Source organism: Aulonocara sp. 'chitande type north' Nkhata Bay, linkage group LG20, assembly GCF_057382095.1.
Source record: "Aulonocara sp. 'chitande type north' Nkhata Bay isolate Kocher_YH1m ecotype deep benthic linkage group LG20, A_spYH_male_GT1.1, whole genome shotgun sequence".
NCBI classification, from domain to species: Eukaryota; Metazoa; Chordata; class Actinopteri; order Cichliformes; family Cichlidae; genus Aulonocara; species Aulonocara sp. 'chitande type north' Nkhata Bay.
Genome location: NC_141363.1, coordinates 30,996,110 through 31,266,541, shown reverse-complemented (window position 1 = coordinate 31,266,541; position 270,432 = coordinate 30,996,110). Strand labels below are relative to the sequence as shown.

Genomic DNA, 270,432 nt, shown 5'->3' with positions numbered 1-270,432 from the left:
TCAGGATCCCTTCATTTCAGCATTTCCTTGTGTCTCCCCCTATAGCTTCTGTTATGCTTCCTTCGTCTTAAACAAATGTATGCAAGGCGTAACTCTGTGGGCAAACTGTGAAAGCTCCACAGCTCATGTAAATGGTGGAATCTCCTAGCAAATGTTGGATAACCCTCTGTTTTGTTTTGCTTTTCTTGGAGACACTAAACAACTCTCTCTAAGTCTCTCCCTGTGTGAATTTCTCTTCTAATACCATACACTTCTGCTTCCCCACCCTCTTCTTTTTGCCCCTCTGTCTGTGTGTATACAGGCTAGTGGCCAAGCCCTGTGCCCACATACTTCAGATTCAGGCGGGAGTGCCTCGGCAAGCTCAGCCCAATGCTATCCTGGAGAGGCTGTATCAGTCCAAAGCGGTACATAAAGCCCGTGTTTGTTCTGTAGTCTATTACACGTCCCTGTACACACTGCAGCAGCAACATGATGTTATTGCACTGGAACACACCGCCACAGTCATAATGATATATTCAGTCAATACCTATTGTCATGTGACAGGCATACCTATTGGTTTTGTGGTTTTACAAGGAGTGGAGAGTTATTTTATGTTTGTCCTCTTTAGAGTCCAGATGAAAGGCAACTGGAAGGACTCTCCAAGCAGCTGGACTGGGATGTACGGAAAATACAGAGATGGTTTCGCGTCCGTCGGAACCAGGACAGGCCCAGCACACAGAAAAAGTTCTGTGAGAGCATGTACGTAGGTTTCTACAGGGGTTTCTGCTTTGTAATGTACAAACAATTGAGGGGATTTAACAGCGCTAGCCCATGCACGTGCATATAAGCTCCTGTCATATAAATTGTTTTGAAATGCTGCGCAGGCATCCACGGTCCCCAGAGAATTAATCCAATGTGCCTGTCAGCATCTGCTTGAGGACTTAGCTTAATACTTTGCAGACAGTAGTTGTTCACAAGAATTTTCTAGATGGGTTGCCATAATATTTAGTGAAAATATCTCTTAAAAATGTATTTTAACCATCTTGGTGATCACTTTTGATACACTCATCAAGTAAAAATGTAAATAGGCCAAGTATTTTGGTTTTGAAACCTTACAGATGCCAGTCTAAGTGCTACTTAGTAAATGTTAAAATGATCACTGGGAGTGTGCTTATGTATGTAAGTGCCTCCGGTGTATGCTAAATTCGTCTTTCTATTCTTCTCTTTCCTTTCAGGTGGCGTTTCACTTTTTACCTGGCGATTTTTATTTATGGCATCAACCATCTGTGGTCGGTAAGTTTAAAATGTACTTTTTTCCCTCTGCAATACTATTACGGTTCACGGAAGCGGTTCTTATCGTTGGCTCGTAATAGGTGAACCTGCAACAGTATAATGCATGTTTTTGTAATCTGTTTCCTTCAGACATCGTGGATGTGGGATACCAGAGAGTGTTGGCAGAACTACCCTTTTCAGGTTAATATTTTTTTCTGCTTACGCATTATATTTGATTACTTTTATTATAAGGAGACTCTGTTTACCACCATAATGTTAACAGGTCAGTTGGTATTGCTACATATTTATCAAAGGTGTGTTTCTTTCACTCTCTCCCAAAGCCACTGAGTCCTGAACAGCACAGCTACTATCTTGTAGAGCTGGCTTTTTATTGGTCTCTGATGTTTTCCCAGTTCATAGACATTAAAAGAAAGGTGAGTCCAACAACAACCGGCCTAACTAACTATTAATTGCCTCAATAAATGCACATTGCCTTTTGTATCAAAGCCAAATCCTTTTTTTTTTTTTTCTTAAAGGAAGCGTGTAGGATTGTATCTTGATTATGTGCTCTGGCTAAAAGGGCAATAAAGTATACATTCAAAAATAAGTAGATCACATGGAAATTGGCTTGTTTTTCATGTGTTTGGGCAGGCCACCATTTGATCTTGTTTTAAACTGTGTCTACAGATGTAAACGCTTGAACACAACCACAAAGAAAATTACAGCCTATTTCAAATCTGCCTGCAACATTTCAGGGAGCTTCATTTTTCTTCCTGACTGTGGGCCGTTCCATAACCCTCTATTTCTTCTTTGTAAACTACCCATTTGATGCATTTGTGTGCTGAGGATCCTTTTGCCCTTTAAAAGGGCACCTTCCAGGTTCACCTCAGCTCGTGGGCATTTCCATTTTCTTTAAGCACAATATGATGCAGAATTTAAAGAGCAATTAATAACTGCAAAGCTGTAGTACTATAATACTTCCAGTGCCACGCTTTAGATTTGGGATGAGCTTCATATGCTAAAAGCTGTTTTTATTCTGTGCCACTTGTAAAGGATTTTCCTTACAGGTGATTGCTTTATGCCAAATGATTTGGAGCTCTTCCTTTGTCAGACTTGAAGGAATCCAGCCTTTGTAGTGAAAACTTTTTAAGAACGCTTTTTAGATCATGGCATGGTAAGACCGCACACTAAAAGTGAATAATTAAAGAACACAAGATTCTAGATGTCAAAGGTTTAAATAAGAGGTTTAAATAAGAGATTCCTCCTGTTACCACCTAAGCAGGTTCTAATCAACAAATCTGGAACATGTGTTCCCACTTTATGGATTTAAAGTGGTAAATGTAGTTGTGTGGCATTGCTAAATTTTGAAATTGGTTGCAGTTGCAGGTTAGGGATAACAGTTATATTAGACAAAGGATATTAAAAATGGAGCTGCCAGGGAATAGAAATAGGGAGCGATCACAGAGAAGGCTTATGAATGTAGAGAAGGAGAGGGTTGGTGTGACAGGCGGTACAAAGGAAAGGGCAAGATGGGAAAGGATGAGAGATGATCCACTGTAGTGACTGACAGAAGAAGAAGAAATAATTGGATTAGGCATGGTGCCTCAAAGCAATATGGTTCTGGGCTTGGACCTTGCTAGCCAGTTAGGGCCTTTATGTGTGGAGTTTGCAGGCACAGAGAACACATGCATGGATTTACAATACTGTACGTACACGATTTCCTTCCACTGTCCAAAGACATGCTTGGTTGTATGAATAGCTGGAGTGTGTTAAATAGATGAATGGTTTATTTAATTTGTTTTTGTTCAAAATAAAGTACAAAAATGAGCTACATCAGTGAGGTTGGTATCAGACAAACACAAATTTGTGACAGTCTAAACAAATGTTTTAAGCCTGATAGGGAGTAGGTGGAAGTTTAACATCTATCGTTATGTAAAAACAAACTAAAAATGACAAACTGAACTTTATAGACTCTGCATATATTCTCATTAGCTACAGATGTGTGCACATAACACTAAAAATGGACAATAGTAATGCCTACATGAGCAGAGTGAGAACTCAACAGAAAAGCTAAACAACTTGAATTACAAGCTAATTCATCCTCAGATTCACATAGTGATTTGCTTTTACACCATCGTGTGAACTCATGTTTCACTTCTGATTCTCTGCACTGTTTAAAAGTGGGCCAAATGTTGGCTTTTTGAACCATCAGTTTCATCAAAACTTCAGGTTCAAATACACATGACTGTTCAAATACATGTAACTCTACGCCCTACGCTGCCATTCCAGTATTTTCACTTTGTATGATAAACTGCATTCTTGCGTCCATAATATCAAGTTAATATGCTATTATTTAATGTGCCAGTAACATGAACGTCTTCTCTACCTCATTACCTTTCTTTTGTTACCTACATTTGTTTTTCTGATGGCAGGATTTCGTGATTATGCTTGTCCACCATCTGGCTACCATACTTCTCATCACTTTCTCCTATGGTAACAACATGATAAGAGCTGGCAGTATGGTCATGTGTGTGCATGATGCATCTGACATCTTCCTCGAGGTAAAGTAAATCTTTTAGATTTTTAGATGTTAGACATGATCCTGGTAAAGAGGGCTCTTGGCTTAACTCAGCAAGGCTGCCCGTGTAGGTATCCAACATGTATGTAAACACAGCTAGGAACACAGAAGCTGTGATGTGAGATACTTGTACTACCAGTTTTACAGAGAAACAACGCATTGACATTACAGTAACAGTGTGACACTGGTGTATATTACAACAGTGGGTTTTATTCTTATCATTCTTATTGTTGTTATTATTATTATTGTTATTGTTATTATTATTAATCCCTAATGTATTATTTATTCCTAAGGCAGCCAAGATGGCAAACTATGCCAAGTACCAGAGGCTATGTGATGGCCTCTTTGTCTTCTTCAGCATAAGCTTTTTCATCTGTCGACTTGTCATCTTTCCCTTCTGGTGAGGAAAAACAAGAGCTTTCTTCCTTATATTTATTGTAAAACTCTTGTTATCTTCTCACCTGTTTATTACTATTTTCTTAACTGTTATATACAGATACATCTGCTAAAAATCTGCATGTTTTTGTTGTAGGATTATTCACAGTGTTCTGGTTGAGAGCTGGGAGATTGCCGGGCCTTATCGGGCCTGGTGGCTGTTGAATGGGTTGCTGCTGGTCCTGCAGTGCCTTCACATTATCTGGTTCTACCTCATCATGGGCATTGCCATCAAAGCCATTTTCAGGGGAAAGGTTAGTTTTGGGATCGGTTGTGGAAATTGATTTTCACATTTAACCAAGGCAGCTGGGTTTCCCTCCCCTCTTGTATCCTGTCACATTTTGTCAATTTCAGTATATGATACTAAGGCTAAACTGTGCTATTGTTTGTAATACAGCCACATTTAATCTAGCACCAAGATCCCTCAGTATCTCAGTTTTTCTATCATGCTAATCAGATAACATTAGCAATGATGTGACCATGGTAAACATTACTCGCTTAACATCAGCTCAAATTCATTAGGGTACTTATAGTCTCACATTGGAGCTAGCATAAGGTTCAGTTTTTAAGCCATGATTCATAACTAGTAGTTAAACTAATACTTCTTTTACAGGTGGCGAAAGACGATCGCAGTGACGTAGAGAGCAGCTCAGAAGAGGAGATTTGTAGCAGTACAGACCCAAGCCGGAACCAAACCCTCAAGGGAAACAGTCGCACCAGTAACCTTAATGGAGAAGCTCATGACCACTGAGTACCAAAGAGAGGATATTTTATTTCAAGTGTGGCCTTCATTCACCAGCGTGCCTGTGAAACCCACCGTGTCACTGTGACCTTCTGAGAAGAACTGTTGCCCACTCAGAAAAATGTGTTTTTCAAACAGAGGGAGGACCTGAACAGAGGAACTCCAGTTTTGGCATACAGACTTTTATAGTGTGAAGTTTACATCTGCTGTTGCTTACAGGAGTGGACAGCAACGTGTGTTTGTGTGTGTGTGTGTGTGTTCTTAAAGTTACACTAAACAGCACCAAATGGATGACTGCTCACACGGCTACTGCTGCATATGTACATGTCAATAATTTCTATTTTGAAACTTGGTAAAATGTTTGACTAATGAAAGAAGAAATCACGTCATTTGCCTTACTGAGTTAGGCTTTAGAATACAATTCCAAATGCCAAAGATGTCCTGATTCAAAAAAACCAAAGATTTCGTAATAAAACATTTGCATCAAATCCAGTGGTGATTTTCTTTCATTCTTTATACTGTAATGAGTGTAGAACGAAAACTACTGTCTTGACTGTGAAAACTGTCTTCACACATTGCCTTATTTCATATGATGAAAGCATAACCATAATAATTTAAATATATTTTATTGGAAGAGTAAATGGTAGGAACATTTTGGAACTGTTGGGATTCATCGTATAAACATGCGTACGCGTTACAACCTTCCTGTCCTCACTGCTGTAGCAAGCAAAAATCTCCATGAGTAACATTTATAATAATCAACAATAATACTTAGAAAACAAAACTTAAAGTAATTTTTAAGCAATCTGAGTCAAGCTTCTTCAGTATATTATTTTCGTGCACTTCTCCAACATCTCAAAAAGGTCTTCGCTGAAATCATTGTACTTCAGGCTGAAAGAGTTAGAAACAACAGCAGTGGTTAGACACTTAATTTTCTTTCGTGTGCACACTCTGGCTTAAGCGTTATTAACTAAAGTGAATCGCGCTTACTTCATCTCCTGCATCCCGTGGCTGTCCTGCATGACTTGGACAAGTGCTGGGATGGAAGCATCGGTCAGTGAGTTGTTTCTCATTTCCAGCTTCTTCAGTGTCTTACTGGCTCTTATTGCAGTGCACAAGTCTTCAACGCAGGCATTGGTCAGCTGGGTCATTTCAACACTACAAAACAAACAGACCAACATTTAAATGTAGTGGACTATAATGTGGTGATTATGATCACATCATTTTTTTCAACTCACTCCAGCTCTTCCAACAGGCAGCTTGGGTGTGCAACAGCATCCCAGAGATGTTTAACCCCTTGGTCTCCTACTTTATTTAAACCCACGCTCAGGGACTTCAGTTGAGAAGTCCCACTTTTCAGCACTGAGCCCAGTTCCTCAAAGACTGGTCGAGTTAACTCACATCGTGTCAAACTGTAGGGTGGGGCAAAGCACACAATAATGCTGTTATCTGAAATTCACTAAATATTTGAGAAAGGTGTTGCTCTGTCACTAAAAAGTTAATACAAATGAGTCTACCCAAGTTTTTCTAAAGGGCAACCAGGCCGTCTCAGGGCTTGGCAGAGCAACAGCGCCCCCTCCTGGCCTAACTCATTCACTGACAGCTCCAGCTCTGATAGAGTACAGTACTCCGACATTAAGGCCTCCTTCAGATGAGAGCAGCATGCGCCTGTCAGCTGGCACGTATAGAGACTAAAAGAAAAGTTAAAAGGCAGAAAAATATGTAGTGGTGTGATTTTTGTGTTCTTATATTTTACTTTTTTTTTTTTTTTAAAATCTACAGATGCAGTTTTATTTAAACAGTCTTACTTGAGGCTCTGTAGTTTACAGAGTGGATGTTGCAGGGATACGCACAAAGCCTCCACTCCGCTGTCATCCATCGTGTTTCGTGCCAGTATCACTTTTTTCAGCTCTGATTGTCCAGAACGCAAAGCTGCAGAAAAAACCTTCATGGACGCTTCAGTCAGATCACATCTGTCAAGCCTTTCAATAAACAATAATTATGTGTGTATGTCAGTGATTTAAATAAAAGCAGACAGGATACAAAAGTTTTAATGAAAACTACACTATTGAAGTACATACTTGAGTTCTTGAAGTTTGCAGTGAGGGCTATGCAGTGCGTCGCACAGTTTTGCAAATCCCTGGTCCTCAATCTTATTGAATGACATTACTAACAAGCATAGCTGAGAGGTGCCTGAGGTCAGCACAGAAACCAGGTCTTCACAGCTTTCCTCTGTCAGATTGCAACTTTGAAGACTAAAACCCAAAGCAGGTAAATCATTCTTCCAATTTTAAAAACAAAGATTGCTTAAAAAAAAAGGGCAATTCTTACCATAATTCTTGTATCTTGCAGTCTCTGAGTCCAGTGCAGAGGATTTTGAACTTTTCGTCACCAAGGCGGGAGTAAGAGAGATCCAGCTCCGTGGTAATTCCTCTGTTGAGAGCTGAAGCGAGATGAGGAACAGCCCCAGTACTCAAAAAGCTTCTTTGCAAGCTGGCGGGTGGACAGCACAGTTTAAAGCAACAATCAATGCACTTTGAACATATGAATCAAATGATGTCAATTTTATCTAAACCTGTCTTACACTATCTTGAGTGATAGACTCATAGCTGGAGCCAGGACTTCTGCCATCTCTTCTGTTAGATTCTTTGTATTGTACAGATTCAACGACTTCGTCCCACCAAGGCATGTAACCACATAACTCCAAGGTACACAGTCTTGAAGGGTCAGGCTGCCATAGCTGAGGCCTATTCGTGCTGAGGAGTTGATGATCTCCTTAACCAAGCTCTCATTTTGAGCTTGATGAAGCAGGCGGAAGCATCTATAGTGCTCGTCTGCATTATATCCCTGCAGTGATTCCTCTGAGCTGCTTTTAAACCACTGCTTGAAATCTTTGACCCGATCAGGGTTGAACTCTCCCAGGAAGTTCTCCAGTGGTCTGCGCTGAGTTGGTTCAGAAAGCCCTGAAAGGAAAACATCTAGAAACTTTGTACCATCTTCGTGCTTCTTCAGCATCTTCTCAGCACTCGTATACGTCATCTTGCCCAAAAAGAAAGACAATGCCAGGATGAACTCCTGGATCAGCTGCGAGTGGAACGAGAGCACACATGTATCAGACTCCATTTCACCATCTATTCGCAGGAAAGTATCAACTGAGGTGAGAAACTGTTGAAAGCCAAAGGAATACATTTGCGCTTTGGTGCAGCTCAAATGCTGCTCAACAGAGCAATGAGAAGCCATCCTGCCGAGGGCCAACACCAGCTCTGTGCCCTCTGCTTGACTCAGCGAGAGCGTCTGGATCAAGCCAACCAGGATATCTACAAACAGCTGAGATAAAGTCTCGGGAAGTTTTCCTCCAGAATCAATAAGAGGCTTGTAAACAGAGCAAACTGTCCAACAAAATCTTGGAGATGTACAGAAATCATAAAAGCCCAGAGACCTCTCCATGTGCATAAGTGCTTTGTTGGCAGCAGCAGCATCTGTAAAGAAGCAGTTTCCGAAAGCTTTTCTTTGGGGCTTCAGAAACCCTAACACTTTCACCTGAGAACCGCTAAGAAACTTCAGATTCGCCGTTGGCCTGGTGGCCAACACAACTGCAGCTCCTTTCAGCAGAGATCTGTGAAGCAGACTGGCCACTAAACAGTCCACTGAAACTGCCTGGGTCGGGTGAGAGCAGAGGGTGAGCACAGAGGGGTCCAGGCTGTACTTACACTCATTCAGACCATCAAAAACAACCAGCACATCCTCGGGCTTCTGCAGAACCAGATGCATGGACTGAGGAGGGAAATAGTGGTGACAGCGTTGGATTAAGGTTTCTAAAGAGAGTGCATCTTCACAAGCATTTAAGTCCTTGAAACGGAAATGGAAGACATATTCAAAGTTCTGTAGATGTACACCCTTTGCCCAGTCCACAACGAGCTTCTCCACAGTAGTGGTTTTACCTGATCCTTCTGAGCCTATCAGGATAACAGTTTTATTCTCACCACTCAGGGCTGTGTGGATGGCTTGATCCACGGTGGGCAAGTTTTCCTCTCTCACTTCGCCTTCTGCAGAGAGTGGGGATATGTACTTATTGTCGTTTATGACTCTGAAAGGCAGGTCTCCACCAAGGAGCGTAGGAGTGCCCTTTGACTTCAGGATATGAATTAGCACGGAGTCTTTGTCCATTGCGTTAATCTCTGTATGTATAAACCAGAAGACAGAATTAAACAATTTGGTTAAAGCGTGCAAGAACAGGCAACATATCATCCGTGTCCACTAATAATTTCCAGTGTGTTAAACTACTTACCAGCTGTGACAACTCAGCTCACGTGTTTACAGAAAAGTACAATAAACACAACTAGAAATAGTTGCCTTGGATACGGTGCTTTTGGAAAACAAACCAAAACACACGAGCGCAGTGGCTCTTCTGTGGTATACTGGTAGAAAAAAAAAAGGAAAGAAGAAGTCACACCCTAACTAATCCCTCAAGCCAGTCCTCTTACGTTGTTTTGGGTTGTATATACGAGACATTACGGTAAGAGAAACTGAGACGCGATTTCAAAATAAATACATTTTAACAATAATTTTAAATAAATACATTTTTAAATATAACAAATTTACTACTATATTAATTCTTAATTATACAAACATTTAAAAATGAAGATTTCTAAAGACTTGTAAAGCCGTAACAAGTAAACTCGATGTTTCCAAATACTAATTTCTCTTTATGAACCGTACACCCTCACGGTGTAAATCAGTGTCAAGTTAAGAACTTTTATTACTTTCTTTGGAATCACATTCACCGGAAGATTGCTTTTATTTTGAAATCATATCTCGGGTTCTCTTACCGTAATACCCAGTATAAAAAATAACGCAAAATAACAGGAGGGCTGCCATGATCGCAGTTAAATAGCGGTTAGCTGAAAGTAGGAAAAGCGCTGTGGGATTTCAAAATGCATCTGTGTCTTACAGATGGCAGAGCTTGACCAACTCTTCAAAACATTTACCTACTTGTGTTTTTTAGTTTACCGTATGTATTTTGTGCTGCTTAATAGCTAATGTATGTTTACTTTTAAAAAACAAAGGTTTTCCCCTCTTTATTTTTGTTAGCATGCTTTTCAAATTCACATATCAAAACAAAACCTACATATGTTTGGAAAAAAATATATAAATATACAATATAGTATTATGGGTGTTAGAATTACACTGGTGTGTATGGGTGTGTGTGCTTGAGCTTCAGTGCATTAACTGATGGGTGGACAGTCAACTCCAGGATTTTCTGATAGAGAGCAGAATTCAAATTTCCAATTAGCCATCAAGGTCCTGAAGTTCAAGTTTGCTTCATTTTTAGAGGCAGGTAGGTTTGGATAGCTTTCTCTCTTAATACATGATGTGAAGCATAAAAGTGCAACAAAAAACAAAAAACCCCAAACAAAACTAAAGGGCCCAAATTCTTTTTTCCCTGCACTGTATTTTTAGCTGGCTACTCAAACACAGTCCATCCAGCTTGTGGCACTCGAGTCCACTCAAAGCGGTCTGAGACTTATGTGAAATGCACCAGCTGCACTGAGCTGTAGTTAAAAAAAAAACTGTGTTGAAATTAGACTTCCCCTTTGCAATAAGCTCTTTCAGTTGATTGCGTAATAGGTACAAACTTTAACAAACCGACCTGTTGCAACAGTGTCATCCTGTTACAGTAACACAGCTGAAGTGAGCTCCTTAAAACGACTTGGACTATACCTGTGGCAATGACACTGAAAACACCTCAGTTTAGAGATTTAAAGTTGTGACCCAATATCTTTGGGTCCGTCTAGTGCATATTAAAAAAAATGTAAAAGCTTTGAAGCTATTTTCTCCTTATGCTTTATAAGAGACACATCAGAACAACAGCTGTGCAGCAAGATCTAACAATAAAAAGAATAGTTTTTAATAGTTATTAGGAACATCTATAGAGCAAACTAACAAACGTCTTACAGTTGCTGAGTACAATTTGTAATTTAATGTGACAGAATCACAAGGAAACGAAAAACAGAGACACAGATACACATGGCCTTTTGATACAGTGAGGTTACAACAGTTTGAAAACAGATTAATTTAAGGGTAGTTTTAAGTAGCAATCGGTCAGTTCAGAGCACTGCTGCGTTTTATTTGCCTTCGGTGTATGTCGTGTCCATGGTCTCCACTGTCTTGATGAGAACAGGACCTGACCTTTGTCTCTGCATGGTAACGGGCACAGCTGTGGAGAAGTCGGAAAAGGGCGTCGCTTAGATCTCTGAGATGAAGGCTATTGTTATGATCTCATCTTTATTTGTAAAATACAGTGCTGTACTTACTTCGGTTGGGCACTGTTTGGACACTGAACACTCTTTCAGTGCCATCAACACAGTCGTTACTGGCAACAGCTGCTGAAAAGAAGACAGAAAAAAGAGAGAAGAGGGTGTCACTCTGATCCCCGAGATGAAGGCCATTAAGATGATCTCATCTTTATTTGTAAAATACAGTACTGTACTTACTTTTGTTGGGCACTGTTTGGATGCTGATAACAGAGTCTTTACCAAGTCTGTCAGGGTGAAAGCAGGAAATACATTATAGGGCATGTACTGGTAAAGTTATTCACACGGTTGTTCAAGTGAAGGTTGCAAAGCCCTTTGTGGCTCTAGAGGGAGCTGTGCAATAAACCTGTCTCATGTTTAAGATCCAGCAAAGAAAGACAAGTGATAAACCAAATTACCCAAAGTAATTGTTTTACCATTTTGTTTTTTTCCTGCCATAAAACTGGAAGACAGACTTCCAATAAACCATAAATCTCATCTATGTGTTACTTGTCAAAGTCTGGTTCTGGTTCTGGATGTGGATTGGGCTTTGCAGATTGGATGTAGATTTGTCTTTCAAACTTGCACCTGAAAGGCCGCTCTGCTCTACGACTGCAGTTACCACCAGTTGTCAAATACCTGTGGGTGTTTGCATTCCACCCCTGGGCTCAGTTCTTTATTGTTTAATGCAACACACCGAGGTGAACTATTTGAATAGTGAGACAAATATGTGGTTGTGAAACTATTAAAAACAACCAAACCAAACAAATAACTTCTTGTTTCTGACTGAGGCTTTTGCTCAAGGTGGTGTTTTTTTGTTTTTCTATACCACACCCAATTTCCATCTAAACTGTCGGATGACAGATGGTATGCACGTACAGTAGCTCATACAACCAAAAATATCAGTAATGATTAATATGTTTTAATCATTTTCTGAATCACTGTAGACAGTTTCCAAGCTGAAACCTTACATCAATGGTCATCCATCCATCCATCCATCCATCCATCCATCCATCCATTTTCTTCCTTAACACATTGTTGCCAGCAACCTCCTAAGTTCTGCTGGCTTACCTTTCTTCCTCTCCCTCCAGGAGTTTCCTGTAGGTGGAGATCTCGATATCCAGGGTCAGCTTGACATTCATGAGGTCTTGGTAGTCTCTGAGCTGCTTGGCCATGTTATGCTTGTCCTGCCTCAGAGCCGCCTCAAGGTCCTTAATGCGGCTTTTTGCATCTATTACAGCCTCTTCCCCTCGCTCTTCCATATCAGATATGCTTACCTCATTGTGGGAATACTGACAAAGAGAAAAGCTTTATTTAAATCTGAGCTTCACAGTGATTCCTGATGATTTTAATAATAATAATGGATTGGCTTTATATAGCGCTTTTCAAGGCACCCAAAGCACTTTACAATGCCACTATTCAATCACTCTCACATTCACACACTGGTGGAGGCAGCTACAGTTGTAGCTACAGCTGCCCTGGGGCAGACTGACAGAAGCGAGGCTGCCATATCGCGCCATCGGCCCCTCTGGCCAACACCAGTAGGTGGGAGGGTAAAGTGTCTTGCCCAAGGACACAACGACCAGGACAGAGAGCCCGGGGATCGAACCGGTAACCTTCTGGTTACAGATGCGCTTCCCAACCCCCTGAGCCACGGTCGCCCCGATTTTGTATGGGTTATGGTAACAGGAAAACCAAACTGCTTTTTCAGAGCAGCTAACAATAACTAAATGTATGCAATTAGCTGTCAGTTCAAGATGAAAAAATGTTTCCTTTGATTTGTTTTCAGTTTCCTTTCTTTTTATGAGAACAGGAGCTAAACCTGTTGTTCCTCTTGATACTTGTTAAAATCCAGTTTAAGATCAAACAGACTATGAGGTAGTCTTAAAGCCCTTCACTCACCTGTTCCTTCATAACATCAATCTCAGTCTGCCGACGAAGAATCATTCGCTTAAGCTCAGCTATTTCGGCCTTAGTGTTTTGCAGCTCGCTGTTATGTTGCTGGACCTGCACTTTCATCTGATCAAACTGGTGTGGAAAAATATCAAACAGCGAGACAAGGATATAAACACAGTAATTATTGGGTTAACAAATGCCGTTTTGACGTTGTAGTAGATTTATGAGCGGTAACTTCTGAGCCCTTTTCATGTCTCTATGCCCATTTTCCTAGTTGGTTTATTACATCAACAGTAATGAGCAAGAATTCATCTTAGACCTTCACCTTGCTCTTGTACCACTTTTCAACTTCTTCACGGCTGTAAGCAGCAATTTCTTCATACTGAGCCTTAACATCAGCTATAATGTGGTCCATGTTCAGGTTGCGGGAGTTGTCCATCTGCACCACCACAGAGGTGTCCTTCACACGCTGCTGCATGTCATACAGCTCCTTATTTAAAACAACACATACAGCGAAAGTTAAGAGGAAAAAATCCAGAATATGACACCTAATTTAATTCACTGATTTAAATTCTGAAAAGGTTTTTAATGTAAGCTTGTTTACCATCTGATACACTTCTTTGAGGAACAAGATTTCATCCTGAATAGCTGTCAACTGGCTTTCCAAATCCACCTTTCTCATAATTTTTTCATCCACATCCTGGAAGCAACAGAATAAATAAACAACTTTTCTTTTCACTGCTATTTTTTTTTTATTACTCACAAATAAAAGTATTAGTGTCATTGCATACTGCACCTTTTTGAGCAGTACAAAATCATTCTCTGAAGTGGCCCTGCAGTTGATCTCTTCCTCATACCTGAAACACCCACAAAATATCAAATTACACACAGACAGACACCCCCCCCCCCCCCCCCACACACACACACACACACACACAGAGTTCTTATCACTGTCCACTTTATTATCATATATCAAAGCTGAGCTCCTGTTAAGCAGTGGTTTGATTTCTTCCACCAGGATACCTTACTTAGTCTTGTAGTCTTCCACAGTCTCGACCATGGCTGTGCACTCATTTTCAAGCCTCACTTTATCGTGTCTGCAAAGCTCCAGCTGTTTTTCCAGGTTGGAAATGAACGTCTTAATAATGGACTCCGCATCATCAGAGGAGGGGGCACTTTGCTGATTCAGGAGCTTCCACTTGGTTTCCAGCACTTTGTTCTGCTGCTCCAGCTGTCTGACCTGACACACGAGAAGGGATACGAACAAATTCCAACACAGTCCCACTTTAGGTTTTAAAAGAAGCTTCAAATGCCACCGAGTTAACTTGGAATAATAATAATAATAATAATAATACATTTTATTTATGAGTGCCTTTCAAGTCACCCAAGGACACTTTAATGGTTTATAATAAAAAGATTTTAAATGTGACAGTAAAATTTCCTCTTACCTTTTCGATGTAGGATGCAAACTTGTTGTTAAGAGTCTTCAGCTGATTTTTCTCCATGGTGCGTATAGTTTGGACGGTGGGATCAACTTCTAAGTTTAGTGGGGCAAGCAGGCTCCTGTCGATTGTTACTGGTTTGATATCGGTAGCGGTGCTGATTTGGCGGATGGAGTTGGATCCCATGGAACTACTGCTGAATCGCCCTGAAGGTGAGTTCAGCAGGCTCTTCCGCTTGCTCCTCAGACTCATGGTGCTGTTGAGTTTGCACTGCTGGAAAGGATGGGGAGCTCAGCTGGTAGAAGTGGTGGTATAGCTCTGTTGTGCACGTTTTATCTTTTTGGCTGCTTTATAAGGCAGAACTGGGCGTGTTGTGATAGTGAAGTGATTGAATGTGGGTAAACCAGTTTGACACATACCTCGTGCTCTCCCACCTACCCCTCACTTTAAAGATGCAACAGGAAACTATTCCTGCTCCACAGCTTCAGGTGAGTTCCGTAACAAACTAAAAGTCTGCACTCACACAGTCTGAAAACTCAGTAAATCAAGAAGTCATCAAGAAAAATAAAACATTCCCTGTTATGAATAAAGAAAGATTTTATTTAACATAATGAACTGCAGAGCCACAAGTTTTTAATGTAAATTTAAGTCAGTATATGCAGAAAATTCTTTCAGTAGGCAATGTTACTTTTGGAAATGTTCCCAAATATTATAATATGCATTACACACTGGAAACTACATGCACATCAGTGGACCTCGTAAAACCTCCCTTAACTGAAAGAGAAACTCTGAAGTCCTGAAACTCTAGTAGTACGTTTAATAAAAAAAAGTCACAAATTTTCTGGAAAACTGTTATTTTTCTTCTTGAGGTACTAAACTAGTAAATATGATTGTAAGAGAGTAAAGTCAAAAAAGTACAAGGAAAACCTTACCAACTAACTACGCCCTCATAACCTCACACACTCCACTCATTAACAGGAAGCTCCTTACTTGGTTATTATGGACTAAAGTATTTCTTTATTTCTATCTTTGATTGATCTCCACTGCTGCTGCCTCTGTGCTGTGATAAATTTGACACAGTTATGACAGTTATGATTACAAATTATCAACCATGGGGCAGGGTCGGGGGTTCGAATTCACCGAATGGCTACCCTGAGGTACCCCTGAGCAAGGTACCGTCCCTACACACTGCTCCCCGGTGTGGCTGCCCGCTGCTTCACTGAGTGAATGGGTCAAATGTAATTTCCCCACTGGGATCAATAAAGTACACATTATTATCCTATGGAACAAAAGAGGAAAATAGTTTGATTTAAAAATTTACCACACTTAAATTAAATGTGTTTTCACTAATGTTAATAGAAACCAGTTGTACTAAAAAAAAGGAAACCTGTCTGTTCTCTTGTTTGTTTTTCAAATCCTCCCTCTCTCCCTGCGCGTCCAATTATCCAATCATCGCTTTCCTTTAAGCAAACAACTACTGTACAAAGGAAAAATGTTCTCACATAACCAGATTTATAAGGGTTTGTTTGTATGACACTGAATCTGTGCCACCCGCTCAACATTTCATCAGAGCTGAATAAAGTCAAGAGAACAGAGTGAGCGTCATGCGTATACTTAAAATGCTTTTTGCATGACACTGAATATTTCCTTCGGGTCTTCCTTTGACAGAAATGAAGATTGCTTCATTCAATTCATTCATTAGTCTCAGATCAATGCTGGATCTGAGACTAAGGTCTCAGATCCAGCGGTCCTGACAAGCCTGGTTAAGGTAAAACATTTCTCCTTGGCGTTAGCGAGGCAAACCAAAGAATGAAATGGCTGATATGAACTCTTTAAATGAGGACGCCGTGTACAGAGTCAACACATCACAAAACATGTGTAATGCATTTCTTCTTTGGAAATTTGTTGTCAATGTCACTCACTCATGAGTGTTGGGAAACAGTCATTATCAAGTGTGAAAATGAAAACTGGGAAGTAGCCAGGTGCATTATCAGGGTTAGTAAAAAAGAAAATCGCTTCTCATTTCTTCTGCTTTCATTATCATTGATTCAAAACAACCCCAAAACAACAACAAACAAACAAAAACAAAACAATAACACTGTTTGCACTTCTTTTATTAACAAAGCTTATTTGTTGTAGATTGTGTCTTGATATGACATCATAGTTATTCTGGAGGTGGTGAATGTGACTGGAGATTCTGTTAGAGTGTTAGTGGAAGAGCTGAACGGGTGAATTTACTTAAAAAAAAAAAAAAGATTTTCTGACTAAAGTAAAACTGTCTCTTCCTATAAGTATGCTTACTTTTACTGTTGTCCACATCTCAGGGTCAGCATCACCCATCACTATGCTCAGCAGCTCAGTACCCGTCTGGGAAGGAGCAGATACAAGGAACAGTTCCTGTTTCTGTACAGGCAAGCTCAAATAATCCCACATACTGTAAAGCTGAACAGCTCTATAGAATAATTTTTTTGTCCTGCTGGAAGGGACGATGTGGTCGACCTTATCGATTGCTATCAGTATAAGGATGACCAGGTCGATGATGTGGATGCATTTAAAAGAGAGCCCTATATTCTCTACTTTAAAACTCATAACACAGGTCAATCTTTGCCCCTACTGAAGCTTATGGTACCTGGTTCAGTCAGAACAAGGAGTTAGGTCTGTGTGTGTACATGTTAGTCAGTTGCTGGGACATCAGCAGTATGTACGAGTCATTTTTAACCGTGGATCTGTTTGTTGAATGAGTCTGATGCAGCGTGACATGCTAATTACAGCAGACTGCAGCAGGTTTATCAAGTTTAGTGTCTTGTGTGAGCAGGGAAATATGTTTAACTTACAGTATGTAACTACAGAGGATGTTATTGGAGTCAAGTCAACTGTTTCTGTTGCAGTGCTGAGGGATATAGTTCCGATCCCGATGCATTTTTTGAGTTGTGATACACATAGATAAAGATATATAGAGACAGAGATATCAGGTCAGAGGAATCTCATCTATTGCACAACCTGTAAATTATCACTCAGTGTCCTCATATTTTCTTTAGGGATATTTAAAGTTGTATTAGCCTGAAAAGCTGCGTTTTTGTTTTTTGTTTTCTTAATTTCCTTTAGAATGTAATGATCCTGGGAGACTTCAGGGCAGATGGCTGGTATCTCTCATCCAAGGAAAGGGAGGAGATCCACATTCGCAGTGACAAGAACTCTTACTGGCTGATTGGTGATAACGTGGACACCAGGGCAAAAACAAGTGATCATCACGCTTATGACAGGTTTGTTAGAAAGATTTGTGGCAAGATATACAACTGTGGTCAGAAGTTTATTTGCCCTCGTTGAGGGCATGAATGTCAATGTAATGTTTGGCTTTTATTGATTTATTTGAAGTGTTTTTTTCCAGGATAGAATAATTATACAGCATACATCTTTAATGATTAAAAAAAAAGAAAGAAGAATTGGATGCATACGTTTGAATTTATTTCTTTAGTGGTCACAATCAACTACAACTGGTAGTTTCTCCAAGATTTAAGCTGCACAATCATTGCACCCTGGAAAATGAACAGTTCAAAGAAATTATTGAAAGCCCAGAATTATCATAACATTTATACCCATGATGACTGTATGTAAATGTCTAACCACAACTGCATATGTTGTTATGTGAATTCATGAATTGAATGAATGCACATCTTCCACAGGATAGTTGTGTATGGAGAAGATATGCTGGCAGCCATTGTGCCAAACTCAGCTAAACCATTTAACTTTCACAAAGAGTTTCAAATGACAGAAGAAATGGTGAGCTATCTGATCTATCCCTCTTCTTGATATGCACTTGAATGGCTATTTTTCTTTTCTATTTTTCATTTTATACACAAATCCTTGTGCCCTTAGGGTGAGCGATCACTACCCCGTTGAGGTGGAATTGCTATTCCCTTTTGGGTGAAAAAGAGCAACAACAGATGTGCAGTTGTTGACACCCAGCAAGGATTCAGGAGAGCTGTGACAGGTAAAGAGCAAAACACTAATATACTTTATCTTGTTCCTGATAGATGTGGAAAAAGCTGGGATACAACCCAGCTCAGAAAACTAGATGGAAAATTCACATAAAGGAAGAAAGCAGTGATTTCCAAATGCATTTTAACTTGTATTTCAAGAGTCAAGTCGAGTCAAGAAAGCCTTTATTTGTCACATGCAAGTTCCCCTGCAGCAAAATGGGACCCTCCCTGACCTTACATACACAACACAGACATCACATGGGGAGACAGGTCAGAGACCGGTAGTATTATGGAAAAACACTGAAATGTACACTACAATGGGCAAGACGAGGAGGGGGAAAAAAGAGACCTCTACTCATGCTGGGCTCCTATGGGGGGACAGCATGAGAACAGAAAACAAAAAAAACCTCCTCTGCACAAAGAGCACAGAAATGTCCACATCACAACATCATGAAGCACGTGACAAGCAAGCTGACAAGCTGATACACCAAACTGCTGAGGTCAGCACGCTGATAAAACATGAGGAAAACTGTGAAGTCTCTTAAAACAGTGCTCCTTAATGAAAGAACAGGAAGTGTTTTGGACTGTTCGCTACTTAGGGTGTGTAAAATAATTCAAAGTTTTACCAGTACACTGAAAAGCAATCCGGGATTTTGGAGCAAACTACCAACGTACTCCCTTCATGCAAACTGCGTTTTGCATGAATCACAAAGGCATGGCTGCGTAAAAGGCATGGCGTGTGCACCTGCCTGCCTCCCGTCAACACTTCTATTCAATAGAGAAGGTATGTTTGCAGGAAGAATGAAAACAACTGAATCACTGGCTCTCTTGGTGTTTTTGACCCTTAAATGTCATTTAGCATTGTGAAAAAGAGTGGATATAATAAAGAATAGTGACATATACTCGCCTGACCCAATATTTGCATTGTTGCATGTATCAGAATCAGTCATATCTGTGTGACGAAACATTCTCAGTGCAATACAGGCCAAAGGTAATTTGCAAATTGCAGTTGGAATTTAAAATTACGCCTCTCATTTGTTGTGATTAGATGTTATTCTTCTTTTGATGTTTTAGTGCAGTGTAGCCTCTATGAAGGAATTTGGGAGTGTCATTTTTGAATTCAGTTTTCATTTTTGAACCGAGTGTGTCATGAATTCAGTGGTTTCTCACATACATCTGCTTTAAAGATTTTGTAACTACTCTATACATTTGGGGTGATAAAAGGTCATGAAATCTTACATCCAAGTTTAAAAGGATGGGGCTTTGGGACATTTTCACTTTTCTTATTGTATATAAATAACAGCAATAATGAACTGATTTTGCTAACACTTAGAATCTTTTGGTCCAAAGCCCGAGTTCAGCTATGAGTCATAGAGCTTTTGTTTTTTGTTTATTTTACCTAATAAAGCTTAACTTGTATTTACAGACTGGTCTATAGCTGGACCAACTGTGATGTTTGAAATTAATTTGAACTGTCTGAGCAACAATCTTTACCAAAACTGGTGCACATGATCTATAAACTGGGTCTTAGTGTTTCTAAGTTTTGTCACAGCAAATTAAAATTGGAGTTGAGTTAATATCTCAACAACCTTTTGATCTGTGATCAAAAACAAACTGGTTACACGGACCACACACTGTATTACAGAACTGGATTTAGTCTTTTCCAGGTAACCTCAGGGTTAACCCTGGGTTTGTGTGGGTTAGTGTGAAGGCGGTTCACTTGTTATCTCTGTAAATTGCCATAGTAACATAACCTGCTCCAGAGCAGATTATGTTCCAGATTAGAGATCAGCGAGTAGGAAATCAGCGATTTCTGATCCGAAATTGATTCTCTGAAAAAGCATTGCCATTCCTGGAAAATCCCTCAGAAATCTGTGTGTGAACAGTAGGAGCGTTAAAGTTTTGCAGTAGCGTGTAATGTCTTCGTGTTTCCCTGATGATTAGAAAGAAAAGAGGCAACTTTATTCTTAGATATTTTTTTTCTGACTATGAACAATTTTACAGTTTTATTGTTTGATAAGCCTCAGCACACAATCTTAAAACAGATAACCTGATTGTATTTGCTGACTTTCCATTCAATTTGCATAGAGAGTAATTTTGAATGCAGTTTTCATATTTATCTTCAGGATATTTGATTATAATCCTTCAGATTCTCCTGTCTTAAAGATAGGGTTGAGTCTGTTCACTTGCACAGTTAGCCAGCTTTCTTATCAGGCTTTGCAAAGCGCATTTGTCCAATGTTGTTAAAAGTAAACAACTTTACAGTAATTTGCATCTTACTTTTATTAAGAGTGAAAACAGGAAGTGAGAAAGTAACTCAGAACCATCAATCTACCACACACACACACACTTTTCTGTTAAAGTGTGTTTATTGTGTTTTTTCTCCTCCCAAATAACCAAGCTTAACCAAGTTAAGCTTTTTTTTTCTTTTTAGGATTCTGAATAAATATTGTGACATACAGTACAATACAAAATAAGTAAATATGGGTGTAATGCACGTATTGCCTCTGTCTGTTACTGAACTGCATGACACAGCACTGTGGCCTTGTATGCCTTGGCTTGGCCTAGTTAAGAGCAAGAAAATAGGGCAAGGTTTGTCTCGTAGTTCTTTGGTCAAATAGCGGAATGAAACATCTTCTGACAGCTGCTTAATCCGATGAAAAGAATGTACTTTAACAAGAGCGAAAGGCGCTATTTAATTGCATTTTTACCACTTGTTCAAATCACACATAAACGAACGACGTGACGGCATGACGTGTACCGTTCAAGTTAACGGCGTAAGCTCGGAAATTCAGCTTTTATATATTGAGCACGGGTTGCTACTTGTTCAAGTTATGCCTCTGCGGTTAGAATTATCAGCTCATTGTAAAACTTTTAAAAGATTTCTATTCATGTGGCTCACAAGTAAAAAAAAAAAGGATTTAGTAGTGCGGATAAAGAATAGCATATAGCTGCCGTTTTTGCAGTTATTCCCTTACGTTTGTGAAGTGTACGCTGATGTCACGTGACTGCTGGACCTCTTCGACCAAAACACCGAGGACCCCGCACAGCTTGTCAACAAAAAACAACGGTGACAACTTTCTCAGCGTTCACCGAGCAAAACTCTGAAGCTACAGCAAACCATCACTCACCTGTCCGGTAGACAGGCCGTCTCAATGCATTACAGAGGACCGAAAACACCGCGGCGATTATGGATGTGTACGATTTGTTTAGTAGTTGCAGAAAGGGCGACATTTGTAGAGTCAGGTAACCATCAGCTCTGCTGAGCTTATTATGGCTTGTGTGCTCGATGATAACTTATTTTACTTTACTGTGTTTGCCGGTGAGAGTTCTAGCATAGATTGGGCTAGCTTTTTCTACAATGCAGTCTTGCAGTTTAACTTCGGTTTTATGCAAATAAACGCGAGTTAACCACAGAAGGCAGTGTTGCTAACAGGAGCCACGATGAGCCAGTTTGTAACTGTAGCTAATTGTGTAGGTCAGCTCCTCGGTGTCCAGACGTAATGATCGCACTAGGTATCAGTGTCGGATGCTCAACCGGATATCTAGTCTCCTGCTATAGGACAGAGTTACCCCGAGAATTACGAGGAAAGAGCTTGACAGGACAGCAAAACTATGCTTAGCTGATCGAAGGAATCATCAGTGGTTACAATGTATACATAAACCAATTGTTGCAGAGTCCAATAAAGGGGGCGTGTCTGTACAGTCATGTGTACTAGAAAGTTTTCATGGGATTCATTGCAGTCCTGTGTTTCCATAGGAATTAAGAGGCCAAATAGCAACCAGGCTGGCACTAGTAATTGAGTGCACTTGATAATTTGATCACCAGCAAGTGTGAGGAGCTCTATGAAGATTTTAGAGGTTTTAGCAGTTTGCTGGTCTGGAGCATTCACGTGTGTTAACAGAATGTCCAGCAAATTTATCATAGGTTCAGACTGTGTAGTGCTTACAGAAACAAACATTGCACAATCAATAAGACTTCTAGAGCCATGTACTTTAGACAGATGACCATATTTAGACCATAATGTACAGCAGAAAATCAAAAACAACAAACACCTCATACTAGTTGTCAAGCACTGGGATAAAGGGGTGATGATTTGGATTTGTTTTGCAGCCACAGGACCTGGGCTTCTTGCAACAATGCAATCATCAAGTCGAACATAAAATACTCTGTATACCAAAGTATGCCAGAGTCAAATATGAGCCAGCCTAATTATCCAAGCCATCAGAACTGCATGCCTCCAAGTTTTACTTATTAGTACTGTAATAAATGAATGCAAATGATTTTGTAAAAGAATGATGTCATAGTCATGAAAGCGGTTCAATCTCATGCTGAGAAGCTGCTTTTTCAAATTGATTAGAATGAATAAGGGGATTAATTAATCAAACAGAATTCAATAATTCTATAAAATAAAATCATTTGTATATACCCTCCTCATCCTGTGTGATGTATGTATCTGTTTATTTTTATTTAAATCCTGGCGTTTTGTATGGTGAGTCGTGTCTGTGTTTATCGAAGCGCATCACTGTAACCTCTCTGCTCTTTGCCTAGATACCTTGTTGAACAAAGAGATGTTGACCTCAATGTAAAAGATAAATGGGACAGCACTCCATTGTAAGTACAGTATAGGCAGCTGATGTAATTCTCCCATCAACGCCGCATCATAATCATAACTGCTTTTAATATAAACACTTGTGTGCTTCAGGTATTATGCTTGTCTCTGTGGTCACGAGGAGCTGGTCCAGTACCTGTTGGCTAGTGGTAAGTTACAATCAGTTATAATCAAATAACACAGTATTAAACTGATGTGCTGTGCTTTAGAACTGCTCTGACATATTCTGTTGTATCATTCTAGGCTTTGAAATTTTTGATTTCATTTATTCATTTGTTTTTTTTTAGGTGCCAAGTGTGAAGCCAACACGTTTGATGGCGAGAGATGCATGTATGGCTCCCTGAGCGACTCTGTTCGACGCCTGCTCAAAGACTACAAGTGTGTAAGCATCCGCGCCATGCAGCGGGATGATTTCAACTACTTTCTGCACATGTAAGGGTCATGATTTTTATGTTGAAAAGAAACAAGAAAATAAGAGCAATAACAGGATGTTATAGTACGTTTGTCTAATCCAGACATTTCTGGGTTTTTTCTTTAGGTTGCTAGAGCAGGGTCAGTATAGTGACGTCAAATTCCTGGTTCACGGACAAACGTTTCTAGCACACCGATGTGTTCTCAGTGCTCGCTCAGAGTACTTCACGGAAATGTTTGAGACCAAATGGAAAGGGAAGAACTTGATCAACCTCAAGCACCCTTTGGTAAGTCTATATGTTTTCATTAGTGTCCTGTTATATCACCATGTGTAATTCACAATTTTTAGTTATACTGTATGGATAAAGGCTGTTTTGATTTCAGATCAATCCTGCTGCCTTTGGAGCAATTCTACAATATTTCTACACAGGTGGGTGAAAAATATACCAGCTGATCTTCCATGTATCGTACAGGAGAAACCGGTGTTGTTGGGCAGGAAGGAAAGAAGGAAAATGCAAAAGATACAAATAAAATACAAACGAATATAAAATAAGTACGATAATACACTATATACAACGGTAGCATACACAGTATGTGATTATGGCTATGGTTGTGGAAATATGCAGGACATAAATTTAACTATTCTACCACTACTATTCCTATGTAAGTAACAGATATCTATAATTATAGACATGTACACGCACACACACATGTACATACATCTGTATACATATACCTGCACACGTCCATACACATAGAAGGTGCATTATGCATGAAGTGGTGAGTTATCGAATCTGCTTTTGGGATATAAATAAATAATGGTAAAATAATTTGATCTTTAAGAAGAAATTGCACACGCTACTCTTTAATGAAATGTTGTAGAAAGCATGCTTGGATGATAGTTGGATTGTATTTAATGTAATATTTTTATAACATGCAAAAATCTTAGTAAGAAAATGTTGTTTCTTTATCTCTGTTTCAGGACGGATGGATATTGATATAAGTCTTGTGGAGGACAGTAGACGACTGGCTAAACAGTGCAAAATGGCAGATCTCATAGAAGAGCTGGAGAATAAATGCAAACAAGTGTATGAATTTGGTAAGGCAGAACTCTTGATTTATATTTACTTGAGTAATGCACGTACAACTTTAAGCCAGTCTTAAGATACCTCTCATTTCTCTTTTATTGTAATTTTTAAAGAGGTTTTAAGCAATAGTTCTTCAGGCTTTCTTAAAGTCTTTCTCAGTTTTTTTGGGATCATGACAATGAGCCCAAAAAACTCTGCCAGCGTAGTAAAAGCATACCTGGATGATAAAACACAGTGGAGCTCTCCCAGAGCCCGGACCAGAACATTATTAAAGCAGTGTGGGATCATCTTGACAGAGAACTGAACAAAAGGCAGAAGCATCCAAAGAACAGCTTTGTCTTTCAAGAAGCCTGGAGAACTATTCCTGAAGACAAAGAGATTACAAGAAAGCTGCCTAAGAGACTTCATGCTGTTGAAGGTAGTCATACTAAATGTTGACTTTTAAGCTCGTTCCAGCTCTGTTCGCCTTAAATACTGTATTTCCATTGCATGTTTGCACATGCTTCAATAAATCTCTGGACCTATTTCTGCTTTCGTTAGAAAAATATATAAAAAAGGAGTGGCTCAAGATTGCATATTCCTGATGTAATGCAGTTTTTCCACTTAGCCTCAAAATACCAGACCACCTTTTAATCCCATATGTTTTTATCTAGGACCATGTCCACACTAATACGTTTTCATTTGAAAACGCATCTTTTTCTCTCCATTCGGGCCTTTTGTCCACATTGAGACGGCGTTTTCGGTCAAGGAAAACGCAGCATTTTGAAAACGCTCTCCAAAGCGGATACATTTGAAAACGCCGTTTTTGCATCGCACTGTGGACAGCGAACCCGAAGCCTTTTCGAAAACGATGACACATTTTAGTCATGTGATGCAATCATGTGACCTATTAAACTAAGATAGCAGATTGTATTATACAGCAGTTGTTTTGTTTGCTCTCGATTTTGACAGCCCTATTAAAGATTATGGGCGATCGTGGCTCAAGAGTTGGCAGTTCGTCTTGTAATCGGAAGGTTGCCGGTTCGAGCCCCGGCTCGGACAGTCTCGGTCGTTGTGTCCTTGGGCAAGACACTTCACCCGTTGCCTACTGGTGGTGGTCAGAGGGCCCGGTGGCGCCAGTGTCCGGCAGCCTCGCCTCTGTCAGTGCGCCCCAGGGCGGCTGTGGCTACAATGTAGCTTGCCATCACCAGTGTGTGAATGTGTGTGTGAATGGGTGGATGACTGAATGTGATGACTGAAAGTGCTATACAAATACAGGCCATTTACCATTAACATCAGTTTGTACATGCTCCAGATAGCTTTTCTTCAGATTCTTTACTTCACTCGCTTTTGCAAATTTGTACCTTTGTGTTATTCGCAGCAACAACTCCACCTCATCGTTAGTCCATTTAAAAAACTCTGTGCTTTTCCTCAACATTTAGCTGGGACGTTTCAAAGAGCTGGAAAGTAAATAAACGGCAGACAGAAATGAGGCAGGGTCGAATCTTCTTGCGTTTCACGCATGCGCAGGACTGGAACGCAAGCGTTTCCAGCCGTTTCAATGTGGACGCGCAACTCTGTGAAAACGACTGATAATGATAGTGTGGATGCGGAGCGTTTTCAGACGAAAGCGCCATTTTCAAATCTATCCGGGCTAGTGTGGACGTAGCCTAGAGCTGTTGTTTTTTTCGCCCACTAATGATGAGTTTTCCATCTTGTCTTGTTTTCTTTCTGTCCTCATATCAAAGTGTCCAATAAACCGGGAATCTGTGTCAAAGTTCTCACCCTCGAGCCTCACAGCTGTCAACTTCAGGATGAGATGGCTCAGTTAGCAGACTGTGCCCTGCCCACTGAATTAAGGGTGAGGACATCATGGCAGTAAAATAAGTATTTTAGCTGAACACCGCATTCATTCCTGTTGATTCTCTTTAGGTTGGATTTGGTGAGCTTCCCTTTAACAGAGTCGACCGCTTCCCTACTTATCCCGACATCTGCTTCAGAGTCGATGGTTACGATTTCTTGTGCCATAAGGTACGGATGAGAAAATCCTCACAGTGTCTTCTCAGTTACAGTGCAGACTCCCACACCACCGCAGCATAAACATGAATGTGAATGACTGAAGTGCAGTTGTGCGTCTCTCTCCAGGCATTTTTCTGTGGACGTAGTGATTATTTTAAAGCCCTCCTGGAGGACCACTTCAGTGAGGGAGAGCAGCTCCAGTCTCAGCCCAGCACCCCAGTGATTACTTTACACAACATCTCACATGAAATCTTTATCCACATCATGTATTACATCTACACAGATGACACTGAGGTTTGTGCACATTTTTTCTTTCTGTGATGTTTGCATCCCTAATAAATCATTCCGCACTTTTTTATTTAGGAAAAAAAGGATCTTTGAAAACAAAACATCGATTATAAACACAGACAAACCTGTGTAGCAAAGCTTAATTGTTAAATACCTGAACAATTGTGATCCTGGTGAGGATTTCTCATCATATTGTAAGAGAAGCTTTCCTGTATTGATATGGCAACATCAGAGCCATAGTGGATACAGAGGCTTACGGCGAAAGTGCTTATGAAATAAATATTGTCAAACTAGACAGATTTTTGGGTCGGTGAAACTGAATGTGATGCGTAAAACTGTTGGTTGGCTCTAGTTTTTGACTCCAAAACTAAAAAAAATCTTTATTGAAACCAGAAATGAGTACAATTTTGGTTAAAATAGGGGTAGGTCCTAATTTTTACTTTCATCTTCTTAAATTAAATTTTTGATTAATTTGGCCTGATGTGAACTACAATTCATAAAATCATAATTGCCTCGTGGGCAAAAAAGGATGTTGACAACAGAGCTGCCAATCAGGAGACAAAGATGAAGACCGTGGAGGAGGTAGATGAAGGTTGGTGTGAAATAGAGGCAGATCATCTGCTGTGGTGACCCCTAGAGGGAGCAGCTAAAAGAAGATCTCTAATGTAAAAAAGTCCTATTAGTAGCATTTTTCACATTTTCTTCCAGTATGCTGTTGAAAGACACGTAATTCACAGAACTTGTATCAGTGAAATGCATACAGCATTTGCATTTCCTCTGCTGGTGCCCTCCGTTGTTAAATAATTCACTGTGGTTTTTTTGTGGAGGCATCCATAAACAGACATGCAGCTAAGTAATAAAGCAGATATATTTACATGTTGTAATATCCTAGGCAAAAGAGATCTGGGTTGATTAGTTAGACTTTCTCTGTGTCACAACAGCTCATTTCCACACATCTGGGCCAGTTTTTTTATTATTACATAAAGCTGCTATAAGCTTAGAATTTATGATTAAAATAGGAGACACGGAACTGGGCACTAATTAGCTATTTTAATTGTCATATTTGGAATTAGAGCATTAAAATCCACAAGTGACGGCACATTTTGTCTCAGAAGCAAACAAATTCTGAAAAAATGCTCACCAGTGATCTCACACTGTCATCTTGAAATTTCTTAACTCGTTTGACAACCTCCCCTGTACCTTAATCGTAAGTTTTGACACTTAAATAAGTGTCACTAAAGATATTGATTTATATGTACAAGGCATCCAGAGGGAGGATTGCTGTTTTGAATTCTCGTGATAATAATATTCTCCCTGCTGGTTTCTCTGCATGTCCAGCTAATGACGGAAAACGTGTTTGATGTGCTGTGTGTGGCTGACATGTATCTGCTGCCGGGGCTTAAGCGCCTGTGTGGAAAGACGCTGGCTAAGACGATATGCGAGGAAAACGTTCTGCACATGTGGAAGACGGCCAAGCTCTTCCGTCTCTCTCGGCTAGAAGATCAGTGCACAGAGTTCATGGCCAAGATCATCGAGCGGGTGCGTGGCAGTGATGGTGTCCCATTGTCAGTGGGTCGTAGTTCTTCATTGTATCTGTGCTATTGTTCATGCTCATATTATATTCTAGTCAAACTCACAAATTCAGCTGGGGATCAAATAATTATTTCCCAGATTATAGGTACCTAAATGCATTGAGTTGTTGGAGTTTGATTGGCTAATTAGATGTTTGTGTTAACAACCAGTCGAAAATGCCCAAATGCCAATCATTAATGATGTTTTGATCTCTGAGACCATTTTATAATATTTTTGTTGCTGTTTCAGAACTACAGAGCTTATTTTTCCTTAAAAGTGTGTCAGCATCCCCCGAGTTCTCCATTAGGAAGAATTCACAACTGTCTACCTCTTGCATTCGTCCCATCACAGCTGGTGGAGCAAGCAGAGTTTGCCGAGATGGTCAAGGAGGACGCCGCGTCTTTAGAGAAGCGCCAAGAGACGGACTCGGTCCCCTTGGTGGACGACATCCGCTACCACATCGCCAGCAACGTGCAGACGTACAGTGCAATCGAGGAGGCTAACCAGAAACTGGAAGCCTTGGAGGAGCTGCTGGCGAGGATTAATATTGACTGCTGAGAGGTCTGCAGGTTTGTGATGCAGCTTCAGTGAAAGTTGAGGGCTTTTTTTTTTTAATGGTGGATACTTTGCAAGGAGGTAACAAGCACGTCTTGTAAAACAAAAGTGAAAAAAAAAACACATGCATTTGTATGTTTGCAGTTTTTATTTTATTTTCAGCATATTGCATAGAATATATATTTGAAAAGAGCTGGTTATGTTTGGTGCAGATGTACAGAGAGCTGTTCGTTGTGGCTGTTTAACGTTTCTTTGAGAGACATACCAACTGTGACAAAACATATTTTGCAAAATGGGTTCTGAAGAGATCATGTGTAATATATTTACAACAGACTACAAAATGTCTTTGCACTGCGAACATGTGTGTTTAATTTAGATGGAAGTCGTGTGCAAGAATTTGAATGTTTAAAAAAATGATAAACAAGTTTACTGAACTTCATTAAATATAATTTTTACGTTTTAAAAAAGGCAGCTGGTTAAATTGATACTTTCACACTCGAGAAATATTGGCAAAAAAAAGTTTATGTTCGCTTTATCCAGAAGATAATTGAATCTTCTTCTGATCCCTTTGTTTGGTGTTACGTAGAATATTGCTTTATGCCATATTTAATGTGCAGACGCACCTAAATATTAACATATTTAGTTGTATTACGCTGCTGTAGTTTGCCTCGCTGTTTGAACAGTGACATTTCTCCAGCATGAATACTTACCCCTTCTAACACAGTAATGCACTTTATTTTAACCTAAAATGAGAAATCTGTCGCCTAGTGTGTGTACCAGAAAATAACTGCTCTGAATTTTACCAATAAAACAATATTGCACGCAAGAGTAGTGTTTTCTTCAGTTTCTTCAACACATTGTGATTTTTTTCCCTTTTTTGTGGTCTGGAGATTATCAATAACCAACAGGATGGATTTCAAATTAAATTTGTTGTTTAGTAGGTGAGCAGCAACCACTAAATTTGAGTTCTCTGACCTTTCATCGGCTTCTAAATTTTATCCAGTGCCATTCCTGCCAGCTCCACTCAGCACCGAATAAATCACACAGTTTTAAGCTAATACAGAGAACATTCAAGTGTCATCAATAATATTCCCACCCATCCGTTTTCTTCCATTTATCCAGTACGGGGTCGTGGTGGAGAGCTGGAGCCTATCCCAGCTGTGAAAGGATGGAAGGCGGGGCACAGCTATAGCAGGCCACCAGCTTACAGCAGGGCTAACCATTCACATTCACATTCAGTTTAGAATGACCAGTTAACCTATCACCATGGATGCCTTTGGACTCTGGGAGGATGCTGCAGCTCACTGAGAGAACCAATGCGGACAGGGCGAGGACATGCAAACTACAGACAGAAATCTGAACCTAGGATCTTCTTGCTATGAGGCAACCACAACACCACTGTGCTGCTGTCATGATTTAGATTTGCTTAGTTAAATCTGGGTGGTGACTTATTTGGCCAAGCAAGTTACATTCGAGTCTATTTCAGCATTGCTTTGCAGGACAGCCTCACAGAGCTGTTGGGGTGAATGTGACCTGATGTATTCTTCTTTTCCTTAGAAAAAAAATAAGACAAAACATTTTTTTTACTCTATAATAACATGGGATAGATAGTATTACTGCTAAGAAGAGGTTTGCTGGGTTTTAGATCCAGCCTTAAATAAAAGAGGGAAACACACTCTTTCCTTTCCACTTGTTTCATTCGTTCATTAACAAAAAATGTCATTGTACATTTGTTTGATTAGAGGAGCAATTTAAGACACCTAAGGCACCTGGTGATGGCGCCATTTCTCAAGATTACCACTAAACTGGGTCCGTTGCTGTGAGTTTCACCACAGAATTGATGTTTCACCGACCCTTTTATTTGTGGGAAACAAATAATTCCTTCATCGGGGTCTTCAAACTCATGGGAACCTTTTCTTAATGGCACTGTTTTACTGTTTTTCCAAATGGCTTCATTATCACGAGTTCTCAACAGTGCCAAGAAGGGCTGTAAACAACTTAGACATGACTGTGCTAGCTGTGATTTAGATATGTGTGTATGTCAGTTACTGTACTTGTTCTACAGTTTACAATTCACATCCCGGTGGGGGCATTAAGCTTCTTTTCCAAGAACTGAAGACAAAACTCTGCGTCAACTTACTGAAGACGTGTTAGGACACATTAAAGTGCCGTTCACACCAAAGGCTAAGGGGCATCCTTTAGAAAACAAAGCCCTTGGCTTCCAGCCAGTATCTTAAAGGCTTAGTTTGCTGAAAAAGACTAGAATACACAATACAAGCAGATATTAAGCCAGCAGCGCCCTTTGTAAAGGTTTACGTGTTGTTCCTAAGCAACTTGTTCTTAGTCTTGAATGGAAAAATACATTCAGTACAATCCTACAATGTCAAACAATGGATGTGTACTCAGGGCCCAACAAGAATATATATATGTTCAAAGAACTATCCTCACTTTCCCTGAAGACTGTTCAGCACTGGAACTTCACACGTTCACATGTTCATTTATCTCCACAGTCAGCAAACCTCAACAAGCCAGTGCCTGAAAACCGTGAACTCTGATTGAGACTTCCTGGTACTAGCTAAATCTGACTTTTGACTGGAGGGATAAGTGGGTTAAGGTGCTGGGTATCTGCTGACCCAGGTGTAAATAAAAATCTTCAACATTTTGGTTTTTATCAAAATAATTAAACGGCTATTCAGTGAATTGTTCTTTGATGCGGTGAGATTGAAGAACTTTTCTTTCAGAGAAACCAGTAGTGGAAAGTTTTCACTTACTTTTCACTCATTTCATTAAAAAATTAGCCAGCGGACAAGCCCGCAGAGCCCTATGTATGGAGAATGAATCCTAATGACTTTGGCAATCCCCTGATTGTTACTGTAGTTTAACCATGGAGGTTACCTTTGAAGTTTTGAAATCGGGCATTACTTTGGTTGAGGAAGTCACCTTTACGGCCAGTAACAGATGGATAACTCACAGCTATCTGACTTGGTGCTGATTAGGGTTTCTCAGGGATTACACAACCCTTAGCTTTTTTCAGCTAACTTGAGCCGCACCCAAATGTTGTGGTAAGCGCAGCAGCAAAAACATTCTTTGTAGCCTGTTGAGCAATTTATCAGATTCTCCCTTTGCCCTTTGTCACAGTATCATTTGGAGTAGTTTGCAAATGGACTTTACTATCAGTGGATCTCATTCACACCTAGCATGAATCGGGTTTTCTGATTCAGGAGTCTAATGGTGGTGCACAATATGCACCTCTATGCAGCTCATTAGCAGCACCAGAGGTAAAAAAAATAAATAAAAAATCAAATGTCAATGTGACATTAGGAAGTTTCTCTGTAACATGTTTTGATATGGCATGCATCAAACACTTCTAACTGCAATTTTAATAATAATTTCCATTTCAAATCCACTTCACCGCACTGGAATGCTAGCACATCAAATGGCTACTCCTCCTTTACGGAGCACACTGACCTGTACCAAAACAGTTATTGTTTTTATTGTTTTTTTTTCCATATCCAAGTTATGACTCGTATATCTGTCATGTGTCCAGTACAAACCTTTAAAAAAAACCTTGAAGGGAGGATGAGGGGATGAAATCTCTCAGCTCTGTAGTCATGCCACCTTGTGACTCATCGAGACTTCAGTGTGACAACTGGAGCCATCTGGAAAGGCAGAAATCAACGAGGCAAAGGGAGAAATGGCTGCACTTTCTGGCCTTTGCACAACATCAGTACAAGGTATTGGCTAGAGGCGGGTGTTAATCAATCAATAACAAGTTGGTGAGAACCAGGCAGAGTATAGTTATGGTTTAAAGCACATCAGCTTAACCATGCACCAAAAATCTCAAGAGACCGCCACATTTTATTTTGGCATTATCTCCCAACTTGGTTTCGCTGTTTCATTATAAAATGCCACTTCAGGTGCTACATGGATGACGTGTACAGAACATGCAGAGTTGTGTCATTCACACCATCTGTCTGCCCGCCTTTCCAACAAGCTCCTCTCGGTGTTCTCCTGCTGCACATGTAGCTAACATGTTTGGATTAATTTATATAGTGGAGCAGATGGAAGAGGTTGCAGGTGGCCGATAAGATGAGCAAATAAGATGTGTGTGTGTAAAGTAGGCCACTCCTTCTTTACTTTATTACTTTATTATTCTCTATTTTATTACTTTTCAGTGGTAAATATAATATGTATTACTCTGTCATATGTATTTGATATGTAGTTACTTTGCAGAAATATATTTCACTTAAGTTTAACAAAAAAACAGCTATAATAAGTCCTTTATTCAAAGTTTGCAAAAGCATAATTGATCTGAACAAATATATACAATATAGTGGGGATTTATACCCACCAGCTACTTTATTAGATATGGCTTTCTAGTTTTGATGTTGGACTGCCTTTTGTTTTCAGAATTGTCTTTTAAGGCTTAGATTCTGCAAGGTGCTGGAAACGTTCCTCAGAGATTCTCGTCCATATTTACATGACAGCACCACACAGTTGGTGCAGATTTGTTGGTCGCACATCCATGATATATACTTTATCACCTGTTCCTCACTGTGATGTTCAAGAAACCAGATTGGGATGATTTGAGCTTTCTGACATCATGCACTATCCTGTTGAAAGTAGCCACCGGAAAATGTGTACATGATTGTCATGAAGGGATGGACAACAAATAAAATCACAAGCTGCTGAATATCGACAGCAGCTGTCACATCGTTCAGCTGTGGTGGAGAACAATCATAAAGTATTAAATTAAATTAAATATATTTGCCTCAAAATAGATGTAGCGTTTGCAGAGATCATTTTGTATGGTTTTGTCAGTCATTTAAACAAGAAAAAAGAAAGGCACAATGAAATAATAAAAGAATAACAGTAAGGGAGAATACAAGAGAAAAGCTGTTTGTTTGTTTTTTGTTCCAGTAAAGGATCTTTTATACCTCTATCTTTACCACGTCTTGTATTTCTGTGATATTTTACATGATTCCATCATTATAACATCAAGTTTAACCATGATGTTAAAGGTATCATCTGTAACCATGTTCTGTGACTGACAGACCTGCACATTTGTGACCTTGTCTCTGAGTATTGACATGTCCTTGCAGGTGTCAGACATAACTCACAGCTGCTGTCACTGCCAATATCCTAATTTGCTATTAGTTGGAGATTACCACCTTAGTGAGAGACAGAGAGGGGGAGAGTGGTAAGCCCATACTTATCCAGTGACTGACCTGAAAGGCTTTGTCTCTTTCATGTCTTTGCTGTAGCTTACATCCCACTTTTATAATTTTCTGGAGAAATAAGCATTTAAAAAGATGCAGGTGCTTCTGACGCACACAATATAAAATTTGCACAATTTTCTTCCTTGCACTGTAGTTACAGTCCTTGTTTGGCAACAGAAAAAGCCTGTGCTTACATATTGTTAGAAAGACTTGGGACTTTCGCCGGCGTAGTGTAGTCCCAGCCAGCCATTGTGTAAGAAATGGCATCATCAGGCCTAAACACACTTAACTGAACGACAGGTTCCCGCCTGGAAGATCTCTTTATTGGATTGCCTTGATATGAGAGGGTTTCAGCAGACACTCATTTCCCCCACATTTCCACTGTTGTGTCAAATTCAAACACCAGGCAATAAGAACTCTTATAAACTTTCATAAAGACCGATTGCAGCTTGAGCTTATCAAATAGGAATTCTGTTTATCTCCGTGCCCTGCGTGGAGGCTCTGCTTAGAAGTGTTACAGTCAGATGCTTACACTTAACATAGCCACGGTAATATGGGATTAAGCCTTACATGCTCCCTTTAAGCATTAGCAGTTTGGGGACAGACAGCGAGCAGTGGTCGTATTAGTCAGCTTTGTCGAAGACAGGGAGCTCTCTGAGAATGCTGAGTAAATATATCCGGCAATCTGCTAATCACAGAAACAAATCTAAACTGCAGTAAAGGTCGTTCTTCGCGGTCGGGTCTGTCCGATGTGCTATTGGTCAGATATGTGTTCACTTTATGCTCCATTATTTCTACATTTACTTGTTTGTGTACAGTACAACATCATGTTCATCCTGAGGTGAGTCACAAGGTTGCCAGCAGCTAACACAGCCATCTCTGCAGAGTGATACAGTCTCTGCATGTGAGACGGGATTACACTGTCACCATGTGACTGTTTTGCCCTTAGACAGACCTCTAACGAAAGACGGGCTAAATCCGTTGAGGACAACAACCTTTGGCCCTGAACTCTTCAAATGTAAACACACAGGTGGAATATCTGCGAATATACGCTTCGAACCTGACAAACGCGTCGAGTTATGAAGTGTAACCTGCGAAGAGGAGAGGTTCATGCTAGTTCTGCTTTGTTTGGTTAAAACAAAGAGTTTCCACAGATGTATATGAAGCGCTGATGCAACTCAAAAACCTTTTTTTTCATGCAGATGAAAACAGTAAAACAGAGAATGTGCAACATCCTTTTTTCTCTTATAGTTTGCATTTCCTCTTTTTTTGCTTCTAATATTAAAAAAAGAACAACCATCAAACCCCAATCTCTTAAATTTAGGTTTCAGGTTTGTGTGCCTTTGTTACTTATTCAGCATCAGATTATTATTGATAAACCAGAATTTTCACATCTATTAATTTATTCAGAGTTAAAGTCACTCATCTGTCTGTGCTGCATACACTGGTGTGAGCCTGGATCCCAACATTTATTTTTAGTTTTCAAGCATTTTCCTCGTGACTGCTAAGAGTGACAACAAGCCCAGGGACATCATTCCACATTATGACTGCTATCAAGAGGAGGAACTGCCTGCAACCAGTCTTTATAGTTTAATTGTTTTTAGGTCTGTTCAGCTCTTGGCTCTGAGACACAAGTATAAAAAGCACATAATGGCTAAATGATTTCTAAGGACCTCCAAGTTTAAGGCAATGCACACTGACAAGTAAAAGCAAATGAGCTATAAACACTAAGTTTTTAAACTAGCATGGTAGCTAAAAGTTGAAAGACATTCAAATCAAATATATAATCATTTATAATAATCCGTATAAATGATCAGCTTTTAGGTTTCAAAACGGAAGACTAAGCAGAAATTTAGCTCCTTTCAGCTCAAAGAGAAACACTGACATTGAAATACAAACATTAAAAGAATAAATCTCACTGATTCACTAGGGTTGCAAGTTTTTTTTCTTATAACTTATTTCAACTTTAAAATATATTTTTTTGTTATTCCATGTCTGGGATGTTTACTCTGTAGGCATGCCTCCCATTCTTAAGTTAGATAAAGCTCCCCCCTCCTCTGTGTGTGTTTGGCTAATTTAGATTCAGGGTTGGTTTTTGTTACAAACAGTGAGCAGCCAAACTTGTGTGTTTTTCACCCCGGTCCCTTTCCGGTTTCCTTGCTATTCTATCCTCAGGCATCAGAAGTCAGTCTGTCCCACTGACAGAGCTTTTGTTCTCTGCAGAGTGAAACCTTCACTGAAACCCAGAGGCACAGGAAGGCTTTAAAGGACGCTTTGCTTTAGGCCACAAGAGAGTCACGAGATGTTGCTTCCAAGGCAAATAATGAAACATGCAAGGAAATGCATGCACAGGGTAAAAATAGGGAACCGAATAATCTGTTTTTCATCTGATTTGATTTGAGAGCATTTTTATTATTATTATTAAATTGCACAATGAATTTCTTGGGTTCATTCCAGGTTAAAAACTAATCATATTTTGGTAAATGAAACCATGAGTCAACTTTCACTTCCTGTTTTTCAAACCCTGTATATAAACTTCATCTAATCCATGTGCTCCGTTAAAAATGTGTTTTGACACTGATGCCATAGATTCACAGATAACCTTCCAGCATACACACTGTGGTTCTGTTCAGTGGGCACCGTCTCAGAGAGACAGTGCATGTGTCCCTACCGTCAATGCATGACATACAAACACGTGGCCGTGCCATCTGTTTGATGCTCCAGATTAAGACAAAACTACAGTGCAGTGAGCTACATGCCAAAGAATTGACCTAACCTTAGCTGCTTCACTTCAGGGATCAGGCCTGAAATATTTCATCAATCATGTTTCAAAGCCCAGAGAAGTGGAGGTATGCACTGGATAGTGGCTAAATTAGACAAAGGATGTTGAAGATTGAGGCATCAGACAAGAAGAAAAGAGGAAATCTCAGTGAAGATTCATGGATGTAGTGAAGGAGGATGTGCAGAGAGTTAGCGTGACAGATAGGGATGCACCTGTTACGGCCGGGATGGCTGGTGTGTTAGTGGAGCGAACCCAAATGCAGACACGGGAGAGAAAAACTGAAGTTTAACAAAAAGTGAGCCGCTTATTTGGCTGAATAGCAAAAACAGAAAAACAAGGGCAAAACTAAACTAAAACCTAAACTAGGATAGAACTAAACTAACTATGCAAACAATTATGCAAGACAACATGAAAACTGAACATGAACCTGAGCAGTAGTGAGGAAAAACACTATGACCAGCTATAACTTGATGCTGAACAGAGGAAGACGGTGGACTTAAATACACAGAAGGGTAATGAGGGAAGTGGAAAAACCTGGGGAAACACAGCTGACACAAATGAACGGGATGCCACAGGGGAAGCCAAACTAAACACACCTAACATGGAAACAAGACTTTCAAAATAAAACAGGAAACATAATGGAACGCAGACATTACAACATAAGCTTGACAATAGAACATGCAGACATGCACACACAGCAGACTGGGGAGACAGAACACAAGCAGAGACGCATGGGAACAGATAAGGGAGCGAAAGCACAGGCATAACTAAATGCTAAACATAGAGGAGAAGACAGACTTACACAGAAGACAGGAAAAGACTCATAAACATGGAGACATGGATGAAACATATACTAGAATAAATCACTCAGCTAAACCCTAACTAAATAACACAACTTAAGATGAATGCAATCTAACATAAGAAAAACAAAAATACAATATTAACTTAAAATGCTGGGTCACAGACCAGGCCCCTGACCGCAGTAAGGAGATGATTATGGCGACCTCTAAAGGGAGCTGCTGAAAGAAGAAGTTGTTATCGGTCAATAGATGGAGGAAAATGGCTGGCTCAATGGATTGGTCTGTAGTTTGTGGCCGTGACATCTGGGACAACTTCAGACAGCCATCCTAGCAGCGATCTTTGAGACTTTGATGCTAGCTGAAAATACTGATAAAGTGTCAGGTGTAGGGATGGGTATCGTTTAGGTTTTATCCAATACCGGTGCCAAATCGGTACTTTTGAAACGGTGCCGGTGCTCAAACGGTGCTCAAAGAATGGAGAACACAAAATTGGTCCAAAAACCTCTCATGTTCAGCTGGTTTTTTTGTAAAAAGACAACAATGTTAGCCTTTTCTGCAGCTATGGGGCATATATGGTATCACTCTTGGCTGGAAGCAGTGCTTAAACAATGGAAAGAACACAAACTTTGTCCAAAAACCTCTCATGTTTAGCTGCTTCCCTCTTTTTCTTTGGTCATTTTAGCCTTTTTGTCCAGGGTGAAGGGAGTATCTGCCATCAAACAAGAAGACAGCTGCATGTAGCTATGATGATGTTTCCTAGTTCACCTTACATGCATTAATGTAATTGTCATGGATCGCTGTGTGGCAGGCAGGAGGAGGACCCAAAATGCAAAACTCACAGACACGGGGATGAACTCAAAAATTACAGCTTTAATGCTGGAGAGGCAGAACGTAGGAAATGGGAAACTAAATACAAAGCTCGCCTAGAAACACAGGGAGGAACACACACAACATGAGGGATGATCAGGGGAAGTGGATGCACACGGGGAACACAGGTGACACTGATAATCATAACAAGACACGGCAGGAGTGAACGTAACACTGATGGGAGATGGGCAAAGTAAAACAGGAAGTACACAGAGGTTCAAACAGGAGGGGAGAGAGCACGGGGAGAACGCAGACATAACGGGCTGGGGAAAACATAGAGTAAAACACAAAGAGAGACGAGGGCTCATAAATACACAGAGGGGCACACAGGGGGTGAGAGTCACGAAGGGAAAACACATAAGGAACAACGTAACAGATCAACCCAGGAAGCATGGCCTAAATAAAGAACAAAATACAAAAATACATGAAAACTAAGAATACTGGGCCCACATGGCCCAGGACCATGACAGTAATAACTGGTTAGCCTACTCAACGTAAATTACACACGAACGACATTAAGCTACTCACGCAGAGAAGAACGGCTGCTGCTGCCATCATCATCCGTCATCATTTCTGCTACACTGGCAGGGGTAGGGGCCAGGACTCTCCTCTTCGGGTTTTTGGGGGATGTTGCTAAATCCGGGTCCGATAACAGCCACCACACCCACAGTGGATGAGCTCGGTGTGAGGTCTCGCAGCAAGCTATCAAATACAGCGCGTTTCTCGGCTTTTAAAAAAAGACCGCTATGCGTCGCTAGGTGTTTCATCGGATTCGAGGTGTTACCTCCTTTGACAGTATCACAGTATCAGCTTAAAGCACTTGTTGCAGGCTGCTGAGTTTGCATATTTTGCTGTGAAGTACAGCCAGACTTTTGACTGCTTCGCCTTGGGCATTTTTGATCTGTAGCTCTGCTCTAAAAGAACGTACGTACCTGGACCCGCCTACTATCCTTGGAAACGTAAAATGATTGGCTAGAAGTGTATCACAGGTCAGGAAAAAAAAAGCACCGAAATGTGCGCTGCTTTTCGGTCTGTTTACTACCGTTTATGTCAGAACCGGTGCCATCATGGCACCGGACACCGGTACCCATCCCTAGTCAGGTGTACTTACAGTGTTACTCATATTAGCTTAGCTTGTTAGCATACTTTGGCGAGCTCAGACAAGGAGGAGACAGAGGTATCGTTTGGTCTTGCTTCCCGTGAGCTAGCCAGGGAGCACAGTCGTTTATTAACATTTGCAGAAGAACACACTGCCGCTAGCTAACTGCTCAGCGCGGCAACAACAACAACAACAACAACACACAGGGCGCCCTCTGACCCAGGAAGGACACACTGTTGCAGCGAGAGAGCGTCACTCGTCACCATGGCAACATACACAAAACATAACTGTACAAACAGAACCCCGAACAGCCCTGACCCGCTACAATATTAACATTTAACTAGAAAGTGCATTTTCTGAAGAAACTGCAGTGTGAATGCTTGAATCTGAATGTATGCATTGAAATGAAATAATTACTGAATTTAAGTTAAAAATCTTGAATGAGATAAAAAAAAAAACCCGAATTTAACCTGAAAACAAAAGTGCTGAACTGCTAAAAGCTGAAGGTTACACAGAAGAAGAAGTTGGAAAAAAGCTGAAAATGTTTTAATTGTAAATTAGAAAAACCTAAGAAATGAGAAAAGAACATTTAGAGTCAGAAAACATCTGAAAGAATATTAAAAGGTCATATTCTTTGAATCACTGAATGACTCAAATGTGATCCCTCCACTTTGATCCACACAGTTTAAAAAGTTTAAATGCCTGAGCTTTGAAAGACAAGATGTTGGAAAGAGAACAATAATGGCGACAATTTGAGGGTAAAATGATGGCTGTAACACTGTGGACACAGCAGCAGTTGAAAGAGAAGTGCTTAAGATGAATCTTGGGACAGTGGCAGGCAGAGCTCGTTAAGCAGGCAGGTGTGAGCCTGGTTGCTATAGTGACCGCACCCAATGGCTCCATACACACGTACACAGACATGCGCCTCACTTTTGCTGCTTAAAATGAACAGAAAAGTCAGGCCGAAACAAATCGCTCCCAAATGAAAAGTATAGGTCGTATTGACGAAATTCTTTCACCGTGAGCGGCAGCAATGTCCACTCTACCTAATTCTCAGTTTTCATGCCTGTGGAGTTTATTATATGGACGTGGTGACAGTGTAAAAACACCATGCTCTTCTGATTTTCAAACCAACCTTCTGAGCCGTTTTAACATTAGAGTCTATGGAAGAGTTGGAGGGAGGAGGCTGTGCATTGGTGACATTTATGAAAGAACCGTAACACCTAGGACAATAGTAAACACATTGGATGAAAGAGGACAGCCATGGCTACGTTTTGAGGGTAAAATCATACCTGTAGAGCAAACGCTGTGGACACAGCAGCAGTTTTAAAAAAGATTTTAAGATTAATTTTTTTGCTCCTCTCACTCTAGCAGTTGAGCTGCCTCACTCTAGCCCCAACATTCCGTCCCATACACACCCATTATAAACTCTGAAACGGGTGAAAAAACATCATGAAACTTAAACTGGAACTGAAGAAAAAGTATAATAGATATTGAAAAGATAAATACAAGTTGAATAGTTGAATGTCTTGTCTTCGTTTTAAAGTTTGAATGGTGGCTCTATGTCAATGTATGTGGAAGTAGATACAGTTTAAAGAGGAGGAAGTTGAATGAGAATTTGAAGGGTCTCCCCATTGAAATACATTATAAATTTTTGTTGAAAAAAGTTGAATAAAATTAAAAATATAAATGTTAAAAATGAGAAAAAATAGAAGCAATGTTGTCCAAAAGAATAGGAATCTAATGGTGTTTGAATGGTTTTTCTAAGTTGAACGGTTTTGAAGGAGTAGGCTTTCAAAAAACGTACGGAATAGATAATAATAATAATAAAATATAACTAGAAAGTGCATTTTCTGAAGAAACTGCAGTGTGAATGCTTGAATCTGAATGTATGCACTGAAATGAATTAGTTACTGAATTTAAGTTAAAAATCTTGAATGAGATAAAAAAAAAACCCGAATTTAACCTAAAAACAAAAGTGCTGAACTGCTAAAAGCTGAAGGTTACACAGAAGAAGTTGGAAAAAAGCTGAAAATGTTTTAATTGTAAATTAGAAAAACCTAAGAAATGAGAAAAGAACATTTAGAGTCAGAAAACATCTGAAAGAATATTAAAAGGTCATATTCTTTGAATCACTGAATGACTAAAATGTGATCCCTCCACTTGGACCCACACAGTTTAAAAAGTTTACATCTCTGAGCTTTGAAAGACAAGATGTTGGAAAAAGAACAACGATGGCGACGTTTTGAGGGTAAAATGATGGCTTTAACACTGTGGACACAGCAGCAGTTGAAAGAGAAGTGTTTAAGATGAATTTTGGCAGAGTGGCAGAGAGAGCTCGTTAAGCAGGCAGGTGTGAGCCTGGTTGCTATAGTGACCGCACCCAATGGCTCCATACACACGTACACAGACATGCACCTCACTTTTGCTGCTTAAAATGAACAGAAAAGTCAGGCCGAAACAAATCGCTCCCAAATGAAAAGTAAAAGTCGTATTGACAAAATTCTTTCACTGTGAGCGACAGCAATGTCTAGTCTACCTAATTCTCAGTTTTCATGCCTGTGGAGCTTATTATATGGACGTGGTGACAGTGGAAAGACACCATGCTCTTCTGATTTTCAAACGAACCTTCTGAGCCATTTTAACATTAGAGTCTATGGAAGAGTTGGAGGGAGGAGGCTGTGCATTGGTGACATTTATGAAAGAACCATAACACCTAGTACAATAGTAAACACATTGGATGAAAGAGGACAGCCATGGCTACGTTTTGAGGGTAAAATCATACCTGTAGAGCAAACGCTGCGGACACAGCAGCAGTTTTAAAAAAGATTTTAAGATTAATTTTTTTGCTCCTCTCACTCTAGCAGTTGAGCTGCCTCACTCTAGCCCCAACATTCCGTCCCATACACACCCATTATAAACTCTGAAACGGGTGAAAAAACATCATGAAACTTAAACTGGAACTGAAGAAAAAGTATAATAGATATTGAAAAGATAAATACAAGTTGAATAGTTGAATGTCTTGTCTTCGTTTTAAAGTTTGAATGGTGGCTCTATGTGAACGTATGTTGAAGTAGTAAGAGTTTAAAAATGAGTAAGTTGAATGAGAATTTGAAGGGTCTCCCCATTGAAATACATGGGAAATTTTTGTTGAATAAAGTTGAATAAAATTAAAAATATAAATGTTAAAAATGAGAAAAATAGAAGCAGTCATGTCCAAAATAATAGGAATCTAACGATGTTTGAATGGTTTTTCTAAGTTGAACGGTTTTGAAGGAGTAGGCTTTCAAAAAACGTACGGAATAAGAAAATATAATAATAATAAAGATTAGAAGAACAATACTGTGAATGCTTTTCAAGCATTCACACTAATAATAAAGATTACAACAACAATACTGTGAATGCTTTTCAAGCATTCACACTAATTAGTTGCTGGTAATATTGTAATTCAGACAAATTAACTAAAGTAGGACACTGAACATTTTCTAATCTTTAATGTAGTTCTACAAGATAAAAACGTGACAGAAACATCAAATTACTTAATGTAAACATGTTTTTACAGTATATCAAAGTATAGTATAGTAAAAGTATATCAGTAAATAATTAACAGCTCACCCAATTTTAATGACTGAATAACCCACTGAATGGATTTTAGCAGTTGCAATCACACCCATATACATAGGCCAGACATTCAAAATGGGTAAAAATGGCTTCTTTCCAACAGGTGTGGTTGGTTAAGGGTCCTTCGATTGGTCTCATGGCACAATGCCACGGTTTACTTATATACCTACAAGGAGCACAGTCATTGTTAATGACATTAGGCTACTCCTGTGCTTTTGCTTATATCACCTGTTCAAAATGTCTTCATCCTGTGAAAAATCAAATCTAATTTTACACCATTTGACTAGAAAATATGAGCCTTATGGTGGTGCTAGACAACGAGATAGTAGGATATTCATCCCCTGGGAACCACTCTAGGTTTTAATGAGAGGTGAACCACCTTATCAGAAAGCAACAGTTTATTAATTGATTGCCATAACATCAACATTACTAGAAATGATAGATAGCTTCCCGCTGTAATTTTCCACTTGTATGTCAGTATTGGGTAATAATTGATCGATACTGCACATAGTCAATCATTTATAAACCACCAATAAAGCCATTAAGTCATACCGAATTCACTTGCGTAATTCTGGTTTATTTCCTATGGTGCTTTTCACTGTCACGTTAAATTAAATTTAGCCCTATAAATGTTCATCGTCTGCACTTTTGCAAATCCCTGATCAATGCCGCATGATGGTTTATAACGTTTGCCGGTCGTTATCGGTCTGTCAGTCAGAAGCTGTCAAGAGAATCAGGTAAAAGGGCGGATGCAGGGAGACTGCCACTTTAAGAGTTGCATGGAGAAGCTAGTGATTTTCCACTCAAACTGATATTAAACGCACACACGCTCATTGAATCAGCGATCTTGGGGGGAGAAAAAAAGTAGATTACATTGTATGACTCGTCGTTAAACACAGGCTACCAAACAAGGAACAACAGGCTGCTTAGTAAAAGTAAGAGGACGGGTAATCCTATATATTCTTAATATATCATTGAGTGCATGAGGTTAATAGACTATGTTTTAATAGGAGAAAATGTGTGATAGGAGAAACCCTAATTAATCCAAATGTAAGTTGTTGTTTGTTTAATATTTAGTGTTCTGATGCGGAAAGTAAGCTTGCTGATCCTTTTTATTCGCTCATAAAAAGCTGAAAACATTTCCTCTTTTTCTTTCACATGATGCTGTGCGCTTATCCGTTACAGAGAAGCAACACTGTTTCAGCCCTGCCATACAAACGACGTGACTAAATTAGGGCATGTTTTGGTCATATACTGAAAAAAAGGGAGGGAAAGGAGCGAAGTTCTGGTCTTTGAACCCTCTTTTGCCTGTTCATCGTGTCTGATAAGACAGCGTTTCCAGTTTCAGTTTGGTCGTATTTGCTGAGCTGCTGTGGTGCGTTCAGGGGCGGTGCGTTCACAGTGATATGTGATGAGGATGAGGAAAATGTGAAGGTGCACCTTCGCTTTCCTCAGCCACAAATCATTAGCTGAGTGAATGCTGAAGTAGGTGTGATGAACTAAGACGTTTACTAGCTTATATATTAGTGACACATACTTAACCTACTTCTTCTGTCTCCGCCTCAGCCAGTGTATGATTGATTGGCGTGTGTCCTTTAGTAACACCAGTCCGCCCTCTCAGCAGATGAAACCTCAGGGGTCGCTGTACCTCTTTTGGCATTGGTGCTGAAAATAAAGTCCCCGAATTGGCCCTTCGGAGGGTGTGAGGTGCTCACAAGGTTTCTTGAAGGCTGACTTAAAAAAGTGTTTTTGTTTGTGAACTTGTGACATGTGTAGTAGTTTCATATATTACTGTGAAACTCCTTGTAAACCTGAAAATAAATTGGGATTCTTCGCTAAATTAGGAGGCGATGCTGTTTGATTTTCTTTGATGGTTAGTGTTTTCCTGGATTACTGCAATTCTTCATTTCAAATACAACAACACAAAACACAAACATTTTAATATATTAGCTGGCTGCTGATACAACACAGAATCCCCTTCAAAATGAAAGGTCTTTAAACTGTACCCCATCCAACTTTGGCAAGGGGACCTTCAGTTACTGTGATCCTCCTTTCTAAACTGCCTTCTGATTAGATACCCATCACAACAGCTTCTGTTTCTTTACTTTTTTTTTTTTTTTTAATAAAAGGCTGCTGTGTGGTCAATCTAATGAACATCAAGTCCACTTGTGTCATATATGTGATATGTTTTACATTTTTATTCCTTTATTGCTGATGGTGCAGTGGTGTGGTTGTTAGAACTCCCGTTTCAAAAAGGTCTGGCTTTGAAGCTTCTCACCAGTTGGATCCTTTATGTGTAGCATTTGCATTTTGTCCCTGCACCTGCATAGCTTCCCTCCAGTTCCTCCATATTCCTTCCCACAGTCCAACAGCATGCATATTCGGTTGTTTATTTATGCAAAGAACATTGAATTAAAGCTTAATAACATGTACTATATAAGTGAATTTACATGTGTTGTTCAGACTGCACACAGACCTGATCATCTCAAAGTGAGCATCAGTTTTAAACCCGACACTTTAGCCAAATTGCAGAAGACAAGATGTGAAAGCCTGTAAGAAAAACAAAAACGCAATTCTTAAAGGGAAAAAAGAAGTAGTAGGTGAAAGAACAAAGTATATTCACGATTTGCATTACCCATCCAGTTTGACATTGTTATAGTTAAGTTCATAATTTGTTAGACAGAGACACCATTTTTAGAGTATGGCCTCAGAGGATTTTAAGACGAGCAGTCAATATGTGATTGAAATACAGGCTTGGATGTTTAATTTAGGAGTTAAAATGCATTAACATTTTAGGAATTACACCCATTTTTCATTGCTTAGTCCCATTTTCAGAGGCTAAAGCTAATTGGACAGTTGACTGACAAGCAGTTAAATTTCCAGGTGAGGCGTGTTTCCTTTTTATTTCAGATGAAGCAGACATATCTGAAGCTGATTCAGAGTGTTGAATTTACAAGTATTAACTTGAAGTATTAACCAGAATGATGGGAAGAGAAAAGTATGGAGATGGAGAGAAAGAGCTCATGATAAGAAGTATGCCACATCATCTGTCAAACATGGTGGAGGTAGTGTTATGACATGGGCGTGTATGGTTGTCATTAAAATCAGGTCAAAGTGATTATTGATGATGTAACTGCTGGTGGGAATGGCAGGATGCGTTATGAAGAATCCATGGCTAATTATTAGCCAAATTGTGTGACCTAACTTGGCATAACCCAAATAGTATATAGAGCATGACACTGAGGAACATACTGTATGGATAATGAATCCAAGAGGTGCCAAAGATGTATTTAACCAGCAGCTTGTCACCAGCCGGTTCATGTCCCTCATTTAACTGTGTAAATCCTCCAGTGGAGTTTAAACAGACTTTTCCATGCCAGCCATTGTGAGCCACTGAAGCAATGAACTGCATCCCAATAGACCATTAACAAGCAGAGGAGACACATTACCTTATTTGGCATTGTTATTAGTTGATACTGTACTTGTTTACATTTCCCAGATAAAACGCCACGTGTCATGAAAGGACAGAGGACATCTCGACATGGTCTTAAATTAAATTAGTTTTCACATGAAGATCTCTCTTAAAAGGAAGTGCGGTTGTGGAAGTGAAATTCATTTTTCAGTTCTGTTTAAGTGTCTAAAACAAACAAACAAACAAATAAACAAACAACCTCTCAATGCTTCATTCAGTTGGTCACTTTGTAGCAGATCATAAACCAGTCAAGGACTCTCAGTCGCTTCCTCTGAAATGTCCTCTGTGTCTACAACATGAATAAATAGTATGTGTATGCATTGCTTGTGTGACACACACTCACCCCCCACCACTTGGCAGTTTGTATGTTTGTGGGCAGAGACTTGTAAGTGGAAATTTACAGTCTCCCACGTTGGTACCTGAGTTGTCTGTCAGAGGAAAGCTGTGTCCAATCTCTACTTTGGGTTTAATTGTCTTTAGCCAAGGGGCGGGCTCTGCTGTCAGCTTCACTTCTTCTGACCCTGGCAGCATAAAGACATTCAGTACAGAGGAATGGTGACAGCTGAGAGAGAGGAACACTATACATAGTCGCAGCCATGAAGGAAATGTAAGTTTTTTGTATTGTTTTTCTGAGGGGAGATTTGATTTTACCGGGTACAGCTTGTGTGTGTGAAGTCACAGCTTTGTCAGATTAAATACAGTGTGAAAGAACTGCGAATAGGCTTTGTTGTTGTTGTTGTTGTTGTTGTTGTTTTTGTGATGCAAATTGACATGAAGAAGAAAGGCAGTAATTTTACATTCATCACTGAGGATTCTCAACAAGTCCACTATTTTCGTTCTTAAAGGCTTAGGGATTTTTTTGTGAGCTATATCTGGGGCCAGCCCATAGGACTGTTCGCTTAAATCTATAGCTTCCTAACACGAGGCAGGCAAGTGAAAGCTTACGCTGAGTGGACGAGAGTAAAAGGAGGGGAGTAAAAGGGATAAAGAGAGAGCGAGAGAGAAACAGGATGAGAAACAGAACTGATCCAGTTATGTAAGCAAGCCTGAGAATGGCAAGCAATTCAAGTGAACTTGTCATGCATAACAGGAAGAGAGAAAACTCAGAATAAGATGGCTCACAGTGTGCACCAATTTAGTGAGGAGACATGTGAGAGCTCTCAGAGAATCTTTTCCCCAATGTTGTTGTTGGTTAAAGTCCATTTCCTGAGAGATGAAAGTGTGATTGTAAATTCAATTGCCTCTTTTTTTTTAACTGTCTCTATAAAAAAGTTCTCTTGACTAGGTGTCAAGAGGAACTGAACTTAGATTAGTTAGTTTCTGCACATGCTTTTCATCACCTGATCTTTGTTAAAAGGAAGTATCTGATTTTTCTGTGCCAACTCATTCTCAGTAGCATCAGATTCAATCTCATATCTTATTAATTAATTATGGCTTTGTCATTATGGCTCCTTTGTTCTTTCTAAAACACCCGCTGGCCGGGAACTTAAATTATATTCAGCTTTGCCATGCGTTACACAGTTATTCCTACCCTATTAGGGTTGCTTTTTTCTTTTTGGCTCATGCAGCGCAATAGGATACCTCGACCCGTATTAACAAATCCTTTCTTTCGTGGAAAGATGGTTTACACTGTAAACACTCGAGTTAACTTAGGCTGTTGTAGCTTCTTGAGAGTAGCCAGCACTACGGGAAATGTACAAGGATATCGTCCTCTCTAAATTTGGATCCTGTTGAACTGAGTCGCTACTGATGTGGTAAAAAAAAAAAAACAGAGATCCTTCAGGTTAACTCGGGTTCATAAAGTCTTTCATTGCATTGTAAAAAAACACTCATCTGAATTACAACAGTGTAATTTAACTGTGGTTTACAGCATGTGTTTAAAACCAAATGATTTTCTTCATCTGTGGGTTATTGCGACAGAGTAAGAAGGACAGTGGGTTTCTTCACTGTGTGATTGCACCAGTGTATTCTGTTGCAATCTGTAGCGCTGATGTTTTGATGTCTCTTGGTAAAATTGTAGAATTTGCATTTTGACTCTTCTTGCCTAAAACGTATTCCATACTGGATCTGCTCTCTTGTCAAAGGCAAATCTGCTCACCAACCATTTCTATAGTCTGAATGACCTCCAGGCATGAGTTGCTCAGATTAGCAAGATTAGCAGCATTGTCGTGTATATTATGCGCTCGCAAAGCAACCTGAAACACAGTCAGGAGATAGCATTATCTCCCTAATGCGTCTCCCGCTCACCTCTCTCCTTTTGTTTGTATCACTGTGTCTTTTTTTTCTTTGCCTGCAGCATGGCACAAAAAGAGAAGCTTCAATGTCTGAAGGACTTTCACAAGGACACTCTGAAACCTTCACCAGGGAAGAGCCCAGGTACGAGACCTGAGGATGAGGCAGAAGGCAAAGCTCCTCAGAGGGAGAAGTGGGCCAGTAAGCTCGACTTTGTCCTGTCCGTGGCCGGAGGCTTTGTCGGATTAGGAAACGTCTGGCGCTTCCCTTACCTTTGTTATAAAAATGGTGGCGGTACGTAATAGATGCACAACAGATAGAATAAAAAAAAAGATCAAGATTAAGGTCACAAAATATCTGAACTCAATCGTGCTTGAATTCCCTCAGGTGCATTTCTTATCCCTTACTTCATCTTCCTTTTCGGGGGTGGTCTGCCGGTGTTTTTCCTGGAAGTCGCACTGGGCCAGTACACCTCTGAGGGAGGGATCACCTGCTGGGCTAAGCTCTGCCCCATCTTCACTGGTCAGTTCAAACACACAAACACAAACTTCTCACCCACAGAAAGAAGGATAAAACCTCTGCACAAATGTTCCCCACCTTGTTCGTTTAATATTTAACACTGAGTAAAAGCCTCATTTGTCTGAGCGAGGTTTCTGCCCTCATTTTCCTCCTGTGTCAGTCCAGTATTCATCTTTTGGACAGCGTGTTCTGCCGAGTTGTCCTCTTCTCTCTGCCAGTACAATTAGACCAGTCTTACCCCATTAGTCTGCTTTGTGTTGTGAAGGTTACATCACAAAGAATGCAGAAATGCAGAAGCTAAGAATTAAAATTCCTGAATATCGAGGTTTGGAGCTTCGGCTGGAGGATACCCATGTTTATATTTTAGGTTTATTTCCCCCTCTTTTTAAAAAAGAAAACATTAAAAACCCAGTTATAGCGCTACTACACATGCACAATGCTCAGTCCTCATGCAGACAAGATCACATGTCCCCAGCTTATTCTAACTCTTGAACATAATGCAAGCTTATATTATTCATACAGAAAGCAAAGAAAAAAAGAACAACACACACACTTACCTAAATTTTTCCTACAAGCAGGAGCACATGTGCCAGCCACCAAACAGCTGGAACTGCTGTGAACTTCCGCTTTGTGCGTGCTTCAGCACAACAACACGAATAGCTTATTTGTTTAGTATCTAGCACATAAATGGTTCTTTGCTGGGTGGGAGAGGACAGCAAGTTTTCTCTCATAGATGTCTGTTCTTAATAAGTGTCGCGTCTCTCCCCCAAAATGCGCCTGCTGAAATCGACTGATGAGTTCTTGGTTGCCATAGAAACAGACTGTGAGGGGGGAAAAGTTGCCTAGCAATGATCAGAGTCTCGTGCAAACCTGCTGCATGAGACTCTGATCATTTTGTTGCCATGGAGCTGCAGCGTGCCTGCTTGTTTTGTTTTGGATTATGAGATATAATCAAAACTGTGAGTACTGCGGGACAGCACTGCCTCAGTTGCTCTTTTGTCACCTGATTTCTTTACTTGAGCTCTTGCCGGACCGCTTATATGCATCCCTTTACATTTGAATGACAGCTGTAGACAAGCACTGACGCACCACACCCGTGGCAGCTGCTTTGACACTCTTACTCATGTTCACACGTGGGACATCACGCAAGAGGAAACTGCATGGCTCCCGGATCTCCAGCAGCTGTCAACGGTCCCTGTTATCCAAAGAATGCCGAAGCTGATGTCTGCCCACCTGCTGTTATAGAGAAAGTCCCCAGTTTGCTGTGGAATTGACCAATCACAGCTCTCTGTGCTGTTCAGCATACCTTAATGTGTTTTTATCGCACAGGGAATATGCGACTTTACTCATGTGGACCGCGTGCGTCGTCTATCAGTTTGCATTTGGAATGTAGGAAGGGGGAGGTGGGAGTGAAAGAGATGATAAGTTTAAAAATACTCCAAAGCAATGGAAGAGTACCGGGGTGTTTGTGTCCAGGTTCCCAGCAAAGTCATCTAAAAATAACTTAAAAACACTAAGGACATTATAACAGTAGATAGTCAAGTGAAGCCTGGGCTGTGTTCCTCTGTGTTCGAGTTCGAATAAAGTCTTCTTGTTCACCTTTGACCACACTCCGTGTCGCTGCTGTAACTTCACAATATTTTCATGTTCTTTTAAAGTGGCAATTATCGATATTTTGAAATAAACAGAGGCTCACATGACTAATTTCCCATCAGCTTGTTTTGATGAACACGCATGGAATTTTAACCCATCTCTGCAGTAAATTATGTGTGCCGTTTTGTATACTTTGCATTGTTTTAATTTCCTGTTTTGGTTCACTCTGACTGAGCTCTCACAATAGGCAGTAATAAAAACAAAAAACCGATAGGGTAGGTGAGCAGCTGAACAAAAAAGGAGAACTGAATCACGTGTTTTGTCAATGTTGTGTTCACAGCAATTTTTCTGCCCACAAGTGGTCACAAATCTGTTACTGCAGCTTTAAACGAAGCCGACACAAAGCCTGATTCGAATGTTAAAAGAAAGTTTTACCTTAAAATTCAAATCTGCCCGCCCTCTTATTGTGTCTCCAGGTATTGGCTATGCCTCTATCGTGATCGTGTCTCTACTAAACATCTACTACATTGTGATCTTGGCCTGGGGACTCTACTACCTGTTTCAGTGCTTTCAGCCCGAGCTCCCCTGGGCAAAATGCAAGCAGCCTTGGAACACAGAGCACTGTGTAGAGGACACAGTGCGCAAGAACAAGACCCTTTGGCTGGCAGCCAATGCTACCAACTTTACCTCCCCCGTCACCGAGTTCTGGGAGTGAGTGGCACACACACACACACACACACACACACACACACACACACACACACCCACATATCCACTCTTCAGCAGAGGTGGGACCAAGTCATTGTTTTGCAAGTCTCAAGTAAGTCTCAAGTCTTTATCCTCAAGTCTCAAGTCAAGTCTCAAGTAATGTCAGGCAAGTCAGAGTCGAGTCTCAAGTCACTGGTGTAAAAGTCCGAGTCAAGTCACAAGTCTGAAACTTTGAATTTCAAGTCCTTTCGAGTCTTTAAAAAAAAAAAACGAAAAAATAATGTTGCAGTTATGCTAAATGTAAATATTAGACCATGTAATTTTTTAATCTGTGTTTTTCTCAACACATGACAAAATAGTGAACTTAGAAAATATACACAAATTGTGAAATTGCACCTCTTTAAAATGCAGCTCAATTAAACCTAGCTCCAAGAATAATTTTCACCGACAGTTCTGAGATAAGCTGCATGTTATTCTTGGATGCGGTTGTAGGACCAGCTTTAAAATCGCATGACAAAAATATCATACATATTAAAAAAAACTGAATCACCAACGTAGCCTGGAAAACATTTGCTAGTTAGATGAAGTCAGCTATCTCATCTTAGCATATTTATATGCATATTTATAATCATACGGTTCTTGGAGTGAGTGCACACACTCATGAAGTTTAGTAACTTCCGGTCACTGCAACAAGCCCAGGTACAGTTTACCGACGGATGGGTACAGGACCTTGAAATGCACCGTGTAGAACGAAAGACCATCGTACGTATCATAAGTTTACCAGTCTCACAAATCGTCGTCATAAATACACATTCGTTAACCGTTTATTAATAGGACCTTTGAGCTCAAGGGTAATTAATTAGCAGTGGAAATCATTTCTGGTACCCATCACAGAAATGTAGCAGTGACAATAATACTGTATGCTGTAATCGTACTGGGCAATTAGTGATACAAAAAACCTGTTTTATCCTGTGAATAAAAGTATATGTTTTTGTCAGTGTACCATAATAACAGAAGCGAAACGCAATATTGTGTCAGGACAATTCACTATTTATGCACAATAAACAAAGGAGCATAGCGCGACAATTTCTGTTCAGCGCCAGACTTGCTTGTAACCTATATCACCAATTATGTTATGAAAATGACGTATTAACTACTAAAAAATACTGACCTTCGTGTAAATGCTTGGAGCAGACTAACCTGTGAGCTGGAGTGTTCTGGGACGTTATATTTGATCTTTGAATGGCTGCAATCCAGACCATCCGTCGCGTCTTTGTTACTTTGGAAACATGGCTCGAACAATTTCTCTTCAACGACGTAATCCGATAACAACCGATCTCTTTACCCGTCGGCTTCCCGTGGCTGTCATGCGACCGGCTATTGCAGTTAATAATACAACAGCTTCTTGACATTTTTGTGTTTCTTTTTATCGCTGTGTGACTGATTTCAATTGAAAGCCTGCGTGCGCTAGTACCGCTTGCCACGAGTTCCCAGAATCCTTTGCGGTTCTACCCGTGAATGACGTCACATTTTCAATCTCTATATAATATGCATGTTAAATTTTATATTTGGGGTAAAATATCAAGTCTTTTCAAGTAAACCGGTTCAAGTCCAATTCAAGTCCCAAGTCATTGGTGTAAAAGTCCAAGTCAAGTCACAAGTCTTAGAACATTTTTTCAAGTCAAGTCTAAAGTCATAAAATTAATGACTCGAGTCTGACTCGAGTCCAAGTCATGTGACTCGAGTCCACACCTCTGCTCTTCAGTATACCAAAGTAACAGTGCTTCTTTATCTTGCTTGTGTAAATGTGTTTGAACAGCAACATTCTTGCAAGGGGAGTGTTTACTTTTAGAAAGCACTAGTTCTCCACTAGTTTAATATAAACTTGGTTTGCACTGCATTATGCTAGTTCATCCTCAAAGTTAGACCGTAACTGTGAAATTAAATTGAAGAAAAGTTTGGTTTTTTTTTCATGCACATTTGCTTTGTAATGTGTTTGGATCTAATCGCAATTTGTGAATTGTTAGTTAGGCACTTACATATGTTTTCTCTGCAGACGCAACGTCCTAAGCATCTCCACTGGAATTGAAGACATAGGGCCCCTGAAGTGGGACTTAGCACTGTGTCTCCTGGCAGTGTGGGTCATCTGCTTTTTCTGCATCTGGAAGGGAGTCAAGTCCACAGGGAAAGTGAGTGTGACTCATCAACACACCCTGTACTTTTTGGGTTGCTTGGATGCAGTTTTTTAGTTTTTCCCTAACAAGTCAGTGACAAAACACTGCTGCTCAGAGAAAGCCCACATGCTTGGAAACAAGGTTAATAAAGATGATTAAGAGACACAGACCTCCACGTTGTCCTGGAAGTCAGTCCTTGGCTAGACACACTGTCTGCTGTAAACACTTGACTGGCGCTCCTTAGTCCTGTCTTTGTTTCTGTTAGCAGACCCGAAAATGGGTTAGAGGCAAAAGGCTTTGAAAGTCTTTGAAAATGGATAACTCTATTAGGAACTGGAGGTGTGCGTATTTCCCTATTTTTGTGACAAATTTGTCTTAAAATGATTTAACCTTTAATCAGCTAACAATTCAGGATTTATTGTATGCAGATTGCACGAATGCCACGTTATACTGTGTCATGCATGACTTTTCTTATAGAAGAAGTGTATCTAGGCCCTCCACTCAGCTATTCGTTGGGGGAAATTGTTATCACCCAATAAGAACAATGTTTCCTTTGAGCTGGAGCTGGACAAATATGAGTGGAAATGAAACTTAAAAAATGAAGAAGCGTTTATCGCACTATATCTCAACAGTGATGAGTCATAACCATGTAAATGTTGTTCATTGTTTTTAGCTAATAAATCCTTTGTCCGGTCTAGGTGGTGTATATAACAGCAACTTTCCCATTTGTCATGCTGATTGTACTGCTGGTGCGTGGGGTGACGCTTCCTGGAGCCAGAGAAGGGATCAAATTTTACCTTTACCCTAACGTAACCCGCCTACAAGATCCAGAGGTAAGAATGAAAACCTTTTTTATTTGATCTGTTAAAGCTTCCTACAATAGTCTCTGGGCCATATAAAATTATATAAAGGAAGCCGTTCACACATAAAGATCCCAAACAGCACCTGCATAGCTCACAAATCAAGAGAATATAACTTTAGTCCATTAAACCAAAAGATTAAACAAGGCAGCAATGAAGCAGTTTAATAGGATACAGTTGCAATAGCAAGTGAATATGCTTACATTACAGGCATGACTCTGACCATATATTTTTAAAAAGACGAAGTGATCTCTGGATTTTGCTGGTGGATTTTATTACCTTTGGAAAGAGTCAGAGGCCGTCTGTTTCCTTTTGTTCCCAGACTTTTTGCTAAACTAAGATATTCCACTGCTGCTGTTTATGGCTTTACTGCACCTTCACATCATGCACATGCTCCTTCTCCAAGTCAAACAACATGGTCACGATTTTTAGCTTTCGAGCAATTTTCAGTTCATTGTTTGAATTTTACTGGTCACAGCTTTCTGTGTTTTGGATATAATAGAACAAGATGATAGGATGATGATGATGGAGTACTTAACCTTATTTTTACTACCCCTAAGCATGTATCAGTGATTGTAGAGTTAAGGCAATCTTTTGAAATCTTGAAAAATCAGCAATCACATCCTACTTCTCAGGTGTGGATTGATGCAGGAACCCAGATTTTCTTCTCCTATGCCATTTGCCTGGGCGCCATGACGTCACTGGGGAGCTACAACAAGTACAAATACAACTGCTACAGGTGAGCTGTGTTTCCACTAGGGCGAGTGGGAGTCTAGTAGTGACAGCAACTCGGTTGCGTGAAAAGAAAATGGGAACTTCGGTTCCACCTGTGTTCATTAACAACCTCCATGACATATGTGTGACATAGGGACTGTTTGCTGCTGGGAGGCCTCAACAGCGGTACCAGTTTTGTGTCTGGCTTCGCAATATTTTCCGTCCTGGGCTTCATGGCACAAGAACAAGGGGTGGACATTGCCGATGTGGCAGAGTCAGGTACGAGGGTCCAAGGTGATGGCAGCAGTGATGGTGGGTGCTGCTGCCCGGAAAAAAAAGAAAAGAAAAGAAAAAAAAAAGACAATTGGAAAAATTGAAAATTGAATTCAATTTAAAAGAAGTAGCTTATGTAAGTCTCGAAATCTAGCAACGTAGAGGTATCGGCAACTGCGCACTCCTTGAACAAAAGCCTCAAAGAAACAGGTTTATTTCTACAAAGTGTGATCCACGTTTTCTAAGGACAGATTTCATGGCATTGGTGAGATGCTGTGTGTTTTAGCTACACAATGAACTGCGGCGTTAAAGAGCTCCTGCACTGTGCCGTCATCATTACTACAGCTGTTCAGTGGCACCAGTCTGTCCCACAGTCATCCTCCTCATGCCATTCAGTAACTTTATCTTTTGGACCATTGCTAAGAAGACTGGCCCTTTACTGTATGTATGTAACTGTATGTTGTAAGCCCAGTTCTGCTAACAAGCTGTGGATCTCCTGAGATGGACGCCACTGGTTCTGGATCTGTCTTCCTCTATTTCTTATGTTGACTTTGAAGGGGAGGTGTCTTCTTTAAGCATGCTTTCTCTGCTCAGTTTAAGTTAGAAGTTTTGCTATCTGGAATATAATAAAGTAATCAAATGAACACTAATTCTATGCTGCTTCCATCATATATGGAAACCAAAATATATCTATATATCTATATGTATATGTTTTTTCAAATATTTTGACCTACATTTTTCTCAGCTGTTCAATTGATGGAGTCTCTTTCTGATGCTCTTATAATATCTCACTGAACTGGTTCATTGCTTTGCTAAAATCCATGTCTGCTTTGTTTAAATTAAGTTTATTATCACTGCACACCTTGATGCAGTGATAATAAACCAGCATGTCACAGATACTGAGTGCTTATCGAAATGCATCCTGATAAACTCATGTTCAGAATGAATGAGCTGTAAATATTCTGTCAGGCAGCTGTGATTTGTACAGTAAGAAAGGCAATATACACTGAGTAACAGTCGGCAGTTATGTAATATGTTACGTGTGAAGTATGTATACTTACATTGTATACATAAGTATGTATTTTTGTTGATTTTTGTTGCTTGTGCTACAGAGGATAAATTAGATTAAAAACCAATCTAAAGATGGTTTTAATATATGGCCAGCAAAAAAAAAGGAACCATTTCACACAGTTAGAGCTATTCCATGTCTTGTTGGCCATAACGCAGTATTTCCTTTGCTCTTTGCTACTTTATTTTACCATTCCCTCACACTGTATCGGCCAAGCCAAAATTAGATAGAAATGTTAATTCTGTCCTCTCTCCCTTCTCCCCATCCCCTCTCTGTTCTCCTTCCAGGTCCCGGCTTGGCCTTCATTGCCTACCCTAAAGCTGTATCCATGATGCCACTGCCAACCCTGTGGGCCATTCTCTTCTTCATCATGCTGCTGCTTCTGGGCCTTGACAGCCAGGTCAGTGTTTTTGCTGTAGTGTAAAGCTATCCTCAGAACAGTTGTTTGGTCTTGTGCCCGTTAATTTGAGACGGACACCTCCAAGAGTCTGTGAGATCATTGACCGAATACGTAAAACACATTTAGTGTCTCTCCTTTCTGTTTCTAACCTCTCTAAGTTATCAGATGACTGACAGACAAGAAACCGGTTTAAACAAAGGCATTTTACTACCACATTTGATTCCTTAAGGATCACAGTTCCTTTGTGGAAGTTGGTGGATGTCCAAACATTTAGTTAATAAAAGTAAGGATAATAGTTTGTACGCAAGCAGCCTAGCTTTCATACGAGGCAGAGCTCTGATTAAGACAAGATAATCTAAGTAGACAAAACACAAGTGTACTCCCAAGGGATTCTCCAGCTATATCACATTTCCTGCCTTCAAGTGTAATTCTACTCTTGTGCTAACTGAGTCCTGCACATGGCAAGCTCCTCATCTCAGTCAGCTGCAAGATCAGGCCAGCACTCTAAATTTGAGTACATGTAAAAGCTCATGCAAGTGCTGCTATTTCCATGAGAGAACTAATGCCAGTGTGTGTGGGTGCATTTATTTGGCCGTAAATTATATGCACATTTGTACTCCTGAATGCTATATATTGTTAACCTCGCTCACACATACATGCCACAGTTGTGTAAGGGTTTTTTTCTTTGTTATTGTGCAACAAAGGAGCGTGTTCTCTGTGAGGAAATTTATAGTTTTCTTGAAACATATTGTTGCTTATGAGGCAATGAGGAGACACAGGGGAGTGAGAGTGTTACACAGACAAGCAGACAGAGACAGTGATTCACTGTTTTGTTGCTCTTGTGTCTTGGTAGCAACAAGCCAGTGTTGCAGAGAGGAGCCTTGTTTAAATTCTCATTACTGCCCAACAAAGACGGCCCTCATTCTCTAATCACTCGTTTGTGGAGGCAAAACAAGAGCTTCGCACACGCAGAAAGATATGCACATTTTTAAATGTTTTTTTCTTTTTTAAATTCTCTGAGAACTTTTTTTGCTTTTGTCCCCACAGTTTGTTGAAGTGGAAGGTCAGATCACCTCTATTGTGGATCTGTATCCAGCCGTCCTAAGGAAAGGTTATCGGCGAGAGATCTTCATAGCTGTGATGTGTTTCATGAGCTATCTCCTGGGACTCGCCATGGTGACAAAAGTAAGTCCATCAGCAGTCACTAGCGCACATACTTCTGATGGCTGTCCTGTTAAGATAAGGAAAAGGAACAGATGAACAACAGCGATAACCCCGCACATTTTCTACATGCCTCTCTGCTGCTGTATTGTCATAGCCAAATATGGCTTCCTAGCACACTACCACACACACATCCAGTATGTCAGAATGGAACAATTTGGAATGCTGTTTTCCATTCAGCATTTAACCGTGCTTCAATGACGTCTTAGCACCTGTTGAACTCTACGGGTAGGGTGCCAGGATTCTTGTGTCCTGCTTTCAGCACCCTCGCCCACCCTTATTTAATACCCCCTTCTATCTCTGTGGGGTCCGTTTTTTCACCACACACACACATGTACACACAGATAATTAATGCAGCTTTCCGTCTCCTCTTTTTCCAGGGTGGCATGTATGTGTTCCAGCTCTTTGACTACTATGCAGCCAGTGGTGTGTGCCTTTTGTGGGTTGCGTTCTTTGAATGCATTGCTGTAGCCTGGGTTTATGGTAAGTGGAAGTGACTCTAGATGTGATAGGTTTCTGTTGTGTCCATCAAAAAGTTTCGTAAAAGAGGTCTTAATGATCTCTGGGGTGTAAAACAAAGGTGGCCTTGTGAGGTTTTCAGACGTCAGGAGTAAATAACTTTAACTGTGGGCTTGCTTTGAGGTTGAGGGGAGGTGAGGATGGAGTTAGTCCCCTGCTAGATTGTCATTGGCCACTGAGAGTTGCCTCCCACCAGATTGTACCCTACCAATATTAACAAAGCGACATTTAGCCAGAAGAGAAAAACCTTAAATGGAATGGAAGTAAAGCTGCACCTTCCCTGCTAATGCCCATGTGCTTTAATGGCACCCCTTTTATTGGTGGAGGCTCTGTGGTCCAGAAAAGTAGTTCCCGGACAACATTTAATTTGTGAAGCTGGGGGCTTTTGTGCTGAACTGATGCTGTTATAGTAGTTATTTGTCTATTCATCAGCAAAAAAGAGGAAAAGAGTAAAAACAGAATAAACAGAATTAATATTCACATCAACAGCTAATGTCTTGCACAAACCAGTGGACTACAGCACAGTTGCACTAAACACACAGCAATCTATAGCCAGCCAGTAAAGACCATTAATGGTCTTTTAAGATGTAAAAGACAGAGCTAAGATTATTGATACTAGATAGCCATGACCCAGTGAAACTCCAATGCAGTCCAAGGTCATTCTATCATTGGAAACAACAACACGTGTAGATTATAGAGTCGCTGGTATCTAATGTGCACTATTCACCATTTTAGCAAACTTTGCAGAAACAAATAGACTCGGCTTATTGTTTATTCTGTTTTGTGTTGAACAGGAGTCGATAACTTCTATGATGCAGTTGAAGATATGATTGGCTACAGACCAAACCCGTGGATGAAATGGAGCTGGTCCATAATCACTCCTGTCCTCTGCATGGTGAGAGATCAGTGGCACTTCACTGTGTTGGAGGAACTGGCGTGACAAATGTTGATTGCTGAAGGTCACATGTAAGGGGCGCAGCTTGTGCTAAATGCAGTGTGCGTGTGTGTGTGTGTGTGTGTGTGTGTGTGTGTGTGTGTGTGTGTGTTTGCTCCCTGTAGGGCTGTTTTGTCTTCTCACTGGTGAAGTACAAGCCATTGACCTATAACAAGGTGTATGAGTACCCTGACTGGGCCATCGGTCTGGGCTGGATTTTGGCTCTGTCCTCCATGATCTGCATCCCAATGGTGATGGTCATCAAGATCTTGCAGTCTGAGGGACCTCTGATTGAGGTGAGCTTTTAACGGGAGCTTTCCTGCAGAGATTTAAATGAGGGAAATCAATCCAAAGTCAAGAGGAAACAGACTTCCCGGCTCTTTGCAAAAGCAGAAAAGTCCAGTCAGCAATTTGCATGTATTTTTGGTTCATTTGTTTCAGCATTTTACTTAAAAAGAAAGTACACAATAATTAATAATCACATAAACTGCCCTTAATCAACCGCCCTTGTTTATTTTCTTGATAACTGTCATTTCAAGCCCTAAACCACCCCAGTTTCTGACGATCATAATGTCTCATCTTCTTCCCTTTAGAGGATCAAAGCAGTGGCAGCCCCAGCGAAGTCAGGCGTGAGCTCCCGCCCGAAAGAATACAACTTGAAGGGCAGTGAGCTGACACAGCCCCTGGACCCAAATGGGAACAATGGCTTAATCAAGCCCACCCACACCATTGTAGAAACAATGATGTGAGCGCTCTCTGTGAGAGGAATACGATTGATGTGCTTTCTGTGGTATCATATTTGCTAACTTTAGTAGGTTTACGTTGTCCGGTATATTCACGTTAGAGATAGTCTGGTTTGATTTCTATGAAGAGGGTTTTATTATTGTATTTTATTTTTCTTGTGATTTTTTTTTTCATTTTTTACAATATTGATATTGTTGTTGTTACAGTTGTTGTTGCTGTAGTTGGCACTGATCTCAGTTTGGGCAGTATTTCGAGATAAAACATTTTAAATGTTTACTACCTTTCTGTTGATTCCGGAAAGATGAGGAATTTGCTTTTTTTTTTGCCAGTGCTATAGAAGAAAAGAGTAAATTCTCACTTTTCATGTTGTTAAATAAACTAAATGAGTAATTAACTGCAAAAAAAGGTGGAAGGTGTCACGTGATTGTGACGGTCTTGTTGTACTGACTTCTAATTTTTATGTCATTTTATGCCACAATGAAATGAATGTACCTCCGCTTGCGGCGGAAGCCAGTCACCTACATCTCTCAGAGAACATATCCATGACATTTTAAGCAGCAATATGCAGTGTATAGAGTAATCTCTTGCTTGACAACTTTTAAGTTACAAGTTGGTCTTGGCCAAATACTGTGAGAAATGCCTTTTTAAGACGATCCATCCTGAAAGCAGTTGAGATAAAATAAGAGAAAACGACAGGTAGGAAATTAAAAAAAAAGGGGGGGAAACAAGGGAAGTGGCATTTTTAGAGTATTTGTACACTGCCTGTGTGACTACTATAGTCAGTACCAGTGCATTTATTGAAACCTCTCTTTGCACTTTATATGTTGTTTCACCTTTATTGTAGTGTGTTTTTATTGTTGCAGAGTATCGCAGCTACATTTGCAACATGTTTCAGGAGAAATATTTTTAGCTTCTAACTTTTTGAAATTGTAAACTTTGATATGAGGTATGTAGTTGTCTCTTGACAGATGACAGAATAGAAAGTAGAAACTTGCCATCAGATATTCAGATTTCTCATTGTTAGTGGGATCTGTGGGAACATCTCTCAGAAGCGTTAGTTTTTACTAAACCGCCTGACAGCTCTCTCCGTTGTGCTTTCAGTAGCAGGTGCGCTCTGCAGAACGACCACTGGAGTCTGGCTTTTAATTCAATTGTATTTGAGAGACTATTTGTAGAATTTTAATTGTTTGTAAATCACATATGCCTTTTTGTATCAATTTTATACTGCACATCATCTGAACACCATCACTGATTCATTATTTTAATCAAAGCTCACCAATGTGTTTCGCTACATGTCAGTTATCGTGAGCCCGGATTTGCACATTCAGGGTGCAATATTCAGTGAAGCGGTGGCGTAGTCTAATCATACGTAATGCATAACAAAGAAACAACTTGCAATAGTTCAGTACAACTTCTTGAGGATTGTTTTCCTGAAGCATGTGTAGGAGCCGCCACACCACCGTACCCTGCTGCTTTCTCCTTTTAAAAAATTGCAATGTGGAAATTTAAATGTACCAAAGTATTTTTGTCTCACAGTTTTTCCCTTTGAGATGCACATTGCATCATTTCTATATAGATTAAATAAACATATTTTTCTTTGGATTTGTGTGTATTTGATATTTCTGAAGCTATGAGAGTTTCTTTGTGTTTATGCCTACTTACTTCTATCATTAGATCTCACAGTTTATGCTTTATATACACTTTATTAGGTGTTCGCCCAACCATTCATTTTCTTCCACTTATCCAATCCAGGAGTGACACTGAGCTACGTATCATTTGTAGCTCTTAACTTTCAGAACGGGGACAATTTGGGTTGTTGCACCAATGTTTTTGACCTGTGTGCAGAAAATAAGCTCATGGGACTGCCTCCCACTTTAACCATTTTCTGTTCCGAGGTTTGCTCCTTGCCCAAATCATAATGCATAGTGATTCCATTCCTAAAATAGCCATCTATATTTATTTAGACGCCCTCTGGTGAAGGCCACCAATGTCACCCTGACTCCCCTCTCCCTGCGATGGCTCATTGACCTCTGTTCTAAAGTTTTTTCAGGATGTCTGTCCCTCCATTAATCTACTGTTCACTGGTAGTAGCAGGTGGGAACAGCTCTGACATCGCACACACAAATGCAGGGCTGACTTATTTGGGCAGGTCTCTGGTGTGTCATCATTCAAACCCTTGGAGCACTGATTCTCTAAAGAAGTGTCTGAGTGCAGGAGGAAGCAGGGGTGTAAAAGGATTCCAGGGAACTGGGAGAGCCCTTTGTGAAATCAGGTTTGCAGATCGATTTAAGTCAAGAGTGAAGTGCAAGGCTCATTTTTCACATTGAATTTAATCACCTTAAGCAATAGGATGTTTACTCGCTTAGAAAAAGGCATAGCATGAGGGCGCCAGTATAAATCACTGAGTTGAAGAGGCAACCCATATGCCAAAAGACTACTGTAGGGGCCCAGGCCCAGGCCCAGGCCTCCCTGTATATTGATTTCATCTTCTTCTTTTCTTTCCCTCTTTTTCTGTTCACTCTTCTTTTAAATTTCAACAGAACAGTAAAAACAAATCTTTTTTATTTGCTGCATATTTTTTTTTAGCACTTAATCTTAGTAACATATTTATATGAACTGTAAAAAATATCCTTAATAAAAGTATTAATTTTGCTCACTTAATTGCAAAAAGTCAAAAAGATTCTTACTCCAGCGGTTGCTGAGTATTTGCACGTTTATTGGCTCATAGTCAAATTCTCCATAAATGGAAATGACTAGAATTCATTTTACATTTTCAGGTTTGGCCCAGTGCTTAACACTATTGCCTCACAGCAAGGGGGGTCCTGGGTTTGAACCCGGCTAGCAGTGTGAAGCCTGCACGGTTCCCTTCGTGTTCCACGGCTTCCTCCCACAGTCCTAAGATATGCTTGTTAGATTAATTGGCAATTCAACAATTGGTGTAGCCGTGACCGTCACAGGATAGCCCTGCAATGGGCTGGCGAACTGTCCAGGGTGTATCCTGGACATTTGCCTTGGGAAATGGGATAGACTCCAGTCCTACTGTGACCTTGATTGGATAAGCAGGAGAAAATAGATGAATGTGCAACCGACATGTGATACTTGTCAATCACAGGTGGTTTGTATACTCCAGATAATCCTCTCTTCTTAAACAGAGTACGTTTGAGATTTAAAAAAGAAAAAAAAAAAAAAAAAGTGATATAATCAAACATTGGATTTCTATAGGACTTCTCTTGAGGTCTCTGATTTGACGTCTTTCGTATTGCTCAAGAATTGTCCACCATCTTGGAAGTGATGCAACCACTGGATGCTCGGGAAACGTGTATTCCCTGACTGGCTGGTAGTGGTTCCTGGAAGTTGGTGGCTCTTGTTGGATGAAATTGGTTGAAAAGAAGGTACTTCACCAAAAATCCTCCAGTTGCTAACCAATTGGCAACTGTGGCAAAGGTTTTAATGTTTACCTGCAAATACTTGCTAACTAGCCTAGGGGTCGTAACTGCAAATGGAACTTCGCCTTTTGAAACATGTTGGCTGAATCACGGAGGCACAGTGCAAACTTTTCAGGCAAACCGGCTCCATTTGTGGTTTGCTTTACAGTTTTCAGTTTTCACAGAAAAACTGAAAATTGTAACGTAGTCCTTCAATTTCATTCAACCTACAACCATAACAATACTCGGTAATACACATCAGTAAGTTAACATTACATAGTGGTCACATGTATGCAAACCCTCTTTTTGCTATTAGCCCCTAGTAGCCATTAAAAAGAATGCAAGTTTCAGACACTATGTTAGCTTCTGGATTGAGAAACTGCATCGTCTACATAAATTAAATACTAACATAAGTTTTCCATGTTCAACATCTGAACTCATGGTTAGCATTCCAATATTTGTAATTTAGCAGTAAGAGCAACATCAGGAGAGACTTGGATTTTCTCAGTCATTTTATTGTTGTCCCCACTGTGTCAAGGAATTAACCTGAATCATCTTGAAGTACAAGTGTTAACCAGGTCATGGTAACTCATTGCTTTAATGCAAACACACGGGGACAATCAAATTAACGACCACAAACCAGAAATCAGTCAACTGTAATCTCATAACTTTATTGTCATAAAAAGAAATACATTTCTTACTTAATAAATTAAACAAAAATAAAATATCCAATACATTTTTCAAGTTCTTGTGAAATGATACCTGACATATTTGGGGAGGATGTAGATGTTTTATAAAAAAAAAATAATAATAATAATAATAAAAAAAAAAAAAAAAAATCACATTCAGCATCACAGCTTACATCAAGACACCATGCGATGTGCATGTCAATAAAAATAAAGCACTGCATACATGACATTTTACGCTATAATAAAAGGGGCAACGCATAAATTACTGTAAAACCTTAAAAACAGGCCACTGTAAAAATATGACATTTAATTTAAATTAAGAGGTTACAGCCTCACAGATGACTGATGCAATTTCCCGTTATGAGAAACCTACAGACCAACTCAAAACACGTTCACATGAGCCAAACATACCCAGTGAAACAAATGCTTGTTTCCAGGCAGTCTGCTTAATCAGCAGGTCACATTTCCTTCAGAGGCTTTTATAAAAACAGTGTCATGTTGATAAGCGCTCATGATCCTGCTGAAGGAAACTGATAACACTCCAATACGTATTATGGAGTGACTTACTCACCGAACAAGTCATATGCATGCTTAACATGCTTACACATATTGGTAGGAACTTCAGAGAAAAATAACCTGATAGCCAGCTGAGTGAGATGAATGAAACACTTTTCATCCTCCTTTTTGGAAAAGGTGTAATTCACTTGAGGAAGCATCAGTGCCCAAGTCATTCTGGTGCAATGCCACATGCAAAGTCATACAGTAATGTGAAAAATGTGAACATAGGAACTCTTAAAAGTGGAATGGTGCAAATGTGGTGCCACAAATAAAAAAGAAAAATGCAAATGTTGTGAAACTGAAAATCTGTCAACAGAAAAATAAATAAATAAAGCATGATATCTAGGGTGATTCGGAAGCAATGAAATTACTAAAAACTAAGAATTAAGTGCCTTTCTATGAATTTGTGACATTAACATAAGGGAATTTAAAATGTGGCTAATGATACTCACAAGTATCAGACAGCATTTGTCTATTTGGAGGCACTGTCCCATCTCTAGGGCAGGCAGTGTGGAGTAGAGACTGGAAACGAGGGCAGTGAGCCAAGTCATGGGTGAAATAACTCAAATAGGTGCAACATTCCTTGAATCTCGAGCCTACTCGCACCTTTGTGTCTCTGTATGACCGTTTTACATGCACATGAAATACTGCATTTGGGGCTTCTATTTGCAAATGTGTAAATGAAAAACAGAGCTAGGTTTTTGGTCCTTGAATGAGAAAACCTATTAAAGAAAACGGTAACTTGTGCAGTGAATGCAATGAGCATTCGAGCCTCTCTAGAACCGAGGCTTGTGTATTTGACATCCTGGCTCCGTCAGACACTATGACTCCCCTGTTATATAAGCCTGCATGTGGCTTTGCCTGTGGAGGTGGAATGGGTGGGGGAGTCTGCCCTTAAGCCAGAGCCTCCCCTGAACTGCATCATGTGAACACAGTGACTAAAACTGGCAATTGTGAACACATGCACTTGTGACTTTGTGAGACAGAGAGCGATGCTTTCAGGGGAAGAAAGTGGTTGAGTCTGTGGATGTGCGCTGAGTGCTGAAAATGAGTGTGAAGGTGTGTCTGAGAGGTACAATGTGACGGGCTTAACCACGTGATGTGTGTGTGTTCAAGAGAGGTCCCCTATACTGCAGAGTTAGAATCTCTCTTTGTGGTCAGAGGGCAACTATGTTGTTCCCGTGGTTGGGGAAGCAGAACAGTGAGTTTGAGGGGTCGTCACAGTCGTTTGGCAGCTCTGCGTCTGCTGCTGCCAGTGGATTCCTGCTAATGACCAATTCCAGGCTGTCTCCGGCCTCCATAATTAAGGGCACAGTTAGACAACAGTCCAAGTCCCTGGTCCTTACACGGTTCACCTGGGAAATGACAACCAGTTCTTTTACTATTCAGTACACACTTCTTTTCCCTGAAAGAGTCATTTGGTGGACGAGAGCTATTATTTCATAAAAACAACTAATGATGAAATGCAAAGTGGTGTATAAACAGTAGCAACAGAGTAAAGAGGAAACACTCAGTGGGATCCCTTAGGAGCCTAAGTCTTTTGCAGTGTAACTGAGGGAGGTTTCAGGGTGACCTCATCCACCCCTAATGCTTAAAGTAAAGTGGTTTCCCTGTCTCCCAAACTCCAAACTGGAAGCTGGTTCCACAGAAGAGAGGCCTGAAAGCTGAAGGCTCTGCCTCCCATTCTACTTTTAAATACCCCAGCAACTATAAGCACTGTTTTGCTGTGACATAACACTAGGAGATCTTTAGGATAAAATGGGAGTATTTGTGACCTTGCACGTGGAGAAAGATTATAAGTTTAATTCTGAATTTAATATGAAGACAAGCTTTTTTTTCCTGTTTTTTTTTTTTCCTTTTTTAAAATATTAGCCTTGAACAGCATATCCTCATCAAAAACAACTTCAGGATTCCTCACAGTCTTACTGGAGGTCAAGGTAATGCCACGTCATGTTTCTAATCCCAAGAGTGTTGCTTTCCGATGAATTATGACTGTGTGTCTTTGGCTAGTCAATAAGCTGGAATGAAAAATTGCTGCCACTCCTCTGTGGGCTGTGCTTTGATTCGATAGTGATTCACTTAAGCATATTCACCTTGCTGCGAATTTGTCGTTTGTGAATTTTTATGCTTAAAACATTATTTGCAGATTTTTGGTTTATTTTTTGATGGTCTGGAAGCAGACATGGTCACTATGGAGGGTTTTGGGGGCATCACTGGAAGAGAGAAGTTGCAGAGTGGGGTGCAGGACTGAATAATCAAGGTGTATCTAACAACGCAGCTGGTGAGTGTAAATGAAACGTCTCAGTGTTCTCACCCAACTTGCTGCAAAAAACCCAAAAAAACAAATGCATTTTCCAGCATGTGAAACTTTTTTTTCCCCCCCTTTCCTTTTTGTAAAGGCAAACAGTACCTGAAGAATGCGGTCAAAAGGTTTCAACCCTGCTTGGTCAGCTGGGCCATCAGGCCGGATCATATTCACGTAGACACCCTTTTCCAGCAGCCCGTCTGACACACTGAAACCAAAGTCACGGCTTTCGCGATCCTTTCTTATAGTCACCTATAAACAGAGGGCAAATTGCAGTCATAGATAAAACATTCTTCAGCATTTGGAACCTTTTTCCTCATTGGCTTTGAAAGATGTACTCCAGCTATAGATTTTTGTGAAGAAAAATAAAACACTACAGAAATATTTGTATGCCTTTAGGTGAAGCAGAGGTAACAACCCCCCCACCCCCAACCAAACAACTCAGGTCTGACATTGACGGTTGAGTCATAAGGCGACTTTGACATTAAACATTTTCTTGAAAAGGGAAACATCAAAGTAGAGTGTCTGAATGAGACACGGAAAAGCTATTGTTTCTTGGTGATCACTTCTCTGGAAAACGTTTTGCAAGATATTTTGGTACTTGGCATTAAGCACTGCCTTTCAAAGAGTTAGATGAGATCATTTTCTGTTTGTACATAATGCTAAACTAAGCAACCGGACACCCGACAATAACTTAAGAATGGAAACTAGTTTAAACAGCTGACCTGGCTCTGGACTGTACATTGTGTCTTTTATTGTGTCCACTCCCTGTGTAAAGACTACACAATTACAATGCCCACAGCCACATGGCTCTTTGTTTCTCAATTTCCATGTTCCCTAAAACAAGGTCGGCAGCTTTAACCATAACCAAATAAAGCAGGTTTAAGCTTGTACTTGGTGATTTTTCCATGATAGCATATAGGTTGTGTCAACTAAAAATATTGTTAATTTCCACACTGCAGGACTGATGCCCTCTATTACTCCCAGTCATGGTGCGATGCACATATGACGCCAAACAGACTTCTCAGTGGGCGTGTAGTCACAAGTTTCACAGATAAAGCGTCACATGAATTTGTCTCATGTGCCAGTCCCGACGAGGTAAGTCACGTAGAAGAGATAAACACGCATTACACACCGATTTTTACAGAACATGCTGTTCCATGTTCATCAAGTGTGCGTGCACTGGCAGGCCTATTACTACAGCTCAAGTTTAAAACCTGCAAATCGGATAACACGCAAGATACCAATGTAGGTATTAATTTTGTAAATGCAAAGTCTTTGAGATACTGTATTTAAACTTTGGTTTTCGTGAAAAATTGTCTCATGTACCAGAACGTGTGAGGAGATATCCAAAGTTAGAGTAGCTGATCTCTCACATACAACCCAAACTCCACAAATTTTGGGATGCTGTGTGAAATGCAAATAAAAGCAGAATGCAATGATTTGCAAATCTCACAAGCCTGTATTTTATTCACAGTAGAGGATACAAAACATTTCTAATGTTTAAACATTTTACAATTTCACAAAAAAATAGCAAATTTTTAATATGATGGCAACAACAAGTGTCAAAACTTTCTATGGGGCAAGAAAGGCTGGGACGAAAACAACGACGACAACGACACGAGGCGCACACACACACGCGCAGCCTGTAATTACTGTACAGCGTTAAGAATAACTTTTTTTCTTCAAATTAAATAATTATTTCATGACCCTTTTTGTCACCTTGTGCAGTGCCAGAGCTGTAGGGAGCAAATTTTCAGAGTTGTCGCCTTTGACCCTGGATGAAACATCTCCGGCTCCAGTTGACATGTTCAGTTTGCTTTTGTTTATAGTTTCTCCATGGCTTCCTTCCCTCTTGATTGGACTTATTTCAGAGGGAAACACTGAGTCTTCATTTGTTTTGGTCTCATCTAGGTACAGACTAAGAGCGCTACCCGTCATGGATGCCTGAAAGACAAGAGGGGGATTATTAGAACATTTGTTTTAAAAAATAAATGATTTAAAAGGAACAAAGACTTATTTAGATTCACACACATAGATTAGAGGCCAAGGCATTGTGCAAAAGCCTTCTGCAGTCAGCATGGCAGCAGGTGCCCAGCTTGCCTTGTCAGATTTAATAACAGATTATAGCGATGATGGTTATCGTAATGCTTCATCTGGCATGTTCATTTAGGCCAATGCAAGTCTGAGAGTACACAAGTAGGACAAAGCTAGAGAGGAAACTGAAACAGAAGGGGGATGGAGATAACAGGCGGGCCTACCTCCAGCTCCCTGAGAATCTCTGACTGGCCGCAGGTCTCGAGGTCCTGCAGAGCCTGGGACCAGAAGCTGTCTTCCTGGTTCAGGGTGCCATGGCAACGAGGGGGGCTGACAAATCTATGACAATGCAGGAACCAAAGCATGAGAGCAGTCCTGCAGTCTGGATGTTGGCGCTGCATACAAAGGCAGCATGGGAAATGCAGTTTTTTTTGGGGCTGCAAAGCTGAAGAGTCCTTCTGAGAATCTCTCAGGACCACAGTGAGGGTTTAATGTAAAATCTTTCTCTTGTAACAGCTCAAAAGCCGCAGGAGTCCATTAGAATAAGATAAAGACTTCAAATTCACAAAGTGACGTCACCCCCCAAAAAAGCAGGAAATCTAAAGCACATGACATAAAAGTTCAGGGGGAAAAAGAAAAAAAAAGAAGAAGTGTGACGAGACAGATAAGGCTGATCCTTGGGCTCTTTGGATGTTTTTCTGAGGAAACTGTTTTTTTTGTATACGGACAGGGGTGACAGAAAAAGATGTACACATGTGAAACACCAAAGAGCTTGTGGGCAGTTAGTAAAGCAGATGAGAGAGAGAATACCTGAGAAAGAAGAGAAAAGGACAGTTTGGAAAAAGCACAAAAACATGAAGGCATACAACACAAAATGACAAAATAATCCAGAATGCACTTTTGTGAGTGACCTTAACGATCAGGGAAAGGAAACATCACAGGAGAGTTTGCTTATACAACATATTATTGAATTAAGAAAACCACTTAAAGCTAAACTGACAAAGATGTCGGAAACAAGAAGCCACCAAGGTGTGTGACCACGCAGCACAAGAGCAAAAACAACTGCACATGTTTGACAGATGAGGTGGGTTTGGGTGTTGTCATGTTACTGAATAAGGATATTTGAGCTGCAACCTGACACATTGCACACACACAAAGCCAGTCCTGACAGATTCATCCAGTTAAAAATACTGATTTTTAAATTTTATTTGCTAATACTGTGTTTAATGCTGTCCCTGTTCAACTGCACCAGCATCACCCACCCTCAGACATTCACCAAACTAAATGTCTGGGATGGACCTCAGGGCCTCTGTACTTACCCAGGTATCTTGTCCCACTCATCCTCTGTGAATCTCCCATCATACAATGAGGTGTGGTGGACTAGGCCTGCAGAACTGGAAGTGGTTTGGCTCCTGTGCTTTGTGCGCCTCCACTCATTTGGGTTGAGCAGTATATCGGATCCTTTGTGAAGATATGTCCCTAAATGAAGAGAAGAAAGAAAAATCTCATTAGATGTGCAGGAGAATGTGGTTTATCTGAAGACTGCTCGTGAACATTAGATTTCACCTTGGCTACTGTAGCCTGCATCAAACCCCGAGCTATCCCAGGAGCTCATGGCAGAGTCTATACTGGGTATAGTGGCAGAGTAGAGCTCTGAGTGTTTACTGGTCTTCTGGGAGTCTGTCAGATCATCCTCTGTGTCGCTCAAAAACGCAGCTTCTCTTTCTAAAGGCCGTCGGCCGTCAGACTCTGGGAATGGACAGTGAGCTGGCATGAAACAAGATGTGCACTTTTTCACACCACCTGAGTAAAACACTGCAACACTTCCACAGCAGAAGCATTTATTTTCTGCCTTTTGTGTCCCTCATCTCTTAATTCCTTTGACAACAAGGTGTTTTGTAAAGATTTGAAAAGAATTTGCTTCACGCAAAGAGGGACTTTAAAAGCCCCAGAATATTTTTTTTTAAAAATAAAGGATCTACTTAGGAATAATGTCTCAGATCCATAAAACAATTAAAGTAAAATTTGGTTCATTCTCTTCCCCTAACAATGAAAAACAAACGAAAAAATATATACGATCAGCTTGTTTCTTGATCTTGAGGGTGACTGACTCCCCGGCCATCTGCAGGAGATGAATGGCCTCACTCAGTGGCTTTCCTTTCAGGCTGACACCATTGATGGCTAGGACTCGGTCCCCTATATGGATGGCTCCAGTCCTGCAGATTTAGAAGAGCAGATGAAGCAGAGATCTACCAGACAGTACCAACAGAGATGGTCAGGAGAGCTGTCAGGCTGCCAGCATGCTGACCCAGACAGAAACAAAGAGGCGTCTTGTTACAGGAGAAAAAAAAAAACTAGCCAGCCATTGTTTACTGTCTCATTTATTAGGAAAGAAAAAAAAAGAAGAAAGAGGCAACTCAAGAGATGACCTGGCTTAAGGTCAATGCAGCACCATTTTCTTGTACTACTACCTTGAACCCCCCCTGCAGCTCCACATGTCACGCCCTGCCCTTCACTCACCTCTCAGCCAGGCCTTTCTTAGTGAGGCCAGAAATGACGATGGGATCAAAGGGCTCCTCTGTGCCAGAAATAGTGATGCCCAGTGGTCCGTTATATCTCTTCAACTCCACTGTGTAGATTATGGAGCCTGACATTTCCAACTCATCTACAGCATGCAAGGACAGAGGATAATGTACACTCAAGATATGAAGACTTACAATAAATTGTTTAAAACAAATTATCAAAAGAACGACTGATAATAGGAAGTATTCACATTAAAAATTAAACCGTACAATATTAGAACTGGAACTTTTCCAGTGTAAGAACCAGTCAGCCAGCACGGGCTCTGGGTATGTGAGACACGAGCTTCTTTTTTCCAGAAATGCACCACAGAAGAGTTTGAGGTCACTCAACTGTTGTTTATGAAATGAAACCACATTTTTATGTTTGTTTGCTTTTGTAAATCTAGCATAAAACCGATCAAGTATTTCATGAGCAACAACTAATGATCCATGAAAATGTGGAACATGAGTTTGAGAGAAATGTTGACACTGGCCAATAAAGTAAAAAGATTAAGATAACTGGCGGAGAATGACAAATTGCCTTTTTATCCTTTTTGCTTGCCTTGAAGGCCATAATCGTCACCGAGTCACCTCTTCACTGCTGACAAGACTCATTGTCATTTCCTGTGTGGTCAATATTATTGTCACAGATAACAGAAACAAACTGCTTTTCATTTCAAAGCAATGACATTTCAAAGTGACCACAAATCTTTGAGAGGTTGCCTGCATGCACCAAAGAGTTTCCTGATCTAGATAAGGGTAACAGTTAGTCTCTGTGGTCATGCGCTGGTTCACACAGTGGGTCGAGACCTTTATTCTTCAGGTTCACTTTCTTATAAACTGGAGCACTTGTAATTTTTTTTTTTATTATTATTAAATGAAACCACCCGAGAGGTTTAGAGGGCGACCAACTGACAAATATCTGACATCAAACCAGGACCCCTATCAAACCAAACAACTAATGGGATAATCTGGTTTAATCTCCGACAGTGCAATGTATTTTAAATGGTTCGTGTACCAATGTTGTCCTCATCTTTCTGGATTCGGAGTTTGACCATATCTTCTGCTTGTTCCAAGACATGCATCGCGTCTTCCATTGTGCAGTTTTCCAGACGCACCGAGTCGATGGCCAGCAGCCGGTCTCCGGGCTCCAGAGTGCCTGTTCTGCAGGACCCAAGAGCAAGAAGATCACAACTGTTAAACTGGGACCGGCCACTCCTCCCGACTCACTGTCAGAATCCTATTAGCTTCATGTCTCAGTGGGATCCTTGGGGGTGACCGTAACCTCACCCTCAGCCTACTCAACACTGAGCCCTTCTGAAATGAAGTTGCTGTGGCCTACTGATCCAGTTTTTATACCTCAATCCAATTAGGCTTTTGTTATATAGTGGATAGACAAAATGTAATTTTGTAATTAATAATCCCACCTAGCCCCAGAAAACCTAGATCACCCTGAAGTGTTGAGAAGTCTTAGAAGTTTGACTTCTATTAAAAAAAAAAAAATAAATAAATAAATATCAGTATGACCCAGCCCTGAAAAAGCTGGACTAATAAATCATTCAACATTATGAGCTCAACATGATGACAGCACATACCTGTGCGCAATGCTTCCTTTTCTGATGTCAGAGATGATGAGGGGCTTGCCAGGTTTTTTACTCGCTGTTAAAAACAGAATACATTTTTTTGACATTTCAGGCAGCAAGATATGACGATTAAACCAGTTTAACTAACTAAGCACTTTAGTCTCTTAGTTTCCTTTTCGTTTTGTTGCCCTGTCAATGTCGGCTTCCTGCTTGTGTCTTTTTTTGTTTAAAGATGGTTAGAGTAGACAGGGTAATGATGACTGTTGGTCCAGGCCAGTATTATTCAGAGGTAATGAGGTATGAGCTTCATGCCTTTTTTCCCCTCTCTCCTTTTTATGGATCACAGAACATTGATTCACGGGAGAGTTTCAATATGCAAACATTTTGAGCAACACTGCCCCCTTCTGGGTGTCTCGCATTCAACAAACCCACCACTGATGGTGATGCCCAGCTCCATCCCTCGCCGTTTGGGGAGTTTAACATGGAAAGTGCCGCTGCTGGGAACCACAGACTCTGATTGAGATTTAGAACAACGTTAAAAGGGAAAATGGAAAAGCTTATACGATTTCACAATATGAAGTTACTGTTCCTGTGCAATACCTGCAACATCGAACTCAATCTCCAGTGTGACCTTGTTAGCCAGAGCAGAGTCTCTAAGCAGCTGATGAGCTTCCTCCAAAGTGCCATCTTCAGTTGGGATCCCATTAATGAACAACAATCTGTCGCCAACCTGCAGCAGCCCACACCTTCACGCAGCAAAACACACAAATATGAAAAGAACAGATTTTAATTTCACTTTCTGCCCATAACTGTTTGAAAATGTGTTTTTTTTAAATGAAGAAAAAGAAAAGGTTGTTGTGTTCTCAAGAGTGTGATAGTTTTGATTTTAAAACCAGAGAAACCTGAGAACAAATGACAAAATATCAGCTTTTTAGTTCAAACTAATACAACCGTCCTGAAATAAATCCTCCCTTTATGACAATCTTAAATGTTCTTTTTTATTTCCAGGGGGAAACAGGAGCTAACATTATTTTAAACAGGACAAATCTACAGATGTTGCTTAGACATGGCTGACAATTTTCTTCACCTCAGTGAAGGGAAAAACAAGTCTGTTTCTGGCCCTGTCAGATTTGTCCCAAAGGTCACGGGCAATCTAGGTCCTGTTGCCATATCTGCCAAACCTATGTGAAACCTAACCTTTGGGTAACCTTTGACTTAGCTTTCACTCTGGATGCTCACATTCAGTTTCAGGTTTGCTCCTGCTTTTAAATAACTTCAAATCTGTTGCCATGTTGAGCTTCATCGTGTCACACTCATCAAATCATTGTTTGTCTTAAAATGTGTCATTTCAGCAGGTTTATAACCAAGTCTCCTAATTCAGGTCCAGCGGATCCCCCTTAACGTCAGTGTTCACTTTAATATTCTGGTTTTTACTTTTAGAGCTCTGCATGGAGAAGCACCAATCATACATCCCCAGGAGGTGCCTGAGGTCATGTGATCACAGCATGCTGGCTGTGCAGCATATATGGTTGAGACGTAAAGAAGAGTTTTTGCCTCCAGACGCAGGATCTCTGAGAGTGAAATCAGTAGACTTGGTAGTCTCTTTCAAAAAGCAGCTTAAAAAATATAAATAAAAGTTAAAATCTTTGTTTTATTGTCTTATAAAATTATTACAGATATTGATTCAAGTTTATATTCATCGGGTATCATTTTTACTAGGGGTGCAACGATACACAAAATTCACGGTTCGGTTCAATACTTTGGTGTCACGGTTCGATATTTTTTCGATACAAAAAAAATGTTCATGCCTTTTTAATTTGTCATTTATTAAAATTATAAATATATATTTTAAGGCAAAAGTACAGTTTTTAAATTTAATGTTGCTGAAACAAAAGTAATTAAAAAAATAAATATATATCTCAGGGCTCTCAAAATTTCAAAATCCCTGGTAGCCCTTCGGGCAGGGACTCTTCAGTTTTTGGTAGCCCAAAATAAATTTAAGCAGCCAGAATAAAAAAAAGAGCAATTTTTTGATTGATGTTTTGTTTCCTTTACAATATTATACATTAAAGTATAATATTGTAAAGGAAACAAAACATTAATCAAAAAATTGTTGAAAAACAAATTACAACATTGTATAAAAATTACAATCATCAACTCAAATACTTGGTTCTAATTGAACAGAAATTTCTATGAACTTGTAAGAACTGTGTAGGACATGAATCAGTCTGTGTCAGATCCTGAATTTGAAATTTCCACTGAAGTCACGGGTAAGAGACAAGTGGAACCAAGATCTAGGCCATTTGCTTTTTGAAGTTTGCAAAGACGGCTAAATGTTGCCAGTGGTAGTTCACTCTTTGCAACATAGTACGCTGTTCTAAACAGATTTTTCAGGTTTATTTTTAGTATGTTATTTGCAATCTGTGTTTGTTCTGGGAAAGATATTGCAGACTGAGCAATAATGTATTTCTTGCATTTCTCATGGGTTCTAATGGGGCCTTTCTTAAAATGACTGGTCCCAGTAACAAAGGCGCTTGTCGACTCAGAAATCGAGAGAAAACCAACAATACACCTGGCAGAACATCATGTTATTTATACGGGTGCACATAAGTGGTCCGCATGTGCGCATTCGCTGTCAAAATAAAAGACGCGCACCAGATAAGAGGTCGCAACGCGCGTTTGCGTCCATATAAAAAGCACTGTTTTTGTCCACTAGAGTGGGATTTTCACGGCACATTCCGCACCACATCTCTGTGCGTTCATCATTTGTTTGAAGCCAGCTCACCTCCTGCAACCACTTTTCCGAGAATACGTGCTGCTTTTGTGGTTCGGACTCCTTCTGACATTTGTTTGGAGGTGGAGGAACACCAAAGTAATTGCTTAAAGGAGCTTCTTCGACATCTTTAAGAGTTCTAAACAAATGTCTGTCCTCCTCCAGAAAATCTTATGTATGCAAACACGCGTTGCAACTTCATATCTTGTGCGCGTTTTTTATTGTTTCTTTTTTGACAGCGAATGCGCACCTGCGGACCACTTATGTGCAGCCGCAGTCATATAGCTCGTCATATTGCAGCCACAGAAATTCTTTTGTCCATGAAACCATAAAGTTGCACTTTCTTTTTGCCTTATAGTCTGATTTGTCATAACTTCTCCGTTTTGTGGTAAGCTTTTCTTCGGCTGTCACTTCTTCACCCTGACCTGTCTTATTTGGCTCAGCAGAACTAAAATATATATCCTGCTGCTTTTACACACACACCCACACATAACTGTCAGCGATTCTCTGTGCGATCAACCTCTCACATGTTTAAGCTTGCTGCGGGAGATTTCACTTGTCATGTTTGCATAGTAAGCTAACAATTAATAAGACGATGTCAGAGAAATTGGTGCACAAATTATCATCACTTACAGATCAGTGCTGTCGCTCTCTATACACAGTTCCTGGGATTGCAAAGTGAAAGCAAAAAAACAAGCGCAAATTCAAACGCGATTTCAATATGTCACATATTGACAGTGGCTCACCGATGCCAATGACATAATTACCCAGCTACATTTCCGAAAGAATGCAAAAGCATTGACATATATTTTTCCTTCCTACAAAAGTCCGACGGGCAGGGCAGAGATAGATTTTGGTAGCCCGACTGAAAAAAATCGCTAGCCCCAGGACGTCGGGCTAGCGATTTTGCGAGCCCTGTATCAGATTGAGGAATCACTCATCTTTGAAAAAGAGAGTTTATTACAGAGAAATGGCTCTTTCCCAAATAAAAGCTATACTATACGCTTCTTCTGGGCTATATTCCCAGCAGCATATTGTAGCGGGTCAGGGCTGTTCGGGGTTCTGTTTGTACAGTTATGTTTTGTTTATGTTGCCATAGTGACGGGTGACGCCCTCTCGCTGCGACGGTGTGTCCTTCCGGGGTCAGAGGGCGCCCTGTGTGTTGTTGTTGTTGCTATGCGGTTGCTGTGCTGAGCAGTTAGCTAGCGGCAGTGTTCTTCTGCAGATGTCAATAAACGGCTGTGCTCCCTGGCTAGCTCACGGGAAGCAAGACCAAACGACACCTCCGTCTCCTCCTTGTCTGAGCTCGCCACATTGGTGTCAGAAGTGGGATGATGGTGGCACCCCATGTTCTGACCCGAGTGACTTTTCCCCCGCCGGTCGTGACAGGTGTTGTGCCAAAAAGTGATTGTCTGCCAAAAACTGATTTCCAATGTTTCTGTGTATTTTTTATGTGTAATATATTTACGTATGTTCGTAAATAGACTTCGGTGAACAGGGTTTACAAAGGGGTTATATAGAGAATTAAAACAATATCTGTTTTTCAAGTATCTTTACAACTCTCTGCTATTGTACTTACATTATAACCAATCCGGTCCTTTATCCCCACTTAAAATATTTTTACAGAAATATTGTAATATTTGCTGCCATTTCTGCTGTCCTCTTGGCCAACTTACTCTTACAAAAGACATTTTTAATGTTAATGAGATTTTTTTTTAACTGTTTAAATAAAGGTTATATAAAAGTCACTGCCAAAAACTGATTGCGGCTTCTACCTTGTTACACGAATGTTGTTTGTGGCTCAAGATGACTTTATGTCATCCATGAGGGATGCATTTGACATATGTTTCACATATTATAGCCCAACAAGTTACTTATAGCAGTTTAAATACGAGCAATCAGTTTTTGGCAAATACCGGAAATCAGTTTTTGGCAGACAATCACTTTTTGGCACAACACCGGCCGGTGCGCCAAAAGAAGGCACCTGGACATTTGCAGGACTTTGTGTGGGGTAATGGGGTCGTCGGGGACGACTGACCCCTTAGCGGGTCAGGGCTGTTCGGGGTTCTGTTTGTACAGTTATCTTTTGTTTATGTTGCCATAGTGACGGATGACGCCCTCTCGCTGCGACGGTGTGTCCTTCCGGGGTCAGAGGGCGCCCTGTGTGGTGTTGTTGTTGCTATGCGGTTGCTGTGCTGAGTAGTTAGCTAGCGGCAGTGTTCTTCTGCAGATGTCAATAAACGGCTGTGCTCCCTGGCTAGCTCACGGGAAGCAAGACCAAACGACACCTCCGTCTCCACCTTGTCTGAGCTCGCCACAATATTAAACATATCAGGTCCCCATAAGGAGAATCATGTGCTAACGGCTGTCTAAATGACTCGGGTAAAGTTTGTAGCATACATGCTTGTTGTTTTTGTCTGCTTCCACTTGTCTTTGCACTAGGATGATGTCGCGGTAAATGTGCAGTCATATTCGTTGTGTTCCCACTAGTGCTGTCAGCGTTAATCTCGTTGAAATGACGTTAACGCCACAACACTGCAAATCTCCGTTAACAGCTACCCCTGATCGCCCTGTGCGTGGGGCTAGACGGCCAACACGTTAACGAGCTAACTGCGCTAACACACTAGTTCCCACCCATGTAATTGAGCATTGCATGGCACATCCAACATACTGTTTTACTTTAGTCCATGACGCGCTTACCTTCAGGGTCATACGTCACATGAAAACCAAAATAATTCCAAACGCCAGATCTGAATGAGGGTGGGGGAGGTTCAATTTGCCATGTTGCAAGGAGAGCTTAACTTCTGTCTTGCTAGCTTGCCCTGCACTCTTCCTTCTGAGATGCTGTCTGTGTTGAGCTCTCAGTGGATCTGCGCTCGACAGTGCAGCCTAGGCGGAGTAGTCGAACGCAGATTCACTGAGCGCTCAACACAGGCAGCATCGTCAGAAGGAAAGTTGATAAAATTACAAATTTTGTATTGTTCGATACATATGCGTACCGAACCGAAAGCACTGTATCGAACGGTTCAATATCGATACGAGTATTGTTGCACCCCTAATTTTTACCATGTTGTCTCCACTGAGTGGAGGTAACAATGAATCCCAAACACGTCACCACACACACCAAAATCTAAAGCAATCGGAAGCATCCATTTAACATAAGCAAGGCACGTTTGAAACTCTGATGAGCCACACTGTGTCATGTACTTTAACACCACATGTCAAATAGTGTGAATGTTTAAAATGCCATCCATAACATGAAATGCAGGCCCGAGGCTCGACATGAACACATTCACAAAACTGCCCTTTTGTGAACTTTAAAACTACCTCCGCACGCAAAAATGTATGAAGGAGAAAAAAAAATGTAAAAAAATATAACACATTTAAATTGTGAGTTCAAACGCAGAGGCCCTGTCAGCTAATATTAATTCACTAACCACCACTGCTCATTAACCTTGTGGGGAGGTTGAGACAACAGCATCACAGTCAGATGCTGTACTTGAGTCACTCCTGTCCAACTGCTGCTGGACTAATCATGTTACAACACCCAGGGGAGGCAGCCCTGCACCGCCAGCAGACACCATCATTAATCTTGCACCACAACAACAATAGATAGGCCTACTACAAGTTGGCCACATCTGAGCTGCGTGTTAATTAGACTGCAACACAGAGTCTTGGTCAATACAGAACACAGCTGTAATGTAATGTAAATATTAATGGTTGAACCCTCAGCAGCGCTGTAATCTTGGCCGGCCACACGCCTCTTTTTTTAAGTGGAGATTTATGGGATTTTTCACTGAGTGGGTTTGACTTCTGGAAATAGACATTGCTGCTGATAGAGTACCACAGGAATGATCAGTTACTACCTTTATATTCAAGGGAAGGGCGAAATGCATGCAGCAATATCTCCAAAACATCTCACACAAAAACCAACAAACCAACCAAAAATGTGCAAACTTAATCTGACATGTAATACTTCCAACATGACCTTGTTGGTAACTTCAAACCTTGCCAAGAAGATGCTCAAAACTCAAATATCTGTCTTGTAAATTACACTATATGGGCAAAAGTACAGGAGCCGATTGACCATGGAAACCTGTGCCTCAGCTTTTGGTGTTTGCCAACTATTCACATAGTTGTTGTTGATCCTGTCAGTGATGGGAAGTATATAAAATCTCAACGCATCCTGTATAGAAATTGAATAGGAGAATTTAGGGGTGATTTCTTTGTCATTTAGATATCAGGCTTTCTTCCCCCCACAAATGGCAGGTCATTGTGAATAATTAACAATAAGGCACTCTAGTTCAAGGTGACTGCCTACATGATGTGTGTTTACTTGTTAGGCGTCTCATTGCGTTACCTCTCAGCTGGGCTGTCGGGCTCAATAAAGCGGATGACCGGGGGAGCGGATAGGGTTTCTGTGGCAAAGACACCTCCCTGCAGCTGGATCCCAAAACCTGTGAGTGGATCCCCCCTCAGGATGACCTCGCTCGTTTCCACATGAAAAACCTGTCCCCCCGGGCCGACAGAGCTCGATGCCAAAGATACTGTGGGAGGAGGAGGGAGGGAAGGAGGGGACACATCAGAGGCAGACAAATAGTGCAAGAAAGGGATTGTGGGAGACAGGGAGGAGGTTAAGGGGAAAAGACGTGCGCCCACAGAGATGACATGGGAATGGGAAGGGAATGAGTCACTTAATCAGAGTTTATGTCAGTCATGCTTACGTCAGCAATCAGTCAAATCTGTTCACACACACACACAAACAGGGTGAAACAGTAAAAAGGTGGCTTGCATATTAAAAGCTCAGTTCACTCAAATAACAAAACACTAATTTTGACACTTTACAGCAAACAGCTGCCCCCAAATGACCATAGAGCTGAATCAACAACCCCCTCCCTGTAATCTAAGAGTCCTGCAACAAATTACTAGCTTAGTTGTACCCAATTCATTGGTAAGGTGTATATCTTGCGCTTCTGGAACCAAAAAAAGCTGCACAACCTGATTAAAACAGTTTTAAATAAGAAAATACTTGAACTGAACCAAGCCTTTAATTTGGAGGGGAAAGAGGAAAAAGAAGGTGGTTTGCTATACATGAGCTCTTGTGGTCCTTCTTTCTGTTCCTCCTCTTGCCGGTGGAGCTCCGAGGGCTGGTGGGAGTGATGGGAAGGATGGGGCAGGGTAGCGTGTTGCTACCCTGGCTGCTGAAGCCTGAGGTGGCTGTGGAGGAAGGGGAGAAGCCACCACTCACCAGAGCTGAAAGGAAACACGTATCAAAAGGCTGGTACAGTAAGCTCTAAATTCATCATCCACAGCAGCACCATTGGAACATGCAACAAAAGAAAGAAACCAGTGTTGGGGTAAACCTCTTGGAAAAAAGATTTAACAATCATGCTGAAAAAAGGGCTCCTGCTGTGGTGTCTTGCCAGCAGCAGTGCTGTCACAAGTGATAACTTACATTTGCAGTGGTCCTGCTGGTTGTGTGGGTGGCTTGGGCTGCTCCATGTCTTGCTGTGGCTGGCATGTGGGGGATGGTAGTAGTTGCCGCTTTGGTCCCAGTGATGATGGTTGCTTTTCTGCACTTTTACTGCAAGCAGCAAGGAGAAAAACACACCGACAGAATGAATGAAGCAGCGGCGCGTCTCCGTTTTCCACATTTTTAAAAATTCTGCCCATGAAATCACACTTTCATTCCCATGTCTAAATTTATACCATACCACACAGAGCCTGGAAGGATCATTCAGAGCAGAGTAATTGATATTTAATGTGTTCGTCATGGCACGCTAGATTAAATCCTGTGGTTTAATGTATTTTGTTGAGCATCTGAAAATCAGTTCGAAACACACCGCTCTATGAGAAGCAATCTACAATCTAAAATGAAATCCTTACTCTTAGTAGCAAGCTTCCAAAGGGATGATTTCAAGTTGAATATCATTCTTCTACATTCATTTTCAAAAAAGTCCAAAGGTGCAAAAAGAGAAATCGGACTACTGCTGGACATGGCAAGGAAGTGACGCTAGCTGTGGAAGCATGTGGCTTGACCTTGATTGAGTGCAGCTGAAAGCTTGATTGGTGTAAATGTAGAGTGCCTGTCTCTGCATCTGATTGTCAGTCTATATGGTCTGCTGTAATTCTTTTCTCTTTTTTTGGGTGTTTCTGTTAAGAAATTAAGCTTGTTGTTTACGCTGAAAGTCATCTTATCCCTGATGCCAGAGCCTATGTAACACCGAGTAGTCAATCAAGCTGTGTTCATGAGGCATTCAAAGGGAAGCAGATGACCTGCTGTGTGACACACACCTCAATAATTAACTTTATTTAAACAGATTAACTCAGCTAAATGTGTCAAAAAAATGCTACACGTGACAGTAATCTTTGCTGCTTCGTCTGGAGGCGTCTAATCTCTGACGACTTGCTCTCATAGATGAGGATTTGCTAGAAACATGGATGAGTACAGTTGCGCTTCAGATGTTGCCATACTCTGAGAATTTGGTTGAACAATACATGAAGGAAAACCTCTGGCCCTTTTCAGGAAACTACTTTCTATCTGACTCAATCAAAAGAGCTGAAAAGCTCTGGCTCGGCTGGCTTATATTAAGCTCACCTAGGGGAATCTCTCCAAGAGATGGTGCTTTCATTCCACACTGGTGGAAAGAAACATTAACGCCTAATTTCTTAGTGGCCGTATCAGTCTTCTTAAATCCCCAGAGCAGATTAGACAAATTGCATCTTATAATCACGTCTTATCCTGGAGGGGGAAGAAGCTGTGAAAAAGCTGCGTGCTATCGTAACACCACAACGCCTCCTTCAAAACCAGATAAATGAGTGAACTGAAATTTAATAAGATGTGCCCGTAAATTTATAGGGAAGCGATAGCCTGCTGTGATTTGAGTTGAGATGCTGTATTGATTACAGTTCAAGGATTTCAGCCTTGACAGTATTCATCCATGTCACATGTATTTGCGCCGTAGTGATAAACATTAGTGGTGGCAAGATAAGCTACATTTACTCTGCACTTTATTACGATATGGAATACATACATAATCTCATATGTAGAATAAAGCAGAATATATAATCATTTTCATCAATTCAATCATTTCAGTGAGACATAGGTATCTTTAAAGTAAAATATCCAAATTCTTTCCTCTGTTTAGACGATTAAATATTTTCAAAACATATTAGAAGAAACCAAAAAATATATATATAAGAAAAGCACTGCAGACCAGACCAAGCAAAAGAAGAGAAAGAAGTGAAATAACTGTGGCTCATTTCCCTTTTGTTGCTTTGTGATTCTTCCAATGGCTACATGTTAAGGAGTCCCTGCAGCTGCTGACCCAGAAATAAGCCTGCAGAACGTGGCAACATGATCTCTGACAGAGAAAGGGTGTGTGTGTGTGTGTGTATATTTGTGTGAGGCTTGTTGGTATGCAAAGAGGCAGAGTGTGTACCCAAAGCCAGAGGGATTGTGGCCGTATGCACACACAAACACACGGACTAATTCAGAGTGGATGGAGGAAGTAAGCAGGGAAGCAGTGAGGCTCTTTAGAGCTGTCGGGAATACGCAGAATACAAATGGTGAGGACTGCATCCTGGATCCACTGGATTTCCACACAGTGCTGTGGTGATTAAGGGACAGGTCGCTTATTTGAGATTTCTCTGTGTGAATCATTTGCACTGATGTGCACTGAACATTTTTATTGCATTGCACTGATGCACTACTCATCCACATCCACTAAGTCTTACGGAGAATGGCCTGCTTTTTAAGCCAGGCCTCGGTGGCTGTTTGAGTAGTTTTGGCATTGGTCTGGCTCCTTTTTTGTTGTTGCTTACCTTAGACTCTTATGTTTAAAAAGCCCAGCTTTACAGCAGAAATACAGCAAAAATTTACAACCTGGTATATAACACATTTATCTAGTTTTATCTTTAGCTCACTTCCAAAGAGTCAAGGTAAAAACAAAAAATTAAAAAACAACTTTATCAATGGCCAAAATGCCAAACTCAAGGCTTCAAACTGTATTTAGAAACATCACAGTTGCTACATGTCCACTTTTTACCACAGATTTTTTTACCAGCCGCTAAGATTATTTTCGATCTTTTGCCAAACAAGTTCTTGCCTCTTCTTTATCAGTTGCCTGTCTTCCTGGTACTTAATAGTTGTGTCTGCCGGCCTAGAAAGTTTCATTTTCATACATTACCTTAAAGCTGACCTTTATCTCCCTGTCTGGGTTTCATTGACTGGGCTCTAATCAAAGTCATTAGAAGTCTAAGAGCAAACCATGCCTGACTTTAGCCACAGTAATCATGTGATAAATTCTTTTGATCACAGAAACTTAAAGTGTGCCAGCTGGAAATTTCTTTAAAAGCTTATTCTGATTTTATTGTTTTAGATGTCGAGATTCAATATTTTCCTCTTTGTAAAATTCAATATCTTCTAAGTTTTTGGCCTTGTTTGATATAGATCTAAGCAACTAATGCACTTATACGTTAAAAAGAAACACTGTCCATCACCTGTTGCAGTCCTGACATAGAAAACCTGTCTCCTGTTTTAATCTGAGACAGCTTCCTCTGTCACTACTGTCCTCTTTTCCTCCATAACCTTTAAGAGCCTTCCTCTGCTTTTTTCGTGCCACCTGCAGGATGTACCTGTGTCATACGGCCTGATGGGAAGTCTGCTCTGGCTTGCTGGAAGAATCTCCAGTTTGACAATGTCAGAAGTGCTGGCGAGTAGCTGTGCTGCTTCCATCAGAGAGCAGTGCTCTGTGCTGGTCCCGTCTATGGACAGGAGGATGTCACTTACATGCAGCGCTCCACACCTGAAAGAAGTGAGACAGAGGCGGATGGTGTGAGGAAGTTTTCTATCAGGAAGCTGTCTGTTCAGTACTATTATTTGTTTAAAAAGTGAGTTTCACCTTTCCACCACACTGGCTGCTTTTATCTTGTCGATAATAATAACTTGTTTGTTCCTGTAGACTGCCGTGGCGAGGCTGATCCCCAGGCTGGCAGAGGGGCCTTTCACTATCTCCACCAGCAGAGGGCCTGAGGCTTGCTGCACTGCCTCTGAAACCATTCATATAGACAGATATGAGAAATATCAACCAAGTTAATGAATGCATCTAAAGAACCTGACTCAGTAATGGATGAACTCACTGTGCTTAGTTTTTTAGTCTTACAGATGTTAGTCGCTGTGGCATACTTGTTCATTTTATAAATACACACATTATTTTCTTTGTTGTTGTCATTCAGTCACTAGGATTTTGGCTGTCCTTTAAAAAGCAGAGGTTTATAAACGGGATAAAAGCTGGAAATAATATATTTTTTCCCTCAGTTTTTATAATCATATTAATAAGGTCACCAGGACTCTGAGAAATTGGTGGATGCATCCATATCAAGCAGGTTAGACTACCGCAGTGCTGTATTTGCCAGATTATCCAAATCATCAGTGTGGCAACTTCTGCTTGTCCAAAATGCAGCATTTGAACATATAACTCCAGTATTGAAGTCACTTCCTCGGATGCCAGTTTAACACAGTCTTCCCTTTAAAGTCCTTCTGTTAGTTCATAAAAGCTCCCAATGCTTTGGCCTTTTACTACCTCTCTGACTTGCTCAGTGTAAATAACCCAACTAGAGCTCTCAGGTCATCAGGTGCAGATCTCTTAACTGTTCCCAGAATTAGATCTAAGTGTGCTGAGGGTGCTTTCAGTCGCTGTGGTCCAGTTCCTGGAACATGTTGCCCACTGACCTGAGGTCAATTACAACTGTGTCTACATCCAAAAACAGACTCAAAATCTTTGTGTTGTCACAGGCTTACAGTTAATAACCATGTGTCTGTTTGTGCGTTTTGTTCTGTTTTTCCTTGTAAAGTTTAATTGTGTTCTTTTTACCTTAAGACATTGTAGAGATCCATATATTTTTTAATGTTTTTACCTTATATGGGAAGCACACTGAGGTCACTTGTAATAATGTTAATAAAATTTACATTGACATTATTGTTAGTTAACAAAGCATTTAGACATTAATATTGTTTGGCAAGTTCTATTCCACATGTCTTGATGATAACCACACAGAGAAGTTAAATATCTTGAGTGACATTTTCTTTGCAGGACAAATGTTGTGACACTTATTGCTCATAATTAAAGTTAAGCAATGTTTCAAATAAGGAACTTTAATGAATTTTAAAAAGCACAACCAGTGTATTCTAGATCTTAGTGTTTTATTCGTTTCCTAAATGTATTTTTCTTGTAATTGTGAATCCTGTGGCTGGTCGAATCTGGAGCCAGCAGGTCTGAATCCTTAGATTCCACACACAGGATATGTGTGAATATGTGTCAGCTGTCCTTGGTGACCTGCCCTGTTTTGCATAGAGCAGTTCAGAGTGTGCAATCTTGAGAATTAGTCACTATGATCACATTGAGGTTATAATTAGGTTTGTAGTCATGCAGTGTGTTACTGAACTTAGAGATATAGCTTTCTACTTTTTACCCAACAAAGAGGATGTTTGGTAGAATATCAGTTGTGCTGGATTCTTTTTGTGTCCTCAGGCTGACTTATGTTTGGTGTTTTTTTGTTGTTTGTTTTCCTTTTTAACTCCATTATTGTTTTAAACTGAGCTTAACAAAATAAAACTGCAATTCCAAACTTCTAAAAATAATGGTGGTATGTACCATTTATTGCATTATAGTCCAACCATAACTCACTTAAAGACACAATATCATGAGGGAACACACTAAAGTCAGCGTATGAACACGACCACAGGCTGTACGCAGGCTTTGAACAAGCTCCATTTTTGCAAGTCTGAGAAAAATAATCCTGGTGTAATAAAGGTGACTCAACTAAAACCCATTACTAACTGTGGCATGTGACCAAGAGTGAAAGACGTGCATTGTGGGAAATGTAGAATCCAGGATTTTTTGTCAGGATATCCTGATATCTGCTGCTTCAACTTATTTATGTAAGCTGTCATTATGAACACTCCAACTCAATAGAAACACTAAATCACAGAAGTGCTTATTAACCTTGTTTAAAACACACAAAAGACAAAAAGTAATAACTAATAATGATTATTTTATGGGGGAAACATTGTGCTATAACAGCTTTTAGTGTGTGCTTTGATATCAGCATTTGATATCATTTGGGCAGGTGAACAGATTATTAAGGGTACTGGGGTTGTTGGATAGCAGAGGGACATAACTGGGACAGACTGATACTATCAGTACAATCAATATAATCAATACACTGCTTTGAAAACTTCCCATCTTTTCTCCTTAAATAGCATCACCAAGGATTAGGGGACATGCAATATAATATCTCCCTTTTGCTCCAACTTTTATTTAGAAAGAAAATGGTACAAAAAAGCAACATGTTTTAAATTTTTTTTTTTTTAGCAGTCATTGTTCGGGAACAGACAAACACATTTTCATGAAACAATCGTGTCCCCTTTCCCAGTGTGCTCTCGGGCCGTCTCCAACACAGTCACTCAGATCCACACAGCCAAACGGCCACATGATTTACCCTCAGAGCAATGCTGCCCTATATGCCTCCACATATTCCCTGTGTGTATGTGTGTCTGTTTGTGTGTGTGTTTGTGTGTGCTCACCCATGACAGAGACGTCATACTCAATCAGGAACAGAGCTTCCTGGCCGCTCTGCATTAACATGGTCAAAGCGTCAGCGTGCCTCTCCCGGCTCAGAGGCATCCCATCTATGCTCAATACTCGGTCTCCAGCCTTAATAGTGCCCTCTCTGGAGAAGCACAGATGGATAAACAAAGAACAAAAAACAAAACATAAACAACCAGCATAAGATGCTTTTACAAGCAATCGTGCACCAGTCACAGTAGATGATTAAGCAGTTCCACATGAATGTTTCCTCCCAGGTGAGATGAAGGATAAATGAGATAAACAACCGTTAAGTCTTTGACGGTGAATTATGTTCACTCCAGTGTTTAGTGCTCGCAGTTTTCATGTGGGAAAAAAGTGCAATGTTACATTAGCCTCAGGATGAGCGCTGGCCTTTCTGCTTTGAAGATAACATACTCTGTATGTGTCAAAGCCACAGTTTCACAGAGTGGCTTGAATATATGGTAATGAGGAAGAAACAAAAAAGTCTGCCGCACACATACAAAATCGTTTCAACATTATTTTAGGTGCATTATTCTAAGGCCTAAAAATCAAATTCCACCTGAACAGCAAATGTTTTAATAGTAAATTATTAAAACACATCTATTAGGAAAGACACATACACAGTACAGATATATGCATTCATGCATTCGTAGAGTAATGTGAAAAGCTCACTCATGCATTCTCAAGACATAAAATGCAGGCAAGAAACATGAATGGCTACACTTGTAATGCATATAGCCTAAAGATATAAACACTGTTTCCAGTAGACATCTATCTTTGTCCATATCTGTGTCCTTATCCTTACCTATCAGCCGGACCTCCAGGCCTGACGCTGGTCACCACCAGAGGACGAGATCTGCGCCAGTCTTCATGGAAGCCTCCTGACCCAAATCAGAAAGGAAGAAAAGAAAATCAGAGCACACAGATCAATGGAAAACTATATGTATTAAAGGACTGGAAAAACAGAGAAAAACATTCTAGGCACCCACCTCTCATGACAAAACCAAAACTGTTGCCCTCCTTGTGTAAACACACCTCGATGCTTTTGGTTATGACTCCTGAGGGGTTCTGGACTAAGAGTAAAGCAGAATTGACAAAATGATTAAATAAATACTAGCAGTACAAAAGGTTTGTCAAAAGTTTGATTCCAGTATAACCTGAAATGTTGAATTTAGAAAGTTGATTACTTGGTAATAGGTGAATAACTTTATGTGTTTGACCTTCTGGTTTGCAAACAGAGCACTGCCTGAGGACCAGGTCAGCTTCCCGTAGAAACATAGTAAGCATTGATTTGATGATTTTCATCCTGAAAGTTCAAACCGAGCCTGATTTGGCAGATAGGTTTTAGGTTACGGCTGTTCTTTTAATATAGCAGAAATATTCATTAAGAGCAGCTGTGCTTCACGCGTGCATCAGCATTAAACATCTGTTCAGAAATACTTTTTCTCAGTAAGCGCTGATTTGGTGGGTTGCTTTTAAAAAGATGTCAGGATGTCTGGATCCAAACATGTAGAAAGGCCACAGTGCAGATGAGTGTGGAAGTGAGGGCTGAGCCCTCTGGCAGTGCAGTGTCCTCACCATGACCTGCATCATTTGGATGTCCAGAGATCTTTCTCCTTTACTTTTGCCAATTATCATTCATTTCCTTCCTTTCAGGAATTTAAAAACTTGTCAAACTAGCCTTTGAATTTAAACCTTCTTCATGTTTTTGTGTGTTGACCTAAATACTCTGTTTTACTCATAATAAGCAGGATAAAGAATGCTTTTGAAAGGCAACTACATTTTTCTCCTGTTCTTGCATTTTAGATTTTTGGCTGCAGACCAAATATTTGAAAATAAAAATAATTTGCATTAATGATAAGCATTTTCATACTGTCATCTCACACAACTCTTTCCATCTGCTAAAACTGTGAATCAGACACACCACCTACCAAATGGAGGCAGTTCATACTCCACTTCCAGCACAACTCGCTCCCCAATGTTCTTCAGCAGGCTGATAATCTCATCATGACGAAGCTTTGACAGATTGATGCCATTCACTGACTTGATGTAGTCTCCTACATTCAGCTGGTCACTCCTGTGGAAAGTCATAGACAAGACATACGATTAGGATCGGCATTCAGTTACTAAGTGGACAAAGCAGGCAGCTGTTCTGAGTCAATCCACGTTTGTTACCAAAGTTTAAATATTTGCACCACTAATGTGCAATATCAGCTTTTGGCTGCATTACTGTGTTACTTAATACGTGAGGTGAAAGGTACAAATATGTTTAATGTAAGAGAAAGCTGTGAAAGCTTCAAAATGAGAATTATCAGAATATTGGGGGGAGCTCATTGCTTTGGATTTATAACTCACTACAGCCCTCACCCTGAGCGATTTGTAATCAGCGAGGTGAAATAAGGTTCTTGGGGCGATTGTGGCTCAAGAGTTGGGAGTTCGCCTTGTAACTGGAAGGTTGCCGGTTCGAGCCCCGGCTCGGACAGTCTCGGTCGTTGTGTCCTTGGGCAAGACACTTCACCCGTTGCCTACTGGTGGTGGTCAGAGGGCCCGGTGGCGCCAGTGTCCGGCAGCCTCGCCTCTGTCAGTGCGCCCCAGGGCGGCTGTGGCTACAATGTAGCTTGCCATCACCAGTGTGTGAATGTGTGTGTGAATGGGTGGATGACTGGATATGTAAAGCGCTTTGGGGTCCTTAGGGACTAGTAAAGCGCTATATAAATACAGGCCATTTACCATTCTGAGTGGCTTTCAGTGCATCATCCCTTTGTGAAAAACAAACAAATAAAAGTGAGAAATAAACTTCACAGAAATAATCATAGTTGGTTTTCTGTTTTTGTTGAAACGGTTATGATAATTGGATCCGACGTGCATCAGCAGTAAGCCGACTAACATAGTGAGCCACCTGTGCAAAAAGGAGAGTGGATGCTGGAGCAGGTTGGCTGAAAGCCTCACGTCTTCACACACTGACAGAGATGATTGTACATGGTGTCTGACATGTGACATTCTGAGTCAACACGAGGCTCATCAGAGAGCTAATTAATTAAATAGATGTTCTGCCCTGCTTGCCCTTCTCACCTTTAGGCTACTGACAATCAGCACTGACAGCAGTAAGAGAGATGTCTCAACCGGCAGAGCTGAACGGCCTGTCGCCTGGTCCAGTCTCGTCACACTATGTCTTTGCCTGTCGCTCTCCTGTCTGCCTGTGTGTCTCTCCACCAAGTAAATTAACTAGCACTTCCACACAAGCATGAACTCGGCTGATGGAAAACAAGCTGCTCGGAAGAATTAGCACTGTGTCTGCGTTTAAAACCTCCTTGGATTTGACGAGTGATGGCATATTTGGCCAAGACATTTTCAGAGGGGCTGTGTCATACTCACAAATCTGTGTGTGTGTGTGTTTCACTGTGGTCACATGCTGCTTAATCATCATGAAATGTGAGTTTTCCAATGAATTTTCTTATCACATGGCTGATGTTGGGGAAAATTAGCTTTATCTTAATTAAACAATCTTTGAGCACAAAAAGCACGCTCACAAAACATTTATATTGAGTTATCACCACAGTACAGCAAATCAAGCATGAACTGATCAGAAATAGAGATAAAATTTAAATCTGCTCTTGGACATAGCTCCATTGATCCTGTTGGGGTGTCACTCTGGGTCAAGCTGATCTAACACATTGCCTACAGCCCTGCAGTTAGTGAGACGGTGCAGCTTTGCAACATGCGCACGTTGTCAGGGGGCAGAATAATAAGTCCGGGCAGCTTGGTGTGGTTGCCAGGTTTTAAATGCATCACGGAGCAGAGATCTCACCTGGCAGCTAGCCCACCTGGCCGTAGGTTTGACACTCTGGGCTTGCCATCCTTATCAGACCCTCCGGAGATGGTGAGGCCAAGGCTGCTGCCTTCCCTTTTCATCAGATCCACGGTGGTCACTCCTCGATACTCTTCTGCTGACAGATACAGACGCAGGCACAGATCTGCAGTCAGCATTAGCTTCTGCTTGACAGAATCACCCTGTCTGAGGGGCAACGAAAGACTCTTTCCCTGAATCTTTCACAGAAATGCTCTCTGACATAAGACCTCCTACTTTATTTTCTCAGCCTCCTGTCTTCTCCTTGTTCCTTCAGATCTCTCTGTCTCAGTTAATCTTTGTGAAGAGTTCAGAAGGAGGATGTGGAGAATAAAACTGGTTTTATTCAAACGACTCTACATAAGGATTGAGAAAAGAAATGCATCGAATTCATAATAAAGAACAAGCTGGAAATTATCTGGCCTGTCAACAATTGATGGATATGTGCTTATGTGTCAACGGAGAACTCATTCTGTCTTGCGCTCCACATTGTGCTGTGCTTTTAAATCAGTCTGCAATGTGTGGTTTTACTACCAATGACAGGTTTGCAACACAAGCAAATATTTTACCTTATCCAAGCATTCAAAACAGTGCAACTTCAAGCAAACCGCAGGACGTAAACGGCTCTACAGACAAGCGTCTCAATCAAACATGGAGGGATGCTTCCTCTTCTTGGGGACTCAGGTGAATTGAGCATAGTAGCATGAATCAGACAACAAACAAAGTAAATGATGTAACATCAGGTTTGAGTGTATTGTACCTGAAAGGCTGCGCCTCCGAGACGAATGTGATTGGTCAGTTGCCCCGGACTCTTTGCTTCCCTTTGAGTATGGTCCTTCATCTGAAGAGACAGTGTGGTGATAGGATATGTAGGGAAATGCTGCAGCAGAAGACTAAATGAAAACGACTGCCCCAATGCACATCGTGACAGCAGCCCACAGTAAGGGGTTTGAACTTCACCCTCTGTCATTGAGGAGCTTTTGCAGGGAAACACTACAGCCAAAAATACTTCTGTCAGGACTATCTGAGCTAGAATGGTCACCTCAAACTCAGGACCTTGAAAGGTCACACCACTTTGTTTCCCTAACAATCATATTAAAGGGTCAAGGAATTAAAATAGCTAGCCCCTGTCTCCAGCAAGGACCTTTAAAGACCTTTAATTTAACACAAGGATACATTTGCAACAAGCAGCTACTACAGCATGGGAGCCTTCCTGAAAGAACAGCATGCAGTTAATGGTCTGTTCATGCATAGAGAGGAAATCATCATTTCATGTCATTTATAGCAGCTGTCAGATAAAGCTAGGGAATGTGCTCTGCAGAGCAAGGTAGTTTTTATTCTTAACCCACAGTGGGACTCAGCACTGGACCGTCCTCAGATTAGTGGAGCAACTGCCCAGCCATCTGAACCTGAAAGCAGCCATGCATCCATGTCAGCAGTCGTAGTGATGAGGAAACTGACTTGGCATTTCGCTAATCCTGTTCATTGCGGATTAGCTTTTTCAGCTGTCCAGCACAGCGATTGAACATCACATTACAAACTTGAAAAATAGCTGTGCCAGGTCCACACTTGGATGAGATGAGTGGAGGAGAGCATGTTGCTGCTTTTCATATGACGTGCATCAAACTGAAGTACTCACAAGCAAGAGTCTGGAATGATGACTGCGTTAGTACTGCAGAGTGGAGACACTGGTAAGAATCAGTCCTAACACATTAACTGCACAAGCTTTTCAAACCGCTGGACGGTGAAGTTAAGTATTTTTGATTGGTACATAGTTTTGGCAACGCGCAGCCCCAGAACTCTTGAAGGGAACTGAGGTGCCATACATGTTTTTAGATTTAGGGTGATTTACACTGTGTGAGTGTCACAATAATTACAATATTCATCTGAACAAACATCCATAAATCTGTCTACACATCGTTGAGAAGGGAAACCGTGGTACTCTGCTGGGGAATCATCATAAATGTACATTTTCCTCAGTATTAAATGTAATGAAGCCGTGGTTTTCGCGAAATCCATAAACACACTGCAAACGACACCTGCTGCTAAAAGCTCATGATGCATGCTTTTTAATGGTGCCAGATGTAAACAGTCACAAGAAAAGCAGATTTCAAGTTGTAGCCAACTTCAGGGCTCACTGAAACGTGACAATGTACAAAATGCAAGTGAGACAGAGGATAATAATAGACAAAAAAGAAATCAAGTTGAACTACATATATGTACTGTATGTCCATATATGAGAATGCCTATGAGAATCAAATATTCATGTATGATCTCCTCTCATTTGCTCTAGGTCAGAAATGAAAGAAGTAAGTAAGCTTTCAGGCTTCAGATTATATCAGTTTGACAATGATCTACTGACAATATATTGGTTTGACATGAAGAATGTCATTTCATTTAGTCTGACATGTCTTTTTTGTTATCTGCACTGATTTGCAAAGACTGAAGTGCTTGAAGGGCATCAAACCCACCGCTTTATCTCTGTCCACACCGAGTCACCACATCTGTCCAACTGAAGCTGAAGCCTTCGGACAGCTGAGAGGCATAGATCCTTTGTCATACCTTTACTGACCTGAAACCTTCAGGCAGCCGCGGGATACGAGAAGAAAATCCAGCCTTCGCGTGGACACATCCGCATGAGTCAAAGCTTAACTAGACAAATCTCCGTCTTGCACGTTATGGCGATTTGGAGAATATGCACAAGCATAACATTGTCATTAATTTACCTCACGTCCCTGCACAAGTCCTGTGTCCAGTAGCTTTGAGGCACAAAGCACACAAAGTGAGTGACACATCGCAAACATGTCAGGCAAGGCAAAAGCCTCGTAACCACACGGACTCCTGGGGGCCCTGACGGTCCAACAGCTGTCATTGCTGTCAAAAGGCAACACTGGCTCTGGGTTACACAGACCCAACACACCGCACGTGACTGAATGCTACTGTACCATCAAGCCATCCTCCAGGCATCCTGCTTCAGCTTTGAAAAACCAGCACCCAAATCAAGAGCCAAAATTAAGATTGGGATGGTGTTGATTACAACTATGAATCCTCTCAGTTCTGTTTCTTTAGAGGAAACTCTTTTTTTAAGGGTATGACTACTCCTCCATCTGAAAGACCTGGTGACTACAAATAAGATTCTTCCTGCATAAATATTTAGGGAGTTGATTAACTTCCGAATCAATTAAGGGCACTTTTTACTATCCTAGAATGTAGGTTAAATATGTGGGCGGTACTGACTGACAATGAAATCATATTGCTATTTTCAGAGGTGAAACTTTATTTATAAACTGGGCCCTTCCAGACCCAGTTTATGCTGCTATATCTGCCCTAATTACACATGACAGGATGATATGCAGAGCTGGTGGCTGAGTCCACTGACATTTAAATCTCTCGCAATCTATTACTGCTGCATTGCACGCACTGTAATGATTCCACCATCAAATTCATTTGCATTAAAGCTGAACAGATTTAAGACCGCAGGGACGTAGGCACCTCTCAGAAGTGACTGTCTTAAATCTTCTATGGCCACACAAAATCTGTACCCTTTGACTATGAATGTCAGAATATGTTCCTCTTACCAATGCTGTTCTTGGTGTCTCTCCTCAGACCACAGAGCATGGCTGGAGTTAAATCAGCGGAGCCACCCTCTGGAAGTAACCTTGCTGATCTTTAGTAGTGGGCAGAGAGCTGTGGTGAAAGTAGGCGACCCAAGAGACCAGATCTCAGCTGCTTAGAAAAAACATCTTTCTTCCTTCATTCCTGTGCATCAACTCCAGCATGTCCTTAAATTTTGACACTATCCAGGAAGGTCTGGAGCTCCAAAGGGCAAATTTTGATCCTCACTACCTTCCTAAATGATTATTCTCAATGCTCACATACATCTAAAACTACTATCTGCCAAGCTGTGCTCCTTCTATAAAATCCAAAGCATGGAGAGAAATGGTTCGTGTCCTTTTCTTGCCATTTCGCTGTTGTCCCGTTTTTTTGCGCTATTCTTACTAATCGCTCGTCTTTTTTCCAGAGGATTTATCATGCCCTCTTCATACACTCACATGAGCTCACACACAGCCCTCTCATACAGAGCTACAGCGTTTGCTCTCCCCTCTCTCTGTCTCCCTCTCTGCCAGAGGGGTTCAGTGAAGCAGGCACACACGATAGTCACTCCCTCCCCTTTGCCAACCCCCACACACACATAGACAGACTCTTTATCCACTTCCCACCAAGTCAAACACATTCTCAGCACACACATAGAGTACACACGTTCAGATTAGACACGACAAAACTGCGCACACCCCACACACTCAACTCTCGGAACAATTAACACCACCTGCACATTCATTGTCAGACAGTGTCACGTTTTTCTCACATGGAGACAAAACCGTTTTACAGAGCTTGTGTCTACACAGTGCTCTTATCTTCTCTCTTTTTCTCTCATGCACGCACACGTGCACACGCAGCATATTGGAGGAAGCATATGTTAAATTCCTGTGAAGAACAGCTGCCTGTACATCTTGCAGTTGTTGCTGCTTCTAAATATTATGCAGTCGTCAAGCACAGTCGACATTCAAACTGCAATCGTGATAATAAGTGAAATATATTCAAACGGCAGTAAAATAGGAACACGTTAAATCTGAGCAGCTTAATGAAACTGTGAAATCTGTTTCCTCTGAGGCCTGACATCTCATGTTTCACCCTCTGAGGGGTTAAAGGACCCTTTGCTAATCCTTCAGGGGCCCTCCACCCAAACACGAAGGGCCCATCACTGCACCTGTCTGGGCATTTGTCACGCACAAAAACCTCGGCGCCTGCCACTTCCTGACCTGCGCTGCAACCACTATCAAAACAAACCCCTCCTTCAGCATCACTGGCAGCTCCTGGAAACCTCATCAGCCTCTGTTTTTGGTTCAGTGCAGATCGTTTTTGTCATCACTTTAGAGGCAGATTAAAAAAAAGGGATAAAACCAAAATACATAAAATTCAGAAGCTCATAAAAAACATTAGACCCTTTGTTCCAAAGCGGCCTTTTGCCCACATGTGTAAAGTGATTACAAACAAACATTTCCATGTTTCTATCCGCTGTTGCGTGGAGCCTAATTAGTCAGCTGTTCCAGTGGACACAATACTCTTTGGTGTAGATGATTTCCTCTGAGACTTTTGTCCTTAATACCCCATTTACAGTGTGAGCGAGTGTAGTCTTTCAGAGCGAGACTAATTAATTTCCACCAGAATAAAGAGAATTGGGAGATGGAGCAGTCTGTTGGACTGATAAAAACCTCTGGGAACCGACTGGCAATGTTATAAAAATGGACTCTTTTACATTTGCTCTAGACGATAAATCAACATAATTGCTGTAGCATTACTGACAAGGTATTGATTAGTATAAGAGTGCCCTTTTTTTTTTTTTGTTGTGACCTTGGCATAAAAACAAAGATGTGTGATATTCAATATTTGAAAAAAAGAAAAGAAACTGGTGCAAAATATTTCGTGATCTCAACAGACATTGGTGTGTGACTGGTTTCGCTGTTCGATGCTGATCCATCTCCATTTACGTAGAGAAACCCTCACGAAAGTGCCTACATTTACTTCACATGACCATATTCCAGACAGGAGGCCGTGGAGCTTAACCTCAACATCGATCAAACTGACCACACTGCCATCTTATGGTTATCAGCTTCAGCTGCAAGTGAAAGTGTGAGGAGCGAAATGACTAAATCACTTGTCAGCCAGCACATATCAGTGTGAAGGAGCCAGAGGAAACGCGTGTCCCACACATCACACGCCTGCGTTCCTGTTCACCTCTAAGAATCATCATCCAAGATTTTCTTCAAGCGAATGTTCAGTTTCACAGGTCTCAAGCATGCTCACACATTTATGTTTGACAGGCCTGCAGCATAATGTACATGAATTAAAGAGTGTTGAAGGTTATATACAGAGGTAAACTTGCGTAAGTATTTTGTTGGGATTACAAGATAAATTCTGGATACTCCATAGAAGTCTTGGGTATCTTGTTAAATATTAAATGTCAGATTTTACCTTTTGTCCTTCCTCTGATGACACCCAGTCGACATCTGAGAGAAAAGGAGAACATCCTTCTCTTTCCTCCTGCAGACCGGCTGCCTTTCCTCAGGGAATCTGTCTGAGGGAAGGCGAAGAAGAGCTGTTTGGAAGTGAGGCGCCCTTTTCCAAACGTGACCCTTGCTGACATGTTCATTTTCTGAGCAGTGAAAGGGAAAAAATAGGTTCTGTCCTCTTCCTGACACTCTCACCATCTCTCAGACGTTGCAGTGTCTGCCTGCCCTGCTGTTCTCATGTTCTCCTCTCTTTCTCTCTGGAGAACATCCAGTCCTCTAAGGTGAGTCTTCCAGGACACTCCACAAACAGGTGCTGGTTTCGGAACGAGGAAAGCTTCAGATCCAAGATTCTGCTTGTTTTTTCCAACCATAATTGGTAACTTACTTCCACATCCTAACAGCCACAAGCTGACTGGCCAAATAAATGTTGTGTTTTTGCTTCTCTGGCAATGTCAGTTTTACGGGAACAGATGGCAGAGGGCTCAGGGCTGTGGGGCACAGCTTGTCTGCCAGAACGCAATGGAAACTTTCTCTGCAGGGATCCGGCTCTCAACATCATCAAGCAGTACACAATCTGAGCAGGCCAATTCAAGCAATGCCTTTTGATTACATTGTCGTTGCTCTATTGACACAACTTAAGTAATTACATGAGTGTGTCAGCCGAGGCTTTATCAGAACATATTCATCCACGTTGCCAAACTGACTCTAAGCTCCAAGTTAACTGGTCCAAAACCAGTCAGCCAATACAAGTCAGGTGGTAACTGTTGGCTTCCTTTCTATACAGAAGGCTTGAAAAATGTCCTTTATGGCTGAGAGAGCTTTTAGTCAGAGATAATGTCATCAAGCTTAATTTTGGATTAGGCAACACATATGAATCTTTACAGAAAGGCTTGTTATGAACTTGCTGTAGCAGGTTTAACAAATTATGTGTGCTTCTTTTACTTATATATAGCAACAGAAATCCCAAAAAGCCTATGAGTACACCTCACGATAAAACTAAATAGCAATACAAAATGTTTAGGGTACCATTTAAACTACACTGACATGACTTTTGTTCAAGTTCTAAATAATATCAAATTGTAAAAAAACAAACCTTATTAAACAAACCATTAGGTTCACTTTTACATCTGTATTAGAGAAGGTTTTTAAGTACTCCTTATTTGTGTTACACTGGACTTGAGTTCATCCACTGTCTGAAAAATCCATATTGGCTTCTTTCCCTTCAGCTGGAATCTCATTTGATTGGTTATCCCTCACAAACAGAAGGTTGAACAGCAAGAGTTGACCATGTAAAGGGCATCCGTTCTCATTTACATTATGCTCAGCATAAAAAAAAATGCCTGAATTAGTCTGAAAAAGTCTGCTCTTTGCGGTCATAAGATTACTTGTACATATATTCAGATCATCTAAATCTTTGGACACCTTAACACAAGAATCACCTGTCTAATCTCCCTGTGTCAAAAACATAATATTTATGATTTTTAATGGTTTACGAGTTTATAAATTCAGGATGTCTTTAAGAGGAGGTGGTCTTAAAACAAACATGGTACCACAGGTAACTGCAGTTTGGGTTATTTCACAATGTAATAAGAGTAATAAATCGGTTTCATATATTCACACGAGTCTTTTTAAAAACAGCCAATTAAGTTCAAAAGTGGAAAAAAAAAAGATCCAGAAGCCATTTTCCATTTTTAAGTCTTTATTGTGAATAACCAGTTTATTCGTTCTCCTCACTCCTGAGCCTGGCGTTGGGGTTCGTGACCTTAATTGCCAGCTGAGCTGCCCTCTCCACAATCAGCTTCCTGTTCTTGGAGGAGACATTGTGGGCAATCTCGGCACAGTGAGTCCTACAGAGGCACAGAATCACATTCGGTTAGTGAAAAGGTGTCTTCAAGGAAATATAAGCAACTGACATGTGACATTTTTGTATTTATCCCAAATAAAATAATTATAAAGAGTTTAGTCTGTCACAATTTCAATAAGCACAAATTCAATCACAACTTTATGGACATTAGCAAGATGTCAAAATGTCAAACATCAGGATTCAGTCCATGTTCTGGCAAAGACAATCCTCTGAAAGTTGTGCCACAAATTACGTGAAAACTATGCAGCTGATCTGACCCTCATCTTTACTGACCAGACTATCATCTCTGTGGACTTATGCTTACACCTGCTTCAAAAAATAAGTTATTTTTAAAAAGAAGACGTGAATGAGAAGAATCAAACTGCTCCCTTGAACCACAAACCATATGCCTAAAGTTTGTCTGTCCAATACAGCTGAGAAACTGGGGTCCACATCCTCCCGTAGCAAACAGTCTGAGCACTATTAGGGTTCTCAACACGACCTGTCCTATGGGATCAATTATATGCCTTCTGAATCAAACTAACTGCCGAAACACTGAGTAATCTCAAAAAAGATCAAGTCTCTGAAAACAAGCTAAGTGGCTTTATTATAGGTTTAAAATCTTTTTGATAACCAGAAACTGTGTACACGTACAATAAGAAGTGAAATTCCCGCTGTGTCTGACCATGGGAGAACTCCTAGCATTTCAATGTAGGTGTTTAAGTGTTACAAACTTCTTTCCTCTAAACACTGAACCCTCCGCTCTACTTTGAAACAGTGACCAAATAAACTTTGACAACAAAACATATATTAATAGGATGTTGGGAATTCAGTTATTGTGGAGGTACATTGACAGTCAACTTCCTCATACAAGATCTTTCTTTTTTTTTTAAAATGACATCTGTATTTCTGGTTATCAGACTGTTAGGTTATTATATTAGTCTCATGAACTAAAACCACCTTTAAAAAATATTATCAGGGGATGAGTGGTGTCTTTTCTGGCCATGGCCTACAGTTACAAAATTAAATATCCTAAAAAAACAAAAACAAACAAACATCCATTCGCTTCTGCAAACAAACAAACAAAAAACAACAACAACAAAAAACAAATTTGGGGCTCATATAGTGGCTCAATCCTTCCAGCGTTTGGTCTCACTTGTTGAGGTTTGAGACATGGGACAAAAGTATGCAGCTACTTCAACATACTGGAGGCAAAAATGTCATTTTAAAAGTCTTTGAGTGGCGACTGATCAGATAGGCTAAGGGTAAAGACGGGGCTTAAAAATTACAGTCCCCTGTTATTTTTCTTAGGTAGAAGGCCAAAAATTGTCAAAAGCAAAACATCTTTAGGAGGTAATACTAAACCAGCAGCAACTTTCACCAGAAAAATGCCAAGATGACTGAGAATGGAAACATCACTCACTGTTGAACCAGTCAGTGCAACTGCAAACTTTAAATATATGAAATGCTCATCGTCTTTTGCACACATATCTCAGAAAAGTCATCAGCACTATAACATGATAAGTTTTACTTATTGGGGTTTCGCTGACTCAAGCAGCACCTTGTGTTTATGGACAAATACCACCAAAATGCACAGGCTTCTGCTATATTAAACCTATTTCTTTACTGTACTGGTACATGATCTCAACATGCATATATGCACAGTCACAGTCTTAGAGGCTTTACCTGAACAAGGAAGACTCCGTAAAATCCTTCAACATACTTTAACTACACAAAAACAATTACTCTAATGTCTCCCTGTAGCTGTCTAATTTAATATAGTGTTTGCATACTTTTAATTATAATAAACTTTTGCACAGACATTGGGGAAAAAACCTATGTATGACATTATTCCAATACAAGCCATTTGGTGCACCATGTCCTCTACATCTACGGCAGCAGTAATCTACATGCATATGCATTCATAACTTACTTGTTGCTCATCAAAAGGACTTCAAGCTCCTTGACATTGTGCACCAGGAACTTCTTGAAACCAGTTGGCAGCATGAACTTGGTCTTCTTGTTGCTACCATAACCGATGTTGGGCATCAGCATCTGGCCCTTGAACCTCCTGCGGACCCTGTTGTCAATACCTCTGGGCTTGCGCCAGTTTTTCTGTAGGGATATGTGAATAAACGTGTAGGTAATATAACTCACTGACATGAGTTAGTCCCCGCAGGTAAACAGTCCAAAACTGATGGGCATCTATGACATGACACTTACCGCGATCTTGACATATCGGTCAGACTGATGGCGGATGAACTTCTTGGTTCTCTTTTTGACAATCTTGGGTTTAGTGAGGGGCCTGAGGGCTGCCATGGTGACTGAGGACAAACCACATGAAAAGACAAGTTTAGCACAAACTCAACATGCCAAGCCTCACCGTTGCTGCACTATATTCTGTCAATTACAAGCTGAAACAAAAGACAAGCATAGCCTTTATGTCTCAAAACATCTACATCTACTCCGAGAAGTGAGTCTCAAAGCAAACGTGCAGACCATCGTTAGCTAGCGTCTCCGGTAGGCTCAATGTTTAGCTAGCTAGCCAAGCCATGCTACTCTACTGTAAGGATTTCACATGAGTTTAAGGTTAAACATAAATACAATTACGTACAACTACTTTTGTTTTCTGTCACGTATTAGATTTATGAGCAGAATATATTTCTATGAGAAATTTAGTACAGCAGGCCTTTGCTGAAGACTACAACTCCATTTCACGTCGATGGCGCTGCCAGCCGGTAAGTCTCTTTAGCACCAGCACTTTGCTCAATTTAAGCACATTTCGCAAGACAAAACTATAACTCGTAGCCTGTACATATATAATAAATGTCAATGATTCGTGAACCATGTCAGGATGGGCGAATAATGCCCAAAATCTAGCGGATTGTTTCAGATTGTACCAACTCACCCGCCGATGTAAATCCAAAAGGGACTTCGGGGATGGCGGAAGGAAAGAAAAAGGACTTCCGTGAGCATTGCAAAGGATTATGGGTGCTGTAGTCTATCTAAAAAAAAACTGCAACATGCTTTTTGACTCAACCGGATTGTCTTTGTCAAAACTGTTTTAGCTACATATTTGGACTCTGGTCGTTGTTATTATTCGTAAAGTGTTTTGATACCTTCCGATGGTGCTCTGAGGCTTTTAGCTGTAAATACACCATTATTTGTAACACGCTCCCAAAACTTGGTGCGTACTTCCTGAGCGGATACTTTCTCTTTTGGGGGGAGTGTGTATGTGCTGGGGTGGGTTTTTCTGTACTTCTCTAAACTATCAATAAAACACGGCAGTTCCTATTTTGAGAAAACCAGAAATCTTTTTTTTTTTAAATCCTGTTTGACTGCTGCAACCAGAGCTGGCAGCTGTGAAAAACTGGGAACGTAACGCAGGAGTGGGGCAATAAAAGGCGAATGATCAGTCTTATGTCACATGATTGATGTCTTGTGATGAAGTGACAGTGCATGGTTCTAGATCACATCTGAAGACTTTGCACGGTGTAACTTTTCTCTCGTAGCTGCTGTGAAACGCTTTGGAATGGAGCGACAGCCTTTTCTGAGGTAATGATCGCGTTACTCTGTATTTCTTTGCTTTAAACTTTAACCCAGCTCGCATTTTATTGTATTTATTAATTTTTTTGCCCCCCCCCCCCCCCCACTCTGATTATCTTAACTTTCGTTTCCCCTTACTTGCAGTCAGCCAGGCAGAGATTATGGAATAAATAATCCCGGTTATATACCAGCAGCTGCGGGGACGCCTGGTAAGATCTTTTACCCTCCTTGTTATTTTCTTACTCATTGATACAGATTGTTGTGATAAAAGTAATAGTTATCATCTTCCGGCTGTGGGAGTGACGTCATCGCGGCGTACAGGTTAGGTGTCTGTCGCTGGAGAAGTCGTATGTAGTGTAACATAAGACTGCTGGGGGTGTAATGTCTAGCGAGATTTAAGGAAGTTTTAAGGAAGTGAGATCAACCCCTGTCTGAAGTAGTTGGTGCGGGAAAAACAACTCAGTATGGATACGAACATGGAGTTGCACAAACGTAAGTCACATAATTGCACCCTAACAGCTTTATAGGATGTTGTGAAGCAGTGACGTGTAATTTGGACAATGCCCGGAGATTTCAGAGTAGACTGAGTGATGGAGTTTATTTATTTATGTATTTATTTTCCAGCTTTCTTTTCCCGGTTTTCTTATTGGTCTGACTGTGATTCGTGAAAATGTCAATACAGGATTGAAATTTTATACAATTTCAAAGTCTGTCTGTGGCTATGAGTGAACTGGTTCTTCTGGTTTGTTTCAGCAATGTTTGCCCCACCCGTTGCTGAGTCCATTGGCCCCACCGCTCCTCCAGCCAGCATGTTTGACAACATGCCTGGATATGAAGGAACAGTCGCTGGGGGAGGTATCGTATGCCGGACATAGTTTGTTTGCGCCACTATGAATGTCCTATGCGGAGGCTCAAATGGTTCAATAAAAACACATTACAAAAAAAAAAAAAAAAAATCTGAAAATGTTACACCTTGTATGCTATGCTATATTTATACTTAAAACACAATTTTCCATGGCTGAAAGGGAAGAAGACAATGAATGCAGTACTCAAATTAATATTTACTTTACATCATGTTACAGCGTACAATCATATAACAAAATAATTATGATGATGAGGTAACATGCATCAATAATTACAGATTTTACAAATATTTACATTATTTACCTAGTTTTGCAAGGTTCCCAAATACACACTATATGCTCTACTTTGGGTATACTGAAAATATGAGGTGTTAATACAATCAAATGCATATTTTGAGATTGTAACTTCTTGGGGGTGTCGGATTTTTCTGCGGTGTTGAAAAGTTGCCCTCAGCTTTGTAAATCTTTGCAAAGTACAAGAAAATGTCAGTATAAAAGATACCAGATCAATATTTATAAATAAAACTGGACGTTGTCAGCAGGTTTTTCAGATATGATTAATCGTAGTTCCAGACTCAGAGAAAAACTCAACTGGCCAGACTTTGAGGTCTAGCGTTAGGCTTGTCTTTTTGTTGCCTTTTTTTATTGTATGAATCTAAAAACGTTTTGATTTTAAGGTGGATTTCTGCCGCCTCCCATGCCCACATTCCCAGCAGCGCAGCCTGAGCCTGCACTGGATCAACCCCAGTGGAAGTAAGACTCAAACCACTTTCTTTCACCATACTAGCTCATGATATTGCAAAACATTTTCGATGATCGGATTTTAGGAAGCAAAAAAAATCTCAGTGCCTCAGCACCCAGACAACTGAAACTTCATATTAAAAGGGTAGACAATGTGACATATCATATCACCTTCCCTTATTACTGGCAGCATTCCCTCTATATCTGAAAACACAGCCCGGGATGCCTTACTCCTGTTTGTAAAGAGTAAATGCTGCTACAGTTCTGCACCAGCAAAGGATGGAGTGATCACTAACATGGAGGCATTCAATACATATAGGGTAAGATGAAGTAGGCTGTATTTGGAAAAACCTGCCACAATGACAATCAAAAATAACTTTTTTTTTTTTTTTTAACATTACAGAGCATGAATAATCATTAACAATAACCAATACAAACATTTATGTTTTTTAGTACCGCCTGGACACTTTCACTGAATCCAGATCTACAGAGTGGAGTCACGAACCATACACAGGTACAATGCTGTTTAAATAAGTGTCCTTTTTTAATGTTAAAAAATAGAATTACTCTTAAGTCTGAAGTAACATTATGAATTTCATGTCAGACAAACAGTCCAATAGTCAAAGATGTAGATCTGCTTATCAGCATGTTACAATGAGCAAAATTCCATTAGCTTTCAGCTGTCAGCTAGCTATTTAGGATGCATTTTATTTGTACCAGGTCAGACGGTGGATGCCTATGCCCAACAACCTCCAGGGCCTTGGGATATTCCTGCTAAAACCCCCCAATTTTTTTTGGATGACAAACAATTTATTAAAGTTCCCTACACATCATCTGTGAAGGTAAGCTGTGGAAAACACGTTAAAAATAACTACTTTTACTTTTTAAAAAAATGTTTTGTTTATTTTTATCTCACGATAAACATTGCATTCACAGCCCTGCCATAATTGTTTGGGAATTGGCCGAAAACCATGCAAAGACTGTGCCGGAGCTGGTAACGTAAGTATTTTTGCACGGCCCTCAGGAGAAAAAAGGATAAATGATAAAATTCCTAAAAGCCTTTTCTTTTTCTTTTTTTCTCCTGACAGAAAGTTTGCTGGGTGTGTAATGGATCTTGTTATCGTCACGGAAATGATAGGTGCACCCACTGCAGTGGCAGAGGAAGAGAAAAGTAAGCATAAACCACAGATTTCTTATTTTTAGGGTCAAACAGGGTCATGTATTATGAATCAAATTTTTGCTTTTTTGTGAAGCAAAATGATAGTTGTTCTTTTACAGTTGCAGTTCCTGTCATGGGCAAGGATCGAGGCAGTGTGACATATGCAATGGAAAACAACAGCTCCTGGTTTACATCAAGCTCACTGTGAAATGGTGCACATTGACAAAAATTACTTAACTAGCTTAGCCAGCGCAATAGTCTCTTAATAAGATGAATCTCAGTCATATACGGTGTAAAGCTGCTATAATAGAAGACTGAATTTCCTCTTGCTTCCAGGACTAACAACTCTGATGCCTATGTTGTGGAACAGTTGAGTGGACTTCGGGTGGAAAACCTTAGCAAGGTGTCTGGCAAGGAGCTCTTCAGAGACACCCAATACATGGTATTCTGTCTATGATGATATTACTATCCATATTTGGTGTGATACCTGGTACGCTGCAAGAAAATAATTGAAAATAGATCATTATATATTTGTAACTAAAGAAGGAAAAAAAAATACCCAGAAAAATTTCTGTTGATTATAATTTTATTTTAAAGTTTGTGACAGAACAATTTGAATAAGACTGAATAAGTATGGCTTGTTTGGAAGAGATGCCAAGAGGAAGCCTCTTTTCTCTAAAAAGAGCAGCAGCACGGCTTAGGTTTGCAGAGTTGCATATGAGCAAACCACAAAACTTTTGAAACAATGTGCTTTGGGCAGATGACACTAAAGAGAGATGTTTGACTGTAATGCACAACACAGTTTTTGAGAAAACCAAACACAACATATCAGCTTAAACACTTCATACCAACTGTTAAGCACTGTGGTGGAGTGTTGATAATTTAGGCTTCTTCTACAGGAATAGGACCCGGGCACCTTGCAGTCATTGATGCGTCTGTATAGTACAGTCACATGTGAGGCAATCTGACAGCTAAAGTCAATATCCAGACCTCAACCTGACTAATATGCTGTGGCAGGACTTTAAAAGAGCTGTGCATAAACAAATGACCAAAAAAATTCAATAAACTGAAGCAACATTATAAAGCAACAAAGTGAGAGACTGATAGCAGAAAACGACTACTTCAAGTTATTGCTGCTAAGAGTTGCTCTGCAACATACTGAATCATGGGCTGTACTTAGTTTTTCCCAGGACTGCATAGAGCCATGTGAAAACATTCACATGTCTCTATGCAGTCCTGTCCTGACATTTTACATGACTGAATATTTGGAGCATCTTTAATCACATTATTATTCTCACTAATGTTGCAAGAAGAGATGATATGTTAAAACAATATCATTATTTTAGCCCATGTTGTATCTAACACCATTTACTGTACATTAGGTTGTTACAACTAGGAAAACATTGGAGACCACAATGACATCAAACGCATCCTGTGAGACCATTGTGTAGGACTAGTTGCTTATCTGCTGCTTTAACTATGCAGTTTTCATATCAACTTATCAGAGCTTATAACTGTATACCTTTGCATTTCTCGTAATGTAAAAATTAAACTCTGTTTGTTTGGGTTTTTTTTTTTTTTTTTTTAAATCTGCTGGAGCTATTTAACAATAGGTCAGTGCAGTTTAAATAGTCACATTAACTCGGTGCTTAACTTAAATTCACTGTGAACACCCTTTGTAGGTATACCCACTTTCAGGATTCCCTGACACTTCGGTGGTGAGTGCTTCTCAGCGCCTTGTCAGTGAGCACCAGGGAAAGTACATGCAGACATCACGCATTCTACAGCAGGTATTTTTTGTCAATATTATATTAAAAAACATTTGTTTATCTATTATCTAATGACTTGGTTAGTTAAAGAATAATTTAGCAGCATGCACCCTACTCATATTTTCTTTCTCTGTCTGCAGCGTCAAATCATAGAGCTGATCCCCATCACCAAGGTCACATACACCTGGAAAGGAAAATCAAACATCTACTTTGTTTATGGAAACGAATTCAAAGTTGACGCAGATGACTACCCTGCCACCTGTTGCTGCACTGTAATGTAAACACAATAGCTGGGCATATCAGAGCCTTTTACTCTTACTAATTAAACCACTAAAAAGGAGATCATATTTACATACTTATGGTTCTATTTTGGTGATTTAAAAGGGAGCTGTGTGACATATGGGCAAAGATGACATTATCAAAGTTTGATGTAATGAGGGAGTTAAAGGAGGCATTGAATGTATCATCTCACATATTAGTGGAACTGAAAAGGCTTGTCTATTTTTCGTGTTGCATGTAATGTCAAAGGTAAGGGATAGCGATTGTTATGTTTTTGTTTTACATGCAATTTTAATGTATTCACAGTGTAAACTCTAATGATATGTTATATGACTGTTTATATTAACTGAATCCTTTTGCATTTTCTTTGCAACATGATAGTAGTGATTTCCCCCCCCCCATTATCAATAAAATCAAATTTATGATACCGTGTATTTGTATTTCTTAAAGCAGAGTCATTGTTAATTTAGAAATATATATTTTTAACACAATCAATTTCAGGTTTCCGAAGTATGTTGTTGTTGTTGTTTTTTTTTAAATATGTATGATTGTGTAATATTTGTTTTGAAAAATGAAGCTCTGATTAAAAATATTTCGTAATGTTTTGCTGCGTGGTTGATTTCGTCATTACTAGTCGCCGGTCGCTGGTAAAATGACGCGCAGAACGTGTTCGCCATAATGATAATAAACCGCCAACACAAGGCTGCAATAAAGCAAATTAAGCTGAGGCTGTGAGTCAGTGATCGATGCATTGATAAGCAGTTATCGGCTATTTAAGTCTGGACTAATACAAGTGGATGCGAGTCGTTGTGAAATTGAGAAAAACGAGCAAGAACTGAGCGGAACAACAAGGTAAAGTTAGCATGCTAGCTAACTATCCAGGTTCACGTCTAGCTTCTTCCTTAGTGCTGTGTTACATGTGCAGGAAGGTGTTGTCGTAATCTAAAATGACAGGTTTTGCATTTCTGGACAGTTCGTCCTTACTGCAAGCTGTAGTACTGGAAGAGAAGAGTGGCTGCTTTAGTGTGCTAAGTACATTAGCTTCCTTGTTTAACAGCTAGCCAAACATCGCAACAGGCAGTAGATGTGAGTTTGCTGCTGTCTGTTTCAGTTAAGGTGAAGTGCGTGTAGGAAAACAAGGAAAGCATTTGAGTTTAAATGTGTTTCAAAAAGAACAGAAAATATTTTTAGCAAACACTGACTTAAACAGAAATTTGACAGTTGCGGCAGTCCCTGGAGGACTGCTGCAGCTGCACGCTCAGCTGTGAAAAAGCAACGGAGCGAGTCAGCGTGCTTTGTTCTCCCGACTGGAGCCAAACAACCTTCAGACTAAGCCAACCGAAGTTCTCGTATGCTCCCCTTTAATAATGCCGTGGTGTTGTTTTTATTTTTAAACGATTATTAGCTACGGATAGTGGCAGCACACGAGTGTGGGCTAAGCTGTAAAAAGTGCACAAATAAATAAATTCTTTCAGTGATCCTAAATTATTAACTGGGCAGATGAGGTAAATGCCTAATTGCACCAAAACTCTAAGGTCCCCCAACGCAAGTTTGTACCATGTTATTTTGCCTACGTAATCCCTTAAATTGCAATTTTGTTGTACTACTTCTGACCTATAAGTCATTTAAGCAAAACAAAAAACCCTACTAAACAAAGAACCAATTTTAATTTGTGTCTTTAGCCACTTTATTACTGGAAACCTGTTGTCATTTGTTGCATTGTCTTTGGTCAAATTTTTGATCACCAAAGATAAGTGTGGCAGGCATAAAATAGTATTTTTGTACCAAAAAGGAAATGACTGTTAGTGGAAAACTTGTATCTCGTATCCTTAAGAGAGAAAAATTACAACAACAAAAAAGTACAATTGGAGGAGAAAAGAAGTGGGAGGTTTAAAAGTATTTGCATCAAACGAACAATATCTGAAAGTCATTCCTTGAAGAAATGTGGGGGGGATTAAGCAAAGACTTGGATAAACTGGATGGCTCGATGCATCTGCTGTTCGCTGATACTTCAGAAATGGTCTGAGTAGAAAGGTGGCTCTCAAGAAGCTCTGCTTAAGGAAAATGGGAAGACATGGCTGAGATATGCGAAAATACACAAGAACTGGACTGAAAATCAGTGGCAACAGGTCTTATGAATCGAAGGGCATTTTCACAACCATAGGTTGTTTTTTCTGGTCTTGATAAGTTGTAGCTTTCCCTGTGATTTGGTTATCTGATATTTTTTTTTTTTTTTTTTTTTTTTTTTTTGGGGGGGGGGGGGGGGGGGGTTCACACAGCAAGCAAACCAAAATGCATCACAACAATCCACATGCGAATTTTCAGGCTGCTCATTGGCCAGATGTGTCTGGGGAGGGGCAACAAAAGTAAAGCAGGAAGAAGGTGTTGTATTCTGGGCTATTGGAGAACATGGAGAATTTGCGTTCATTTCATGGCTAGTTGCTAACCCCCACAGAGCATTGCACAGCTGTAGTATCTTGCTGCATTCAGAAAACAAAGTATACATAACTACGAGAAGTTCTGTAACGCAGACTTACAACTAGAGCTGGGCGATATAAGATTTTTTCATATCACGATATGTTTTTTTCATTTCAGGCGATAACGATATCTATCACGATATAAGCCAAATAACTATATTTGTAAGATTTAAATGTGCCGTTGCTCACAAGTAAAATGTGAAATAATCAGCAGCTTGTTTTTATTTAAATATTTATTTCCCATAATAAGTTCAACAGGGTAGATGTACTTAAGGAACATGAGACTTTTTTAGATAAATAAAGGCAAATATTGCAAACTACAGAAAAGGCAGCCGCTAAAGCGTTTAAGTTTCAAAATAGAACAAACAAAACAGACTAAATTGTCAATTCCACTTAGAAACAAAATATTAATTCTAAAAATAAATCTTAGTTTGTTTTACAGAAGAACAGACAAAATTGACTAACGTTTGTCAATATCAAATAAACTGAGAACTAAAAGGAAATTCTCAATCTCTCCTTGTTGTATAGCTGAGCTTTTCAAACAGTTTTAACAGTTACTTTAGTCTGACAAAAGCCAAATGACGAATTAGCGCTTCCAGTCAGAGACTGAGGCTACGTCCACACGTACACGGGTATTTTTGAAAACTGAGATTTTCCGTTTTCGTTTTAAAAAATAATCCCGTCCACACATAAAGGGGGAAATGAAGGAAAACGCTGCTATGAACATGCCAAAGCAGCAGGTGGCGCTAGATTCCTAACCGTGCAGAAATGTTGGCCAATCAGAAGTCTAGAAGCCTCGGTGGGAAAAAGTAAACAAAGCTGGGGCATAGAAGAGTCGGGGCATAGAAGCAGAACCGAGTCGTATGTGTGGAGGGACAGTAACTGTGTGTGTATGTAAGCATTTAAACACTGCAGAGAGTAGAATTAACAGTAACAGTATTGTAGAAATTCATTTCACCGAAACAATAACGTGGCGCACAGTGTGACGTCAAAAAATGCGCACACCTTTGACGCTGCGTTTTCTCCGTTTTTCTAGTCCACACATAAATGCAAAAACGGAGTTTTTAAAAATCTTCGTTTTCAGTGACCAAAAACGCCGTTTACGTGTGGACGAAAGGTACAAACGCATAGAAAAATCTGCGTTTTCAAAAATACCGGTACGTGTGGACGTAGCGCATGCACCAGTTTATTGTATTTCCAGACTTGCTTTCGGCACAATTTACAGCGCACGCTACTCTGTTTTTTGTCAGACTTGAAATAGCCGAAATAGCCGAAATACCTTCACACTAAGGAACTTCTATGGCTCTTCCGTTCGACAATCTCTCCGGCATTGGAACCATCATCTGTTTTCTCTTCGGTAACCTTCGGTCACGCTCGGTTGATTTCTCTAGTCGGCTCACTCTTTTCCAGAGGTGGGACCAAGTCATTGTTTTGCAAGTCTCAAGTAAGTCTCAAGTCTTTATCCTCAAGTCTCAAGTCAAGTCTCAAGTAATGTCAGGCAAGTCAGAGTCGAGTCTCAAGTCAATGGTGTAAAAGTCCGAGTCAAGTCACAAGTCTGAAATTTTGAATTTCAAGTCCTTTCGAGTCTTTAAAAAAAAAAAACAACGAAAAAATAATGTTGCAGTTATATGCTAAATGTAAATATTAGACCATGTAATTTTAAAATCTGTGTTTTTCTCAACACATGACAAAATAGTGAACTTAGAAAATATACACAAATTGTGAAATTGCACCTCTTTAAAATGCAGCTCAATTAAACCTAGCTCCAAGAATAATTTTCACCGACAGTTCTGAGATACGCTGCATGTTATTCTTGGATGCGGTTGTAGGACCGGCTTTAAAACCGCATGACAAAAATATCATACACATTAAAAAAAACTGTATCACCAACGTAGCCTGGACAACATTTGCTAGTTAGATGAAGTCAGCTATCTCATCTTAGCATATTTATATGCATATTTATAATCATACGCTTCTTGGAGTGAGTGCATACACTCATGAAGTTTAGTAACTTCAGGTCACTGCAACAAGCCCAGGTACAGTTTACCGACGGATGGGTGCAGGACCTTGAAATGCACCGTGTAGAAAGTAAAGACCATCGTACGTATCATAAGTTTACCAGTCTCACAAATCGTCATCATAAATACACATTCATTAACCGTTTATTAATAGGACCTTTGAGCTCAACGGTAATTAATTAGTAGTGGAAATAATTTCTGGTAGCATCACAGAAATGTAGCAGTGACAATAATATTGTATGCTGTAATCGTACTGGACAATTAGTGATACAAAAAACCTGTTTTATCCTGTGAATAAAAGTATATGTTTTTGTCAATGTACCATAATAACAGAAGCGAAACGCAATATTGTGTCAGGACAATTCACTATTTATGCACAATAAATAAAGGAGCATAGCGCGACAATTTCTGTTCAGCGCCAGACTTACTTGTAACCTATATCACCAATTATGTTAAGAAAAATGACGTATTAACTACTAAAAAACACTGACCTTCGTGTAAATGCTTGGAGCAGACTAACCTGTGAGCTGGAGTGTTCTGGGACGTTATATTTGATCTTTGAATGGCTGCAATCCAGGCCATCCATCGCGTCTTTGTTACTTCGGAAACATGGCTCGAACAATTTCTCTTCAACGACGTAATCCGATAACAACCGATCTCTTTACCCGTCGGCTTCCCGTGGCTGTCATGTGACCGGCTATTGCAGTTAATAATACAACGGCTTCTTGACATTTTTGTGTTTCTTTTTATCGCTGTGATTTCAATTGAAAGCCTGCGTGCGCTAGTACCTCTTGCCACGAGTTCCCAGAATCCTTTGCGGTTCTACCCGTGAATGACGTCACATTTTCAATCTCTATATAATATGCGTGTTAAATTTTATATTTGGGGTAAAATATCAAGTCTTTTCAAGTAAACCGGTTCAAGTCCAATTCAAGTCCCAAGTCATTGGTGTAAAAGTCCAAGTCAAGTCACAAGTCTTAGAACATTTTTTCAAGTCAAGTCTAAAGTCATAAAATTAATGACTCGAGTCTGACTCGAGTCCAAGTCATGTGACTCGAGTCCACACCTCTGCTCTTTTCCTTAATTACCCGGGCGGTATGGTGGCTGGCTGCTTCCCAAACAAATACACATGTGCGGCTTGGCACTTGTGCTGTACGTAACAAGTCACGTGACGTAACGCTGCGGCGGTGATTGGTTTGGCTCTGCGCTACGTAATTTGGATTGGCTGTTCTTTTTTTCTTTTTCTTTTTAAGAGGACAAGAGCGGCGAGGTCTAGTTTAATTTTTCTATCGAGAAAAAGTTATATCGCGATACATATCGTTATCGTTCTATCGCCCAGCTCTACTTACAACATACACCTGGTAGTTAGGATCGGATCAGGTTCACACTTTAAACAAACCACTCTAGAGTTCATCTGGAACCGCACTGAGACCTTTTGGAGTAGGTGGTTTTGTTTCGGCCTGCACCCATGTGCAATTACTGCACAAACAAACCAGTGTGAGATCTAAATTGACTAAACACTGCAGGTGGGAAGCACCCTAAATTTGAAATTTAAGGTTCAAATCATCATCAGTATTTATAGAGGAGGTCAGGAGAGGGGTACAACAGTGAGTGTCTACAGTCATCTGTAAAACACGGTGGAGGCTCTGTCATGGTTTGAGACTGCATTTCAGTCAGTGGTGTTGGAGATCAAAATTAATTGTATTATGAAATCAGAAAAACTACTCAGATTATGATCCACTATGCAATGCAATCTGGAAAGCACCTGTGAGGCAGTGGCTTCATTTTTCAGCATAACAATGCAGTAAAAGCATACCTGGATAGTGTTCCTGTGTGTGTTGGTTTTTCTGTTGTTGTTTTGTTTTGTTCTTTCTCCCTATCAGTCATCGGTTGGCTTACACAGAGCCTGGACCTCAATATCACTGAAGCAGTATGTAGCCTTCCTGATCAGTCTTGATAGAGAAGCAAACAAAAGACATCCAGCGTCCAAAGATGAGCTTTGAATGTCTTTAAAGAAGCCTGGAGAATATTCCTGAAGACTTGCAATTAAAGAAATTACAGGAAAGCTTGCATAAGAGAGTTCAGACTGTGCAGAAGAATAAAGAGTCATAAAAATATTGATTTTCAATCTTATTAGAATTGTTTAAAAAAAAAAAAGAGAGAGAGAGCGAGAGAGACGTCCAGCTTTAAATTTATGCCTTGAACTTATATTTTGTTGAAAAGTTGTCATAACTGGTTGGTGCAAAAACTGACTTGTAAAACCTCCAGCCAATGTCATATTATGTTTTCAGAAAAACTGCAAGGCTCTCACCAACAATTGTCATTCTAGGTACATTCAATAGTTTTTTGTGTATATGAAGTTTGTGAAATGGAGAAATATATGCCCTTTATTTTTTCTTTCTTCTGGTGAGCAAAATGAAGTGTATTTATCACTTGTTTGCTTTTGACTGCTGGTGAAACAAAACAAGACATTTTCTATTTCTTGTGACAGAAAATTGTTAAAACTATCAAATGTTCAGATTTGAGAAGCTGGTACCACAAAATTTGAGGAAGCTTTGAATTTTAAAAATAACAAGGTGATTAAAAGAAGGTTCTTTCCGTATCTTTTTAAGTCTAAAATTGTGTTTTTTCTGGGCTGTCGGAAAAATGTTAAAACTGACATAAGTAGCATGACACGTGGCTTCTTAAGAGGCTAATCCAGACATGATGTTAAGTGCATTTTTGTGCTGTGCTAACAGGCTGTGCTATGGCATCGGCATCTGCCAGTGTGGACTCCAAGGCAGAGCTGACTTCTCTACTTGAACAATGGGAGAGAGAGCAACAGGGCAACACGCAGGACCTGGTCAACATCCTCACCAAGTAAGCTTTGCATATTGTTTATGTTGGTGGCACCCAGCCTTTGTAATGATCCCAGAGGCCTTTGTTGAAACCACCTGTGATGTCTCAAATTAAATTCTAATTCAAAATACTTCAGATAAGGTTTTAAGTCCTCATTGTGGTATTGAAGAGTCAGTGTGGCAAATTGTGTACATTTGTACTAGCATGCAGAGGCAGAACTGACTGTGTGTAATTTCCCATTACCTCCTGATACTTACTCAATTTAGTCTTCATTCTCAGACTTCTGTTGTTTATCCCACATGTAGCTGCAGTCATTTATTTTTACTTTGAGCTAGCTTTTTACTAGTTCAACAAACCTTATACTTTCACTTTATTCTTAATGTTATCCTTTTTAACTGTTTATTTGTTGCTTTTGGCTAAATGGTTAGACTTTTTTGGTTTTTGGTATCTAGATTTTTGATTCAAGCTCCTTTTTTCACATGAAGTTGTAATTTTCTTAAAAAAAACAACAAAGTTCAAGTGTAGTTGTACTGAATTAGTTTTGAATGATTGACACAAAATAATACTTATTTATTGTATACTGGTACTTTGTGCCACCCTCACTGTTTAAGAGCATCCTCCCTTTAGGCCAGCTTATTTCTTCAGAAGTAAGGATTGCACACACCCAGAGCAGTGTGCATGAGGTCATCATATTGTCAATTGCACTGACATCATACAAATCCCAGAGCAGAAAGAACTCACAGGGAATACTTACATGGTGACCTCTTATTTAAAACTTTGGCCATGTTTAATAGAAATCTCAACCATTGTAACGGATAGAAATGGCAAAGAAAGAGCAGCTGGCCTCACAAAGGACTGTTTTATGCAGTGTAATTAGGATGATTTGAGGGTTAGTTAAAAAGAGTTAAACGTGCTCATGCGCTGTAATTTTCAGAATCTCAGAGCTTGTTGAGAAGGAGACAGAGGAGTACCACAAAGCAGATCCTGACCCTTTTGATGATCGACATCCTGGTATGACAAACACGGCGACCATAGAATTGCAAGTCTACTGCTGATTTTAAGTGTAATTTATGTTTTCACATTTTCCTTTTTGCCATTAGGGAGAGCTGATCCAGAATGCATGTTAGGGCACCTCCTCAAGATCCTGTTCAAGAATGATGACTTTATGAACGCAGTAAGATTATTGGATGGATTTGAGAACGTTACCTTTAAAATAATGGGCATTTTTAGCAGCTCACTCAGAAGATAATTAATCTTTATTTCCCTTTGTAGCTTGTGAACAGCTACGTGATGACCAGCAGAGAATTTTCCCTTAATGCCGCAGCTTGTCGCCTGCTGCAAAACATCATGCCTGGATTGGAGACAGCTGTGGTGTTTCAAGAAAAAGTATGTTACTCCTGACTTCATTATGAGATAACTGTGCGATTTAGTCTTCAAGTTTTCTGGTTGGAAGAAAATGGAAGACACAATATTTCAACTATTGTTATAGCCTGTAACACATTTTTGGAGTTTTGAAGATGTGTGTCTTAATCAGGTGTTTTCAGCGTTTAAAGGTATGTAAATTGACTCCAACAAAAAGATGTGGTTTCCTTTTGATTTTATTGTGTTTATTTGATTTTATTTGATTAAATTCATCAAGTCCCAATTTAAGAAACACCGTGACTGTAGTATATTAAACAAATTGAGCAATAAATAACAGTACAGGCTGCAACTGAAATTAAGATCTCTTTAAACCTCCTTCAGCAGTAACAGCCACCCTCAGATGTTTCCTGTAGCTGCTTGTGGGACTTGTACCACCACACACACAAACAACTGTCGTTGACTGAACAGCGCTCATCAGGCAATATCACTTCCTCTCAGCGTGCTTATTTAAGCCATTCCAAAACAAACCAAAAGCTCTTTCTTCTTTTGAACTGCTCTGTTTATTTGCTTGGCTGCTTTCGATCTATGACTTGTTGCATCATAGATCATCTTGTAAGCATCAGATAACGGACTGCTGCCCTTCCACTTCCCTGTAAACATTTCACAATGCAAATTTGCAACCAGAACCTGAAAAATCAAAGAAGGCCCAAATGGCGATGTCTCTTTCACTATGCTTTGATGTTTTTGAGTTTCAAACATCAGGTAGTTTTTACTTCTGGTCTGTTTGGTCACAAAGTAAGATTCATTTCTTTGAGGCGGTGATACTGACTGACAGAGCACTCCATCACTTTTAAAAACACTGTCTAAAGAAGTCAGTTTTGTTTGTTGTGTCACAGTCCAGTCTACAAGTTAAAATTTAACTGCAGCGCTGTATTATTTGACCCATGAAGATAAATGTCATACTGCTTCTCAAAACACAAGACCTTAAAGCTTTATTTTAAAAAGGGAATCCACATTCACTATGGGGGGGGGGGGGGGGAAGTACAAAACTAGTGACGTCCTTGGTGTGCGGATCCTTGGTCAGGTTAAAAAGTTAAATTACATCTGTACAAATCATGTGAATTTTTTTTTTGAAAGTCATGCATTCTTATTTGAGCAAAGAAAAATAAGAGCCACCTTTTGATGAAATTTGGTACTCTGTGTCTGCATGTGCTTCATCACTCCTGTGTTTGCTCTTCTTAGGAGGGCATAGTTGAAAGACTCTTTAAGTGGGCTCAGGAGGCCGAGCAGCCCCTCAGAATCTATGCCACAGGCTTGCTGGCAGGTGCCATGGAGAATCAAGACATTGCAGCAAACTACAGAGAGGAGAACTCTGTTTTGGTCAGTGGAGGTTTCTACTCTCTTATGTATCAGGTTGCATTAACAGGGTAATGGCATGCAATGATGAGACAAGTAAATACAACAGGTGATTTAAAAATGTTTTCCAGCAGTTTGATCAGAACCAGTAGGTGGTGTAAAGCAGCTTGCTTTTTCTTCTTTACTTTTGACAGGTGCCTTTGATGCTGCATCGGTTGCGTGAGCTTCAGAATAAAGATGCTGAGAACAAAAGGGATATCAAGCGGCCCAGCCCCAGGAAGACACTGAGCGAGCCTTTGTTACCTCTGGATGAGGAGACGGTTGACGGAGGCTTTGAAGAGAAGCCATTCACACCTGGGAAAAATGGAGCCGAAAAGGAGGGGACGGGACAGCCGGAAGATGGTGAAATTTCCTTCTCAACTATGGAGCCTGAAAACGAGCTTTCGTTCCGTCTTAACTCCCCTCACAAGACCAGCAGCCGTGCCAACTCGGCTGTGAAAACCATGATGAAACCCATGTCTGCTCCGGGATCTTTGGCAAATCAAGGAATGTCTGATGGCAGCAGTTACCTAAAAAGAAGAGCTGAGAGGGAAAGTGGCAGGACCTCAAAACAGAAGCTAAATTTCTCTTTGCCAGAGCCAGAGAGGAACTTCAGTGAGCTTTCCAACAGCAGCTGGACTGAGATGAGCCCCTGGGTGATTGGTAACAACTATCATCTGTACCCTTTGACCCCAGAGATTGAGCAGAGGTTAATCCTGCAGTATCTCACACCTCTGGGGGAATATCAGGAGGTTGGTCCACTTTTATCAGCCTATAGAGTGCTTAAACTTGCAAAGATCAGCTGAATAATTGATATGGATTGATATTTTTATAATCTGTTAGTTTAAACGACTTCAATGTCCAAATTCAATTAATTTTTTTAATTTAAGGAGTAATATGATAGTGAACATCGGGCATTTTAGACTAGTGTTCTTTGTAGACTGTTGAGGATTATACAAGTTTTAAATAATATTGTTTTAATGCAGCCCTTGTAATATGAGTTTTAATCATTTGTAGTTCATGTGTTTGACTGCGTTTGTGTGTTGGCACATGTTTACCAGCAGATGTCAGTCTTTCATAATTTTTTTTTTTTAAACTTCTCTTCTGATTATGTTAAAAATGTGTTGTTGTTTTTTAGTTGTTTTTTTTTAGGTGTGACCTTATACATTTCAGGTTCATCTAAGAATTTAAAAAAAAAAAAAACCTAGCAGGCAGACCAGGCTTTGACAAATTTTTAAAGTACATTCTGTCCCACTCTCTCCTACCTGCAGCTGCTGGCAGTGTTCATGCAGAAGGGAGCTCGGGAGTTGCTGATGCATTACATGGATTTAAAACAGACCAATGATGTGCAGCTCACCTTCGAGGCTCTCAAGGTAAGCAAAGTTTCATGTAGTCGACCTTTCGCGGTGCCTGAAGCGCAACAAGGTGCTCAAAAGTCTCCTGTTTTCTTCTCATCCTCACAGTATCTGGCTTCGCTGCTGTTGCACAAGAAGTTTGCTGCAGAGTTTGTTGCTCATGGAGGAGTTCAGAAGTTGCTGGAAATCCCCAGGCCTTCAATGGCAGCTACTGGAGTGTCACTGTGCCTCTACTACCTTGCCTATAACCAGGATGCCATGGAAAGGGTACGGAGAGTCACAGTAATATACAGCAATGGCTATTGTATCCTTATTTTGCTTTAGGTTTATTTTGTGGACTAAGATGAAGTCACTTGTTAAAAATTTGAAATGAGATGACTAACATAATGATACTATGTTAGTGATCTGTAGAAGATGACATAATTCTGTGCCGTCAGTCAAATATAATTTTTTGATTAGAAGCTACACTTAGGTTTAATACTAGTAGCAGTTCATGTTTATGTTCATGTCTTTATCTCTTCTCAAGGTGTGCATGTTGCCTCACTCCATCCTGTCAGATGTAGTTGGCTACACGCTGTGGCTGCTGGAATGTTCACATGCATCCGGCTGTTGCCACGCCACCATGTTCTTCTCCATCTCCTTTTCCTTCCGTGCAGTCTTGGAGCTTTTCGACAGGCAGGACGGCCTCCGACGTCTCGTCAATCTGGTGAGATAAACCAGCAGTCCTCGCTTTAATGTGTAAAAGTAAATATGTTATTTATAGAAAATAACATAATGTGGGTACAGCATTGACTGCCTTTCTTCAAATGTAGAAGATCCTAATTGTGTACTTTCCTATGCTATGAACTGACTGCTTTCAGATTAGCACACTGGAGATCCTGAATCCCGAAGATCAGGGGGCGCTGCTGAGTGATGATGAGATTTTCTCCAGCAGGCAGACAGCCAAGCACACCTGCATGGCGCTGCGCAGGTACTTTGAGGCCCATTTGGCAATCAAGGTGGAGCAGGTGAAGCAATCCCTTCAGCGCACAGAGGGCGGTGCCCCCATTCACTCACAACCGTACTACAAGGTAAGCAGAAGACTTTTTATCTGTTAAACATTTTGAAGTATTTTATGTTGTATTTAGTAATGCATATGTGTTTTGATGAAGTAATCTGTAGTGATGGTGTCTCATTCTTCAGGCTGTCAGCTATAGCCGTGAGGAGGTTGTGGAAATGATGGAGTTTCTGATCGAGCACGGTCCACCGCGACTCTATTGGGAACCAGCAGAGGTCTTTCACAAGCTGTCATGTGTTCAGCTCCTCCTGCAGCTTATATCCATTGCCTGTGACTGGAGGACCTACTATGGCAGGTATTGACATAGCAGTCATTGTTAAAATGCCTTTCATACATATTTTTTCATACATATTCTAGACAGTAGGTTTTATCAGTGCACTCAAAGTGATGGTTATTGTTCTTTCTTTGTAGGAGTGACACTGTGCGCTATGCCCTTGACATCCTGAGTATCCTCACAGTTGTTCCCAAGACTCAGCTGCTGTTATCCGAGGCTGTTGCTGTGCTTGATGAGGGAGGATCCACAGTTTCCACTGTTGGTAAGTTGTTCCATTTTAGTTGACATTCATCTATCAAAGATCAAATACAATTACATTATTATCTTTTAATATTAAAAAGTCTCATTTTACTTGTATATCAGTGGTATTCACTAAATGGTGACACATTCAAACAGCTTTTTATATGGCCATCTGTTCACAGAGCCATTAGAGAATTTCTTGTACAATAAAATCAAAATTTATTATCACTACCCACTGAATGCAATAACATGGAGCAGCTCTGTTTTTATTTGTTTATTTTGTGGAACCTTTGCCCAGTCCTTTTGAGATATGGCGTAACTCCAGGTATTCCTTTACAAGGTTTTTAATTTCATCTTTTTGTTTTGTTTTGTTCTCTCAGGGATGAGCATAGTTCTGGCAGTCGCGGAAGGAGAGGTATTTGTGAATGATGCAGAAATTCAGAAGTCAGCACTGCAGGTTGTCATCAACTGCGTTTGCGCTCCAGATAAACGCATGTCCAGCATTGGCAAGTTCATTGCAGGAACTCCCCGTCGTCGCCTTCCACAGCAGACCAAAGCAAACGAAAGTGTGCTCACTAAGATGTGGAATGTAGTGCAGTCGAACAATGGCATCAAGGTAGAATTAACACACAGCACACAAAAAAAATGGGTGGTTTTAATGTTAGAAAGATAATATTGGCTTTTTTCTTTTTTTTTTTAAAGCACTAACAAAAATGGCCTTCTGGCAGATCAAAGTATATCTTATATACTGACAGGAGCTGGAGTGGTAAATGAAACTGATTTATTTGATAGCTTTTATAATGGGTAACACTTAAAGGGTGAACTTCTTAAACCCACAACCACCCACATTTATATACTGATGTACTCCACTGACTTACACACTAAGGATCTTCTGAAACCTGTACCAGTGCAGCTGAAACATTACAGACAGAACTACCTAAATATTGTAACATTTGAATTCAAAGACTGCAAGAAAGATGTGGTGTTTTCTTGTAAACTTAGCTTAAGTTTGCAGCTAAATCTATTGAGGTTGTCCAGGATTTGGCATCGTCTCATGTAAGTGATGGTGTATAAAATCACAACCTGCATCTGTTTTCTTCCACTTATCCAATTCAGTGTCGCGGGGGAGCTGGAGCCTATCCCAGCTACTAGAGCAGGGCGATATGGCCAAAAATATTTATCACGATATATATTTGAAAATTTGCGATAACGATATAACCGATGATATAATTGATGTGAGACAAAATACAACTCCACAACATTACTAGCGCAAAAAGACAACCTTCCATTTATTTTCACTTAAACAAGAAGCTGGTTTTTATGTACATTAAAGCTTTATAAAATGTAACAGTGCAAATGCAAATTCCTTGCTGAAAGTTTAACCAAAAGGCATTTCCAGTAGAAATGGGCTGACATATCCTGAGCATAACCATGTATAATATCCACTGAAGTTAAAAAGAGGTGCTTTGCAACATTAAACTGCAGTGTGCAGTATGCATTTTTCGGACCATAAGGTGCACGGGATTATAAGGCACATTAAGCGAAACAAAGCAGTCAGATAAATCAAACTTTATTAAACTCATTCTTCTTGCTTCCTCCACTTCTGTACCATTGATTCATTAATGTTGAATTCTCTGGCAGCTGCTCTGTTCCCATGTTGTTGCAGTATATTAATGACTAACCTCGCATTGTGGATGGATTATCTCAGTTGTTCTCCTGACTGAAGTTTGGTCCGTTTACAGCATCCTGCCATGCGATTGCATTTGTCTCTAACCATGAAGAACCTTCACGTTAACTTTTATAAGTGGAAAAGTGTTAGTGTTCGTCCTCCAGCTTCACTGTTTATGTTATGCTAACATAGCTGTGTCGCTAGTGATCACGTAGCACATCATTATATACCAGCTAGCCCAACTTCAGTAACCCTACAAACATCACTGCTGTTTAGTTTCCTGTCTTCATTTATGTTGGAAGTGATAGCAGAGCTGTACGTTTGATTTTTTTCAGAAATCTCTCAGTCAGAACATGCAATATCATGCTTAGGTAACTAGCGAAACTAGCGAGCTAACTTCCGCTAGCTTCCTGCTAACTTCTAACTCCGTTAAATGTAATAACTTTTGTTTTCATGGATGCCTGGAAGTTAAACTTTATAGTTACACCTGGTAAAGCAGCAATGCTGATCGTTTTATTAAAGATGAAAGAATTTAGACAGTTTTTAACTCTAAGTGATGCTGCAGTGTTGTTTGACCTGAAGCATACGGAGTTTAGGACCCAGATTACTCCCAGATTTAAGAGCATCTTAGTCCGACAAATATGACAATAACAACGGCCGCTTGCATGTTCTGCAAAAAATGTGCTTTGTTGTGTATCTGACAGACAAACACCAAACCAGTTCCACATCACGGAAGTTGCACCGTTTTTACAAACCAATTCTGGTTCATCTGTTTCACTCAACAATCGGCCATGTGCGTATGAAAACAAAGGCACCGCGCATGCGCGTTTTACTCCCATTCTATCGCGATATTTCATTTTCCTATCGTTGCCTAACATTATACCGGTATTACCGTGAACGGTATAATATGGCCCAGCCCTACCAGCTACCATAGGGCAAGATAGCATAGATCAATCCGGGTTACACCCATGGATAGGCTGCCAGCACGATAACCCAAAAATGAGGCGATGTTCAATTTTCACATTTAAACCATAAATGCATCTGTTAGGAGGCTGAGGGGAAGCACTAGCGGCTAGCAGCACATCTTTTTTGTACAAACATATTTTGTCAAAGTCACCTTGACTTCACAGACAGAATTCAAGTTCAGCAAAGCCAGCTGGATGAGGTGTTCCTCAGCAAAGAATAGTGGGACGGTAGTTTTCTCTTTTTAGTAGGATTTCCATTATGTTTCTTCTCCTGGTCTATGGCTGCGCTACAGTGAGGGTATAATGTAAGGAAGAGATATAAAGTTGTAAATGTGATTCCCTTTAAACCTCTTCAGAAGCTTCTTCTCTCTTTGTGCATTTAAGGTATTGAACAATCCTTAAAAGAAAATGAGGAATAATTTCCAGTTTGGGGAAGGATGTAAGGAAGCATAAAATATGACAATAAAAGCACTTTTACTAAAGCACTATGATAACGAGATCAGCTAAAGCACTGAATAACCTACATTAACATTTACAGTTTTAGTCTGCTGCTGCTTATGCCCTCTGCTTAGACACCATTGTTTTATTCTCCTCAGTTCGGAGCTTTCCTGATCAAGACACTTTCGCTTATGCCCTCAGCCCTTGTTTATAACTTACACTTTGTGTTTGTCCTCTAGGTTCTGCTATCCCTGCTGACAGTGAAGATGCCCATTACAGATGCAGATCAGATCCGAGCTCTGGCCTGTAAAGCTCTGGTGGGTCTGTCTCGCTCCAGCTCTGTCAGACAAATCATCAGCAAGCTGCCGTTGTTCAGCAGCGGACACATCCAGCAGCTCATGAAGGAGCCTGTGCTCCAGGACAAACGCAGCGAACATGTCAAGTTCTGCAAGTTTGCTGCAGAGCTGATCGAAAGAATCTCTGGGAAACCGTTGCTGATTGGTACAGATGTGTCTCTGGCATGGTTGCAAAGGGCCAGTGTGGTTGCTCAGTCCAGGATCACCTTCCCTGAAAAAGAGCTGTTGCTGCTTATTAGGAACCATCTTGTGGCCAAAGGCCTGCATGATACTGCCACCACACTCACCAAGGAGGCAGATCTCCCGATGGCATGTTTGTCTCACTCTTCGCATTCTTCTTCTACCTACCCACCTGTTGCCCCTCCCCCTCCTGCCTCTCCTGTTGCTACTCTGCCTCGCACACCTCGGCTGGCCAACGGTGTTGGATCAAGACTTGGAAGCAACCCCTCTCATTCATCCACTCCAGGATCCAGCCACCCTCAGACACGTCCATCAACTTCACAGCCCAGTGGAATGCCTGCTGCTGCTTCTTCTGCTTTCCCATCAACATCTGTCCCTCACTGTAACAGTGGCTCACCACTGATTGGGCGAATTGTTTTCTCACGTGAGCGGCAAACAGGGTGCAGTACAGTAAGTTGTAAAAGACCTCGGGTGCTGCGGCAGAAGTCTGACCATGGGGCCTTCAGCCAGAGCCCAGCTATGAAGAAACAGTTTGACAGGCATCTGCCGTCTCCTCCTGCATTAGACAGCATTATTACAGAGTACCTGAGGGAACAGCATGCACGCTGTAAAAACCCTGTCGCAACCTGTCCACCGTTTTCCCTCTTCACCCCCCATCAGTGCCCTGAGCCCAAACAGAGACGCCAAGCACCCACCAACTTCACATCCCGACACACGCGGAGAGTCGTATATCCAAAATATGGAGGTGTAGATGGAGGATGCTTTGACAGGCATCTTATTTTTAGCAGGTAAATATCTTTGTTTCATTTTCTGTTTCTGAGGCTCAAGTGCGAGTTAATCGGTCAGCCCCCTCACAACCACTGATGTAATTCCTCATATTTTCTTTGTCCAGGTTCCGTCCCATCTCTGTGTTCAGGGAGGCAGACGAGGATGAAAGTGGATTCATGTGTTGTGCCTTTTCAGCCCGTGAGCGTTTCCTGATGCTCGGAACGTGTACGGGGCAGCTCAAACTCTACAATGTGTTTACAGGCCAGGAGGAAGCCAGCTACAGCTGTCACAGTTCAGCTATCACTCACCTGGAGCCATCACGGGTTAGTAGAAAGAACCACAAGTAAATAAATTAAAAAATATATATATACAATTTAAAATCCACACTGATCATCATATTATGATTAAATTGCGTGCTATTTATTATGGGCTTGAAACATGTGTCATGTTATTATGTTTAACCTACTAGGACCTGGCGTCCACATATGTGGACATCACATTTTGGGTTTTCTAGACTAAAATAGTAAATTTTGCTCTACAAGCGCCTGATATCCACTTACGACAGGGGTGGGCAACTCTAGGCCTCGAGGGCCGGTGTCCTGCAGGTTTTAGATGTGTCCTTGATCCAACACAGCTGATTCAAATGGCTAAATTACCTCCTCAACATGTCTTGTAGTTTTCCAGAAGCCTGGTAATGAACTAATAATTTAATTCAGGTGTGTTGACCCAGGGTGAGATCTAAAACCTGCAGGACACCGGCCCTCGAGGCCTGGAGTTGCCCACCCCTGACTTACGTTATACTGCCACTGTTCTATCAAAATTTAAAGGGAATGTCCTCATATGTGGATCGTATTTTTCTCAGAATCAAAATTAGGTTAAAAAAAATAATAAAGATGTTCGTGCAAAACACAATGTTTAGGTTTCTTTAAAAAAAAGTCAGCAGGAGGCTTGTTTGTATGATGTGTCCTCCAGCTGTTATTGTGACTGCAACACGGAGGACAGAGCAAAGAAAGAAACTGCTGAGGGATTGCAGCCATGCGTCAGCATCTTACAATCCACATGCATCATACTCGTGTTGTACCCAAGGTTGATTAGATCTGTGTCAGACAGTGTGCCTTGCAGTAAACTTACAAAATCTCAGCGTGTAGATGCCTTAAACAAGAGTGATGACAAATCTTCAAAACCTCTACCACTCATACAGTGAGACTAAATGTTTAAAGAAGACATCCTGTCAAGTGTTTAAGTGTTGAAAGTAAACGCATTTGCATTTTCAAGTATTATGTATTTAAAAAAAAAAAAAAAAATTTTTTAGAAAGCAGAATGGGATGCAGTTATAATTTTTTTACATCAAGGCTGTTGAAAATTGCTTTTTCTAGAACTGTATTGTTTGAAAACGTGTCTGAAAGAGGATCTCGTCGTGTCTTTTTAGGATGGTTCTCTGCTCTTAACGTCGGCCTCTTGGAGTTACCCGCTGTCTGCACTGTGGGGCATGAAATCGGTGTTCATCATGAAGTAAGCAATGCATTCACAAAACTCTGAAGTCATATTTACCCAGCTACTTTGAAGTGCACATAAAACACATTCCATTAAGTAAAATGCATAATTGAAATATTTGGAGTATGAAATTATTAGAAACTGCTGCCACGTGACTTCTGATTAAGTCTGTCGAGATCTTACTGCCTCTATGTATGTGGTGATCTTTGCCCAGTGGTATAGCAGCTTTAATCTGTCAAAGGAGCCGCCAAAGGGAGTGTGATTTAACTATGCACAATAATGGCCTCTGGGCTGTAGTCTTTCTGGAAAACAAGCATGTGGCTTTATTCATCCGAATAGTTTAACCAATGCAATATTAACCCCGAGATTCTCAACAGTATGAGACTAAAGTGCTCTGCTGACTTTGTTTTTTGCTTAAATGTTAATCATGCTCTCTATTTCTTTAGGCATTCGTTTCTGGGCGACCATTATGTGGAGTTCAGCAAGCTTTCACAAGATCATGTCATCGGGACAAAAGAGCACGTAGCACGTGTACGTATGTTTTCCATAATGCATAAAAACAAAGCATCCAGCAAGAGGGTAAATGTTCATTCTCATTACTTCTCTTCACCAGATATATGATATCCAGACTGGTCAGGTTACTCTAACTCTAAACAACCCAGACCTGGCTAACAACTACAAGAGAAACTGCGCCACCTTCAACCCAACGGACGACCTGGTGCTGAATGACGGTGTGCTGTGGGATGTGCGCACGGCTCAGGCCATCCACAAGTTTGACAAGTTCAACATGAACATCAGTGGAGTGTTTCATCCAAACGGCCTTGAAGTCATCATCAACACAGAAATTGTATCCTTTCATTGTTGGGTTGGTACAACTGCAGTTTTAAAACTTTTACAGTAAATTTGTCATTTTGATCTTTAGACCATTTTATACCTCTCACTATTGTTCTCCAACAGTGAGGGGAATGTTTTTAAGGATGAGGATATTTAAATATTTATTTGGTAAAATTCTTGTTTTGATGAGTTTGATGGAAAACCAAAAATGCTACCCTTTCTTAATGAACTATTTCAATGGAGAGATAAAGTGAATGCATAATTACAGGTCAAGGAATAGTTGTCAGCAGTGGACTTTCACTGTAAATATAATTACTGTGACTGCTATTGGGAATCGTTTCACTGCTGAGCATAAAATATTTATTCCATTAGGGTTAGGGTTGTCTTGGGAATGGTTATTTATTGTTCTTGTTTCTATACAATTGAGTGTATCGTTGTCTTTAACTGAGACTTTTAGTGGGATCTGCGCACTTTCCACCTCCTCCACACGGTTCCTGCTCTGGACCAGTGCAGAATAGTCTTCAACAACAGCGGCACTGTCATCTATGGAGGTAAATGCAGAATTCACTGCGTGATGGGTAATGTAGCACATTTGGCATCAAGCCTGCAACTCACTTCACAGTCAGTACAAGTGTGTGAAAGGTGTGTTTAGGTAGAAGGTTGGTAAGTGTGAGGTAAAGTGAGCACGTGTGTATTTGGTGAAAGGTGTGAATAGAGCCTGCAGCGGTAGAGTGAGTGAGAGTGTGTGTGTGTGTGTGTGTGTGTGCGCGTGCATGCTCACGCGCAAACTACTTGATACCACAAAGTCAGTCAGAGCCATATGGACTGAAAGCTCAGTGTTGGACTGGCAACAGAAAGAACCAGCTGGTTCATGCCACCTCACAGGAAGAGCCATGGGCGTGCAGTACTGGCTTTGTCTGTACAGCGAGCGTTTCAACCACTGAGGAGCCAGAACCAAAGCTAACCAGCTTGCTGGGTTCCTTTTATTTACTCTCCATCTCTCCCTGTGGCTTTTGTTTTTTGTAGCAATGCTGCAAGCTGATGATGAAGACGACATGATGGAAATGCAGATGAAAAGTCCATTTGGTTCATCATTCAGGACTTTCAATGCCACAGACTATAAACCCATTGGTGAGGGTTCCTACATTTAACTAGCTCAAATTTCAAATTGATCCTTATAGTTTTATTCATTTAATAATAATCACTGTCACTTTTTATATTCTATATTTTATATTCTGTATTGATGAACGTATATATTTTTAAACCCACTGTAATACTTTCGTTAAACATGTTTCTCTCCCCCCCCCCCCCCCCCCCCCCTCTTCTCAGCCACTATTGATGTAAAGAGGAATATATTTGACCTTTGCACAGATACAAAAGACTGCTACCTAGCCGTGATTGAGGTAAATTCCTTTTCATTACATTTTTAATAATGATTGCGACCATTTTTCCAAAAATACATGAAAATGCTGTTTTGTCCCCCCCCTCCCATAGAACCAAGACTCAGTCAACACTGACACAGTGTGCAGACTGTATGAAGTTGGTCGGCAGAGACTGGCAGAGGAAGAGGAGGAAGACGAGGAGGATCAGGTACTATTTATTTTTTGTTGTTTGTTTTGCTTTGGATGCAACCTCTTTGGTTCCTTTACGCAACACTAAAATTTCTAACAACTGACCTTCTCTGTTTGTGTTGCAGGAGGATGACGATCAAGAGGAAGATGATGACGACGATGAGGATTCGGACGACGATGTTGACACGGATCCCCTCATCGCCGAGCTGGAGAATGAAAACGGCGGAGAGGATGAAGATGACGAAGAGGAAGATGACGGTAACGATGAATTCTCTCCTTCCGATGAAGAAGTAGCGCGTCTCCTCGAAGAGGATGTTGATGCTGCAGATGATGACGACGATGATGACGATGATGATGAGGATGACGACGATAATGACGAGGATGACTCTGATAATGATGATGTCGATCTGGATGGCGATAATGGTGAGCAGAGGGTCTACAGTTTACCTTATTCTTCAGGCTATAGCAATTTTCTTCATTTCATTGACTCCAAACCTGTCTGCTTATAGAAACAGGAAAAAACACGTCCAGCTATAGCAGCATGAAGTTTTTTTTGTTTTGTTTTTTCATTTGAATAGTAACATTTCAGTTGCTCCAGTCAACATGAATGGAGAAAATATTTGTGATGCCAGTACATTTTTCTTTTTCTTTTAACTACAGTGTATTTTAAATTGATTAAGTCTATAAACAGGAGGGACATCTGTTGGTGTGCCAAACTACCTGCTGCCACTATGTTCTGAAACTTGGCCACCTATCAAAGACTGGGTTATATTGGGGGAGTGGTAGTTTGTACAGCCTATTTTCTGAGCTGTTGGTCAGCAGGGGTGTTGTTTGTTTTTTCCTCCTGAAGAGTGAAGGTGACAGTCATAGACAGAACATGGACACTTTATTAGGTACACTTTGCTCGTACTGCCTTAGTTCTTCATGACATAATTTCAGGAATGGACTGGAAACATTCTGGTCCGTGTGGACACATCATCATGCAGTTGCATTTGTCGACTGCAAACTGTATCAGGGAGGCACTAATTTGGCGTGAGACCTTGTGGATGCAGAGGCTATTTGAGTACAATGCATTCATTGTCATGTTCAAGAATCGAGTTAAGATGATTTTAGTTTTGAGACATGGCGTGTTATCATGCTGGAAGCAGGCATCATAAGATGGGTACACTGTCCCCAAGATAGAGGACCAAGATAGAGGCAGCAGATGGCTGCCCTTCCTTGAGCTGGAGGTTTCTTCCTGATTTTAAAAAGGAATTTTACCTTCCCATGGTCCCCAAGTGCTTGCTCATATAGTGTTGTCTGATTGTTGACGATTTCTGTGTTATTGTTGGGCCTTTACTTAACACTATAAAGCACCTTGAGTCAACTGTTTTGTCATTTGGTGCTCGTGAGGAAAAATACTGAGGTAGGCTGTGAAGTTTAAGACTCTGTACTAAAGGGCCCAAGAAAATATCCTCCATACAGTTACACCACTGAAGTCAGGATGGATATTATCCATGTTTTCATGTTGTTTAGCTCACATTCTGACTCTACTATCTGAGCACACAGTAGTCCTCTGACCTTTGGCACCAACATGGCATTTTCACCCAGATTTTTAGGGTTAACGGCAGCTGAATATTTTTCCTCTTTGTGAGGAAAATGCCAGTAAAATACAATTTCTGAAATGTATTTACAATAAGTCACTCATGCCACAACTATGCTACATTCAAAGTCCATTAAAATCACCTTTTTGCCTCATTCTGATGCTCAGTTTGAAATTTGGCAACTTTGGCACATTGTCAAGTTATCTTGACAATGTGTCTAAATGAACTCTATTGCTGCCATTTGATTTAGACATTTAATTTGCAGTTGAGTAGGTGTATGTAACAAATTGGCCTTTAAGTGTATTAAACACTAGAAAGTGTAATATGAGAAAGCACATAAATTATGCTTGTCCATTAATCAGCACACCTGCCTGTGAGTACAATCACATGATCAGCATTATATTGATTAGTTTCACATGCACATTTTTGTAATTATAACATTAACAAACTAAATGTGTGCCTTTGTATAAACAACTGGGTTAGATAGTAGGGGTGGGGGAAAAAATCGATACTGTGTAGTATCGTGATATTTTGTTTGCTAATAATGTATCGATACAGGGACAGCAGAAATCGATATTTTGTTACAAAAAAGTTTTTGTGGACCGGAACATGCTCTGACTTGAGAGCATGTTGATCCTTTTTCTGAGCAAGAATCCTGACATTCCTTCACTGTCCAAATGGGTTTAACTTTTTTTTTTTTTTTTGGCAGCAATAAACATGACAGTTTGCTTATTTTAATTTAAGACATGTTTTATTTTAATTAAGTTTAAAACTTTTTTATTTAATGTAAAATTATATTTTGTTTTAATTTACTTTCAAATTCTTCAGTTGCTGAAGGGGCTGCATAGTTTTCATAAATTTCATAGTTCAGAATAGCTATAATTGTACCAGATGGTTGCATTCAGTTAAGTTGGACTAGACTGTAATACAAACCGTTCAGTTTGTCAACAATAAAACTGACTGAAATGAGAGACTGAGTGTGAGACTTTGATATTAGATAAAATAAATATTGATAAAGTTTACCTTTATGTACAGAATCTGAATATCGCAAAATATTTTTAAAAATTGCAATAATATCGTATCGTGGGATGTATGGTGATTCCCACCTCTATTAGATGAGAATTATTGGAATGTAACCTAGAAGCATCTTTTAATAAATACAGCTCTGATGTCATGTAAATGATGCAGCACAACTGTTTGGTCAAATTTCTGTTTTCATGCCTGTCTGGTCATCCTTCCCCCCCCCCCCCCCCCCCCAGTGGAATTTAAAAAAAAAAAAAAAAAAAAAATGCTGTCTTGGTTTATTCCAGACGTTGAGACGCACAGAAGAAAAATCAGAGTGGACTTAAAGCTCCTTAACATTATTCCAAAGCTGCTTTGTTTTTGCCGTTTTAGCAGTTTCATCCTTCACCCAATGACCTATTCAGCACAAAATCTCACTTTCCCCATTTCTAAATCTGTATTTGTCTATCACACAAACAGACAGCTCTGACAACTCTGACCTTGAGGATGACATCATCTTGTCCCTGAACGAATGAGAAGCCATCTGCATCGGGAATAAAGGAAGCCGATGACCCGTCCACTTCTGCCCCGTGGACGATTGGTGCATAACGTGGGTCAAACTTGGAGCCCGGCCTGTTTGAAATGGCAGGTGTCTGCACACTTTGATGAGACTGAGGAGGAACGAGCTCACAGAGATCGAGCGGGAAAATCCATGCGCACAACTTGGCTTAACGTTGGGCATAAATGATTGTATATGATATAGTTTATTTAAAAAAGGCTTGTAAAATTAAAAAAAAATGGCTGGTGTGAAAATAGGTTAAAAGAAAAGTTTTATATTTTATCACAATGGTTCTTTAAATGAGCCTCTTCATTTGATATTGACTGATTTTCTAAGCCTGTTTGGTCACAGATTAGTCTTTGTAGGAGATGCAGCTTACTTTGCAAGGCTCTGGGTCTGCATTTGTGTAGCTAAGGATACAACGCTCTCTCAAGCTTGTACTTAGCCACGCTGCCTAGAGTAATCACCAAAAGTACTGGAGTATTGAATTTGGCAGCTATTCTGATGCACAAACATGTTGCCACTGGTTCAGAAAGCATTCAAGTACCGCTTCAGGATTTACTTTCACCATACAAACTACACACAGCAGTGCTATTAGTGAATGTTGCCTCTTGATTTCAATATGTAAATAGAGAAAATTAAATCAGCTTGGTGCTCTAACTAGTGTGGACACTGTACACCTGCTTGCTGTCAGCATGACAGACATTAAAGAGGCCTCTACAGCTTTCCACCATTACACCCCTTCACCGGGTCAACACAAGGATTTGGATTCAGTGGGTGCTTCTTAAGATTACAGGGTTTTGTTTTGTTTCATGCTGGTGGTAACATCACAGGTCCAATCATTCATTATCAGTAAATTGCATTTATTGCAGTGACTTTGGCTCATTAAAGGATGGACATCTGGCTAATTCCTGGAACATTCAGCAAAAAATATTTCAAATTTGTGTTTTCTCTGAGAGAAAGACAGGATCTATGACTGTCAGCCTTGTGAAAACTGATGCCAAGCACATGCACACTTTCAGTGCAGTGCAGACATTTCATGATTTTTGTTTTTTGCCTTGTAATTATTAATTTTTACCTGTTTTCGTTTCCAAAAGGAAACTTGTACGTTGAGTTTCTTGACAGTTTATGTACAACTTGTATGTATCTAAAGTATTTTACTAGAAATAAAGAAAGAAATGAGGGGAAAAAAATTATATCTTTAATAAAATAAAGATTTTTCTTAGATCAGAGGCATCAAACATAAAGCCTGGGGACAGAATTGGCCCGCCGAAGACCCCAATTGGCTCGTTGGACGACTTTGGAAAGGAGGACATAAATTCCGGACTTTTAATTGTATTTTCAGTGTTATAGCTTTTGCTGCCCAATGGCCATTCATACTAAACCAATGTAATTAAATGATAGTCCTGTCATTTTACAAATTGACTTCTTACAGTTTAAGCCCAATGAGTCGTGCTAATAGATTTCTCTAATTTACAGCATTTCTTTATCATGTAGAAAAACAGATTTGTTATTGAAATTGTGCTTTTTTTTTTTTATATTAAAGTATCTCATTGATTAAGTGTGTAGTTACATTTCTGCACACTGAGAAAAATGGGAGTTTCACTGATCTGGGCCACATAAGATTGAAGTGGGCTGTATGTGGCCCACGATGTAAAATGACTTTGACATCCCCGTCTTGGATAATGGCTGTCCGGCATAGCAAAGGCATCTTAAACACTGTGAACTTTTACAGTAAGGTAGAAATTTAATTGTTCTTCAAACAAGGAGCCAACAAAGGAAAACTTTGAGCAAATCTTTTAAGAAGAGAGTTTTTACTTTTTATACTTTTACTGTGAAGCAACTGGCTTGCAATTTCAAGATTTAAAAAAGGTGTTTCAAGATGAGAAAACCACTGTGCCATTAATCATGTGTACTATATTATGGATATATCCTGTGCTGTGCCTAATAGCAACAAAGGCACTACATGCTACTACTATTGTAGAATTGTTACTTCTTAATACCACATGAGTAAATACTCTGACAATTACTTTGCATTGTGTAAACAGAATGAATTTAGACATTAGATCAGTGTAATTCTTTCTATAGGGTTGGTGTGATGGAAGGGGATGCTAAAGATGGAGTGAGATTGCCGTGGAGACTAGTGATGTGCGGATCGATACTGAAATATCGATTTCTCCGATACCAGTCATTTATGTTCTAGAATCGATTCTCGCATTAAAATATCGATATTTTAGTAATTTAGGGTAAATTTGTAGTTTATCATTAACAGGAACACAGTGGAAATAACCTATATCCTTCAGATTGTCTACAATTGGAAGGAACTACTTCCTCTTCCACCTTTCATAGTCATGTGCGAAATATGGCTGTATAAATGTGTCGCAGCCCCTTGGCGTGCACACTCACAACAATGGCTGATCGTAAATGGAGTTATGTGCGGACGTGTTTTACATCCACAAACAGCCGAGACGTGGTTTGCGATACATGAATATCCTGAGTATTACTGGATCGGAAAGGAAATCAGTGGTATCGCACATCACTAGTGGAGACCCCTAAGGTTAGCAAATGAAAGAAGTACATGAAGAATATGACCACCTGAATTGTTTTTGGGCTTGTTTACATCTATGACTGACCTAATGTTGCCATTTTATTTCAGGTTCCTCTGTTGAACTCTGTTCTTTTGCAGAATAGGTCTTGCTCTCAATGAGAAGATCATATAAAGATTACAAGAACAATTTAATGATTAAATACTTCCACATTAAAGTTAAACTGGACATATCTATTATACCGATTTCCATTTCCAGCTCTATACTTTACTAGAGAAGTTTATCTCCACTTCTTTAAAGCCAGCTCCTTTCTAATTGGTTGCTCTTCACAAACAAAAGGTTTGAAGAATAAGCGGTTCAGCCTACTGTGCTCACCACCAAATATTTGCGCCTCAGGTTACCATGTTAGGAACAGCCACTCTGACTTCATATAGACCAAGAGTAGAAAAGAAACCGAAAAACTCAGCGTTTAAGGCAGTCTGAAGCGTGAGTTTATTTTCACATATGCTGACCTCAATATTAAAAACTTTGGCCAAGTTTAATATGAGCATCAACTTTTAGAACAGTTGGACGACCCCTAGGTGATCACAGTACTGAGTCTGTCTGTTCTGTATTGTGCTGTGCTTTGTCTTGCAGGAGCTAATGGGAGGGTAATTAGCCTTATGAGCTACACCTGGGCCCAGTGAGTTTGGCAGTAGAAGTTCCCTCCTCCCCGCAGTCACACTCTGACTCTGACCAGCTCAGCTGCACCACGATCTTAGGGCTCTTTTTTCTTTTCACTGCCTCTCATTTATACATATGTTACACTAACTTGCTTATTTAATTTACTGATCTTTTTTCTTAGTACATTTGTTTTTCCTGACTTGTCTTTATCCCTCTCATTCCTTCTCACACCGGCTGTGATGCAGTATATACTGTACATGACACGAAATAAGGAAAGCCATTGCAGATCCACTTCAAAGTTATTGTGATTTGGGTTTTAATGTGGGATGGGAAAAAAACTACACCAGATCCATTTATGGCTATGCTGTACATTAGATCCATATGAATAATCACATCTTTATTTATGTGATATCCCTCGTAGTGTTTCTCGATTAGGTGACTTTCCTCAGAGCTCTTCACTGGTGTGCATTCAGAAATTTGCCACTAAACGTTTTCCTGTGGCCTCCCCCACAGCTAATAATAGAACACATTAAAATAGTCACCAGAAACACATTACAATGGATCAAATAAGTATCCTAAAATGTGTGTGCGCCTGCACAGGCACATGCGTTTCCATGTGCTTCCAAGGCAGATTAGCTGTACCGGGGAGCATAAAGTGCATGATTGTGAGGAGTGTAAAGACATACAAATGTGCGTGCATGTGTGTGTTGCTGTGAAAGCAGATGATGGATGAGATGGTAGCACATGCTTCTTATTACCTCCTCTGCTGCCTCTTATTGTCTGCTGGTTTTGGGAGTGCTGAAACAGATAGCAGCTCTCACCGTATCAGTCAGTCCACGTTTGCAGTGGACCCGTGGCTCGTCCTCGCAGTGCTGCTGCATCTGAAGGAGCTACATATTAATGCCTAAATGAAAGAGTAAAACACGGTGTTTAAGCCATTTCTCAGATCTAGCATTACATAAAACGTCCTTTTTTTTTAACCATTTGCATGAATTAGTGTCCGTTGAACATGTTTTTTGCTGAGTTTATTTCCTTAAATGTTTATTAGCTGGGATGCATATTTGGCTTACAAAATGCCCCGCACTCCTGCAGCTTTATGTATGTGATTGGAACACCGCCCACAGTGTTCCACTTGAAGTAATAGACAGATGGGAGTCAGTCACAGCATCGCTATGATGGAGAGAAATTACCCTGCTGAATGCTGCCCTCCCTCCCACACTACATCAAACTCACTGGACGCTCAATATTCACCAAATCACTCTATTTTTCTAGTCATGACTGCCTTGTCTATAGGACAAGACAGCTTAATGCACTGAAATGACCACATGTGATTTGAGCAGTGGCTGAGATACTGTATGACAAATTTTATGAGTCGCCGCTGCACATTCATCTGATTTCAAACATCAGTTCTCTGGTTGTGTATTATTTTCCTGCATATATGAGAACATTTCAATCAATGTCGGTCTGCTCGGTGGATGAAAAGCAAATATTTTGAGAAAAAGCATTGATGGAGTTCTAGGATGAATGCATTTACTGGCATTAGGTTGCAGGGATTTTTATACCTCATGAACAAACTCCACGGCCTTGAAGTTTCACAGAAAACTGATGTTCATAGAGTTACTCATTACCCCACACAGCATTTTAAAAGCAGTGAGTCATACTGTGACACCCAGTGTTTCAGCTAAATTCACTGCATCATATACATGTCCCTAAAATCCAAATTAATGGGCTTACAGTCGAGCTGTTTGCTCTAAAAGCTGTTTAAATCTACACGGCTGAGTGTTGATCACATTCATTTGTTAAAGAGCTATGGTTTTGGCAACCTGAAGGAAAATTACTGTGTGGCCTGGGTATTTTATATTATTTGCACACGTACATGCTTTGACTTATTTAAATGTGAGGGTTTTTTAAGCCTTGAGGATATTAATGGGCAAATATATCGTTAATGACTACAGATGGCTGGTCCTCTGTAAGTCTTGTTCTGCCAGAGGCTTCTTCCTGTTAAAAGGGAGTTTTTCATTCCCACTGTCACCAAAGCACATGCTTGCACTTGGAACATTTGATTGTTGTCTTTTTCTCTGTATTATTGTAGGGTCTTTACTTTGAGGCGACCATTGTTGTGATTTGGTGCTATATAAATAAAACTGAACTGAATTGAACTGGATCACTAGTTTTTTCCCAGCAGCCTGGAAGCTTTGAAACATAATTTGAACATCCAGGTGTGAAAATGAAAATGTAACTGAACACTTAAACTGCTAATATTCAGTCCTGGGAATTTATTTCAACAATGTGTGGACTGGAAAAAGAAGAAAAACACAAACTGCTCTCGAGTGCAGCAGTCTTAAGTCTATGTCCAAAATTAAGTCTCTACTAATGTCCAGTAATCTTTGATTTTATAATCCACGCTTGTGAATAAATAATGGAAAGTCAAATATCAGACCGTGAAAGCCATCCATAAACCAGACAGAGGTGTTGGGATGCAGGTCATTTGGGAAACCCAGCTTGCCAAACCCATCAGTCAAATTCAAAGGATCAAAGTTCCATCTCTCCTTTGTGGGAGCATGACTGCACTATGACAAAGCATCGCGGGTAGTGGGTCCGTTTCTTTGAAATGACTCAACCAGGAGGTACTTCCCCACACGGTCAGGCCTGATGTGCATCACTGGGAGCTTTTCTTTATGCCCAACAGCTCCACTAAAATAAAACATTCACACACACACATACACACACAAAGAGAGGCAGACTGCCAGCCAGTCAGCATGAGCGTCCTAGCAGGAGAAAATGCAGTTTGTGTTTTTGATGGATGAAAGTACCATACAGAGAGAGAGAGAGAGAGATCGTGCATATATTTGCAAATGCTTGACACATCAGTGTTGACAAAACAAGTCATGTGACGACCGCGAAGATGGCGCAGCTTTGGGTATATTGCAGTTTTCTCAGTATTTTCTTGCACCAACTCGGCAGTTTGGACCGGTGATCAAATATCGCGACCTATTACCTACTAATTATCGAGCGATCCCGCGCGTTCACGCTGGGTAGCTCTCTGTGGACGAGACAGACTTGAGCGGATGAAATCCGAGGAAAGAAGAGAAGCACAAAGAAAATAAATAAATAAGCTTCGAGGAAAACGAATCTCTCAGTTCCAGCTGAAATGCGTCTGCAATAAAAAAAAAAAAGAGAAAAAAATTTCTTTTGTGGAGAACAAAAAACCGCTCACCGCGTGCGCGTGCGTATATGCGTGTGTGCGTTACATTAGGTGGACACAGAGACTGCATCAGGCTAGAGACACACGCCGGGACATAATAGAGCTGAGACATCGAGGCTTTGATGGTCCTTCCTCCCCCCTTCTACACACGAACGTCAGGATACTGATTCCGGTCGAGACATGTAGTCCCATGTATCAGCAACCAGGATAATTTGTAGCCTTGAGCTCTCATTTTTAGCAGCATCATCTCACGATATCGACATAATGTGGCTTGCTCTACCGAAGGGAAAATAACCAAATATGTGGATACCTACTGAAGAGGAGAAAATCGGAGTTGGTGAGTCGACAACACCTTTTTAATGCTAATTAACGATGCTTGGTTTCTAGTTTTGTTGTCTGTTTTTTTTTAAACTTGACTTTATTCATTCAGCCTCTCGATGACAGTTTTTACAAGAGAAAACACCCAAATTTTGTTCTTCGAAATCCCGCATTGGCTATGCAGCCTGATTTCCCCCCCATACTATTAAGCCCATTACATCAAATGAAAAACACAGACTTATAATGGCTGATATACACGCACAGTGCCTGCATAGAGAGGGGAAATTGCGTGGGATGATACAGCCTACAACCAGCCACCTTAAAGATGCCATCACGGTCTTTACACAACCGCAGGCGGCCCGTTAAATGCGCTCCCAGTCTTTAGTTTGGTGGTTTTATTCACACATATATAAAAATGCGTCAATGTAGCGGTTTAGCCTTTTCTTCTTCCGAGCGCGTGTAATGGGGGGAGGGCGCAATTTGTTTTGAAACCACGAGGGGGCATCGTGACTGCGTCCCTCCAACAGGTGTAGGCTGGAGTGAAGCTGAAGTCTACCTGTAGACAAAAAACCAAACAAACAAACAAACAAAAAACCCCACAACCCCCCCAAAAACAATAAAACTGACGTGCTTGGTGCCGCAGCAGCAGGGACTGCAAAGTACCACTCTTTACATTTTCTGTGTGTGTGTGTGTGTGTGTGTGTGCGCGTGTACTTTGAGCAGCATCCTGGGCTCATGACAACATTTTATGGAGAACAAAAGCGAGCTGTACACGATTTAATAACCAGTGGATGCAAAAAATGCCGTCACAAGATCCCGGAAGGTGTTTATAAATTGACTGTTGAGTCCCGAAGTGACTATGGCGAGAATACACTACAGAGGGTTTTCATTAGGGGAATGAGTCATGTCCAGATGCTCTGCTGCTTCTTATACTTGTAGGGCTACTCGTACTGAGTCGCACATGATACCCCCCCCCCCCTCTTCATACACACGCCCACACATATACACTTTTTTTGGAGGCATTGCGTTGGTCATGATGGTTTCAGAAAGACCGCAGGCGGAGAACCCCAAGCGGCAGCCCTACCATAACATCACCACTTCCAGCTGCTGCATCTAATCGTCCCCGTGTTATTCCATCCTTCCGTCCATCGCAGAAATCACTGCAGTACTTTTCCAAGCGCAAACATCTAGGGGTGGGGGGTGTTTTAACAGGGGAGGAGAAGGTAGTTTTGTGTTGGTGGTGGGGGGGTGTGGAAGCAACAGTTCGGCGCAGCCAACGCGCCAGTCAGTGCGGAGTGACCTGGCGCTGTCCGTGGTGCTGGAATCTGGAGATGACGCTGTCCACGGTGCTGAAATGCGGGGAAGCAGAGCCACCGTGTACCTACTCGGTACACACTGTACCTTGTGAAAGCTGAACACATCGCTCCGGTGAATATCCCCCCTCTGCCTCAGACAACATGCTGGCTCGCGAGGTTCAGTATTTCTCCGGCATCACTGCAGATGAAGCCCACGCTGCTGAACTGTTGCGATAAATGGTAATACAGCCCCAAAAGCCTGCTATCAGTCCCTTTCCTGCCTCATCTGTGGTGTTAGTGGCACCATTTTGCATTTTCCCCCTATCTTCTTGCCTTATTATGTCACTGCGTGTAATATTTTCTCATATTACCCAAATTACCATGCGCAGATATGAAACAGAGATGTGGTCCGTCAGCAGCCAACCGGGCCTTTCTTTTTTCTGTTATCTTCACAGGCTCCATTTAAAAGGAGGCAGCTGAAGACCCCTCATGAAACGTTAATGGCTTTCTTACAATCCTGGCCTCCGCATTGTTTGGTTTTTGTTTGTGTTTATGTCGGAAATTTTTGTTTCTATATCTGCTAGTGCTGTTTACCCTAACTTTAAAATGGCCAGTGTAGTTTATCCTAATGCACAGTTACGTTTATAATAATTTGCCTTGTTTTTCAGATAGGAATTAGTTCTCAGTTTGTCAAAAGTAGCTAAAAATACAAGCCATTATGCTAAAACATTGTGATATAACATAACTCTGAGGATGCCAGGAGTTAAAAATAACACAATAACATAATATTGAAATGATTACTGTTAAATCACAAGCCTAAAATTAGTTTTCTTGAAATCTTTTCTTCCTACACTCAGAAAAATTATGGTTCTTAAATGGTTCTTCAGATGGCTTCATGGTTCTTTAAAGAACCATCATACGTCAAAGAACCTTTTTATTTTGTGGATGGTTCTTCAGCTATTACAAATGGTTCTTAAAGAACAAAAGGTTCTTCATCCTTAGCAATCTAAGTTTGATGGTGTAAATGGCATAAATATTTATTCACTATAATGAGGCTGTGAATTATACTGTGTGTTTTCTTTGTGTGCATGTGTGTGCGAAGGGAGAGGGCGGGTTACCTGGCAATTACCCTTTAAGAGAAGATGGTAGGAAACTGAATATTCAAATAAAAGTTAGAAATATTTGCTTAAAAATATACCGGTGGCAGGGGTGGGGGCCAAAGCCTAAAGACCCTACCCCCCCCCCCCCCCCCCCACACACACACACACACCCCTAACCCCACAAACACATTATGAATATGGTGAGTTAACAAACAGTAGACACAATACACACATTCAAGTACTGTACTTTAGTTTTAAATTTTAATAAAGCATTACTATTTTCTACTCCAAGGCATTACTTTTGAGATTATTATATATTTTTGAAAATACAGCATAATGATAATACTAGTTATTGTAAACTTTACAAACCACCCAGCAGTATGTAAAGTCAAATTATAAGATACAAGTAAATAACAATTGCAGAACAGAATGTCAGTGTAATGAACACACACTTCGTTTTGACAAAGCACAGCTTAGGTAAATGATCTGAGTAGTTGTTCATCACTGAGCAATTTGTTAATATGTGTTTCGAGCCAAATAAATGACAGGGAGAGAGAGTGACGTCAGAACACGTCATACTATAACCTCCCGGGAGCGAACGGAGGGGGTCAGTCGTTGGGATGCGCATGCGCAGACAGAGTGTGCGAGCGGCGGGCCTTGACCTTTCGGGGAAAAAAACTCACGGACGGTGACAGCGAAACGGATAACAGTCTTCAGTACCTGCTGGACTTTGAAGCTGTGGATTCTGGGACTGTTAGAAAAGGTAAAACATTTCCATTAAAACCTTATTACTGTTTTGTTTTTGTTACTCGTCATTGTAGCTTGCTGTTAATGTTGTGCTAACAGTAGCGATTAGCTAGATACGTTAGCCGTTGAGGTCAGCGCAATTTAGTATCCGGTATACAGAAACTGTTTTCCTAACAAAACCACTGTTATAATTAAGTGAAGGTGCTCCCAGCTAATTTGAACCTTTGGCTTCTAAAATATGTGGTTCAATTGCGTGCTGCGTACATAACCTAATGTCAGCTAGACCGAAATTAAAATTTAATATATTGTTAAAGTCACTAAAATGGCGCCTGAAGCCTGTTGTGAGCTCTGTCTGCTCTAGAAACTCTGAAATTCTGTAGATCTGAGCCGTACATTAAATACTCACATGAACCTGTACTTTGAATTCTGTATGAGCTGTATAAAATACAGCTATGCATAAGAGTTTTGAATGAATAATTAGATTAGATAACTCTTCATTGTCTAATCGAATTATATAGAAATGAATAGAAAGTGGTTCTTTAGACTGATGCCATAGAAGAACCTGTTTTGGTGCCACAAAGAACCTTTCAATGGTTTCAAACATGAGAAGGTGTGTCTTTGACTGTTCCTGCATAACTTAGTTTCGGACTAGTTGACAAGTTATGCTCCGGTCATTTGATGTTTCCAAGATAGATGTTCTTTTGTAATATAGTTAAATTTTTTTGTATATTTAATTTATCCACCATCATACATCATACATACAAACTAAGAAGAGGTCGTTATACTAACAAGAGGTATCAACGCTGGGCCAAAGTTCAGCACATGGTTAAAGTTTGTAATCCAGCCAGGGTGTAAATATCACTCAGCAGCCAGAGCTGAAGCAGGTAGCATCAACACATAAATCTACTCTACCCGGCTTAAATCACAAGAGCACCTCTGACCAAAAAGCTGTAGATTTTTCTTGTTTGCACAAATTAATCCAGATTCACATTAACTGTGTTCACAGCTCCAACAAAATGAGGAAGAGGAGGGGCAGAAACACAATTAGATTGAATTACAATTGGATGGAAGTTGAGGACAAGGAGAAGGAAGCTTTGGATGAGGAGGAAGAGAAGCAGCAGGAGCATCTTTAGGGATCCCTATGATGTCATTGAGGTTTGTTTCATTAATATGGTCCTCTCACAAAGAACGATGACATGTTTTAGTTCACGTACTTCCTGTATTAAATAGTGATATGCAAAATGTTGTGAAAAACCATGGAGCAGGTACGTATAGTGCATCTGCAGGTAAATGAACATCAAATCTCTAAGACAGACTGAAATCTGTATATTTATCACCCTTATGATAAAACCCATGTCAGCCATTGGTTTATGGACTTTGTATTTTGAAGCCTCAACATTTGCATTATTGCTGTTGCTATGTTGGGACCATATTAGGATGAGGGATCAGAATCTGGAGTCATGCACACTATTATTTCATTTAGTGTGTATCCATAAGATTCATACAGCAGATCCAAGTTGTGCCTTGAAAACAGGAAAGTCGTCTGCATAGAGGAGAACTGTAATAGCAGGCTTGTACAAAGTGAGGCTTTGTGCTCACATTTGCTGCAAACACTCATTTTACCCTGTTTTGATGCAGCTTTCACTTGAAATCAGGCAAGAACTGGACTTATTTTTTACAATGTGTTCTTGTGAATTGATTGTGTATCGCATATGTTTGGTTTGACTTTCTGCAAGACAACAGTCGTCCACTGGCCAAAACAATTTTCCAAATACCTCCACGTGATCTAGCCTGGATTTAGAAAAGAATAGCAAAAAAAATCTGCACCTCCTGCTTCAGATGCAATTTGTGTTTGTGCGTTCAGAGGCAGCGGCGAGAGGGGAGACCTCGGGTCATCCAGCTGGAGAGCCTGACCAGGAGGAGTCGAACATTAACTCAGCTCTTCCAGGGCACCCTGCAGACTCGGCTGTTGGCATCGACGAGGGATGACGTGAACGCCAAACTGGAGTCCATCACAGGTCAACTGCAGGTATGCGAGTCAGACCTTCTGAGGAGGGTTTCACTTTTCTCTCTTCTTTATAATTGACTCTTTTCTCTCTCTTTCAGCTCCTTGTCTCAGAGTGGGAGGGATTTGAAGCACAAAGGGAGGAGCTTGTCGTTTGGTTGGCTGATATGGATGTCTGCCTGAGTGAGGTTGACCAGCTGACAGGAAACACCAGTGAAAAACTGAAACAACTGCAGGTGTGGGCTTGTTTTGATATGACATATATTTGATATGAAACATACGTCAGAGACATTGTCCTAAACTGGACTAACAAAGGACCATGAGTACAACATGAAAAGTACATTACATAGCGTAAGGCTGAAGTTCATTGATCATTTTAATCATAAACTTGTTGTTGAAATGTTTTTACTGAACATGCAAATATCTGCTGATGAAAATGTGTTGATTTATTGGTCTGTTATGAAGCTATTGCTATTTCTAATGTGTTTTATCACTTTCTGATGTTTTATTAATTAAACAATACATGTATTATTTGTTGTGTTATCTGTAGATATAGTATTTATATATATATTTATTTATAGTATAGCCAATATATTTAATTATTACTTTTTAAAACACTAATATGTGACATGTATTAGTAGTGATGTTGTGCTGAGGGTTAAAATGCCTTTTTGTCTTTTGGTAACTACAAAATGACAATAAACCATTAATATATGTCTATGCTGTGCTCGTATTTATTTTACCCTACTCAAATTCAATTTATGATGCATTTTATTTTGAAAGATTTAAAATGGTTTTTTTTAAAGAACCACTCAAAAAAGGTTCTTTAAAATGGTTCTTTTAAAGAACCATTTTTAAAAAGGTTCTTTGAAAAACCATTAAAGGTGCCCCAAAGAACCATTTCTTGATGGTTCTTTGGGGCACCTTTAAAGGTTCTTCAATGAACCACTGAAAGAAATGGTTCTTCAAAGAACCATTGTTTGAAAGGTTCTTTGTGGCACCAAAAAAGGTTCTTCTATGGCATCAGTCTAAAGAACCACTTTTGGTTCCAGTTGGCACCTTTATTTTTCTGAGTGTACAAGCTGAAAATGTTCCTTTTTCTTGTGCACAAATGAGTCACTGATGGATTTTTCTCATATAGGCAGCAATATTCCTTTACATTTTAATTGGAAAGAGCTCAGACTGCAAGTCAGTACCTGCCCACATGAGAAATGAATCAGATGTCTTCATCTGTGGCTACATGGATGTGGCTCAGATGCAAAGCACCAAATAATCAAGCAGTCAAGGCTGTCGTCTGAAACAGACAAGTTTAGGATAAAATGTTTTCATGACAGAATAAAAGACAGAGATAATGTTCAGCTGACAGTGGGATTACAGACATCCGCCCAAAGTAGCATTTCTCCAGTTTCATCCATCCTTCCTATATCTGCAGTGGAAAGTTTAGCAAGCTCGTTTCATCACGGCCACAGGATCAGCTTATCATTATTACGTTTCCTGTCTTGTCGCTTTGCTAACTTGTCACTAGCAATAAAACAATAAAAATAGGTAGTGTTAATGGTGTGACAGTCGTGTACACAGGAATTTAAAAGTTACACACACTCCTGCAGTTGGGTGGCATGGCTAGATTTCTGGGACACTAATTTGGAAGCAGATATAGTGAAATGCTCCTCTGCCTCTGTGGCAGAAATCGCTTGGTTGGCAAGACTTCAGTGCAGTAATGTGTCTCAGCAAGTGAGTGTGCATTCAAGTCGTGCTGAACTCCATGACTCAGTGGGCGAAGCCCAAAGACCATTGTGTAATTTTTAACTTACCAGAGATCTGGGACAGGACTATTCAATCCAGGAAAGCAGGACTTCCATAGTGTGCATACGTTCTACCTGTTATGGCTCACTGGAACTAAAAGGCAAAAGGAAACACATGTAAATAAGTTCACGCCATCACTGCAGCATAGATGAGCATAGTGTCCTCTTTGATAAAGCATTTCTCACTACAGTGGTGCCATTAGCACTCAGTTGTTTGAAAATACAGCAGACAATTTATAATCCATAACAGTGTTTACTGTTGTACTGGCAGGTTTTTGATGGCATTACCACCTTCTCTGCAGAATATTTCTCCCCTGCGGGCCATCATGCAGTTAGGCACTGTATGTGTCTATCACTACTTCTCAAGCAAGGCCATATGGCTCTGTTTAAAACGTCACTCTATTACATATAGCAGTGAAACATTTTTCAGCACATGACAGCAACAGTCAGTGTTTACACTGGAAGCAATACAAACATCTCCTTCGTCTGTTGTACAAAGGGAGAATTGATTTTATTTCAGAGATAGACATGTCTCAGGAGTAACAGGAAAGAGAAGGGTAGACAAGGAAAACAGGTCAAAGATGAGACTTAAACAAACACACAATAGACTGATGCTAAACAAGCGTGTAGAGTAAAATATTTTTATGGACGGAGTGCATATCCTGTCATCTCAGCTAGTAATGTCACTGATAGCAGATAAACTCTAAATGTGACTTACTGTTTTTTAACGCAAAGGGACAAGCAAACAGCATCACCGAGAAACGAATAAATTCTAAACACAGCATCCATATTTCTGGAATGTGCCAATTTCACATAAAAATATCTGTTGATATTTAACTTTTAATCATTGTTTCTACTGTTTCTATTGCATTGTTTCACAGCACGTTTTTCTTTCATGTTTAATGGTCTGTTAATGTTTAGTCATTTTTATCATAATTCTCGGTTTTCTACACAACTAGTAGAAATGGATTTGGGTATTTTAACCTCCCTGAAGTTTCAGACTCAGTGGAAAATTGTTCATTTAATTCAGTGTATTACAATGAATTTAAAACAGCAAGAGTTAAATACGTTTGCTTTAAAAGAGTCTATCCTTTCTTTTAATCTGGATTTACACCTCTTCATTAGTATTGGTGTTTGCTTAGCTGATCCAAATCTGATACGTGACAAACGCTTTGACTTCGGCAAAGTGTTTGTGGTGCTACAATTCTCTCTTTTAACACTGTGGAGATGTGGATGGGTTGGAAGTTTGGGGTTCTCAATTGCCACATTTATCTGCAATCATTGCTTGAAAGACCCTTTTACACTTCATCACTACAGGATTGAGTCAAGGGGGACTTTGGTGTTCACTCATGCAGTCAGCTTACTATTTCAAAAACCACGCTGAGTCTGTTCCCACATTTTCTGATTATATTAGCCTTTTTCCTACACACCATTGGTGACAGCACTGCTGGTGAAAAGAAGTGAGTTAGAAAGTAATGGCCCGACAGAGGAAAAGTGTGAGCGAGTCTCACGATTCTCACGATGGCGTGATTCACATTCTCCAATTTGAGTCTACTCCCCCTCGGTGATTCTCTGTAGTAGGTGACCAGTGTGATGCTTGACGGCTATAACGCTGGAACGTTTCGCATAAGATAATCCAAGGATTGTGCCTCTTTTGTCACATGTGAGGTGTTTATGATGAAGGCTGAGTGCTGTCATAGAAACCCAACTGCAGCTTGTCTGCATTCTCTGTGCCAACACAGAATACTGAACTCTTAAAAGCTTTGAGTTTGTATTTTCGCCTGTTGATGCAATACAGTAAGCATGTACGTTTGTCTGTGCGGTTCTCTTTCTAACTTAGATTGAATTCATTATTCTGGAAAATTGCTGCGCTTACACTTTCTGAAAGAATGATAAAGCCATGAGCTCATTTTCACTCATTTGCTGCTGATTATAAATTATTTATGAAAATCCTTTTTGTGCTTTCACTCAGCTCTGAAAGTCACAACCTAGAAGCTAGACTCCCAAAGCTAAACTTTCAGAAAGATGTGTTTAATAGCTGACAAATAAATGAAACCAGGTGGCTCTTATGGAAGAATCGACATGTATTTATGTCATACATGGAACAATGTAGGTGAGAGGACAGCAGGAGTCTCCTGCTGTGCTCAATCCCCATAATTCCTTCCAATGATTTACTGGTTACACAATAGCAGCCCTCAGATGCCATGTGGATCATGAATTCAACTAAATAGAGGGACAGTCTGGGCTGGTATACTGTTGCGGAGTGGAAAATGTTTGCTTTTTGCCAACATTTTCTACTCCCTGTCCCGTCATTCCTTCCAACATCCTACGTTCAACATGTCGAAGTCTGAAGCTGAATTTTGTTGGTTATGTTTTGAAGATATGCTAATGCTCCGCAGCTCTTAGGCACAATGAAACAAGTGTGTGTCTGTGTGTTTACACAGCTTGGAGGTTTTGTGAGGGAGGACTTTGAAAATATGAGCCTGCGTTCTGTGCCCAACTCTGTCTAACATGACAATCTCATCTTGTTCTGACGTGGCCTCCGCTGAAGAGTTTTCAGATGCTGTGAGTGCAGGTTTTGCAATTCAAATGAAATCGAGTCCATTAAAGAATAGGACTCTGAAATAGGAAATACTTAGCCCTGACTGGAGGCAGAACGGAAAAGGTGACAAGGATGCTCTTTGAGTCTGCCCATCTCTCTTCCTAATACATCTGAACTCTAGTGCAATGCAGCATCCATAAGCTTGCCATTTTAAAATGCCCTGATCCTGCAGCAGTTACAGTGAAGAAAGCCCTCCAGTTTGTGATGATCTGTTGCCATAGTTACCCCAGCACAGGAACTGAGCGCTCGCTATCCTCAAACAGGCAACGGAGCTGAGCTCAGGCTCCTCCTTCCCTTCCTCCCCCTCACTGGTTCCCCTGGCTAGTTCATTAGCATAATGATTCACGCCAAACTCTCCTTGAAGGGCCACCATTTGTAGGTTTTTAAAATCATCAGCGGAGTGCCGTCATTATTAAACAAGTTTGTCTTTACTGGGGCTTGTATACTGTTTGTTCCGTGGCTCATGTTGCCGAGCTGCAGTGCTGCAGAGACAAAATCCAGCTCCAGAGCTGATGCAATTTTTAAGGCCTTCACTGTGGCTTCTTCTCCCCAAAGAATAATCATGTCATCAGCGTTTGAGTCAGTGGCTGTTACTGAAGCTGGTACAGCAAAAAAAAAAAGCAGGTGGCATGAAAGATTTCTGCTAATAAGAACTTGTGATAAATCACCGTTTAGCAGTATTACTTAGCAGTTTGTGTGGGCTCTATTTTTGGGATAGTTCAATTAACTTAACATAAGAAAAAATCAGGTCGCTTAAGAATTAATTGCTTATTAAAATGACTACCCACTTCAGGGTGGGAGCTTGTTTACAGTTCGCTAAGCTGTGCTTCCTGTGTGACACTGTGTTTAGATGTTTGCATTAAACAGCTTATTAAAGCGATGCATTGACTGCCCCGATACAAACCCAAAACACATGCCGTGTGAAGACATGACAGTGAAGAGGGATGTTCCCTGCTCAATCAGAGGCCACAAAGATGAAAGCAAGCATAGATCTTAAATCTGTGATGTGACTTTTGTTAACAGCAGTTACATTAAAAAGTGCTGTATGGCTAAATGCTTTTTCATGACTTGATATCTAATCATTTGATTCGTTTTTTTTTTCCTTCTGCACAGTAATCTGCAACTTCCGGTCACCAATATGCCAGGCGTTGGTCCTGGAGATTGGGGAAACTGTACAGATCCTGGAAAAGAGTGAAGGTAAAATCAGCCCGGTCTCTTATGTCAACACTGAATGTATAATGGAGCTTATTCCTTTTCAGTTATCTAAACTAGTTTATTATTACGTGCTTTTATTGGGTTTGCTGTTTACTTTTTAGAATGAGTAATGTCACTACTTTTTGGGCCAAATAAACAAAAAACAAAGCACTATCTGATGGTAAGAAAGAAAACAACATTATACTGCCAAAATAAATTTAAAAGAAGATGCTAACTGTCTAAAGGTTGTGAAGCACACTTTACTTTGTCTTTTTATAAAAAGTTGTTTGGTTCCAGACGGATTTCCTGTCTCCCTGAACAATTGTTCTTTTCAAATTAAAAACAGTAAAAATAATAACCCTGAGGCTTATCTTTTAGAGACTGTAGTGACATAGATAACAGGAATTTGACTCATACCATTGATGCGGTTTTAACCCTTAGTCTGGTTAATTGGGTGATTAACCAGATATGGTAGCTTGATTTTCCACAAAACAGTGAAAAAAATTTGCAAAACAGTACAAAAAGCTTCTTATAATACCTTCCAAAAACTCTGGTGCTGACAGTTTGAATTTACAGCTATTTCAGTTAGTGCCCTATAAAGGCTTAAATGATAAAAAAGAGTTAGCACCCTGTGTAAATCTTAAAAACACTAGTACATTTGAACAGACTGACTTGCAAACCATTAACTACGATAACATCAAATGTAAAAACTGTATCATAGCCAGATTATTTCTATTACTAGTAACAGATTCTGTGACTCTGAAGAAATCTCTTTACATTAAAATGAAAAAGGCTGAAAACCAATATTCAGTGACTCCAAATCTGTCATTGGAAAAAATTCAATACACTGTGAAAACCAATAAACTGTCTCAGTTTGTAAACTGGCATGTTAGCTTTTAAATGATTCACAAATCTCTGCATTTTGTTCTTATTTACATTAAACACCTTATTACCATTTTTTGAAAGACGGTTGTATAACTGATATTGTTTGAGTCTACAAAGCATATAATGCTGAACTAGCCTGATAGTTTAGATATTATTGTCATAGATTTGTTTATTTCATGTAATTACATTGACTATTTAGTATCCAGACCATGAGTTAAAACATTTCACTTTGAAACTCTTCAAACCAATGGAGACACAGCAGAATGGAGACTTGAAAGATTAACATTTTATTATATTATTGTTATTTTTTGTGAGGGTGAACCTTTCTCATGTGAATTCCCCTCTTTCTTTAGGCTGGTACAGAGGGTTCTCTACCAAGAAGCCTTCTATCAAGGTAATTAGAGCATCTTTAATCACTTTTAATAGTGTGATAATTTCCATACCTTCACTATTCTGCATTGAAATTAGGTCAGCATAAGGCATTGTAAGACTCATATTTTTATTTGCATGCAAAGGCAAAAAGACACTGTTAGCAGTCGATGTGTTATATCTCTGCAAGTGTGGGCTCCTTTAATAATTCAGCACTTTTCAAAGACTGCAGACTAGTAAAGTTAAGATTATAGCAGACAAATCAAGTGTCATGAACACGTTTATAAAAATGGCTGCCCTGCAATAGAATGTGAGCTCCACACGAAGCTTTTATCAAAGCCTTAATCGTTTTTTTGTGAATGATAATGCGATATGAGAGATGTGCACCACCAGAAATAACCGTGTCTAGACAACAAAGACCTTAATGGCTGATGAACTTATCGAATATGGCTTTGATTTGACAAAAATAGAAGATTCCTGACCTGTATTTTCCAGAGGTGCTTTTAAAAAGACACATTTTAACCAAGATGTTCTGACTTTATGGTGCAGATATATGACAGCTTTAATGTTTTATTCACAAATAAAGAATATATGATGATGAGAAAAGAAAAAGTGCAATAGAGATATGTTCTATGCATATGCTGTGCTGTAGTAAAATATGTACCGCTTCTGGCTTCCATGAGCAGAATTCTGTGGACGATTCAAATTGTTTTTTCCTTTCAACCAGCAGATGGTGCAGTTATTAACTTCATTTTACCAAAACAAGCTATTTAAAAAATCCTAATAACTTCAGTTTAATTCTAATCCATATCACAGATAGTTTACACGGGAGAAGTGCAAATAGAAAGAAAGTTCAGCTGAAAGGCGAGACGGAGAGGCCAAATCTAAAAGTCTTAGTTCTCTGTTGAGAGTCTGTTCATGCGGCGTCATTATTAAGATAAATCCTCTGCTATCTGCTCAGTGGGAAGAGGCTGTAGATGCACCACAGAGAGAGATCAATAGCTGCACTAATTCAATACTACATGGTTAACATATATCTGCCTCCCATAGAGTATGGAAGTGTTCAGCAAGCATCATTGCTCACCACAGCACAGCAGTGTGGAAACTCATTGTGCTAACAGCAGATATCTAAATGTTGCCTAAATGTTGCATGTTCATAATAAAAGCAATGCCATCAGAAGCAAAATACCAAATCTGCTGTTAGAAAGATAAAAGCTGAGGGTAATTTTTGCAATTCATTGTGTCTCAGTTTGCTTAAAAATGAAGTGTCAGAAGCTTAAGTAATATGCAGTGTTGCTGGAGTGTTTTAAAGAAAACACAAATGCTGTCCAGTCCTGGTAAATGTAGGTGTTAGTGGCTACATGCTGTCCTTCTCTACTCTCATCAGCTATTTACAGTTCTTACTAACACCCCTCCATTTTGTTATGTACTCCGCTGCCCACGTTTATTCGCCCCCATACTCTCTCCGAGCTGAGAGAATTACTTGTGCTCACTCTGGCCAATTCTTCACATCTGGTAGATTAGAATAAGAAATATGAACTGCAAGGGTGGCAGCCAGCACCACTCAGTCTCTCGTGCCCTTCTGCCGCTAAGCCAACACACAATAGGTATCCTGCACTTTGCTCTGCCTCCTGTCTCTGCACCTTTTTACAGGAATTCTAAACACACAGCAGAAAATGTAAAAATACATGTAAAGCAATTATTACACTTCTCTCAGCATATAATGTTTTGCCAGCAACAAAATGAATTAAAAAATGTCCAGTTGCTGCAGCTAACACGGTTTAGGATAGACTACCTAATAACACAAACATAACACAATAGGTTTGGTCACATGGTGCTGGAGAATTAGACATGTAATCCTGTCACACCCAATAACATCGTTGCTCTGTCCTCCATCCACAGGGTATTTTCCCAGTCAGCTATGTCCACTTGAAGAAATCTACAGTGACAAACAGAGGGTAAGCTGTATGATTGAGTGTTTTTATTCAAGCATGTGCAGCATCCTAAGTAGAGCACAGAATGTCAGTCTCAAATCTGATTTTCAAACTGCACCACAGGGTGTCCACTCTAGCTGATAGCATTCTTGTCCCAAAATAGGAACTCATCAGGACGACTTTCCCTTGCAAATGAAACAGAATGAAGCATTATAACTGATATCAGAAACATAACTTTACTTTATGTAAAGGCCGTAAATATCTCAGCTGGAGACATTTCTCTGAGATTTTGATCCATGTTGACATGATAGCGTCACGCACTTAATGGAGATTTTTCAGCTGCACACCCATGATGTGCATCTCCTGTTTCACCACCTCTCTGCTTGATTGAGGTTTGGTGACTGTGGAGGTCATTTGAGTACAGTGAACTCAATGTCAGTTTAAGAAAATGGTTGTAGATTATCTGAACTTGACATGACACGTTATCCTGCTGGATCAGCCATCAGAAGATGGCTGCACTATGGGTGTGGAAGGCAAAAAGGTAACAAAGTATCTCAGGTGTTATGTGACATTTAAACGTTACTCAGCTTGGTACTGAGGTGTACCAAGAGAATATACCCATGACCATAACGCCCCCAACAACAACCTGAGTTGTTGATACAAGGTACAACATGCTTTCACATATTTAGGTGATCTGAACATCACAGCAGAAATAATTCAACAGACCAGGCAACAGTTTTCCAATGATGTCCAATTTTGGTGCGCCTGTGCGAATTGCAGCTTCAGTTTCCTGTTCCTAGCTGACAGGAGTGACACCCGATGTGGTGTTCTTCTTCTGCTGTAACCTATTTGCTTCAACGTGTGATGTGTTGTGCATTCGAGAGATGCTCTTCTGCTTTGGTTGTAACACAAGTGATTATGTGAGTTACTGTTGCCTTCCTATCAGCTCCAAGCAGTCTGGTCATTCGCCTCTGACCTCTGGCATCCACCAGGCATTTTCTCCCAGAAAACTGCCATATTTTATCTTTTTCAGATCATTCTCTGTAAACCTCAGAGATGGGTGTTTGGGAAAGTTGCAGTAGATCAGCACTTTCTGGAATACTCAGAGCGGCCTGTCTAGCACCAACAGCCATGTCACGTGGAAAGCCACTTAAATCCCCTTTTCCCCATTCTTCATCTTGACCATGTCTATATGTCTAAATGCATTATGTTGATACCATTGGCTTAACAAGGAGTTAATACAGGCATAACACAAGTGAGCGTATTTTCCTGATCAACTCTTTAGAAAAGCAGACATGTTTGTGACAAAAGTAGAACTGATGTGGTTGTCTTAAGTACTTTTTATGCATTTTTTTCACAGCCAGCAGAGGTTAGAAATAAAGCAATGCCACATATTTCCCAAATCAAAGTTTAGCAACATTTCACTGAGTGTACATCAATAGTAGTGCAGTGTTTTGCACATTTTCCCTGAGCTGTTAAATAAATGTGATCAAATCACACCCAAACAGTCCTGTTAAGCAAGATTAGCGGAGCTAAATTATACATCTTGTAATAGCACAGGCCCTCGAGGCCCTCGAGCCCCTCAAGACACGAATGCTGTAAACCATTTTAAGATACCCAGACCACAGCTATATTGTTAGCAACAGCTGCAGTTGCAAAAAAGTTCCCTACTTTGTAATTAGGATGCATACATATCAAACTATAAAAGCATAACTATTTTTTCCCTTTGCTGTTTGCTTGTCTTTGCACGTGATCTTGAATCCCTGCACAATTTTCACTGTAAGAGTCCAATTGAGAGTCCAATTTAGTCTTTTTATTAACAGCGGGTGGCTTTAAGGAGTTGATCTGCTAGTAAATAAAACTAATTATGTTTTTTGGACTGTTTTGTGGCATAATTGGATTTATAGAGTTTTCTCCATCAGTAAGAGATAAAGTGTATTGTTTTGGAAACAATCACTATGATAATTATGGTGCTTTTTACTCTCATTCAGCCTAATTTGGAGCATTTCTAAAGGTATGCATAGCGTGTCAGAGACTGACAGATTTATATTGGCAAGCCCTTCTGCCAGCGTCAATCCCAATAGCTTCACTAAAATTAGGGTGAAGGAACACCTTTTGCATAAAAGAAACATGTCATCATGTGTAAATGACTTTTTTATGTTTAAGTTGACACAGTTAAAGTAAAATCCTTTGCAGTACTGAGAATTTCATTTAGAAGGGCGTGTGCTGCTTGAAATACACTGCCAATGATGTTATGTACAACTTCAGCAGCAGTGATCCATCACCATCAAAATCAGGCCTTTATTGAGACATACTGCTGGATGACAAGAGGGTGATATGTTTGTTTTTACTGGTCAGATCTATTGGCGCTGATAGAGTTGATGGAGCTTTCTTTCTCTCATTACACAGCCAGTGTGATACTGATTAATCAACTGATCAATGTCAGTGGATGCAGATCCCTCCCTCCTTTGCCATCTAATTTTGCTTCACCACTGATTAGTGACAATGCCATCGTCTGGAGAATTACCACCTGACAGCTGCTGACATGCACGCACACACACACACACACACACACACACACACACACACACACACACACTGTACACTGCAGTCCTCTACATGCATCTGGTAACAATAGCCGGCCATGGGTGTGCGGGGCCAGAATGGAACAGAGAAAAACAGGCAGAAGAGCTCTGTGTCTGTAGCTCAGTGTGAATCAGGAGTTTGCTCTTATATCACCATCCTCCATTTGAGTTACCACATAGCAGGAAAACTCTCATTTTCACCGAAACAATTAAAAGTACAGGCTTCAAAATTGACATTATTATACTTCCTCGCTCCAGGAGCTGCAGTTTGGGAAATCTGCTTTGCTGTCTCATGGAGTTAATGAGCTGACACACCTACTGCATCTGTGTAGTTCTCCCAAAGCATCCCCACCACAGACAATCACCCCCACTCACTGTGCAACGAATGGAGATGCCTGCCTTGTTCTAAAATGTTATACAGTATAAAAGTTGGAAGCCAGAGCTTCACAAGCATCTAACCTTTGCTTTAATATTTCCCCATGAATGTGGTCACACAAGAAGGATGAGTGTTATGGTTTTTATTGGCTAGCTCCACCCTGTTTCCTAACTGCATTCAGAGAATAATTACATAATTCCTCATTGAAACAGTTATATTGATGTGTAATTGTGACTTCACCCATTTCTTAGCTAATCTGGAGACAGCTGGGAGTGGGAAATACCATTAAATTAAGTTTCAGTGTGATACCAACACCAGGATCTCCAGTATTCATACTGATATTATAATTTAAATCTGATAGTGTACAATAGAAATAGTGTATGTTCTTTGATGTGACCTACTTCAGAATATGTTTTAGATAACACCAAAGAATTTATTAAAAGAGAGGCATTTCTTTTTATTGTTCTCTATTAATCATTTATCATATGTACAGTCATGGTAAAACAAAGTGAACCCTCTTTCAACTCTAAGATTTTACATATCAGAACATAATAAAAATCACGTGGTCCTTGGCGGGTCTTACAATAAATATAATCTGAGATGAGCTAGAAAAACATGACATCTTATATTGTGTTATTATTTATTCCAACAAAAAATTGAGTCAAAATCCATAAAGAGCATGTCAAAACTAAGTACTCCCTTACTGGTAGGTTAAGTAGCAGCTAGGTGCAGCTACTCAAATGCATTTTATTCACTAATCATCAGCAAATGTGTAAAAGCAGAAGTTTTTGCAGTTTTATGGTTTGGGGCATTCAGGTGTGTATTAACACAGTGCCAAGGAGGAAAGGTATCAGCAATGATCTTAAAGAAGTAACCGTTGCTACTCATCAGTGTGGGCAGGGTTATAAGGCCATTTCCAAGCAATACAGAGTCCATCATGGTACAGTGAGGAATAAGAAAGCATTCATGAAAGCTGCTCATTGTCTCAGGAGTGAAAGTCCAAGCAAATTCACCCTAGTGTCAGACCATATTTAAGTATGGCTTGCTTAGAAGGGTTTCCAGGAGAAAGTCTCTTCTCTCTAAAAAGGACATGGCAGCACGGCTTATGTTTGCAAAGCTGCATCTTAGCAAACCACAAGACTTCTGGAAGAATGTCATTTGGACAGACGAGACCAAAGTGGAGATGTTTGGCCATTACGCACCGGATTTGCCACAAAATCTGAGTATGTTGCAGTCGTTGAGTTGACCACGAACTCCTCTGTATACCAAAGTATTTTAGAGTCTAGGGCTCATGCAGCAGGACAATGATCCCAAGCACAGCAGCAAACCTACAAAAGAACAGCTGAAAAAGAAAACTATATGTTGAAAACACAGTTTCATGCTAAATACAACATTTTCATTATGCAGCTTTTCTAAAATAAAGAGGCAAATGCTGCAATTTTAAGACGAGTCTTCATATTGTGTAGTATGAATATTTTTTTGTACCAGTTGTATTGATGCTTCAGGGATTGATTTGAAATTCATGTTTTTTCGCTGTAGGCTGTGCGAGACGGTGGTACCCCTCGAGGACCCTATTATCACAGAGACCACCTCCACACTGCAGGAATGGGGCGTTTTGTGGAAGCAGCTCTATGTGGTCAGTAGCGGTATATTACAGTACATCTTGCTTATATCAAAACAAACCACCAAGCAATAAATGTGCGTGTGGACCTGAGATTACTAAGATTTCCAAGGGATTTGACAAAACAGCTTTCGCAAAGAAAATGCATCCACCGTTGCTTCATTTGCATTCCCCTAAGTGGTTTGATGGAATCATGTTTTCTTTCCTGCTCACAATTCAACACCTGGTAAAATAAGGTTTTGCCGACAGAAGTAGTGATTCGCTAGAAATATAGTCCTGCGACATCTCCTTAAGATATTTCTCCACTCCATGTCGTTCTGACTGTCACCCTGTATTTTCATGTACTATCTATGTAGAACAGACATGGTGGTTGGACACAGATAATGGCCTACAGACCTGTCGTATGCAATTTCATGCTGTGTCATTCTGCCATTTATTGATCTTGGCCTGCCTTTCTTAAGATCCACCACCTTCACTCAGCCTTTACTTTGCTGGGCAAAAAGTGATTACTGGAAACCTAAAGCATCCTTAATCCTGCTAAGTGTCGAGGGGGCAGGCAGAAGTGGTTGGTAGGGTTTTGAGTTCGGGAGCTGAGCGGCTATGTTGCAGAACAGGCAACGAGTTTTTACATAACCTCTCACTGAGGACTGCTCATGCTCTGAGCAACTAAGCAGCCTCCGGCATTGGAGTGGTGATGTAACTTCCTCTGAAGCTCGACTAATATGAAGCCCTGATTTAACAGTGCTGGTTTTGGTGCTCACCCCCCTGTAGGATGCGGCATTGGCTAGATGTTGATACATTTCACCTTATTGTTGCCAATTAGAATTCATGGTATTACTTCCGGGAGCAATGGCCTAAGCATAGCTGTGTATCCAGTATAATGCACGTAAATAGCAGTCTGAAAGGGCTCATCAACCCTGACAAAAATCTTTGTTTTCAGCAGCTACCAGCCTTTGAAAGCATGTAGTGTTTATCCTCATTAAATTTATATTGGCATCGTAGTGGTGTTTAATCTTTGCGTTTATGTAAACAAACCTGGGTGGTTATGTGGGCTTGTCATACCATTAGGGAGAACAGAGAATGCCTGAATTAAAACTGTTGTTCTTGGTCCGTGAGAGATGGTGATGAAATTCATTACTGTGATGAGGTCAAAGCAGATTTGTGAGGGAACTGTATTTTTTTTCCCGTTTCATTAACAAAACCAGTGGGCTTGAAACTCAGTTGCAACACATATTGTTCTGCAGCCTGCACGGGCTGGCAGAGGCCTGGATTCAAAGCATGATTTTGTCTTGATCTCCTGTTTGGCCTGAATGTAAAATGAAATCACTGAATTCTTATTTCAGACCCATGGAGAGAGAGTTTTTAATCTCTTGGTTTTTTTGGTGAATTTGTATATCCCAAACCTAACTTTTTTGCCTTCTTTAAATACAGAAACACAAGGTAGATCTATTCCATAAACTGCGCCATGTGATGAATGAGCTCATTGACCTTCGTCGGCAGCTGATCCAGGGTCACCTCGCCCAAGACCAGACTCGCGAGATCAAGCGCCACATCACCGTACGGCTTGACTGGGGCAATGAGTGAGTAACACTCGCACTGAGTGCACTGAGATTAAGAGAGTGGGTTAAGCGAAGTCATGCTATAAAGCAAACATTTGTTTCAAACTACTGGCCACCAAAGAATAAAAAAATAAATACAAATGACACTGGAGAGATCTGCCACAGTGGATGAGTGGGTGTGTAAGAGCATTGCTGTGATGTAATTTTATGGTCATTTAGCAGATGAGTGAATCTGAAGCAGCTTAAAGTCAATGCAAATTCCCCCGGAGGAACTGTAAAGCCATATTCTTACTGTTGCCAGTTTCAAACCCCTTCCAACTGAGCTGTGACAGGCATCCATAACAGAAATAATGATGCGAGGGTTTCAGTTCAGCCAAGGAAGAGCTCTAGGTGGAGGGAAAATCTGTCAGTTTAAAAACAGATTTAGAGATTTTTGGCCATAAAATTCACTTTAAACAACTTTACTTGGTCAATATTTGTGCATATCGTGCTTGGAATCAAATATACAAACTCTTAAAGTATGGAGTCGTTTATCATGCGAGTTGAGGTCAGTGTGTGGTGCATGCTGATCTGAGAGCTGCAGTGATCTAATTTCATGGTCCGCGCAGAGTGCTTCACGAGTTAAGGCTGCACAGTTTTGCTTAAGTCAAGAGTTACAGTATGAGATGCAACCACATGAGACAACTGTACCTGGCAACAGAGCACAATTATTCCAGTACTGTTCTTAACCCCTTTAGTGGGTTACTATAATGCAAACTCATGTTGAGTGGTTAAGTACCATTCAAACCCATAAATCCTCGTTCTACTACGGGTTTCCAGGGATGACAGAAATGTCTTACTGAACTGCTGGAATAAAATGATCTAATATTGTCTGCTGGATGTGGTGCTGTAGCCTTAAAAAAATTAACTTTTTTTTATTCTGTGTGGGTGATACACCAACCTGTACACAGTATATGGTTTATTTGGGTTAAAATGGTTAAGGGCAGGTGTTTCTCTTGTGTATTTCTGCTCCGTACTGTATATATTTATGTCAGCTAACCAAGATTCACGTGAGGAAAATTAGCTGCTAAATCTGTAACAAATCAGGCAATCGCTTAGCAATCTTAGCAATTGCTATTTAATGTTCCCGAGTATGTTTTGTTTGGATTTATTCGTGAGCTTTATATGGATTTATAGTGACTATTATTATGCTAAGTTTCAGGTAAATTTCAACTTGATGAAAATTGTGGAGTAAGTGGTGTGCACTCAGAACCACTGTTATTAAGGAATGTTTGCAGATTTTATTATGGTGATATGACACCTTTGTTTCATTTGAGCTAAAACCTCTAATGTCTTTTCCCCCTCTGTTTTTCTTTACTCACACCAAATCCCTCTCCCATCAGACACCTTGGCTTAGACCTTGTTCCCAGAAAAGAGTTTGAAATGGTGGATCCGGATCAGATCAGCGTATCAGAGCTATACAAACTGGTATGTTGACTGGAAATATTGTTGAACCAATTCACGCTGTACAAACACATCCCTTTAATTATTAAACAGAATAAGTCAGTGCAGTGCATTTGTATTCTTTGGATGATAAAATGCAATTAAATGTGTCCCTGCAGCATGGATAAACTATATATGTAGGCATGACTCACTGTTTTGCACTCTATCCTTTTTTACCTACCGAGCGCTTTTTTTTTTTTTTTTTTTTTTTTTTGCCATTGCACACGCTGTTTTTCCATATAGGATAGGATTGTGTTATTGTAGTGATGTGTGAATGTACCGATTATCAAATCATCCATAGCAAGGTGACTCACCAGAGACTGCACGATTCAGTTGTTGGAGCTGCGTCATGTGACTTCTTCTTTATGCTTATCTTACAGCCATATTGAATGTGTCCCTTTTCTTACATGCACGTGACTGTAATGCTGTAATCTAACTAGTAATGCATACATAATGCAAAGTGACAGGCCCAGGTGAGGCTGTGGGAAAAGTACAGTACATGCAAATGAATATTTAATTGTTATTTTTTTAAAAATTAATTGCAGATTTAAGTCTTGCTTGCTTTAAGCCAAGAACCAGACCAGAGACACATTTCCATGAATAAGTCATGTCTCAAATGTGCTTTAGTTGTAGTGATGTGGGACTTCCAAATCTATACACACAGAGGAGACTTGCTGAAGCAGATCCAATTTTAGAAATGTGTGATTACAGCACAGATGTTACGAAATCTAATGTAATGCTGCTGGAGACTGCTATCTGGGAGGGAGATCCTTTCTTTTCAGTGGCTGAAGCACCATATGCTGATGAAAACACTCTCCAACTGCCCTGCAGCCTCCCATTATCCCCTTGCCATGTTTCTCAGCTTTGCACGCTGAATGTTTGTGCACTAAATGCTCTGTCCAGAAACAACAGCGCAGGTCTTCCTTGCCAGAAAGCCTCCTGACTCTGTCGATGAAAGTGAGCTTGTCTTTGGCAGGGCACAAGACCTTGGCACCTCCTGAAGGATGGGAGTAGAGGAGTTCTTTTAGGCTGCTGAGCAGAGAAGGGGGGTGTGTGGGCGATACTGGCTTTGTCCTCTTCTCTCCCACATGCTCACGTTTTGCCTCATGTGGGCTTCTTTTAGCGCTACAGGAACACTAGCGTAGCCACTCGGCAATGTACGTAGGTGAAATTTTGTCAGATTTGAAGCATCAACCAGGGCATCGCTCAGGTGGTGTTTGTCTGAAGCTCCTGTAAGGTAAATAAGTTCAAAGCTGTGTGGGATGAAAAAACAACAATGGACTCACTGATCTGACATCTTTTCCTCTGAACTTTTTTAGCATGTATCCAGCAGACATTGTGGTCAGCAAAGCACAAACCAGGTACGGCCATTTCAGTGGTGATCACGAACACGTCACAGCTCATTTTTCATCAGCACATCTCATTTTTCATTTCTTTTCCAAACACTCTGTCGCAAATGAGCGTCCTGAAGTCAGGCCACTGCTCTGGCACTAAGGCTATCACATTTAGACTCTTTGGTGTTCGGTGCCTATAATACTGGTGAGAACCTGACACCAACTGACACCAACACTGCCAGGGTGTGAGGACTGGTTCCCACTGGAATCACATATGTCCCAGTGCATGCACAAATGGTGCTGTAGGCCATATCATAGCTTTCTCTCGTGTGGGAACACTATTTTAAAGACACGTTGCATTTTGTTTGAGGATGCGCTGTAAAGTCCGTCTGGCTTTGGGCCCAAGAAGAGCGAAACTAGTGCGATAGCTATAAAGATTTACATAAGCATAAACTGCTGTTAGCACAGTAAAAGCACAGTGTCTTCTTGTAAGCGCACTTTAGCTTAACAAGTAAATATGTGAGTTTCAGAGGTCTTATAAACTTTGTGGATTTTGTGCATTCACATATGCATCTTTTCATTGTTAAACTTATACATTATATAAACACAGGATATTGCACCCTCCCTTATAGCAAAGCCACCAATTTTCCATCACTCTGTTCATCTTTTCACATCCTAATTGGGATGAAATCGTTCATCTCTACTGACTCCACTATAAATAGACTCTAGTTACAACACTGTAAAGCTTATTTATGAATTTTTCAACAGTTTCAATACTTCCATTGATCTGTTTAATAAACATATCTATATACAGAGTGGCAGGTATTTGGCCTCGCTTGCAGTGTGGTCTTGTGAGCGGTCACTTTCTTTTTCGTTCTCAGGGTGATAGCATAAGACAGCGCCATGGTGACGGTTGCCGTGTCCCTGTGTCGCACCACCTCTTCATCAACCTGAAGAGCTTCACTTACAACAGCATCAGCGAGGATGCAGATGTCTTCTTTTCTCTGTACGACAGTCGCGAGGCCAAACAGATCAGGTACACCGAGGAGCCTCAGCGCGCACATAACAGCCTTGAATGGGCTTACAGTAAAGTACAAACTGTATCTGTTCAAGAGCACAAACATACATACACATCTACACACAGTCTCTGCCCAGCAGATTGAGGCATTCTGTGGTTGTCAGACACTCTGAAACTGTGATTTGGCTTCGTTTGCAGTGAAAAGTTCATGGTGAAACTGAACAAAAATGGAGGACCAAAGAATCCAGAGAAGGTTGATCGCCTGTGTGCTCTCTTCACGGTAAGATATTTGTACTTTTTTTTACTTTTTTGTTCCTTCTTGAATCTGTTAACATTTGTTTTCCTGCCTCTCTGTAGGACCTAAGCAGCAAAGACTTGAAGAGAGACCTGTACATTGTTGCACATGTCATAAGAACGGGTAAATAACAAGTGTATGATGACGTCTTACTCATGGTTATAACTTTTTAGTGGTTCTTCTTAGCAAATTATTTCTCTGTTTGTTTTACAGGCCGAATGCTGCTGAATGACTCAAAGAAAGGCCCACCGCATGTGCAGTATAGGCGACCTTATGGCTGCGCTGTACTTGCCATGAGTGATGTTTTCCACACCATCACCGACCTCAAAGAGGAGAAGGACTTTGTGCTCAAAGTTTATACGTAAATATACCACTGAAGCTATTCTTCTTTTTCTTTTTCTTCTCCTTCTGCTTAGCCTTTTCATTGCTGTAAGACTTCTTGCTTTTGTGAATATAGGGTTAACGAGTCTGTGAGGAGCAGCAGAAATCTGTAAATGTTCTCGAAATGTTGAGCATGACAACCTAGTGTTACACTGCTGATGCTTGGTGTGTTTTTGACCAGAATGATAATGAAGCGTCCTCTGGAAAATCAATAGCTTCTCACCCTGGGCCTGAGATAGGGCACTTGGCATGTTGTGAATCTGGCTGCTTCTGTTAGGCTTTGCCACAGAAAGACACTCCTGTACACCAGCCAGCCCAGCGAAGGAAGGAGACACAGAGAAGGAGAGGGGAAGAGGCCGAGAGAGATGACACATAGATAATTGAGCAAAGATAGAGGACAAAGCAAAAATAACGCCACGCTCAGCATATTTTCTTGTCAGTCAACAGTTAGAGTGTCTCCTCGTATCTGCACTGTCCTTCTCTGAGCTCGCTCCCGGTCAGTGATCGTCTTTACACTTTGCCATCCAGTTACGTTCTGTTTTTCTTGTGGAGTACCATACAGCAGCTCAGTGTGAAATAAAGATTTCTCGAATAGAAAACCGCCGTTTTTATTGGCTTTCTCGGTGGACACAAAGATCCCTTCCCTTTAAAAAGGAAGCAGTGATTCAGTGCTGAGCTGCCTCCAAACTGTCGGCTCTTATATCGCTCTAGTATGTGCATTTCCCCATGCCTTTCCCAGGGGCCTTTGGGCCCACAGTAATGAAAAAGGCTGGTAGAGAGCTGACTGTCAGGTTTGCTTAGTGCGCTGTGCATTTCGGCTAATGTGCTGCTTGATAGCACCTCCCCCTGCTGCTACCTTTTCTTCAGGAGGAAATCGGCTCTGGGACTCATGCTGCTCGTGCAGTCCCCATACACACAGTCCTGAACCATCCATCTGGACCCTCTGATGGGTGTGTTGTTAACAGCCTTCCCCAACTGTCTTTCTCTCCAGATGTAACAATGAGAACGAATGGTACCAGGTACATGAGAACATCATCCGCAAGTCTAACACCAAGTATTCAGCCCCCAGCACCAACTATGGTAAATATGCTGTTTCTGCTGATCTCCCATTAAATTTCCACCTGTTTTTCTTTTCTTTTCTTCTTTAAATTAAAAATACAAATATAGCCTTGTTTCCAAAAAAAGCTAGTTAGATGTAAACAATAACAAAACTTCCCATATTTAATTCAAAATTGTAAACAAACAGCACACATTTTTTTAAAAAAGAGAAAAAAAAAGAACATTAAGCTCATCTCGAAGCCAACAACACATTTCTGAAGCTGGGACAGGGGCATGTTTACCACCACGTTGCATCACTTCTTTTTTTCAACAAAACTCTGTAAGTGTTTGGGAACTGACAAGACAAATTGCTGGTGTTTTGAAAGCAGACTGTTGATATTATATTTCAGCTTTTCAGGGACTTCATTTGTTGTATTTCTGATTTGTGATATTTTAAATATTTTCAGTAGTTGACAGGTCAACTGCTACAAGGAGGCCAGTTTAGCGCTGGGAATCTTTCATTGTGGAGAAGAATCTATGTTGGCATTGTATTGCTGAATCAAGAAGGCTTTTCCTTAACGATAACAACTGAATGGCATGCTGTCTATAGCCTTCCAGTGTGCACAAATATACCTCCACATATTCTGGCTATCTAATTGTGCACTGATAACAAGCTTGCTAATACCCATTCCTCTTAAAACAGACACCCAGAGTTGTCCACAATTTAGTGGGCAGTGGAAAACTGTCCTGTGATTCGGCTCACAGGACTCCTCGGTCTGTTCTAAATGGGCTCTGGTGTCCCAGTTTTATTTAAACTTAGTTTTATGGGGGTTTTTTGGACAATTTTATCTGTAACTTTTTTACAACTGTACTTAAAAATGGGTCTGTTTAACTATAAACTTCTTAATGAAAACAAAAGACCTTTATATTCAACTGTATGCAACACATGCAGCACATGCAACTCAGCCAATTTGTTTTCTGCTTTCAAAAGATCGCCTCGAGTCTCGTTAAACCGTCTTGCTTTGTGAAATATTGAAAAGTGGAGAGACTGTAAGGGTTGATCTTTCATAATTCACTGTTACATCTCTCCCTATGAGTATCTCATAGGTTATTTAAGACTCAAGCCTCACAATAATACGTCCCCGGATTTGTGCAAAACCCATATTTTCCCTCGATTCTTTGTGTAATTCCAGAACCCAATTTTTCCCTCCCTCCTTATGTTCTGGCTCTGATCACGTCTCTCCATTCACTCTTCTGTCTGTCTTCTCCTCCCGCACATTCTGACTAATGTCCTTTAAATACCCCTCTGTCCCTCCCTTCTTACATCTCTCTTCTTCTTTGTCCCTGTGCTGTCTTTTATTCGATTCTGATTTCCACCCACGACCTCACACCTCTTCATTTGCCCTTTTCCCAATTTACACACGATCATTTATGCCCACCATCCCTTTGCCCCTGCCTCCAGGCCTCATCATTTCCCTGCAGCTGCTGCGAGGTGAGCTGGAGCAAATCAGACGGGAGAACCAGGCTGTGTTCAACAGGGCTTTGGCACTTACACGCAAACTGGGTTTCCCAGATGTCATCTTGCCAGGTAAGGAGGCAAAAAGTAGAGGGCTATAATGGACAAAGAGAAGTTCAGTGTACAGCCTCAGCTTTAAACTGTTAAAACATCTAACTACATGCAACCTTTACTGTTTTAATGCCTGGCATCCACTAGAGCATCAAAAAGCGAAAATCATCTGAGCAGGTAGCAAAGAAAACTTGACATTCGCCTCCTGATTGGATGTTATAAGTCACATAAATTAATCCAAAAGGTTTTAGCTTGGCTCACACACCTTCAGTTGTTTAATCCTTTATGGGTAATTCTTGTCTTGTCCTTCTCTGGCAATTGATTATCTTTGTTTTCCAAATATACAGGAACAGTTCCACCTCATTACTGGTCCAAGCAAAGAACTCTCCAGTCTTACTATTAGCCCAAAAACCAACCCTTTGCTTTGTGTGTACACCGGCAAATGAATGCCAATATACGTGAATGGTCATGTTGCTCGGTTTACAGGCATGTTATTATAGCTATTCCAATCTGGATAGAGACTGGAAAACATGTAGGTGTGAGTAGCATATTGCACTAGTGGAAAATAACACAGTAAGTACATTTACTCCAGTACTCCACTAAGGTACTTGCACTACGGTAGAACATTTTCATTTGATGCTGCTTGGTACCCCCACATATCATTGTACTTTTTCCTGCTGATGTCTGTAGGTGGTTTAGCTGACGGAAGAATGACTGTACTATTTATCAGGACTTTACTTTAGAATATGGTACAATTTATAAAGCATAGCGCTTGTACAAAGTGTATGAAATCAGTGAGCTTGCATCACATTTCAGGAGTCTTTAAGTAATCTTTGTTTAGAGATGATTCTACTGTAGCCCTCCCTGCTTAGAGAGTTTGAAGCTCTCTGTATAAAATAGTTAAAACCAGCGGATTACAAATCTAATGTTATATACTCCACGGCCACTTTGTTGGGTACACCTGTTCTGCTTCATGTTAACGGAAATATCTAATCAGCCAATCATGTAACGACAACCCAGTGTACAGACATGGTCATAATGATCTGCTGAAAAACTCCGTATCAGAATGGGTGAGAAATGTGATTTCGGTGAAGATGGCATGGTTGTTTTTGAGTATTTCAGAAACTGCCAGTCTACGGAGGTTTTCCCACAAAGCCATGCCCACTTTTTACAGAGAACGAGGATAACCTTATTCTTCTTCAGACTTGTTGATGCCAGGCTGGTTTGAACTTACAGGAGAGCACCTGTAACTCAAATTAGCACATGCTACAACCAAGGTATCCAGAAGATCATCTTTGAACCCACAACATAATGAAACTTGAAGCAGATGGGCTACAGGAGCAGAAGACCACACATGCCACTCCTGTCAGCTGAGAACAGTAAACTGAGGCAACAATTCACACAAGCACACCAAAAACAAGCAATTGAAGATCACAAAAAATGTTGTTTGTTTTAATGAGAGTCAATTTCTTATAATTTGGCCAAAACAACATGAAGGCACGGATCCGTGCTGTTCTGTATCAACAGTTGAAGCTGATGGTGGTGGTGGTGACATAATGGCGTGGGGGATATTTTCCTGGCACACTCTGGGCCATTAGCACCAGCTGAACATCATTTAAACGCCACCTGCCTGTGTATTGTTGCTGACCATGTCCATCCATTTATCACCACTGTGTATACTATCTTCTGTTGACTGCTTCCAGCAGGATGAAGCACCATTTTACAAAACATCAATCATCATAAACTGTTTTTCCAAGCATGACAATGAGTTGACTGTACTTCAATGGCATCCAAAGTCACCAGATCTCAGTCTAATAAAGCCCCCTTGAAGTGTGCTTAAATGCAAGATTTACATCATTGTGCAGCTGACAAATCTGCAGCAACTGTGTGATGCTGTCATGTCAATATGGACCAAAATCTCTGAAGAACGTTTTCTCTGAAGAACGTTTTCCACAACGCTGGATTGTGGAAAACCTGGCCATTGAGAATTCAGACTCTTTTAAAGGTAAAAATGGGTAATGTACAGTACTAGTAAGGTATACCTAATGAAGTGGCCAGTGAGTCTATACGCGTGACACACAAAAACAATTTTTTGCAGGAAAAAGACTTTCCCTTTTATACCAAGTACATTCAGCTTGTGTTCTCTGTGTACTTGAACTTACATAATAAGTAAGTAAAACTTTTAATTGAAATGGCGTTATGCTATGTTGTTGCCACTGCAAAGTACTTTTTCCACTCCTGGTGTTTTGTAGACTCTACGTTCTTCGCTCTCTCTGCGCGAGATCAGAATGTAGGTCAGGTGCAGAGCAGATTTTAAAGAGCAGAGGTCTTTAAAGATAACTCAAAGAAAGAGAAAAGGGAGAAGTGTGTTTATTTCGGAATATTTCATCAGCTGACATTGCAGTGCTTTGTGTCTACTGAGAATGCATAATCCTGTCCTCTCCTCCCCTCTCCAGCTTATTTCCAGTTAGCCTGAAATACCTCCCAATATCACTCCTTGTGAGTCATCTGTCCCCAAGGAAATGACTTGATATAAATAACTATAATCTGATTTTATAAATAACTGCAATATCTGCATGCACTGTTGCTACTGATATTTCTTTCATTAAACTCTGACCGAACAAAAGGTGCTGAGGCAGTCATGAGCTGGTTTATTGCAACTCAGTGGGGTCACTTTGCATTGAGGAGAATGCGACATACAGTGCACATTCAAGTCCACATGAAGGCTTAATTTATGTTGACCGCTCACACTTCCTCTGTGGAGCAGAGGCTCGCATGAACATGGCTGGAGACAGGGTTGTTGTCGTAGTTGGGGAATTTCAGAGATGTCTTTGCCTTCCTAATGCAGATTAATTGTTTTCCAACTCCAAACTTCCAGATTATTTTTTCATACTCAGCTGACCTCAAAGTGATCTTACTTGAGGCAGTCACATTTTCAAAAGTCCCTCTGGAGCCACAAAAGGCTTCATCATTTTTCTCTCTCTCACGAACAGCAGCGTTCTCTCTGACAAATCTGTGAAATCATTTCCCCTCTAAGTAAAATTCGGGCTGTTTAATTTTCCTAGGTGACACACGCAACGACCTGTATCTGACCCTGGAGCGGGGGGAGTTTGAGAGGGGCGGCAAAAGTGTCCAGAAGAACATCGAAGTCACGCTCTATGTGCTCTACGCCGACGGCGACACACTCAAAGTATGACGCATGTGCACATGAGTTAATACGTGCCATATCGTCAGTATATGAACTACAGCAAGTCTGCTTTTTTTGCAGGATTGCATCAGTTTAGGCAGTGGGGAGCCTAACACCTCTGAATATCGCTCGTTTGTCCTGTATCACAACAACAGTCCTCGCTGGAGTGAGATGGTCAAGCTGCCCATTCCTATAGACCGTTTCAGAGGCTCCCACCTACGATTTGAATTCAGACACTGCTCCAGTGAGTCAGTAATGCAACCCAGTGGCACCCCCAGTACACACGTTTATTCGGATGATTGCTCACAGTATGCAAGGTTTATGCAGCATAGTTAAGTATATGATTCAGGATACTGTGATGTGTTTCCTTTCAGCTAAAGACAAAGGGGAGAAAAAACTGTTTGGTTTTGCCTTCACTCCTCTGATGAGAGAGGATGGGACCACACTCTCAGATGAGAGTCATGAGCTGTATGTGTACAAGGTAAGATGCTGCAGACATGTGGTGCTCTGCAGCAGCTGTAGAAGGTGACTCATACACGAGTGAAAGTCCTGCCTTTATGCAATATCTCATCCTTGTTAGCTGCCTGACATGTCGTCAGTTTTTGATATGTGATCATGCATGTGTACTTAGCACATTAAAACATAATTATATAAATAACTGAGCGAAACACCGAGGTCTAGTGTGGCACTTGGCTGGTTTTTTTTTTTACTGCTCCCAGAGAGAAGAGCTAAATTCATTTTCCCATTTACCATTTTTGACTGATATTTTGCTAAATACGCTACATATACAAGGCACATTCACATAGAGCTTTTATACTATACACGCAGGGCTTCTCCTAACATGCACGTATTCTGATGGATAAATCTGGGGCAGTTTGGGGGGTTTGGTACCTTGCCCAAGGACACAAGGACATGGAAGTTGGAGGAGCCTTATGTTTAGTGTAAAACCCGCTCGACCTTCTGAGCAACAGCTGCCAAAAGCCACAGCTACAGCCACCCTGTTATTGACTAGAACTGCAGCTCTTTTTGCTGCAGTATTCTTTCATTAAATATTAATTGTCCACATGTGTGTGTCCAGCTCTTACTGTTCCATTTCAATCCTCTAGTGTGATGAAAACGCCACCTTCAGCAACCAGGGCCTTTATCTGAGCCTGCCCTGCTGTAAGGAGGACTTTAACAGCTGCCCCAACCTACCTGCTAACCTGCCCTTCCAGAGAAGCCCCAAAGAAACCTTCTGGGTCTCTACGATACTCTGCTCCACCAAACTAACACAAAATGGTAATCTACCACCTTATACATGCTGCTCTTCCATGCTGTGTCTTCCTGGTCAGCTTATTTGGCTTTCTTTCTTTCAGTGGACCTTCTGGCTCTTCTTAACTGGAAGGCCCACCCAGACAGGGTGTTGGACATCCTCGGTCGACTACGCCAAATCAGCGGGGAGGAGATTGTCAAGGTTATTATTTCTGTAACTGTAGCTTTACTGAGTTCAGTTTTTTTGACAATATCTGAAGATCATTTGTTTTATTATCCTGTTATGATTTTATTTTGTTTATTTGCTAAATATTGTGTTGTTGTGATTAAGGAGTAGGATTTCTTTGTGTGCATCCAAAATACACGTAAAGTTTTTGTAGTATTTAGAGAAATTGCGTTGAGCTGGTCTGTCGAGCGGTCACATTAGCGTGTCAGGAAAAAAACAGAAATGTTTTTAAAATGTTTGTGATGACGGGGCTATCCTTTTTTCTTTTGTCCTTGTTTCTATTTTAGTTAGCAGTAAAGCCTTTAATGCGATGCTTGTTTTGAGATGTGCTCTTTTTGTTCCCCTCTCTTTGCAGTTCTTGCGAGATGTCCTGGATACGCTCTTCTGTCTTTTAGATGACAACACTGATAAATACGGGCCGCTGGTTTTCCAGTCTTTGGTAAGAAAATGAAAGGAGCTGTACTCACAAATTAAAATATGTATTGTGACTTTTAGGTAGAGGAAGTGTTTTACAACTTATATGTATTTGTGTGCTCAGGTCTTCATCATTAACCTGCTCAGGGACAGCCGTTTCTACCACTTCAGACCCGTCATGGACTCCTACATACAAAACCACTTTGCAGGAGCTTTGGCATACAAGTATAAAAACATTTACCAAATTCTTTGAAGTTAGTCTGTAGCACAAATAAAGAAGAAGCTCAGGTTCTGGTTTTGCGCAAAGTGTCTTACTTTGAGACAATTTGTCTGCAGAGAGCTGGTTCGATGTCTAAAGTGGTACATGGACCGTTCAGCCGAGGTCGTCCGACAGGACCACATACAGGAAGCCATGAGGGTAAAGTCTCGCACTCATTCGCTTCTGGTTCTTCCTTGGCTCATTCTGCAGCGATTAATTAGCATGGCATGAGGAAATGGTCAAACAGATGTGCTGATAAGGAATAATGTGACATCGTATGAGGCCTCAGGAAGCGGATGTCCTTCCGAAAGAAAAGCTAATGAAAGGAAGTTATTAAAAATGACATACAGAGTGCAGCATTTCCATGTGCTCTTTGAATTTCCTTTGTGATTGAATCTCTTAAACAGATACTTTGTCACAGGGCCTGATTAAAAAGCATTTGTTTTATGTATTGATTTTCAATATTCAACTCATCCAGCATGCAAGTTTCATTCTTTGTTTGGAAACTGATGAAGTGAGCACCAACTGACTCCCTATCTACATCTCCCCAACAATCAACTCAGGCGTTAGAGTATCTGTTCAAGTTCATCGTCCAGTCTCGTATCCTGTACTCAAGAGCCACCTGTGGGATGGAGGAGGAGCAGTTCCGAGCCAGCATCCAAGAGCTTTTCCAGTCGATCCGCTTTGTCCTGAGTCTGGATAGCCGCAGCTCAGAGAATCTGGTGTTCACACAGGTCAGACGCTTCACGCTTCAAACTACTCTCAAAATCCCCCTTATGTCACCTGCTCACCAGCCATTTTTATCTTTTGTTAAAAATTTTTTTTGTAATTTTCAGTTTTATTCACTCTCAGTTTGCATTCATATTTCATTGCTTGAGTTTGTTAACTTCTTTTATTCCTGTGACTTTTATTTGTTGTGTTTTTTTGATTGATGCTTCCATCCTTCACTGCCACTGTTGAGCCCTCCTTGGCTTGATTTTTGGACAGTCTAGGGCTTTCATCAGCTGCATGCCTCTCTGTGTTCATGCTCCTGGGCTCTCGTCCTCCTCAGTAAGTGACAGCGCCCCCTTGTGTTTGTTCCACAATGCAGCAGATGCTGCACAACCTGACCCTGGATCTGAAAGATTCGATGTTTTAATTTGAGAGTAAATATAAAATTAACTAAACCGTTTTGTGCATCAACACATTTGCTGGATTCCTTTGAGTTTCGGCTTAATTAGTTTTTTCATTTTATGTGTGTATGTCATGGAGAAAGGCCTTTTCATTCATTTGTATTATGACTTTCAGTTTATTTGTAGCATCTTTGAAACTGAATTTTTGTTCCCTATGTATTCTACTAATTGCAGCTCTGTGTTTTGTTTCCCTCTCAAGGCAGCGCTGTTGAACAGCTTCCCTGATATCTTTGATGAGCTGCTACAGATGTTCACTGTTCAGGAGGTAGCTGAATATGTCAGGGGCACCCTAGGGAGCATGCCCAGCACAGTGGACATTGGCCAGTCTATGGATGTGGTCAAGCTGCAGTCTATTGCTCGCACAGTCGAGAGCCGCCTCTTTTTCTTCCCCGGTGAGACAATTGTGAAGGTTTTAAGAAAATGTTTTTCTCTGAAGATGACAGAACAGCATGGTCTGACAGTTTCAGCCCATGCAAATCTAATGTGCGTAAAGTGTGTTTTTCGTTTTATATTCAGTTTGCTTCCTTCTTTTCTTTCCCCTTTTGCCAGAATCTCGTAGTATATTGTTGCCAGTGGTTTTACATCACATCCACCTGCATCTACGCCAGCAGAGGGAGCTGCTCATTTGTTCTGGGATCCTGGGCAGCATTTTTTCAATAATCAAGACAAGCTCAATGGTACAGATCCCTGTTCTCTGTGCATACTTAACACATACTGACGTATTGTATGCTAATGTTTTTTAGTTGCGCTGCATCCGTCAGTTTACTCCTTTGGTTTTTGTTTTCAGGAGTCTTCTGTTCAGGAGGAGGTGGAGATGATGGTGGAGAGCTTACTGGATGTGCTGCTGCAAACTCTTCTGTCCATCATGAGCAAATCTCACTCTGTGGAGACATCCAGAGGACAAAGATGCCCCCAGTGCACTGCTGAGATAACGGTAAACTATCGCGCAAGCGGCATCTTTGATGGACAGTAAAAATAAATTCCATTTAGTTCATCTTTTTCTTCATTAACCTTTCTGTGCCTGCGATGTTCTTGGATGCAGGGGGAGTATGTTTCCTGTCTTCTGTCCCTGCTCCGGCAGATGACGGAGATCCATTTTCACCATCTACTCAACAACTTCCACAGCAAGGAGGAACTAAAGGTGGGAAACTCTCTGAGTCTCAAAGCTTTGTGCAGTGGCCTATTTACTACATTTCAGAACTGCATACTCTTTCTTAATATATTCCTCTGCAGGAGTTCCTGTTGAAGATCTTCTGCGTGTTTCGCAATCTGATGAAACTGACTATCTTCCCCCGTGACTGGAGTGTCATGCGGCTCCTAACCAGTCAGTGAGTCTGCTTTTTCCATTTCTATCATGCAGTCTTTGTCCCAGAGATGGTAAGGGAATACAGCCAACCATTAGATCAGGCTTTCTTCAGATAATCCTACTCTGAAGGTGACGCTTGTGTTGCAAAATGTTTCATCTATTTTTGGCACCTAGCTCATTTTGTAAGCTGACAGGGTAATGTTTGCTTTCTGCAGTATCATCGTAGTGACAACACAGTTTCTGTCTCCGGCACTGCACAAGAACTTCTCAGATGCAGATTTTGATTTCAAGGTGCGTGTTAGGAGAGCAGCCAGTGCTCACTACACCATGAAGCCACACAGCAGCTAACTAGCGCAATTTAAATGTCATTCAGTGTTGCGTTTCTTTACTTTTGTTTATAATTCTTTGTCTGTCAGGTGTGGAACTCCTTTTTCAGCCTCACTGTGCTGTACATCAACCAGCCCAGCCTGCAGCTGGAGTCATTAGGTCCTGCAAAGAGAAAGAAAGTCCTAGATAAGTAAGAGTTTTTTAATTGTGTGTGCTTTCTTCCAAGCATCGTGTTAATTATGTCATTTTCGACATTTGATCTCTTTTTGCTGTTCTATTTGTAGGTATGGTGACATGAGAGTTATGATGGCATATGAGCTCTTCAGCATGTGGCAAAAATTAGGTTTGTGATGCCCACTTTTAGCACAGACACATACATGTATCACTAACAATTACACTACTGTACAAAATTCTCAAGCCATTCCTCATTTCTGTTTATTTTGATAGGAAAACTGGGAATTGGGTGGAACGACTTATTGAAACGTGCAAAAATCCATGAAAAATAGTGACTATAAGGCAAAAACAGAGTTTTATAGTTACAATGTGCTTGAAAGGCAGTATTTGGTATGACCACCTTTACTCTTCAGCACAGCCTGAGCTCCTGAGAATAGTTCTCCAGGCTTTTTGAAGGACGTTCAAAGCTCTTCTTTGGATGTTGGCTGGTTTTTGTTCCATTCTTTGTCACGATGATCCCACACTGCTTCAGTAATATTGAGGTCAGGGGTCTGGGGAGGCCAGTCCATGACTGATAATGTACACTTTTACTTCATTGACAGTGTGTTTGGGATCATTTTCAAGTTGAAAAATGAAGCCTAAGGCAATCAGAAGCATTTTAGATGGTATTGTGTGGTGGAATAAAACTTGACTGCACTTTTCTGGCTGCACCACCAGCTGAAATGCGGTCCCAAATCATGACAGATTCTCCATGTGTTTTAGAATTGCCTGTAGACACTTGCTGTTCTACCTTTCTCCTGACCTCCTCTGTACATATTGAAAGCAATTTGAACCAGAAGTTTCATTTGGATTAAGCACTCCATGAAACTTGTGGCCACTGATGCATTGATGTCAGGTGTCCTCCACTTGACCAATTTCCTCAAATTCCACTAAAAAACTCACCATTTTCTCATATACCAAGTTTGCAGCTAATAGCTCTTTGGGATTCACCTTGCTAGCAAAACAATATAGTTTAGGCCCATCAAACTGTGGTATTTTTTGTAGCTAACAAAAGAAATTAGAACAAGTGTGTTTTTGTGACATGCTTCTAGCAACAACATGCATAAAAATACAGTTTAGAACTGATTGTATGCTAAGTTGTTGTGTAGAAACAACAGAGGTTCATTCTTTGAATCAGGCATGTTTTTTTATGCTTGAAAAACCAAGTGTTAAGTTACTTAACATCTGTTTACATCCCTGCAACCCTGCATCCAATTTAGAGTTGGGGGGTTGCTGGAGCCTATGCTAGCTAACATAGGGTAAGAGGCTGTGTACACCTTGAAGAGGTCACCAGGCTGTGGCAGGGATAACACAGACACAGACAACCATTCAATGACCAATTAATAGGGTTGCCAACCGTCCCTTAAAATACGGAATCGTCCCGTATTTCGAAACAAAAGTACACGTCCCGTATTGAGCTAATAAGGGACGCACTTTGTCCCGTAATACAGTGAGAATCAAAAGTAGTCTATAACTTTTAATGGAATTAACGCTTTGTTTGAAAACATAATTCCCAGCCCCTCTCCTGCTTTGTGACCAATGAGCTGACAGCACACTTACGAGTATGACAATTCAGATTACCACTCATCTCATTGGTCGAGGAAAGGTCGCTTACGGAGAAAATACCGGAAGACAACAAATGACCACAACAAGAAGCAGGGCCAACAGGGAAACAAACGCAGACACTGCGGTGCAAGTCTCGGACGACAGTAAACCTAAAGCTGGGCAGACACTGTGCAATTTTTTTCAGTCACGTTATTCAGCTCCTGCTCAAACTGCAAGATTGACTCGCAGTTGGTAGGTCACGATGCAGGTCTCACACTATACCGCCCGATGCTCTGATGCGACCTGAGTGCTCACACTGTGCCTCCATAAAATGAAGGTTATAACAGAAAATCTGTCGCGCTCTCTCTCTCTCCGTCTTACACTCACACAGACACACACACCACCACCACCATCAACTTTGCTAAATTGCTAATGAAAAACATTGATCAGGCAGCTGTGAATGAGCAGCAGTGTAAATCCAACTATTTTCACGGTTGTTGTGGTCGTGATAATTTTGTGATGCCACATCGAAAAGGCTCGGATGAGCTTTCCAAAGTTCTACAAGTTGTGCCTCCATCGCTTGTGTCCAGATCACACGCTGCACAGCCGTGCTGCTCCATCTTTTACACCAACGTTTACGTGCTTGCTTCGGCAAGCGCGTACGCTAAATTGGATACGATACAGAGAAGATTAGCATGGCCCCTGCGCAAGGATGACACGCAAATTCGTGACACCCTCACGAGCGATTGATGATCGGGAGCTGGTCGTGAGGTGTTAATCACTTCTCGTTACCCCACGTATACTACACGATGCACGATGAAGGCCAAAATCGGCTCAAAATGGGCCTAAAACCGCACAGTGTAAGCCCAGCATTAGAGCAGCAATGTTTGTTCCCCTCAGAGAAAGGGAAGAATGGGAAAAGGAAAACACCTGGCTGGAAAAAGTTAATATGGGCATGTGCAGTGAATATCAGCGCTATGTGGCCAGAAGTGTGATAATATAATTTATTTTGTGTAATAAACAACTGCAAGAATAGATGATTACAACAAATAGATGACTAATACATAAAAGTAATACATAGATGAATAATGATGATGAGTTAAGATGCGTAATCATGGGAGCAAGTGGGTTTACAAACAGGAGCAGCTGATTAGCATTAGAAAAGCTGAAATAATACCTCAACTGAAGCCAATTGTACTAAATGCACTAAATGTGCACTGTTACAAGAATGTTTTTCTTTCTATTGTTTTCTATTATTTTAAGTTAAGCAGGACAGAGTTCTTTTAAAGAAAGATTTACTTATATTCTCAAAAGTTAAGCATGACAGGCTTCTGTTTAAGAAGGAGACCTGTTTTATCGTGTTAATGTTGTCATTTTGAGCTAAAAATAAATGGCTAAATGATCATTTGTTTCCCATGTGTTCATATCACAAAGAATAGAATATGCATCTACTTAAATCAACTTCAAGTCAAATGGTTAAAAAAATAATTTCACACACAAAAAAAGAGCTAGAAAATTCACCACACTGGGAAGGGTGAAGACAATTGGGTCGCCCGGCCCTGGCCACGAGGTGTCCCTTATTTATTTTTCAGGGAGTTGGCAACCCTACCAATTAATGTAACCCCACTAACCACATGTCTTTGGACTGTGGGCGGAAGCCGAAGTACCAGGAGAGATCCCACACAGATACAGGGGAAATATTCAAATTCCACAAAATCCAGCAGGTGATTGGTAGATTTACACCCAGGACCTCCTTGCTAGGAAGCAACCAGGCTAACCACCATGCCACCCAGAAAAAAAAGGGATTTCTCAGAATGTTTTTTGAAAATGTACAAGTACAGTGACTGGAAAAAACATGAATGACAGAGCAGCTGATGCCCAAAGAAGAACTATTAAACACCCTCAGAAAACCTGGAGAACTATTGCTCAAGACCACTTTAAAAAAGTAAAATAAGTTCGGCTACTTCATAGCAAAGTATAAAGAAATAAAAGGTGGCTCAAGACTTTTCACAGTACTACGTATATCCATGAAATTAGTGCAAACAAACTGGTCTGTCTGTATGAATCTTCTTAATCCAGGAGACAATAAGCCACACTTCATCCCAGGAATGATGGGTCCCTTCCTTGGTGTTACGCTGGTTCCACAGACCGAGGTTCGAAATATTATGATCCCAATTTTTCATGACATGATGGATTGGGAGCAGAGGAAAAATGGAAACTTCAAACAGGTAGCATAATTATGACATTGCACTATGAAATGAACCCATTGTTAGCTTGCAGCGATGGACAGGCTCTTTGTCACATAACATCTTTTGGCTGAATGTGTTTGTGCTTGTGTAGGTGGAGGCAGAGCTGATGGATAAGCTGGACAGCATGGTGTCGGATGGGAAAGGCGATGACAATCACAGAGAGCTCTTCAGCCTGTTGTAAGCATCAAACCTGTGTTTAGCGAGCCTGTGTAGTGATATTCAGGATAATGCCACTCTATTAGTATTTCCTTCTAACACGCTTCTTTTTTGTTTTGTCGTCACCCGAGGACCCAACTGTTTGGTCCGTATCCAAGGTGAATGGACTGGCAGACATATTTATTCATATGTGTTGCATTTCTGTGCTCATCGCCTTTGGTAAAAATGCTTTAATGTATTTTCTGTGCAGCCTGCTGGAGAAGATTGAGCAGGAGACCTGGAGAGAAACAGGAATCTCATTTGTCACATCAGTCACAAGACTTGTTGAGCGAATACTAGATTACAGGTAGGCTAAAATGTAGTTGTCATCTTAACTATGTTGCTTTCTAATAATAAATCGCAGAGCAATAAGAAGTAAACACGTCATATTTATAGGGACTGCATGAAAGGAGATGAGATGGAGAACAAGAAAATTGGTGGCTCTGTCAATCTTATGGTGAGAAGTTTCATGAGTTTTTATTCTGGATTTTATAAAAGCATATATTAATATTTTCAAAATTGGGGAGACAAATTCACCATTCGTGTTTATTTTGAAAATCAGAACTTCTACAAATCAGAGGTCAACAAAGAAGACATGTACATCCGTTATATCCACAAGCTGTGTGACCTGCATCTCCAAGCAGAGGACTTCACAGGTACCTGAGATATTTAATGGAATATCCTTTAGAGTTTGCACATGAGAATTAAATAAATGCAACAAAAAAATGCAAGATTTGACCTTCTCTCTTTGCCTCTGTGCAGATTTTAATTCAACTGGAGTGCAAAAAAGTCTCTTTTATGCCAGTCTGAGATACTGACCTTTCATATTGCTGTTTTATGACTGCACAGGACAATGATGCAAGCAGCAGAAGGGAGGATGCTATTGCTGTGTAGTCATAATTTGCAACTTTGTGGACTGTTGTTATTAGCCTGCTAGCACTACCCCCACAGTTTTTAGCCACACACACAAGTGAATTGTTCCTGGTGAAATTCAGTTTGACTTCATGTTCAGGAGAGCGTGTACACGTGCATACCCTTTGATGGACGTCTCCTTCATGCTCCAGTTGATTTATTACTCCTGCACATGAGACTTTACATACTTACTAGCTTTGCTTCACATAGTTGGGGTTTTTTGTTGCCTAAGAAGAATGAGCTATTGAGCAGGTAGCTGCAGTAAGTCAGCTTTCAGCATCTGACACTCGGGGATCGTCCTATTCAAACTGGGGGAAACTTCACTACAGCTGACTGGATTCTTTGTTGGGCTGCAGATGAAGAAGATAATAGAGAAACTAATGGTGTGCTAAAAACAGAGACATCACACAAGTGTAACGACACCCATGGTTAAATAGATAGCTTAATATCAGGTAGAGATAATTATGTGCTGTTAGCTTAACATTAAGAAGTCAAACTATTGCATGGCGGTTGTACAGCCAGCTTTTTTATGTAAGTTGTAAATGTGAGATTTATATCACATTTATCCATTTTATTTGGAGAAGAAGGGGCTTTACAGTACATTTACGATGCGGTAATGTCACTTTAGTCACATAAAGCAGAAATCAGGGGAAGTTGTCGCGTAATCTTACTGTGTAAATGGCTTGTGTGAGTAAAGCTTTACTCACATTATCTCACATTATCAGCAGTGGTGTTATTGTGTGCGCATAAATGTAGCCAAATGTGACTAATTGAATTCAATCTTATTCATTGCCGCTTATGTAAAACAAACAACAGGCAGCTGGGAAAATGACCAAAACACATTTAAGTGTCCAGCAGAGTTGGGTGTGATTGCACATGTGGTTATTGTGTGAATCAGAACCAACATTAAAAAACTTTGCTTTTTTTTTTCCAAAATATGATTCAATTCAGAAGGTGGGATCAGCGGGTACAGTGGGTTCGTAGTGCTGGAACACTTACTTTTTTTTTTTTATTATCAGTTAATCTGCCAATTTATGTGTTTACCAGATTAATCATTCATTATGTAAAAAGTCTTCTTTGGACACAAAGGATAATCAGCATAAAATGGATTTTAGTGGAAGTCTAGTGTTGGTTGAAAATTCAAATAGTCCAACCAACACTCAGAAACTCAAAGAAACTTAGTTTATCATTTCATAAGACAAAAATCAGCAAATTGTAACAACTGAAAATCTTTTTGAACTAATAATTTCAGTTGTACTTTATGTGACATTACACCTACCAAAGTGTGTTGACTTTTTCACAATTAACAAAGAGTCCATAGTGGAGACAACTCACTATCTATTTGTTTAGTTTAATAAAATTTTTTTATACTCCTCACGGTCAGAAAAATAAACAGAGAGTTGTTCATTTCATACTTAAAAAAGTATAAATACTGGCTAATTAATATATATATATATATATATATATATATATATATATATATATATATATATATATATATATATATATATATATATATATATAAAAAAACACCCAGCACGCCCCTGCGGGCGGTTTATCCTTCAAGCTCGGGTCCTCTACCAGAGGCCTGGGAGCTTGAGGGTCCTGCGCAGTATCTTAGCTGTTCCCAGGACTGCGCTCTTCTGGACAGAGATCTCCGATGTTATTCCCGGGACCTGCTGGAGCCACTCGCCTAGATATAGATATATATATATATATATGTACAGACTTAGTTATTTAATAAGTGATGCAGAAGATTCTACGATGTCTTTTAACTCAACAAGACCGAGGCCTATTAACTTCTCCTCAGTGATCACAATTGACTTATTGGACACGACTAAACAATTCAATATGCAGCCGAAATCTGAAACTGCCCACACGGAGAGGCCAAACGCCTTCTAGAGAAAAGGTTTATGGTCAGTTGAGACAAAGATTGATCTCCAATCTACAAGCTACAATTGGCTACAATGACAAGAGACATGTTTGGACAAGTAAAGGTGAGGCTTCAGACCTAAGAACACTACAACGCCAAGCATGGTTGTGGTGGCATCATGCTCTGAGGCTGTTTTACTGCCAGTGGTACTGTTACATTAGACAAAATGAATGAAATAGCAACCTCACCTCAAATCAACTTGGACATAATTGGTTATTCCAACAGGACAATGATCCCAAACACACATGAGTATTGGTTTTGGAATGGATAAAGCAGGCTAACATTAAACTTCCTAAAAAATTAATTGATTACCCTTAAAAGCCAGATCTGTGCCAGGAAGCCAACCAATTTAAATGGTCTCTGCCATTCTGCCAAGAAGAAGGGTCCAACTAGAATTACATTTACCAAATATTAGCAGAGGTGTATTTCAGCCTATGAATATACTTTTGGTCTTGCTTGAATTAGAGAAAATCCAAAATGAATTCAAACTTGTGCACACAATTCTTGTTTTGTTTTTTTTAAACTCATTAAACATGTTGTATGCTGCGCAATTAGTAAACCCTGGAAAAAAGAATGATTCAAAGAAACCATTAAATCCCAAAGTTGCCATGACATCCATGCCCATGATTAGTCAGCTTCAGTCAAAACTATATTATAGGTCTGATATGGTGTTAACTGTGCAGATGCTCCCTGTAGTCTGACTGCTTTTAAACAAAACCATGATTATCAGGGGAGCTTAGGTTCATCCGACTGTTTTATGTCATACATCATCTGTTCACAAAAACTGGACAAAAAAATGTAACTGTGCCTAAAGCCTTTGGGTTTTTACTTTTATAGAAGGTAATCTCAATTTTTTTTCATACCCTCTTGACAACAGAGGCAGCCTTCACCCTCCTGCTGTACTGGGAGCTGTTACAGTGGGAGGACCGGCCCCTAAGGGATTTTCTTCACTATCCCTGTCAGAGCGAATGGCAACGTAAAGAGAACCTGAGTCGTAAAATCCTCCACTACTTCAACAAGGGCAAGGCAAGTGAATATTTTTTATACCTTTCCTTTGTCTCCTGCTCCTGTTTCCGCTGACTTAAATCCAGTGTTTCATGCAAATGTTAAAGGCCTGTAATTTCTGACCTGTGCTAACCTCTGACTGCACTGCAGCGGAGCCTCCAGCAGCGAGTCAAATGAGGAAATGAAGTAAAGGCTGAGTTAACTTTATAGTGATGGATTGATATTACTAGGTCGTGCTGGACAAGTCACATTTGAAGCTAAATCAACTTAGATAAATGAAAGCGACATTCAATTTTATAGCTTTTTTTTTTGCTTTTTGTTCAAAGGGCTGTTTGTTCTCATCTGCAGTGCAGCTGCTCCCAAGTATAATCAGATTTCTCCCTCATTAAATCTGGGAGTGAGTCAGAGTCTTGTAGTGCTTCTATTCAATGTTTTTCCCAAGTTTTTAGTGTGTTTTACATCTTTTGCCAGCCCCAGTAATTGCATATCTCCTCTTATTTTTCACAAGTTAGTCCTGCATGCTTCTGTTAAACTAGGATTCAGAGGGGCGAAAGAAGCACTAACCCTTCACCCAACCCTGCAGTGTAAAACCATGCTGTATAAAAGCTTTAAAATGTAATTTCATTACTTATTAGCATTTTAAACTGTAATTGTGTTATTATTACCAGTATAGGCTCTTTATGAATATTTCTGTAGAGCATTAATGCTGTGTTAGGTGGGTAGTGGAGCTACTGTTCTACTATTCTATGCAATCTTCAGTTGTTACATCTTTTTACTGTTTACTGTGCAACCCAATCATCATATGTGGAAAATCATTGCAACTAAAACCAGTTAAATTAAGTTAAGAGTTCTCTGTGCTAAAGTAAACACAGACTATCATAATACAAATACAAACATGCTGCCTTTGCACGCAGCAGCGAGGGTCAGATTTCTGTTCAAATGTGATTTGCTTCCCAGAATCATTCCTCCCTGGCTGGTATTCATCCACCAAATTGAATTAGTTGACTGGTGTTGCTGCTTTGGAGAGGACAATGCCCTCTGGACTCTGGGAGCAGCTGAGAAAGAAATAAAAGTGGCCTCCTTCATTAAATCAGTGTTATTGCTGCTCTCGTTTAAAAAGGGAAGCTGTTCTTTACCTGCTGCTGCATTTGTTACAGTTCATACACGGCGAACAGAAATCTGTATCTGTTTAAAGGAAAGCTTGTGAAATAAATGATGAGACTTAGAAAAATGTTTCTACTGTGTATGAATCAGAGAGAAAACAGCTAAGCGAGGTTACGTTTTTAGATCTTTAATACTATGCTCGTCTTTTCCTCTCGTTTAAGCACAATTTTAACACATTTTAAATGTATTTTGTAACACATTTAAAATAAACTATGCTAACCACCTTCACTTTCATACACCGCTCTGAAAAGAAATGTGACTAATAATGCTAGTTTATTTAGCAGCAACAAATTGTATCTATTAAACATTCATAGCATAATTACAATAACACAATAATAGAAAGGGCTTTGCAAAGCAAATAGATTATAATTAAATAAATAGCTTAAAAAACACAAATAAAACAAGGATTAGGAAATTGAAGAAACAGTGGGAATAATATGACAGGTTAAATGAAGAAATAAAAAAAATGATAGATGAGGAAAAAAGCAGATTTAATAGAGTTTGGCGAAGTGGTTTAAAATTATATGCAGTTTGCTGCAGTTCAGTTCTCCCGGTAAGAGTTTCAGCTTTTACATCATTGCAATTTGAATTGTCTAACATGAGATGACTCAAAAGTCTTCACATGAATGAAAAACATAAAAAAGTTCAATTAACCGAATACAGTTTTGCAATAATAACATAGAAAATAAGAGTTGACTAATCCTAACTTTACTGCATAAAACTAATACTCATACTTTTTTTTTCATATTTCTTTTAATCCAGCAGATAATTTTTTTCAGTGTAGATCTCAGTAAAGCTGCTCCTGCTGCTGGTAATGAAAAATGATGAATGTAAGGTAAAACTGCCAGTAGATAGCAGACTCAGCAACACGTTCTATCACACATACCAATTAACTCTCTTATATGGAGAAAAGGAAAAAATAATATTATTAAAAGAAAAAGAAAACCTGAAATCATAATGGTCTCTTTGCACTAATCTGACAATTTAGATGCTGAAATTGTTCCATTTAAAATCTTAATAACCTACAACCTTCCCAAAACACACTTTTAATGTTATGACATTTCTCTTGATTATTAAGGATAAATCAAGATTTATTCTCATTCAGCTTCATTTTATGACTTTGCAGTGCTGGGAATATGGAATCTCTCTTTGCCGGGAGCTAGCTTTCCAGTATGAGACTCTATATGATTATCAGAGCCTCAGCTGGATACGGGTAAGTCCCGCATGTTCCTCATTTCTGCTTTTATTAACAAACAAGCATCCTTTGTGATGAAGAAGGTGGTAGTGTTGACAGCTTCCTCCGTTATCATCATGCTCTGTTATTTGGTGTGACGCGTGCACAGCGGCAAACACAATGCCCTAATTACCTGTGCACGCCCACACTCCCAAGAAAATGGAGTCAGCTCAGTAATGTGTGTGATTGCTCGATTATTCATCTTGACTCTTTTGCATTTTTTTCATTCGGTGACAGAAAATGGAGGCAGCATACTATGACAACATCATTGAACAGCAGAGGATTGAACCGGAGTTCTTTCGAATGGGCTTCTATGGCAGGAAGTTTCCTTTCTTCCTCAGGGTAGGACTTTCCAAATCCAGTCTGACACAGATATAATCCTGCCCATGTGTTCAGATGTGCACTTCCACCATTGCTTTAACTGCAGTAGGCTGTGCAAGATGAGAAGTTAAAAAGTAAGATTGTTTACCAACCATTACTACCAAATATGTCATGGCCATCTGACAGATTTTAGGGTGATGCATTAATTTCTTCTAATCTAAGTAAGTCTGCCCAGTGCGGTCCTCTGACAACAGATTTATTTGCACTCATTGCCTTGCCTATTACCCTTAGTTAAAGTAGCTATAATCTTTTTGTTTTGTTTTGTTTGTTTTTTTGTGAATGTATTAAAGAACACTGTGAAAATTATCCTAGAATTATCACCTAAATCTCTCATTCCTGAGGGCTTTACAGAGGCTTGTTTAGTTGTCTGTCCTATTACTTTGCTCCCTGTCACTTCTTTCATACACTACAAAGACCATAAGTATTGGGCTACTCATTCATTACACCTACAGGAGCTTGAAATCCATGCATGAAACTCCCATGCACAGTTTTTGTGTTAATATCAATGCCAGACGAGGTGTGGAGCTCAGCAGAGCACTGGTGAATTTTACACACTTGGTGACCCCACTATGTTGCCTGCAACTTTGCTGAGTTGCTGTGGTTCCTAAATGCTTCCACTTACAGTTTATTGGGGAATATCTACGAAGGAAGGCATTTCACAAACTCACTTGTCTTACCAGCGACGTCCTATTATTGTACCACACTCACTCAAATTCAGTGAGTTCATTAGAACAACCCATTCTTCCACAAATGTGGTTAATTTTGTAATTTGCTTACTTCAATGTTCAGTAGCTATAAAGAGTTAGGTCTGCGCTTGGTTTTAGTTAGTAGATAGTCCACTAACTGAAAAACCACTGTATGCTTTTCAGTTAGTCACCTATCTACTGCTGCACATAAACTATACGGACACAAGTATTCAGCCTCTTAATCTTTAAATTAAGACGTTCTCAGTCCACTTGTCACTGATGTATAAAATGAAGCATCTATCCATTCAGTTTGACTCTACAAACTTCAGATTATATATTTATAGTCTGACGAGTGCACTGGAAATCCAACCATACGCCCTTTCTTGAAATGTAATTTATTTGTGCAATACCACCTAAATTTAATAGTAAATCAGACAGTACTTGAAAGAATTAAGCAATGTCCAGAGGAATGCCTCACTTAAACTCTGAGAATCATTTGCAGCAGATTCTCAGCAACATTTCGGTCTTATGTCTTTTCTCTTTCTCCAGAACAAGGAGTTTGTCTGTCGTGGGTATGACTATGAACGGCTGGAGGACTTTCAGCAAAGGATGCTGGGGGAATTTCCGCAAGCCATCGCCATGCAGCATCCAAACATTCCAGACGACACCATCCTGCAAAGTGACGCTCAGTGTATCCTGGCAGTTTCACTATGGCTAAAACGACTTCATTATTTTTTCTTTAGAGTGAGAGACCATTACAACATCAGTCCGCAGATGTTCATATTGCATTGAGTCATTCGAAAAGCAGTAACCAGATTTATTTTGCATTTTTGCCTGGTAGATTTAATGACTTGAAAAGCAGAGCGATTGCTCCATGTGTTGTGCATTTTATTGGCTTTTGATTACTCTGCTAAGCATTTGAGTGTTGTTATTGGAGATTATTACAGATTAAATATTGAACTAAACACTGAAGTTGATTTCCAGGGTCACACAGGAAAAACTAAAGCTCTGTCTAAGTATTTCTTTTGAACATCCCCTCTGCTCTTCCTCCTCAGTGAATATGCATGTATGTCGGACTTTGTCTGTCACTTCCTTGACACTTGGCTTCTAGACTTGCAGATCTATGCGGTGACTCCAGTGTCAGACATTTCTGATGTGCCTCAGCTGGAACGTGTGCCTGAGAGGATCAAGAGTTTCTACCGCATAAACAATGTCAGCCGCTTCCACTATGACAGACCTTTCCACAAGGGGCCCAAGGACCGCGAGAATGAGTTCAGGGTACGTTGAGCCCGCAGTGCCAGCTCAGCCCATTTCTGACTCACTGTTTAGTTTTTTTTACATGAAAATACTGAATATGGCTGTAACGCTATTATAAAACGCTATTATAAAACAATGAAACGGATCCAACTCTGTGGAAATTGCAGTGTAATTATGCAGACATTTTTTCATTTAAGAGACATAAGCAGGTATAGGTGACGTAAGCAAGTGCAACACTTAAGGTGGCCACAGGGGAGTGCCTACAGCTCTTAGACAATAACGCCTTTAAAGCCCTTTAATGCCTTTAAATTTCTCTGCTACGTAATTGAAGATAAATATAATTAGATTTACTTTATTATGAGCTATGAGAAAAAATTGCAACAAAGTTAAACCAAGTGTTAATAAGATTTTTAGTATTAAATCTGGTCAGCTAAAGTCAATATTGTCACATTTGCCGCATTATTATTTGAGACACATTCTGGTTTAATAGTTCTTCTGTGTGGAGTAAATTGAGTTTGTAATATCAGGTTTTCATTCAAATATGACTCGCTTGTGTAGCAACAGTCACTGAATAAAATGTGACCACATCAGTCGTAATCACTGCAAAATTGAATAATGCGTGAAGAGGAAAAGCAAAACTGCACTAGCATGAAATAATTATAGGCACATAACATATATAGATACAAATAAATATACACTCATCAGCCACTTTATTAAGTACATCTCGTTAGTACCAGGCCTTCAGAGCTGCTTTAATTCTTTGTGGCATAAATTCAATAACATACCTCAGAGATTTTGACCCACCTTGACATGATAGCCTTTCCTGAATGATATACAGCAAATGATACAACGATGAAACTGCCTGCCTATCTTATGTATGAATTTGGTTCCTTCTTAACATTTTCAGATCACTCAGTGCAGCATGTGACACAGTAACGGTTTAAAATGTGCTGAAACCCAGCAGCTCCTTTGGATATAATTCTCTTCATACATTTGGGAAATAAATTCTTAATAACCTCAAAATCTGTTTGAATGTATCTGCTGGAAATGTCTTTTCCCACGCCAGTCTTATTTACTTTCTGAACCATAGCTGCTCTGTTCCTTTTTGACTCCCAGCCAGGGCGAAATGTCACCATCAAACGATGAAGCGAAATGTAACAGCGCACAGAGGCCGTGGTAAAAAAAAGTCAGTGATGAATAATGGTCTGATATTTAGATCGGCAGTTTCTGAAATAGTCAGGCCAACCCATTTGGCACCAAAGACTATTACAAAGTCACTTAAATCATCTTTCTCCCCCATCCTGATGCTCGGTTTAAACTTCAGTAGCTCATTTTGCTTAAATGAACACTTTAGCATGTGTGCCTAACAAAGTGGCCGTTCAGCCTATGTATTGGCTTAATACAACAATAATAAAAGAAGAAAGTCATCTTGACAGGTGGTGAAAAGCATTCATTGTATCAAGTTAATAATTTCATGATATATTTAAAGTCCTAACCACTTAATCTTATTTCACTTAATCTTTCAGATTTATTTCAACTAAGTTTGAAACACAACATTCGGGATCTTATTATCACCAAACAGGATCATAACAGTATCAGATTATAAGAGGCTATCTGTACCAAAAAAGGAATTTAAAGAAGGTATTTTCTATACTGCAAAATTCTGTTTTCTCAAAATAAGATGTTTACATGTGCATAACACAACCAGAATACTCTGACTGTGAGTACTGTAATACTGGATACTACATGTACATAAGGTAAGATAAAAAGAAAAGAAGAAATCAATTTCCCTTAAATTATAACTTTAACAGTCAGTAAATTAATACAGTTGTTTAACTTTTGCTGCTGTTGTTTTTATTGTTGTTATTTTACCTGCCATTTCTATCTCGATGCTAACAATGCTCAAATCCCTACAACCTTCAGGGCTTAAGAGACTTGTAGGTATGATGCTGTTTGTCCTGACACAGTAACCCAAATTCAGAACCACACCACACAGGAATTCTCACTAGTCTGAAATGACCTATATCGTACTCTACAACACGGTGCTGAATAGTTTGCCAGCCCAGTATCTCTTATACACTGTCGGGTCTCCACTCGGTTTTCTTTTATATTAGTCTAGCAGATGTGGCTAATATGAGATGGCTTCTTTGTCCACATGTTTAACAGAGTCTGTGGATTGAGAGAACAACCTTGATCCTCTTGCGTCCTCTCCCTGGTATCTCCCGTTGGGCAGAGGTCGAAAGGAGAGAAGTGGTAAGGAGCTCAAACGTTCTCTCACTCACCTTGTATCGTACACATTACCTAAAGGCCAGTTTTCTGTTAACATTTAAAGGCCATCTCCTCTTTCATCAAAGCTCAGAGTAAATATCTGTATTTATTTCAAGGTGGAGGTCAGCCCTCTGGAGAACGCTATTTACGTGGTGGAGAATAAGACCCAGGAGTTGCGGACTTTGATTAGCCAGTACCAGCACAGGCAGCATCATGGGAACATCAACCCGCTCAGCATGTGCCTCAATGGGGTCATAGATGCTGCTGTGAATGGAGGCATTGCCAGATATCAGGAGGTACTGCTGTAGGGCTGAGGGAGAGGGGAGAGAGGATGGCAGAAATGATGAATAATGAATTGGCGTTGTGAGAGAGATCTTTATTTTTTGCCTCACCCTCTACCACAGGCGTTCTTTGATAAAGACTACATCAGCAGTCACCCAGAGGATACAGAGAGGATCTCACATCTGAAGGATCTAATGCAGGAACAAGTCAGGCTGGGTTTAAAAAGTTCAAAATATACGTTAACTGTATGTTAACCATAACATATGGTTATGAAACCTTCAGGTCACTATTGATTCCTCTGATTTCATCATCAGGTGCACATTCTCGGAGTAGGGCTGGCTGTTCACGAGAAACTGGTGCATCCAGAGATGCGTCCTCTGCACAAAAAGCTTGTGGACCAGTTCCACATGATGAGAACAGGCTTACACCACGTGAGTAGAGTGACACGTGACTCAAACTATACGCCAAGTGTGTTTCAGTGCATTAAGTTTATAAGTAAGTGTATGCGTGAGCAGTGTAAATATTCAGAGCAGTATATGGTTGGGTCCCAGCAGGGTCTGCCTGGCGTGGATCGATTTGGACCTGCGGGGTGCCCAGGGGTTAATTCTCCCAGAGGCATCCTCTCCTCCCACAGCCACATGAGCCCTGAGAGCGTGCGGCTCATGCACAGACACAGGTCAGTCGTGGTGCTCTTCTAAGCTAGCTTAGAGATTCATTTGGTGTTTTAGCCTCATAATTTCCAAACCTTCAAAACAATACCCAGGGCAGCTGTATGAATTTATGCGCTATGTTATGACCGTGATGTGAATCTACAATGCAGTATGAGCCAAACTCTTGAAATTAACACCAAATGCCCTCTGAAATAAATCTGTACAGGCTGTAAAAGAGGCATAAAAATGCAAAATGATTAAACAAACACAGAGATAAATGTTTCAGTGATCTCAACCGTTATGTCTGTCCTGCAGTCCTCTAAACCTGCAGGGCTCGATCCGACACTCGTCCTCCTCCCTGTCCTCTCACACGTCGAGTGAGGCAGGAAACCTCGTCATCATGACCGACGGCCTGATGGGGGAGCACCCTGAGGAGGCATTACACATGCAGGTAGGAGTTGGATGACGTAAAAACGAACAAATACTGGTGGGAATGTGCTTCAGCTTGTAATAATTTGCGTTCTTTACAGAGTGCAACTCACATGAGATCCGATCTTTTGAGGATGTAAACTATAATCTAACTCTTTCACTTAATTGTTATTGTTTTGATGAACTTTTCTTTTCACAGCATTAATCATTGGTTTATTCTACAGAGTACAAAAGCACAAAAGACAAATAAAAGTTTTGTTTTGCAGCCAAGCCCTTCGTCCTCCAGCCTGAGCTCAATCCGCTCCAACTCTTCCCAGATTATTAACTCTGCCCCCTCAAGTGCCAGAGGTGAGGAACAAAGCAGAAAGTCACATCTGATAGTTACTACTGTATATTACCCATACTAACCATCCTGTAATAAGATGCTCACATAAATAAGCAACACTAGAAAGTAACAAGGCTGCAAAATTCTGCACTTTTATGACAACAAACATCTTTGTCTCTTACTTATTTGCAAATAGAAATCGTTTACTTGCGCGTCTTTTCTTTTGTCCAGGCTCTCCATCCTTACCCGATAAGGCCAAACACAACCGAGAAGTGATGATTCTGTTGCCGTCTCATCGCGAGAGAGCCAACAACTCCATGTACTACAACATGGCAGAGAATGGGCAGGTGGGGGAAATCTGCAGTCCCGTAATGCTGAATGAATATACAAACAAAAATGTGTTCTGTTTCTGTGTTTCTGATTCATTTTGTTCTTTTGCTTCATTTTATTTTTTCCAGAACAACCACATGCAGCGTGCCTTACTTCAGCAAGTTAGCCCCTGTAAGCCTTGTACTGATGTTCATATGACGCTACCAGAGAAAGGTAACATATATGAGCAGCAAACTAGCTATTTTGGTGCATAAGATGTTTGTGCTGTCTTAAAAAAAAGTTTTTGTATTCCCTTTCAGTCTTTCCCAACACTCCCAGTAGCTGGAGTCTGGATGGGGAGAACAGGGAGCAGATGACCTACATGCCAGCTTCTACCGGAGGGGTAATAATGCCCCCTGTCCCACCCAGGTCCTTCCCACCAGGTACTATTTCATTTTACTTCACAGTTATGCTTATCGAGGATTTCAGGGAATCTGTTTGGTTAGGGTACTACTCCTCATTGTCTATAATGATCTGGACTTTGTGGGCTTTTGCTTTTATTTTTTTATTCCTTTTCCTGACTTGAACTTCTCTTCACAGGACATTTCCTGATGCACTGTGATGCATTTCACCAACAGAACAGCGACCCTCCTCCTGCCCTGCCTGTCCGTTCCCTCCGAAAGGTACAAGCTTAAGAAAAACATCATCCACTTTGAATTTATAATTTTGTATTTGCCTGTTGTAGCAAAAACCCTGCCACATTAGGGACATTAACGCACACACTGTCAGATATGGTGACTAGTGTGCTTGGTTTCTTTATTATTTACACACTTTTATCACCGTCTTTTCAGACAGAGCCGGAGCTTTTTCAGGGCGCCAGCCGCTGTAGATTTCTGGCTGCCAAACCAAGTTCTGTGCAGTCACCTCAGTCTCAGTGCGCTACTGCATAAGTAGAAGAGACATGATTAGATAAGGACTGACAGTTTCCAGCCAGCCTCTCTTGGCACGGTCTTCTAAACCTTCTACTCCACCCCTCCCCTGCATCTGAGCCAAAGACCACACCCTGCTACCACACCTGCTTTGTTCAGGACGCATGACTTTCAACACTGGCAAATGTTTACTTTGTTTATTTTGATCTTTTGATTATTTGAGGTTTCTCCTACCCTCGATCCACTTTTAGATATCATCTTTACTCTTTTCCCCATTAAGATGAAATTTGACAACAGCTCTAAAAAGCACCCAAGAGGGAAAAAGTTAAAAGAGATATCAAGCCGAAATGTAAACGTTAAATGTAAACAACATTACTTTAAAAAAAGACACCCATGACATCCTCTCTCTTTCTCTTTCTCTTTCTCTAGTCTCCTCTCCACCCAATCCCTGGCTCTCCTACCAGTCCTCAGTCTGCTTTGGGAGGCAGTAACTCCACTCTATCAGGCAGCGCCAGCAGCGGTGTCTCCTCCCTGAGTGAGAGTAACTTTGGGGGTCAGTATCCTGATCCTGGACCCATCAGGAACGATGCCTTGGAGCCTCTTCCAAGTCACCTGTGGTCCCCACCTGACGAGTACATGGCGTCTCCCTACATGCACATCCACTACGGCGGAGGAGAAATCGACTCCATGGACCCGGTTCGCCCTTTCCACTACCGCAGCCCTGCGTCACACCCGCACAACCACCCGCACCCTCACGCTCATGCCCACCCAGGGCTGGACAGCCACTCACATGGGCCACCAACTCACCACCACGCCCCTACTCATGGCCCTCATCACATCCCTTACCGCAGACCTCAGCCTCCAGCTGTTCCCCCCAAACCCTACTTGAGAGAGGGCTGCATTCCTGAGGAGGACCTGCCACCTCAACCCATCCCGCTCCCCCGCAGGATCTTCCATTCCCCTCATGGCCACAGAGAGGACCAGGGCAAACATGCCTGGGAGCAGTGCATCAGCGAGGAGCACGAGGAGACACAGTGATCTGAAACTCCAGCTCAGTTTACGTTAGAGCTTTCTTCTCCTTTTCTTCTTCCCTTCATTTGCACTGAGTAAAAGGAAGCGGTAGTAGAACAAGTCTAATGTGACGCAATGGAGCATGCTCGATTGTCATGTTCTGCAGTTTAACTTCAGTGCACATGAAGGAAAGGAACGAAGGAGCGAAGACGGTTGAAGCTACGGTTTGAGGCACAACCGCTGCCGCTGCTTCGTGTGGCCTCTTAGAATTAAAAGAAAAATATCTCTTGAACAATGGGATCAATTAACTTCTGTTCAAAAATTGATATTGATTGTACACAATTGTACAACTCGTCTGTGAGCATGTTTTTTTTTCCACTTGAGAATAATATGAAAACGGTTTTGTGAAACATGACGACCACGATCATAACCAACATGATCCCAGGTGCAGTATAAGCTGTGAACTCCCTTAATTTTGCTTTTCATGTCATTTCACAACACGAGGAAACTACAGAAGGTTATTAGTCACAGCGAGGTGACTTCTCTGCTTTAAATGCTTCATATATATGAATTCTTATTTTGATAAATTTGCTACATTATAGTGTTTTCAAAGGCTTACGTCCATTATGTTTTTTCAAAACACTGTTAAGTGCTCCTTAATAGTGAATCATATCAAATGCGCACTGTAATACGTGTTGCTGCTGGGCTGTCGCAAATCGCTGGTGTACTTGCAGCTCTCCTCTTGGACCAGCATCTCAAGGGACACGAACTTAAGTCACTGATGATTTCCCATCCGTACCATGCGTATGGAAACCCACGTGAATGTATTCAGATGAGATGTTCCTACTTGTATTGCACCAGCTGCAATCCTGGCTAATGTTTAAGTGCTTTAAGTTGAGTCTTTGTTGAAGACGTCTCTATTTGTCTCTTCTGTGTGACAAAGATATCTCGAGAGGAATGAAGGTGTTTGGGAGTCTGAAGGCAAACTGAGGACAGTTGACAGACAGGCCCCACACCTGTCAGCTTTCATGTTCACGGAGAATGAAGAACTGTCCACTTCACACCTGCTGGACTCCAAACTAACACCAACACCACTCTCTCGCCGTCATTTTCCTTCTCTGTGTATGGTTGTCAGACCATGTTGAGCAGTGAGGGCTGAACCTGGACAGCTGCAGTGGCAATTTTTGTTGCGCCTGACGACACTGTCGAGCCCACACGCCCCCCACCCATCCGCCCCAACTGCTCAGTGACCGGTCGAGGAGCCCACACAGACAGCATTGGAATCGCCTACCTGCCTTAAGTGCACTCAAATGCAGTTTGACCTCTCATCCGGACTGTGGGGAGCTCATGTAGTAACAGCCATTCTCCTTTTCACTTTCTTCACTGTAAACTCCCTGAAGGAAAAAAAAATAGAAAAAAAGAAGATATCTACCTAGTGATGTTTTTGTATGGTTTTGTCCCGCTTTGGTTTCAGATTGTTGTTTGGTTTGTAGCGCTAATATTTCTTATTCTGCCTGCGGCTCTTTCTCAATTACCTTCTGTTGTTTCAAAACTGATGACATGTTACACAAGAATGCTGAAGCCCGGACTGGCAGAAAGGTTTACTTTTACTGTGGGGCAGAAGGAACAGCGCTCTTTATCGTCCCGTGGGGGTTGGAAGGATATAGCTAATATTTTAACAATTACTTGTTTTCCTGGTTGTTTTTTGCAGGTGGATGCTTTGTGTTACTGTACATCAAGTTGTCAGCTGACTAGACAACATCTATTTTTGTATGTGAGATCATCAGTTGTGTGAACATATTTCAGAAACCGTACCAAGACAGAAGGCACTGAATAGGCTGCTGTACTTTGTATGGAGTTGAACATGAGGTCATTAGATCTGTAACGGCACGTGAGTATCTCTTGTGAGCTTGATGGCGTTGAGGATAACTGGTGACTGAAGTGATACTCAAAATATAGGTACAATAGAATTTTTCAATGTAAATTCTGTTATTGTACATACAGCAGTATTGTGAAATATTTTTGAGAATTATTGCAGAAACCCCCAAAAGGTTTATTGTTGTTTTGTGTATATACATGTACTCCAGAGATCAATGTAATTGATAAATATCTATAATCAGTGTTTGGAAAAGGACGAATCCATTAGACTGTGGCCGTCTCCACCGTTCTTGACTTGAGTCCTCTCATATAAATACTTTATACACTTTTCAATGTGCTTTCCTGTACATATGGTGTTAGCATGATCAAACAGTGTTTGGTTGTAAAAGTGGTTTTCCTACTCCCATAACTGCTGTGGTATGGAATTCATTAACAATGCCAAACATTAAAGACAATCTTTTATCAGCTCTAACTCTTCCTCGCTACCTTTTTCTGTACCGTGAAGGGTCACGCAGAATATTGAGTCGACAGTGGAGGGTGCTGTTTGTCACTGAATTACTGAGGCTGAGCGCTACAGTGGTAAGAATGCAGATATTTGTGCTATTTTCAGTTTTGCGAGTGTCTGTGCATAGATAACGGCATGCCACACATCCCCCGAGTCCACCACAACTGAAAGAAGAAGAAGAAAAAAGAAAATGTGACAGCTAAGTGACAGCTAGGGTCCCAGCTGTCACCAGCTCAAACTTCATGCTTTGATATTCTAATGCAACGTATCTGGTGTGTGGTAATGGAGCTGGAATATCAGTGGAGTTTATCTGTTCGTGTAAAGAAAGCATATTTCACAGTAAGCTATTGGCAAACCTTTAAATACTATGGACTTTGACCTGTTTCAGACTATAAATGCTATAAAACTGTAACATAATCACATGATAGGTTTTTATAGTATACTAAGGGTCAAAGGGAATGGGTTAGTTAGAAATAGACTGCAGTCAGAGGCTAAAGTTGACGTGTTTGACCACAAGGGACAGCACCATATTTGGTGAAAAACAAATACTGCACATCAACACAAACACCTCATACAAGCTGTCCAGCATGGTGGTGAAGTGATGATCTTCTGGGCTTAGAACAGGAGCTGGACACCTTGCTGTTGTTGCGCTGACCACAAACTCCTCCGTACTTAAAGTATTTTGGAGTCAAATGGTGGGTCATCTGTCAGGCAGCTAAAACCCAATACTGGGTCATGTAAGAGGACAAAGATTTCAAGTACAAGAACAAACAGAACAGCTGGAAAAGAAAAGAAAGTGTTGTAATGGTCAAAGTCAACCTGCCTGAAATGAGGTGGTGGGCCCTTAAGAGAGCTGTGCCTACACGAATGCCTGCAAACCCCATTGAACTGAAGCAAAGAAGAGTGGCCCAAAATTCCTCTACAATCATGTCAGAGACTGATCATACAGAAAATTGTTTTTTTGAGTTACTGCTGAAAAAGGTGCTCTGATTTGTCATTTGAAGGTGATTTTACAAGCATTATATCTTGGCATGTACTTGGATTTTAGGAGGTCCTAGAAAGAATAATATATAAACTCACAAATGATGTTACCATAGAGACAGAAGAGAAATTCAAGGACCTCAAAGATCAAGTTTTCTTTGTGTCATAATTTAGCTTCACTGTTTGCTGGACTTCAGCAGAAAGTCTATGAAACTGAGGCACTGGCTCTTTTTTTGTTTGCCTCTGAAAAGTGAATGCGTTTGGTAACAGTGAGAACTGCGCATTCATAGTGTCTCGCATATCCATGATGCAGTGACAGAAAAAAAACCAAAACAGAAATAGTTAGGATGAAAGGATTGTAGCTGCCTCTCCTGAGGATGATGATGCTGTGGTGCATGCTGATGCAGATACAGATTTTTTTTCCCACAGCATCGCTGTGAATCCTCAGATCTTTTCTAGCTCCTAGCCATGTTAGTGCCCCTTTTTCCCCCCACACAAACCCCTCTGCCTTACAGTCTCTCTACACTTTGTCTCAAGGGACTTACAGAGCGCATTTTCTCTGCACAGAACGCCATGCGATTGTGCGCTTTTATACATGCACACTTACATGTGAGCACATTGCCCATCATGCCAGCAGAGCTCTTTTCTCCTCTGAGGTTGCACCGTCTCATTCTGCAGTTATTGTTTTGGGGCACATGAGCACAATAGTGTGAAACGAATCTCTCATCAGTTCTTGCAGCTAAAATGAGAACCTCCCATCTTGTTGTTATTTGAGAGAAAACCTAAATGTGGCGTTGTCTTGTTTGTGTGTGTGTGTGTGTGTGTGTGTGTGTGTGTGTGTGTGTGTGCTGTTTCCTCCTGAAAATGAGTTTCTGCAAAGCTGCATCATTGCTCTTTGAATGCCTGTGAAGGAAATAGATAAAGCCACCATTAACAGGAACCAAAGACTTTTAATAAGTGAAACAATACTAATAAATAAAGATTAACCAAGTTGCACATTCAAAATAAATTCCAACAAAAAAGACATAACACTGAACAACGTAAAGTACAGTAATATAGCACAGATTATTAAAAAAAAACAAAAAAACAAAAACAAAACACCCCCCAGACATTTACAAATTTTCTTAAAAACTTCAAGAGGCAAACGTAGACATTGTATAAAAGCATCATACAGTAGAGCATCTGTCATCTGAGTATAATTTACAAATTTATTGAGGATAAATACTTAGCTGATCTCTAACTTGAGACACACATGTAAACACTGGTAAACATGTGTGTCTCAGGTGAGACCTCAGCCCTTTTTTTTTTTTTATTGTTTTTTTGTGATCAATAACAGTGATGAGGTGACAATGAAAGCTGTCCATCAATTCATGGGTAACTCACAAATTATCTATAGTCGTAAATAACTTTTAATAGCTTTATCCACATCTCCATTGGTCTCGTCTCTGTTGGTGTGTCATAGAATAAAAGGCAAGAGCATCTCTGCCAGCGGATATGGCTACATCAGGGGTTTGTGAAAGAACACTGCAGCTGTCCTTCATCTGACTCTGCGCACGGAGCTCAGAGGCTTCATCAGTAGGGAGCGAACTTCTGTCTCTCTGGCTTTTTGATGCAGTTGGCTGAAGAGATTTTGGCTGTGTAGGCAGCCAGAGTGGTGTGGGAGGGTGCTGCAGTGACGGCTACGGCTGGGGCCGGGCTGGACAAAGTCAGAAAGGGGACGGACTTCACCCCCAGCAGCCCGGAGAGGGGCATGGCACCGTACGGAGCTCCCAGAACATGAGCTGGGGTCAGGGTGCTCACGGCAGCCAGGGTGGGTGCAGGAGAAGCAGCTGGGGAGGCTGGCTGGGTGAAGGCCATGTTGAGGTCAACTGGACTTCCCATGCTGGCTGCCTGGGCTGTAGATTTGGCTGTCTCTAAACTATGATAGGAAAAAAAGAAAAGAAAAGAGAGTCGTGAAGATTAGAGGATTATTCTGTTGCTGCAACACTGGGGGAAGTTTCTGGAAAATCATTAAAGGGGAACTCCACCAAAGTTACTTATTGTAGTTTGTTTGCAGGTCTTGGAGAGCATTAATGCATGTGTGGAAAAAAAGAAAAGCTTTTTGTGGCTCCAGAGGGAACTACGTTACATTATAACAGATTTACTGGAAGTGATGCCTTTTAAGTCAGCGTCCGTTAGAGGTTAAAGAACGCAAATGTGAAAATAAGAAGAATCAGAGGGCATGAAAACCAAGTGTTGGAAATACCCACTGCCCTCTTAAAACCCTGCCTCTTGCCCTATGTCAGCTGGGGAAGGCTCCAAGCTCCTGTGACCATGAAGTGGAAGGAAATGGATGAATGAAGATGTTAATATTGCAAGTCTATAAGGCGGCCTCCACCATTTGATAAAAAAAATCTTTGTCAGGGAGTGTATCATTTGTTCCATTTGATTTGTCTCCCATAACTTTTTGAACTAGTTGTTTTACAGGTTTGAGCGACTTCACTGTGATCCACTTTATTGCTGCAGTAGCTGTTAGCAGTATTCTTTAATATCTCACCCTCAATATAGTATTTGTTTATGACGTGACAAACATAAGTGAGTACGATCACCAGTATATGGCCCAAATTTTCTTCAACACTTGTTCAACTTTGCTGGAATATCTTTTGCCCCCGTTACTGGTATCCAGAAAAATCTCCTGGCTACCTGTCATTTGACTCCCTCTATGTATTGTAGTTGGTTATCAGGTGCAATCAAGTACATACTGTATATAAACTTTTTTTTTTTATCATTGTTGACACCTTTTTGTCACTGCTAGCATATGTTTTACACAGAAAGAAATGCGGTTTGAGGAACACCAAAAAATAATGAGGCAAAGCTGATCTGAATCAGTTACAAGAATTAAAGTGGGAATGTTTTTGTATTTTTTCCTCTTTTTTTTTTTTTGAATTGTTAAAAGCAAGAACTGATAACTACATTTAATGCAGATTAATTTCCTTCCTTATGGTCTTATATAGAAGAAAAGCTAATTTAAAAAAAACATGTCAGAGCATAGCAATGCCTGAATTCCAACAAGACATTACTATCCAGCACACAACACAGACCTGCTCTTACTCATTCTTCATACCAGCAGCACCTCATTACCACTTATAGCACAGCCTTTGACCCTTTTAAGTCGGTGCTTTTCTGTCAGGCCTGTGCTTGCAATGATTCATTAGATGGCTGTGTGTGTCACTGGGCCTTACCAGGAGGTAATGAGGTACTGGGCCAGGTTGATGCTCACTGGTGTTCCTGTGATAGTGACATGGCGATCGCTTGTCCCGTCCAGCTGGCTCCCGATTTTAATCTGAGCTCCTGACACCTGCCTGATCTCGTTGATCTTAGTGCCCTGACGACCAATGATCGAGCCAATCAGCTGCGGGAGGACAGAGTTGAGACAGATCAGGTCAGTTTGATGGAAAAATTAATTACTACGTAGATATACAGAATCTGGAGGGTTTAATAAATCATTTGACTGAACGCAGCATTTTCCCACTGTCGGCTCTGTTGTGCTGATCAAAGTGATTCTGACAAAGGGGGCAAAGGAGAGGGAACACTATGAAAACTGCACTGCTGTTGAGCTGACTTAATGCAGCCCACTTCAAATATTGCAATTACATTGTTTGTCTTCACTGGATTGGTCATTCATCATGCATGTCAAACCTCCTCCCCCCCTCTGGCGGGTCTCCCTTAATTGCTACTGTGTGCGCACTGGTAAAAGAGACGAGAGAAGGCACATTTGCCTCTCATTAATCTGAGTGGCTAAAAGGTTATTGATTCCTCAGAGTGGTGATGACTTCCCAAACAAATCACTTCCCAAACACACGCCAGCTAGATGCATCTCTGCACTAATGGAAAACATAATGGGAAAATAACTCAAATATATAATATACAGTCCCATTGGCTTGAGTGTTCTCTCTGCTGAGAGCAGATTAGACAATGACACGAGTTTTATTGCATTCCAAAATACATTATCACTTTTGTTTTGCTTTCATTACCTGCACCCTTGGCCATTAGTGACAATATTCAGCAGAGCCAAAGCTCGGGGCAACAGCTCAAGTGCAGGGTGTCAAGGCTCAGGCGACAGGGTTATGCTGCCAAATATATTGCGAGTGGGCCAGACAGTGATGAAGTACTTGTAGTAAGTGAGTGTGCAGGAAGTTTAACAGTGGCTGACGTATAGGCAGAAGTACACAACACACACGCGCGCACACACACACACTAACACAATGTCCTCCCTCCATTTTACATTCCTTTCCTGAGAAGTAAGCAGCCTGTTCCACAATGTCTGATCTGTCACACAGCGACCTGGTTGCTCTGCCTGGCTATTATTGGCTCCGCAGTTTATTTAGAAGGGGAGAGATACACAGAGAGTGGCCAGCCTAGAGAGCAACTCTAGAAACAATGCTCCCTACAGAGCTCAAATCACAGATAACATCTCTACCCCACTGAGACTAAAAATCATGGGCCTTTTACACCAGCTTGCCCACACACATCTTTGTGTGAACAAACTGGGAAAAAAGAACAAAAAAAAAATCGGATAATTAAACTTTTGGCTTTTTAAAAAGCTGTTATTTTAATAAACAGTAATGTTACACAATGCTCGTCGTCCTCACTTGTAAGTGGCCTATATTTTGTTGGTTTACTGCTGAGGCAGTCGTTTGAAAGGACACAAGAAGAGGGATGGGATGGCAAAGGTGCAGCCATTTTTCTTCTGGCTAAATCTTCCTTCCACCGCAGAACTACTGTATACTGCTGACTGGGTGTAAGCAGTTTCTGAATACATCTGTGTGTGCGTGCAACTCTCCTTCGGCGTTCAGTGTGCGAGCACAGAGCAGGATTGTGAGGCCGGAGTGTGGCCGGCCTGGGCTGAAGAGGCTCAGTCATAGCTGTAAGTCCTCTCTTCTGGAACAATGGTTGGAGCTTACAGCTGTCCCTGTCACGTATAGCACTGGACTCCCTCATACCTCTGATGCGTTGTGCTGCTCGCCATGCGGGGGGTTTACATGGGGGAAGAAATGCCTTCAGGCATTTTAGAAATGTTGTTTCAGGGATGTGGCTTTATCCTATACAGTTAAGCGAACCCTTGAGTAACCAGTCCAGTTCTTCCTTTTTTCTTGTTTTCAACAAAGACAGCAGAGTTAAAGTTATTTTTATTCCCTTTTTTATTGCCAAAACACACACCTAGAGGAGTATTTCGACACCGCCATGTGGTTAGATACTCAGTAGCTTTTATTACTCTATGGTCCAAAGACTGTTTTATTCCTGCTTCAGTCACTTCATCAGCACCTTTTTTTTAAAAAGAAATTTAAACTCCAGCCTTATGGTTGAATTTTCAGAGCAACATTTCATTATTGTGAATAATCATGCTTCAGGATAATTAAATGTTCAATTATAAATGACCTCATTACAATTTCAACTTTCAACCCCACCCCACCCACCCACCTACCTACACACACACACACACACACACACACACACACGCACACACACACAAATATCCCAGAGCAGGCCATCTGACCAAAATGACCAAACTAATAGTGAATTTAAAGATAAATGTGTGTCTTGCATTTTCATCTCTCAGATTGGAGAGGCATTTCATCAAACCCTGGTGGAGGCTAAGTGGAGAGGGAAAGGATCTTTGTCTGTTTCCTTATTGGCTGTTTTGACAGCAGACAGCTTCTAAGTAGGTCAGGGAACATGAGAGGATTTACTGAACACTCACGGGAGTCCCTCTAAGACATTGCAACTGCAGCCCAGACAATAATGCGAAAGGATCCATATCAGCTCAAAATCCCTTTAACCTTGGGTTAGTCCGAGGTTAAAATAACGCGGATAATTAGTAAGTCGTAAGCATGTCTCTCGTCTCTTTTGAAGTCACGCCAGATGTCTTTGCAGTCGCAGCCAGTCACCTGCTTCGGTGCTGCGTACATGTGAGCTGAGCGTCGGCTTCCTGTTGTTTTTGCTGTCGCTCAAATGGGACAATATAAACAGCATAAAGAACAAAAACACAAAGATCGACTTGCTTTTCCTTACATCATTGGGAATAAGCAGCTCCTGAGACGTCTGAGAGTTTGAGTCCATGCCTGATAAGAGAGAAAATACACGCATCAACTGAATACAACTGAATTGAAATATCATTCGGCTCTTTTAGTTAGCAGAGCCATACAAAAACACCATTGAGATAGAGAAGAAACCCTTTCAGCTGCAAACTGCCAGATATAGTAAAGCATTTAATTTCCATTTTAATGGGCTGATGTTTAACACAGCACTCATTCTTTTCTTTCCCCTAGTTCTCTGACTGCGCACAACGTATCGTTTCACTTAATAGTTTCTCTCTCACACTAGGAGATATAAGAAAGCTACAAAGCCCCCCCTCTCCTCGCTTCTGACTGACAAAAGCTCACAATCAACGCAGATAAAAACAGCTGGCATTTATTTCTGATGTCTAAACACAGGTTAGCAATCTGAAATTAAGAAAGCAATGATTAAAATGCCTGCAATACACACCGGGTATGACAGCTGAAGCAGGCTGGGCAATAGGACTCAGGCCTTGCTGCACTGAGAGCTGATGTAGCTTGGCCAGCTTTAAAACAAAGAGGAAGAACTTGATTGTACACAAAACCACAAACCATTCATGTAATATTAAAATTTTAACACATCCATCAAATGGTCATACCTCTGAGTGTGGAATGCCATATTGGTTTTGCAAAGTGTAGGCCTGAAAAAGAGCATCGTACATTAGGTAAATTACAGCAATAAAAACGTCGCACACAAGCAATAAATCTGCAGCCGCGTAATGGAAGTGCTTCGCTGTCAATGCGTGCCTTTTTCTGATAAGTAAAATTAAATGATAATAAGAGAACCAACTGATCGCACTTTTACCAAAAATAAATAAATAAATAAAAACTAAATTCACTTGTATTGATTCAAGCAATGCAAACACTCTGCATCCATCATGAGCAATATAATTTGTCTGTTTGTCAAGGAAATCACATAAAAATGCTCGGCCAAAGATCCTGAAAGATGGTGAAGAATGAACACACAAAGAAGCCATTAAATGTAGGATACCAGCCACTGACCTTGGTGGATGACAGTGCAGTGCTTTCCTTTGGGGACTTTCTGATTTTTGTTTTGTTTGCCCACGTTTAGAAATATCTACTCCTGAGACGTCAGAATTTGACTTGTGGTGCTCAGTGCATTAAGATGACTTATAAAACATTCATCAGGACATATCTATATGGGCAGTGTACCTTTACTCTTGGTAGTCCACAGGATTACATAAGGACTACTTCATCAGTTTTAAACATTTATATTAAAAATTGTGGTTGACTATTGTGAGAAACTGACACAGAGTTAAAAAATACAAGACTTCTAAAGCCTTGGACCTAGCTGAGATTGCCTTTACCTCTTCATTGTTTGGCCTCCACTGCTCTCCTAATAAAACTAGTTTTCTACCCTCTCTTTTGAATGTATATGAAGCAAAAATACTGAAGTGGAACCTTCTCATTGCCACAAACTTGGCTTGCACATTTTGTGAAAGGGACAAAATGACCAGTGGGCATTATTATAAACAAAAAAGGAATACGAATGAATGTTTTACTCATTATGAGAGGACATTTCTAAACAAATGCAATCTAAAATGTAATCTACTTTGGTTGCCAAAAAGCCATTTACAGACAAAAAAACGACAGTATCCCGACGTGCTGGCAAACCTCCAGCAAAGTCTCATGAACTAGCGATTGCATATAACAGGAAATTTAAACAGAGTAGTTTAATTTTGAGGAAAGATTACGTCGTAAACACTCATGTCAACTCCAATAAAGTTTTAAACGAAATCTGCATTATAACTAGATTTTACAGCGGGGCTCTCTGAGAAACAGAAGTACGGCATTATTTTTTATTTTTTTAGCAACACTACTGAGACATGTCAGAAAAGCTTTTAAAATTAAGTGTGTTTTCGAGCTCTGGGACCTCAAATAGAAGATTAGGGTTAAAGGCAACGGTTTAACTGCTTTAAACTGCACAAAGAATCCTTTTCTCTACATTGCAGCAGTCTGATAACAGGCACCCGAAACCTGAAATGTCTTAAAACCAGGGCAAGAAAACATATATGGAAGATAACCACTGAAAGTCAAAATTAAAATTATTTTTTTTACTTGATTTGTGTGAAGTGATCCTTTAGACAATTAGCTAAACCCAAGTATTTCTTATAGAAATATTTTTTGTGAAATCCTAACAATACTAAATGTAAAAGTCATTGTACTTGCTGTCTCATTCTAACCCTAACAAACTGAAATAATAGCATATGATCATTAATATTAGTGTAAAGCTTTCTTCTTCCCATTTTCATCCATCTATCCATCCATCTATCTATGGGGTGCTGTGCAGCCCTCCCTCAGTATAGTTACAGCTCGACCAGACAGCACTTAGCTTAACTCGATTCTGCCTGACGCCAGCGGTCTGGCTGCTATTACCAGTTCATCCTATAAGGTCATAAACTGGAGAGGCGAGCTCATCTTTACAATGCATCAATACATTGGAGGCTCTATTTATATAGGAAAGCATACACAAACCACAAATTCACTGCAATAATCCTACCAGCTAGAGCACAAGTCATTTCAATTGGGAACTCTTTATATTTCATGAGCCACAGTTAGATTTTGTTTTGTTTTGTGAGTGTGATGGTATCGTGTTTCAGGAGGGGTTATAGCTCTTATGACAGGCCAGAACAATAGCTGCAGCTTACACTCAGCTGTTGTTTTTAATACCTCATGCCATATGATGGAGTGTGTAACTCTGGGCATACCACACAACCCCTCTGCTCACTCACCACGCAAACCATCGCAGCCCTGACACTAATTTGTGCGCTCCACATTGGAATCCAAGACCAGCGTTTGAATCCTGGAGAGATTTTTTTTTTCTGTTTGTATTATTGCCCAGTTACCTGCTGGAGGTCCAGGCCACCCTGTGCGACTGAGTACAGAGGGTGGGGTGCAAATTCTGATGCCTCAAACACCTACAAAAACACAAGAGAAAAGGAGACGAGCAAAAAATAAAAATATGTCCTGGAGCTTATTACCCAAATATTTCATGTTTTGCAAGTTCTGCCATTGTTTTTGAATTGACAGTGATGACTCGTGGGTGTCTGTGCTCACCAGCTGAAACCTTTACTGGTAAATATGATGCAAAAATAATGAGTAGGAAAAAAAAAACCACATTTCTTTTTTTGCCTTTGGCTTTAGCTATAGAATTAGGCCTGAGATGGGCTCTCAAGGCTCCATTTCTGACACCTTGCCACACCTAACAGGCTTATAGGCTATGACTCATCCACAGACCCTTTCCCATTCCACTTCATTTTCTCCTCTGACAAATTATACAAACATCCCTTATCACCGTACTGCCTTCATTAAAGATATCTCCGAGCGACCAGGATCACGCCCCGGGTTTAATTTGATAGCCTATTATGAAGAATATCAAAAACACAAAGCCATTCCATAAATTGACCGTAGTCTGTGGCTGCACAAACTGTGTAGGAACTGCTGACAGCTATGCAGAATATCTGGCTGCTGTAGCCAGAGGAGACGGCAGGTCTCCAGTCTCACTTGCTAATCTTGTGACTCGCTCCATGGGAGGGTAGATATCTGTCCCTTTCTCAAACAGCAGCATATATACAGTACTTCTCAATCCCACCCTCATGCACACACATAAAAGAACTGATCCCCCACTGAGGACCCTCTGCATGAGTCTTGTTTCAACACCCGGGTTAGCGTCCAAGGTTGTCTGAGATCCAAGACGTCCAAGTGAAGAACAATGCAGTGAATGGAAACACCTCCTCCACACACTTTCCAATAACCATTATGCTTTAAACAATCATATATTTCCATGCAACGCAGACTCGAATGCTAATTCAGCTGTTCTTAGACTATAATGGCACAGAGAGAGTGGCAGCCTTTAAGATTAACAAACAAAGCCAGCATCTAGGTGCCAAAAAAAGAGCGTTTCCCTTTGTGGTAGGGTTAATGAGGGTTACCGATATAGGAATTTCAAGACCGATAGCGATACCTGGTGATTTATAAATATGATATTTTTATCCAACACAAACCGATTTCCCTAACATTTGTTAGGGAAATCGTTAGGGAAATAAATACTCGCCCAGGCGAGTATTTATTTACTCGCCTGGGCTGCTGGTTGTTTGCGGTGCTTCAAACTTGCAGAGTCGCCTCTGGTGGATAAACTATGTAACGTCAACACTCATAATATGGTTGAAGGGTGTTTCCCCAATTATCTATTCTTTATTTAAAAATTGTATTTATTAGCAGTCATAAAAGCAGATGTTCACCACTTTGGTTCATTTTCCACACATCCTAGTAACTTGAATTTTCCTCTTGCACCACAGTGATGACATTTTCCCCCTCATAGCAAAATATCTTGACAACAATTCTTTCATTTATGAGGAATCATGGAAGACTGTGCCTGGTTTCTCACCATCAGGTCACATTTTATTCTGGTCCAGTACTTCTAGACCCTCAGTTCCTCCCCCTCAAATATCACGAGTGTTTTAGACTAAATTGGACATTTTAGCATGTTAAACTGAGAGGATAAAAGGATCTGTCGCACTGAATCTTGCTACCCTGCATTGTGACAACCTTGCTAGTCATGAAAATGTGTTTTCTGTTCCCATAGAAACAAATTGATTAACTTTTTGCTAATTCAACTCCTGGTGTAACCCCCAGTAAACCCACTATATCTGTAAAGGTGGATTCACCCCATCTTTTGAGAATCACTGTGCTACTCTATCACAGATAAGTTAATCAGTGCGTGAGGTAAAATCTTATTTTCTCACCTGGTTTCCTGCAATGAGGAGAGCAGCTGGTGAGGGGCTTGGTCGATAGGGGATGGTTGCACCCTTTGGGGGAGACTAAGGAGTCAAAAATAGGCCATGAGGTCAGAGAAAGCAAGATAAGCTTTTTACCATGAATAAATCTTTTAGACGTGGATAAGCTTTACACAGCTAGTCTGAAATAAAATCAGCGATGGCGCCGAAGCCTGAAAAATGAAGTGCAAATGGTGTTAAACTCCCTGCAACATTAAAACACAATAACAGTTAATGATGAGCTAAACTGCTAATGACAGTGACATTATTCCCAGCCTTATTTTTCTTTTGATAATATTAGTCATTCATTGAATAAATGAAGTAGTCTAGTGAGCACTTTTTGTGGATAATAGCTTTGAGCTTTAGTGTGTGTCAGAGCTCAAGGCTTTGCTAAGGTTCGCCCTCTGGATAAATCAACCATCCACTGACATTTGAAGATAAAATTCTTCAAACACTAAAAAGAAAAGGAGATTATGCACTGAACATGACACTGTATATCTTATCAAGTAACTGCAGTGTTGGCAATACTGTTTTGGGGTTGAAAATGTAGAGCAGTCACAGCAATTTTTTTTTTTGTATAACTTTGCATAATTTAAATCTTTGAGCCAAAAGCAAGGCGCCACTGGTACAGAATCCTAATGAAACTCGCAAGCCTTTGAAGAAAGCCCTGGAAAACTGGATCAAACTAGCAATTAGTCAGTCAGGTCCAGCTGCGATGCTAAAACAAAAAGGACTTGTGCACTCCCATGAACACACAGGGTGAAACTGTGCTTGGGGTTGTTTTCCTCTCATCTCCTCCTCGGTTTTCTCAAGAGAGCTGTTGTCTAAAGGTGGACAGATTTTGCTGCAGGCCTGTTAGTTTTCTGTTAGCTGACTAGTGCCCTCTGCGAGAACGCTGTCCTCTGACCTGAGACAGGCACCTTTCGACTTTATCCAATGTCTTGCGAGGCGAATTACAGAAGGTTCAAACAATAGAGAAACTGAGCATTTTCTGTGCTGCATTTAAGGATTTACCCTGCTTAAAAAGGCATTCATTTCTGCTCCAGTGAAACAGACAATAACAGACAGCATGCTGATGAAATAAAAGCATGCATGTGAGCTGCAGGAGCAGCGCAATGACAAAATATCAGCAATGTGTTGGTGCATGGAGGAAGGAGAGGAATGGTATACTTCCTACCTCCAGGATTACTGTGCAGATGAGCTTGACACACTGGATTACCGAGTCCTGATTCCCAGATATCGTCACACCTCGCTCAGTTGAGTTGGGTAGCAAATCCCCTGCTACCTGTATCTGAGCTCCGGTGCTCTGCAAATGATAGGGTTTTTAGAAAAAAAACATAGCTTGATCCTAAAGATAAGGTGAGTTGCGATTACACTGCCACAGCTTCTTTTTGTCCCCCTCTGAGCTGGATTTGCTGACATTATATTTCTCCACCCCTACTGAAAACCAGCTGCACTGTGACGTGCTAAACGTCAAATTGCGACAAAAAAAACATCCACTTCTACAATTACAAGATGCCACACTCCTAATTGTAGCTGATGTATCACTAATACAGCATGCCTGACGGCAAAGAGTGCCGGTTGAGTTAAAACTTTTTAAGCTTTATCTACACTTGCTGATATCGACCTATTTCTGGAGGCGATCGTTGAAACACACAAATCACCATTGTCTTTGTAACTGATGGGTCCTGTGGCAACCAAACAAAACAACAGAAACAAGTTTAGGAGATGAACAAGACAGCGGAATCCATCTAACCGCAGAAAATCACCTGGATGCCATTACTGGGGAAGGTTAAGCTAAAATGAGCGACATTCTATTTGTAGATTGGTACAGAGCTACAGTTAAGGAGTCAGATGTCTCTGGCAATGGATCTGATACGTTTAATCCTAACGTTTCAACTGGGCCTGAATGCAGTCAGGAGTTTTTCCTGTTGTCACTGCTGAGTCACGGCCTATGTCGTGTTAAGTAAATATATCTGGGCTTGACTGTTTCATCAATTTTCTGCACTTATGGACAAACTTCACAACCCGAAAAGTAAATAGTTCATATTAACAGTGTTCACTTGTGTTTTTAGGTGAAACGCACCAAGAGCTATCAGATACATTGCTATTAAACTACAGAAAAAATGTCACTTCGGTGACTTCCTTCGTTTTCACAGAACATTTTAAGGTGAACATTTCATATCTCTAATATTATGTTTTATGATCGAATACAAATAAAACTAATTGGCTCGGCTACATTCAAATGGCAAAACGGGGTTCATGTTTTCAGTAACTAATATCATTTTCTCTGAGTTGGTGTTTATGATATCAAATTGATCCTCACAGTGAAGTTAACACAGGTGTTAGTTGTAATAACTGAATATAAATTGCTGTTTATTTGACATATGAATGCATTTACCCTCCAAATCAAGATGAAAAACATTTGCAATTCCTCTGATAACAGTTTAGAAATGCTACATATTTAATGCTTTTTTTTAGATTTTATGTAAAAAACAAAACAAAACAGTTTTTTTTTGAGGATTCAGATTTTTTTTAAGGTTTGTAATACCTGAACATACCTTTTATGAATACATGTATGAAAACTGTAACTGAAAATAATCAACTACAATAATTTGTCTGAAGTTGTAGACTTTTCATAAAAACTAGTGTCCAGCAAATAACAATTTCTTTACCACACTGAATTATTTATAACTTCAACATATACCATGCATATGATATTACTGCAGGCATAATATCATATGCATGGTATGCCTGAATTTTTACATCATGTGGCTTATACACAACACATTAATATGCATGAAAGAGAAACATTTTGATATGTTTTACTCAATTATATGTCAGATTGAGAAATACATTACTTTTCCAAGATGATAGCCACACTGTGTTATTTAAAATTGATCTGCATACAAAAATAAAGAAAATAAGTTTATTGTGTGAACTGCAACAGCTGGTAAGTGTAACAACCATTCTAATTTATTATTTGTGTAAACGCCACAAATTTTTACACCTTATTTAAGAAAATGATAAAGTAGCAGAAACAATTATTAAAAAAATGTTTAATTATTTAAAGAAATTGCCAATAATTTATAGCTTTTGGCTGTTTGCCTTTGCCTGACAGGTCCTCAGATTCTTATCAGCCTCAGTTGCTCTGTGTTTATTGCTAATTAGCAGAAAATAGATAAAATAGAAATTCCAACTATAATGTTTTTTTCATTAAATATGCCAACCTGTTATCACTAGTTGCAGCTAATTACACTGTTCTTATTGAAGTAGCATACTTGAACTGTAAATGCAGCAATTCTAAATTAGAGTTTCTACTATATAAAATGCATGTGGGCAATTATGCAGCCTGCTAAAAACCAGAAAAAAAATGTAGAAGAAAATATCACTCCCTTCTAGGTACAGCTTCTTTTCTAGGAGATTCATTCTGTCAATATTTCAAATATGAACCTTTCTGTGAAGTGTGGGCATGGAGCATGGACTGGATTTGTGTTCTGGGTGCTCACCTCCCTGATCTCCTTTATCTTGGCCCCTCCCTTCCCGATGAGGGAGCCACACTGGCTGGCAGGGATGACCAGCCGGAGGGTAACCGGTGGCTTGGAGCTGATGGTGCCGTTGGCCACCAGTGCAGTTAAGTCCTGGAGGGAGATTTAGAAAAAAAGCAAAAATGGTTTTGAGAGTCAACAATAAAGCACAAGAAGGAAGAGAGGATCTAGGAGTATGGGTCAAGGAAGACAGAGACTGAACGCAGCTCATTTTACCAGTCAGTTTTGGATTCATAGCATCATTAGCATTACATCCCAGTCTAAAACTATGACACCAGTGAAGACAATATAATCATGGTTTGGGCTGGACCAGATATAGTGCAGCCAAACGTAATTACTGCTGCATCAACAGGAATCCAACAACAGAAAAAGCCAGTGGGATCCACACAGGAAGTGTCAGGTGTGAGGCAGATAGAGTAAAGAGCAATCCATCATCTGCACCTTATTAACCTCCGTCTCTGCATCTCTATGTTCCTGTATTGGGGTGGAGCAAAGTCCTGGAGTTAAATCGTTAGATTAGGCATGAAAAAGTTTTTTCTTTTGTAGATTTAATAAAAGGCTCCATGTTTAAGGGAAATGTAATGTGAGGATATGTTTTTCTTTTTTTTGTTCAGTTAGCATTCTTGAAACTCGTGTTTTAAAATACATTTTTTAAAATAAATCTATGATTCCTTGAGAAATATCCTTATTTACCTCAGGACTTCACTCAACATAGTTCAGGTTATTATTTTAACATTTTGAGTTAATAACTTGAAATTTTGAGGCAATAACCCAAAATCTGGTCTTGCAAAAAAATTTCTTTCCTTCCATTCATCCCCATTTCCTTTCCTTGCTGTAGATGACAGCTCAGTTGTTTCCTTAAGGAAACAATATCACCTGAATAACAAGCCTTAGCCAAAGTTAAACATTCAAACTTTTAGAGTAAATGCGTTCATATGCCTTTCTTATCAACATACGCTGCTTTGAAAGTGAGCAGAAACTGGATTTTGAGACTGAGTTGATGAGTGTTTTTATAGTGCAGGTAGCAAAACATCCATCTGATCTGCTGTGGGTGGAGATCGAGGTATAAATTAATGAACAGTGTCTCTCTGTGAAGCTTTGAAATGTAAATATGCTTCCCATCAGAGTTCAACCAACAGCAAATCTGACAGAATGCAAAACATGCAGCTTGACTTGAATGGTTTGCACTCGGGCCAGTCTGTAAAATCAGCAGTTTGCCATAAAAGGGGACAGCATGTGTGTGTAGCCTTATGGGATTTTACTCATGAAGAAAACTGTATAATATGTCTAATATCGCTCAACTTTAAAATTTGAAAAGCATATTCTGGTGTGCCTCTTGTGAATCTCTGCTCCGCGTCTATATTTATCAAGGCAGATCGGGCTCTCTGACGTCTCGTCTCATTAGAAGATGCACACACGGCTCATCTGTACAATCACAAGACTCTCGGCGTCATTCTCTTGATTTGATCTAAAAATACGAGCCACATCTTAACAAGTGTGAACGTTTTGATACTTTCCATAGAGAAGAGAGGCTCTTAAAGCAAAATTGGTGGAATTAAGATGGCTGGTTATACAAGCGCTGCTCACACAAAGGGTTCCTCAGCTTAAATCCCCAAAGCATATTGTGCTGCTGGTGGGGTAAGGGCTCTAATACAGAGAGATTATGTGGCTTTTATGCATGCTGTGCTTCAACACCTGAAAACAAATTACATGTATGAAAGTGTAGCGAATTTCCTGATCATTAGATCACTGCATTTGCACAAATGTGGCAGCAGCTGGGGAAAACATGAGCTATAAATCACGTGAGCATAAAACTCACACAACTGATCAACAGCCAAACTGGAAATGAGTGAGGTCGAGCCGCTCTGTAATCACAAACTGTTGAGACAGAAACAAAAGCGTATACTAATAGTCAGTGGCCCAAATTTATACTATTTCCCTTTTGGTTTTAATTAAAAGTGTCAGACATACAATAACTCAGCTATGGTGGAAGCAGTGCACAGTGGGTCAGCCAACATGTTGCCATGGAAACTCAGGCGTTTCAGGGTGAGTGTGAAAGATCTTTAATGAATACTGCACTGTGCTCCCAGCCAGAGTATGTTTACTGAAGGCTGCCGACCTGAGCAGAGAGCACCTGTTCCGTTGCTCGTATCTGCTGCGACGCTAAATCACAGCGAAGGCGGCTCTCATTCCACCATATTAATTAGCACTGTGATAGACAGCCACCTTGGGGATTAATAGCATGAAGAAACTGCCGTACTTCACCTATAGATGACGAGAAGTGTACGACACATTCTCATTAATGAGTACAAATTAGCAACATTTTCCTCTTTTAGTACCCGGACGGTTCATAGCACTCCAGAAAAGCATAAAGAAAATAACAGGAAGGAAATATAAATAATAGATGTAATCCAACAGCTTGCTGCACGTCATTTATAACGACATTCTTGCAAAGGTCTGAATGGTTTCGCAACAGCAGTTACATCCACCTATTCAAGATTTTCCTCTGCAGAGTAATCTAATATGAAAGCACATCAAGAGCTATGCAATATAGTCAGTTTTTTTTCCCCTTCCATCACTGCAGTTTAGAGTATAATCGATAGCGATAAAAGCACATTAGTGGTAAAGCAGAGATGAAGCACAGGAAATGATTTCTTGTACTAATGTGACGAAATGGCTTCTTTCACTTTTTCCAGGTTCAGCAAACAAGATGTTATGGCTTCACTAAGAATTAGACAACTTCAAAAGGCAAACTGCACACATTTTCTAATTTCAGGTTGGTCTCCTACATGACAAACCTTCATATGCATGCAACTATTGTAAAATAAATACATGAACTCATTTCATCTGAGTGTCACAGCAATGAATAACAGGCCTCATTTTAGCTTACAAACCTCTTAATATATACATAGTGCTGTATTACCCCAACAGAGCACTTGGCTGTCAGAGAGCAGGCTCATTGTCTGTAAAACTCCCTGCTGCTAAGACTGCTGGGAGACTTCCCATGATGCACTGAAGATTCTCCTCCTCTCCCTTCGTCTCACCCCCTGTGTCTATAGGCTGCAACTGCATATCATAACTTTGTCTTCTCTCTCCCATAGTTTATGTTTTGTCCAGTTTTTTGTTTTTTCTCTTTGCGCTTCTTCAAATCGTTTCTTTGCCCTCACTCCAACCAGTTATGGCTGTCCCTTTGAGTGGTTCTCCCAGAGGTTTCTTCCTGTTTTGCCAACAGCTTGCTCACTTGTAATATATTATATACTAAAACTCCTTAAGAAAATGATTGCTATAACTCAGCAGTATATAAATAAAAGTGAAGTAAAAATACCTCCTCCAGTTTGTATGTGATCATGGTAAAAGCTCTGAAGACGCTGTCTGTGGAGCCCGTGATGGTGATGATCCTTTCAGGACAGGATCCCTCTGAAATGTTGACTCGTGCGCTGCTCTGTTGAACCAGAAGTCAGCAGGTTATTTAAATTTCAGTAAAGGAATAGTTGGAAAATAAGTCCTTTAGCATTTGTTCTGTATAACAGTTGGAGGTGTGATGCTATATTTAAGGTTATATACTTAGCGTACGAACTTAGCGTAGTGTAACTTGTGAAGAGGAACAGGCCTGTTCCAGCTTTTTGGACAGCCTGGAGACACTTCAGTGATTGCCCCATTTCCACTTTTTTAGCTAATCTTCTCACAAATTTATTGGAAACAGGGAAGATAGAGCTGGCCTAGTGGATGCCTTTAGCACACTGTGTCCCATTTATGCAATACATAACATAAAGTGTGAAAAATGCTGAACTTTTTACCTTTGGTTGCTGTAGCCCCATAGTTAACATACAAACACAAATAACATATCCGTCCTGTTTTCTTACTCTTGACAACTAAAAATATGATACACATTTCCCCAAATTTCAGCTCGTTCTTCTTGGTCTGTTCTAAAGTGGCAGTACAGCTCATAATTTTAGAGAAAGTAGAGTGATAATGACATAACATTGACATGAGAAGGTGACGCTGTTTCTGCCCTCGTCTTCTTCCATTTTGTATGCTGGCATTTCTGGGTAAAGTGAGCAGACACAGGACTGTGTTCTGACCTCTGGGACATTTTCTCCAGGCAGCCCACTGACTCATTCCCCCCACTGTGACTGTAAGGCCCAGTGAGGACTGACAGGATGAGGCTCATATAATTGGGAAGTAACAAAAGGCCAGAACTGCCAAGCTAGATGGATGGATGAATGGATGACTACCACTAGTGAGAGGTTTGTCCCTTGTCCCATGACCTAACTATTCTTCTGTTTATCCGTATACCTCATAAAATACGACATAAAACCTTAGCAGCAAGAGAAAGAATCAAATGTGCTGTAAAGTGTCAGCCTAATTACTTTCTAATACAAAGAGTTATCCAAGCCGCATTAGTTTGGCTGCACCCTTGAGATTTATAAAGAGGGAATAGAGGAGCAGACATAGAAAAGAGGAAGTTGTTTTAAGCAGGAAAAAGAAATAGAAAAGAAAATTGAGAGAGAGAGCAGCTAGATGAGGTGCAGTGAAGAGAAGAGAGGGAGGACTTAAATTGAAAAAGGTGCTGTTATTGCCCAAAAGGCAATTCGGACAATGCACCTGTTCTGTATGCTTTTCAGACTCAAACCTCCAAAACAAGAAGAGAGAACTGAGCTGTATTATTATTATTACATGCAACTGCCAGAAAGCCTGACCAGTATTAGACGGCCTCTTGAGATTAAATTATGTTTTCTCTGGAGATGAACATACTGAGGGCCTAAAATAACAGAGATCTAGTGACTTCATGTCTTGATGTAAAAGATAGGGACAAAGTGGTGCACGGTAACAGCTAGTCACATCAGAGAAGCTGCATTCACTAGTCTCAAATGACACAAAAACATAATAATTAACACAGCAGAATGCTAAACAATTCTATTGAATGGTGTCGGAATGGTGATCGAAATCATGGACACTGTACCTCTTCCCGTATTCGTTTCACAGTCTCTCCTTTCTGAAAAAAGATAAAACGAAGGACAGCTTTAAACAGATGCAAATGTGCTTCAGTTCACCAAACAGTTACAACACATTGTTAGGCAAAATCTGCCATTTCTAACCACGTTAGATGGAAATTGTTCAGAAAAAAAAAAAGCATCGATAAGGCTTCAGTCTGCAGTGTATGCAGCGATGTTGTCATTTGCACTAACTTTGCAAAAACATATCAAATATACAGCATCTGAGCATATGAAGGAAATGTACACCTGCTGTAACGGCTGTGCTCGCAGCGCGTGTGAAGAGCTCCTGCCAGCGACAATAACATTTTGTCAGACTTGTGTCACACTGCAGCACATCCTCCGCTGATTTTTTGATTGCTTCGTCTCCCCTCTGCTATTTTATTTTGGCTCAACTTCATCCAACCTGTCATACCTCTGTTCACACTTTCGTGCAGCAACTGACGACCACTTTCTTTCACCAGTACCAAAAGCAATGTCATCTCACACCTCGGCAAACACTGTTGTTTATGATCTCGGGAAACGTATTACTTGGAGTCTATTGTGACTGTGCTGCTGGTGTTCTATTGATGGGGAAAGGATGAGAGGTTTTCCCAAAGAGATAGGAAGGGGAAAAAAGGCTGGAGGGTGGAGCAGTTATTATTTAGACAACTTATTAGCTCGAGTACTTCAGACAAAGTGCCTCCCACTCTGTCGAGCTGCACAGTATGCCCCATATTCAAATGCTTTCACTCGCTTCCTTTTTTACATTTTCTGTTGTCCACATCCATTGCAAAATCATTCTTTCCAGCACTTCACAGTTTTCTATATTCCTCTATTTTTCTTCTTTCATCCATTGTGATGCCTTTTGTAGGTGCAGAAGGCTCGATAGTAGGGGCTACTGAAGCAACACAGTCTCAATAGGCATTTCCTAGCAGACACTAAAAGTGCCCACAAGGGGCCAACTGTAATGCAGTATGTCTTTGGAGCTCAGTTTCAACAGGAGGCTTGCAGTCGGTGCTCTAATGTTTTTGTTTGATGGATTACTATGGCGCTTTGTGAAAGGTGGGGGAGGTCTTAAGAGGGTTGGTTGAAGACAATTACATTTAGGATGGGAATATTCAGAACAGCAAGTCTTTGTTACAGAGCTTTGTGTTCTGGTGATTCAAAACAAAATCAAGGCAGAGGGAAATTATTCTGCAGATGCTTTGAATGATGGAAAATGGCTACTGAGTTATATAAGAGCAAAACATCACCCATATATTTTAAATCACTGTTTTTTTAATGATTATTCCCTTTATATATGCAGATATGTTTACGAGTAGAATTAAAAATAGGAATTCTCACCTTTCCTATGATGCTGCCAACCTCCTGAATGCAAAGGGATGAAGATGATAGAGCATAAATAGAAACCAGGGAAAAAGCAAAAACTGATCACCCTCATAGTAACTGTTTATTTTTAGCATGTATGATTATGAAAAAAAAAAAACATTTTCACAGGACTCTGTGCACCTGTGAAAAACTAAGTACACCCCATCATTCAGTACCTTGTAGAATCACCTTTAGCAGCAATAACTTAAAGTAATCGTTTTCTGTGTGACTTTATTTGTTTAGGATTTTTGCCATTATTTTCATTGAAACACCTTGATTTTTTTTACAGCCATTTGGTTGTGACCCTTTTTTGGCCAAGCTTTGACGGCCTCTGTTTCACTCTTTGAAACCATCTTGACTGTCAGTGACTCCGAGATGGCCAGTTCCTGTGACTGCAGGACCCGTTCATCATGTTTGTGCTCATAGGCTTTGTTTGGTTCTTGACACATGTGGCTTGGAGTTTCTCTAAGCATCGCACGGTCTGACTTTAGGGTGAATTTGCTGGGATGCCCACTCCTGTAAAGACTGTGGTATTGTGTTAACACGCAGCTGAATCCTGGAGGCCAGCAAGCTGCCAGAACTTGTGCTTTTACAGAGGTGCTCACTCTTTGTCATAATCAATTAATCAAATGCATTTGATTATCAGTGCCTGGCTGCTGTTTGCCCTCTTAATTCCGGTGGAAACAGTGAGGGTGTGCTTAGTTTTTCGCAGGCCTGCCTATCACATAATCCCGTGAAAGCTTTTTATTTTTCACATGACTGTGATGTGTGAGGCTGTGACAAATCTTGTGCTTGAAAATGCCTTGAGTGCTGAAGCATGCGTGCATTCATTCATAAACAACCTTTCCATGCATGAGCAGTCGTAGTGTGAGGGTCACTCCCAAGCCCCCGTCGCCAAAGTCCTGCTCACAGTTCATGGTGATGTGGGAGTGGCACTCAGGGAGACGCATGAACAAGGCTCATTCGCTGGTCACACAGTCAAGCGAAGGCCAGCACTCGTTCTGTGGTTGTCCGAGATCGTTCAGTGCTGCTCTGGGAGAGAACAGAATTCAGAAAATATGATTCTTAATTATTTTTGTGTCTGTAACATTTCCTCCCTACCACACATATGCTCATGCATACACTATTGTTTCTAGCTCATGGATTTCTGAACAAACATTATAAATACTTGAAGAGAAAAATTAATTCAGCAACATCATTCACTGAGCACTATGTGGCACTATTATAACTAATGGTGTTCTCATTCATTTCTGGGAAATTGGATGCTTGTGCTGTATCTAACTCTATTGTTTACTAAACGATAATTCTGGAAGATCAAAAAAATTCAGATAAATGAGGACAAATCAAAGCGGAAATCAAACACATTTGTGACACGGAAGAGCTTTCAGGCAGGCAGAATGTAATTGTGAGCATCTCGGTGAGAAAGTTGTTCATTAGTTCAAGTCGATGTAATATCGATGGCGAAATTCATAACAAAGTCCTAATGAACACCACTGTGCATGCAGGGTATTGACCAGGAGCACCAGCAGTGTCAGCGATGCTGCATCTCATCATAGCTTTGGGATTGGAAGAGACTGTGGGTGGCCATCGATGACTAACTGTGTCTTCATTACCTGACAAGCAGTTTCTCTCACAGCAAGCTGAGTGACTTTTAAAATTGGATGTAACAAAGAAAAAAAAAAAAAAAGAGTGTAGCAGGAGATTCATGCAAAGTTAATCAAATTCATAAAATGGAAAATGTTTGGGGCTTCTTTGGGGATCTGATTTTATCTGCTCCATCACACTCGGATGGAGGGAAAAAAAAGTGTTATGGCGAAGCGGAGCAGAATTTATACACAGACAGCAAATTAGATGCATCTGTAGTCATCCCAGGATGACATTGTGGCAGCAGCTTTGTGCATGCCAGTTATTTGACAAACCGAATGATGATTAATGCCTGAGTCACCTGGATGCTTACAGTCTTAGCATGACGTGCATAATTAGTTCACTGAGTCATTTTTGCTTCCTCTTGTTATTTTTTTTTTTATATTGCCTTACATTTGTCAGCATGGAGAGCAGAAGTGCATGTACAAGGGTGAAAGATGTGGATTGCTGCATCTAAATAAAACTGTTTCTTATTAGTTTTAGAACTTTCCAGTTTCCAATTTTTTAACAAAGTGAGCAACAATATTTTTTTAGTCTAAACTAACTAGCTAAGGTTGGCATCACGTACCAATCAATAAATTAATAATTGGTGTATAAATGTTGAACATTTGTGAAAAATGTTGATCACAATATCACAGCAAGAAGAAATTGGATCATTTTATTTTATTTTATCCTTGTTGATTAGAATAATAACGCTTTGGCTAAAAGCTAATGTCAACTAGTGAGCATCGTCAAGAGCAAAATGGCAGGCTTTAATGTTTCCAAGTTAATCATCTTAGATTGATGTGTTAGCAGGCTATATACTAATTAGCACTAATCCCAAGCTACAGCTGAGGCTGATGTCATTATTGTTACTGCAGTATTCTTAAAGGTTCAATAAATGAGATTATGAATATTGATACAACAGCACATGGCTCTTTGCTATGTAGATATGAATTAGTAAAATAATGATCTCTTAGCAAATAGTGAAGTCACATTTATAAAGAGGCTACTTCAGCGAGAGGCTGCTCACTGCACATGACACTGGCTCAAGCCCCATCCCCACCCTAACTCTAACCACACAGACCCATTTGGCTCTGCAGTGAGCGCCATTTGAAACCAGGAGCCCTGCTGTTAAACCATCCCTGTGTTTTGTTTTGTTTTGTTTTAAGAGAAAAGTGGTAATAAAGGCGGAAAGGTGGAGCACAGTTCAAAGCATTCAGTCAACTCAGACCCCATAAAAACTGATAACAGAGAAAATTTTAATTAATGTATTTATATATCACCCAACTTAAGTGCACTTGTTTTATCTCAGCTCAGAGAGTCTTGAGAGTCTTCACTAGGGTTTTACTGCTCTGCTTTACTCTCTGTTTTACAATGTGTCTGCCTCCTCTGTGAAGGAGTAGAGTTAGCTTAATTAACATATCACCATCTTCCCCTAATCTCTACAGAAAAAATACATAAAAACAATGCTTCCCAAGCATCCTGCAAAACAGCGAGTATTGCTGAGCAGAAACTCCCAAAAACAAGCTTGGTGATGGTGGCAAATGGAAGCAATAACCAACAGACGGTAATAGCAACAATCGACCCCTTGGATAATAAAGTAGGCTTAAACCACAACCAGCTGCATCAAATGATTCTTTGTGGGGCTTCATAGCACATAACAATTAAAGCTCAAATTTATAATAAAGAGTTTTTTAAAAACACTATTCCTACATGATATTTCCAAAGTGTAAATATTATTTTCTCTATTCTGTGATCTACTATAGAGCTACATTTGTGCTTACCAATTTCACCCATATCAATATATCTGTGCTCCTATCTTCCTTAGAAATTATATAACTACTTCTTTGGTCCAGTGGACTAAAAAAATTCGATACCTTTGACCCTACAGTAGAAAACCTTTTCAGCGGCAGAGTGAGCATTTATTCTGTGGTTCAGAAATTGTTATCATTTTCTTTAAGAATGTCATTAAGAATAACAAAATTATCTCCTTTGACTCTTTATTTGAAAAGTATAAAATTTGCTATGAAAAATTCAAATGTCCCTTTAAAGCAGTCCTGTAGACAGTTGCTAAAGATCAAACCAAAAACCTTAAAGTTCCTTTTTTAAACCTGTAAGACAAAATCCAACACATTAATCATGCAATACTAACTAAGATAAAAGATGCCTGAAAACAATGCCGCTTGGGATCTCATTATTAGCTACATTTACATGCCAACTTCACTAGTTTCTCTGAGTATTAACTGCCAAAAAAAGTTCTGAATCTGTAATTCAAGTCATCCAAGATGACACCAATCACAAGCAACAATGGGCCATAAGTTAAGGTAATCTAATTTCATTTAAAAAAATATTTAGACTTCAGTCTTTGAGCTACACAACAACAGTGATCCTAACACTTGTATGGCAACAACTGCTGTGTCACGCAGATCAAATGATTTGGGATGTAATGCACTTTTAGCCCAGTGCTTAACTCGAATGAGATGGAAGGCTGCCTGTCCCCATTCAGTGGATCAATGAAGTCATGACCTGCTCTGAAATGAAGAAGGTGAGATACTCTGTTTATGTTTCACTTAAGAATATATATATTACAGAGTGTTTTCTTTTCTTCACTGATTATTGCTTAGGTGTAAACAACTTGTACTTTATATAGACACCTTAATTTCCATGCACTGTAAATCTGTTGTTTTCTATTTTGCTTTTGTTATCTTTCTTTATTGCAAGGAGGCAAACAATTGTTAAGTGTTTAAATAACTAAGTTTAACTGAGTGAGCATTGCCTCTAAAACAGCCCAGGGGAGGCTACATGGACCCATTAGCTCAACTAAGTTTTGAAAAACAAATGAAGAAAAAAGCAATGCATAAATTTATAAATAATGATGTTTGAGAGTTTTATATAATTTAATAATAATTTAGCAGTATGCACTTTCATATGACTGATCATAACCCTAACCCTGCACTTTGGCATGTCAGTATCAACCATTGCTAGCAAAATGGTGCTTTGCAATATCAAAGAAAAACAAACACCTGAATCCTAAAATATCTACTGAGGTGATCTAAAGTGTAACACTAAATGTAATTCAGAACATTTGAGCTTTTTTAGGTATTATTTTACATAGTTTAAAGGTACCAGTATGACATCATATACAATCTAAAACCCTTCTGTGACATTTACAGTAAAATGTATCCACACAGCATAGAAAAATATAAGCATGATTAATTTGTTGGCTTCAACCTATTTTCTTAAACGTATCAAACCGTCAATAAAATCCACATAACTGAACTGTTGGGATTAAACTGGAATATAGTTTAAACTCTGCACTTTCAATACAAGTTGAAACGGAGACTCTCTGAGACTGCTGCATCTTTGGAGTCAAGCATGTTCATTGACTCCAAAGGGTTAAAAAAGTTGAAATTAAACTTTTGCTACTGTATCTTAAGTAGTTCTGAAGCTGTGACAACATTTGTCCACAAACAGGCAGACAAACGCCTGTCCAGCAGCTTTATGGTGGTTCTTCAGTGTCTTGGGGACTACATTTTTGAACCATGACACACATGCACTCAGAGGGCGAAAACAACAACAGCTACGTTTTTGCAGCTAGTAATTAACGTCTCCCCTTTGACTCATCAAGGCTACTTGTCTGCCAAACACATTCCAACCAGCCTACAGTGCTAATGCATACCAGCCTACTGCTGCAGTCCTTCTGACAATGCCTGACTTATGTGTGTGCGTTTATAAATCTACATTCTGTCTATACATTTGGTGAGCTATAAGAGGAGATCATGTTTAATAAATGGCTGTTATTTTAGAGTAGATCCTATTCCGCAGTGACTTGTTGTAGGCAGGTTTATTGCTTTTACTTAACGTGCAAGGACATCGCTGTTTGTTTGATTTATTAATGCACTGGATGCCTGCAAAGACATGTTCAAATACTTGCACACAACCTTCTTAAGATGTCGCAGAGGTTGACTGTCTCTGTGAGCTTTATATTCCCACCGTGGCCATGGCACGTCTAACATGCTAGCCCATCAAAATGTGGCAGGAAGTGGAGCGGAGTGCCTTTGTGCTGGATTCAGTTGCATCAAATCAATCAGCCTTCATCTGCTTTTTTTTGAAAGTGATGCTCATTGGATTGACTTACAAAGCTATCAGTTAGGAGCTCATCTACATACAATTTCCATAAATATCAAACAGAGCCAAAGGGGCTGGAGATAAACAAAAACTGGAGCATTTTACTTGCCATCAGCTACAGATTTAAGGCTAAGTAATCATGACTTTAAAGTTGATTGATGCATCCTGAACACATGTGTTATCACAGAGCACATTTATGCAACCCGTAGGCTAACTTCATTATCTTTAGGCACTGAGGGGCATGGCTAAAATGTTAGCACTTATTGCATTAGGAGTTAATGGTTAGAGGGATCATTATGTGCATCTCTGTGGGTTGATAACAAGGCATGTGCTCTGTGTCTGTGTGAGGGCGGTGAGTCTCTGAACTCTTCATTTCCAGAATCCCAAGCAGCACTGTTGCAGGATGAACAGAGCCCCTCTGTTCTAAATTAGACCTGGTAACAGAGAACACGGAATTAGCAAAGTGCAGACTGCAGCACTAGGCTGCCAAACTGCAGTCAGACTAGGAAAGAAAGGTGAAGAGTCCACCTACTGTTCTGCTCCTATGTCACTTATATTGTGACCTGGGTCTTGCTCTGCTTGACTGCATAAAGCATGAAAGAGCTTCAGTTATGAGTCACTGCTTTTATCCAGCCTTATATACACCGGATTAGGCATGACTTTGTAACACAAAGACTGAAAACAAATGACCATAAGAGTCCTTGGTTACTGTTGACTAAGTAAAAGTAGCCAGGTTCAAATAATTTTTTTTTGGGGGGGGGGGGTTGTGATTTGGGGGCTGCTATGCTAAACTGACCGAGTATGTAATAGCAAAGGTCACCACTTTATTAGTTCATCTGGATGTTTACAAAAAGCAGTTTGGGTAATAACTGATTCAATTCAATTGTATCTATACAGCACCAATTCACAGCAACAGTCACCTCAGGGCACTTTACACTGTAAGATAAAGACTTTCCAATATTAAAGGTAAGAACCCCAAACCCTTATCAGCAAGCACTTGGCAACAGTGGGAAGGGAAAACTCCTATTTGCCAGGAAGAAACCTCCAGCAGAACTGGGCTCAGGAAGGGGCAGCCATCTGCCGTATCGGTTGAGGGGAGAGGGGAAAGAAAAGATGTTGGGGGCATAAGAAGAGATAATTTTAGCCTTGCTAGCAGCTTGGCTTTGGGAAGGCAATGCCTACACCAAAATATCTCAACAAATAATTCTAGTGGTCATGTATTCTCCTAATTTTGGTTATTCTAACTTGTTTTTACGACATCACTAGGCTGACTTTTATGGATTTTACTGAAATCATTTTTGCACAGATACAGACTTTCCTTCTCGCTTGTGTCTCTGTCACTTTTTGCTTACTAGTATCGTTATACTGCTGAACTGTTGGATGGAGCTTTTGCATTAACATTTGTGATTCTATGGACATTTGTGTGAAAAATACTTAAACTAATCACATTCTCATTAGCCTTAGCTGTCCTTTTGGATTAATGCAAATGATCATGTCAGCATGCTAAATTCACACGAGAAGAACAGAGCTGACGAGCCCCAAAATGGAGGCCAATGTGGAAGCGTATTAAACCTCCTCTGGTTTTAAAAAATTAGTTACGTTTGAATGGAAGTCAACGGAAAATGACCCTTTATATTTCACCTCGGTATTCCTGATGAATTTATGACTGTCAGTTGCTAATTTTGCTAAGTTATTCATGTTATTAGCTAGGTTCAAATTAGTGAATACAACAAAATGGTCAAATAACTGTTTCCATTAGTGTAAAAAAACAGCAGTGGCAAAGCAGATTATGTTTTAGAGTGGTCGCTTCTTGTGACTGACAAATTACTAATGCTCAGCTCAAAACCACTTAAATAGAATTTACTAATCGTTGATGTTTTGTGGCCTATTCCACCATTTATATACAGTCTATGGCTAAAGTAGATCATTTAAGTAGGACAATCTGCGTCCTTTCAGTATTTTCACTAACAATATGTAAGATTAAGTTGAAGTTTTTTGCTCAAAGGAACAATTTTAGCCTTGTTGTCTTTATGAAAGTTGGTGTCTTCAAAATACTTGTAAATCTTTCCCACAGTCATTAACTGAGAACATATAGCACAGACAACATGACAACGAATAAAAAATCGACAGAAAATCCCAACACCACGCTTGTTATTAAAAAGATGTAACAATGTAAAATTATCCTTAAAGTTAAATCGAGCAAGAATCCAGAGTTGGTGTTTTTTTGTCAACCGTCCATAACCTCAAAGATATCATGGATAAAAGCAATCGGCATACATCCCCTGACAGCAACCACAGTTTTTTTTCTTTTCCTTGCCAGATTTTCAGGTGCTTCCACTACAGAGAGTCTGTCAAGATGAAAAGAATGTTTTACAGCGGGCTTGTTTGGAGGACTGGGCACCTGTTCTGAGACAACCGTATCCCTCACACAATCCTGGCAAATAGGCGATTCTGGGCTGGCTTAGAGGAAATGAAGAAGGATGTGCCTGGTCTCCATGGTGAACAACAGAAACAGGGTATGCCCCCGCCTCTCCATATGTGGGACCGGGGGTATTGTGTGTCTGCTCCATCAACACGCATAGGCGAAGAGGACAGGGTGTCCCTCGGGTGGGCACATATGGAGCAGTAAGTGGGAGGGTGTCAATGTGTGTACACACGCACAGTGAGAGTACCAAGAGGTGAAAGACCATTTACACATATGTATACCCCCCCACCCCAACATTCATATGCCTATGTGCCCCAAAACAAAACTCAAAACAAGACACACACACAGCTGCTGGGATGAAAGGAGTCAACAATCCACACAAGACACACACATACAGACAGTGTCCAGTGGAAGCAACAGCGGACAGGCTTTGATCTACTCAGAACTTCCACAGGAAGACTTTATACACCCATCTGTCACGACAAACTCAAACTGCTGCGATGTTTGAGTACACGGGGTGACACAATGAAAGCGTCATCTCCTCAGACAATGATGAAAAAATACAACAGACAAAAGCAATAAATCTCCAGGCTCCTCTTTGCTACTGGTTAGTCGGTCTCCAAACTTACATGAAATGCACACGTCTGCTCGACTTACGTCTAAACAAACGTTCGGCCATTTTAAGCATCTGTCTGTAAATCTGATTACTTACAGCAGAGGAGAGGGTGTGTGAAAGCACTAACATAGCTAATGACTGCATACTGAATAGAAATGATGCAAAGGCCTCTTGATCAAATAAACTCTATTCCTTGTAATTGAAATTTTCAAAGTGGAAGAGCTTGCTTGGATTAGCTTTAACCACATCACAGCAAATGGTCATTCCAAGATGCAGCACTTGTACCGCTTTTTGAGCAGCGCCACAGTGATGTCAACACATCTATGTGACTGTGGAATTTTTAAGTGAAATTTTTGCCTTTGTACAAATAAAGCGTACCATCTCATGAATGCTTTCAAATTCTCTTTAAGCTGCAGCTAATAGTAAAAACATCATTAAAGTTTAAACCTCTGCTTTAGCGCTACAGCGTTGTGTGGTGACTCAAGAAAAACTTTCTTCTAGTCTTCAGTGAGGAGCTGCTAAATCCTGATCAGACCAAAGAAACATTTTGCATCACCCACGTTAGATTATGAAGAAAAAAAAAGAAGAAAAACTACAATAAATTGACAGTAAACCCCTTTCAGTATAGTTCAGCAACATATATTGCAAGAATAATGAGCACTCGATTGAAGAATTAAACGGTTACACCAATACAGCTGCACTTCCATAACCTCTCCAGGGTCGAGAGGCAAAAAAAGAGAGAGGAGAAGAGGGCTTTAGTTGTGAAATAGGAGAGGCTTGAAATTAAAGAGTAGTGTTTCATCTCTCGGCATGTCTGTCTCAGCTCTGTCACATATAATGGGAGGGGTCAGCCCTTGGCACAGAGGGGACTGTCCTCTGCTATCAGCCCACCGCTTCATCTAGCGTTAAAGCATAACCGTGTAAGCCTGCAGTTCAAGTCGCCTGTCAACCGCAGGGCTCCAGAGAGGGTTATCAGGCCCCCGAGCTGTCGGCTGCTCCTGCAGCAGAGAGAACGGCCAGCGGTCACATTCACTACGGCCACCGCGCCTAAATGTGGGCTGACGCTGATAAGATTACCCCAGGGCAGTGTGTTTTTAAAACATTCAGTAAAACTACAAGATTTCTGATTTCTGATTTTATAAACAAAGCCGCTGAAAAGCTGTCTTCACAATGAACGCGCCTAATTGAAAATTCTGCGATAACACGCCTTCTGAAACTTTGTGGGTTTGTCAGCTGGGTGGTGGTGCGGGGTAATACATTTGTAGCCATTTATACACACAATAATCTTATTCACACAAGCTGTAGAGCCACTGTTTATTTACATCACTGATATTGGAAACGGCTGCATTTTAAAAGTGGCAGGAATCGTTACTGTCAAGGCTTCTTCTTGTCATTGCAACTTACAGTCATGTCAGTTTGTCTATACAGCTTAGACACAGACAGCTTTCTGTGGCAGAATCTGCATACTTACAAGGGAACCCGGCAGCTAATGAACAGCAGTGTAATTGACATACTAGCACGGGAGTCTATAAAATGCCATCAGTTTCTCTCACTGTCAGGGTGGAGCAGTATTTATTTAGTTCTGGCTCAATGGGGATTAATAAGCATATACCCTTGAAGGAATGTGGCCACTCTGCGATTGATCAGTTCTAGATGCAGTTGTTTTTTACAAAGAAACACATCCCCTCATTAGGTAAACCCCAATCCCTCCCTTCTTCTCATTATTGCCAGTGGGGGGAAAAAAACAACAACAACACAAACATGCAGATAATGACCTTATAAGGAGATGTTTGTGGGCTGTCAATTGTTATATATATGCATATATATATATGCATATATGCCATGTGGCTGTTGGACCCAGGCACAGCGTGCCACTGTCTGAGCCTGTATTTACACTGGCTTTAGTTAGCATAGGGACAGTGGGGCCCAGGCATACATATTGTACAACTGTCATTTAACTGTCAAATCCCCCAACAAAAAATAAACAAATAAATAAAAATCTGGTTTCAAACAAAAATCTTCAGCATATTTCATATGCTGTCCCCGAGTGTTTATCCTTCTGGATACAACATTGAAATTTTCTAATCATTTGCCTTGCCTCTCCTTACAATGGCGTGTCTCTTATTATCAGAGAGCTCCTACTAGGACCATATATCATTTTGAATGGCTTTTTGGCATGGTGGAGAATACACTTTGGCAGGGTATTAACTCCAGCTTTTATCCCATCCTTCTTACTGGATGAAGGTCACTCCCTCTATCTGCAAAATGACTTTTCTCTCTTCTCTTTCATCCCTGCTTTCCTCCCATCCTCCACACCAGGGCATGAGTCAGAGAATCTGACACCTCACAGGAGAGGAGAGTAGAGGGAGGAGAAAGTGAGCGAGATGGGAGACAAACTGAGGAAGAAAACAAGCAGAGATGGAGACAGTTGGAGGGAAGAGAGACAAGTTGATCAATATCTCGCAGAAACAAGGAACCTGAGACGATCTGGAGTGGCCCCCGCTTCCTTGAGGTACAAGACGCTGCATTAAACATGGCAAATCCATCAGTGCACAGATGGTGCAGGAATCCTCATCATAATTCTCAGCTGTGCAATGTCCTTTATAGTTTCGCACAGTTCGTCTGCAGGATTATACTGCTTGCAGCATCACTACGCTTAAGTTGGCTGACTCAATGGTGTATTATTTGACATAAAACATTACCGCGCGTTGAGCTGAAACTACGGATTACATAAGCTTCAAAACAAACTGAGCACAAACCCAAAAATAGTGCGGTCCCTGTTAAATATTTCACGCGCTAGGCAGCTGAAGGGGGGATAAAAAGCTTCTCTCCTTCTCTGTCGCATACAAACACACACACACATAGATGCAGATGGCCAATTGAAAGAAAAACCTCCATTTAGTGTTCTGTAGGGCAGAGCGGATTACTTCATGAAGGCAGTCTTTTAGCTTATTCGCACGACATACAGGACTTACTGGATTTGAGTGTTTAGAATACACCTATCATTACTTCTTAAGGCGCTCTGTAAAGACAGCATAAAAGGTCCTCTTTGACGGTAACTTCTGGACTAAATAAATCATGCTCATGAGACTCTTTGTGAGACACAACAGGAGAGTCATGAGGCTTGCTTGGTCAATCTTTGGAGCTCAGCACAGAGCTATCTTTTCATAGCAGGGACAGCCCGAAGCTCTGTCAGCCACTGGGTCTGTTTAAAGAACAGCAGTGAGGGTCACATTGTGTTAGAGAAGAAAGGGTCTCTTCATAGCAATACAAGAAGATTCAAAAAAGGCTCTCTGTGCTGTTTATATGCAGGGAGGGCACCAGATCACAAATCAACAAGTACTCATGTAATGTTGTTCCATAGCTTTCTTGTGTCTCATGGTAAAGCATGAGAATAATAATGATCACAATAGGAGTACAGCCTCAAGTGTCTGTAGTTATTAGATAGTGACAAGCACAGGTTAATCACTCAAAAGCAGGTTAATTGCTACAGGGGATTTATCTCAAGTATTAGAGAGGAAATTGATATGTATTGAAAAAATGCTCCTGTGATACAACATCTAAATTAAAGCCTGAAAGAAGGCGATGATACTTCTAAGCTTCAAACACTGCAAGGTATTACAATTAAATTACTGCTGAAAAGCAGAAAAAAATAAGACAAAGATAAGTCTGTGATGCGATAAAATCAATAGAATAATATTGAAATCTGCATGCAATTTAAGCTGTTTGCTGTCCCATGCGCTGCTTTCACTACAGGAATGCTTTTCCCGTATTCTCCTTATGAGTAAAAAGTGATTGAATATCCCCTCATATCACTCTGCAGAACTCTTTATTAGAGTAAAGCTGCTGTGCTGAGCTACATTTACTTGATGACTGCAAAGCAAAACTAAGCATTGTGCCTTTTTTTACTCCCTCCTGCTGAGGGATTATTGGCAGTTCCCAGACGTTGGAGCAGCACGTGTCAGGTCTGGCTTCTGTTATTTATGAGGCCTCGCAGCCCCAGCCCTCACTCTGCAGCAGAGATGCAGGTGGGGTTTCATTATTGAAGATGTTCTTCCACTTCTTATTAGATCTCTGACTCTCAGAGTGCATTAAGGAATTGCAGCTGGACAGAGAATCAGCAATACATGATGGCCCACCTCTTTGCCCCCCAGAGTGTTTTTAAAAGATACGTGTGCCTCTTATATCAGACAAATTGTATGTCCTACTCCCTTCCCAGAAATAAATAGTGTTTGCACTCAAGCAGATGCCCCGTTCACTACACACAGATGAAAAATCAGTTTCTTATTGATCTCGCCTTTGTCCTTTCAGAACACATATCTAAATCATGTTCTGCTCCTTCAGTAGAACCGCCATACAACGCACTGCATCCGAGCCAAACATCTATACTCTAAGTAATGTGCAATCCTCTAATTGTGCCCCCATTTCTCTCCGGATGTGAACATGCAAGATTCATGAGCATCTCCAGGCAGCAAGGATGATGATTTCCTAAATCGATGAGAAGGTCCACTCTCAGATGTTTTTTAATTGATTCTATTGTACTAAGGAGCCTAAACAATATGCTCAGATTATTGCAAAATGTAAATGAAACTGCAAGTGAAAACTGAAATACCAGAGCCAATATATTTGGAAGCAACAGCTAAATGAGAATAATCCTGTAAGGAGTACTGTTTAGGAACAGTGTGTGCACAATTGAGAGGAAAGTCAAAGAGTGTCATTTGTGTTATTGTTTAGAAACTTACAGTTGAGCAAATGTGGACGGATTCATACATTTAGGGTAAATTATAAACATTTCCAGACAAAATGCGTTTGCACAATATATACCCCTACGTAGGGGTCAGCTTGTTATGATAGTTCTTCCATGCGGTGCAATACAAGTGCACTTAGGCATCTTGGTGAATAATGGTGCTGTCACATACACTCGCTGCCTCAGCACCAAGCGGGCGCCCACAGTACGGGACTTGTTGAGAATGATCTTTGTGTTTCAGGACGGGCCTGGCCAACGGGGTCCACTTTCATTATCATAAAACCGTGCACACACACAAGAGCCCAATTGTCTCCCCGCTCTTACTGCTGTCCCCTGCTCATCTGGGGACTTTCTGCCATATGCTGGATTTAACAACCCAGTCATTTTACGGCTTCATTAATTCAGCTCCACACACAAATGATTTCATCCTACACTGTTCTCACATGAGTGCGCACGAGTAAAAACATTAGGGACTGTAGTAATTTAGAACGACGGCAGGAATTAGGCAGTTAAAGGGCCTGATTGTGGTTGTTGAGACGAATGTGTAAGCTAAATTGTAAATATATGGCTTGATGTAGGCCTAATTCGAGAAATAAGACACTATATTTGAAGCCGACAGCGAGCAAGAATGTCACGTATTGGATAAGAGGTGTTTTAAGTTGGAGAATAGGGAACTAGCTGTCCAAAAATGTGCCTTTCCAAATAAACCGACACTTACCTGATTTCATGCAAAGGTCGCAGTCAGCAGTTCCCTCTAAACTATCCCCATGGATCTGTGTTGGCCGGGCTTTGTATCCACATAGAGTCCAATGACACGGAGGTGTAGTGCGGACTGTCCTCCCGGAGTGTCAGCAGACTGGAGTGCAGAGCGCCTGTGCGCTGAGGAGAGACACACACACACAGAGAGAGAGAGAGATGCAGGCAGCGACCACCCCGCTCACCCTGATAGCCAGTAACCGAGGCAGCCCGTGGGACAGAGCCGAGTGTTCTTTGGGTAAAAATCCTCCGGTTCAGCTGCTTCCAAGTGTCTGATATCTCTTCATCCCTGCCTCGGTCGGTGTGCTGCTTTTGTGATCCTTCCAGTCCTCACAGGACCTCTGCTGAGAGCGTGCCGCGCCTCTTCGCCCTGTGCGTCTCACCGCAGATTGACACACTCAAGATCACGAGTGCTTGCTCGGTCTCACTGTACACCAACTTGTCTCAGTCATAAAACGGAATCAGATGGAGAAATGCACAATGATCGGGAGAAGTTTCATACCTGAAGGGTATGCCAACTTAACCTAGTTTAAAAAAATAAAATAAATAAATCACAAAATATTACATTACAACTGATTTTAATTAACCACCTTAAACATTATCCCGCTGAGTGCAAGGCAGATTACCCATCTTTGAGTACAGTTTCAGGCTTTAGGCTTTACATATCAATGATAACGGTAATCTTAATAATGCAAATATTTAGTCAATTTATAAAATGTGCAGATCAAAATTCACTGGCTCCAGCAAAGTTGGTGGCGCAGGGCTTAAATTTAAGCTTTCTTTTGAAGTTTTAAACCAGCAACTTTCTCTCACATGGCGCCATCTAGTGTCTATGTCTTGATATTGCTGTTGTTTTAAGCGTTTCTGCAAAGGTGAGGGGCACAGTAATAAACTGTGTATCATTTTAAATAATTCGCAGTATATACTCTTTCTGAAGTGGGCTGGGACTGTGATGACTTTAAATTACCCTGATTTTTCACAAGTCTTGGCATTCCCTTCTAAGAAATGTGAAATTAACAACGTTAAAGTGGCAGAAGGAAGAAAATTTGTCTGTTTCACACCAAGCAAAAGACACCTACAGCGAATTTCACTTCACGAGAAACAGCTCATTAATTTAAAAACACTAGAGCAAGACATCCAGACAGCTCCCACCGCTCCTGAATGAAGGAGGAACCGTCTGGGTAATTTGAGCATGACATCTCCATCTATTTCACAAATTATCTCAGGTGGCTCTCATTCATGCCAAAGAATGAGAACAGGATGGATGTGAACTTGTATTTTTATTTCTAAATAACAGACTGTTATTCATTACTGCTTGGCTTTTTTTTTTTTAAAACCAATGTCTCTGCACGCTGTTACATTTTGTTTCATCGTTTGATGGTGACATTTCGTCCTGGCTGGGAGTCAAAAAGGAACAGAGCAGCTATGGTTCAGAAAGTAAATAAGACTTGTGGGAAAAGATATTTCCAGCAGATACATTCAAACAGCTTTTAAGGTTATTAAGAATTTATTTCCCTAAGGTATGATGGCAATTATGTCCTAGGGAACTGCTGGGCTTGAGCACATTTTAAACCCTTACAGTGTCACATGATTTACTGCGTGCTCTGAAAATGTTAACAAGGATCCAAATGCATGCACAAGCTAGGCAGACAGGAACTGCCCAATGTTTTTATCAAAACTGTGGTAAAAAATAAAGTATGGTATGGCTTTCACAATCAGACTGAATGACAACGAGAAACAAGAATGTCATTCAGGGAGAAACCTTTGGAAAGACAGCTGTTATTTGTGTATGCCATTCATGATCTTGCCACTTATTTGGATACATCTGTTTAACTGATCATGAACGCAAATATTTAATCAGCCAATCACATGGCAGCAAATCAGTGGCCGCAAACATGGCAAGGCGACCTGCTGAAATTCAAACTGAGCATTAAAATGGGAAAGAAAGGAGCTTTGAACATAATATATTTGTTGGTGCCAGACAGACTCGTCCGATTATTTCTGAAACTGCAAAACTACTGGGATTTTCCCACACAACCATCTCTAGGGTTTACAGACAATGGTACGAAAAAGAAAAAATATCCAGTAAGCAGCAATTCTCTAGCTGAAAATGCGTGTTTTTAATGCCAGAGGTCAAAGGAGAATGGCCAGACTGCTTTAAGCCGACAGGAACAATAGACAATAGTAACTACAGTAACCTCTTGTTACGACCAAGATATGCAGTAAAGTATCTCTCAACACAAAACACACTGAGCTAGATGGGCTACAGCAGTAAAAACAAACAAACAACAAAAACACACCAGGTGCCTCTCCTGTCAGCGAAGAACAGGCTGCAGTTCACGCAGGGTCACCGAAATTGGGCAGCAGAGCACTGGAAAAACATCGCCTAGTCTGATGAGTCTCGAGTTCTGCTGTGACATTCGGATGTTAGGATCACAATTTGGCATAAACAACATGAAAGCAAGGATACAGTCTGCCTTTTATCAAAGGTTCAGGCTGCTGGCGGTGTAATAGAGTGAGAGACATTTTACCGGCACACTTTGGGGCTCGTAGTACCACCTCATTGTGTAAACTCCACAACTTACCCGAGTGTTGTTGCTGACCGCATTCATCCCTTTATGACCACAGTGTGCCCATCTTATGATGACTGCTTCCAGCAGGACAACGCACCATGTCCCAAAGCTCAAATCAACTCAAACATGTTTCTGGAACATGATAATGAGTTCACTGTACTCAAATGGTCTTCACAGTGTATTGTCCTCATCATCCAAAATCTCTGAGGAATGTTTCCAGCACCTTTATGCAACAAAGTGAGGGAATTAAACGAAGGAATCAGGATGAGTTGTGTGAAAACAGAGATACAAATTTAAAAATGAACAGGACTAAGAGGAAAATTGTGAGAATTATCAGGTTTGATTGGTGAACAAAGTCATTTTATACCTGACACATTACAGTAGAAAGGAGAGGAGAGACACATTATAGTGTTTCTTTAAGTTTGGGCTTTAAAGCAAGCATTACTATTGCTTTCCTACTGTTGTTGGGTCTGTCACCGCATGAACCAGGCACTCAACCATAAAGCTTTACTGAATAACTTACCGTGATCCATGCAGCCCGGTGGCAGTGTGAAATGCTGTGTTTCAAACAGCAGGAGGAGCTGTGTGATTTTAAATCTATCTTGCAGACAAAATTGATACCTCCACCACTAGGGTGCGTGGGTCCTACAAGTGCCAGTCTTTTGACATGATGGAGCCAACCTGGGTGATGAATAATGATGATGATGATGAACAAATTCATTTATCTAGATTTGAGTTTTCCTAGAAATTAATCACATTCCCTCCCTGTTATATGTGTTTGGATGCTGCATTGCTGCTGCAGTATAACATGAATTTGGATTTATTTTTAGTGATTCAACTTCAACTTCGAAATTTGCTTTAGTTAAGCCTGTGATGCTTCCATTTGATTTCTTTGTTACATAATAATTGCTTTGATCAAATAGAGTTAGAAATGATATCAAAATTCACAAAAGCTCTGCTCCTGCTTTAATCAGCCGTGCTATATGGACCCCCATTTGCTTTGCCAAACAAAATGTATATCATCCCTGCTTGTCTGGGACCATTCAAGCTCAACAAACGCCCCTCATACTTAATGGCATTGAAACATCAAGAGATGACACCAGCACAACAACTATAATTACTCAGCTGTGGAACATCTTTCTTCTTTTTCTTTGCTCCTCTCATGCACAAACAAACATGGTTTAACATTCTTGCCATTGAATCTTTGGGCCATTTCTTACTTTGTCCTGACTAATGGTGAGTGAAAATGTACGGGAGGGAGGACTGAACATAGTCTGCTTTTGTGTGCTTCCACATGCCAGAGCTCACAGTAGGTTTTCCTTTCATTAAAGTTACTTCTGCAGTAGTTTGATCTTCTTGAAAGCCAAATTCATCTTTGATTCTCTCTCAAGCAAGGAGCAATGCTTTGACATATCTTTTTTTTTTTTAATGTTTACTTATAAAACATGAGGAATTTTTTTTTTTTTGTAGAAGCTTGAAAAACCAACTTCCTTTATAATTTATGTTCTAAGACTACAGAAACAACAGGTTTTAAATTTCCAGTAAACACGGGCAAATGAGAAAACACAACTTCGACATGCACAATTAAATCCTGTTTGTATTTAAATGTTTAATGCTTATTTACAAAAACATATCACAATAGTTATAACTGTCTTTGACCCATAAGTGCTTTCTGTTTTGCTTGTCAATACACAATAAAAAAAAATCTCATCCCTGTAAGAGAACAGGGATCATTTTCATATTGTGATTCACTTTATATTCATGTCACGAGGCGTGAGATAATCCATTTCATCAATTACCTTGAAGTCTCATGAAGACAAGTCTAGCATAAATATAAATATATAACAAGTATAAACACAAGTGCACAAAAATATACATGCATACTTCAAAGAGGGAAAATGTGTTTTAAAAAAGCACCTTTTTTTTCCCAGGCGAAGTAAAAAAACAAAAAAAGGTCAAACCAGGAACATTTCTGAGCAGCATTTAAAGAAATCCACTGGATGAGTTTTCCTCAGATCCACAGAAAGCTGTTCCAACTTATTAAAGAGACTTTTCAGCCCTTTTTTAAAACATTTCTATCAAAGCTAAGATTGAAGGGGAGCATCACACATGCCTCACAGCTCTCAGTGTTTTCGATCTGTCATTTGTAATGAAGTTCTCCGCTTGGCCAGTTACGGCTCTAATAAATATTTATATTAAACAACAACATAGTGAAAGGGGTTGCTGATAAAGATGAACCTACGGAGAATTATCACTCAAATCTGTAGCTCCTTTTTTTAAATAAGAGCTTTGTAGCTCCAAGTTTCAGCTCATTGTTTCGTTGTCAGGCCAACAACTTCATTGTCCTCTAGAAATCCATAGTAGACTATCTGCCTGGCACCGCAGAGATAAAGAGCTAATTATTTTCCTCATGAGATGCTAGTTTTTTGTTTTTTAAAGGAAAGAATAGGGTGAAAGAGAATTGATTTTGAGCTTACAGTACATTGTCAGGTGGAAAGAAACATATCTCCAAATGAATGATAATACCCAATGCACTGTAACTGTGGAGGAGGTTAAATAAGCAACTGTGCTATTTAAAAAGGTGAGAATACGTCAATGTTCTGTTTAAAAGCTGTCACGGCTGCCAAAGAAATCAGTCATTGCAGGTTTAAATTCTCCATCATGAGAGTTAGTCAAGCATACTGCAAGTGCCATGATTTAAGCTGTTGTTTATCGGTGCAATGGTCTTCTGACTGGTGCAATATTGAATTGATGACGCATTCCTAAAGCACTTGATCACTACTAAGTGATCACACCAATATGTTTAGTTCCCTGATGCATTCCCTTTATGTCCATCTGATAACAGTCATGCAATTAAAAAAAAAAAAAAGATTCAATAATGTGATAAATGTAAAAAAAATTAAATAAATCAGCATAATTTATTTTACGTAAGTCTTTGAATCATCTCATTTCTAAGCAACACTGATGGCTCGGTGGTTTCACAGACAGCGCAGTCGAAGCTGTCCTTGAGCAAAGCTTACAAAGCTTGCTTTCCCATCACTGCACAAAACTGCATAAACACAGCTTAAAGGTGTATATACAACTCTCAGCATTGTGAAATCATTGCAAACATATTATCGGCTCAAATCACAAGGTAACAGGAAACCAAAGCGGTGCGGCTTGACAGAGGGAACGCCTCAAATACCACATTTTCCATGGTAAGCGTTCAGAAAGTTACGTGTACATATTTACCAGGGGAAAAGTGACGTTTTCAAGATACAAGAGTATCTCAAAGGGACATTTCTCCTTATCAGTATTACAATGGACATATCTCAAAGTGTTTCCTGCTTAATTACAGCTTAAAGTTCTGAGTTGGCATTGTTTTAGATGTAATGGCAGAAAAAATGTTTATCCTTAGATGTAAAACAGTGTGACACACTACGACACCACTTAGCGCTAAAACGTCTTTTATCTGAACCCAAAAGCAGAACTTTAAAAGCACTGTTTTGGAGCTTTGTGGATGCAAGACTATCCCTCCGCAGTTTTACAAAAGAATCAGGTCATTACCATATTTCCTTTCATTTAATAATAATGAGTCTCCTCTTGCACCAAGATAAATGAAGCTTTATCCAAAGCTGTGTTCTGATTTTAATTTCATGCAGGTCGTCTTTTCTGCTTTTAATGTCTCAAAAACAAGACCACAGTCAAGGCTGTGGGTTGTAGGTCTCAAGGAGGTGAAAAAAAACCCCCCAAATGGAGATGACATCATGGCAGCTGTGAGAGGAAGTGCTCCTTCAGGCTATGTCTCGAACAGGGCAAAAGATAATGTATCATCCGCAGGTGCACAAATGTGCAATGTAGGCATTATTATGACGGGATAGTTTCAAGTGTTGTGGCTGGAAACAGCCTGTAGGCAGGAACTCAATCTTATAAGTATGTCGAAGGGGGAGGGAGTTCTAGCATTCATTTCAAAGATGTGTAAAAGAGGGAGCAACACTCAAAACTGCATAAGTAGAAAAGAAATAACAAATGTTATGAATTCTGAAACTCTCTAATTACTGTAAACAAAAGATGAAGCAGATTACATTTATTAAATCTTGAAACTTTACTTTGCATTTTTCCTATCTCAGGACATCTCCAGGCGCTTGATTATAACTTCAGAGAGAGAGAGCTATATGCTGACTGTGTTGCGTCAGGTATGAAGTGAACCTTCAAACAGCTTTTGATCTTGATAGTGAGAGACTGCGTTAGGGAAACAGGTAATGAGATCAGTGCTAGGACACAATACCTTACTGTACACAACACCGCAACAGTGTGGCAACATCAGTTATTGTGAAGTTTGGTTGTTTTTTGTAACTTTGACAGGTACTCGAAGTTGGCAGTTGAACCGTTAAATAGCCTGTGTTTGCTGACACAAGAAATACGCATAGAAGCAAATGTGGCTCAGTTAATAGCAATCTCCTGCCTGTTTGTGTAACACTTACCGTCAAATAGGGACAAACTTTGTCCCACGCTGGGCTTACAGCAGTGACAAAAAGGATAAAGGCCAAAATGTTTGTAATAGGTACCTAACAAGGGGGAAAATACAATCCACAAGAAACACTATTATAGAGAGTGGGTTTGTGTGGCACTTTGTGCCTGTTTTTGTCCCCTTGGGATTTAATTATTGAAACAATTGTTTATTCACCAGCTTTAACCCTTTGCTCTTCCATTCACTATTTTTCCAGGCACACTTCCAATTGCTTGCATTACTTTCTAGCAATGCAAGCAGTGTTCGGGGTTTGGCAACTGAAAGGCTTAACTGATGTTAGGGCTAAATATTAAATCTCAACCTCAAGTAAGGCCAAGGTAATTACTTACTTGTCTACCAGGCACCATTCTAGACAGTTTTCTTGTGCAATGGTTTATGTTTTAAAGCTTGAAAACTTTGGCAACTTTTTTCCAGCTCTAACAAGAATCTATCAAGAAGATATATCTTTTTTATTAACTTAAAGTTGGTAAAATGTTTTGTTGTTTATTGATTAAATCATCTTTCTCATCAAAAGCACAAAACAGTTCTAAAAATCAGTACTAGTTAGGATTTAAAAACCTTGCTCAAAAGCACACTGACTGTGAAAGACCGGTTGACTAGTCCACTGAAACACAGATTATTTTTTCATCAGCAACTGAGTTCTGAAGTCTTTACTCATATGTGGGTCATATTAAATTTAATCTTTGCAGCAGATTTGTTTGACTGCTCGGAGCTATGATTCTTTATTCAGTAATATATTGGAAACAAAAAAAGAAGTACATTGCTGGCTATGATTCACATCTGAAAAAGAAAATAAGAGCAATTCAGGTGGATAAATAGAACAAACACACTGAGATTTATATCCTTTAAAATCACATCTAAGCCTAAGGGGATAAAGAGAAAAGATCCTCAAGGTTTTGTTTGTCTGCACGTGCCTATACACATTCCAGTTATGTGGTGAATGGCGAGCAAGTGACAAGAGGGGCCTTGTATTTCTAGGTCTATCTCCTGCCCACCCTGTAGATTAGCCTCTTATCTCTTAAATGAGACAGTGCCGACGGATTTGGATAACAGGAATTTGGCATCAGCACCATGCTCCCTGCACTGAGAGCTCTGCTGGATCACAGAGAGTCCCTGTGCAAGAGTTAAGCAGCAGAGACAGCCTTGGACCAAGCAGTGGGTGGATATGGGGAGACATATAATAGGCAGCTTCAGATGCTGGCATTCCTGCTCCTTGAACACTGCTGGTGCTTTCTTTTTTTTTTTTTTGTCCTGTCGGCTCTTATCATAGATGCAGCTAATTTTTGGCCACCCCTGGGCAAATTACATACTTTGCTGATTTATATGTGAAAAGAAGATAATAAAAGCAGTGCAACAAATTAATAAAAAAAAATTCATAAAATCTTCATATGTAACTTCATGATTTATTCTTATTTCATGGATATTAAAAATGAATTAAAGATAATAAAACTATAACTGGGGCAGGTGCAAATACACCCTTCACTATTAACTTGTTGGGCTTTTAATTGACTCATTAAAACTAGTCATTAAAAACTGGGAGCTGATTCTGAGCCGGTGATGGTTCAAGACCAAAAAAAGAAAAAGAAAATCCATGGGGTCGACTGAATAACTCGTGAGGTTCTAAAAATGAAAGCCTCGGTGTAGGGGGATGCTATGAAAAGGACATCAATGCTCTCTTTAGGCTGTAATATCCACTTTTTAACATGATCAAAAAACTAAATGGAACCAAATGTCTGCTGGAGAGAAAAAACTAAACATCTGCTTCAGAAACACTGCAATACACCTACATTATAAGAGCGGTGGTGCAACACTATACAGTACATACAGCTCGGTTTGCATGCACTCCATCGTCACAGGTTAACCACACCCGCATTCTCAGTACAAAGGTCAACACACGATGCACGCAAAGCAACATGTAGCTAGGATGGAGTGATTTAGGACATGCTATAGACATGTCAAGCTAGCAGCCTCCACCACTACTACTGCGTTTAAATCATAACGTGATGGTAATATTTGGCTTTTTATTTATTTTACAGCCAGTGACACAGGAAAGAATTGCACAAGGAGAGAGAAAAAAATAGATTCATTTAAAAATCAGCAGATGTGTTCAAATATCATGCAGTCGGTGAAGAATTTGCTACTGAGAAAAAAGCTAGCTTTTCTCACAAGGTAATTAACTGGAGAAACAAAATCCGAAGCTTTTGGAATAGTCACCTGACTTTAAAATCACTGAAAAGCTGTGGGTGGATCTTAAACATCCAGTGAGACAGCCTTAATATATCTGCTGAAGCGCTGTGCATAGAAGAGTAGGTGAAAATTAAATAAAGCCAGAACAGAAAGCCTGTGAAGCTGTGATATTTGCTAAGGGGGACTTACTAAGTTCTGACTTAGAATACGAAAACTTCTCCAAATGTCTGTATTAGCTTTCATTTTTGTTTAAGTTTATGAAACAAGAAGTAAAAATTCAAAGATGTTTGTAGAAAAAGTGCTTTTAATGAGCGTTCGCTGCAGCTGCAGGGCTTGTCTTGACTTCTTTTCACTTTAAATAACATCAAAATGTGTCACTTGCTCCGAGGTGCAACAACTGTATGCATACATTCAGTGTAAGATTTAGAGTAATACTTCATGACTGAGTCTATATTCAGTTCACACTCTTGTACATACCGTATCACCTGGATGGATTCTTGTGGCAGTTGACTCATTCCATCTCAGTCTGAACCGTTACCATGTGACTGACCAGGCAATAAGGCAGGCTGAAATGCATCCCCCAACTCTGACTCATGATTTGATCTGGCTTGCAGTCTGCCTCACCCCAGGCCGGAATTGATAGGTAGCGTTAAGTGCACACCTGGGACCCAGAGTTGGGTCTTTTCGCTTTCTCCCCATTTTCATCCTCCCTATGCCCAGGGCCTCAGACAGATATTAAGCAGGAGTGGTGTGCCACACACTTGGCAGCCCGCATAGACTTACTGAGACTGAGCTGCCTGCCACGTTAGGCGTGAATGCCAGTCACCGTCAGGTCCAATGGACAAAACTGGAGCACATTCCTGAGACACAGTCTTGCTAGTTAATAAATCTCTAATCCTGCCTAGGACAGAAAACATAGGGAGGTGATGATTATCTAGACCAGAGAGGTAACAGCAGAGGACACGGAGTCAGGTTACACTGAACAGGCTTGTCACTCTCACAGGGATTGGACTCTCCCAGATATATAAGTCATACTCTGCAGGTAGGTTTGACATCTAAGGTTACCTGGAAGGTCTACATGAAATAACAAGACTAAGGGTCTATGGCCACGCTGATAGCTCTGTGAAACTCTGCTTGGCACAGTTGTGCTATGAGCAATACAGACTGTTTATACAAAGTACTGTACAAGCTTTTACCATCCTCACCACTTTAGTTATACACACTGGATGTTTACATGTGAATGTTTGCTATTTGCTCCAAAACACTAAGTACTGTTGAGGCTGAAGAAAGTCATTAGTTTGGGGAGAATTTATCCAAAAAACAACTGATTTTCAAGTAAAATCAATGTGATTCATCCAAATGTTACCAAGCAGAGTGACAAATGTCTGCTTTATTGTGAATCAATAAATTTTATGGGAATTTTCAAGAAGCTGCTGTGATTTTTTTTTAATCTAGTCCAAAAGAGATGGGAAAACCACACAGCCAATACCTTGGCAAACAATTCCACTGAAAAAATAATGCTACCATTAAAAAAAAAAAAGGGGGGGGGGGGGGGAGCTAAAATAAGACATTTCTAAGGTCATCGCTCGGTCAGAGACTTCTTTATAATGGAAAATAAGGTATTGATGAGAACTTGTGGAAGGCTACTATCATAATTAGGTTCAGGTTCATTTGGACTCTTGTTTATGGCTGTGTAATCGTGCAGTGTTGGATTGTGTTTAGGGTATTTCAGGTAACTGCTAAAGTTACACAACACATTAAGGGGCCATTGAGGGCCTGTTCAGTCGCCAGGTTGGGATTTGATTACAGCTTTTCATTGGGGTCATCCTGTGGCCATTCCCTTTGATGATTTCTGTATTTGCTGATGTCTTCTTGATGTGTTTCAAAGTCATTAGGCGTGTGTGTCTCTGATAACCAAAATATTGCCCCAGTCACAACGGTCATTAGGGGCCTTTCCTCACACTTCCATTTAGCATGAAGTCTCCTTAAGAGCTTTGTGTTTACCCTGTAATGGAGCAGCCTGACCTGCCACTGGTCGAAGTACAGAAGCGTCCCATCGCCTCTAATTGCCTTTAGGGCGTCTGATTGTGGATTAATTATGCATCTAATTTGCAAATTATCAGCTAACTCACCGCAGCAAGACCAAAAAGGGATTAATTTGCTCTGAGATGCATGTAAATATGACAAGCTGAAATCACAAGTCCCAAATTACTTTTCAACAAGACAAAGTATTTGGCAAATAATTAGTTTTTCTTTTACATCAATAGGAGGTTTTCACAGTGTGTTAGCTTGTTAGCAGCGTGTTTCAGCGTAAACATGCACAAGTGATAATGGTACCTCTTTGGAAATCTTATTTGTGCTGAGCAGCAAGAACAGATAGCCAGGGGCACGTGGATGGAAAAGGAAATGGTAGTCTGGTCTAGATGCTGCAGTGAAAGGAAATCATCTTTCTTCCTGTTTTATTGCTGGAACGACATGACAAATGACAGAGTAAACAAGTGTCCACAGTAGACCAGAAACAAAAGCTTGTTACAGGTAAATGACATGTTCCCAGAACATTTTTAAAAGTGTTTCACTGCTGACCCTGATGAAATGGCCCAGCAAATTACTGTAGCCCTGTGCCTCATCATGTGAGTCCAAAACACTTTTGCAGATACACTAAATTATGATGTGTGAGAAAAAATTGTGGGCGAACGAGAGAGATCTGTGAGCACAACAGAGAAAAAGTACAAAAGGCTCCTTCCGTTTGTTTTTGGGTAAAGCCGAGAAGGTTGTCTAAAGTAATCTACCATTGTGAGAGAAATTGGCTTCATTGAGGGTCTCACTACTCAGCCAACCCCCTCAGCGGTCTAGCAGACCGCTCAGAATAACCCTTCTAATAAGTCACTTGGAAGAAAATGTGGGGAGTCAGCTGATTCTTAATCCTCTCTCTTTCTCTGTGCTCACACATCAAGAGTCAGACTGATATGTGAAATCACATGAAAGCCCCTCTGCGGTGGGCCTATCATGGTCTAGTAGACTTGCAAGTATTGTTGTGTATGTCAGTTGAGACAAAATGAGAGCCGGGCGATGCATTTGCAGTGAAAATCCCTCTTCTGTCTTGAGTGTAAACAATAAGATGAGAGAACAGCAACTATTAGTAAACGCTTGCATTCCTCTCACCTGAAAATGATATAATTTATTAATTATTGTCTGTGCAGATGGCGTATTAATTCAATTTTGAGACAATTAGGTGCAACATGCCTATAAAAAATAGATTCTGATTACAATGACTGTAGTATGTAGTGTGATGTGCAAATTGTAATCTGTGATTTAAGCAAATTGTCCCACAAATTTGCTACGTGATGATGAATTCTTTATGCACATATTTCAGTGCTAACTCCGAAAGAATTAAAGCACAGATGCACATTCATTACAATGTGCATTAGATAAAATATTGTTTTAAAATACTCAATATGCTACATGTACTCTCAATTAGATATGCAGCTAGGCAGCTGCAAGAGAAAGCCTTTAATTAAATCCATCACATTTTCAATTCGTTTCAATTCAGTTCAGTTTCTTGCAGTTTCTTGCATATTCTGCTAATATACAATGGCCACGTCAGAGCACTTTATATAGTATGATAATGTTTTATTGTATCGATTACTCATAAAATGTCATCTGAGCTTCAACAACTTTTCCAAAGGCTACTCAGAGTTAGGCATTCATTTAGCATATTCTTCTGACAAAGTATGCTGTTCTCAAGAAAGATTGGTTAGTGCAGAGCAAGTCTCAGTCACCGCAACCTAAGACTTAGCACTGTAGAGATCCATGAAGCTGGAAAAGGTCTATATATAAAATGGTATAATAATAAATCTGTCCGCAAACTGAGAAAATTTACCTAGGAGTTGACACCTTGCAACGATTGCATTAAAGAGGTAAAAAAAAGAAACCAGTGGTAAAAACAAAACAGCTCAGGCGGAAAGGACTATAGAAATCTCAAAGGTAAAGCACGGAGGAGGAAGCGTCGTAGTTGGGAGCTGGCCAAAACGCCATGAGATCAGTGAAAAAACGTATGTATTCAAAACTTGTTTAAACTAAGTTTAACATAGAATCACGGGGCAAGCAGTCCATGACGCTCAGGAGAAGTGACATTGCAATATCCGAAACCACAGAAAGAAAAATTAAACAAAAGTGGTTGGAAAAAACAGGAAATGCAACCCACTGGTGATGCAGTTTCATCAAAAGATAGTTGCACAATTAAAAAACAAAATCACAAAAATGCTGAGGAACTGAAATATGTCTATATTGAGCAATGATCCAAAAGTCTCATCTGATGAGGTAAAGGAGGAATCAGTAAACATGTGAGGTTTTTCCTGGTAAAGGAGATTCTATAAGTTACTTAACTGAAAAGTACATTTTTTTCTGCAGCCTGCACAGCTGGTAGCAGGTTTACTAAAGATGTGAAAAGTGCTTCATCGCATTTTGTTTTTCGCCTGTATTTGTGAATATATCTAATAAATCATGTTAATGCTAAATGGGTTTTTTTAACATGTTCTTGAAGCTGTATATACATGTTGCCTTTCAGGGGTGAACAAAGAGTCAAAGCGATTCGGATGACTGACATGTCTGTGAACTATTACAGACAGCTACTGTTTTTCCATCTTAAAATTCTCCTCATGGCTGCCAAGGGTTTTATTAGTATATGAAAGTCCTTTCTTTGTTGCCATAAACACAGAGTCAATTTTTTTGCTCCAAGATATTTGTGCAATTTATTGTTCATGATTATTTATGATGATGACATCATGTAAATGGAACCACATATTTCAGGCAAATATTTTCTGCAGGGTAAAAGACATCTAATCATTTGTTGGCAAAGTGAGTAAGAATGCCCATTTTTACCATTTTATCTGGCAGTTTTATTTGGCAGCTTTATTTGGCAGTATAATGACATCTATAATTGTTGTTTCATTTGAAGGTTTTCACTGTGCTGCTTGCCTCTTTTTCAACACCGACTGTCAGTCTGGAAAATGTTCCATTTTCTTTAAACTTTCCTTTCGTCTTTTAAGTATTTTTCCCAAAAGAGCTCATGCCCTATTTAAAAACATAATAATGCAGGCTTAATGCAACCAGTCATTCGTACAGGCTCAAAGATCTTCACAAAGGATTGCCACCATCTTTGTGTTCCACCTATAAGAGGAAAGGTAAGAAGTTGTCAAGGTGAAGAAAGGGGATTTTAAGGAATTTTATGCAATGCAATCAGGCAGCAGCTCAAACCATTGCTAAACAAATCCACGAACCAATACTGACCTTTTTCCTCATAGCTCTAACTGGTACAGGATTTTATATATTTGACATTTGAAAACGTCACACGTTACATAATGTATCAGAAACTTACCAAGGATGCTTTAGCAATGAAATGTTAACCTAGAAACACCTAATTCCTTTAAACCTTGGACTCATAAACAACCACATGCGTGCACCCTGTGACTAATATTACAGCTGCCCTCACTCAGGAGTCTGAGAACAAAAAAATCACTCTTGCAAATGCACATTGGTGAAAACCGTGCACGCACACACAATACCCCACTTCCAGCTTTTAGTTTGTTTTGACGATAAGAATGTGCAAACACGGACTGTATTTCTACCAGCACAAACAGAAAATCAGTTCAGCTGTTAATCATTTCAAAACCCTTCTTTGAACAAATATAACCTCCAGACCACGAGTGACCCTTAAAATATCTGACCAGTTTCCAGCGAAAAACAAGCACAATCTAAACTGTTGCCGCAACAGCTTAGATATCTTTGCCAACTCGTTGCAATGACCCCATAATATTTGCTATAAAGCACAGAAAGAAAGTCAAATATATCACTTCAAGAGTGTTAGTTAAAAGGGTACATTCACGGCAGAACAAAAGTACAAGTGGGAATACCTGCACTTGCCTTTTTAATCATCATCAGAGAGGCACATTGTCATAAAAATAAAACAAAGCTCTGCAGGGAAATACTTGCCCTCACTGAAGTTTGCATCGCAAGCAACACTGTGAGGTTAGGTTACTGGGGAACTTGTGTTTTGCTGCATACTGTCCTGCATCACTTTATTCTGCGTTCACCTGCACGTCTCCAAATAAAAGGGAGGTGGAGTCACGCTGGTACACACGATCGGCCTCAACCTGTAGACCTGTGTAAGAGAAGGATAGAGCGAGGCAGCCGGGGAGGGGTAGTAACCGACATAATTACAACACAGAGCTGTGAAGTGTCTGTAGACTTACCAACCCAGAGGGGAGACATATGTTACCTTGACTGTGCCCAGGTACCCTATTCACACGATACTAGACTTTTTATTTTTTCCTCCCGTGGCGCTCAAAGGGAAGCGCATGTTTTATGGCATTTGAGAAGTCTTCGCTGCGCTCTCAGGGTAGAAGAGGAGACATTACGGCGCGAGTTAGCTAACGTTAGCTCGCTAACAAGGTCAGTTTGAATTTTGGGGTTCCGTTGCTTTTTCACGAGTGGCACTAAGAAAAACGTCTGCCTCTTCGTCTTTACTTAAATGGGCGCATTTTGTGGCACGAACTCCTCTCGGCCGACGAGGCAGGTAAAGAGCTATATTTGTCACCACTATACTCTACTGCTGTTAGCTTGTTAGTTAGCCCGTTCGGTGGCTACCAAACCTCGGTCCGGTTCTTCGATTTTAGTGTTTGTGAGTTGATGTATTCGGACGGTGGCTTATGGAGCGTGCTGCCATGCAGCCTAGTTTTTGTCGTGTATGAGTTTGAGATTAGCGGCGTTTATTTTATTTTATTTTTTATTTTCCGAGAGCGAGAGTCGGGCATCTGTGGTGAATACCCCAGCAGCAGCTCGCTGCTCTGGTCCGCCTAGAATAGAACAGGTGCATCCCTGAGCTAGCGATGGACGGGCTCGGGATGGCACGCATCGCGGCTCCTCGATTATACGTTTACTGCAGTTTTAGAGGCTTGTATTGCAGTCAAGGTGGAGTTTATTTACTGCGGGTTGCCAAATGGTTTATCAAGGTTGAACGTCGTAGGCGGCGTTGTCATTTACAAAGGCCTCGTCTACCGAGCCCGACGGAAACGGGGCAAAGGAAACGGGGCCCGGTAGCCAACGTTTAGTTACTTAGCTGACACTACCTCCAGGGCAATAACTGGCTACCCAAAATTACTAACAATCCTATAAACATGTAAATTAGGTGTTTTTAACTAAACACACACACACACAAATAAAAAATAAACGACCGCAGTATATGCATCTGTTACATCGCTAATTTCCTTTTAACCTGAGTGTTTTTTTTTCCCTCTTCTTTTTCTTTCTATTAAAGCTGGGTGAATATCGAATTTTGACGTTATACCAGCTCGTTAGCTTCGCTTTAACCTTGCTTTGCGGGTTGTAACCTCACAAACATCAGTAGTCTCGGCCATAAATGAATTCTCACGACTGAAGGAAAATTAATCAGTAACCTAGATCTGAACAAGGACCAATTTCCAGATTAAAATATATTTGGCTAGTTGCTGTTTTTCTCCTGAAACTCCACTGCGTCTTTGTGCATTACAGAGCTGTGAATTCATTTACAGAAAAAAAGAAGTGTGATTTGACTTCCTGCGTTTGACAGCATACAGTAGTTTTTCCTGTAGCGTTAAACGAGCTGCTCGCAGGTCACCACGGCAGGTTACACTTTGACTCAGTCAAGGCCGATTTTGTGTTTTCTTTCCACATTATTTCATTACTTTGTTGAACAGAGTGGAGGGCAACACAAGGGAAACATCCAACTGCAAAGCAAGCTTGTCTTGTGGATATGTTTGTTATTCAGCTCATGCACTATCTAGAGGCTGCTGGATGTGGTACGTCAATTCAATTGGCCCAGAGTGCCACTGTGCATCGGAGCCCTAATTATTTTTGATGGTTTTCAAGTTTTAACTACTGTTGAACTGCAGACTGCATGGATACCACGGCTGTTAAACGGTGTCGTCGCCCCACTAGTGTGGGCCTCAATGTGAAATGGGCAGAAATCACCCACGCTCAAGTCTGTGTCATTGCTTTGTTTACCATAGATTTTTTTTAAAAAAAGGCTTTATCATAGAAATGAGGAGGTTTTGATGTTTTCAAGCATTTATACAGTTGTCATAGGAACATGATTTGTTGTAGCATATGTATTTGGCTCCACTATGTGTATAAAACAGAACAATTTAATGAGGTTTGGGTTAATGCTGGGGTTTTGAAAGTATCCTTTAAATATTTTAAGGAGTGCTATGTAACTCGGCCTCAGTGCTGCTACAAAGAAAATATGACAGTAACAATGGTGCATAATTATACTCTTTTATGTGCAATGGGAAAGGTAATTAAGCCAGAATAGGTTTTATTTTCTTTTTGAATGAGTGCTTTGATGAAGAACACTTTAGTTTATTTTTGATATATTTAATGATTTGAACACCAGAGAGACCCAGACTTCATGAGTAATCTCTTTATAAAACAATGTTTAGATTGCTGGGCTTTTCCTGAAATGACACATCCTAATTAGTCCTGAGGATTATTCATCTTAAACACACCCTGTTATGCAGATGTTTGAATTTTAAAGCCGTTTAGTTGTTCATTTGAACAGCGTGTTGGAACACTACAAATGCACATTGATTTGAAACGTTTAATGTTTCTTAATGAGATGTCGTTTGACTTTTATTTAAAACTTCCTACATACTGAACGTGATTAAAATCTAGGTCACACTGTGGAGAGCTTACTTTGATGCTCAGATGTTGCCTACCCCCCCCCCCCCCATTTGTGTGTGGCAGCAGCCTGAGGTGTGGTGCTCAGTCTAAATAAGGCTTATGGGTGTAAACTGTTTTCATGGTAATGTTTGTGTTTTACATTTTGAACACAGATGGATACACGGCTCAAGCAGTACCTTTTGTCTTTACACTCAGCCTGCATGTTGCAGTCAATTCAAGATGTATGTGTGTTAAAGAGACTGCCTGGGTTTGGAGTCAGAAGAGAACTGGGGGAGAGGGACAGGGGATTGAAATCCCACTGAAGTGACTCAGATAAAAATCCCAGATAAGCAACATGTTTCAACCTGGTTTATGTGTTAGGTGTGGTGTGACTCAGTACTCTTTTGCGGAGTAGGCGTCAAACTTCATATTTGAAGAACAAATCCATTGTGTTCTTTTTTTTTTTTTTTCTTTTTTTTTTTTTTTTTTTAAACTAGTGTTTTAAAGTGCCTTTGTGTAAATATATTTTGTATATAAAATGCTCCTCCTCTGATATGTCTCTTCAGCAAGCTGGTGGGGGATACAGAATGTGAATTTTTCTTGTATATCATCATTTGCCCATCTGGCAGTGTAGTCGTAACAGTCCAAATCAGAGTGAGATACAACATACCTGCAGTGGATTTTGATCTGTGATTTTGTTTTTTGTTTTGTTTTGGGGTTGTGTTTTTTTTTTGTTTTTTTGTTTTTTTTTTTTTTTTTTTTGGTTATCTTATCTTAGACATTCATCCAACCGCATTTGGGAGACAGGGTAGTGATGCTTGTAACAGTCTAGACATGCAAGTTCAGCAACCTCAAATGTGACCAAATTTACATGTCAGTAAATTTATTACATTTAGGTTTGGAGTTTTGTTGTTGTTTTTTGTTCCATATATAAACCTAAAGCTTTCTGGTAATTGTAGTATATGTACTTGGAGTTGTTCATGTGTGGCTGTTTAGTGTCCTGATTAGTTGTCACATGGTATTAGCTCAAAACAAGCAAACAAAAATAGTCTTATATGTATCTATATATCTGTATAAATTGAGGGTTGTCCTCTCTTAGTCTCATTGGGGCATTGGTTGACTTGAAAACTACTGTAATGTGCACTTGTTGTAAAAAGAACTTGAACGATCTATATTTAAAACGTGGAACAGTAGTTGTTGGTTGTACCATTTTGACGGGTTAACAGGAAAAGGGTATTAATTTGCCACAAAAGTAATGACAATATTTCGAGCTACAAATTTTACAGTAATGTAAACTGTTATTTTCGTAATTGGCTTTTCTGAAGAACATGTTTTAGCTACTTAAAGCAAATCACTAAAATTAAAACATTTAATGTGTTTAGAATAATTTAGATCACAAAGGCAACATGGTATCTTTAGTCAAGTAAATATCCCATCCAAATGCCTTCTTAGTTGCAGTGTGATATTATAAACGTTATTAACACCTTAAAAAGAGGTGTTGGCTTAGGGATGTTCCAATTTTCTCCTCTTTTTCCTTTTTTTTTTAAAAGCAGTGAAATGAGCAAATTGATAGAGGTCTGCAAATAATGTGCAGGATTTGCTGTTTCAGATTCCCTCTGAGATTCTGATCACTCCCACCTGCAACATTGCTTTCTATTGAAAACCTTCCAGTAGAGAAAATGCATCCATTCAGCTGTTTAATCAGCTGAGTTAGAATACACAAATTGCCAATAAGGCTTACTAAATGGGTGTAAGGAGTTTGGGGGGCAGGGGGGGGGGGGGGATAACAGTAGGAACTAAGAATGGGTACAAATTTTAAAGGTTGTCTTATTTGCATAAAATTGATCAACCAGGTGTTTGAGTGTCAGTGATGTAGTAGCAAGTAACAGTTATTCTTAGGAACTATCCATCCATCCATCCTCTTCCACTTATCCTTTTCGGGGTGGGGGGTGAGCCTATCCTTGCTTTCTTAGGGCAAGAGGCAGGGTACACCTGGGCAGGTCGCCAATCTGTCTAACACACAGCCACAGACAACAATTCGCACTCATTCACACCTATGGGCAATTTAGAATTACCGATTAAACTAACCCCACTAACTGCATGCCTTTGAACTGTGGGAGGTAGCCGGAGAGATCCCACGCAAACACAGGGAGAACATGCAAACTCCACACTGAAAGACGCCAGCCTGATGGTGGAATTGAACTCAGGACCTTCTTGCTGTGAGCCAACAGTGCTAACCACCGTGCAACTATAATTTCTTTTTCTTTTCTTTTTTTCTTTTCCAAAGAGATTCAAGTTTAAATATGTTATAGATTGTCTTAATGCTTTTTAAAGGAGAGCGAGTAAGGGACACAATCAAATCTGAACATTAGAGTTATTGCTGCTGCATTTCAGTTTACAGGTACACCAGAGTTTCATGCATGGATGATTTCAGTAATGATTACTTTTCATTATGTTCATTAAATTTAATGGCTTATTGCAAAACAATAATGCACAGCCTGTGCTCCCACCAATGTAAAGTAAATACTTGTGTATATATTTTGTGATGTCTTGCTTCCTGTGAGTTTCCTTTCATTCATTTCCTTTCATTGCACGGCTGCCCTTTTTAGTTTTTATGCGCTTTCTTGTATGAATCATCCCGGTAATATTGTTTTTATTGTTAGTTTTTTCCAGACAGCATAAAGCATTGATAAATGAGCAATTTGTGTATTAACTGTTTTGTTTTTCTATGGCTTAGATTATACATAAAGGGATTCTAGTGAGGGACAAGTGTAGCCACTATTTGACAATATATTGGAGTGTGTCTGTTGATGTCATACGTTGTGCGAGTTAAGCATTAGGATTCTGGGCAAACGGCTGACCCTCCTGTGCCCATTTGAGTGTTACAGGATTGGGGTTGGCTAGGTCAGCGCAATGGAGACTCCCCAGGGCATCTAATTAAAATTTACAACAAAGACAAACAACCTTTGACACTCCATCATCTCATGAGACTCATTATAACTCAAAATGGCGTGGCATAGAAGTAAAGATCATTAGGTGATCAACTTTTTTTTTCTTTCTTTTTCTAATAATGTATTTAAAATGTATTAACATTATGTTACATTGTTATTGAACTTTTTTTTTTTTTTTTTTTTTTAAAGAAGAATGCATTTGGGAACTTACCTGAATAATGTTGTGGCTCTAGATTACAGTGAGAAAGCTTAATACCGTTTCAAATCCTTTTCATTCACTAGGCCATGCATAATACTTGACAGTACTTGACTCCATGGTGAGCTGTAAATTAAGATGTCAGACATTTAATATATCAAAAAACAATTTAATAACTTAAAAATTGTTGCCATTTTACACCATAAACCACAGATTTAAAGTTGCATAGCTGCAATTTGCATATCAATAAAATAAGACAAATAGTGTTTTGAGGGTTCTTGGCAGAAAGTGAATTTTTTTTTTGGATTGGCAGATGTGTAATGTAATGGGCATTTGTGGTGGTTTGTCATTATGTATTAATTCTGGGTTCCTTCTTAGAAGCTGGGCTATGGACCAGTGACAGAGTGAGACATTGAGGTTTTTTTTCTGTTGCTGATTTAGCATTCTAAATAAATGGAAAAATGAAGTGTCATAGCAGATCCTTTTTATTTTCCACTGAGCAATTTTTCAGGACCCTCTACTGTGTAGTACATATATTTACACCAAGAATTATGGACATTAATATTAATTGGTAAACAAGTGCCAAAAAACCCCCACCATAATAGATGTCTGCAGAAACTACCACGCAACCTGTAATAATAGATGTATGTTTACACTGATGTTTTTATGTATGTTTCCACTTTGTTGCCCTCATTTTTTTTTTTTCTTTTCTATATAGCCAGATGTCATGGCTGTCTAGCAGGCTGCCAAAGATCTCTTCATGGATCACAGAGGACAACAAAGAGAAACCGTTGCATTTTCAAGCATAGCCAATCACTAAGGAATCTGACTGTCAAGCATATCATCAGTTTGACTTCAGTGCATGTGGCCTCTTCAGTTGTTCATAGACATCTGTTGGGCAGCCCAAAGGCCTATTGCTATGCACTATAAACGGAGAGACGTGAGCTGTGGGGATGCTGGGGGGAGCAGGCTTATTTCGTGCAGGACTATCCCTCTGATAATGGGGCTTCTGGCGACCCTGACTCAGGGCACAGTACCAGAACAGCAAGAGACACTTGTGGAGATGATATCTGTGGAACTAGAGGCATCCATGCAGTCCTCTGTGCTCTCTGAGCTCAACGCTGCAGCATCCTTAGTTGGTGAAGGGCCGCCCACAGCTGTCCCAGATTCCTCTGCAAAGAATGAGGGAGTGCACACCAGTATCCCTGACTCCTCAGCAACTGTGGGCCAGGTGTTCCAGTTGAAGGTACCACCAGGACGTGCCCATGCAGGCTGCAGTGTGCAGGTAAAAAAACCAGCAAAATCATTGAGATGAATCTAATGGTGATATATGTGGCAATTTATTAATTATAAATTAACATTTAAAAAAAAATCTTTCTCTGTGAAGAAAAGAACAATGTTGCTGTACAAATGGTAACAAAAATGGTCTATATTAATAAAGTTTGCATAGTAGATTTGAGCTCCTTTTATTTGTTGGAAAATACAACCATATTCCTCTTCAGTGTGGATGTAGTGTAGGAGAAAAAAAGACAACTGAATGTTAAGGCCCCCCCCCCCCCCCCCAAGGTTAAAATTCATTCTTATACTAAACTAAATGAAAGCTATATAGAAAAGTGTGTTAAATTTTTGTTTTTTTCTGGGCCTCTAATGAAAGTATAACTGAACTTAAGTGTGGTTGAGGAAACAAAATTTAACACATTACCTATTTTTTGTTGTTCTGAGTCTTGTCTCTTTTTTTCGCCTTGAATTTCAGTTGGTGTGGAGATTTGTCTTATCCCATTTACCCTTCAGATTTGATCACTGTATCACTGCTGATTGAAGCTGACTTTGTTGCAATTTGTTCAAGTCAGACTTACGAATGAGATGAGATTATTATTGGCCCAAGTGGTGATGCAGAATGATATCCTGTCATACAGTAATAACTCAAAATGATGAGTGATGACTCACAGTTCTTATTATGAATAGACGCTCACTCGGCTTCCTGTTCATGTTTGGAAGGATTTGATAAACTGAACTGAATGACGGTCCCGTTTACTGGCAGCTCGTTCAATGTGAAATATAAAAAAAAAAAAGATTCACATGTTCCCAGACAAGACTATGAATCTTCGAATTACTACTTCAAATATACTTGTCTGTCTTTGTTCTGTGTCATAGAATTTAATCTGCTAGTCAGACCAGGTAATTTTGATATTACTTGAATCCTTGTACATTTTCAAAGTCATTTGCAGCTACTTCTGATATGGAGCAGTCAATGAATGTGCTCAATTTTTATCTCAAAATTATCTTTGTTGTAAAAAAAAAAATGGTAATGACGTGTTTTGTTTTTTCCTGTTTCCCTCTTGAAGCTCACCGAGATGGGAAGGGAGACTTTACCCTCCTGGCTATACTGGGACAGAGAGAGCTGCATTCTCAGAGGTTTGGCTCTGGAGCAAGATAAAGGTGTATATCATATCATGGTGTCAGGTGAGGAGCAAAGTCAGAAGACTAGTAGCCAAGTATTCCCCAGTACAGTCTTCTCTATTGAAGTATACCCAGAAGAACGAGCTGATACTGAGCCACCCCTAATCACACTTCAGTCTGATATTGGTGGCCTGCAGCCTTTCACCTGTGGTTCTGAGGAGCCTGTCACTGTCCTTACTGTCATCTTGGATGCTGACTTGACAAAGATGGTTGCTGAACAGAGGGCCAGCTTACTGGGCAATATGAGGAAATTCTCTCATGTGCCACTGGAACACATGAGGGTGGTCCCTGTTGTCAACAACCGCTTATTTGACATGTCTGCTTTCATGGCTGGACCAGGAAATGCAAAGAAAGTGGTGGAAAACGGCGCCCTACTGTCATGGAAAGTTGGATGTGCTCTTGACCAGGGCAGCGTTCCTGACATTAGCAGTGTCCAATCCTCAGCAAAGGATGGGACTATGTCAGCTAGGCTGGGCTATCCAGTGGTTGGCTGGCACATTGTTAATAAAAAGCCCCAGGGAGTCAGACGGGTCAGGCGGCAGTTGTACAATACTCCTACTCCAGTGCCCTCCCTGCTTCCTCCAACTATTAACCAAGAGCCATATTCACGTGTTATTCCCACTCCAACATCACCCTCTATTGCCCCAGCAACTGATAATTCTGCTCCACCTGTCAGAGGCCCTTTGCCCCTTCCAGTCAAGCCTACCATGAGGGTCAGGGATCAGATAGCTCACACACCTGTCTTTGGACCTCCCCAACCCACCAGAATACTAGGAACTACAAGCACTATCCCCATTCAACCTACCATGACCCGGCCTACTTTTGTGGAAGCTACTGCAGTGCCAACACCACCAAGCACCACTAAAAAACCCAAGCCCTCTTCCACAAAAAAACCTAAGAAACCCAAAACCTCGACTCCACCTCCCCGAGAACCGAAGTCCACAACTCCTAAACCACCTAGGCGCACAACAGCTCTCTCTCTTGCTCCGGACTCTAATACAACTCCAGAGATCCGCAACCCCATTGATCAGGTGACTGCATGGGTGGGAACATACTTCGAGGTTAAGATTGCTGCTGATGCATTTTATGACCGAGAGGATGGTACTACTGATAAGCTGCGTTTGACTTTAAAGAAGACACCCAAAGAACCAGTAACTGAAACATCTTGGATCCAGTTCAACAGCACTATCCAGCTTTTGTATGGCCTTCCAGAGGAGCAACATGAGGGGAATCATGAGTATTTCATGTTAGCCACTGACAAAGGGGGGAAGAGTATCATGGATGCGTTTGAGGTTAGAGTCCATCGCTGGTCTAATAATAACAAACCTTCAGTAATGTTTGCTGCTCGTTTTCATGGTGACCCCAACACTTTAAGCAATGATGTGCATAAAAAGATTCTTTTGACTAAGAAGTTGGCTTATGCCCTGGGAGATCGGAACAGCAGCACAGTGACCTTAAGAAGCATCACTAGGGGCTCAATTGTTGTGGAATGGACCAATAACAGTCTCCAGCAGAGTCCTTGTCCAAAGGACCAGATCACAATTCTCAGCAACAGGATTGCTGATCCCCAAGGAACCCCTAAAGTGGTCTTTATCAAAGCCATGGAGCCTGAATTCAAACCCATTAACATCTCAGTTCGTGGCACCAATAAATGCCAACATTACACATTCATTCCACCAGGAGAGGTGCCAATGCCTGAGCTTCCTACAGCTACGCCTTCACCTGATCCAATTAAGGGCCCTGATGACGTTTACCTGCACACTGTCATTCCTGCTGTAGTAGTAGCTGCCCTGCTGCTCATCGCTGGAATCATTGCTATGGTTTGTTACCGCAAGAAGCGTAAGGGGAAGATGACCATAGAGGAGCAAGCAACTTTCATCAAGAAGGGCGTTCCAATAATATTTGCAGATGAGTTGGATGATTCAAAGTCACCACCGTCCTCCAGCATTCCTCTTATCCTCCAGGAGGAAAAGCCCCCACTTCCTCCTCCAGAATACCCAAACATGTCTGGCCCTCACAGCACCCTGCTAAACCAGGATCTGTTGGAGGAATATTCAGTTTATCAAGATGATGATCCTAATGCCCCACCTTATCAGCCTCCCCCACCATTTACTGTGCCCATAGAGGGCAAAGGCTCCCGCCCTAAGAACATGACCGCGTACAGGTCACCTCCTCCCTATGTGCCTCCCTAACGCACACCAGGGGCTTTGAGTTTTGAAAGCAGGTGCAATCTAGGGATGCTTGTCGAATTACTACAGGAGTAATTTTACATGTTTAATGAAATGGCTTTGACTTTATAGAGAAGCAGGCAACCATAATCATATATCTCACCAACATGGATAAGACAATACATCATACAATTCAACTACAGGCACAGGGCGAATGGATGAAAAACTGTTTAATTTTTCTTTGTCCTTCAGATCTGCTTTTGACTTCTTGCATATTTTTTTTTTTTTTTTTTTTTTTTTGTCTGTTCTTGCCAAGAGGAGTCAATTTTATCTTCAATGATGTACTATTTCTATTGTATAGAAAATAATAAAGAAGCAGGAAAAAATGAAGCCCACAGGGCCATTGAGCAGATGTCACCATGACAACAGACTTGAGGCTCTTCCTCACAATGTTAATCTTTATGAGTTCTATATCACTCTTATCTGTCTTTTCGGCTAGGTTTACTAAGATTTTGCACCTGTTATTTCTAGAGGGGAATGAAATTCATAATGCCAAACTGAAAGCATGAAACATTTTATTTACACAAAAAATTAGTTTGTTTCTTAGACATGAGTCTTTCCCTGTTCTCTTCTATGCTTTTTGCCTCCCTCTCGACAATAACATGCAAATGTTGCACTTATGCAAATTCTTGTTAAACCTTGCACTATGTGTCTTGCGCAGAACCGAAAGCATTACGTGGTGGTCGAATGAGGAGGAGAGGGGGAAAAAAAATGTATCCTTGAACTCATTACATGACTGAAATTCCTCTGGTACTAGATCACAAAAGAACATTACACTGATCACGCCTGTTGTAGCTGTAGCCTAATTAAGTTACAAAACAAATGATTTTATTTTTGTTCATCTGTGCCACTGAATCTGCCTGTGAGATGTCTGCGGTCACGAGGCAAACCTTGTAGGGATGCTGGAAAGATAACAAAGGGGCCATAGGAATGCTGTGCTTTCGAACAGTATGAGAAATGGAGACGTACCCGATGAGTTGGATCCACTGTCTTATATTCAGTTGGTTTTGTTGGTGTGGGGGCGGGTGGGTGTAAGAGTACTGTATTATCACTGCTCTGCCTCTAGGTGTTGCACTGTTATGCTTAGTGCACTGCCTGTTGTCAGTTCAGATGAGGCATGGGGACAAGGGGATGTACATAATTGTGTGCCTGTGAAATTAAACCACTCCATAATGTCAGTGTTTTATCAGTAAACCTAGTTGGGGGGAGGGGGCAGATTGGGAAATTATTTTATTTTTTAATTGTATGTCTAGATTTATGATCACAATCATAAAAAAAGACTTTATAGTTTGTGAGGGTATAAAATGTTTACCTGCCCATCACAAAAGAAATTCTCAATATGATGGGGGATCAAAGAAACCACTATAATATGTGAATTATGTACATTTCATATCTGATATCACCATAAGAAAAAATGGTTAAAAATCTAATGTTTTTACTGAGTTTTTGATACAGTCTTAAACTTGTTTTATGAAAATATATTAATAAAATGTAATACTATTTGTAAAGCCTCAAAGATGGTGTAAAGTCCCATTTATTTGAGAACATGGTGCAGCATTAAACATGTTTTCAATGATGATGTGTCTGTGTGTATTACAGGGGAGATAAACACAACTCGTGACAGAAACTAAAGACTAGTTCTTATATAGTGCTTTCTATATCTGAGTACTCTGAGAGCATGATACAATATGCCTCATTCACCCCTATTCATACAAGCACTTTTTTTCTTTCCATGCTTAAGTGCTTTCTGTCGAATATTCATACTCCGATGGATTCATCAGAGAGCAACTCTGGATTAGGATCTTGACCAAGGATATTTAGAATGCACCAACCTTCCGATTAGTAGATCAATTGTTTATATGTACTTTATTATTACACCTCTCTACTAGGTATTCAGCATTATTTTATTATTGACATAATGGCATAAAACAGTTACTGCAGTTTTGTCAGCTGCACATCCATGATGTTAAATTTCCCTTTCCACCGCATTCCAAAGCTACACTATTGGATTGCGATCTGGTGGCTCTGGAGACCTTTTGAGTACAGAGAACTCACTGTCTGATGATGATTGAGCTTTGTGACATAGTGTGTTATGCTGCTAGAAGCAGCAATCAAAAGATGGGTACACTGTGGCCATAAAGGGATGGAGATGCTCAGCAACAATACTCAGGTAGGCATTTAAACGATGCTCAATTGGTGCTAAGGGGCCCACAGTATGCGACGAAAACCCTCACATCATTACACCAACTGCAGCCTGAATCGTTCATACAAGGTGTGATGGTTCCATGCTTTTATGTTGTTTATGCCAGATTCTGACCCACCATCCAAATGTCTCGGCATAAATTGGGACTCATTAGACCAGGCGACATTTTTCCAATCTTTTATTGTCCAGCTTACTTTAAAATGTTCCTTCAGTTTCCTGTTCTTAGCTGACAGGAGTGGCGCCCAGTGTTTAGCCCATCTCCTGTGTTCAGAGATACTCTTCTGCGTACCTTGCAACAAATGGTTTGCCTTCCTGTCAGCTCAACACAGTCTGGGCATTCTCCCCTGACCTCTGGCATCAACAAGGCATTTTCTGTAAACCCCAGAGGTGTTTGTGCAGGAAAATCATAGTAGATCAGCAATTTCTGTATGTGTGTGTATTAGGGTATTATTCTGTCTTTCAACAACAGCTGAAAAAGTGTTCAGGTTGTTCTGAATATGTCTACATGACTGAATGCATTGAGTTGCTGTCATGATCAGTTGATCAGTTATGCTAATGAGCAGTTGAACAGGTATATTCAAACTGTTCAAACTGTCATTGATTTGCACGTAATCAGTGACAACTTTTCTGCAAATCGGGCATCTGTGCAAAGTCGAGCTTGAATTTGAGTCAGCGGAGTAGATAATGGTACAGTCTTAAAATGTTGCCACATTCTTGACAGCGTTTACACAAGCATGCTACATTTGGCTCCTGTAGTTGGCTGGGTTTGCAGCATGAGCTATGCTCTCTTTGTTGTAATAAACCAAGCACACAGCAAGCAGCCCCTGCGAGACGGTGTGATATTTTAAGAAAAGGGCTCCCTTTCTGTGGCATTTCGGTGGGCAGTTTTCCTTTTTTTAGGCTCCATGCTCCTACGTCTCTTGGAGAAATATCAATAACAATGACTAATATCTGCTTTCAAATTCTTTTAGTATAGAGTTGTTGTTACAATGGCTTATTCAAAAAAGGTCAAAAACAGTTGACATGCTGCCGACCCATGCTGCTTTGGAAAACGTATATTTTCAAATTACAATACATGACATTTTGATTGGTTTTTGCGTAGTCCGAGAAAAATCATTAAACTGTGAATTGCTGTGAAACATCATGGCAGTGGTGTACACTTCAGGACCTATTTGATGTACTTTATATTCTGCTATTTCTTTAGATAGCATTACATAGAAAGAAAGACCGCTTTTATTTTTTTTAGAAAGGACTTATTCCCATAACTTGTTATACGTAAGTCATGTATCTGTAGCAGGTGAAGGTTTATGCAGAAAATGTCCATGAATTTCAAAAATTACATTATAAATTTCTTTGGCAGTTCTGTAATTATGCTCTCATTTGCTCAGTCTCACCAGTCTCTATTACACATAATTGATCATTATGAGGTGAATTATGTTACAAATTGAAGGTAATAATCATTTATCAGTTAGCCAACAACCATCTAACTGTGGGCGACTGATTCATTTACAGGAGATATTAGTGGCCAGCACTTAAAAGCTCTGTTTCCTCCAAGCACTAACTGTGTGATTGAACACTGCACAGATTAACCACAGCCCTGACAGGTGAAGTGTGTAACACTGATTAACTTATTTCAATGCAATGTTATGTTAGAAACTTGGCTTCTGGCACTAGCACAGTGGACGCTACTTACCTACCACCCACCTAAATACTGTTGCTTGCCAAGAGCTCTCCTTCAAGGCAAAACCACTGCCTGATGGCCAGACACTGCACCTCACAGCGCTAAATCGAAAACTGCTGAAGGATCATGACAGAGAGCCCAAGAAGTCCAAAATCCCCAGATTCTAATCGAAACAAGCTCCTACAGCATGCACCTCAGCAAGCCCGACGTTTTCGTGGATGAGGGGAGACCTACACAGTATTAGGCAGGTGATTTTTAATGTCGGGGGTGTCTTGTTTAAATATGAAGACATGGCACCTCCTCTTGCAGTAATATTAGCCAGATTTTTATTAACTTAAGAGCATTTGTACACCGTATGGATCATTAGATTGACCAAAAAAAAAAGAGGTTTTAGGCCGTTAAGTGTCACCAGAAGGTCTTCAGTACACTTTAATTTATCTGACTTTTTTTTCTAATAGTTTTGAGAAGAAAGTCATGACCCCAAAATATATATATATATTCAGTGACACTAATCTTCTTCACTTTGTAGTATTTAGTTTTATCTGAATGTATTAAGAAAATCAATTCACTTGGGTGAATTTTCCCCTATTATTCATTTTGGCATTATGTCTTAAAGGTTGCTCGGATATTTTTAATGACTTTCTAATGATGGGAATTTTAAAAACTGTTTACCAAACCATTAACACCTGCAGGATCGCCTCTGGCTTGCTTTGTTCAACACGACCAAAGATATGTCGCGTCTAGATATGCCGTTATGATAACACACCACTGTGTTGCTGAGCAGTAAGAGTCACAGTTTCTAATATCAGCAGCTCTGGAGTCGAGGAAAGGCACAGAGGACAAGAACAGTTGTTTGTATCTTTTCTTTTTCTTAAAAAGAAAGAACTCAAGCTGGACCTTGTTTGGTAAAATGAACAAATTTGCTAAACATGGTGAAGGACTTGAAACAAAGGGATAGCACGTTTGCTTTCTATTTATACTCCAGGTGAAGACTTACCTAATTGCTACAGCTGAGTGATTTGATTCTAGAAATGGAGCTGAGCTGATCAATAAATAGATGTAATAGTAGGGTACATCAGAATGTGGAGTTGAGGCTATTTTATACCCTGCCAATCTCTCACTTCATCAGCCTCCCCCACTGCACTCATTAATAATGTACCTGGAATGAAAGTTAATGTATGTGATGAAAAATGTATAAGCTCGTGAAAACTGAACTGACCTTTCAGTTGTTGATGTGTCTGATGCACTTTACTCGAAAACCTGCTGTTGCGGTTGCTTTGCAGCTCTTCACACAAAGCCACTAATCTCATTTATTTCTGAACTTTTCATTTCTAAAATGAGAGAGCCTGCAGCTGTAGATACAGATCAATACAAATACTTGACTTTATGCGTTTAGTTATTGAAATTCTTTCACGGGTATCGACGTACCCACATTAGATGTTTATGCAACTCAAGCTGTATCCGCTAATCAGAAATACTGTTTTGTAAGTGTGTTTATAATTCCTACCGTCATAACAATTTCTAATTACACCGGTAGCCATGCCAAGCCAGGCTGTTATTATGCTCAGGAGGGTAATTATTTCCATTGCCCTGTATTATTGACACAAACTTTTCTCTTGATTAAAAAGGAAAAACTAATCAGTCATTGTATGTACCTTAGTGTTGAGGGGGCGGTAAGGCGATCTGCTACTAAGCACTGGAAGTAGCAGAGAGGGTATGATGGTGGGCAGCACCATGTGATATGGACGGCTTAGTAATAGGCCTCATTAGATGCCCAAAGCCCAAGAAATGTGGCACTCTGTTTCCCATTAGGAAGAAAGCACCATACTAAAAAACATAATAACGATGAAGGATAATTGTCAGCGAAACACAAGTTATATATTTCAAATGTTATTATTAGCAATCCATAAAAATGTCTTGCATATGGCCATATTAAATCATGCAGAATGTGCTGCGGTTGGAGAGTATCTATAAGGAGAGGTAGACTTTAACCTCAGCATTCAAGGTACTAAAATATTAAAAATGCTGCCAAGCAAAACTAAACTGAACCAAAGCCAGATCTGCTAAAGCCAGAATGTGTTTATCATTCAAAGGACATAAAAACAAAATCAATGCTAGAAATAAAAATAAAACATTAAATGCATTTAAATTTTAAATGATACTGCTAGCTTAAATTGTGTAGCATCATTAGCAAAATAAACACATTTTTTACAGAAACTTGTAAGTACACGAGTAACTAGGAAGTTTATTTGATAAAATAATTCACTATAAACTTTGTACAACAGAAGAAGAGACTTCTTTTTACCTTTGGTTTTGTGGTGTAAATACACGGGCATCCTGCTAGCCTGAGTGCTAATTTGCTAACTCATGTCAACACTGGCTTTTTTTACTGCTAGTAGGTCACTTTGGTTATTATCTCCTCATATGAGCATTTTTTTCCCTTTTTCTTTTTCATCATAGATGGGAGCTTTTATGGTAAATATGAATAAAACATACTTCTTCTTAATGGAGATCTCTAATCAGTTATTTACATGGTAGGAACTCATGTCGCAGACATGGACAAGATGACCTTCTGAAGTTCAAACCAAACATCTTCCTTTTCGTTAACCTTTATTTAACAAGGTTAATCCCATATTTTTTCTTGGCACACTATGGGCCCCTTAGTACCGACTGAGCATCTTTACTGAGCATCGTTGCTAACCATGTTCATCCCTTTACGACCACAGTGACCACAGTGTACCCATCTGTAATGATCTGAGCTGATATGGTGCAGTATCTTGCTGGAAGCAGTCATCAGAAAAGCAGTTTCTTGAACTTGAATGAGTTCCCTGTACTCAAATGGCCTCCACAGCAACCAGATCTCAATCCAATAGAGCACCTTTGGAATGTGGCAGAACAAGAAATTTTCTTCATTGATGTGCAACCAACAAATCTGCAGAAACTGTGCGATGCTATCGTGCCAATATGCCCCCAAACCTCTGAGCAATGTTTCCAGCACCTTGTTGAATCTGTGCTACAAATAAGTCTAACAGAGCATGCATTTGGGTAGTTCAACACCATTTTCAACTTTATACACAGAATGTATTATTGTATGCATATATCATAGTATATTGCCAGGACCCAATCACCCAGAGAAGCATATTTTTACTTTCTTTTGTTTTTAAGCCATAACTAAATTGCACATAGGCCTATGAATTGGTTAACTGCACATAAAAGGACTGTTTTTCATTTTTGCTCTCACAAATGAGCATTGCTGTATACCACTGTGGTATTTTTAGGTTTTTGTATATTGTTTTTGGTATTTTGCATCACATTTTCTAGAAATTTTTCTCTTTTAGCGGCACATTAAAGTAATGAGGAGGAAGATTGGGGTTAGACAGATTGTATATTCGTAATAAAATTGAAAACTAAATATGCACCTAAGTATGGCACTGAAAATGATCGTGATGAATTCTTCATCTCAGGCCACAGCTTGCTCTCCCATCAGCAATGACTCCAGCACCATCTTGTGAAAGAATTAGGTAAGTCAATTTAAATGCTTTTTAACAGAGACACAATGAGCTTCTTTGCCCTTAGCACTGAACAGGAAGTCTCTTCAGAACTACTGCATTTTGTCATTTGTCAGTACTGGTTGCACAGGTCTTCCATTTAGAGATGTGATGTGAGATATCTGAAGGCTTTTAAGGCACGGGGGGAAAGCAAAGCTAGATGCTGCAGTATCAATAGATGGCAGTAGCATCACATCATGGCAAAGATACTGATTAATGCCCTTTGCATGAGATCATCACATCTTTTGTAGAGTAATAAAAGGTAGCCTCAAGCTGTGGCCAACTAAACACAAAAGTGCAGTTATCATTAATCAGTTTCTGCATGTATAGACAGCAAGATCCTATTACAAGATATTTGTGTTTATTTCAATTCATTACCTTCCAGAAGGGTTACCATGGCATCACATGCTCAACAATGAAGGTATCATCGATGCATGTGATGCTATGTATTAAACAGTGCATCAGCAAAGAAGTGATCCTCGGTCAGTTCCCGGTGATAATAAAACGTGCCGGCTCTCTCTTGAGTCACACTTATAATTAGAAAATGAGATAAGTTGAGACAACTGTGAGACTCCATCATTCAGTCACAGATTTAGAAAGTGTAGAGTAATTGCATTTTGCTCCTTATCTCATAAATTGGATCCATTCCAGAGCTGGGGATGGAAATCCTCGTCTTCAGTCATGGAAGGAGCCCATTTGCGTCGAGGCTGTGGATTTTCAGAGGCATGACAAAGCTAAGAAGTTGGGAGACTTTCACAATCGACTCGGGGATGAAACATGACAGAATTCGCCTTGCACCGGCGTTAATGGTGAGCGCAGCCTTTTAAGCTGAGGCTTACTGCGGCAGCTGAGGGCGCGCGGCAGACACTTGTCGTGTGAGAGGTCACTTGAACCATTTATGCGGCGTTGCATTCCAAAGTAAAGGAGAAACAACAGCATTGAGGTCAGGTTAAATAACCCTTTGCTCTGTAATGTCATGTCGAGCCAACCTCCGCTTCACTTGAAAAGATCACAGCTGAAGCAACATGTTGTTTCGGCTCTAAATTATACACAACACAGCAGCAGGATCACTGTCAGTTTATGCACCGTGCCGCATGTCATTATACATGGTCCGGACAACACACAGCACATCAAAATAAAACATGAGGGTTTCTCAGTGTGTGGTTGCTGCTGTACACCATTTCTACCTTTTACAGGCATTGTGCAGTCTGCAAGGCTCATGTAAGCACAGGATGTTTGTGCACAGCTTTGGTCTTACTCCCTGCTGGCTTGATGGCCAGATGGGTCAGTGACAGTGTGGTCGGAGCTTGGCGGGCCCCTTCTGTTCGCTGTGAGGGTCCACTCATGGGATCAAAACCCCCGAGACCAGAATTCTAGAAACTGGATCACAAGGTAAATGGATTGCAAGCTGAGCTGAGACATGCAGTGCACACACATAACCCCACACAGTTACAATAAGGAATATGCACTGTCTCCTGAGTAGCAGAGCGGCTACGTGAACATATGCTTACACGTGTATGGCGTGTATAAGGATCTCCCACGATGAGACAGATCTGTCAGAGGACAGAATGTTTTACCCAGAGAAACAGAAAAATTAACTAAAGAAAATGTGATTTTATTTAATAAGCCAGAAGCAGACCTGATCTTTTATCATTCAAGGCAAGCTGTTCAGGAGGGTTAGATTGCCAAAGTGATATTTTTCTGGTCATGTCATGTGGAAATTTAGTCAAGTCATCTTCAACTGCTATTGCAGTCCATTAACTCCATTGTGAAGATACATAATTGATGCAGCCTTTGGGTAGAGTTTAATCAAATGGAGAGTTCTCCGCACTCCACCGCCAACTGAAAAATGAGACACACGATCCTCAGTGATGTAGTGCGTGAGGTAAGAGTATAAGTCACACTTTGAATTGATTTATAATCATTGCACTGTACACGTCCTGCACAATGCCCAAAGCAAAACATGTGGGTATAAGCTTTTAAAGTTGGATTCGTGTGTATTTATGTGCCCGAGACAGGATCAGCAGAAAGTGTATAAAAATGAAAGTATAACAGCCAGACAGCTGATTTTACTAATCTACTCCCAAACAAAAAGGAGCACCGTTTTGGTTTTCACTTTCATTTCATTTTTGTTTGATGTGGATTTTCTATCACTCTTCCCCAACTATTCATTTCCATCTTGGTATTTTGATTCTCTTTAGGCGTTTACTTTTCTTTGAAATAACAGTGATCTGTGTGGGATGTGGAAATGCATTGTTTATGCCATGCTCCCTGAAATCAAGGGCTTAGCTCTCTAGTTAAATTTCACACTCAGCCAGCACTTATCTCTGTCAGCTCCTGTTTGAGCCACAGATGATCTGCCTTGTTTTAAATGCTGTTGGCTTTTGTTTGTGTCCTGAACCTGAGCTGTGATTCAGTGGTAGAAATGTACTACTTTATTCTATACAAGTACACGCTCCTGAGAGTGTGCTACATCTTCCACGCAGCCAAGGCGGGAAACAAATATGCAACATATTCATAAGATCTATGCCAGCTCGCGTACGTCTTTTCTCCATGAATGCATTTTTGTGACAGGGGAAATTGAGGGAAAGTGGCAGATTAGCGCACCTACTCAGCTGCAAATTCTGAAGAGCATTCGTCTCACTCAGCCATGCTAATAACACAGCAGTCAATTAAATCCATGAAGTCAGATATGTAATTTTCGAATAATCATTAACTAGAATTAGAAGTTTGGCTATTGAAGAGATGGGAAAGGAAGACGTAGAGAGAGGCGGTGAGAGACGTATAACCATCATTACATTAGAAGCGACATATACTAAATCCCTCAGCCGAAGATGAGTGAAGATAAAGGAGGTGACTGAGCTAATTGTGTACTGTCAGAATCCATATCTCTAACGACTGTCAAACGAGCAAATTTCAAATCTATTCTCTCCACCCACCGACACCCCCCCCCCCCCCCCCCCCCCCCCCCCCCCCCAGGCACTGAGAGAGAGAGAGAGAGAGAGAGAGAGAGAGGGAAATAAATACCAGGAGACACTAATGTGATGAGAATGAGGCCTAGTCTCTTCCGCTGATTAAAAATGCAATAACACTGTGACAAACACACACATGCATACACACGATGTGCAGCCAAGGTGTTGCTCTGTGGACCGACAGATAAGGAATGGCACCCCGGACTAATTATTCACTTGGAGTGAAAGGCATTGTATATTTTCATGTATCACTTCAAGAAAAACAAACAAAGGAGCGAATGAATGAACAGCATTTCACTGGTGGAGCAACAAAATTTACAAGTGATCTTTCTTCATATGATAATTAGAGTCAATGAGAAGATGGTGGATGTTATGACTCATGCCTAGCCAGTGGCTAGCTTACTGTACTTATGAAATCTTGACGTCACTGTGTACTGGTAATGGTAACTGGCCTGGTTTCTGGAGAACAGAAGGAATGCAGTGGAAGGAAAAGATGCTGGTAAACAAAAAGCATCAGAAGGAGGTTTCCAGTACAAGATGCAGCGGGGAAGAAATAAGTGGAGTGAAGAGTGTCTTTATCCACCCCCTGTTATATCAGGCTTCAGTCGGTCACTGATGGGAAGCAGATAAGGTTTCGGTCTGGCTGGAGTTGGATAATTGGACATTTATGGAGAGATAGGAGAGCCCAGAGCCCAGGAGCCATGAAACAGAGCTAATCTAGACCCAGCATCAGTAAATTGTCTGTGAAAGCGCGCATCAGGAGTTCTGACAAGATAAAGAAGGCTTTCCTCAAAGGCGGAGCTGGACCAAACTGACATGAAAACTCAGATAGAAGAAAGCATGAGCCTTCGGTGCCAGGACTTTTACAAGTCACATGATGTGCGCGCTAAAACGCACATTTCACAGCGCAGCGCCATCACCTTGTCATCCAAATTGGGTCGCGCAGGCTTGTAATTCGTAGACAGAGAAGACAGTTTTGACAATTTTTGTAACTAGACAGCTCTTAAGAGCCAGAACTCTTTTCAAGCTGGTGTACATTTTTAAAAAGCCCATAAAACCTATTGTTCTGCATCAAATACTCCATGTCTTATAATCTGTGACTGGCATCCCTTAAAAGTTTCAAACATTTAAGCCCTCCTGGTGGAATGTGCCTTACTCTTAGTCCACCATGATTAGTTTCCTTCCTTTGATGATTCTTTCTCCCATTTGAGTCTCCCTGGAATGTGCTGCCTACAGAACAGGTGCATACTAAGCAGGTGGGTCCTTACGTAGGAGCCCCGAGAGCCTCGTGATGGAGTAGTTCATATCCCATACTATTTCAGGCAGGTTTATAAAAGAGATTCCAGGACCTGCTTTGTTTTTTTTTACACATTTTCTGCATTTTAAAGTTTTTCTTTTCTTTGCATCACGATCCAAAAAGATATTGCTTGAGTTATTTATTGTTTCGGTTCTTTTTTTTTTGCTGAGCTGCAAATCTAAACTCTGTACAGCCCCTACTGATTGCTTGCACATAGGCACTGACGCAGGCAATTAATTTGGTGGGGGAGAGGCTAGTCTTAATTGGGTATAAGTGGGATTTTTCTTGGCTGTGTGCAACAGAAAATGACAGACTGTGCGTATGAGAAGTAAAGACCATCTGGTCCCACAGGAGTGGAGCGAGAAGCCAGACAAATGGAAAGAGAAACA

At 40.3% G+C, this 270,432-nt stretch overlaps 13 protein-coding genes, 1 non-coding gene and 1 pseudogene across 34 annotated transcripts in view; 10 read left to right on the top strand and 5 right to left on the bottom strand.

Moving 5' to 3' along the window:
* Nucleotides 1-5,498, top strand: part of LOC147305947 (ceramide synthase 5-like) — a 7,521-nt gene extending 2,023 nt beyond the window's left edge. For both annotated transcript variants that reach the window (XM_086278538.1, XM_086278537.1), the window contains 9 exons: nucleotides 302-404; nucleotides 608-738; nucleotides 1,215-1,272; nucleotides 1,402-1,452; nucleotides 1,593-1,685; nucleotides 3,684-3,812; nucleotides 4,123-4,229; nucleotides 4,362-4,518; nucleotides 4,878-5,498. In XM_086278538.1, coding sequence (XP_086134664.1) covers nucleotides 302-404; nucleotides 608-738; nucleotides 1,215-1,272; nucleotides 1,402-1,452; nucleotides 1,593-1,685; nucleotides 3,684-3,812; nucleotides 4,123-4,229; nucleotides 4,362-4,518; nucleotides 4,878-5,015 — 967 coding nt within the window. In that variant the 3' untranslated portion in view covers nucleotides 5,016-5,498. The remainder of the gene's footprint in view (nucleotides 1-301; nucleotides 405-607; nucleotides 739-1,214; nucleotides 1,273-1,401; nucleotides 1,453-1,592; nucleotides 1,686-3,683; nucleotides 3,813-4,122; nucleotides 4,230-4,361; nucleotides 4,519-4,877) is intronic.
* A 118-nt stretch (nucleotides 5,499-5,616) lies between these two features.
* On the bottom strand, nucleotides 5,617-9,516 carry LOC147305946 (NACHT, LRR and PYD domains-containing protein 12). Of its 2 annotated transcripts, none has more exons than XM_086278531.1 (9): nucleotides 9,295-9,516; nucleotides 7,591-9,184; nucleotides 7,338-7,499; nucleotides 7,088-7,261; nucleotides 6,815-6,988; nucleotides 6,524-6,697; nucleotides 6,245-6,418; nucleotides 5,997-6,164; nucleotides 5,617-5,897 (listed from the first exon to the last, which is right to left on the bottom strand). In XM_086278531.1, the coding sequence occupies exons 2-9, from the start codon at nucleotides 9,171-9,173 to the stop codon at nucleotides 5,828-5,830; spliced, it is 2,679 nt and encodes an 892-aa protein (XP_086134657.1). In that variant the 5' UTR covers nucleotides 9,174-9,184; nucleotides 9,295-9,516; the 3' UTR covers nucleotides 5,617-5,827. The 2 variants fall into 2 exon arrangements, with proteins under 2 accessions (XP_086134657.1, XP_086134658.1); XM_086278532.1 differs by lacking the exon at nucleotides 9,295-9,516 and having other exon boundaries at nucleotides 7,591-8,780; nucleotides 8,990-9,089.
* A 1,376-nt stretch (nucleotides 9,517-10,892) lies between these two features.
* LOC147305945 (keratin, type II cytoskeletal 8-like) lies at nucleotides 10,893-14,992 on the bottom strand. Of its 2 annotated transcripts, none has more exons than XM_086277598.1 (10): nucleotides 14,644-14,992; nucleotides 14,224-14,435; nucleotides 13,992-14,052; nucleotides 13,800-13,895; nucleotides 13,521-13,685; nucleotides 13,202-13,327; nucleotides 12,371-12,591; nucleotides 11,501-11,547; nucleotides 11,321-11,389; nucleotides 10,893-11,223 (listed from the first exon to the last, which is right to left on the bottom strand). In XM_086277598.1, the coding sequence occupies exons 1-10, from the start codon at nucleotides 14,887-14,889 to the stop codon at nucleotides 11,132-11,134; spliced, it is 1,335 nt and encodes a 444-aa protein (XP_086133724.1). In that variant the 5' UTR covers nucleotides 14,890-14,992; the 3' UTR covers nucleotides 10,893-11,131. The 2 variants fall into 2 exon arrangements, with proteins under 2 accessions (XP_086133724.1, XP_086133723.1); XM_086277597.1 differs by having other exon boundaries at nucleotides 11,321-11,392; nucleotides 14,644-14,991.
* Nucleotides 14,993-15,089: 97 nt separating this feature from the next.
* On the top strand, nucleotides 15,090-18,565 carry LOC147305944 (deoxyribonuclease gamma-like; annotated as a pseudogene).
* A 3,050-nt stretch (nucleotides 18,566-21,615) lies between these two features.
* Nucleotides 21,616-29,961, top strand: abtb1 (ankyrin repeat and BTB (POZ) domain containing 1). The gene is made up of 12 exons (XM_086277976.1): nucleotides 21,616-21,863; nucleotides 23,170-23,232; nucleotides 23,324-23,379; nucleotides 23,518-23,662; nucleotides 23,769-23,928; nucleotides 24,026-24,071; nucleotides 24,624-24,740; nucleotides 26,457-26,569; nucleotides 26,641-26,739; nucleotides 26,854-27,021; nucleotides 28,354-28,554; nucleotides 28,939-29,961. Exons 1-12 carry the CDS (start codon nucleotides 21,808-21,810, stop codon nucleotides 29,143-29,145), a joined length of 1,431 nt encoding a protein of 476 aa, XP_086134102.1. The 5' UTR covers nucleotides 21,616-21,807; the 3' UTR covers nucleotides 29,146-29,961.
* A 14,381-nt stretch (nucleotides 29,962-44,342) lies between these two features.
* On the top strand, nucleotides 44,343-62,564 carry LOC147305942 (sodium- and chloride-dependent taurine transporter-like). 2 transcript variants are annotated; one of them, XM_086278151.1, is made up of 14 exons: nucleotides 44,343-44,465; nucleotides 49,299-49,528; nucleotides 49,622-49,756; nucleotides 51,823-52,057; nucleotides 54,111-54,243; nucleotides 54,927-55,061; nucleotides 55,724-55,827; nucleotides 55,957-56,081; nucleotides 57,432-57,544; nucleotides 58,592-58,729; nucleotides 59,146-59,248; nucleotides 60,079-60,179; nucleotides 60,344-60,514; nucleotides 60,812-62,564. In XM_086278151.1, exons 2-14 carry the CDS (start codon nucleotides 49,300-49,302, stop codon nucleotides 60,965-60,967), a joined length of 1,878 nt encoding a protein of 625 aa, XP_086134277.1. In that variant the 5' UTR covers nucleotides 44,343-44,465; nucleotide 49,299; the 3' UTR covers nucleotides 60,968-62,564. The 2 variants fall into 2 exon arrangements, with proteins under 2 accessions (XP_086134277.1, XP_086134276.1); XM_086278150.1 differs by lacking the exon at nucleotides 44,343-44,465 and adding an exon at nucleotides 47,461-47,609.
* A 2,473-nt stretch (nucleotides 62,565-65,037) lies between these two features.
* On the bottom strand, nucleotides 65,038-98,826 carry LOC147305941 (glutamate receptor-interacting protein 2-like). 7 transcript variants are annotated; one of them, XM_086276768.1, is made up of 24 exons: nucleotides 98,386-98,822; nucleotides 93,113-93,193; nucleotides 92,314-92,452; nucleotides 90,437-90,582; nucleotides 89,495-89,578; nucleotides 89,311-89,386; nucleotides 88,481-88,626; nucleotides 85,797-85,944; nucleotides 85,531-85,700; nucleotides 82,349-82,477; nucleotides 81,985-82,146; nucleotides 81,254-81,440; nucleotides 74,721-74,866; nucleotides 74,553-74,633; nucleotides 74,133-74,196; nucleotides 73,556-73,701; nucleotides 72,497-72,641; nucleotides 72,053-72,192; nucleotides 71,543-71,725; nucleotides 71,296-71,455; nucleotides 70,201-70,315; nucleotides 69,662-69,886; nucleotides 68,045-68,191; nucleotides 65,038-66,989 (listed from the first exon to the last, which is right to left on the bottom strand). In XM_086276768.1, exons 1-24 carry the CDS (start codon nucleotides 98,561-98,563, stop codon nucleotides 66,792-66,794), a joined length of 3,396 nt encoding a protein of 1,131 aa, XP_086132894.1. In that variant the 5' UTR covers nucleotides 98,564-98,822; the 3' UTR covers nucleotides 65,038-66,791. The 7 variants fall into 7 exon arrangements, 6 of the variants coding, with proteins under 6 accessions (XP_086132894.1, XP_086132896.1, XP_086132895.1 ...); XM_086276770.1 differs by having other exon boundaries at nucleotides 81,985-82,110; XM_086276769.1 differs by having other exon boundaries at nucleotides 92,314-92,449.
* Nucleotides 98,827-100,104: 1,278 nt separating this feature from the next.
* Nucleotides 100,105-103,322, bottom strand: rpl32 (ribosomal protein L32). The gene is made up of 4 exons (XM_086276113.1): nucleotides 103,175-103,322; nucleotides 102,490-102,590; nucleotides 102,200-102,381; nucleotides 100,105-100,270 (listed from the first exon to the last, which is right to left on the bottom strand). Exons 2-4 carry the CDS (start codon nucleotides 102,583-102,585, stop codon nucleotides 100,141-100,143), a joined length of 408 nt encoding a protein of 135 aa, XP_086132239.1. The 5' UTR covers nucleotides 102,586-102,590; nucleotides 103,175-103,322; the 3' UTR covers nucleotides 100,105-100,140.
* On the top strand, nucleotides 102,882-109,227 carry ssuh2rs1 (ssu-2 homolog, related sequence 1). Of its 2 annotated transcripts, XM_086276111.1 has the most exons (14): nucleotides 102,882-103,004; nucleotides 103,779-103,821; nucleotides 103,957-104,021; nucleotides 104,566-104,667; nucleotides 105,353-105,428; nucleotides 105,607-105,736; nucleotides 105,870-105,930; nucleotides 106,137-106,258; nucleotides 106,353-106,415; nucleotides 106,505-106,587; nucleotides 106,695-106,787; nucleotides 106,912-107,017; nucleotides 108,258-108,365; nucleotides 108,485-109,227. In XM_086276111.1, exons 1-14 carry the CDS (start codon nucleotides 102,989-102,991, stop codon nucleotides 108,623-108,625), a joined length of 1,209 nt encoding a protein of 402 aa, XP_086132237.1. In that variant the 5' UTR covers nucleotides 102,882-102,988; the 3' UTR covers nucleotides 108,626-109,227. The 2 variants fall into 2 exon arrangements, with proteins under 2 accessions (XP_086132237.1, XP_086132238.1); XM_086276112.1 differs by lacking the exons at nucleotides 102,882-103,004; nucleotides 103,779-103,821; nucleotides 103,957-104,021 and adding an exon at nucleotides 104,095-104,304.
* Nucleotides 102,909-136,072, top strand: LOC147305938 (DDB1- and CUL4-associated factor 1-like). Of its 2 annotated transcripts, none has more exons than XM_086276108.1 (25): nucleotides 102,909-103,004; nucleotides 115,857-115,977; nucleotides 116,891-116,967; nucleotides 117,057-117,130; nucleotides 117,229-117,342; nucleotides 118,561-118,698; nucleotides 118,869-119,465; nucleotides 119,985-120,086; nucleotides 120,177-120,335; nucleotides 120,595-120,774; nucleotides 120,929-121,138; nucleotides 121,251-121,420; nucleotides 121,537-121,661; nucleotides 122,020-122,255; nucleotides 124,951-126,035; nucleotides 126,140-126,338; nucleotides 127,445-127,527; nucleotides 127,956-128,040; nucleotides 128,123-128,356; nucleotides 128,801-128,894; nucleotides 129,370-129,474; nucleotides 129,673-129,746; nucleotides 129,838-129,933; nucleotides 130,040-130,337; nucleotides 132,980-136,072. In XM_086276108.1, the coding sequence occupies exons 1-25, from the start codon at nucleotides 102,989-102,991 to the stop codon at nucleotides 133,033-133,035; spliced, it is 4,728 nt and encodes a 1,575-aa protein (XP_086132234.1). In that variant the 5' UTR covers nucleotides 102,909-102,988; the 3' UTR covers nucleotides 133,036-136,072. The 2 variants fall into 2 exon arrangements, with proteins under 2 accessions (XP_086132234.1, XP_086132236.1); XM_086276110.1 differs by lacking the exon at nucleotides 102,909-103,004 and adding an exon at nucleotides 109,291-109,475 and having other exon boundaries at nucleotides 132,980-136,071.
* Nucleotides 136,073-139,091: 3,019 nt separating this feature from the next.
* On the top strand, nucleotides 139,092-196,440 carry LOC147305935 (dedicator of cytokinesis protein 3-like). 6 transcript variants are annotated; one of them, XM_086276352.1, is made up of 55 exons: nucleotides 139,092-139,809; nucleotides 150,455-150,538; nucleotides 151,774-151,814; nucleotides 153,692-153,747; nucleotides 158,224-158,320; nucleotides 159,737-159,885; nucleotides 161,247-161,331; nucleotides 162,666-162,707; nucleotides 163,562-163,716; nucleotides 163,897-163,978; nucleotides 164,056-164,116; nucleotides 164,207-164,354; nucleotides 165,366-165,454; nucleotides 166,875-167,000; nucleotides 170,045-170,169; nucleotides 170,248-170,410; nucleotides 170,541-170,647; nucleotides 171,273-171,444; nucleotides 171,522-171,619; nucleotides 171,999-172,082; nucleotides 172,182-172,282; nucleotides 172,394-172,475; nucleotides 172,880-173,050; nucleotides 173,304-173,366; nucleotides 173,688-173,880; nucleotides 174,038-174,165; nucleotides 174,276-174,422; nucleotides 174,531-174,629; nucleotides 174,722-174,816; nucleotides 175,010-175,085; nucleotides 175,211-175,311; nucleotides 175,406-175,464; nucleotides 178,959-179,107; nucleotides 179,220-179,305; nucleotides 179,416-179,442; nucleotides 179,535-179,630; nucleotides 179,720-179,780; nucleotides 179,886-179,979; nucleotides 183,046-183,194; nucleotides 185,464-185,550; nucleotides 185,809-185,913; nucleotides 187,188-187,329; nucleotides 187,750-187,916; nucleotides 190,062-190,148; nucleotides 190,280-190,459; nucleotides 190,568-190,651; nucleotides 190,760-190,876; nucleotides 191,000-191,121; nucleotides 191,411-191,546; nucleotides 191,791-191,872; nucleotides 192,081-192,196; nucleotides 192,308-192,392; nucleotides 192,479-192,601; nucleotides 192,759-192,841; nucleotides 193,517-196,440. In XM_086276352.1, the coding sequence occupies exons 1-55, from the start codon at nucleotides 139,773-139,775 to the stop codon at nucleotides 194,123-194,125; spliced, it is 6,303 nt and encodes a 2,100-aa protein (XP_086132478.1). In that variant the 5' UTR covers nucleotides 139,092-139,772; the 3' UTR covers nucleotides 194,126-196,440. The 6 variants fall into 6 exon arrangements, with proteins under 6 accessions (XP_086132478.1, XP_086132477.1, XP_086132476.1 ...); XM_086276351.1 differs by having other exon boundaries at nucleotides 190,997-191,121; XM_086276350.1 differs by having other exon boundaries at nucleotides 190,979-191,121.
* LOC147305937 (uncharacterized) lies at nucleotides 142,396-145,658 on the top strand. Its single transcript, XM_086277006.1, has 4 exons — nucleotides 142,396-142,948; nucleotides 143,939-144,087; nucleotides 144,797-144,961; nucleotides 145,039-145,658. The coding sequence occupies exons 2-4, from the start codon at nucleotides 144,031-144,033 to the stop codon at nucleotides 145,204-145,206; spliced, it is 390 nt and encodes a 129-aa protein (XP_086133132.1). The 5' UTR covers nucleotides 142,396-142,948; nucleotides 143,939-144,030; the 3' UTR covers nucleotides 145,207-145,658.
* On the top strand, nucleotides 177,519-177,626 carry LOC147305936 (U6 spliceosomal RNA). The gene has a single exon (XR_015126767.1). It is a non-coding gene; the product is annotated as a U6 spliceosomal RNA (small nuclear RNA).
* A 1,948-nt stretch (nucleotides 196,441-198,388) lies between the features above and the next one.
* LOC147305934 (poly(rC)-binding protein 4-like) lies at nucleotides 198,389-233,162 on the bottom strand. 2 transcript variants are annotated; one of them, XM_086276459.1, is made up of 14 exons: nucleotides 232,506-233,162; nucleotides 219,088-219,272; nucleotides 218,222-218,245; nucleotides 216,865-216,897; nucleotides 215,227-215,343; nucleotides 211,863-211,994; nucleotides 209,531-209,659; nucleotides 208,324-208,398; nucleotides 206,425-206,496; nucleotides 204,157-204,198; nucleotides 203,988-204,063; nucleotides 203,514-203,563; nucleotides 200,684-200,853; nucleotides 198,389-199,380 (listed from the first exon to the last, which is right to left on the bottom strand). In XM_086276459.1, the coding sequence occupies exons 2-14, from the start codon at nucleotides 219,193-219,195 to the stop codon at nucleotides 199,035-199,037; spliced, it is 1,374 nt and encodes a 457-aa protein (XP_086132585.1). In that variant the 5' UTR covers nucleotides 219,196-219,272; nucleotides 232,506-233,162; the 3' UTR covers nucleotides 198,389-199,034. The 2 variants fall into 2 exon arrangements, with proteins under 2 accessions (XP_086132585.1, XP_086132584.1); XM_086276458.1 differs by having other exon boundaries at nucleotides 219,088-219,277; nucleotides 232,506-233,161.
* A 14,783-nt stretch (nucleotides 233,163-247,945) lies between these two features.
* On the top strand, nucleotides 247,946-259,918 carry LOC147305933 (dystroglycan 1-like). 3 transcript variants are annotated; one of them, XM_086277496.1, is made up of 3 exons: nucleotides 247,946-248,105; nucleotides 254,373-254,939; nucleotides 256,000-259,918. In XM_086277496.1, exons 2-3 carry the CDS (start codon nucleotides 254,517-254,519, stop codon nucleotides 258,304-258,306), a joined length of 2,730 nt encoding a protein of 909 aa, XP_086133622.1. In that variant the 5' UTR covers nucleotides 247,946-248,105; nucleotides 254,373-254,516; the 3' UTR covers nucleotides 258,307-259,918. The 3 variants fall into 3 exon arrangements, with proteins under 3 accessions (XP_086133622.1, XP_086133621.1, XP_086133623.1); XM_086277495.1 differs by having other exon boundaries at nucleotides 247,949-248,263; XM_086277497.1 differs by lacking the exon at nucleotides 247,946-248,105 and adding an exon at nucleotides 248,263-248,387.
* The last annotated feature ends 10,514 nt before the right edge of the window (nucleotides 259,919-270,432 follow it).

Coding starts and splice junctions, on each gene's coding strand:
- LOC147305946 (XM_086278531.1), bottom strand. CDS start 9,173: ATGGACAAAGACTCCGTGCTAATTCATATCCTGAAGTCAAAGGGCACT. Junction 6,989..7,087: donor TGCAAACTTCAAGAACTCAA/GTATGTACTTCA, acceptor GTTTATTGAAAG/GCTTGACAGATGTGATCTGA. Junction 6,419..6,523: donor TGCCCTTTAGAAAAACTTGG/GTAGACTCATTT, acceptor CCCACCCTACAG/TTTGACACGATGTGAGTTAA.
- LOC147305945 (XM_086277597.1), bottom strand. CDS start 14,889: ATGAGTCTGAGGAGCAAGCGGAAGAGCCTGCTGAACTCACCTTCAGGG. Junction 13,896..13,991: donor ATTTTGTACTGCTCAAAAAG/GTGCAGTATGCA, acceptor TGTTGCTTCCAG/GATGTGGATGAAAAAATTAT. Junction 11,393..11,500: donor CCAAACAGTGCCCAACAAAA/GTAAGTACAGTA, acceptor TCTTCTTTTCAG/CAGCTGTTGCCAGTAACGAC.
- abtb1 (XM_086277976.1), top strand. CDS start 21,808: ATGGATGTGTACGATTTGTTTAGTAGTTGCAGAAAGGGCGACATTTGT. Junction 23,929..24,025: donor TCAACCTCAAGCACCCTTTG/GTAAGTCTATAT, acceptor TTTTGATTTCAG/ATCAATCCTGCTGCCTTTGG. Junction 27,022..28,353: donor TCTACACAGATGACACTGAG/GTTTGTGCACAT, acceptor CTGCATGTCCAG/CTAATGACGGAAAACGTGTT.
- LOC147305942 (XM_086278150.1), top strand. Junction 57,545..58,591: donor TTCTGGGCCTTGACAGCCAG/GTCAGTGTTTTT, acceptor TTGTCCCCACAG/TTTGTTGAAGTGGAAGGTCA. Junction 59,249..60,078: donor TGCTGTAGCCTGGGTTTATG/GTAAGTGGAAGT, acceptor TGTGTTGAACAG/GAGTCGATAACTTCTATGAT.
- LOC147305941 (XM_086276768.1), bottom strand. CDS start 98,563: ATGAACATGTCAGCAAGGGTCACGTTTGGAAAAGGGCGCCTCACTTCC. Junction 74,867..81,253: donor CCCGACAGCCCAGCTGAGAG/GTAACGCAATGA, acceptor TGCTGCGTGAAG/GTGTGGGCTGCTGCAGGTTG. Junction 68,192..69,661: donor CAGCTCTGGCACTGCACAAG/GTGACAAAAAGG, acceptor CTCTGTTTATAG/GTGACTATAAGAAAGGATCG.
- rpl32 (XM_086276113.1), bottom strand. CDS start 102,585: ATGGCAGCCCTCAGGCCCCTCACTAAACCCAAGATTGTCAAAAAGAGA. Junction 102,382..102,489: donor ACCGATATGTCAAGATCGCG/GTAAGTGTCATG, acceptor ATATCCCTACAG/AAAAACTGGCGCAAGCCCAG. Junction 100,271..102,199: donor GTCCTTTTGATGAGCAACAA/GTAAGTTATGAA, acceptor GTGCCTCTGTAG/GACTCACTGTGCCGAGATTG.
- LOC147305938 (XM_086276108.1), top strand. Junction 121,421..121,536: donor TGGAGGACCTACTATGGCAG/GTATTGACATAG, acceptor CTTTCTTTGTAG/GAGTGACACTGTGCGCTATG. Junction 129,475..129,672: donor CACAGACTATAAACCCATTG/GTGAGGGTTCCT, acceptor CCCTCTTCTCAG/CCACTATTGATGTAAAGAGG.
- ssuh2rs1 (XM_086276111.1), top strand. Junction 104,022..104,565: donor AGCAGCTGCGGGGACGCCTG/GTAAGATCTTTT, acceptor GGTTTGTTTCAG/CAATGTTTGCCCCACCCGTT. Junction 105,429..105,606: donor CTGGATCAACCCCAGTGGAA/GTAAGACTCAAA, acceptor TATTACTGGCAG/CATTCCCTCTATATCTGAAA.
- LOC147305935 (XM_086276350.1), top strand. CDS start 139,773: ATGTGGATACCTACTGAAGAGGAGAAAATCGGAGTTG. Junction 158,321..159,736: donor TGTGGAAGCAGCTCTATGTG/GTCAGTAGCGGT, acceptor CTTTAAATACAG/AAACACAAGGTAGATCTATT. Junction 190,460..190,567: donor GCATTGCCAGATATCAGGAG/GTACTGCTGTAG, acceptor CCTCTACCACAG/GCGTTCTTTGATAAAGACTA.
- LOC147305937 (XM_086277006.1), top strand. CDS start 144,031: ATGAGGAGGAAGAGAAGCAGCAGGAGCATCTTTAGGGATCCCTATGAT. Junction 144,088..144,796: donor ATCCCTATGATGTCATTGAG/GTTTGTTTCATT, acceptor TTGTGCGTTCAG/AGGCAGCGGCGAGAGGGGAG. Junction 144,962..145,038: donor CCATCACAGGTCAACTGCAG/GTATGCGAGTCA, acceptor TCTCTCTTTCAG/CTCCTTGTCTCAGAGTGGGA.
- LOC147305934 (XM_086276459.1), bottom strand. CDS start 219,195: ATGCGTCTCCCTGAGTGCCACTCCCACATCACCATGAACTGTGAGCAG. Junction 203,564..203,987: donor TGCTTCAGCTGTCATACCCG/GTGTGTATTGCA, acceptor CTCTCTTATCAG/GCATGGACTCAAACTCTCAG. Junction 200,854..203,513: donor AGCTGCTTATTCCCAATGAT/GTAAGGAAAAGC, acceptor GTCCTCCCGCAG/CTGATTGGCTCGATCATTGG.
- LOC147305933 (XM_086277496.1), top strand. CDS start 254,517: ATGTGGCCTCTTCAGTTGTTCATAGACATCTGTTGGGCAGCCCAAAGG. Junction 254,940..255,999: donor ATGCAGGCTGCAGTGTGCAG/GTAAAAAAACCA, acceptor TCCCTCTTGAAG/CTCACCGAGATGGGAAGGGA.